The sequence below is a fragment of the Salvelinus fontinalis genome, chromosome 23, assembly GCF_029448725.1.
Source record: "Salvelinus fontinalis isolate EN_2023a chromosome 23, ASM2944872v1, whole genome shotgun sequence".
In the NCBI taxonomy this organism is placed as follows: Eukaryota; Metazoa; Chordata; class Actinopteri; order Salmoniformes; family Salmonidae; genus Salvelinus; species Salvelinus fontinalis.
Window position 1 is genome coordinate 9,516,351 of NC_074687.1, and position 288,358 is coordinate 9,804,708.

The 288,358-nt window shown below is 42.3% G+C and overlaps 2 protein-coding genes across 12 annotated transcripts in view; one reads left to right on the forward strand and one right to left on the reverse strand.

Annotated features, from left to right (window-relative positions):
- Positions 1-60,262: 60,262 nt before the first annotated feature.
- LOC129820830 (PTB domain-containing engulfment adapter protein 1-like) lies at positions 60,263-230,489 on the forward strand. 11 transcript variants are annotated; one of them, XM_055877834.1, is made up of 15 exons: positions 60,263-60,380; positions 129,341-129,444; positions 147,038-147,109; positions 148,087-148,189; positions 193,681-193,777; positions 210,742-210,803; positions 214,309-214,380; positions 216,032-216,130; positions 216,267-216,404; positions 216,608-216,724; positions 216,890-216,976; positions 217,117-217,344; positions 217,624-217,765; positions 218,001-218,095; positions 229,036-230,489. In XM_055877834.1, the coding sequence occupies exons 5-15, from the start codon at positions 193,750-193,752 to the stop codon at positions 229,105-229,107; spliced, it is 1,140 nt and encodes a 379-aa protein (XP_055733809.1). In that variant the 5' UTR covers positions 60,263-60,380; positions 129,341-129,444; positions 147,038-147,109; positions 148,087-148,189; positions 193,681-193,749; the 3' UTR covers positions 229,108-230,489. The 11 variants fall into 11 exon arrangements, with proteins under 11 accessions (XP_055733809.1, XP_055733808.1, XP_055733810.1 ...); XM_055877833.1 differs by lacking the exon at positions 147,038-147,109; XM_055877835.1 differs by lacking the exon at positions 129,341-129,444.
- Positions 230,490-232,676: 2,187 nt separating this feature from the next.
- LOC129820829 (collagen alpha-2(V) chain-like) overlaps positions 232,677-288,358 on the reverse strand; it is a 67,800-nt gene continuing 12,118 nt past the window's right edge. The window contains exons 2-53 of the mRNA XM_055877830.1: positions 266,283-266,507; positions 265,618-265,637; positions 265,445-265,510; positions 265,085-265,138; positions 260,596-260,688; positions 257,982-258,059; positions 257,751-257,795; positions 257,595-257,648; positions 257,256-257,309; positions 256,968-257,021; positions 256,824-256,877; positions 256,631-256,684; positions 255,967-256,011; positions 253,136-253,189; positions 252,797-252,841; positions 251,618-251,671; positions 251,312-251,410; positions 250,719-250,763; positions 250,462-250,560; positions 250,076-250,129; positions 249,758-249,865; positions 249,455-249,508; positions 249,242-249,340; positions 249,025-249,078; positions 248,651-248,749; positions 248,494-248,547; positions 248,335-248,388; positions 248,127-248,180; positions 247,915-247,968; positions 247,573-247,617; positions 247,334-247,432; positions 247,113-247,220; positions 244,076-244,129; positions 243,585-243,638; positions 243,439-243,492; positions 243,273-243,326; positions 241,438-241,545; positions 241,287-241,340; positions 241,092-241,145; positions 240,718-240,879; positions 239,981-240,088; positions 239,772-239,879; positions 239,145-239,198; positions 238,884-238,991; positions 238,347-238,400; positions 237,923-238,030; positions 237,778-237,831; positions 237,567-237,674; positions 236,901-237,204; positions 236,442-236,623; positions 235,784-236,026; positions 232,677-235,151 (exon numbers count right to left, since the gene is read on the reverse strand). Coding sequence (XP_055733805.1) covers positions 235,005-235,151; positions 235,784-236,026; positions 236,442-236,623; positions 236,901-237,204; positions 237,567-237,674; positions 237,778-237,831; positions 237,923-238,030; positions 238,347-238,400; positions 238,884-238,991; positions 239,145-239,198; positions 239,772-239,879; positions 239,981-240,088; positions 240,718-240,879; positions 241,092-241,145; positions 241,287-241,340; positions 241,438-241,545; positions 243,273-243,326; positions 243,439-243,492; positions 243,585-243,638; positions 244,076-244,129; positions 247,113-247,220; positions 247,334-247,432; positions 247,573-247,617; positions 247,915-247,968; positions 248,127-248,180; positions 248,335-248,388; positions 248,494-248,547; positions 248,651-248,749; positions 249,025-249,078; positions 249,242-249,340; positions 249,455-249,508; positions 249,758-249,865; positions 250,076-250,129; positions 250,462-250,560; positions 250,719-250,763; positions 251,312-251,410; positions 251,618-251,671; positions 252,797-252,841; positions 253,136-253,189; positions 255,967-256,011; positions 256,631-256,684; positions 256,824-256,877; positions 256,968-257,021; positions 257,256-257,309; positions 257,595-257,648; positions 257,751-257,795; positions 257,982-258,059; positions 260,596-260,688; positions 265,085-265,138; positions 265,445-265,510; positions 265,618-265,637; positions 266,283-266,507 — 4,400 coding nt within the window. The 3' untranslated portion in view covers positions 232,677-235,004. The remainder of the gene's footprint in view (positions 235,152-235,783; positions 236,027-236,441; positions 236,624-236,900; positions 237,205-237,566; positions 237,675-237,777; positions 237,832-237,922; positions 238,031-238,346; positions 238,401-238,883; positions 238,992-239,144; positions 239,199-239,771; positions 239,880-239,980; positions 240,089-240,717; positions 240,880-241,091; positions 241,146-241,286; positions 241,341-241,437; positions 241,546-243,272; positions 243,327-243,438; positions 243,493-243,584; positions 243,639-244,075; positions 244,130-247,112; positions 247,221-247,333; positions 247,433-247,572; positions 247,618-247,914; positions 247,969-248,126; positions 248,181-248,334; positions 248,389-248,493; positions 248,548-248,650; positions 248,750-249,024; positions 249,079-249,241; positions 249,341-249,454; positions 249,509-249,757; positions 249,866-250,075; positions 250,130-250,461; positions 250,561-250,718; positions 250,764-251,311; positions 251,411-251,617; positions 251,672-252,796; positions 252,842-253,135; positions 253,190-255,966; positions 256,012-256,630; positions 256,685-256,823; positions 256,878-256,967; positions 257,022-257,255; positions 257,310-257,594; positions 257,649-257,750; positions 257,796-257,981; positions 258,060-260,595; positions 260,689-265,084; positions 265,139-265,444; positions 265,511-265,617; positions 265,638-266,282; positions 266,508-288,358) is intronic.

Sequence of the window (288,358 nt, forward strand, 5' to 3'; positions counted from 1 at the left end):
AGGTCTATGAAGACAGCTGCACAGTACAATCTTTTATCGATGGCGGTTATGATATCGCTTAGTACCTTGACCGTGGCTGAGGTGCACCCATGACCAGCTCGGAAATCGGATTGGACAGCGGAGAAGGTTCGGTGGGATTCGAAATGGTCAGTGATCTGTTTATTAGCTTGGCTTTCGAAGACTTTAGAAAGGCAGTGCAGGATGGATAATGGTCCATAAAAGTTTGGGTCTAGAGTGTCACCCCATTTGAAGAGGGTGTGATGACCGTGGCAGCTTTCCAATCTTTAGGGATCTCGGCACGATACGAAAGAGAGGTTGAATAGACTGGTAATAAGGGTTGCAACAATGGATAATTTTAGAAAGAGAGGGTCCAAATTGTCTAACCCAGCTGATTTGTATGGGTCCAGGTTTTGCAGCTCTTTCAGAACATCTGCTACCTGGATTTGGGTGAAGGAGAGGCTGGGGAGGCTTGGGGAAGTAGCTGCGGGGGGTGCGGAGCTGTTGGCCGGGGTTGGGGTAGCCAGGAGGAAAGCATGGCCAGCCGTAGAGAAATATTGAAATTCTCAATAATCGTGGATTTATAGGTGGTGACAGTGTTTCCTAGTCTCAGTGCAGTGGGCAGCTGGGGGAGGTGCTCTTGATCTCCATGAACTTTACAGTGTGCCAATTTTTGGGGGAGTTAGAGCTAAAGAATGCAAATGTTTAAAAGCTGGCCTATTTCAAGGCAGTCTAGCAGTCCGGTCTGGAGTGAACCAAGGGCTATATCTGTTCTTAGTTCTACATTTTTTGAAAAGGGCATGCTTACTTAATTAAGATGGTGAGGAAATTACTCTTGAAGAACAACCAGGCATCCTCAACTGACGGGATGAGGTCAATATCCTTCCAGGATACCAGTGCCAGGTCGATTAGAATGGCCTGCTCGCATAAGTGTTTTAGGGAGTGTTTGTCAGTGATGATGGATGGTCGTTTCATCACAGACCCATAGCTGATGCAGGCAATGAGGCAGTGATTGCTGAGATCCTGATTGAAAACAGCGGAGGTGTATTCGGAGTGCAAGTTGGTCAGGATAATATCTATGAGGGTGCCCATGTTTACGGATTTAGGGTTGTTCCTGCTGGGTTCCTTGATAATTTGTGTGAGATTGAGGGCATCTGTCTTAGATTGCAGGACCGCCGGGGTGTTAAGCATATCCCAGTTTAGGTCACCTAACAGAACGAACTCTGAAGATAGATGAGGGGCAATCAATTCACCAATGGTGTCCAGGGCACAGCTGGGAGCTGAGAGGGGTCTATAACAGGCGGCAACAGTGAGAGACTTATTTCTGGAAAGATTCTTTTTTTAAATTAGAAGCTCGAACTGTTTGGGCATAGACCTGGAAAGTATGACAGAACTCTGCAACTGCCTTTGGCAGTTCTATCTTGATGGAAAATGTTGTAGTTGGGGATGGAAATCAGGATTCAGACACGGCAAGGACATCAGGGTTGGCGGAGTGTGCTAAAGCAGTGAGTAAAACAAACTTAGGGAGGAGGCTTCTGATGTTAACATGCATGAAACCATGGCTTTTTCGGTTACAGAAGTCAACAAATGAGAGTGCCTGGGGACACGCAGGGCCTGGGTTAACCTCCACATCACTTGAGGAACAGAAGAGGAGTAGGATGAGGGTACGGCTAAAGGCTATCAAAACTGGTCGTCTAGTGCGTTGGGGACAGAGAATAAAATTAGCAGATTTCTGGGCATGGTAGAAGAAATTCAGGTCATAATGTACAGAGAGGGGTATGGTGGGGTGCAGGTACAGTGGAGGTAAATCCAGGCATTTTGTGACGATAAGAGAGGTTGCATCTCTGGACGCACTAGTTATGCTAGGTGAGGTCACCGCATGTGTAGGAGGTGGGACAAAGGTGGTATCTGAGGCATGTTGAGTGGGACTAGCGGCTCCGCAGTAAACTAAAACAATGATAACTATCCTAAAGAACAATATACAAGGCATATTGACATTTGAGAGAGACATAAAGCGAGGCATAAAGCAATCACAGGTGTTGATTGGGAGAGCTAGCTAAGACAACAATGGGCAAGACAACAGCTAATGAGCTAAGACAATAACAACAGGTAAAATGGCGAGGAATGGGCAGAGAGGGTCAGTTAACTACACACAGGGCCTGAGTTCGAGGCTGGGGCCGACAGATAGCAAAATGGAGTACCGTGATTAATGAACAGTCCAGCAGGCATCAGCTGTGCAGCCAAGTGATCATAGGGTCCAGTGAACAGCAATAGATGAAACAGGGAAGCCGCTGGGTAGTCATTACTACGCTAGCACGCGGGAGACACAGCGTTTAAAGTTAGCAGGCCGGGGCTAGTAGAAGCGTCTGCTCTGACGTCCGGAAAAGGCCGTTTGGGGGCACAGCGGATGGAGTTACGTCGGCAGACCAGTTGTGGTGGAACGGCGGGGCTTCGTGTTGACAAACGGTCCAGGCCAGTTGGCGAAAGAGGTATTGTAGGTTGTAGTAATTTTGTTTGCTAGCCGGGAGATGCGCCTGGCTCGCGGCTAACCGGTGCTAGCTTCAGGACAGGGGCGTTATCCACTATAGCCACTCTGTAGTGGCTAGCTATGATCCGATGCAAAGGTCCAGAGCTTACGGCAAGGATCCGGAGGAGTAGTGGAGTTCTAGCCATGTTGGGGAAGTCCGAGAGATCACTGAGAGGGCCGGGAGGTGGGCCTGGCTCATAGCTAGCTTCGGGGCTGGGCCACGCGGTGGCAGCTAGCTAGCTGTGATGATCAGGAGTAATGGTCCAGGGTTTACGTCAGGAATCCGGCGTTGTAGTGGAGAAAACAGTCCGATACTGGCAGGCTGGCAAGTGTTATCCAGTCTAAAAGCGGCTGGTGGCTGTGTCAAAGGTAAAGGCCACAGGCCAGTTGGCGAAAGAGGTATTGTAGGTTGTAGTAATTTTGTTTGCTAGCCGGGAGATGCGCCTGGCTCGCGGCTAACCGGTGCTAGCTTCAGGACAGGGGCGTTATCCACTATAGCCACTCTGTAGTGGCTAGCTATGATCCGATGCAAAGGTCCAGAGCTTACGGCAAGGATCCGGAGGAGTAGTGGAGTTCTAGCCATGTTGGGGAAGTCCGAGAGATCACTGAGAGGGCCGGGAGGTGGGCCTGGCTCATAGCTAGCTTCGGGGCTGGGCCACGCGGTGGCAGCTAGCTAGCTGTGATGATCAGGAGTAATGGTCCAGGGTTTACGTCAGGAATCCGGCGTTGTAGTGGAGAAAACAGTCCGATACTGGCAGGCTGGCAAGTGTTATCCAGTCTAAAAGCGGCTGGTGGCTGTGTCAAAGGTAAAGGCCACTAGCAGTGGCTGACAATGACTAAATAGCTAGTAGCTAATTTGCTGGTTAGCTTCTGATGGAGGTTCTGGCTAAAAGGTCTAAAAATAGCGAATCCGTATCAAATTGGGTGAGGCGGGTTACCGGAAGGTATATTTAATTTAAAAATGGAAAAGAGATTGAAAAAATATTGAAATATATACAAAAGAATACGAAAAATGCAAAATGTACAGGGGAGAACGAAAACCACGTCTGCACTGCTACGCCATCTTGGATCAGTACGTTAATAATTTTAAGCATCTTTTAACACAGGCTTAACACCTAACAAATATTTTGTACTTTTAACATAGGCCAGGCCCTGCTGTTACCTCATATCCCAGTAACAATGCCTTGCATTAGACCTGGGAAGAAAACGCTTCAATTTTCTCAACTTGCCAGAGGCTCAACCATTGGCTCAACTTATTCCATGAGCTTTGGCTCAACTTATCCCAAGGCAAACATTTTGACTATATTAGTCCACACAACTACAAGGATGCACGTTCATGCTAGGTTTAGAACCTCATATTGAAGTTTATCGGTGTTTAGGACAATCTTTACATGATCTACTTTGGTCAAGATACAAGCATCATGAAACCTAACATACAGTAATACATTCATTTGAAAATCTATTCTTTGGACTTAAGTTGCTTACCACTTTTCCCATGTGGTTTCTTCCTCCATGGACTCCATGAAATTATTACCTTTTCCTCCATATTTGGTCAAATTATTCAATTTGTGTATGGTTTCCTCAAAGCAAGGGTGGCTGAACTTACCCCACTCTCCCCTACCAAACAAATGACCTAGTTCCTACGTTTCTGCTTGTGGGTGTGAAGAGGTGAATTCCTCTCTGTCCAATGTGGTCCAATTGTGTGTGTGTGTGTGCGTGTGCGTGTGCGTGTGTGTGTGTGTGTGTGTGTGTGTGTGTGTGTGTGTGTGTGTGTGTGTGTGTGTGTGTGTGTGTGTGTGTGTGTGTGTGTGTGTGTGTGTGTGTGTGCGTGCGTGCGTGCGTGCGTGCGTGCGTGCGTGCGTGTGTGTGTGTGTGAGATGTGTGGTCTGCGTGTGTTAAACATAAAGTCAGTCAGTTGGAATCATATTCAAAGCTCGGATGGTATTTCCTGTGTCCCAGTTTCCCCATGATATCTTAAACTCTATTTTTCCCATTTGGCCAACTGGTTCCACACAGAATCGTAGCGGACTTTTATATCCACAATCTGATAGCGGTTAAAACTAATTTCAATTCGACATGATAATCAAATGTATCATGTGTATTTTGTATATGCGTGTTCTCACTGGATTGTACCAACATACTGTGGCTATATTTTGAATGGAGCAGAGTGGAGAACTCATTGTTCAAACCCACAGTCCTCTGTAGCCTCTGTGACCTCTGACCTCTGTAGCCCCTGAGATGGCTCAGATTAAAGCCTATTCAAACATGGAGACGTCAAGTCGCCATGACCCATTTGTCTCCAATGGGGCTTAAAGTGGCTTTTAGCTGTAGCCTCTTGAGGTATCCCCGAATAAGAAGCAGATATGAAAAGCATTTGCAGCCCTTGTAATTAAACGATTCAAGATTAATTATCTAATGAAGCATATCTCTATGCTCTTTGTGTTGATAAATGACCTAAACGTAGCCTCTCATGATAGTTTAGATGGTGATTGTAGTTTAGGTCAAAAGGGGGACTGAAAGCTGAAGACAAGGTATTCTGGCAAGGTGTTTAGGCCTTAGCTAGTTCATAGAATGAGTTTAAATTAGCCAAAAGCCGCTAGAAAGTACACCTTTGTGAGCTGGTGGCTATAAAGGGGAAATCTGTAGTTGAAACATAACAAAAGCACAGTCCCTGCCACTGATTTGGTAAAAAGCTGAAGGATTGGGCTTCAGCTTTCAAATTCATAGACAGAGTTATGGACGGACTGATCATCCATGATATCAACATTATAGTTATTAACATGTTTTGAGGCTGTACAGTTTTTGTTTACATTTACTTTGTTTACCAACATTGGAGTAAAACAAGCTTCTATTTTTGGGGTTCAGATGGGCTACGACACCTGAACTAAGCTCATGAAGTAATATTCTTCCAGAATCGATGGCTACATATCATACATTTAAACATCCAAAAATGGATTTAGCGACTGCGGATTGGCCCTTTAATGTGAATACCCTTTCTGAACCCATAATCACCAGGAACAGTTTACCAAGACATCCCAGATGAATATCACTACCATTATTACTCCGAGCTTGAGCGGAAAAGCCTTCTCTAACCTAACACAGTGCTGTTATTGCAATAATAAAACACCAACCCACTACCCCCGCTATGCTCCGATAAAGGGTAGCGCAATTCATTATTTATTTTGCATGGCCGTTCCCCTCCTGATGTGTTTGAAATGGCCTCCCTAGGATTTGTGCTCACTGTCAGCACACACAGAGAGCAGGATATATACGACCGGGAAGAGCAGCCTTTCACCTTGAGGCAAAACACAAACGGCTGTTGCTTGGAAACAGAAGAGGAATCCCATTCCATCATTCATTATGAACTATGTGGTATCCTCCCCAATATTGCTCACTGATATCACTCAGCCAGCCAGGCCATATTCAATTAGCCTCTAGCCCCGAGAGCTGAGCAGATGTATCAAACGTCCAACTGTCCTTGGAAGGAGACCGTCACGGTCATCTCAGATCAAGAGTGAAGTCATCAAGGATCTTCTTCCAAGCTCTAAGGGAAAAGGTAAACTTTTATAATATGTCACGTTAGATTTTTGAGTGATCTGTTTTCATTCACTTTGGTAGGCAGCTAGCCCATCTGTCATCAACTTAACTTGAGAATTGAGATAAGTTGCCACAAAGTCTTTTGTCTCCATGTTGCCCAACAGTTCTGTGCCACAACAGTGACATAATGGTGGGAACAAAAGTGATTTTCTTGTCGTGAAATGGGTTTCTGTATCAAGATAAAGTTTGAGAGTAATGCAGTATTATTTTAGGGGAAAGAAATGCGTCTTGATTTGATCAGTAATGTAATGTCTTATTTCGGACTTATTTTAGACCAACACCTGGACTCAGTTGTTCGATGCTCCGTATCATATCATTTTGAATTGTGTCAGCATTAGTCATGACACTGTAGTCAATTTGCCATCAAAGCATTCTGACAACTGTCCATCTTGAGACAATCACATTCTTATAGACGAGTAAGCTAACAACGTCACGAAAACAATGCGCACGTTTTAATGGAGCAGTAGTGCACGTGTTGTTGTGATTCTGGATGGCCAGATAGCTAGCAAAAATGACAAGAAACTGGCATGTGGGGAATCGTAGGTGTCTCGTTTCAGCAAATTTGATCTTCTTCTTGATACCGTGTCTTGTTTTGAGAGGTTTTGAGTTGTCACGTCTATGCTAATATGACTAAAATTCACTAGCTAGCAAACCAACAACTGTAACAATGTATTTGAAAGACAAAAAGGGCTCATTGTGCAAATGTATTTGCGTTTTCAATAAACATTGGAGACAAAATATAGTTTGCATGTTAATAACAATCTAAGCCAACCCCTTCTCGTTTGCCCCATAGTTGTGCATGCTTAGATCTTGTTGCAAAACATCCAACCAGTCTATACAGAGGCAATTTAGCAAAATGGGGGGAAAACAAGTAATTGCAAACATGGTGTGATAAAGGTCTATGCATCTTATAGTAAGACATCAAACTGGTGCCTCACTCTACACAGACACAACACCAGCCCCAACACACAGAGATAGCAGATGGGCTGTCCGATCAAGTTTCCCTCAAATCCATCCATGAAAATATAAGGTGGCAGCTGGAGCATTCCTGCTGTTATTCCGGTTCAACCTTAGCTAAAGCAAGGAGAATTTAACCATTACTGTAGAGTGGAAACTCGTCGTTTTCAGCAGACAGGTAGAATTGTCAGCGCCATTAAAAAGAAAAGTAAAAAAGTAACCTGATTAATATGGATTGGGGGACTAAGCTAAATGTCGAAGAGTAAAGCCTAAAGGCATTCCCTATTATAAAATTACTTTATACACAAATGGGACTACAAAGGCTTCATGCTGCAATTAGCATTCCAGCATGAATATCTGATTATGGTTCCAGGGTCAAATATAAGGTAGGTTATTAAGGATCAAGATTCAAGAGAGTAACCTATCTTTCTAACATTCGGTAGACTGCTATTAATATCATATAACTCTGAATGAAAGACATTGCAGAGGATTTGGATGGTACAGCGGGTGTGGTGTTTCAACCATTACCCAGCAGCCTCACAGACCTATCATGGACCTAGGCCCCAATTCAAGTAACTGCAGACAAACCACGATGGCGCTGCACGTTAACTCAAGAGTGTTTACACTGATGGATGTTAACTCCTTTAAAAGTCACACACCCTCCAAGCTCTTGGGTATAACAGGTGCTGTAACCTGTTATAAAATGATAGGTCTAACAGTTCTTGTTTTCATTGTTGTTGTTTCTTTTGATTTTCTGTGCTGTTCGTCACACCAGTTATGTCTCAATGAGGAAATGTGTACATTTCAAGTATGGACAAAATTGGCCCACTTTGTGTAGACTTGGCCTGCACTCCTTTTGCAGCGGGATAATTAGCTACAGGGTCAGGGATATCTTCTGTGGACGCCTAAGAAAAGGCATTTACATCAACTGAAATCCCGTGCAAAGTTTAGTAACATGTTGTGGTAATAGTCAGCAAGACTAGAGGGACTGGGAGCAGGAAGGTCAAAGGTAAACAGTTGACCTGTGAGGCTTTTTGGTTCATGTTTTTAAACACACACAAACACACAAACAAATACTCTGGAGTTCTCTCCAATTAATTTCTAGGGTTTGTGATCTTCTTACCTTTTACTGATAAGAAGCTTTGCCTCTTATAATTCTCTAGAGATAAACACACGGGCAACATTTAATTTGAATAAAGAGTTGTACTTTAGGGAGTATTTGTAGGAAAAGGGTTTCTGTTCTCTACTAGGTGTCCATCAGAGTAGGTCTAGTGATGAATAGAAGGGCACCTTGTCACGATCGTCGTATGAGTGAGACCAAGGCACAGCATTGTATGCGTACACTCTCTTTTAATGAATGACCACTGAACAAAAACAACAAAATCAACGAACGAAACGTGACGCTATACAAAATAGTGCAGACAGGCAACTAAACATAGACAAGATCCTACAAACACAAAAGGGAAATGGCTACCTAAATATGATCCCCAATCAGAGACAACGATAAACAGCTGCCTCTTATTGGGAACCATATCAGGCCACCATAGACATACAAATTCACCTAGATAACACACCCAAGTCACCCTCACGCCCCAACCAACACAGAGAAAAAACAGCTTACTATGTTCAGGGCGTGACACACCTGTTCTGCTAAACTTAAAAGGAGCTGTTTCATTGAATTTTATTTCACTCTTGTGACTATCTGAAGTCTTGTCCTAACTGTGTACCGTGAGGTTTGCCTTTCAAAGCATATGAACCACATTAAGTTGTCCATTGTTGATCGATAGCTCCGACTGTCACTAGCCTGGAAGAAAATGATGCTTTATTGAGAATGATTGATTATAGCAGACAAGTATCATATAACAATCAAATCAATCAATCTAGCTATTCTCCCAATCCTCAAAGGTGACTTTCTCATAGACCAGGGATATTTACTAGTGTACTGTTTAATGTAATAGGTAATAAAGTATTATTCCTATTCTCCCTCTGTATTGCACGGTGTAAGACAGTATTCAGGATATCAATGGTACGTTGTTGGTGAAGAGAGTTTTTAGTGAGCTGGGTGATATGAACTGCATTCAGCAGAGGATATTGTTTGTGTTTCATTCCTCCTTTTATTAAATTAAACAAGACATCCAATTCCCGTTTGAAAACAACAGCTCAGTTTAATCTCTTGCTAAGCTCTGCAAAAATAACAACTGTTGCTTGTTGTGGCCAAGAGAATCTAGATTTTTTCCCCCTCATGGGAGATAAAAACCAATAAAGCCACACAGAAGGCCAGAAAAGAGGAGAAACCCTCAAAATGTGTTGACACATTGTACAAACAGTAAACCAGACATTATAAAAACATCAACAACCACTGCTCTTCAGTCTTGTTTTGTCCTGTACTATCTCTGTAATGTTTAAAGGAGCACTCCATTTGTGGTAAGCAGTGAGGATGGCACTATCACTTGTTTGTTTTCATTTGAGAGGACTGGGGGGGGGGGGGTTGCGCCCTGGTTGTTGTAAATCAAACAATGATAGTGTTTTATGTGTTTATTTCATTGTATAAGGGATTTGTTGTGCAACCACAGGAAAGAAGAGCTTCTAAGTGTCTTGAAGTTTTATTTGCCAGTGATGTTGTCCACAGGAGGTTGGTGGTATTTTAATCTGGGGAGGACTGGCTCGTGGAAATGGCTGGAGTGGTATATGTGGAATGGTATCAAATACATCAAACATTTGGTTTCCATGTGTTTGGTGACATTCCATTCACTCCATATTTGTCACGACTTCCACCAAAGTCGGTTCCTCTCCTTGTTCGGGCGGCGGTCGGCGTCACCGGTCTTCTAGCCATCGTCGATCCACTTTTCATTTTCCATTTGTTTTGTCTTGTTTTCATTTCTTCATTAATTGTTGTGTATTTAACCCTCTGTTCCCCCCCATGTCTTTGTGTGGTATTGTTTGTTGTAAGTGCTTGTGCACATGCTGACTGGTACGCGTCGGGTTTTGTACCCATGTTGGTTATTTCTTTATGCCGTTGGTTTTGCAATTAAACTGCTCCGGCTATTACCTAGTTCTGCTATCCTGCGTCTGACTTCCCTGCCACCAGTTACGCACCCCTTACAACTTTGGCCATTATTATGAACAGTATTCCCCTCAGCAGCCTACTGTGATATAATATTTATTTGACTGATAAAACCTAATCATCTACCTATATATAAACATTATGGTGTTGTTGTTTCAAAAATTAGCAATTTGTACATTTATGCAGGCTACACTACACTTTGAAGCTTGCATTGTGTCAGACACAATGTAGGGTTCGCGTTACATTGTTATTTTGAACTCCTAATAATTCCCAGATTAATAATTCCTTCTGCATGGAAATATCCAATCAGCGTAGCTAGCTCAGTCACTATAAATAACCCATTTCCCATTTTGTTTTTAAATATGTGTCAGTTGTTGTTCTCCCCGAGACTGAACCAGTGGGACTCTAAACGTCTGCTGCGTCTGCTGTCTCTGTTTTCCCATCCTCCATTTGCTACCTGTCACACTCAGAATCCAACAACATGACTAATGAAGTAAATAACGGAATCCTTTTTTTGTTGTTCAGTTTCTGGATAAAACGAGAAGATGAAAAGAAGCATGGAGGTGAAAGTTGAAAAAGGTTGCTTCCTCAAGATGTCTGCCACGTCTCATAGAAATGGATTAGCAAAATGAAGCAGTGGGAGAGTTGGCAGACTGGAGGAGTGGGAGAGGTAGCAGACTAGAGGAGTGGGAGAGGTAGCAGACTAGAGGAGTGGGAGAGGTAGCAGACTAGAGGAGTGAGAGAGGTAGCAGACTAGAGGAGTGAGAGAGGTAGCAGACTAGAGGAGTGAGAGAGGTAGCAGACTAGAGGAGTGAGAGAGGTAGCAGACTGGAGGAGTGGGAGAGGTAGCAGACTGGAGGAGTGGGAGAGGTAGCAGACTAGAGGAGTGAGAGAGGTAGCAGAATGGAGGAGTGAGAGAGGTAGCAGACTAGAGGAGTGGGAGAGGTAGCAGACTGGAGGAGTGGGAGAGTTAGCAGAATGGAGGAGTGGGAGAGGTAGCAGACTGGAGGAGTGGGAGAGGTAGAAGACTGGAGGAGTGGGAGAGGAAGCAGAATGGAGGAGTGGGAGAGGTAGCAGACTAGAGGAGTGAGAGAGGTAGCAGAATGGAGGAGTGAGAGAGGTAGAAGACTGGAGGATTGGGAGAGGTAGCAGAATGGAGGAGTGGGAGAGGTAGCAGACTGGAGGAGTGGGAGAGGTAGCAGACTAGAGGTATGAGAGAGGTAGCAGAATGGAGGAGTGAGAGAGGTAGCAGACTAGAGGAGTGGGAGAGGTAGCAGACTGGAGGAGTGGGAGAGGTAGCAGAATGGAGGAGTGGGAGAGGTAGCAGACTGGAGGAGTGGGAGAGATAGCAGACTGGAGGAGTGGGAGAGGTAGCAGACTGGAGGAGTGGGAGAGGTAGCAGACTGGAGGAGTGAGAGAGGTAGAAGACTGGAGGAGTGAGAGAGGTAGCAGACTGGAGGAGTGGGAGAGGTAGCAGACTGGAGGAGTGGGAGAGGTAGCAGACTGGAGGAGTGAGAGAGGTAGAAGACTGGAGGAGTGAGAGAGGTAGCAGACTGGAGGAGTGGGAGAGGTAGAAGACTGGAGGAGTGAGAGAGGTAGCAGAATGGAGGAGTGGGAGAGGTAGCAGACTGGAGGAGTGAGAGATGTAGCAGACTGGAGGAGTGAGAGAGGTAGCAGAATGGAGGAGTGGGAGAGGTAGCAGACTGGAGGAGTGGGAGAGGTAGCAGACTGGAGGAGTGAGAGAGGTAGCAGACTGGAGGAGTGGGAGAGGTAGCAGACTGGAGGAGTGAGAGAGGTAGCAGACTGGAGGAGTGGGAGAGGTAGCAGACTGGAGGAGTGGGAGAGGTAGCAGACTGGAGGAGTGAGAGAGGTAGCAGACTGGAGGAGTGAGCGAGGTAGCAGAATGGAGGAGTGGGAGAGGTAGCATTTACATTACATTTACATTTAAGTCATTTAGCAGACGCTCTTATCCAGAGCGACTTACAAATTGGTGCATTCACCTAATGACATCCAGTGGAACGGCCACTTTACAGACTGGAGGAGTGGGAGAGGTAGTAGACTGGAGGAGTGGGAGAGGTAGCAGACTGGAGGAGTGGGAGAGGTAGCAGACTGGAGGAGTGGGAGAGGTAGCAGACTGGAGGAGTGGGAGAGGTAGCAGACTGGAGGAGTGGGAGAGGTAGCAGACTGGAGGAGTGAGAGAGGTAGCAGAATGGAGGAGTGGGAGAGGTAGCAGACTGGAGGAGTGGGAGAGGTAGCAGACTGGAGGAGTGAGAGAGGTAGCAGACGGGAGGAGTGAGAGAGGTAGCAGACTGGAGGAGTGGGAGAGATAGCAGACTGGAGGAGTGAGAGAGGTAGCAGACTGGAGGAGTGGGAGAGGTAGCAGACTGGAGGAGTGGGAGAGGTAGCAGACTGGAGGAGTGGGAGAGGTAGCAGACTGGAGGAGTGGAAGAGGTAGCAGACTGGAGGAGTGAGAGAGGTAGCAGACTGGAGGAGTGGGAGAGGTAGCAGACTGGAGGAGTGGGAGAGGTAGCAGACTGGAGGAGTGGGAGAGGTAGAAGACTGGAGGAGTGGTAGAGGTAGCAGACTGGAGGAGTGGGAGAGGTAGCAGAATGGAGTAGTGAGAGAGGTAGCAGACTGGAGGAGTGGGAGAGTTAGCAGAATGGAGGAGTGAGAGAGGTAGCAGAATGGAGGAGTGAGAGAGGTAGCAGAATGGAGGAGTGAAAGAGGTAGCAGACTGGAGGAGTGAGAGAGGTAGCAGACTGGAGGAGTGAGAGAGGTAGCAGAATAGAGGAGTGAGAGAGGTAGCAGAATGGAGGAGTGAGAGAGGTAGCAGACTGGAGGAGTGGGAGAGGTAGCAGACTGGAGGAGTGGGAGATGTAGCAGACTGGAGGAGTGGGAGAGGTAGCAGACTGGGGGAGTGGGAGAGGTAGCAGACTGGAGGAGTGGGAGATGTAGCAGACTGGAGGAGTGGGAGAGGTAGCAGACTGGGGGAGTGGGAGAGGTAGCAGACTGGAGGAGTGGGAGAGGTAGCAGACTGGGTGAGTGGGAGAGGTAGCAGACTGGGGGAGTGGGAGAGATAGCAGACTGGAGGAGTGGGAGAGGTAGCAGACTGGAGGAATGGGTGAGATAGCAGAATGGAGGAGTGGGAGAGGTAGCAGAATGGAGGAGTGGGAGAGGTAGCAGACTGGAGGAGTGAGAGAGGTAGCAGACTGGAGGAGTGAGAGAGGTAGCAGACTGGAGGAGTGGGAGAGGTAGCAGACTGGAGGTGTGGGAGAGGTAGCAGACTGGAGGAGTGGGAGAGGTAGCAGACTGGAGGAGTGAGAGAGGTAGCAGACTGGAGGAGTGGGAGAGGTAGCAGACTGGAGGAGTGAGAGAGGTAGCAGACTGGAGGAGTGGGAGAGGTAGCAGACTGGGTGAGTGGGAGAGGTAGCAGACTGGGGGAGTGGGAGAGGTAGCAGACTGGAGGAGTGGGAGAGGTAGCAGACTAAAGGAGTGGGAGAGGTAGCAGACTGGAGGAGTGGGAGAGGTCGCAGACTGGAGGAGTGGGAGAGGTAGCAGACTGGAGGAGTGAGAGAGGTAGCAGACTGGAGGAGTGGGAGAGGTAGCAGATTGGAGGAGTGAGAGCGGTAGAAGACTGGAGGAGTGAGAGAGGTAGCAGAATGGAGGAGGGAGAGAGGTAGCAGACTCGAGGAGTGGGAGAGGTAGCAGAATGGAGGAGTGAGAGAGAGAGCAGAATGGAGGAGTGAGAGAGGTAGCAGACTGGAGGAGTGAGAGAGGTAGCAGACTGGAGGAGTGAGAGAGGTAGCAGAATAGAGGAGTGAGAGAGGTAGCAGAATGGAGGAGTGAGAGAGGTAGCAGACTGGAGGAGTGGGAGAGGTAGCAGACTGGAGGAGTGGGAGATGTAGCAGACTGGAGGAGTGGGAGAGTTAGCAGACTGGGGGAGTGGGAGAGGTAGCAGACTGGAGGAGTGGGAGATGTAGCAGACTGGAGGAGTGGGAGAGGTAGCAGACTGGGGGAGTGGGAGAGGTAGCAGACTGGAGGAGTGGGAGAGGTAGCAGACGGGGTGAGTGGGAGAGGTAGCAGACTGGGGGAGTGGGAGAGATAGCAGACTGGAGGAGTGGGAGAGGTAGCAGACTGGAGGAATGGGTGAGATAGCAGAATGGAGGAGTGGGAGAGGTAGCAGAATGGAGGAGTGGGAGAGGTAGCAGACTGGAGGAGTGAGAGAGGTAGCAGACTGGAGGAGTGAGAGAGGTAGCAGACTGGAGGAGTGGGAGAGGTAGCAGACTGGAGGTGTGGGAGAGGTAGCAGACTGGAGGAGTGGGAGAGGTAGCAGACTGGAGGAGTGAGAGAGGTAGCAGACTGGAGGAGTGGGAGAGGTAGCAGACTGGAGGAGTGAGAGAGGTAGCAGACTGGAGGAGTGGGAGAGGTAGCAGACTGGGTGAGTGGGAGAGGTAGCAGACTGGGTGAGTGGGAGAGGTAGCAGACTGGAGGAGTGGGAGAGGTAGCAGACTAAAGGAGTGGGAGAGGTAGCAGACTGGAGGAGTGGGAGAGGTCGCAGACTGGAGGAGTGGGAGAGGAAGCAGACTGGAGGAGTGAGAGAGGTAGCAGACTGGAGGAGTGGGAGAGGTAGCAGATTGGAGGAGTGAGAGCGGTAGAAGACTGGAGGAGTGAGAGAGGTAGCAGAATGGAGGAGGGAGAGAGGTAGCAGACTCGAGGAGTGGGAGAGGTAGCAGACTGGAGGAGTGGGAGAGGTAGAAGACTGGAGGAGTGAGAGAGGTAGCAGACTGGAGGAGTGGGAGAGGTAGCAGAATGGAGGAGTGAGAGAGGTAGCAGACTGGAGGAGTGGGAGAGGTAGAAGACTGGAGGAGTGGGAGAGGTAGCAGACTGGAGGAGTGGGAGAGGTAGCAGACTGGAGGAGTGGGAGAGGTAGCAGACTGGGGGAGTGAGAGAGGTAGCAGAATGGAGGAGTGGGAGAGGTAGCAGACTGGGGGAGTGAGAGAGGTAGCAGACTGGAGGAGTGGGAGAGGTAGCAGACTGGAGGAGTGGGAGAGGTAGCAGACTAAAGGAGTGGGAGAGGTAGCAGACTGGAGGAGTGGGAGAGGTCGCAGACTGGAGGAGTGGGAGAGGTAGCAGACTGGAGGAGTGGGAGAGGTAGAAGACTGGAGGAGTGGGAGAGGTAGCAGACTGGAGGAGTGGGAGAGGTAGAAGACTGGAGGAGTGGGAGAGGTAGCAGACTGGAGGAGTGAGAGAGGTAGAAGACTGGAGGAGTGAGAGAGGTAGCAGACTGGATGAGTGGGAGAGGTAGAAGACTGGAGAAGTGAGAGAGGTAGCAGAATGGAGGAGTGGGAGAGGTAGCAGACTGGAGGTGTGAGAGAGGTAGCAGACTGGAGGAGTGAGAGATGTAGCAGACTGGAGGAGTGGGAGAGGTCGCAGATTGGAGGAGTGGGAGAGGTAGCAGATTGGAGGAGTGGGAGAGGTAGAAGACTGGAGGAGTGGGAGAGGTAGCAGACTGGAGGAGTGAGAGAGGTAGCAGACTGGAGGAGTGAGAGACGTAGCAGAATGGAGGAGGGAGAGAGGTAGCAGACTGGAGGAGTGGGAGAGGTAGCAGACTGGAGGAGTGGGAGAGGTAGAAGACTGGAGGAGTGGGAGAGGTAGCAGACTGGAGGAGTGAGAGAGGTAGCAGACTGGAGGAGTGGGAAAGGTAGAAGACTGGAGGAGTGAGAGAGGTAGCAGACTGGAGGAGTGGGAGAGGTAGCAGACTGGAGGAGTGAGAGAGGTAGCAGACTGGAGGAGTGGGAGAGGTAGCAGACTGGAGGAGTGAGAGAGGTAGCAGACTGGAGGAGTGAGAGAGGTAGCAGACTGGAGGAGTGGGAGAGGTAGAAGACTGGAGGAGTGAGAGAGGTAGCAGACTGGAGGAGTGGGAGAGGTAGCAGAATGGAGGAGTGGGAGAGGTAGGAGAATGGAGGAGTGAGAGAGGTAGCAGACTGGAGGAGTGGGAGAGGTAGAAGACTGGAGGAGTGGGAGAGGTAGCAGACTGGAGGAGTGGGAGAGGTAGCAGACTGGAGGAGTGGGAGAGGTAGCAGACTGGAGGAGTGAGAGAGGTAGCAGAATGGAGGAGTGAGAGGTAGCAGACTGGAGGAGTGAGAGAGGTAGCAGACTGGAGGAGTGGGAGAGGTAGCAGACTAGAGGAGTGAGAGAGGTAGCAGACTGGAGGAGTGGGAGAGGTAGCAGACTGGAGGAGTGGGAGAGGTAGCAGACTGGAGGAGTGGGAGAGGTAGCAGACTGGAGGAGTGGGAGAGGTCGCAGACTGGAGGAGTGAGAGAGGTAGCAGACTGGAGGAGTGGGAGAGGTAGCAGACTGGAGGAGTGGGAGAGGTAGCAGACTGGAGGAGTGGGAGAGGTAGAAGACTGGAGGAGTGGGAGAGGTAGCAGACTGAAGGAGTGGGAGAGGTAGCAGACTGGAGGAGTGAGAGAGGTAGCAGACTGGAGGAGTGGGAGAGGTAGAAGACTGGAGGAGTGGGAAAGGTAGCAGACTGGAGGAGTGGGAGAGGTAGCAGAATGGAGGAGTGGGAGAGGTAGCAGACTGGAGGAGTGGGAGAGGTAGCAGACTGGAGGAGTGGGAGAGGTAGCAGACTGGAGGAGTGGGAGAGGTAGAAGACTGGAGGAGTGAGAGAGGTAGCAGAATGGAGGAGTGGGAGAGGTAGCAGACTGGAGGAGTGAGAGAGGTAGCAGACTGGAGGAGTGGGAGAGGTAGCAGACTGGAGGAGTGAGAGAGGTAGAAGACTGGAGGAGTGGGAAAGGTAGCAGACTGGAGGAGTGGGAGAGGTAGCAGACTGGAGGAGTGGGAGAGGTAGCAGACTGGAGGAGTGAGAGAGATAGCAGAATAGAGGATTGGGAGAGGTAGAAGACTGGAGGAGTGGGAGAGGTAGAAGACTGGAGGAGTGGGAAAGGTAGCAGACTGGAGGAGTGGGAGAGGTAGCAGACTGGAGGAGTGGGAGAGATAGCAGAATAGAGGATTGGGAGAGGTAGAAGACTGGAGGATTGGGAGAGGTAGCAGACTGGAGGAGTGAGAGAATCGAATGAAAATCGTATCTAAATTTCCCTAATTTTTAGACCGATCTCTCTTTAACAGAAATCCCCATGCTGACCTGGAGGGCAACGGGAGCCATGGATAGAGAATGTCATTTTGAGCATGAATGAACCACACTAATTACCTCGAAGCAAATAGGCGATGGGGAAACATATATGGCAATTGGATGAATGTGGAGCCTAAGTATTTCTTATCATGCATCACCCCTTCCTCTGCTCATATTACCTAAAGCACATTCCTACTGAATAACCAGAGACAACAACCAGAATCACCAGAAACTGCTTGAGTCAATGTTGTTTCCACATCTTTTCAATAAAAAAAGTTTATGCGATGACGTTGGATTGTCAAAAAGTCATCAATTTAAGGGAATTTCGGCTTTTTTTTCACCCAACTTTTCACCTATTGACAAGATAGATTTTTTGTTGTTGATTTGATATTGAATTCACGTTAGTTGACAACTCAATTACATGTCAGTCAAAACTTTACGTTAAACTGACTTTTGTGCCTGATGAATCCCCCCCCCCCCCCCTTCCAGGAAGAGGTCTGGAACTGGAACTAATGAATTGAGTCAATAAACTCTCCAGGCCGCTGCTTTATAATCAACAGGACTCACAGTGGGGGCCTCTTGGGACACAAGGGAAATGCACATACTGTATAATATGGAAATCTGGACTGATGAACTCTGTGCCTCCAGAAGAGGATGTGTATCCAACTGGGCCTGGATTAGCCCTGTGAAATCCAACAACACATGAAAAGTGACTTGAAGATAAAAACTTCAAGAGGTCAACCATAGGAAATTAATAGAAACTAACTATATACCACAGGCAGTATTCATTGATAGGAAAAACTGCTATGTACTGCTCTATGCAGCTCTATACTGCTCTATACAGCTCTGTAATGCTCTATGGAGCTCTATACTGCTATATACTGCTCTATACTGCTCTATACAGTTCTATACTGCTCTATACTGCTCTATACAGCTATATACTGCTCTATACTGCTATATACAGTTCTATACTGCTCTATACAGCTCTGTAATGCTCTGTGGAGCTCTATACTGCTATATACAGCTCTATACTGCTCTATACAGTTCTATACTGCTCTATACTGCTATATACAGCTCAATACTGCTCTATACAGTTCTATACTGCTATATACTGCTATATACAGCCCTATACAGCTATATACTGCTCTATACTGCTATATACAGTTCTATACTGCTCTATACTGCTATATACACCTCTGTGCTCCTTCCTCTATGCAACTCTATGCGGCTCTATACAGCTCTGTACTGCGCCATACATCCCTGTACTGCTCTAAACAGCTCTATTCAGCTCATACTGCTCCATACAGCTCTGTACTGCTCTATACTTCTCTATACAGCTCTGTACTTTTCTATGCAGCTCTAGACAGCTCTTTGCAACTCTTTACAGCTCTATATGGCTCTGTTCTGCTCCATACTGCTCTATACAGCTCTGTACTGCTCTATGCAGCTCTATACAGCGCTGTGCAGCTCTTTACAGCTCTATACAGCTCTATGCAGCTCTATACAGCTCTATACAGCTCTTTACAGCTCTATATGGCTCTGTTCTGCTCCATACTGCTCTATGCTCTCTTTACAGCTCTATACAGCTCTATACAGCTCTTTACAGCTCTATATGGCTCTGTTCTGCTCCATACTGCTCTATGCTCTCTTTACAGCTCTATACAGCTCTGTGCAGCTCTTTACAGCTCTATACAGCTCTTTACAGCTCTATATGGCTCTGTTCTGCTCCATACTGCTCTGTGCTCTCTTTACAGCTCTATACAGTTCTGTTCTGCTCCATACTGCTCTATGCTCTCTTTACAGCTCTATACAGTTCTGTTCTGCTCCATACTGCTCTGTGCTCTCTTAACAGCTCTATACAGTTCTGTTCTGCTCCACACAGCTCTGTGCTCTCTTTACAGCTCTATACAGCTCTGTTCTGCTCCATACTGCTCTATGCTCTCTTTACAGCTCTATACAGTTCTGTTCTGCTCTATACAGCTCTGTGCTCTCTTTACAGCTCTATACAGTTCTGTTCTGCTCCATACTGCTCTGTGCTCTCTTAACAGCTCTATACAGTTCTGTTCTGCTCCATACTGCTCTGTGCTCTCTTAACAGCTCTATACAGTTCTGTTCTGCTCCATACTGCTCTGTGCTCTCTTAACAGCTCTATACAGTTCTGTTCTGCTCCACACAGCTCTGTGCTCTCTTTACAGCTCTATACAGCTCTGTTCTGCTCCACACTGCTCTGTGCTCTGTTTACAGCTCTATACAGTTCTCTTCTGCTCCACACTGATCTGTGCTCTCTTTAAAACTCTATACAGCTCTGTTCTGCTCCACACTGCTCTATGCTCTCTTAACAGCTCTATACAGTTCTGTTCTGCTCCACACTGCTCTGTGCCCTCTATACAGCTCTATACAGCTCTGTTCTGCTCCACACTGCTCTGTGCCCTCTATACAGCTCTATACAGCTCGAAGCGTCAGTCACCTGTTCGCATCCTGTACGATGAAGTAAAGTGAGCAAAAATAAATACATCTCTGCCCTGATTTTGTCAAGTGCTCCAACTCCTTTTTGGAAGTTTTCCTTGGTAAGCGATGCTCTGGATTTTTGTTGTTGATGTTGAGCACCCCTCCTTTCCTTTGTTTGCTGAAGCACGAAGGACCACCTGAGCTCTGTACTCACCCAACATTTGTAAAGAAATGTAAAGCAGAAATGAACAAGTGGTCATAATTCTGATCTGGTCTAGACTGCCTTTCAAGTTAACATTTAACAATGGCGCTGGGGTTGAGCCCAGACAGAAAGGTCACTAAAGGTCATCATGACGTGAATACTGAGTACTATGTCCAACAGAGCAGAGAAAAGTCCCCCTTGTGAGTCATTTACGCATCACAAGCCGAGATATTACAGAAATACATCCAGTATATTTCTCTGTCAGTTTCCATCACGTTCACGCCTTGGAGTTTTTTTAGTTGTTGGAGGAAAGCCCATGTTTTCATTGGTTAAGCAATCATGTTCTTTGGCCTGGCCTTGCCTGGAACAGGGAGTCCAGTCCAGGACCTATTAATTTCAAGCCAGAAATCCAGTAGCTGGGAAATGACACATTTCATTCCCCTAACCGGACTCCACTCATAATGACCTTGAATCAATGTTAAACCAGGGAGCTGTGTGAATTTTAGAGCAAGCAACAAAGAGTAATCAGGGTCAACTGTAATTTAGTCCCATTAATGTAAATGTCAGTTTGTGCTCAGAGCCATTGATTGGTTCACTGCTCCCCACTCTGATTTTTGAAAAGTTGTTCCACTTTGTTCCACCATTGGGATCTAATCAAACCTATGTGTGGTTCAATTCGATCATTTAAAACCAACTGCAGATTTTCATTGTAAAGTAATGTGATTATTTGGTCAGAGACACAAGACGCCAAGACAAAACATTGAAGTTAAACTTCCAGTGAAAATGTTCACAATGATTCACTCTGTTAGAATTAAGATGCCAAGCTCTTTCGCCATATGTTTTAATGTTCTAAAATAGGATTAAAGGGCACATTTATAATCAATGAATAAACATAACCAGTTCACGTACACCACGTGGCAACGCATGCAGGTTGACATTGGGTATAGTAAGCAATATCAACTTAGTGTAATAAACGTAATGTTTATTGAGAGCTGGTGAATGCGTTTGCGTTGTTTATGAATATGTTGAGTCCTTGGGACTATAAGGGGATGTCACGCCCTGACCTTAGAGATCCGTTTTATGTCTCTATTGTGGTTTGGTCAGGGCGTGAGTTGGGGTGGGCATTCTATTTTTTGTGTTCTATGTTTTCTATTTCTGTGTGTTTGGCCGGGTGTGGTTGTCAATCAGAGGCAGCTGTCTATCGTTGTCTCTGATTGAGAACCATACTTAGGTAGCCTTTTCCCACCTGTGTTTTGTGGGTAGTTGTTTTCTGTTTTGTGTCTGCACCAGACAGAACTGTTTCGGGTTTTGTTCGTTCTCTTTGTTGTTTTTGCTGTTTAGTGTTCTGATTTATTAAAGCATCATGAACACGTACCACGCTGCGCTTTGGTCCACTCCTTTACACGATCGTTACAGGGGCCCCGATAGTTATTGCCAAATGTTGAAACATGAAGCTTAGCAATGTAAGAGGAAGCACACTAACATGTCATCCCTCTTACAAACTCTGACAATACCCCTTGAGCAGAAAACACACTACAATTCCTATGTGTGAAAAACAATTAACTAGAATATCTTGAATCCAATTAAATTCAGGGCGCTTTTCCCATCTACAAATGTGGGATCTTAATTTGACCAGTATTGTCGCAGCAACAGGATTTCAACGATTAATCCATAATATTGCTTGATCGGAGGTTAGGCTATTAGCTGGCCAAAAGTAAGCTACATGAAAAGTGCAATTCTGTTAATATAACTGTATGTTAATGTGGTTTTCAGTGAATTTATGTAAATCATGAAGCATCATGAATTTTCAACAAAATAAGAGTGCTGAAATTAAGATCCTACATCTGTACAGCACATGAGATATGTATTTTCAAATCAGCTCAGCTTGTCTTCTTGCCAGTTGCTATTACTATTTTCCCAGCTGACTGATCAGACAGTTTCCTGGCCATGACACTACTCAGAGGGAGCAGCACCTGCTAATCCTATGACTTCCTATGGGAGTGGGAGTACATGTATTAATGAAGCAGGGAGAGGATGAGCGATGTCTTGACCCAAAATTCAATTAAAGGACGGGACGGACGGGAGGCAAACTTCAGCCAAGGCATCATTTTATAATTCTCTGTACTAATCTACAGCAGCGCTGGAATGTGCTGTGCCAGTACTCAGTATGACAAGGCTTCATTACGCACAACACCTGAGAGAAATGACAGAATATGAAATGAGATTCTGGGCTCTCGGCGGGTATACAATTGTCACGCCCTGACCTTAGAGATACTTATTTATTCTCTATGTTTGGTTAGGTCAGGGTGTGACTCGGGTGGGAGAATATATGTTTTCTATTTCTTTGTGTTTTTGGCTAAGTATGGTTCCCAATCAGAGGCAGCTGTCTATCGTTGTCTCTGATTGGGGATCATATATAGGTTGTCATTTTCCGTTTGGGTTTTGTGGAGAGTTATTTTCAGTTTGGCTGTTTTTGTTGCCTGACAGAAATTTGCACTTTAGTTTTTTCTACTTTGTTGCGGTGTTCAGTTTATTAAAAATCATGAACGCCTACGACGCTGCAACTTGGTCTCCTTCTTCATCCGACGAGTGCCATTACAACAACACATTTTTTCTACTGCTTGACATGGCAGACATCATGTCAGAGATAGGCCGTCACAGTAAAAGGTTTGATAGAGGTCTACGTGGAATTTAAGACTACGTTTTAGAAATTTACCTGGTTGCATGGTAACTAGAATGAGCTCAGTATTGTATAATGAACGTTATGGGGATTTTTTTTAACAGATGCAGGTTGAATTATACTTCAACGTTGTTTGATTAATTATTTTATACAGCAATCTTAAACTTTCCTCAACAATGACTATACATGTACAGTACTGTATCATCAACAGTTTGATGCAAAACCTTTATTTAACCAGGTAGGCTAGTTGAGAACAAGTTCTCATTTGCAACTGTGACCTGGCTAAGATAAAGCAAAGCAGTTCGACACACAGCAACACAGAGTTACACATGGAATAAACAAACATACAATCAATAATACAGTAGAAAAATCTATATACAGTGTGTGCAAATGAGGTAGGATAACAGAGGTAAGGCAATAAATAGGCTATAGTGGCAAATGTATTACAATATAGCAATTAAACAGTGGAATGGTAGGATGTGCAGAAGATGAATGTGCAAGTTGAAATACTGGGGTGCAATGGAGCAAGATAAATAAATGAATACAGTATGGGATGAGGTAGATTAGATGGGCTATTTACAGATGAGCTATGTAAAGGTGCAGTGATCTGTGAGCTCCTCTGACAGCTGGTGCTTAAAGCTAGTGAGGGAGGTATGAGTCTCCAGCTTCAGAGATTTTTGCAGTTCGTTCCAGTCATTGGCAGCAGAAAACTGGAAGGGGAGGCAGCCAAAGGAAGAATTGGCTTTGGGGGTGACCAGTGAGATATACCTGCTGGAGCGCGTGCTGCAGGTGGAGGCTGCTATGGTGACCAATGAGCTGAGATAAGGCGGGGCTTTACTTAGCAGAGACTTGTAGATGACCTGGAGCCAGTGGGTTTGGCGACGAGTATGAAGCGAGGGCCAGCCAACGAGAGCATACATGTCGCTGTGGTGGGTAGTATATGGGGTTTTGGTGACAAAACGGATGGCACTGTGATAGACTGCATCCAATTTGTTGAGTAGAGTGTTTTAGGCTATTTTGTAAATGACATCGCCGAAGTCAAGGATGGGTAGGATGGTCAATTTTACGAGGGTATGTTTGGCAGCATGAGTGAAGGATGCTTTGTTGCGAAATAGGAAGTCTATCCTAGATTTAATTTTGACTTGGAGATGTTTGATGTGAGTCTCGAAGGAGAGTTTACAGTTTAACAAGATACCTAGGATTTTGTAGTTGTCCACATATTCTAAGTCAGAACCATCCAGAGTAGTAATGCTGGACGGGCGGGCAGGTGCGGGCAGCGATTGGTTGAAGAGCATGCATTTAGTTTTAATTGCATTTAAGAGCAGTTGGAGGCCACAGAAGGTGTGTTGTATGGCATTGAAGCTCATCTGGAGGTTAGTTAACACAGTGTCCAAAGAAGGGCCAGATGTATACAGAATGGTGTCGTCTGCGTAGAGGTGGATTAAAAAATCACCAGCAACGAGAGCGACATCATTGATGTATACAGAGAAGAGAGTCGGCCCGATAATTGAACCCTGTGGTACCCCCATAAAGACTGCCAGAGGTTCGGACAACAAGCCCTCCGATTTGACATACTGAACTCTATCTGAGAAGTAGTTGGTGAACCAAGCGAGGCAATCATTTGAGAAACAAGGCTGTTGAGTCTGTCAATAAGAATGTTGTGATTGACAGAGTCGAAAGCCTTAGCCAGGTCGATGAATACGGCTGCACAGTAATGTCTCTTATCGATGGCAGTCATAATATCGTTTAGGACCTTGAGCATGGCTGAGGTGCACCCATGACCAGCTCGGAAACCAGATTGCATAGCGGAGAAGGTACGGTGAGATTTGAAATGGTCGGTAATCTGTTTGTTGACTTGGCTTTCAAAGACCTTAGTAAGGCAGGGTAGAATATATATATTTCTGTAGCAGTTTGGGTCTAGAGTGTCTCCCCCTTTGAAGAGGGGGATGACCGCGGCAGCTTTCCAATCTATGGGAATCTCAGACGATACGAAAGAGAGGTTGAACAGGCTAGTAACAGGGGTTGCAATAATTTCGACAGGTAATTTTAGAAAGAGAGGGTCCAGATTGTCTAGCCCAGTTGATTTGTAGGGGTCCAGATTTTGCAGCTCTTTCAGAACATCAGCTATCTGGATTTGGGTGAAGAAGAAGTGGGGGAGGTTTGGGCGAGTTGCTGTGGGGATGCCAGGGCTGTTGACCGCAGGGGTTGCCAGGTGGAAAGCATGGCCAGCCGTAGGAAAATACTTTTTGAAATTCTCAATTATTGTGGATTTATCGGTAGTGACAGTGTTTCCTAGCCTCATTGCAGTGGGCAGCTGGGAGGAGGTGCTCTTATTCTCCATGGACTTTACAGTGTCCCATAACTTTTTTGAGTTTGTACTACAGGATGCAAATTTCTGTTTGAAAAAGCTAGCCTTTGCTTTCCTAACTGCCTGTGTATATTGGTTCCTAACTTCCCTGAAAAGTTGCATATCACGGGGGCTATTCGATGCTAATGCAGAACGCCACAGGATGTTTTTGTGTTGGTCAAGGGCAGACAGGTCTGGAGTGAACCAAGCGCTATATCTATTCCTACTTCTACATTTTTTGAATGGAGAATGCTTATTTAAGATGGTGAGGAAGGCACTTTCAAAGAATAACCAGGCATCCTCTACTGACGGGATGACGTCAATGTCATTCCAGGATACCCCGGCCAGGTCGATCAGAAAGGCCTGTCCGTTGAAGTGGTTGGTTGGTTGATTAGTTGATTAGTTGATTGGTTGGTTGGTTGATGTGTTGATTGGTTGGTTGGGAGTAGTCATATTTCTTTAAGGCCCATGTCCTTGATGTGTTGAGAGAAATATGCATTAAAAAAGTAATTTAGCCTAAGGGTTTTCACCTAACATTTGAAATTAAATATCTAATTTAACAATGTCTGTTGCTGAATACCCTTTTCAACATTTTTGTCCTTTCAAATCATACACACTTATAAGAGACATTTTGTTCCACAGCTTTCACATATGTTCCCTCTCTCACTCGTTCTCTCTATCTGTGACATGGTGAGGTTGGACCCAGGTGCAGAGAAGTGACCAGATGAGGAATCAGTGGTTAAGGATGAACATAATACTTTGCTGAGAACGGTAACAGAAAGATCACAGTAAAACTGGGAAAACAACAAACACTAAGTCTCGAAAACTCACTCAGGAGACAAATGCACACCGCAGATAATTCAAGCTTCAGCAGAAGGACAACAGAAAACACACCTCTTTTAACAGTGACATCATGATGAGTAAATAGGACACACCTGAGTGTCATTAATATCTCTAGGACGGTCCCTGGCCCTCTTCTGGTGACAGGTGGAACCATGACAACCTGAGTGTCGTTAATGTGTCTAGGACGGTCTTTGGCCCCCTTCTGGTGACTGATGCAACCATGTCAACCTGATTGTCATTAATGTCTCTAGGACAGTCTCCGGCGCCCTCTGGTGACAGGTGGAACCATGACAACCTGATTGTCGTTAATGTCTCTAGGACAGTCTCTGGCACCCTCTGGTGACAGGTGGAACCATGACAACCTGATTGTCGTTAAAGTCTCTAGGACAGTCTCTGGCGCCCTCTGGTGACAGGTGGAACCATGACAACCTGAGTGTTGTTAATGTCTCTAGGACGGTCTCTGGCCCCCTTCTGGTGACAGGTGGAACCATGACAACCTGAGTGTTGTTAATGTCTCTAGGACGATCTCTGGCCCCCTTCTGGTGACAGGTGGAACCATGACAACCTGAGTGTCGCTAATATCTCTAGGACGGTCTCTGGCACCCTCTGGTGACAGGTGGAACCAAGACACTCTCTCTCGCTCTGTCTTACATATCAATGCATACACAAAAACTGTCTACGCTCAAATAGGGGAGAGGCGTTGTGTCGCGAGGTGTTCCTTTATCTGTTTTTTGAAACCAGGTTTGCTGTTTATTGAGCAATATGAGATGGAAGGAAGTTCCATGCAATAAGGGCTCTATATAATGCTGTACGCTTTCTCGAATTTGTTCTGGATTTAGGGATTAAAATAACTTTCTATCTTTCCATCTAAATTCTAGCAAGTCATTCAATCTTTCACCAGAGTTTATTTTGACCATTTGTTTTCCAAACTATACCGTTTTCTTATTGTTTCGATGTTATTATTAATAATACTGTCATGATGTCTATGACCTCATCACTTCATGGCGTTTGGAAAGACCTGATGCAGTCAGATCGTTTTTTATCAACCAACAACAAAAGCAATGCAGAGAGGAAAGAGTGAAGGAAGATTATTTTCTGATTAGAGATAAATTGAGTATGAAATAACTTCTTGAACAATTTCATTTCTTCCTATCTATCAATGTTGATCACAAATTATTAAAGTGAAACAGTGAACCAAAAATTGACCACTTTCAGAGGGAGAGATATTTTCAGAATGGCTTAGGGATGATGTGAGTTCTGTACATCTGCTATCCCAGAAGATTATGTTCCCTTGTCAATAACTCTAATAAACCACAGGTGCATTTATGCCCTAGATTTGGAGCTAACCTATTTTCTAGGTCTTTCCTACGTAGCAGGAGGTGGATATTAAAGGAACATTTCACTGCTCCTCCATTTCACTGAATATGCATTATTGGGCATGTAGTTAGAATGCAAAAGTGAGTAGCATAGAGAATGGTGTTGAGCCTCAGGAGCTAACCTCTTTAAAAGAACTTGAATTAAACTAAACTTCCAAAAAACTTCAACAATTAAAACCAGAATACAGGTGGTCTTTCCTAGCAGCAGGAGGTGGATATTAAAGGAACATTTCACAACTGTTGTATTTCACTATATATGCCCATTAATATGTTATTAACAAATCATGTGTCATAAAAATTTTGAATTTCCCCACTACACGCACAGACAAGTGTTTCTGCATCTCACCGGTAGAAACAGGCCAGCTACAGGCCAGCCGAGTTGTAAGTAAACCACAAAATCCAGAATTCATAGGCATTTCAGGACACCACCCCGTAGAGGTTTATACAATTGATGTGAGAAATATCAAAATGTTTGTGTTTGCAGACAGCATTTTTAGCCAGAGGATTTTTGAAAAGGAACTTAATTTTCAACTGATGGGGTGGCCATGTTGTCTAACATTGAAAAATGATGGTGTTTTCCAGTTGGAAGGCATCCGATCAGCTAACATCAGCATAGCAGAAAATAGGTCAAGCTGAGGTAATTTAGCTAATGTTACCTAACAAACTAGCTAGCTAGCTAGCGAACTACATTTGTTTATCTAAACTAAAATCTAGCTAGCTAGCTTTCATAATACGCTGGCTAGACATTCCAAAGCACACAGTGCATTGGAAAAGCATTCATCCGCCTTGGCGTTTTTGTTGCATTACTATTTTGTTGCATTACAACATGTAATATAAATGGACATACACAAAGTAGTCCAAATTGGTGAAGGGAAATTAAAAAAATTACTTGTTTCAAATAATGTAAAAAAACAAAAAAAGTGGTGCGTGCATATGTATTCACCCCGTTTACAATGAAGCCCCTAAATAAGATCTGGTGCAAACAATTACCTTCAGAAGTCACATAATTAGTAAAATAAAGTCCACCTGTGTGCAATCTAAGTGTCACACAATCTGTGACAGGATCTCAGTATATATACATCTGTTCTGAAAGGCCCTAGAGTCCTGTGGCGGATGAATCAGAATTAGTTGGGTAACATAGATAAGATGTTTTATTTACATAATATGCTTATGTGAGATACTTGTTATTAGATTGTCTCCCTTTGGACTATACTGTTGGCAGTTGCACCTTTCCCTTCTCAGCTAGGGAAAAGTCACTTGGGGCCCATAGAGGCGAGAGGTCAGACTTTTCTTTTACATGTCTGGTAATATGCAGAATATCAGAAAGGGAGAGGTCAGAATGGAACATTGTCTTCATATGTGAATGTATCTGTTAAACCATGTGAAGGGATGGTGTGATTAATGGGGAACCAGCTAGTTGTCTCCACAATGTCTGTATGCCAGTCACTCCCTCCTTTTCCCATTGGGGGAAGGATTATGGCAGTGTCTGGAACCATTGTATGTCTCCTCTGATGTTGCACTTATCTTGAGATAGTATATGACCTAGAGGCTCACTCCCCTCAGTGAGCTTGTCCATGAGTGGATTGTACTTGAGATGGGGGTATCTAGAGTTGACAATTGATATATGCCATTGGATGAGTTGGTGTTTTTGTGCTATGAAGTACCAGGAACGAGATTAGAACCTCATCTTAGGGACCAAACTGAATGATAATTTATAGCGAATGCTATCTGGCTACGGGATACTCCTTTCTCATTATAAAGTCTTCCTTTGTGAACTGTTCCTAATATCTGTGGTTTGTTATGTCGACTAGGGGGGTGGATCTTTGCTGTAAAAGATCTCAGTAGCCATTGTGTTGTCACTTTCAATGGTTCATTAGAAATGGTGCATCATTGAAAGTCATTGCTATTGCAAAGCTCTTATTATTAAAGATGTAGTTTAAGTACAACTCTGACTTGTGTAATAAGTTTGTCCCTCTCTCTATTTGATAGTAAAGAAATGAACCACCACACAGTACCCCCCCCCCCTGACGCGCGTCTCCAGCGCATCGACACTGACCTCGGGGACGACCTGGAGGGCGAGGCGCAGGGCGATCCGGATGGAGACGGTGGAACTCTCGCAGCATAGATGGATCCAACACATCCTCCACCGGAACTCAGCATCTCTCCTCCGGACCATACCCCTCCCAGTCCACGAGGTACTGAAGGCCCCTCGCCCGACGTCTCAAATCCAGTATGGAACGAACAGAGTATGCCGGGGCCCCCTCGATGTCTAGAGGGGGCGGAGGAACCTCCCCCACCTCAGACTCCTGGAGCGGGCCAGCCACCACCGGCCTGAGGAGAGACACATGGAACGAGGGGTTAATGTGGTAATCGGGGGGAAGCTGTAACCTATAACATACCTCATTCACTCTGCTCAAGACATTAAATGGCCCCACAAACCGCGGACCCAGCTTCCGACAGGGCAGGCGGAGGGCAGGTTTTGGGTCAAACCAGACCCGGTCCCCCGGGGCAAACACCGGGGCCTAACTGCGGTGACGGTCTGCGCCAACTTTCTGGCGCAGCACGGCGAGTTGAAGGTGGACCTGGGCGGCGTCCCATGTCTCCTCCGCACGCCGGAACCGGTCATCCACCGCAGGAGCCTCGGTCTGATTCTAATGCTAAGGAGCCAGAACCGGATCATACCCCAATACACACTGGAAGGGAGAGAGGTTAGTTGAGGAGTGGCGGAGGGGCGGAGCGAGTTCTGGGCCATCTCTGCTCAGGGCACGAATGCTGCCCACTCTCCCGGCCGGTCCCGGCAACAAGAACTCAGAAACCTACCCACATCCTGGTCAAGTCTCTCCACCTGCCCGTTACTCTCGGGGTGAAAACCTGAGGTAAGGCTGACCGAGACCCCCAGACGTTCCATGAACGCCCTCCAGACCCTCGACATGAACTGGGGACCCCGATCAGACACTATATCCTCAGGCACCCTGTGAAGGGTAACACCCTCACATCCTTAGCCAAAGTGGGCCACCAGTACTTCCCACTAAGACAGCGCACCGTCCGGCCGATCCCAGGATGACCAGAGGAGGGGGACGTGTGGGCCCAATAGATCAGCCGGTCGCGGACAGCAGATGGAACGTACAGACACCAAGCTGGACACTGAGGGGGAGCGGGCTCTGCATGTCCGCGTCCAGTTCCCACACTACCGGCACCACCAAGCAAGAGGCGGGGAGTATGGGAGTGGGATCCATGGACCGCTCTTCTATGTCATACAGCCGGGACAGTGCGTCTGCCTTAAAGTTCTGTGAACCTGGTCTGTAAGAAAGGGTAAACACAAAACGGATGAAAAACATGGCCCACCTTGCCTGGCGAGGGTTCAGTCTCCTCGCCGCCCAGATGAACTCCAGATTGCGGTGGTCAGTCCAGATGAGAATAGGGTGTCTAACCCCCTCAAGCCAATGTCTCCACGCCTTCAAGGCCTTGACGACAGCCAACAACTCCCGGTCCCCCATGTCATAGTTTCGCTCCGCCGGGCTGAGCCTCTTCGAGAAGAAGGCACAAGGGCGGAGCTTCGGTGGCGTACCCAAGCGCTGAGAGAGCACAGTTCCTATCCCAGGCTCGGACGCGTCCACCTCCACTATGAACGCCAAAAAGGGATCCGGATGGGCCAGCACGGGAGCCGAGGTAAACAGAGCCCTCAGGTGCCTAAAAGCCCTGTCTGCCTCAGCTGAGCACTGCAAGTGCACCGGGCCCCCCTTCAGCAGTGATGTAATGGGAGTTGCTACCTGACAAAAACCCCAGATAAACCTCCGGTAGTAGTTGGCAAACCCTGAGAATCGCTGAACTTCCTTTACCGTGGTGGGAGTCGGCCAATTACGCACGGCTGCAATGCGGTGACTCTCCATCTCCATCCCTGACATGGAAATGCAATACCCTAGGATGGAGATGGACTGTTGGAAGAACAGGCATTTCTCAGCCTTGACGTACAGGTCATGTCCAACAGGCGACTAAGCACTCTGCGCACCAGGGACACATGCTCGGCGCGTGTAGCGGAGTATATCAAAATGTCATCAATATACACCACTACACCCTGCCCGTGCAGGTCCCTGAAAATCTTGGCTACAAAAGATTGGAAGACTGATGGCGCATTCATCAACACGTACGGCATGACGAGGTACTCGTATTGCCCAGAGGTGGTACTGAAAGCCGTCTTCCACTCGTCTCCCTCTCGGATACGCACCAGGTTGTAAGTGCTCCTGAGATCTAGTTTGGTGAAGAAGCGCGCCCCGTGTATTGACTATCGCTGTGGCTATGAGTGGTAGTGGGTAACTATACCTCACCGTGATCTGATTTAGACCCCGGTAGTCAATACACGGACGCAGACCTCCCTATTTCTTCTTCACAAAAAAGAAACTTGAGGAGTAGACGTGTGAAGTGGAGGACCGAATGTACCCCTGGCGCAGGGATTCGGAGACATATTTTTCCATAGCCTCCGTCTCCGCCTGTGAGAGGGGATACACGTGACTCCTGGGAAGTGCGGCGTCTACCAGGAGATCTATCGCACAATCACCCCGTCTATGAGGTGATCATTTTTAGAGAATGCGAGAGCCAAATCGGCATATTCAGGGGGAATGCGCACGGTGGAGACCTGGTCTGGACTCTCCACCATAGTAGCACCAACGGAAACCCCTAAAAACCTACCTGAGCACTCTCACGACCACCCCGTGAGTGCCTTCTGTGGCCAAGAAACAGTGGGGTTATGACAAGCTAACCAGGGTAGGCCCAGCACCACGGGAAATGCAGGAGAGTTAAGAAGGAAGAGACTAATTCTCTCCGTATGACCCCCCCGCGTCACCATGCCCAAAGGTGCGGTGACCTCCCTAATCAACCCTGACCCTAATGGTCGACTATCTAAGGTGTGAACGGGGAAAGGCACATCCACGGGAAAAATGGGGATCCCTAAACTATGGGCTAAAGCTTTATCAATGAAATTCCATTATTTCCATGTAAGCTTTCTCCCTTCAGAAACTGAGTTTACAACCTTTATACCACAAGACAGACGTGCACATGTTTGATCACACAGAATAATACATTGTTGAGAAAAAAAACAACAAAAACAACAGAACATATAAATGCTCCCTAAATTAAAGGAGAACCCGTGTCTAAACACAGGCCTCATCACAACAGATAGGACAGTCATCCCTCTGATTCCTCATGCACAGAATTGGGTTCCCCACCATCACCATCATGTAGTCAGGAATAGGGAATAGGTCAGGGAAATCATTCATATACTGTGAACCCTCTCTATCTATACTGGCCAGTGAGAATATTTCACTGTGTTCACCTGATTGTCTTCCATCAATCTCAGATTCTTCATCTACACCTACTTCATTTGCAAGCAAGGGCATAAGAACAACATCAACCACTTTATTAAACAACGTCTTCACACAAATGATAATTAGCAACAGAGCAATCAGTAATATTAGACCATAGATGAGCCAGTGGAAAATAGTCGCTCCAAAACACTGACTGAACCCGCCCTAACGGATTCCAGTCGATGTCAGGCTGGTGTTCCCTTTCGAGAACACCACTAAGCTCTTTCAAATGTTCCACTACAATAGTCAAATTTTCATCTCTCTGTGGTATGAATGTACAACAGTGATCTCCTATAATTTGACACACCCCTCCTTCACGTGCTAGCAACATGTCAAGTGCCACCCTATTTTGTGTTGTCATGAGTCGAGTGGCTTGCAACTCTGGTCTTATAATAGAAAACCCTGAAGTGGTCAACTTTACCAGGGATTCCAAATGATATCCTAGCCTATCCAACTCATGTGCATTCTCCGATGCCCCATACCAGGGATTCCAGATGATATCCTAGCCGATCCAACTCATGTGCATTCTCCGTTGCCCCATACCAGGGATTCCAAATGATATCCTAGCCTATCCAACTCATGTGCATTCTCCGATGCCCCATACCAGGGATTCCAAATGATATCCTTGCCTATCCAACTCATGTGTATTCTCTGATGCCCCATACCAGGGATTCCAGATGTTAACCTAGCCTATCCAACTCATGTGCATTCTCCGATGCCCCATACCAGGGGATTAAACCACACCAGAACTTTTACAATTTCGAGGTTCGTCGCGAGTCACTGGGGACATAATTGGATTGCAAGATGCCCCTCTTTATTCGTTTTAACCTGCTTGGAATGGAGGAATTCGTTTTATGCATTACCACAAGGGAGATGTTTAGTTTACCAAAAAAATAGCACCTGTCAAATTTGTTGGTAAGTAGAGATAGGCTTTATCACCACAGATCCAATAATGATCAGTAAATGTTGCCGAGCTTACATCCTATTGGGAAAACACTATAATTGACACATGTTGACATTCCCAGATAGAATTCAATAATTCTATTGATATGAATGGAAATATTGCTTGGGTTGTGACAATCACAGGTCCTGAATGGAGTTCGCCGGGGTTGGACTTGAATAGGTTCTGGTACACGGGATCTAGGTTCTAAGATGATTCTACTGCACCAATGTGAACAATCAAATCCCCCTCGTAAATCTTTTGTTGATGACAAATTACCATTAACCATTTATCCCTCAGTGTTCTACCTAGTGAGAGTTGACCTTCTGTGTTCTCATTGGACAAGAGCACTTCTAGTGCACATAGAGTGTCATTAATGATGACCTCTATTGAATACTGTAAGAATGGGGAGATCGCTGAATGTGGAAACAAGCTACATACATAACAGGAGGTATTTTCTAACATCAGTTCAGTCTTTACTGTATAGTTAAGCAGTGACCACCATGTGTTTCCATCGTGATTCCTACTGTGATGCTCATCCAGTGGATGCATCGACCTTCTTCTTCTTTCGATATGGGAGCGGCTATTGTTTGCTGGACTCCTGTCCTGAGCCTGCCGTTGGCTCGAGCTGGAGTGGCTGTTATTTAAGTCCCGCCATGGGACTGAACGGTCATCAGTCGAGTCCATACCATGTTGTCCTTCCAGGACTGGTTGTCCTTGAGTCACTGTCCATATGGCAACTGTAATGAGAAGGCTCAAGACAAGAGCAAGAAACATTATGCGTAGAGTCTCGGCCTGATCCTCCCATGGCCATCTAGTCGGTGACTTCCGGCGTCTCTGGTCCTCCATCCTCAGGGTCTGGTGGGCAGTATGGCACCTTCCTGCAGTGGCTGGTGTGGATCCAAGTAGACCTTTCAGCTACACGAACAGCAGTGGGGGTAATCAGCATCACCTGGTATGGTCCAGTCCACCTCTGCTGGTTCCAATGCTATCGTCTCAGGTCTTTCACCACCACCCAGTCACCTGGTTGCAGTTTGTGCAGGATCCCCACCAGAGGCTGGGGTAGAGCTGCTTTCACCCTGGGGAAAATAGCCTTCAGAACATTGTTTAGAGCAGTACAATAACTTACCACGTCATTGTCACAGCCCATCAGTGTCAGCTTGTTCTTTGGGAAGGGAGAATTGATCATTCTCATTGGTCTACCTGTCAGAACCTCATGAGGAGCCAATCCAGTGGTTCTGTGGGGCCGCCCTCGCATGTACATCAGAGCCAGGGGCATCACAGTGACCCAGGAAAGCCCCGTCTCTGCCATAAGCTTCACCATCTTAGATTTTAGGGTCTGATTAGCGCGTTCAACTAAACCACCGGATTGCGACCTATAGCTACAATGGGTCCTGAGGTCTATCTGCAGACTCTCAGACAAGTTCTGTATCACCAGGTTCACAAAGTGTGAGCCATTGTCGCTGGTTAATTTAGATGGTAACCCCCACCTTGGGATGATCTCCCTAAGGAGATTCTTGGCTAATGCCATAGCAGTGGAATGGGGACATGGGAAAGCCTCTACCCATTTGGAGAAGGCATCCACTATCACCAGACAATATTTGTAACCCTGACAAGGAGAGAGTTCAATAAAATCCATCATTATGATTCAAATGGTCCTTCAGGGGTTGGATGAGCCGACAGTGGCATGGGATTCCCTCTTCCCATGTTGTTAGTCATACAAATCACACATTTTGCACAAAATTGTTCAGAAAACCCAGAAAACCAAAATGTATTTACAAAATCAACAACTCCCCCCGTTGACACATGATCCCTACCATGTGACAACTTAGCTAAGTAGGGGAAACATGAACGTGGTAAGACTGGTAGTCCAGCCGGGCCCAGCTAGAGTTTCTGCACCTGGTCAAATGTACATAGTCGTTTCCACTTCCTCAGCTCAACAGGACCCACAGAGGATTGCAAGTCAGAGATATCAGTTGGAGAGAAGAGGTTATGATTAGGAAGTAAAACCAAAAAGTGTTTTTATTTTATTTCACTTCACCAATTTGGACTATTTTGTGTATGTCCATTACATGAAATCCAAATAAAAATCCATTTAAATTACAGGTTGTAATGCAACAAAATAGGAAAAACTCCAAGAGGGATGAATACTTTTGCATGGCACAGTAACAGTTTATTATAGTCATTTTCTTAATGGGTGCGTGCTTATTAGTTACTGGCATAAGCAAATTTCATAAATGTGTCAACTACAGACCAGCAAATATTATTTAAATCATCAACACTATATTAGGCCCAGTAAGCTTTTGGAATATTGGTTTTCCTAGATATGGCTACTATATTGTGATAACTACATCCAATGGATTTGGATACTGCTTTAAAGCAAAATTCTGCAAAATTTACAAGGTAACACTGTCAGCTTTTACAAAAACAATAAACCGAGGTCTCTTTCGTTCACCTTTCAGCGTTCAACAACAATAAACCGAGGTCTCGTTCGTTCACCTTTCAGCGTTCAACAACAATAAACCGAGGTCTCGTTCGTTCACCTTTCAGCGTTCAACAACAATAAACCGAGGTCTCGTTCGTTCACCTTTCAGCGTTCAACAACAATAAACCGAGGTCTCTTTCGTTCACCTTTCCGCGTTCAACAACAAACAACATAGTTGTTTATTCATGTAAGGCTTTAATTCTAAATTAGAGAAAATAAAGTAGTAGTAAGGAGGGGATGTGGTAGGTGACCGACTGGTTGGTGTCTGTTTGGGGTGGGTATTGTCTGTGAATGTTAGTATGATTGATCTATTGATATGAAGGGGGTGGGCGGATATAGTACATTGTTTGAGTTTGTATTGATGTGGACAAAGTAGCAAAATGTTGTGGAATTTTAAAGGTACTATACTTTAACTTTTAGTATTGTCACGCTTTTTCTAAAGTAGAACCCAGAAGCAGACTAGGACAAGGAGAGTAGGACGAAGGTGAGTATTTATTTACAAGTTTAAATGTAGCGGTAGAAAGATCCAGGTGGCGGAGCGGGCAGCGGAGGTGAGTTGATGGGAGTGAATAGGCAGACCCAAGGGAGTAACAGAAGCCACCGACGACCAGGCAGGGATGAGGTGAGTGTTCCAGGTGAATGACTGTAGACAGAACAAACGGAGGTAAGTTCAAGGCAAGCAAGACGTACAAAACAACCTCTATCAAACTGGAGGCTGATACACTGGCACAACATACAGTTCATGGCTAACGATCCGGTAGGGAATGGATGTCAGGTCAGTGCTTATGAAGTGGAGGGGTGATGATCAGGACCAGGTGTGCAGATAGCTGATGGGATACAGGTGCGGGTACTCAGAGATCTTCCAACTAGCTACGTCTCCCGGCAACCAGACAGGGTGCGTTCCAGGACACCGGAAAAAACACTCCAGGACAGAAAACAGGCAAAAACAGACTCAGGAAGCGGGATTCGTGACAAGTATGAAGAATATGGAAATTAATCAGAAGATGAATATCATAGTGGTGTAGAAAGATTCGTGTATGGATGTCATCATCATCATCATCTTCACCATCATCATCATCAGTATCATCACCATCATCACCGTCATCATCATCACCATCATAGTTATCCTCGTCATCATTGTCGTCGCCGTCATCACTGTCATTATCGTCATCATCTTCACCATCATCATCATCATCATCATCACCATCATCATCATTATCACCATCATCACAACCCATCACTTTGCTGCCAGTAAGAAAGGCCAGCTGAGGGCGACAGGTAGTCTAGCGGTTAGGAGCCTTGGGCCAGTAACCGAAAGGTTGATGTTTCGAATCTCTGAGCTGACTAGGTGAAAAATCTGTCTGGCCCTAAATGCTCCTGTAAGTCGCTCTGGATAAGCACGTCTGCTTAAATGTAAATTATCATCACAACCCATCGTCTTGCTGCCCCTAAGAAAGACCATCTGAGGGCTTCAGTGGAGTTTTGGTAGCCAAAGGAGCCTTCCTCCTCCTGAAATTCACAACCTGCTGTTTCATCTTCTTCCCATTGAGTTGCTTATTATTCCACACAAGTGAAAGATATCCACAAAGTACCTGGGATCACGGTCGTCACCCTCAGTTATACGCCCTACAATAGAGGAGTCATCTTCTTTTAGCTAAATGTACTCAAATGTTATTTTGCTATGTAGATTTGCACAACCCCTTCAGGTTCTGTCAACTTTAATTTCCCCTACATGACCTTTCTACACCCCAGGTGACCTTTGTACGGTTAATGTGGGAGAAGACATTCTCTGTTAGCTTAACCCCCTTCTGCCCAACCCTGTGCTTTGACCTCTTTCTCCCCTCTCTCTCCAGATGAAATCTCGCGTCTTGTGACGGCCGGCCGCCCAACAACCTGCCCGCTTGACCCTATCCCCTCCTCTCTTCTCCAGACCATTTCCGGAGACCTTCTACCTTACCTCACCTCGCTCATCAACTCATCCTTGACCGCTGGCTACGTCCCTTCCGTCTTCAAGAGAGCGAGAGTTGCACCCCTTCTGAAAAAACCTACACTCGATCCCTCCGATGTCAACAACTACAGACCAGTATCCCTTCTTTCTTTTCTCTCCAAAACTCTTGAACGTGCCGTCCTTGGCCAGCTCTCCTGCTATCTCTCTCAGAATGACCTTCTTGATCCAAATCAGTCAGGTTTCAAGACTAGTCACTCAACTGAGACTGCTCTTCTCTGTATCACGGAGGCGCTCCGCACTGCTAAAGCTAACTCTCTCTCCTCTGCTCTCATCCTTCTAGACCTATCGGCTGCCTTCGATACTGTGAACCATCAGATCCTCCTCTCCACCCTCTCCGAGTTGGGCATCTCCGGCACGGCCCACGCTTGGATTGCGTCCTACCTGACAGGTCGCTCCTACCAGGTGGCGTGGCGAGAATCTGTCTCCTCACCACGCGCTCTCACCACTGGTGTCCCCCAGGGCTCTGTTCTAGGCCCTCTCCTATTCTCGCTATACACCAAGTCACTTGGCTCTGTCATAACCTCACATGGTCTCTCCTATCATTGCTATGCAGACGACACACAATTAATCTTCTCCTTTCCCCCTTCTGATGACCAGGTGGCGAATCGCATCTCTGCATGTCTGGCAGACATATCAGTGTGGATGACGGATCACCACCTCAAGCTGAACCTCGGCAAGACGGAGCTGCTCTTCCTCCCGGGGAAGGACTGTCCGTTCCATGATCTCGCCATCACGGTTGACAACTCCATTGTGTCCTCCTCCCAGAGCGCTAAGAACCTTGGCGTGATCCTGGACAACACCCTGTCGTTCTCCACCAACATCAAGGCGGTGGCCCGTTCCTGTAGGTTCATGCTCTACAACATCCGCAGAGTACGACCCTGCCTCACACAGGAAGCGGCGCAGGTCCTAATCCAGGCACTTGTCATCTCCCGTCTGGATTACTGCAACTCGCTGCTGGCTGGGCTCCCTGCCTGTGCCATTAAACCCCTACAACTCATCCAGAACGCCGCAGCCCGTCTGGTGTTCAACCTTCCCAAGTTCTCTCACGTCACCCCGCTCCTCCGCTCTCTCCACTGGCTTCCAGTTGAAGCTCGCATCCGCTACAAGACCATGGTGCTTGCCTACGGAGCTGTGAGGGGAACGGCACCTCAGTACCTTCAGGCTCTGATCAGGCCCTACACCCAAACAAGGGCACTGCGTTCATCCACCTCTGGCCTGCTCGCCTCCCTACCACTGAGGAAGTACAGTTCCCGCTCAGCCCAGTCAAAACTGTTCGCTGCTCTGGCCCCCCAATGGTGGAACAAACTCCCTCACGACGCCAGGACAGCGGAGTCAATCACCACCTTCCGGAGACACCTGAAACCCCACCTCTTCAAGGAATACCTAGGATAAAGCAATCCTTCTGCCCCCCCCCCCCCCCCCCCTCCCTTAAAAGATCTGATGCACTATTGTAAAGTGGCTGTTCCACTGGATGTCATAAGGTGAATGCACCAATTTGTAAGTCGCTCTGGATAAGAGCGTCTGCTAAATGACTTAAATGTAAATGTAAATGTCATAACATCTTCAGAGGCTAACACTAAATGTGGCTTTTATATTACCACCTAATGCTGGAGGGGAAAGTGCCAGAACATTCTCTGTGAAGGATGTAATTAATGCCTTTGACAGCATATTTAATCTGGAGCACTTAAAGTGAAGGATAATTCTCAGTGGGTTACACAGGGACAGGATCCATGGTGGTTTTGACATCACCGGCGGTCCCGAATTATTCTTCTTCTTTAAAGCCTGTGCTTTATTCTGCTAAAGACCCACTACTTAACCTATGTCACCTTGTTCAAAAAAAATGAAAGAACGATAGACACAACTCTAAAAATATTATCCATTTCACTCTGGTAAATGTAGATAAAAAGATAAACAAAAGAGCCGCAATGATATGATGGGTCATTCGATTAGTCCAGTGGAGTCTGGAACAAAATAACAGTGTATCTGTTCACCACAATGGAACTGATTGGAGCAGTTGGATTAAGCTGGACACAATAGCAGCAGAAGAGAACAGCAATTATTAAATTATCTTCTAATCAGAACACTGGTGAAGAAAGACAAAGCACAGCATGCTGAACACTTGGGAGGTCCTACTAACAGCTGGAAAGAGCCAGATAACAAAAATGGACGTCTCAGTAGCCAGTGAACAGATTGGTTCAGATTAAGCTCTGCGGTATCCCATCACAGACAATGTATCATAGAATTAGTCCACTGCAATAACACATCTCTCTTTCAAAAGGAACCTGAAATGTCTGACAATATCTTTTAGATGGACGGGATCAAGAAATGATCTAGTTCCCAGTTAAAAGATACAAAGCGATTTGATGCAACATTGGGTTCTTTCAACCACACAGGTGGATTCAGAATATATTATGGATGTAGTTAGAATGCAAAAGTGAGTAGCATAGGGAATGGTTTTGAACCCCAGGAGCTGTTCAACAGCGGAGTCTTTAGAAAATAGCAGACTGTACAGTTGGGGCACTTTGAATACTCACTGCATTCTCCTGTCTTCTCTTGCTTCACAGGGATGAGGAACTCTTGCTTTCACCTATCTAAACCTGTTGGTCTCATTTGTGTTAGGCAAGTGACTACTTCCAACAGAAAAGCACGATTCAATAGGTCCAACCTCAGATTCCACTTGGATCACGATCTGGGTTTACCTCTAGGGAGGACCGATGGATGCATGTCAAAATTATTCAAACAATGCCCCAGTCAATGTCATAGCATTTATCTCAATTGAATAGCGTTTAACACATACTGTGAGTTTCCACACAATATAATGCATCTCTAAGTGTTTTATGATGTAAGGTCCTTTCTAAAAATGGTATATCCTTGGGTTATATTTTTGTTGAAAAGAAAAGAAAAAATGTTCCTTTTGAAAATGATATTAGCAAGGCTATTTGAAATATGAGGTTAAAGGGTGAGTTGGCTAAGCACACATACAACACATGTTTCTGGTTAAAGGCACAGAATGTGCTTGTAACGTTTGAGTCCATTTGGATATGAGTTGGCCGTGGATTACTATTAGCAAAGAAAATATTTCACGTCTGATTAATCCTTTAAATGATGTATCATGCTTTCCCACATTTGTTATCCCTTCAAAAGATTGGCTAAATGTTAAAACAAAAGTGTTCAACTTGGTTTTGCAAATCTCTCCAGTCATGGCACATTTGTGCTAGCCGTTCAAATAGGGGCCAAACTGAACGTGCATCTAAGGCGGTAATAATTTTCAGCCCATGCAAGACTTTGCATTATGGCATTACCTCCTTAGCTAATGAGGTATTCCTACCTTTTGTAATTCAAAAGCAATTCACGGAACAGCGTTTCATCAAAACAATGAATGCATTTGTACAAGCACTGTAAAACCCAGACATGAACTCAAATGTAGTTTAAAGCCTTAATCTTGATATAAGAGCAAGTTAATCTGATACAGAGATGAACCACTTTTTCAGTGGTGCCCAACTCAGTCTGGGAAATATCAGTATCCAGTCTACATCGTATTAGTAAGGCAGGGATAAAAAGGATTAAGGTTAGGGTTCGGTTTAGGGTTAGGGTTATGGTCAGGGTTATGGTGGGTGACGTAAGGGTTAGTATTAACTTTGGTTAGGTGGAACCACCATCCGAAACCATTGGAAATCTTTTGGCTATACACTGTCTATTGGAAATCAACGTCATCTGCATTGTTACATTATTGTTGCCCATTTATTTGTGTCTGTTTTTGGCCCACCCAACTGTCACTTACTCAGACATTTTAATATAATACAAAATATATAACCATTAAGCATTAAAACAGGATGCCAAGTAAGTAATATAATTAGAAAACAATAGATTAATGGTAGAAGTTAGGGACCATAAATTCCAGTTTGGTATGCAAATGTAAGAAGTTTCAGTGTGTCAGCATCAGGTAAGGTCTTGCTGGTTGGTATTGATTTCCTTTATCTACACCACTCCCTAGAATGCATTCTTCCCAAGAGAGAGATAAACATGGTCTCTCAACGCTTGTGAATTCTATTCCATATTTATGAGGGCAGGGCCAAGTTCTGTGAGGTGAACCTGTACTTTTGAGAGATGGGCACTGACGGGCACTGAAACACTGTTGCTGTCATGGAAATGAACCCCGTACTTTGATGGGAACACCGCAGTCCTACAGTTTCAGCATGGAGCTGGACAACATTTTGGAATTACTCGCAATGTCCTATCAGCTCTCATGTCAAATACGTACTATCATCAAAGTTGTTAAATGAAAGGCAATACTATAGAAATATATGGTCATCAATATGATTTTCAGAACAATTAAAAATGCAGGAGGGGTACAGAGAAGTTTTATAGTTGAGGTACTACTGTAGGTAAACAGTACAATAATTGAACATTTAAATGGCAAGCCGGAGGGGACTTACATCCAAGAATGAATATTGTTTTCTGAATGTCCTAGTCTCTGTACTCTCTGGTATAGAATACATAGTAATTTCCCTGTAATAACTCATTTTGACATTCAAGTGGATGCGGTCGTCTCTGTATGCCACTTATTTTCAAACTCAATTTCCCGCAACATGCACTTCTTTTTTGATACAACATTTAGAATTCATGTAGTATCAGTGAATGCACGTCCACTTCAGCAATAATGTCATACAGCTATTTTTCCAAGAACTTTTCACAATTTTGTGTAACATGCAGGTGTCTAAAAAAATCGTGACCACTGTTGTTCGCACTGCCAGTTTGACGAGACTCAAATATATATATTTTTTAGCATATGCAGTCTGAACTTCCAAAAAGCACATGGAATCAGATATTTCTAGCCACATTTCAAACCACCTTTGTGATTTGTTTGCCCTCCAGTGATTTATGGACTGTTATTCAGCATTTCTTGTTGCATGCTAGCTACTTTGTTGACAGTTTGACAAGAACGTGGTTGATAACTAGTTTGTTAATTGTTTATTAACATATGAGAGATTGTGCTAAAAAGCTAAACAGCTAGCTAACTAACTGCTGGGGCTAGCCCAAAAAATACTAGTTTTGGATAGCATCATGAGTGTAATCGTTCTTACACTATGATTTTGAAACCTGGGAAACTGGGAAAGGACCTGGGAAACATCCATGGCATGGCATTGTTGTCACTTTAGCTTGCTACATATTTTCTGAGTGATAGGAAGCAGGAGCAGCACTGCGCACACATCCGTCGTTACTATGACAACTAGCATAGCCATGTCAGCAAATGACTGCTGTCTGAACACATAGACATTCTCAATTTCCTTACAAAACTATAATAGTTTACCAATACAGACGTAGGATCTTCATTTTAGCCAATTTTTACAGCAGTAAAATAATCTTGCAGCAACAGGAAATGTGAATTATTATGTGGATTATAGGTTGACAATCAAGTCTGAAATTTCAAAGTGGAAATTACCAAGCTGCTACCTCAAATACAGTACACTACAAGTGAAACATTTCCTGCATCAGGAAGATCAAATTAAGATCCTACATCGTGTTAGAAGTCTTTATTTGTTATCAACTGTTCTTTTGTTTTGTCTAAATTAAAGCAGACATGAAGCAACACTTTCCCCAAATGAGAACAGTGTTTAACATTATAACGCAGTAACAACAAGGGGAGCTACATGTAATACTATCTACAGATAAAAAATATGAACATGATAATATAATATTATAACTACCTAATAATTAACATAATTTGTCTTACTGTACAGGTATGAGAGCAACCTAATCGTGCAACCTTTATAATCTTGTACAGTTGAATGTTATTGAGCAGGTTTTAATTAGTGCAGTTCACGCTCAATGGAACCTCGATCTCATACACTCTGTGAGATTATAAAAAATCCAAACAGGCTCCTCTCTCTCTCAATAATCATGTTAGAGCCAAGCCTCTGCAAGTAGGTCCTTCAGAACAAGCGATCGGAGATTGCAGAGTAGCTGATTAATTCTTGCCACTATAGGGGGTGCTGTTTCGCAATCAGCATAATTTGCTCTACAGATTAAACTGCCTAGTACTCAATTCTTGCTCGTACAATATGCATATTATTGTTATTATTGGATAGAAAACACTCTCTAGTTTCTATAGCCGTTTGAATTATGTCTCTGAGTGGAACAGAACTCATTCTACAGCACTTTTCCTGATATGGAGTGAGATTTCAGAAATCTTGGCCTCTGGTCCCAGGTCAGTTTTAATGTCCCTGTAAATGCTATGAGGATACAAACACTGCCCACGCCTTCCTCTAGATGTCAGTAAGTGGTGACAATTTGAATGGAGTCGATTGCGCAATCAGGGCCTGTATAAAAGGCTAAAGACCGGATGTACCGTTCTTTTGCTCCCTGCGCCTGACGCACGATGGACGTCGGACCTGCTCTCTTTCCAAGCTGTTGTTTAGCCAGTAATATATCGCCGGTCATGTTTTTACTTGTTATAGGTGTTAAAAACATCATAAGGTAGTTAATTTAAACCGTTTTATAGCAATTTATATCCGTTTAGTGCGATTTTGAGGCATTGCTTTGTGATGCACTTTGAAGCGCCGGGCACGTTTCGGGGTCCCGGTCAAACGTTAGTGGGCATTTCGACGGACAAGAGGACATCTTTCGACCAAAAGAAGATTAGACCCAAGAAAGGATACATTGCCCAAGATTCTGATGGAAGATCACCTCATAGTAAGAAATATTTAAGATGATAAATCGTTGTTCTGTCGAAAAATGTTAAACGCATATTCCGCCATTTTATTTGGTATAGCTTCGCTTGGCGAACCCTGTATTGCACAGTAAGGATAATTTTAGAAATGTAATTCAGCGATTGCATTAAGAACTAATTTGTCTTTCGATAGCTGTCCAACTTATATTTTTTTAGTCAAGTTTATGAATAGTTATTCATGAGACAATATCACTGTCAAATATGGCGCCCGACATTTTCAGGCTAGTTTTGCTAGTATTGTCATTGTATAACCACATTTTTTTGTGGCTAAATATGCACATTTTCGAACAAACTCTATATGTATGTTGTAATATGATGTTACAGGAGTGTCATCGGAAGAATTCTGAGAAGGTTAGTGAAAAAATTTATATATTTTGGCGATGATTACGTTATCGCTCTCTTTGGCTTGAATCAATGCTCGGGTAACGTTTGCACATGTGGTATGCTAATATAACGATTTATTGTGTTTTCGCTGTAAAACATTTAGAACATCTGAAATATTGTCTGAATTCACAAGATCTGTGTCTTTCCATTGCTGTGAGCTGTGTATTTTTAAGAAATGTTTTATGATTAGTAATTAGGTAATACACTCTCTGTATTTATTCTAGGCGAGTTGTGATGGTGGGTGCAATTGTAAACTATGATTTCTACCTGAAATATGCACATTTTTCTAACAAAACCTATCCTATACAATAAATATGTTATCAGACTGTCATCTGATGAGGTTTTTTCTTGGTTAGTGGCTATCAATATCTTTATTTGGCCGAATTGGTGATAGCACCTGATGGAGTAAGAAACTGATGGAGTTAGAAAAGTGGTGTCTTTTGCTAACGTGGTTAGCTAATAGATTTACATATTTTGTCTTCCCTGTAAAACATTTTAAAAATCTGAAATGGTGGCTTTATTCACAAGATCTGTATCTTTCATTTGGTGTCTTGGACTTGTGATTTAATGATATTTAGATGCTACTATTTAATTGTGACGCTATGCTAGCGATGCTAATCAGTGTAGGGGGGGGTGGGGGGTGATCCCGGATCCGGGGTTGAGAGGCGGTAAAAGTTAAGGCCAGGACAAAGAACATGCATTGCATATCTTCACAAACTGTTTTTTTAGACTACTGACTACCACTGCACCACTCGGGATTCCCGAGAGGCGCACCGGTCTAAGGCACTGCATCTCAGTGCTAGAGGTGTCACTACAGACATTGGTTCGATTCCAGGCTGTATCACAACCGGCCGTGATTGGGAGCCCCATAGGGCGGCGCAAAATTGGCCCAGCATCATCCGGGTTAGGGTTGGCCATCATTGTAAACAAGCATTTGTTCTTAACTGACTTGCCTGGTTAAAATAAAATAAAAATGTGATGCCAAAAAACATATATATTTTTTTACCATAATATATATATATATATATATTATATTTTTTATATATATATTTTATTTTTTTGTCATTATATAATGTAAAACACTTTAGAAAGAGCTATCTGTAAAGCTGCTATCTGCAGTGAAAGAGCTATCTGTAATGCTGCTATCTGCAGTGAAAGAGCTATCTGTAATGCTGCTATCTGCAGTGAAAGAGCTATCTGTAATGCTGCTATCTGCAGTGAAAGAGCTATCTGTAATGCTGCTATCTGCAGTGAAAGAGCTATCTGTAATGCTGCTATCTGCAGTGAAAGAGCTATCTGTAATGCTGCTATCTGCAGTGAAAGAGCTATCTGAAAGTTGCTATCTGCAGTGAAAGAGCTATCTGAAAGTTGCTATCTGCAGTGAAAGAGCTATCTGAAAGTTGCTATCTGCAGTGAAAGAGCTATCTGAAAGTTGCTATCTGCAGTGAAAGAGCTATCTGAAAGTTGCTATCTGCAGTGAAAGAGCTATCTGAAAGCTGCTATCTGCAGTGAAAGAGCTATCTGTAAAGCTGCTATCTGCAGTGAAAGAGCTATCTGAAAGTTGCTATCTGCAGTGAGAAAGCTATCTGTAAAGCTGCTATCTGCAGTGAAAGAGCTATCTGAAAGTTGCTATCTGCAGTGAAAGAGCTATCTGTAAAGCTGCTATCTGCAGTGAAAGAGTTATCTGGAAAGCTGCTATCTGCAGTGAAAGAGCTATCTGAAAGCTGCTATCTGCAGTGAAAGAGCTATCTGAAAGTTGCTATCTGCAGTGAGAAAGCTATCTGGAAAGCTGCTATCTGCAGTGAAAGAGCTATCTGGAAAGCTGCTATCTGCAGTGAAAGAGCTATCTGTAATGCTGCTATCTGCAGTGAAAGAGTTATCTGGAAAGCTGCTATCTGCAGTGAAAGAGCTATCTGAAAGTTGCTATCTGCAGTGAAAGAGCTATCTGAAAGTTGCTATCTGCAGTGAATAGAATCCTGACCTTACTAGTTGAACAAAAATACAGAATGGAAATTACACTTTTAGTCTGTAGGATCTCAGGTAGGCTTTTATAGAAATTGTTTAAAAGACAGCATTTATTACTCAGTGAGAAACTTTTTAGAACGATAAGATTCAATTAACAGTGAGGTGCTTATAAAAACGAACGTCGTTGAACTGCTTCATCATTCCCTGCCCCTAAAGAGGAAAACTCATTTCCTATGCACATTAAACGCTGCTCGCTTAATGAACAGTTGCTACTGTAAACTGACTGAGAAGGTACAGCCACGCACACAGATAACAAGCATTCTGTATCGCTTGATGTGAGAGGACTTGGTGAAGGCTGATTGCTTGCTTGCACTGAAAGACCAATTCAGTCAGCCATGTTGGGGCATTCAGTCAGCCATGTTGGGGCATTCAGTCAGCCATGTTGGGGCATTCAGTCATCCATGTTGGGGCATTCAGTCAGCCATGTTGGGGCATTCAGTCAGCCATGTTGGGGCATTCAGTCAGCCATGTTGGGGCATTCAGTCAGCGATTTTGGGGCATTCAGTCAGCCATGTTGGGGCATTCTGTCAGCCATGTTGGGGCATTCAGTCAGCCATATTTTGGAACAACAAGTCTTCAGCCCACTGTGCTGGACAGTTTAGCTTCCACGAGTTCAGAATATGTCATTGGGGATAAGGACGGCAAAACTCCCCACTTTGTTTTGTACTGGGTCATTCCGCTGGGGACACACACGGTTGGACCTCTGCCAGGAGCCATTAAACGAGCGCTCCACATTCCGGCACATCACTTGGACACGGAGGATTTTGTGATTGTTTTGGTCTCTATCTTTCCCTCCTTGGGTAATGTCCACTTGCATGCTCTGTGACACTCGGGGATATGGTAAGCTTATCCGAGGAGACCATCCGACTCTCCAAAAATGCAGAAAATTGCCCCTGTTGGTCCCTTAAGCAAGGCTGGGAAATTAGATTGCCATGGTGATACACCTCTATCGCTGCCACTGTGGTTCCCACTTAGCAGCTCCCAAAGCCAGAGCAGGTATCGACCAATCCCCAGTAGACAGAAAACTTACCTCAGCAGTCTCCTGATGACCAAATAAAATCACATCAGAACTTAGGGCATGCAGGAGGATAGGGACCGTAGCCTCGCCTGTAGAATGAATCAACATCTATGATTTGATACTTTTTTGGGGGTTTCTAATGAAGCTTAGCATTCCCAATTTGTTCCATGTTTAGGAAGTGGTTCTACTGACCAAGGAATAAAACCTTCAGGGAAGTATAATACACAGTAGAAATATATTTAAGTCCACCGCTCATCAGCAGGATCGCGTTTTTTTTGTCATGAATCTTGTTCTGAACACAGCTCTGCAGAGTGGTCACTAGTTAGCACAGCCACAAAGTCATGAAATCTGATTTTAAACCTAACCCTAACCTTAACTACACTGCTAACCCTAATGTCAAAACCTAACATTACATTTAGGCCAAAAAGCACATTTTTGTTTGAATGAATTCTTTCAAATATAGCCAATTTTGACTTTGCAGCTGGCCAATTTAAGGGGAAATCACTCAGTGCTGTCTCCAGGACAAAACTCATGACAATAAAAGTCAGCCTGGCATCACAGGTATTGTCATCTCATCACATGCAATGGATTCCTGCCGGCTAGACTGAGGCTATTGCTGAAGGCCCTTTTTGTCCACAAACCAACGTAGCTGGCTTTCCAAAGCCTTGACAAGTACTCATAATGTTGTCACTCTGCAGTTAGAGATTTACGTGACCCATGCATTTCAGGCAAACTGGTCCAATTAACAGCGTTCTCCTGCCACTCCTGAGGTTATTGAGGATGCTGTATTCTACTGTACTCTGTGGAAAGGGTTCTACATGGAACCCAAAAGAGTTCTAACTGGAACCAAAAGTGTTCTACCTGGAACCAAAAATGGTTCTTCAAGGGGTTATCCTTTGGGGAGAGCTGAAGAACCATTTTAGATTCTAAATAGCACATTTTGTTTCTGAGTGTAGAGAGAATCACACAATTCAGATTGCAATGCTGTATTTCTATAGGCTACATGGCTCCACACAATTCATCTGGATATGTATGAGGAATTTCCTATGGAGAGATGCGAGATGCACAACTGTAGAGGTCCCGTGTGGCTCAGTTGGTAGAGCATGGCGCTTGCAACGCCAGGGTTGTGGGTTCATTCCCCACGGGGGGACCAGGATGAATATGTATGAACTTTCCAAATTGTAAGTCGCTCTGGATAAGAGCGTCAGCTAAATGACTTAAATGTAAATGTAATACCCACCACTAGTGCCAGTTCTCATAATCCTCTTCAAAGTCTCCTATGGTGTCATCAGAATTGTAATGCGGTGTAATATGCTGATACCCCGCTGGTTAACCAGCATGACACTTTTAATGAATGCTTATCTATTACAAATGTGTCAGACAATGTTTCCGTGTTTAAAGAAGCTGTTAAGGCTAAATCTCTGTTGGCTATCCATTGAATGTGTGTTATGTGTAGTCTACCTCAGGAACTCTTAAGAGGTGTATACGAGGTCCTTTGACATTAAATGGAAGCAGATATGTTCTGCCTTCTCAAGGAAACCAAGGATTCTCAAACCTCTGAATAAAACAGTGGAGAAAACAATATCGGCGCTTATTATAGCTGGTAGTTCGGCCTAATCTGAAAAATCAACCTTCCTCATCTCTGGGGCGTGATGTTTATCTACCAGCACAATATCCCTCACGCCCTCTGAGGGGCAGGCAATCAATCCTGAAAGCACTCATATTTTCTCCAGTGTGTCTTCCTGGGTAAAGGAAAATCAATGGCTAAACTAAGTAATGAAATCCATTGGCTATCATGTCTGTGGCACTGCCAGCAGAGCCGTGAATGTGCTGGTGAATTCCGACAGCATCGGTTCTCTCACTATCTCCCAGAATTGTTTTTAGCCTGTCATGAGCCGTAAGTCACCGTTAAAGACACTGTCTTATAAGATGTTGCAGTGACGCACCATTATTCCTATGACGTTTTCCTGATTTGATTCTGAGATAATTAATTTAAGATACAGTGTCCTTGACTAATGGTTACAGTTCACCACAGAGGGATATGCTAAGAAGAGGAGGCTTTGAGGCTTGAGTGAATGAATGTCCCCTTTTTTTACTTATCTATACTCCTGGAGTGGCCTTTTTGGAGAACTGCCCCCTATCTAGTCCCTCCCCCCTGCAGAGGGGTTAACCACATTTTGTGTTCAGTTGTGTGAAATTATGGAGAGCAATTTCACAGAAAAGCCCAATCGTTTACACATTATGGTCATAGTGGTCTGGTTCACGCTGAATACAGATTTCGGCACAGGAAATGGGAAACACGTTCACATGAGAGGTGAGAGGTCAGAGCAGATGCAATAACTGGTCTGAAGAGTCTGGATGCATCACAGCTGTTAAAGACACACCCTCCCACGTTTTCCACCAGGCTCCCCAGAACAATGGAATGGTGCCCTCCTGTTTTTGAGGCTAGGACCAAATGATAAGGTAGAAATGATAAGGTATTCCTCCCAAATGAATACATATTACTTGGATCAATAATTCAAAATTAGCTCATGCAAGTACAATTGATTCCCTTCACCTAAGCTTGCCTTTTTACAACCCTTTATAATTCCAGTGTTTCCCCCCAGGCATAGAGAGGTGTGAAATTGTGAACCAATTTGTGAAAAACCTGACCTCCAGCATTTTAATGCGATTTCCAATTCCACCATCTGGAGGTGATTTGGTGCTTCCTGCTTGGATGACATCTGCTGCTGTTAACATGCCTAGGCATCTCTCTCACACTGGGGAAAGACTGCACACGGTTCACACACAGCTGCACTTGATCGTATCCATCTACAATCAAATCAAATCAAAGTTTATTTGTCACATGAGCCGATTACAACAGGTGTAAACCTTACATTGAAATGCTTACTAACCAACAGTGCAATTTTTTAGTAATGTTTTTTTTAAATAAAAAGAGGTGAGTGAGAGGTGAAGGCTTATTCCCCATGATGTTCTGCAGAGTTCCAATACATCAAAACCTCACCCAAACAGCTGTTGGTGTGCTGTTTGGACTAAAAAGTCATCTTGAACAATTGTTCTAACACGTCAAAGCATTTGGTTCAGTTTCTGTATATAATACGACACTTGCTTTGATAAATTTCAAAATGTTAATTTGAGAGCAATTTGGCAAATATGACCTTGTTCCTCATTTGCAAATGTCTGTAACCATGTATTCATTTATGAACTTTCTTTTCTCTCTGAAAGGGAATGGTTGAATAAGGTCAACTGAAGGGGAGGAACTACTCTATTGCAGTAACACAGTTGAAGAGCTGGGGGCAGTTTCCTTGTGTACTTGGATACTATCTTCCGCCTCTCATTATGACATAACTATATCATATTTTGTCTTTGCTTACTGAGATTTTCTGCCGCCAACCGCACCATTTAAAATGGGTATATTCCTATTATATAGTCACTGACCCTCTATGTTCCTATTGTATAATCACTGACCCTTTATGTTTCTATTATATAGTCACTGACCCTCTATGTTCCTATTATATAGTCACTGACCCTCTATGTTCCTATTATATAGTCACTGACCCTCTATATTCCTATTATATAGTCACTGACCCTCTATGTTCCTATTATATAGTCACTGACCCTCTATGTTCCTATTATATAGTCACTGACCCTCTATGTTTCTATTATATAGTCACTGACCCTCTATGTTCCTATTATATAGTCACTGACCCTCTATATTCCTATTATATAGTCACTGACCCTCTATGTTCCTATTATATAATCACTGACCCTCTATGTTCCTATTATATAGTCACTGACCCTCTATGTTCCTATTGTATAATCACTGACCCTCTATGTTCCTATTATATAGTCACTGACCCTCTATGTTCCTATTGTATAATCACTGACCCTCTATGTTCCTATTATATAGTCACTGACCCTCTATATTCCTATTATATAGTCACTGACCCTCTATATTCCTATTATATAGTCACTGACCCTCTATATTCCTATTATATAGTCACTGACCCTCTATGTTCCTATTATATAGTCACTGACCCTCTATATTCCTATTATATAGTCACTGACCCTCTATGTTCCTATTGTATAGTCACTGACCCTCTATGTTCCTATTATATAGTCACTGACCCTCTATATTCCTATAATATAGTCACTTACCCTCTATGTTCCTATTGTATAGTCACTGACCCTCTATGTTTCTATTATATAGTCACTGACCCTTTATGTTTCTATTATATAGTCACTGACCCTTTATGTTTCTATTATATAGTCACTGACCCTCTATGTTCCTATTATATAGTCACTGACCCTCTATGTTTCTATTATATAGTCACTGACCCTTTATGTTTCTATTATATAGTCACTGACCCTCTATGTTCCTATTATATAGTCACTGACCCTCTATGTTTCTATTATATAGTCACTGACCCTCTATGTTTCTATTATATAGTCACTGACCCGTTATGTTCCTATTATATAATCACTGACCCTCTATGTTCCTATTATATAGTCACTGACCCTTTATGTTTCTATTACCCCCCCCCAACCCTCTTTTTACGCTGCTGCTACTCTCTGTTTATCATATATGGATAGTCACTTTACTTTACATTCATGTACAAACTACCTCAATTGGGCTCCCGCACATTGGCTAACCGGGCTATCTGCATTGTGTCCCGCCACCCACCACCCACCACCCGTCAACCCCTCTTTACGCTACTGCTCCTCTCTGTTCATCATATATGCATAGTCACTTTAACCATATCTACATGTACATACTACCTCAATCAGCCTGACTATCCGGTGTCTGTATGTAGCCTCGCTACTTTTATAGCCTTTCTACTGTATATAGCCTGTCTTTTTACTGTTGTTTTATTTCTTTGCTTACCTATTGTTCACCCAAAACCTTTTTTGCACTATTGGTTAGAGCCTGTAAGTAAGCATTTCAATTTAAGGTCTACACCTGTTGTATTCGGAGCACGTGACAAATAAACTTTGATTTGATTTATATAGTCACTGATCCGTTATGTTCCTAATATATAATCACTGACCCGTTACGTTCCTATTATATAATCACTGACCCTCTATGTTCCTATTATATAATCACTGACCCGTTATGTTCCTAATATATAATCACTGACCCGTTATGTTCCTATTATATAATCACTGACCCGTTATGTTCCTAATATATAATCACTGACCCGTTACGTTCCTATTATATAATCACTGACCCGTTATGTTCCTAATATATAATCACTGACCCGTTACGTTCCTATTATATAATCACTGACCCGTTACGTTCCTATTATATAATCACTGACCCGTTACGTTCCTATTATATAATCGCTGACCCTCTATGTTCCTATTATATAATCACTGACCCGTTATGTTCCTAATATATAATCACTGACCCGTTATGTTCCTATTATATAATCACTGACCCGTTATGTTCCTAATATATAATCACTGACCCGTTACGTTCCTATTATATAATCACTGACCCGTTATGTTCCTAATATATAATCACTGACCCGTTACGTTCCTATTATATAATCACTGACCCGTTACGTTCCTATTATATAATCACTGACCCGTTATGTTCCTATTATATAATCACTGACCCTCTATGTTCCTATTATATAATCACTGACCCGTTATGTTCCTAATATATAATCACTGACCCGTTATGTTCCTAATATATAATCACTGACCCGTTACGTTCCTATTATATAATCACTGACCCGTTATGTTCCTAATATATAATCACTGACCCGTTACGTTCCTATTATATAATCACTGACCCGTTACGTTCCTATTATATAATCACTGACCCGTTACGTTCCTATTATATAATCACTGACCCGTTACGTTCCTATTATATAATCACTGACCCGTTACGTTCCTATTATATAATCACTGACCCTTTATGTTTCTATTATATAATCACTGACCCGTTACGTTACGCTCTGTATTCTTATGCAGTATTTAGTGCATGCTGTGCTGTGCTCGCATTCACCAACTCTTATCCAAGTTCACTGTGCTAGATACTGGACCTGAAAATCATAGATTCTTTTGCTCCCTAAATCATCTATAAACCCCATGTGTTCTTATATTTTATTCAATGTTTTCTGAGGCAAATATGAAACTGGCGGCCGACTGCTGTGTGGAGACAACGATTTAATACAAGGGCAATTTAAAACAATGGGTAGCTACCTGTTATACTGAAATGTATAATTATCTTCTTGATCTCTTACCTTAAATATCCAGTAGTGTTACATAATGCTGGATAATTCATTACTGACACTGTGGAATAATGTTTCCGAATTAAAATCAAGCTATTTGGTGTTTCAGAATTGTTTTATTTGTTTTTTATTTGTTTCAAGTTGACTACAACATGATCTGTGTTGACATGATCTGACATGATCTGTGTTGACATGATCTGTGTTGACATGATCTGACATGATCTGTGTTGACATGATCTGTGTTGACATTATCTGTGTTGACATGATCTGTGTTGACATGATCTGACATGATCTGTGTTGACATGATCTGACATGATCTGTGTTGACATGATCTGACATGATCTGTGTTGACATGATCTGTGTTGACATGATCTGTGTTGACATGATCTGTGTTGACATGATCTGTCATGATCTGTGTTGACATGATCTGTGTTGACATGATCTGTGTTGATATAATCTGACATGATCTGTGTTGACATGATCTGTGTTGACATGATCTGTGTTGATATAATCTGACATGATCTGTGTTGACATGATCTGACATGATCTGTGTTGGCATGATCTGTGTTGACATGATCTGTGTTGACATGATCTGTGTTGACATGATCTGTGTTGACATGATCTGACATGATCTGTGTTGACATGATCTGTGTTGACATGATCTGTGTTGATATGATCTGTGTTGACATGACCTGTGTTGACATGATCTGTGTTGACATGATCTGACATGATCTGTGTTGACATGATCTGACATGATCTGTGTTGACATGATCTCTGTTGACATGATCTGTGTTGACATGATCTCTGTTGACATGATCTGACATGATCTGTGTTGACATGATCTGTGTTGATATAATCTGACATGATCTGTGTTGACATGATCTGTGTTGACATGATCTGTGTTGACATGATCTGTGTTGACATCATCTGTGTTGACATGATCTGTGTTGACATGATCTGTGTTGACATGATCTGTGTTGACAGGATCTCTGTTGACATGATCTGACATGATCTGTGTTGACATGATCTGACATGATCTGACATGATCTGTGTTGACATGATCTGACATGATCTGTGTTGACATCATCTGTGCTGACATGATCTGTGTTGACATGATCTGACATGATCTGTGTTGACATGATCCGTGCTGAAAGTTACAGAGCTGTGATCAATAGATACAGTATTTGTGTATAAATTACCCCGCGAGTCCATGAAAGACCTAGGTCACAGAATCCTATGATGTGGAAAGTCATTTATATACTGGAGTTCAGATATTTCCGCTTCTATAGGGGTAGTCATGGTCACTGAGCCTGGATAAATATCTCAACAGTGTATCTGTGTGATAGTCATTGAGAAATTTGACTGGACTACGGTTAATGTGATCTGTGTAATAGTCTTTGAGAAACTGGACTGGACTACGGTTAATGTGATCTGTGTGATTGCTCTGTGCACGTCATAGTGTTTAATGAGCCTTTTTGTCTTTTGTTTGTGTAACTTGCGCTTCATGTGTTGCCAACACAGCCCCACAACTATAATTTAAGGCAAAGTTGTTGAGATTGCGAAAATCCCTTCACATACCTGGGAATAACCATCAACAGCATACACAACAATGGACTGTTGTTGTCGATTAGCAATGAGATGCATGGGGAACACACTGTTCCCCATGCACTGTGCTCCATTGCATAAAAAAATGAAATAGATCTAACTGCTGCTGTTTGTCTGAATAATCAACTCAGTGTTTCTGCGCGGTAGTCTATCTCCACATGCTCTCGTCTTCCAAAAATAACAAACTAGGAAATGATTACGCACAGAGATAGAGAACAGTTTACAATCTAGATGCACATGCAGAACAACAAAAAGCCACTTTTGTAGCCTCTGTCCGGATTAACTACTGCACTGGAGTTTAGTCAATTTATTCTCAGGTTGCAGGTAATTGGTGCCTGACTGTAAGACATCTCCTCTATTCAGCTAAATCACACAGAACAGTAACACAACTGTGTGTATCACAACTGTGTGTTTTTGCTATTCATGACGCAATTGTTTGTCTTTCTGGTATTTACTGTGAATTCCAACTTTATATCATTGAGTCTTCAGTGCTGCTATGTGTTGAAAATCATTTATAGTATTATTGCTCACAAATGTATCACATTGAATACATACTGTATATATCACAGTACATGTACTGTAATTCCCTAAATGTGTCTGTTTCAATTGTACCTCATCGTGTATTTATCTTAAATTATAAACTGGGTGCTTCGAGCCCTGAATGCTGATTGGCTGACAGCTGTGGTATATCAGACCGTATACCACGGGTATGACAAAACATGTGTTTTTACTGCTCTAATTATGTTGGTTCCCTGTTTATAATAGCAATAAGGCACCTCTGTTTTTTTATGTATGGTGAATATACCATGGCTAAGGGCTGTGTCCAGGCACTCCGCGTTGCATAGTTTATCGTAAGAATATACAAGTAAAACATTGTGAAGTATAACTTCAAACCATACAGCTCTAATTATATCTTCTATGATCCCATCATTGCAAATGTTCAGATTTCAGAATGGGACAAAGCTCGCTCCATATTCATGCATCTCTCAGAAGTTAATCTGTTCAGTGCAAACCATAATCTGTATTAGAAAGGGAGGCGGTTAGTTTAGCGGTTAAGAGCGTTTGGCCAGTAACCTAAAGGTCGCCGGTTTGAATCCCCGTGCCCACCCGGCGAAAAATCTATTGATGTGCCCTTGAGCAAGGCACTTAACTTTAATTGCTCTGGATAAGAGCGTCTGACAAATGCATTGACGTTTTAGTCCATCATAGATTGGCCTAGAATACTGTGCTTTTTGTTGGGTGGATTATCACATTGTGTGATGGGAAATGCACACAGTTTAAGTTATTGTAGAGAAGGAGAAAAGGAATTACTCTGTCTGCAAGGCTCCAATAACAGGATGGAAAATTGGTATCCTCGTTAGAGAGAGACAATTCCATTTACAGAGTGGCTGCGGTTCTGGATTGTCTGGACTCCGACCTGCTGTTGTAAAAAAATATGGAGATTTCTACACACTAGCCTACCTCCTTTCAGCTGCTGCTCGGTGCTCAGTCACTCCGTAACTCCACTGCCGCTTGTACACAAAACAGTTAGAACAAACTTAGTTATTTGTCTGTTGTAACCGTAGGCTATTACAAACATAAGCAAGACACTAACAGTTTTCATTTTATTGTTCAGGAGGGGAGTTACATGCAGATATTAAGGCAAGCCTTACATTTACAAGGCTTGCTGTTTAAAGTAGCTGGAACAAAGCGTCAGAGCCTTGACTGAAAGGCGAGTTCCTCAATCTCTGATGTTTATCAGTTCTTTGAGAGTGCAGTTTTATTTATTTAGTTTCTATTTATTTTTATAGTATTATTTAGGATCATCCCAGACAAACTTTTTGAGGAATAAACCAAACCTTTTGATAACAACAGTGTGGGAGACTAGCTATACCACCCTGCAACCCCCTGCTGGCTCTCATATGAAGCTAAGTAGGTCTACAACCTGTTGATACCTGGATGGGAAACCAGATTCTGCAGTAAGTGGAAGTGGTGTTGGAGGGCCAGTAGAAGGTACTCATCAGGGGTGTTGGAGGGCCAGCAGAACATACTCATCAGTGGTGTTGGAGGGCCAGTAGAAGGTACTCATCAGGAGTGTTGGAGGGCCAGTAGAAGGTACTCATCAGGGGTGTTGGAGGGCCAGTAGAAGGTACCCATCAGGGGTGTTGGAGGGCCAGTAGAAGGTACTCATCAGGGGTGTTGGAGGGCCAGTAGAAGGTACTCATCAGGGGTGTTGGAGGGCCAGTAGAAGGTACTCATCAGGGGTGTTGGAGGGCCAGTAGAAGGTACTCATCAGGGGTGTTGGAGGGCCAGTAGAAGGTACTCATCAGGGGTGTTGGAGGGCCAGTAGAACATACTCATCAGTGGTGTTGGAGGGCCAGTAGAAAGTACTCATCAGGGGTGTTGGAGGGACAGTAGAAGGTACTCAACAGGGGTGTTGGAGGGCCAGTAGAAAGTACTCATCCCTGTAACTAAGGACCAGATCCTGATACATCAATGTATGCCATCATTGTGAATTTACACACAGGTCTTGACTCATGGTCGTTAACAATCCCATGGCACGTGTTGCAAGAGAAGGGGTGTTAACCGGTGTCGTGGATTAACATTTCCAACCTAGCAGCCCATAATACTATGGCTACCTCAGTTCCCAATTGGATCATTCAATCCTTCTTATCTCTGAAATGCTTCCCCAAGTCATTGCTGTATATTTCAATGTGTTCTTACTCAACTTGGTATACTACTAAGGGTTAACTAAAATACTGACTTACTGAAAGAAAACTTAATATACAATATATAATATATGGTCTATACAATTTCCTTAGCATTGCATAATTTCAATTAAAAACTGGAGTGGCCTATTAGTAAAGTATACAACATTAAGCTGAGCAAAATCTAGTTTAATATAGGATGCATTTTGAAGGGTCAATCCTTAGTGCTTCTATGTTGGATTCATATGAATTAAGGATATATACTCATTGATTTGTGAAGAATATAACTTATAAATGCCTAATGAACTTAGTTCAGCTGTCGTACCCCATCAGAACCAAAGATATGAGCTTGCTTTACTCCAATCTTTGTAAATATTGTAAATGTAAAAAAAAAAAACACTGCATAGACTCAAAATGTGCTTAAAACTATAATGTTGATATATTGGATGGTCAGACCTTGCATCAATAGCTCTGCCTATGAATTTAAGAGTGGTTACATTTCTCCAGGCCCATCTCTCAGCATTTTACCAAAACAAAGGTGGGGTAGCCTTTGTTATTGTTTCAACTGCGGATTGCCCCTTTAAACCAATCTAAAGGTGGAATTCAATCAGGCTCATGTCATCAACGTCCAATGAATCACAGACAAACAAAACTGTATGCATCACAACTAGCTGACCAGTTTGTAGCAGTCAGAGTTTCTTTAGTTGTATTTTAGTATTAAAAAAACAACCCTGGCTTTTATGTGATACAACCATCCACCTAATCTCATTCACCATAAGGTTACCTTCCACCTTTCGCACTCAGAAAACCCAACAGGGAACAGGCCCCTGCTGTCAGCATCTGTGGCAAATTATGTTTTAAATCCGAAACTCATATCAAAATGTAAGCAATTTCCATGCTGATGGACTTTCATATCAGCCTCAGTCAGAGAAGCCTCACCTGAACATTTCTACCATCAATATTTCAGCGACATTTCATGCGAGTCTTCTTTTGACTGCTGGTGTGATGAGCTGTGATGGTGATGGATATGGTGGAGCCTTGCTCTTCTGCACTCGTAATGCAGGGCCTCATTTCACGAATAAGAAAAAATGGCCCGATGCACGCTTTCTGTGAGTACTCTTGTTGAAATGCAATTTTCAACTATAATGGAATCTGAATGAATGTGTTAACAACAATATGAGATAATAGGGTGTAATATCCAGAATACAAAAAGTAGAAAGAGAGAAGAATCAGTGTTTCAGGGTCATATGGCCCCTTTTAAATAATTAAATGGCCGTCCTCAGAGAGGTAGTTGATACATGATAGAGACCTTAGAGAGGTGAGGCAAGTTTTAGTTAAACTATTCTTAGGTCTATGAGTTTGGATATCTGGTTGGAAATCTACATTGACTAATTCAAACAGAGAATCTACCAATTATAATGAGTTAATTGTACGTGGAATAGAATTTTTTTTTTCTTCACGTTTTCTAGCTGCAAAAAATCACCCTGAAAGGTGGCACTTAATGTCCAGATGTATGTCAATTTGTTCCACCCCATGATCTGTCGCTTTAAATGTGCAGCTCGCTGGCACTTCCAGTAGATCTGCAACGTTAACCCGAGTACGTTGACGTCACTAAACTTTTCCACCATATGCGTGTTGAGATGAGATGAGGGCATGAGAGCGTGGGTTGATGTGGTATCGCCGAGGACCATCTTTCAGGACAGCCTGTTAACTGTCGTGTTGTAATGTAAGTCAATTCATATTTGTTTCATCCGTTTTTGGAATGGGATTAGCCTACACAATATTTTCAATAGTTTAGTGTTTGGATGTTGATCGAGTCGCATGTTTGTGTAGCCTTTTTGTTGTTTTCTGTACAAAACACGTCCGCGCAGCCTAGTGAAGAATAATAATGAACTTCTTGCAAATGGTAAATATGTCGAACTTTATACATTTGCTATCTATTTATTTGTAGTGCGCATAGGTCCATTCTATTTTCACATCTTCTCAATTTTACTCCGTGATGTTGACAATAAACTTTGTAGCGCGCACTCAGACAGACAGGTTCATTTGCTTCAGCGTGGATGCGAGCGTCAAGTGGCACTTTAAGTTTTACTGTTGGTAGACATAACGACAGAAGCCAATACTATATTGAGTGCAATGCTACATATTTGCAATTCGTCTATTGGAATCATGTGCCACAACTGCATGCATAAATCAAGCCACCTAGACACCGTATTTCAGTGCACGCGGAAGGTACATTTTCATTATTGCAGTTTATAAAGACCAGATATAACATAACGGTGTTATTACATTTCACTGCTTAAAAACAGTTGCTTATCGATTTTTCAGACTTTCAGAGAATATGTAATTACCATACAAATTGTACATTTCATTTCACAGCTGATGAAAAAAAAAATATATACTACTGCTGTTACTAGCCTAGGACCTAGGACCAATATTGTCAATATTGGTGATGTTGTATGTTCATATCAGACATTTGTGTCTGCAGTTGTCCCATAATCATTGTCACTGAGTTTTTCACACTGGGGACAGTCTTTTGCATTTTGCCAAAGATCTGGTTTTATTTTCTATTTATTTAACTAGGCAAGTCAGTTAAGAACAAATTCTTACTTACAATGACAGCCTAGGAACACTGCTTTGTTCAGAGGCAGAATGACAACCTTGTCAGCTTGGGATTCGATCCAGCAACCTTTCAGCCCAACGCTCTAACCACTAGGCTACCTGCCACCCCAATTTATCCTCCAGTGTTTGGTGCAGTGTAGAGATACCGCAGGCGCTGTAGTTTTCACCCTGGGGCAAAAGAGGAGCTCCAAATGGAAAGCACATGCAGTCCACGTTTACCTCTCCGAGAAAACTCTTTATCGCTCTCAGTGCCAAAATGAACTCTGTCCACTAGAGGACATGTGGCATGTGTTTTTGTGGTCATATTTCACATGGTTAATGTACTGTATGATGCTGTCTGTGTCTCTTTCACCAACCATGTCTCATAGACCATTTCTATTGATGTATGTTTTGATCTCTGAAGTAGTATTGTAGTGTCTGTGGTAGTTTGATGAATTGTATAGCTATTACTGCACTGTTGAAGCTAGAAACAAGCATTTTGCTGCACCTACGATAGCATCTGTGAATCTGTGTATGCAACCAACAAACTTTGATTTGATTTGATTGATTGACTGTGTCATTAGAAACATGTCCACCTCCCAAACATTGTCTGCTACACAGTGATCATTACCTGAGAAACAAGGATATTTAGCCTAATGTATCTGGGCAAACAATGTTTCCATTGTGAGCTACTGAAACCTGTCTTGATGCCATGTGCAATGCCTTTAGGCTCTTACACAATGAATTCTACCCCTTTTGCAAATCATTGTGAATGAGTCTAAAAGCCCAGGATGAAGCAGAGAGCCAACTGATCTTTTTTTTCCAATTTTCAGTGGGCCCTCCATGACCGCGAGAGAAGTAGAACTCTGGGTAGGATTGGAGCGCATAGTTAAATTAAGGTCATAATATAAGCGAGGCGACAAAAAAAACAACAACATGTTATTCAGCTAAAACCCCCTGAACTGGCATGTAGGCTAAGGCTACAATGTGTCGTCACAGTTTTGCAGGGTTTAGGAACGTTCCACTGAACTATACCGTACGTAGTCATGCGGAGTTCTGTGAAGGATGCATGTGAAACAAGTCAAGCACCGTCTGTCAGATGTGTGTTATTGTGTCTGCAATGGCACTTGATTGAAGTGCAGTAGACTAGAGGGAGGAAGATCCACAGTAATTTAGGTTGACACAGGTTTGGTATATTGACTCAACCATAGAGTGTGCAGAATAACATTCTATCTGATCTAGATTGACTCAACCGTAGTGTGCAAAATAACATTCTATCTGATCTAGATTGACTCAACCGTAGAGTGTGCAGAATAACATTCTATCTGATCTAGATTGACTCAACCGTAGAGTGTGCAGAATAACATTCTATCTGATCTAGATTGACTCAACAGTAGTGTGCAAAATAACATTCTATCTGATCTAGATTGACTCAACTGTAGTGTGCAGAATAACATTCTATCTGATCTAGATTGACTCAACTGTAGTGTGCAGAATAACATTCTATCTGATCTAGATTGACTCAACCGTAGAGTGTGCAGAATAACATTCTATCTGATCTAGATTGACTCAACCGTAGTGTGCAAAATAACATTCTATCTGATCTAGATTGACTCAACTGTAGTGTGCAGAATAACATTCTATCTGATCTAGATTGACTCAACTGTAGTGTGCAGAATAACATTCTATCTGATCTAGATTGACTCAACCGTAGTGTGCAAAATAACATTCTATCTGATCTAGATTGACTCAACCATAGAGTGTGCAGATTAACATTCTATCTGATCTAGATTGACTCAACCGTAGTGTGCAGAATAACATTCTATCTGATCTAGATTGACTCAACCATAGAGTGTGCAGAATAACATTCTATCTGATCTAGATTGACTCAACTGTAGTGTGCAGAATAACATTCTATCTGATCTAGATTGACTCAACCGTAGAGTGTGCAGAATAACATTCTATCTGATCTAGATTGACTCAACCATAGAGTGTGCAGATTAACATTCTATCTGATCTAGATTGACTCAACCGTAGTGTGCAGAACAACATTCTATCTGATCTAGATTGACTCAACCGTAGAGTGTGCAGAATAACATTCTATCTGATCTAGATTGACTCAACCGTAGTGTGCAGAATAACATTCTATCTGATCTAGATTGACTCAACCGTAGTGTGCAGAATAACATTCTATCTGATCTAGATTGACTCAACCGTAGTGTGCAGAATAACATTCTATCTGATCTAGATTGACTCAACCGTAGTGTGCAGATTAACATTCTATCTGATCTAGATTGACTCAACCGTAGTGTGCAGAATAACATTCTATCTGATCTAGATTGACTCAACCGTAGTGTGCAGAATAACATTCTATCTGATCTAGATTGACTCAACCGTAGTGTGCAGATTAACATTCTATCTGATCTAGATTGACTCAACCATAGAGTGTGCAGAATAACATTCTATCTGATCTAGATTGACTCAACCGTAGTGTGCAGAATAACATTCTATCTGATCTAGATTGACTCAACCGTAGAGTGTGCAGAATAACATTCTATCTGATCTAGATTGACTCAACCGTAGTGTGCAGAATAACATTCTATCTGATCTAGATTGACTCAACCGTAGTGTGCAGAATAACATTCTATCTGATCTAGATTGACTCAACCGTAGTGTGCAGAATAACATTCTATCTGATCTAGATAGAATCAACCGTAGAGTGTGCAGAATAACATTCTATCTGGTCATCAGCGTATAGGCTAACTCAAAGCTGCCACTTTCTGCCTCTTGTTCCTTAAATCTTAGTCTTGACAAAGCCTAAATGTTTTATGATAAATTGATGGATTTTCTTTCATGTTATGTTTTAAATGTTAGAGAATGCTGTGTCCAATCAAAATTTATTTTATTCAGTGACTAATGATATTGACTTAACGAGAATGAACAGGATCTTAAGGACTTACAAATAATTCATAATATACTGTACACATTCGAATTTATAACATATCATACAAATTGCTTAAAAAAAAGATTTGCAGGACATAACAAACATATTATAAGAAATGGATGATTTGGATATTTTGAAAAATTTTTGGGTACCTGTTTTGGCTTGTTAGCGCTGCTTTCAAAACTACTGACTGAAATGATAGAAAAACATTTATAATGCATCTTTAATAGTTTTGTTACTTAGCCATTGTGCCTGGTTGAGGATTTCCCTTTGCCCAACCTTATAGCCACAACAGTATTCTCCTCAGTGTACTCAGTCAACACTTTCAGTGGTCTTTCCAGTCTGTCTGAGTCTTAGACCATACTCACGCTGACTGATAACATCATCGCTATCAGCCGATGCTTACTCTCCATCACTCCAATCTTCAAACAACAAGCCTGGGAGCTGCCTCTATCACTTACTGCTGCATTCTATTGATCAGAGTTTACTTTTAACCTCATCCTTATAACAGAAAAAAAAAATCTATCTTGAACCAAATAGGCCCACTCCTAAGGTGACTAGTAATTGAGGTAAACTTAAAAGGTGATGGACACTCAGTGGAGAACCTGCACTCATCTGAAATATATGTTAATAACTAATATCATGTCTATGTGCAGGCTACACAATAATGACATGTCTAAATGGTTCTTTCTTTAATGGAGGACAGTGTGTGGCAGGAGCGAGTCAGTGAAGCCGAGACTATTGATGTTTTTGTCTTGCTTGACTTGTGCATTGACTCCCTGAAATGTCAAAGCTTTGAATTTCAGACGTAATGAGTGAATTAATCCTCTCTGCACTTATTACACATCTCAATTAATCATCGCCCCTTGCCAATGATGTGGCGGAAAGTTATTAGGTCCTGTAATATTCTCCCTTCGGTGACTATAAAGTTTTTTGTCTTAATTGTTCCAGGCAGATGGGCATTGTTGTTATTGAATAAAGACTTTCCAAGCTGTGACGGGACCCTTTGTTATTCAAACAATGTATGGAACTGGAAGTCTTTTGGAACCACCCGAACTACCGTATCAAATAAAATACTGCTCAACTCCCAGGCACACTTTAGAATGTATTTTCACAGTCAATATTTTCTTAATGTCTCAATCGACTGCACTTTTGTGTGTTTCTGTCACGATCGTGTGGCGGATTGACGGACCAAAACGCAGCAGTAGGAAAATAAGCCATCTTCTTTTATTTTTTCAAGATGACGAAAAATAAACATGAAACACTTAATACAAACTAACAAAAAAAACAACAAACGATCGTGAAGCTAAGAAACGTCGTGCACATACAACAGGCTACAAACGTTCTGACATAGACAATTACCCACAACCAATGAGAGCCTATGGCTACCCTAAATAAGGCTCCCAATCAGAGACAACCGAAATCAGCTGTCTCTAATTGGGAACTCATTCAGGTAACCATAGACTCTCCTAGACAACTAAACATACATAGACAACGCTAGACACCTGAACTCCACACAAACCCATATACTACACAACAACCCCTTTACCATAAAAAACACCCAAAACCAACAAAACACAAACATTCCCCATGTCACACCCTGACCTAACTAAAATAATAAAGAAAACAAAGAATACTAAGGCCAGGGCGTGACATAACCCCCCCCTTAAGGTGCGAACTCCGGGCGCACCATTACACAGTCTAGGGGAGGGTCTGGGTGGGCTTCCATCCATGGTGGCGGCTCCGGCTCTGGTCGTGGTCCCCACGTCACCACAGTCCCTAACCGCCTCCTTAGCTTCCTCCAGATGACCCCCCTCCACATTAACCACACTGCATTAAGGGGCAGTTCCGGACTAAGGGGCAGTACCAGGGTAAGGGGCAGTACCAGGGTAAGGGGCAGCACCAGGGTAAGGGGCAGTACCAGGGTAAGGGGCAGCACCAGGGTAAGGGGCAGCACCAGGGTAAGGGGCAGCACCAGGGTAAGGGGCAGCACCAGGGTAAGGGGCAGCACCAGGGTAAGGGGCAGCTCCGGACTGAGGAATGGCAGCTCCGGACTGAGGAATGGCAGCTCCGGACTGAGGGACTGCAGCTCCGGACTGAGGGACGGCCCATGGCTAGCTGACGGATCTGGCTGCTCATGGCTGGCTGACGGATCTGGCTGCTCATGGCTAGCTGACGGATCTGGCTGCTCATGGCTAGCTGACGGATCTGGCTGCTCATGGCTAGCTGACGGATCTGGCTGCTCATGGCTGGCTGACGGATCTGGCTGCTCATGGCTAGCTGACGGATCTGGCTGCTCATGGCTAGCTGACGGATCTGGCTGCTCATGGCTAGCTGACGGATCTGGCTGCTCATGGCTAGCTGACGGATCTGGCTGCTCATGGCTAGCTGACGGATCTGGCTGCTCATGGCTAGCTGACGGATCTGGCTGCTCATGGCTAGCTGACGGATCTGGCTGCTCATGGCTAGCTGACGGATCTGGCTGCTCATGGCTAGCTGACGGATCTGGCTGCTCATGGCTGGCTGACGGATCTGGCTGCTCCTGTCTGGTTGGCGGCTCTGGCAGATCCTGTCTGGTTGGCGGCTCTGGCAGATCCTGTCTGGTTGGCGGCTCTGGCAGATCCTGTCTGGTTGGCGGCTCTGGCAGATCCTGTCTGACGGACGGCTCTAGCGGCTCCTGTCTGGCTGGCGGCTCTAGCGGCTCCTGTCTGGCGGACGGCTCAGTAGGCTCATGGCAGACGGGCGGCTTTGCAGGCTCATGGCAGACGGGCGGCTTTGCAGGCTCATTGCAGACGGATGGCTCAGATGGCGCTGGGGAGACGGATGGCTCAGATGGCGCTGGGGAGACGGATGGCTCAGATGTCGCTGGGGAGACGGATGGCTCAGATGGCGCTTGGCAGACGGGCAGTTCAGTCATCGCTGTGCAGACGGCAGACTCCTGCCGGCTGAGGCGCACTGTAGGCCTGGTGCGTGGTGCCGGGACTGGTGGCACCGGGCTGGGGACACGCATCTCAGGGCTAGTGCGGGGAGCAGCAACAGGACGCACAGGACTCTGGGGACACACAGGAGGCTTGGTGCGTGGTTTAGACACTGGTGGTAAAGGGCTGGAGACACGCACCATATAGCTAGTGCGTGGAGGAGGCACTGGTGGTACTGGGTTGGGGCGGGGAGGTGGCGCCGGAAATACCGGACCGTGCAGGCGTACTGGCTCCCTTGAACGCCGAGCCTGCCCAACCTTACCTGGTTGTATGCTCCCCGTCGCCTGACCAGTGCGGGGAGGTGGAATAACCCGCACCGGCCTATGTAGGCGAACCGGGGACAACATGCGTAAGGCTGGTGCCATGTACGCCGGCCCGAGGAGACGCACTGGTGACCAGATGCGTTGGGCCGGCTTCATGACATACGGCTCAACGCTCAGTCTAGCCCGGCCGATACGTGGAGCTGAAATGTACCGAACCGGGCTATGCACGCGTACAGGAGACACCGTGAGCTCTACTGCGTAACACGGTGTCTGCCCGTACTCCCGCTCTCCACGGTAAGTACAGGGAGTAGGCGCAGGTTTCCTACCTGACTTTGCCACACTCCCTTTAAGGCCCCCCCCAAGAAATTTTTGGGTTGTACTCACGGGTCTCCAGCCTTGTCTCCGTGCTGCCTCCTCATATCGCCTCCTCTCGGCTTTAGCTGCCTCCAGCTCTTCACGAGGAAGGCGATATTCTCCCGGTTGAGCCCACGGCCCCTTACCATCCAGTATCTCCTCCCATGTCCATGAATCCTGTGTAGGTAGGTCCTGTTGCCGCTTTCCATGCCGCTTGGTCCTATGGTGGGTAATTCTGTCACGATCGTGTGGCGGATTGACGGACCAAAACGCAGCAGTAGGAAAATAAGCCATCTTCTTTTATTTTTTCAAGATGACGAAAAATAAACATGAAACACTTAATACAAACTAACAAAAAAAACAACAAACGATCGTGAAGCTAAGAAACGTCGTGCACATACAACAGGCTACAAACGTTCTGACATAGACAATTACCCACAACCAATGAGAGCCTATGGCTACCCTAAATAAGGCTCCCAATCAGAGACAACCGAAATCAGCTGTCTCTAATTGGGAACTCATTCAGGTAACCATAGACTCTCCTAGACAACTAAACATACATAGACAACGCTAGACACCTGAACTCCACACAAACCCATATACTACACAACAACCCCTTTACCATAAAAAACACCCAAAACCAACAAAACACAAACATTCCCCATGTCACACCCTGACCTAACTAAAATAATAAAGAAAACAAAGAATACTAAGGCCAGGGCGTGACAGTTTCTACTTCTGTACAAATACTTTGTATGGGAAAGCATTGTAAAACATCACAGAATGAGTTGTAAAAGAGTAGTACATTTCTGAAAATACATTTTGTGTGAAATCATGTTGGAATGAAAACATTCTAATATTCATGACCTCATAGAAGAAATATATTATGAACGCAGTAAAGAACCACAGGGATGCTGGCCCTTGTTGACTCCAATGCTCGCCACATTTGTGTCAAGTTGTTTCGATGTCCTTTTTGTGGTGGACCATTCTTGATGCACACAGGAAACTGTTGAGGGTGAAAAACCCAGCAACGTTGCAATTCTTCGCACAAACCTGTGTGCCTAGAACCTACTACCATAACCCGTTCAAAGGCACTTCAATATTTTGTCTTGCCCATTCACCCTCTGAATGGCACGCATACACAATCCATGTCTCAAAGCTTAAAAATCCTTCTTTAACCTGGCTCCTCCCATTCATCTACACTGATTGAAGTGGTTTTAACAAGTGACATCAAGAAGTGATCACAGCTTTCACCTGGATTCACTTGGTCGGTCTGTGTCATGGAAAGAGCACGTGTTCTTATTGTCTTGTATACTCAGTGTAAATATATATGTTATCCACCATTTAATAAGACATTTAACAGCTCATACATGACAACTAAATAAGCATTATACCTTGTTGGTTTTAAATATGTTAATGAAATATCTTACAATGTCCTTGTTAACGTAGTTCATGTGTACTGCAATATTCTTTGGTCTGGTACTAAATGTGTAATATTCTTTGGTCTGGTACTACATGTGTAACATTCTTTGGCCTGGTACTAAATGTGTTACATTCTTTGGTCTGGTACTAAATGTGTAATATTCTTTGGTCTGGTACTAAATGTGTAATATTCTTTGGTCTGGTACTAAATGTGTAATATTCTTTGGTCTGGTACTAAATGTGTAATATTCTTTGGTCTGGTACTAAATGTGTAACATTCTTTGGTCTGGTACTAAATGTGTAATATTCTTTGGTCTGGTACTAAATGTGTAACATTCTTTGGTCTGGTACTAAATGTGTTACATTCTTTGGTCTGGTACTAAATGTGTAACATTCTTTGGTCTGGTACTAAATGTGTAACATTCTTTGGTCTGGTACTAAATGTGTAATATTCTTTGGTCTGGTACTAAATGTGTAATATTCTTTGGTCTGGTACTAAATGTGTAATATTCTTTGGTCTGGTACTAAATGTGTAATATTCTTTGGTCTGGTACTAAATGTGTAATATTTTTTGGTCTGGTACTAAATGTGTAATATTCTTTGGTCTGGTACTAAATGTGTAATATTCTTTGGTCTGGTACTAAATGTGTAATATTCTTTGGTCTGGTACTAAATGTGTAATATTCTTTGGTCTGGTACTAAATGTGTAATATTCTTTGGTCTGGTACTAAATGTGTAATATTCTTTGGTCACAGCCAGACTGTCGGGATGTGTCCTTTAAAAACAAGCTCTTAACAGTTTGATTTCCAAGGAAGTGGTGATCTCTGTACAGGGCGGTCAGAGACACAATATATCACTTCACATAGACTCTGGTGTTCCACCAACATCAGCGGGGAAATGGCTTTGTAGATTTCATAATTAGTGAGACCCCACCAGAGCAACAAGAAAGGAATTCTTACAGCATTGTAATACAGTGGCAGCGTGCTATGCCACTGCTTATAATTATAAATTAAGTATAACTATAAGAAATCTAAGATGTGTCAAACCAATTGTATGCAGCTCGGGGCTCATGTTACGCATTTGGCTAGATGTCAAGATCAGCCTTTTGGTTAGAGCAGAGACATTCAGTCCCCTCCTGGATCCAGATCCCTGTTGCCTAAATAGTTTTGTGTCAAAGACCTTCCCTCTCGGTCTCGAGTGAGCCCCGCCTCAGTAGGCTATGTCCTGGGTACTCATACCAGATCCGTCTCAGCGGAGGCGGGATGTTCATTAATTCAGAGTTGAATATCAGCACGCACATTCAAAAGTCCTCCACGTGCTTTTCAGTCTTTTTTCATATCAGACACAGCTAAGTCATTGTTAGCAAAGAAAGGTTTACCAAGGCCTACACTATGGAGCTGCCTGCTTGTCAAGACATGAACATTATTTACACAAATCACCGGTTAAATACAAAGTGAATATTGTAATGATGCAATTCTGTAGTCGAGCTGTCACGATCGTCTTGAGGATAATGAGTGGACCAAGGCGCAGCGTGTGAAAAATACATTCTCTTTTATTTAGAGACGAGAGAAACACGAAACGAACACTTATAACAAAACGAAACAAAACAACAAACGACCGTGAAGCTACAAACGTAAGTGCAATACAAAAGCTACAAACGTTCTACATAGACAATTACCCACCTAACCCAATGCCTATGGCTGCCTTAAATATGGCTCTTAATCAGAGACAATGAACCACAGCTGCCTCTAATTGAGAACCAATCTAGACAGCCATAGACATACAAAAACCTAGACAACACTGACCCATTCAACATACAAACCCCTAGATAATCCAAACACACATACATTCCCCATATCACACCCTGACCTAACTAAAATAATAAAGAAAACAAAGAATACTAAGGCCAGGGTGTGACACGAGCACTATATAATTGTTTAAAAACCAGATTAATTCCCAAAGTCGTTCATTTATCAGCTGAACATCAACTGTTGGGTGGAAAGCGCAGCAACTCCTCATACAGATGATTGCTGCTCAGAAAGAAATGTGTTCTAATAATCCCAGGCACTGCATAACATTCCTAAATGCAGTCTCGGGAAAATACAACAGTTTTGATGGTAATTACTGAAAAGAGGGGGATCCCAGCTTTACAGTTCTTTTTGATTTATTTCTCAAACCCCATTTTTGCGCAAAAAGGCGGCGTTTTACAATCTTTACAATAAAAACAAGTAATCGCAGGAAGCGTGTTAGCCAATCGAATGCATATTCGCTGTAAAATTCACACAATTTACACTGTATTTATAAACGCTGTAAAAATCACTTGATTTTATTAGTGCCAGTGGGAGTTTTTTTAGGATACTAAACAAGAAACAGCAACAAAATGATGTTTACAGTTTATGATCTAGCCAATAATTAGCCCATTGTGGTAAACAACGCCGATGAGTAACCCTTGCTTCAGCATAGTAGCCATCATGCTGCATCAGACAGGTGATAATGCTTCAGCCATGTAGCCACCATGCTGCATCAGACAGGTGATAATCCTTCAGCCATGTAGCCACCATGCTGCATCAGACAGGTGATAATGCTTCAGCCATGTAGCCATCATGCTGCATCAGACAGGTGATAATGCTTCAGCCATGTAGCCACCATGCTGCATCAGACAGGTGATAATGCTTCAGCCATGTAGCCACCATGCTGCATCAGACAGGTGATAATGCTTCAGCCATGTAGCCACCATGCTGCATCAGACAGGTGATAATGCTTCAGCCATGTAGCCACCATGCTGCATCAGACAGGTGATAATGCTTCAGCCATGTAGCCACCATGCTGCATCAGACAGGTGATAATGCTTCAGCCATGTAGCCACCATGCTGCATCAGACAGGTGATAATGCTTCAGCCATGTAGCCACCATGCTGCATCAGACAGGTGATAATGCTTCAGCCATGTAGCCACCATGCTGCATCAGACAGGTGATAATGCTTCAGCCATGTAGCCACCATGCTGCATCAGACAGGTGATAATGCTTCAGCCATGTAGCCACCATGCTGCATCAGACAGGTGATAATGCTTCAGCCATGTAGCCACCATGCTGCATCAGACAGGTGATAATGCTTCAGCCATGTAGCCATCATGCTGCATCAGACAGGTGATAATGCTTCAGCCATGTAGCCACCATGCTGCACCAGACAGGTGATCATGCTTCAGCCATGTAGCCACCATGCTGCACCAGACAGGTGATCATGCTTCAGCCATGTAGCCACCATGCCGCACCAGACAGGTGATCATGCTTCAGCCATGTAGCCACCATGCTGCATCAGACAGGTGATAATGCTTCAGCCATGTAGCCACCATGTTGCATCAGACAGGTGATAATGCTTCAGCCATGTAGCCATCATGCTGCATCAGACAGGTGATAATGCTTCAGCCACGTAGCCATCATGCTGCATCAGACAGGTGATCATGCTTCAGCCATGTAGCCACCATGCTGCATCAGACAGGTGATAATGCTTCAGCCATGTAGCCACCATTTTGCATCAGACAGGTGATAATGCTTCAGCCATGTAGCCATCATGCTGCATCAGACAGGTGATAATGCTTCAGCCATGTAGCCACCATGCTGTATCAGACAGGTGATAATCCTTCAGCCATGTAGCCACCATGCTGCATCAGACAGGTGATCATGCTTCAGTCATGTAGTCACCATGCTGCATCAGACAGGTGATAATCCTTCAGCCATGTAGCCACCATGCTGCATCAGACAGGTGATAATCCTTCAGCCATGTAGCCACCATGCTGCATCAGACAGGTGATAATCTTTCAGCCATGTAGCCACCATACTGTATCAGACAGATGATAATCCTTCAGCCATGTAGCCACCATGTTGCATCAGACAGGTGATAATGCTTCAGCCATGTAGCCATCATGCTGCATCAGACAGGTGATAATGCTTCAGCCATGTAGCCACCATGCTGTATCAGACAGGTGATAATCCTTCAGCCATGTAGCCACCATGCTGCATCAGACAGGTGATCATGCTTCAGTCATGTAGTCACCATGCTGCATCAGACAGGTGATAATCCTTCAGCCATGTAGCCACCATGCTGCATCAGACAGGTGATAATCCTTCAGCCATGTAGCCACCATGCTGCATCAGACAGGTGATAATCTTTCAGCCATGTAGCCACCATGCTGCATCAGACAGGTGATAATGCTTCAGCCATGTAGCCATCATGCTGCATCAGACATTTGATAATCCTTCAGCCATGTAGCCACCATGCTGCTTCAGACAGGTGGTAATTCTTCAGCCATGTAGCCACCATGCTGCATCAGACAGGTGATAATGCTTCAGCCATGTAGCCACCATGCTGCATCAGACAGGTGATAATGCTTCAGCCATGTAGCCACCATGCTGCATCAGACAGGTGATAATGCTTCAGCCATGTAGCCATCATGCTGCATCAGACAGGTGATAATGCTTCAGCCATGTAGCCATCATGCTGCATCAGACAGGTGATCATGCTTCAACCATGTAGCCACCATGCTGCATCAGACAGGTGATAATGCTTCAGCCATGTAGCCACCATGCTGCATCAGACAGGTGATAATGCTTCAGCCATGTAGCCACCATGCTGCATCAGACAGGTGATAATGCTTCAGCCATGTAGCCATCATGCTGCATCAGACAGGTGATAATGCTTCAGCCATGTAGCCACCATGCTGCATCAGACAGGTGATAATGCTTCAGCCATGTAGCCACCATGCTGCATCAGACAGGCGATAATCCTTCAGCCATGTAGCCACCATGCTGCATCAGACAGGTGATAATGCTTCAGCCATGTAGCCACCATGCTGCATCAGACAGGTGATAATGCTTCAGCCATGTAACCACCATGCTGCATCAGACAGGTGATAATGCTTCAGCCATGTAGCCACCATGCTGCATCAGACAGGTGATAATGCTTCAGCCATGTAGCCACCATGCTGCATCAGACAGGTGATAATGCTTCAGCCATGTAGCCACCATGCTGCATCAGACAGGTGATAATGCTTCAGCCATGTAGCCACCATGCTGCATCAGACAGGTGATAATGCTTCAGCCATGTAGCCATCATGCTGCATCAGACAGGTGATCATGCTTCAACCATGTAGCCACCATGCTGCATCAGACAGGTGATAATGCTTCAGCCATGTAGCCACCATGCTGCATCAGACAGGTGATAATGCTTCAGCCATGTAGCCACCATGCTGCATCAGACAGGTGATAATGCTTCAGCCATGTAGCCACCATGCTGCATCAGACAGGTGATAATGCTTCAGCCATGTAGCCACCATGCTGCATCAGACAGGTGATAATCCTTCAGCCATGTAGCCACCATGCTGCATCAGACAGGTGATAATCTTTCATTCATGTAGCCACCATGCTGCATCAGACAGGTGATAATGCTTCAGCCATATAGCCATCATGCTGCATCAGACATTTGATAATCCTTCAGCCATGTAGCCACCATGCTGCTTCAGACAGGTGGTAATTCTTCAGCCATGTAGCCACCATGCTGCATCAGACAGGTGATAATGCTTCAGCCATGTAGCCACCATGCTGCATCAGACAGGTGATAATGCTTCAGCCATGTAGCCACCATGCTGCATCAGACAGGTGATAATGCTTCATCCATGTAGCCATCATGCTGCATCAGACAGGTGATAATGCTTCAGCCATGTAGCCATCATGCTGCATCAGACAGGTGATCATGCTTCAACCATGTAGCCACCATGCTGCATCAGACAGGTGTTAATGCTTCAGCCATGTAGCCACCATGCTGCATCAGACAGGTGATAATGCTTCAGCCATGTAGCCATCATGCTGCATCAGACAGGTGATAATGCTTCAGCCATGTAGCCATCATACTGCATCAGACAGGTGATAATGCTTCAGCCATGTAGCCACCATGCTGCATCAGACAGGTGATCATGCTTCAGCCATGTAGCCACCATGCTGCATCAGACAGGTGATAATGCTTCAGCCATGTAGCCACCATGCTGCATCAGACAGGTGATAATGCTTCAGCCATGTAGCCACCATGCTGCATCAGACAGGTGATAATGCTTCAGCCATGTAGCCACCATGCTGCATCAGACAGGTGATAATGCTTCAGCCATGTAGCCACCATGCTGCATCAGACAGGTGATAATGCTTCAGCCACGTAGCCATCATGCTGCATCAGACAGGTGATCATGCTTCAGCCATGTAGCCACCATTTTGCATCAGACAGGTGATAATGCTTCAGCCATGTAGCCATCATGCTGCATCAGACAGGTGATAATGCTTCAGCCATGTAGCCATCATGCTGTATCAGACAGATGATAATCCTTCAGCCATGTAGCCACCATGCTTTATCAGACAGGTGATAATGCTTCAGCCATGTGCACAGGTGATAAGGCTTCAGCCATGTAGCCATCACGCTGCATCAGACAGGTGATAATGCTTCAGCCATGTAGCCATCATGCTGCATCAGACAGGTGATCATGCTTCAGCCATGTAGCCACCATGCTGCATCAGACAGGTGATAATGCTTCAGCCATGTAGCCATCATGCTGCATCAGACAGGTGATAATGCTTCAGCCATGTAGCCCACCATGCTGCATCAGACAGGTGATAATGCTTCAGCCATGTAGCCACCATGCTGCATCAGACAGGTGATAATGCTTCAGCCATGTAGCCATCATGCTGCATCAGACAGGTGATAATGCTTCAGCCATGTAGCCATCATGCTGCATCAGACATGTGATAATGCTTCAGCCATGTAGCCACCATACTGTATCAGGCAGGTGATAATCCTTCAGCATAGTAGCCATCATGCTGCATCAGACAGGTGATAATGCTTCAGCCATGTAGCCACCATACTGTATCAGACAGGTGATCATGCTTCAGCCATGTAGCCACCATGCTGCATCAGACAGGTGATAATCCTTCAGCCATGTAGCCACCATACTTTATCAGACAGGTGATAATGCTTCAGCCATGTAGCCACCATACTGTATCAGACAGATGATAATCCTTCAGCCATGTAGCCACCATGTTGCATCAGACAGGTGATAATGCTTCAGCCATGTAGCCATCATGCTGCATCAGACAGGTGATAATGCTTCAGCCATGTAGCCACCATACTGTATCAGACAGGTGATCATGCTTCAGCCATGTAGCCACCATGCTGCATCAGACAGGTGATAATGCTTCAGCCTTGTAGCCACCATACTGTATCAGACAGGTGATAATGCTTCAGCCATGTAGCCACCATACTGCATCAGACAGGTGATAATCCTTCAGCCATGTAGCCACCATACTTTATCAGACAGGTGATAATGCTTCAGCCATGTAGCCACCATACTGTATCAGACAGATTATAATCCTTCAGCCATGTAGCCACCATGTTGCATCAGACAGGTGATAATGCTTCAGCCATGTAGCCATCATGCTGCATCAGACAGGTGATAATGCTTCAGCCATGTAGCCACCATACTGTATCAGACAGATGATAATCCTTCAGCCATGTAGCCACCATGTTGCATCAGACAGGTGATAATGCTTCAGCCATTTAGCCATCATGCTGCATCAGACAGGTGATCATGCTTCAGCCATGTAGCCATCATGCTTTATCAGACAGGTGATAATCCTTCAGCCATGTAGCCACCATACTGTATCAGACAGGTGATAATCCTTCAGTCATGTAGCCACCATGCTTTTTCAGACAGGTGATAATCCTTCAGCCATTTAGCCACCATGCTGCATCAGACAGGTGATTATGCTTCAGCCATGTAGCCATCATGCTGCATCAGACAGGTGATAATCCTTCAGCCATGTAACCACCATGCTGCATCAGACAGGTGATCATGCTTCAGTCATGTAGCCACCATGCTGCATCAGACAGGTGATAATCCTTCAGCCATGTAGCCACCATGCTGCATCAGACAGGTGATAATGCTTCAGCCATGTAGCCATCATACTGCATCAGACAGGTGATAATGCTTCAGTCATGTAGTCACCATGCTGCATCAGACAGGTGATAATGCTTCAGCCATGTAGCCACCATGCTGCATCAGACAGGTGATAATGCTTCAGCCATGTAGCCACCATACTGTATCAGACAGGTGATCATGCTTCAGTCATGTAGCCACCATGCTGCATCAGACAGGTGATAATCCTTCAGCCATGTAGCCACCATGCTGCATCAGACAGGTGATAATGCTTCAGCCATGTAGCCATCATACTGCATCAGACAGGTGATAATGCTTATTTCTAAAATAGCACAACTGCCTGATAATATGGACCATGTACAAGCCCCAAAGATTTTCATCAATATGTTATTGGGCACATTTCTGGAGGAGAACATTACATTTGAAATGGTTTAATATAGGCTATAATGTATGTCATAATTGAGAGGGGATGATTTTATTTTTGTTTTCTAAACAATCAGTGTAAATATCAGATTTTATGGTAGGCTATAAAAGGTACTGGCCCAGACTGCAAATGAAACATGAGATCACCAACGATTTAAATTCTGCGTGCTAAACTAGATTTTCATTTGATCTTGGCCCTGGCCAGTAATTTTCTCATTTGGGTCACTGTCAAATTTGCAGTGACTTATAGCGACCTTTAAAAAAATGACTCTTGTTGACTTCATGCATATTTGGAATTGAACGTTCACTCTGCAGCACATTTTCCTCACACATGTCCTTCTATAACTGCAGTGTATTAACGAGGCAACTAAATATAAGCGTTGTAATTATTTATTTTTACCACTAATCTTTGACAGTAACAAGAATAAACTTTTAATAGTTTGGTGTCAAAGGTGATGTAAAGCTTAATAAAATACAGACTCTGTCATCATGGTTATATGATGTCAGGTCTATATTGGTGTCTCGATTCAATCGAGCCTGCATTGCAGATCTTTTCCCCTATGGTTTAAACAAAATCACAGAATGGTTGTGGGGACTGTAAGAACCTACTTTTACTAGATTAACTAGTTTTCATTAGACGTGTGGGTGTGTGGGCAGTAGTTTGTAAACAGAGATAAGCTGTGCAATGGAAGGTTTAAATGGATTCCAACTCCACCTGCCCACTAATGTCTTCTCTTATGACAACACTTAGCCTCAGGTTGCACACGTGTTTTTTTTTCAGTCACTTAACTATTTAACAGCAGATTTATCAGAAAAGAATGCTTTGCCACATTTTTTTTCCAATCATGTGTAATTTCTGTAAATTCAATTTTAATAAGCTTGTTGAGATGAGACCAACCTGCTTGCTAAAGGGATCATTTTCTCACGCAGAATGTCTCAGAACCTATAATGGCATGTATTTGGTAGGTCCTAATCCCCCGTGGGCATATTCTGTATTTAGAGAGAATTTGCGAGGGCTGAATGGGGTGCTTGAGATCAGCATTTGTTCCAGGTTATTTGGACATATCAGGATTGGGTGAAGACGGTTTTTACACTGCTTCACCTCAAATGCTTTGCGTGTGAGCCCACACAAATAGGAAGGGGGGGGACTGTTTTTGCCACAACTCTCAATTTCTAACACGTATGAACACAGAAGTTAATCCCGCAGCTGAACAAATTCTGTGAGATTTTACCTCTGCGTTAACAGAGATTAGAATTGGATGCAGCCTAAAATATTTAACACACCTTTCGATTCATGACCAGGCTTTGTTGACATGTTGGAGGAGCACTGCCTACTGTCACAGGTCAGAATGGTGTAGTAGTCAATTCACAGCTAAGGCAGAGAGGAAGTACATGATAAATGCTGTACATTTTTGTCATTTAGCAGACACTCTTATCCAGAGCGACATACAGTACTGAGTTAATACATTTTCATACTGGTACCCTGTGGGAATTGAACCCACGACCCTGGCGTTGCAAGTATCATGCACTACCAACTGAGCTACACAGAACCTATAAACAGTTTGTTACTGCTTGTTTTGAGAGAAACAAATTCCCACATTTTCAAGTGTAATGTTTTGTATAGATAGCTATTTCTGAGATGTTACAATGTATTTTACTTCCTTAACCCTGGTGTTTACTGTCATCTTGAATCCATGCTAAGGCAAATCCCACCACTATAACTAAGTTAGAGTAGTCGCCATGCAGTTAAATTGATAAGGCTGTTAATTGTATAATTGATCAGGCTGTTGATTGTGGCCTGTGGAATGTTGTCCCACTCCTCTTCAATGGCTGTGAAAAGTTGCTGCAAATTGGCGGGAACTGTAAAACAGTTTCTGACAGTTTGTGTAGAAATTCTTCGGTTGTGCAAACCCACAGTTTCATCAGCTGTCCGGGTTGCTGGTCTCAGACCATCCCACGGGCGAAGAAGCCGGATGTGGAGGTCCTGGGCTAGCATGGTAACATTTGGTCTGCGGTTGTGAGGCCGGTTGGACGTACTGACAAATTCTCAAAAACGATGCTTGAGGCGGCATACGGTAGATAAATGAACATTCAATTCTCTGACAACAGCTCTGTTAGACATTCCTGCAGTCAGCATGCCAATTGCACGCTCCCTCAAAACTTGAGACATCTGTGGCATTGTGTTGTGTGACAAAACTGCACATTTTAGAGTGGCCTTTTGAGAGAAATAAACTTTTTGTGCATATGGAACATTTCTGGGATCTTTTATTTCCACTCATGAAACATGGGATCAACATTTTACATGTTGCTTGTATATTTTTGTTTCGTATATTATTTGCGAGGAAGTTTCTACCATTTAAAAGTGTTGCTACCATTTACATATAGAAGTTGCTTATGTCATCCGTGATAATCTTATTGAGTTGTGTTGTAAATCACATCAAGAAAGAACGTTCACCTCTTTTCACTGTTTTAATTTCGACCACTTATTGTCAAAACAAACTCATAGCCATTGAATATCAATGAGTTTCAAACAGTCACATCGTGGACATGGTTATACTTTTGGATTAATTAATAAGAGTCTCCAAAATGTAATGTGTTGATGAATGTGTTATTGCTTTTTTAAGTGATGAGGTAATTGGATATGGAACATAGCGTTGCACAATTAGCTAGCTAGGATTCAAGATGGCTGGCTGTTCTGGATCAGTTTATGTTATACATCTCTGCTGTACCAGAAGCTGCAACCTTCCCTACACTTCCTTATCAGGACCATCTTTTTCCAAGGATTTACATATGTCTATCTCATTTCTGTTATGGTTAGTATTGAGTGCATTAAGGCTATGCTTGAGGCTGTTTTGCAGTGTTATATCAATGTACGCTGTGTTAGATCAATGTCTGCTGTGTTAGATCAATGTACGCTGTGTTAGATCAATGTCTGCTGTGTTAGATCAATCTATGCTGTGTTAGATCAATCTATGCTGTGTTAGATCAATCTATGCTGTGTTAGAGCAATGTCTGCTGTGTTAGATCAATGTATGCTGTGTTAGATCAATGTATGCTGTGTTAGATCAATGTATGCTGTGTTAGATCAATGTATGCTGTGTTACATCAATGTCTGCTGTGTTAGATCAATGTCTGCTGTGTTAGATCAATGTATGCTGTGTTAGATCAATGTCTGCTGTGTTAGATCAATGTCTGCTGTGTTAGATCAATGTATGCTGTGTTAGATCAATGTATGCTGTGTTAGATCAATGTATTCTGTGTTACATCAATGTCTGCTGTGTTATATCAATGTATGCTGTGTTGGATCTGTTTTGATCTGGATTCAAAGGTTGAGTGTTTCTATCTCCTGTTCAGTTGTAATCGTGTTGCCCTCAAAACATTATTTTTTTCGTTGGAATGTTTATTTTTTACTCAAACAGACCTTGCAAAGGCGGCTCTGAGTTTTTAGTTCTCAGATCTCTTGTGTGTGTGTGAGCACTTTATTACTTAGCCACCCATCGTGGAGTGGATTACGTGTCAAATGTCTGCATTCATGGTAGCCTGTCAGACATTCCCTTCGTTCAGCTCCACAGGAGTTGACGAACAGCGTTCGGAGCTGACGGCTCACAGAACCCAGCTAAGCAGAGCTAAGAAACAGTCTGGCAATGGCATTGGCACTGACATTACGACTTCTGGAAACACAGCAAGGCATGTCTTTTATAGACCAACACCCCTAGGGAAATTACCGGCATGTATTTCTGAAAAGTTTCTCTTTCTATTTTTGTCAAAGAGAGCTTCTGAGAAGGAATCGATTTGGGAAAATATCACATTATGGGCAAAATGGCAGCTTTTAATGTCCACATGATTCCGTAATGATTTTTTATGGCTCTTTTATTTCTAGCAGGGTGCCATTCATATCACACTCATTAGTCTTGATTTCCCATTCATTTTCAAGCTCCCCAGCCTCGCGGCGCTTTGGTATTTTTCATCGCTTCTGACAACATGCCTGTAGTATCCTACTGCTTGTAATGAATCGGGGAATTATCTGTATTTTATTGGTTTTGTTTAGTGCTTCAGGGGGAAAGGGCTGATAGCTCTATTCGTCCTCTATGGGCCAGACTGCATATCTCATCGTGGCAGGCCTGAAACGTCTTTGGGTCATATATTTTGGCAAGGCTGCAGACGGTGTGATACATAACTTAGCTCCGATAAGTAAGTTATTCATTCTGGTTCCCCCAATCAGTCAAAGCTAGAGAGAAAACTCCCAGGCAGATGCCCTCATAAAGTTAATCCACATAAAAACTAATGAGATTTATAGGGTAACCATTACAATGCTGCCTCCTCGTGCCAAAATAATCAGTGTTTACTCTGTTTAATGCTGTTGTTTATGCTCACAGTTGACTTGTCAGTACTCGAGGCCTGCAAATCAGGGTGTTGATTCAAAACTCTGAGCATCCTTTCTCTATCCTTGGATTAGTTGATTTATGGTTGATGTTCGAAGCGATTATCGCATGATTTTCTCAAAACATATTTTCTGTATTGAACTCTGAATGGATCAGAGTCATCTTTGCAGTATAGGCTACAGGCTTAATAGTATGGTTAGTTCATTGAAGATGATTGTTTATAGTCAAATGTTATTTACTGTCATAACCAAGGGCTGTGTGAGCCTGTGAAGTCAAGTTGTACCAACGTTGTATATTGCAATTGTATTTCTCACCTGACAAAGGTACACATTTTGTCTTTAAGGGTGATGTCATCAACTGGCTAACTAGGGTTGCAGAATTCTGGGAACTTTCAATAAATTCTCTGTTTTTCACAAAATCCCAGTTGGAGGATTCCCGGAATCAGGAGGGAATAAACTGAAAATTCGGAATCCTTCAACCAGGATTTCTGGAAAAACAGGGAATTTATTAAAAGTTCCTGGAATTTTGCAACCCTAAGGCTGACAAAATCAAAGACTTCCTTTCTCAGTGTTGTCCCACTAAGGATTTGGGAGAATTCATTTCGCTCCGGATACAATATTTATTTGAGCGACAGAATTAAAGTGGGATTCTGACTAGGGCTGTCAAACGTTAAAAATAATGAATCACGATTAATCGCATGATTTTCTGAAGTTAATCGCAATTAATCTCAACTTTTGAATTTGCTAAAATTTGTCCGTAAAATATTTGTTTAATTTAAAAAGCAGTGCATTGAGTTACAGGCATACCATGCGTTGACTTTAAGGGACAGAAACACAAAACCTTCTGTATCAGAATGTTTTTAACAGGACCATAAACAACACAAACTTCACTGTAACATACTATTACTGTTATTAGCTAGTAATGCTCCCAATATTTACGTAGGCCTACTCCCCCCACACACGTATACTGTTAAAGCTTCAGGCATTTTAAATGAGTTCTCCCAATTTCTGATTAGAGGGCTGACTATAGGAGAAAATATCTGTCTCTATGAATAACAAGAACAAAGAGCTTTTAACCCTCTACTGCACACATTTAGGTTTTTCATGAAAATAAATATTCCATCATATTTTTTGGAAGATTTAGGCCTTTAATAATAAATAAAAAATACAAACACTTTCACCCCCCCCCCCCCCCCTCCCCACACACACACACATAATTGTTTTAGTTGCCTCAGGGCAACGCTGTGCCATAACGGTACTAAAACACCAAGGAAAATCTGATATTTTCAGAACATTTATAATCTGAAATATAAATTAGTAGAAAAAAGCATTATTTATACAAGGTGGGCTAGTAAACTAGTATTTCACTGCCTCTCAAACCTGATTCTGGGGTCAATTTTTCTTTGCTGTCACTGTCCTCAAGCTGACTGGCCATGATCCTACCTGCTCCATTGGGCTACTTTCTTCCATAGAATGTCTCTGTGTCCATTGGGCTACTTTCTTCCATAGAATGTCTCTGTGTCCATTGGGCTACTTTCTTCCATAGAATGTCTCTGTGTCCATCGGGCTACTTTCTTCCATAGAATGTCTCGTGTCCATCGGGCTACTTTCTTCCATAGAATGTCTTGTGTCCATCGGGCTACTTTCTTCCATAGAATGTCTTGTGTCCATCGGGCTACTTTCTTCCATAGAATGTCTCTGTGTCCATTGGGCTACTTTCTTCCATAGAATGTCTCTGTGTCCATCGGGCTACTTTCTTCCATAGAATGTCTCGTGTCCATCGGGCTACTTTCTTCCATAGAATGTCTTGTGTCCATCGGGCTACTTTCGTCCATAGAATGTCTTGTGTCCATTGGGCTACTTTCTTCCATAGAATGTCTTGTGTCCATCGGGCTACTTTCTTCCATAGAATGTCTTGTGTCCATCGGGCTACTTTCTTCCATAGAATGTCTCTGTGTCCATCGGGCTACTTTCTTCCATAGAATGTCTCTCTGTCCATTGGGCTACTTTCTTCCATAGAATGTCTCTGTGTCCATCGGGCTACTTTCTTCCATAGAATGTCTCTGTGTCCATTGGGCTACTTTATTCCATAGAATGTCTCTGTGTCCATTGGGCTACTTTCTTCCATAGAATGTCTCTGTCCATCGGGCTACTTTCTTCCATAGAATGTCTCTGTGTCCATTGCGTGTGAACGTCTGTGGATATGTTGACAAAAACATTGACCAAGGGCATCATTGACTAAGGCCATCCTTGACCAAGATCATCATTGACCAAGGCCACATTGACAAAGATCATCCTTGACCAAGGCCACATTGACCAAGGCCATCATTGACAAAGGCCATCATTTTACACTCAATTACATGTCTTTCATTCGGCATGATATTGCCCTAAAAAAGTAGCCTGATTGCACAATGTTGCCCTGAGTCCCAAAAAATATAAACATTTAAATATATAAAAAAATATGTTTGAAACCTATAAAATATACTTCTTTAGAGGTTCCTACACAAGCACATACTATTTATTATCAAGATATCTACATTTAAATTAACAAAATAATGAAATGTATCTTACCCTTTGCTCACACCATGCACACACATCACTCTGCTTCCAGAAAGAAGGGCCCTCCCTCAGGTGATACATCATACCAACTTCTGCACCTCATTGGATTGGTTACAGACATGTCATCACATGTTGTCATGTGTAGAAACGGTAAAAAAAAGATATATATATGGGGGTGAGGGGCATAAAGGTTTTCTGTTGCCTGAGGGCAATGATGTGAGGTAGAGGGTTAACACTAGAACAGCCGGGACATTCAGTTTATAAGTATCGGCTAGAGAATGTTGTCGGGCAGCCTATTAGCATACACCTAATGAATACTTTTCATATATGCTATTGGAAGAATAATAATTTGGTTGTGTTTATGATGGACTTAGGTAACATTAGAATAGAAAATAACAATTATTTCAAAGAACATAATAACATTTTCATTTGTTTATGTTACTCTATTCCAAGGGTATTCAACTCTTACTCAACGAGGTCCGGAGCCTGCTGGTTTTCTGTTCTACCTGATAGTTAATTGCACCTACCTGGTGTCACAGTTCTAAATCAGTTCCTGATTGGAGGGGAAAAATGAAAAAACGCAGTGGAACTGGCTTTGAGGTCCAGAGTTGAGTTTGAAGGCTCTAAGCTATAAGTTAAAAACCACTAGTTCAAGGGTCGAATCCATCACAAGGAGATCCGTTATCATTTTATTTTGGCAGGTCTAAAAAAAAACGTAGCATATTTTTTCAGTTCATCATGTTACTAGTCTTTGCTTAACTTCTCTGCGCTACGGATCCCTTTTACGGGATCATTTTCCTAAACAACCGCTGAATTGCAGGGCGCAAAATATTACTACAAATATTTATAATCATGCAATCACAAGTGAAATATACCAAAACACAGCTTAGCTTGTTGTTAATCCACCTATCATGTCATATTTTGAAAATATGCTTTACAGAGAAAGAAATCCAAGCTTTTGTGAGTGTGTCAGTCAATGCTAGAACAGCTTGCCCCAAATTAGCATGGTCACGAAAGTCAGAAAAGCAATAAAATGAATCGCTTACCTTTGATAATCTTCGGATGTTTGCACTCACGAGCCTCCCAGTTACACAATAAATGTTCTTTTCGTTCGATAAAAATTACTTTCATAACAAAAAAGGCCATTTGGGTTGCGCGTTATGTTGAGAAAACTACAGCCTCGTTCCGGTCCTGAAAGCCAGAAGAAAATTCCCAAACATATCAGATTCAAAAATATTACTAAAAATATTTATAATCATGCAATTACAAGTGAAATATACCAAAACACAGCTTAGCTTGTTGTTAATCCACCTATCTTGTCAGATTTTGAAAATATGCTTTGCAACGAAAGCAATCTAAGCTTTTGTGAGTGTATCAATCAATGCTAGAACAGTTAGCCTTATATTAGCTTGGTTAGCTTGGTCACGAAAGTCAGAAAAGCAATAAAATTAATCGCCTACCTTTGATAATCTTCGGATGTTTGCACTCACGAGACTCCCAGTTACACAACAAATGGTCTATTTGTTCGATAAATATTACTTTTATAACAAAAAAAACGCCATTTGGGTTGCGCGTTATGTTCAGAAAACCAAAGCCTCGTTCCGTTCGACTGAAACTATGTCTAAAGCCTGGTCACAGCCGGAGGAAGCCATTGGAAAAGGAATCTGGTTGATACACCTTTAAATGGAAGAAAGACGGGCCAGGAAACACGTCCGGGTTAGATTTTCTCAGGTTTTCACCTGCAGAATAAGTTTTGTTATACTCACAGACAATATTTTGACAGTTTTGGAAACTTTGGAGTGTTTTCTATCCTAATCCGTAAATTATATGCATATTCTACGATCTGGTCCTGAGAAATAGTCCGTTTACCTAGGGAACGTTATTAAAAAAAAAAAATTGCGTCAAGAGGTTAATAGCCTGAGCCAGTACTCATGTGCAAGTGTTTAGCTGCCAGATGAGTGCTTATGTGCTGAACACATGGACAGTGGAGTGGCCATGTGCTGAACGCATGGACAGTGGAGTGCTCATGTGCTGAAGGCATGGACAGTGGAGTTGCCATGTGCTGAACGCATGGACAGTGGAGTTGCCATGTGCTGAACGCATGGACAGTGGAGTGGCCATATGCTGAACACATGGACAGTGCGGATATTCTTGGGAAAAGTGACATTTGGAAATAGAGCTGCACCTCTTGAATTATGAGAGTTATTTGACAAAGGTAAGTGTCATAGAAACTGCCGAATATGCACATACTGATACTATATATAAATCAAAACGTTTTACCAGCATACGACTGAAGGAGGATTTGATAAAGTGGTGCTCCTTTCCCTGCCTTGTCTTTAGGCTAACTCTTATTAAGTGTGAAATGAGTTTGGGTATAGTTTAGTTGTTGTTTCAATGGGCCAGCTACGCTGGCTGGCATGGTTTGTTTCCGCTTGCTCATCAACTCGGATAGAGTCAAGGATATATTTGTTTCATTATTCCATAGGCCTGCAACACGGAGCATGTTTTCCTTTTGATTAGTAACAGTTAATGATACAGTCCAGTAACAGCTCTTCTTTTTACAAAGTAAAACGTTCAAGAGAATGATATAAACTATCAAGGCACGCGGTCAAACAATTTGCCATGAACATGAGCGCCAATGCTGGTAAATAGGCATAACTAAATTGTAAAGAATTAATTGCATATACAAATACAGTGCATTCGGAAAGTCTTCAGACCCCTTGATTTTTCCCACATTTGTTACGTTACAGCCTTATTCTAAAACGTATTAAAAAATATATATATTATCAATCTACAATACCGCATGATGACAGAGCAAAAACTGTTTTTTAGATTTTTTAAAACAATTTTATCAAAAACAATCTGAAATATGACATTTACATAAGTATTCAAACCCTTCAGTCAGTACTTTGTTGAAGCACCTTTGGCAGAGATTATAGCCTCAAGTTCTTGGGTATGACGCTACAAGCTTGGCACACCTGTATTTGGTGAGTTTTTCCCATTCTTCTCTACAGATCGTTTCAAGCTCTTTCAGGTTGGATGGGGAGCGTCACTGTACAGATATTTTCAGGTCTCCAGAGATGTTCGATCGGGTTCAAGTCCGGGCTCTGGCTGGGCCACTCAAAGACATTCATCAAGTATCTCTCTGCACTTTTCTCCGTTCATCTTTCCCTTGATCCTGACTAGTCTCCCAGTCCCTGCTGCTGAGAAACATCCCTACTGCAGGATGCTGCCATCACCATGCTTCACCGTAGGGATGGTGTCAGGTTTCCTCAAGATGTGACGCTTGGCATTCAGGCCAAAGAGTTCAGTCTTGGTTTCATCAGACCAGAGAATCTTGTTCCTCATGTTCTGAGTGTTTAGGTGCCTTTTGTCCAACTCAAAGTGGGCTATCACGTGCCTTTTACTCAGGAGTGTCTTCCGTCTGGTCACTCTACCATAAGGCCTGATTGGTGGAGTGCTGCAGAGATGGTTGTCCTTCTGGAAGGTTCTCCCATTACCGCAGAGAAACTCTGGAGCTCTGTTAGAGTGACCATTGAGTTCTTGGTCACCTCCCTGCTAAGGCACTTCTCCCCCGACTGCTCAGTTTTGCCGGGTGGACAGCTCTAGGAAGAGTTTTGGTGGTTCCAAACTTCCTCCATTTAAGAATGATTTAGGCCACTGTGTTCTTGGGGACCTTCAATGCTGCAGAAATGTTTTGGTACACTTCCCCAGATCTGTGCCTCGACACAATCCTGTCTAAGAGCTCGACGGACAATTCCTTTGCCCTCATGGTTTGGTTTTTGCTCTGACAGGCACTGTTATCTATGGGATCTTATATAGACAGGTGTGTTCCTTTCCAAATCATGTCCAATCAATTGAATGTACCACAAGTGGACTCCAATGAAGCTGTAGAAACATCTCAAGGATGATAGGTAGGCTGTCATTGTAAATAAGATTTTTTTCTTAACTGACTTGCCTAGTTAAATAATATAACCTATATTCCTATATTATGATCAATGGAAATAGGTTGCACCTGAGCTCAATTTCGGGTCTCATAGCGAAGGGTCTGAATACTTATGTAAATATGTTATTTCTGTTTTTCATTTTTAATAAATGTGCAAATATTTTTTTCTTCCCTTTGTCATTATGGGGTATTGTGTGTAGCTTGATGAGGACTTTCTTTTTATAAAGCCATTTTATAATAAGGCTGTAACATAACAAAATGTGGAAAAAGTCAATGGGTCTAAATACTTTTCGAATCCACTATATTTGTAAAAATATATATTCATGACAAGATATGAAAACGATAGTAATTAATTGATTGTATTGACCCTGTATTGTTACCTTACCCATGTCTTTACGCATGAACCAATCACATCTCGTCTTCTCTTCTCTCTGCTCCTGATGTCACAATGGCCACAATTCTTCATCCTTTTTAAACTGTTCGAAATTAAATCAACCTGTTCACCTTCCTTATTATTCAGTTAGGCCTAATTGAAATTAAATTGTGAACTAAAGTGCACAACTATCAGTTTCTTTCGCCCATTCATTAATTTAGCCTACGCCATTCATTCAGTGAGGCGAGAGAGACACATTAGCACCTAGCTGGATACCAACGTCTTAACAGCGCATTTGTCTTGGCCCCTTAATAAGGTAGAAATAGGTGTGAAAACAACTGGTAAAAAATTCTCAATACTTTTCTGTTTGTGATCTCAAAATTCTGACTTCTGAACAATGTTAAATACAAACATTTAGGAAAAGTCAGGGAACGAGCAGGAGGAAGTTTTTTTATAAAAAAATATATTTTTACAAAATCAAACGTCAGCAGTCGTTGGCCTATGTTAAACCTATCCAACAAAGTAATGAATTCCACAGAAGACAATAAAAACAGATAAGTCTGAGTTCAGGTAAAATATCATACAGCTATTAGATCTAGCCTAGGCTACTTATCCATGTTCTTTAAAGTGGATAAAGGTGAAATATGAAGCGAGTTAAAGTGGATAAAGGTGAATTATAGAGAGAGATAACATGACCTCTGCTACTACTAGAATTGGGATAATTTGCTTAAATCTTTTGACCTTAGAACTACAGTCCAAAACAATAGCTAATGGAATAGATGTCCTGTTCTGATTAGTTCTGATTTAAAATCATTGTGGGAAATTAGAGTTGAATCGAGGCATTCAGCCATGGCATTGTAAACATTATTTTGGTTAGCTAGCTAGCTAATGTTAGCATAACTAGCTAGCTATCTACTTCTGTGCAAATTATGTTTTTTCTGTTATCTAAAGAAACGCCTGGGAATGGGTTCATGGTTGAACTTGCTCCAAACTGTGCGCATAGTGCAGAGAGACAGACAGCACTGCATCGACTGCTGCTTGCTGAGAAATACAGCGTCGGCAGAGCGTATTGTATGGTGTGCTTAAAAGGGTCTGTGCGGAAGATGCGATTAACGGCGCCAAAATAACGAACTGTGTTAAAAATATATCTAAAAACTTTTACAGCCTTAACTATAACATCATCCTCTGGGGCACACGAATCCTCACTCACCGATGAGCTGAGAGCTAAAGTGCTAAGTTCCACTCCCTCAGGGGACTCAGAGTCTGCATGCAGCCAACCTTGATTAGTTTTAAGCAGCGGTTTCTCTTAGATGCTCTCACAAGAGCTTTTGGGTGTTCCATTTGAATTACACGTCTGTCACGGAGGTATGTAGGGTTGTGCGATGTCAACCTTTGTCCTATTGTGATTATGTACCCATAAAGCATTGTGATATACGATGCTATCACCCCTATATACGATATACGACCCCAAATAAACGCTGCTAAAACAAGAGTTGGACTATAGCGTAAAATCTAATGCAAATTGATGAATCATGGTGAAAGGTTGTTGAAAAGCTAAGTGCTAAGCTAAGTGCTAAGCTAATAGCCAATATTCTCTAATATTCCTTTCTGGTGGAGGAGCAGAACACGTGTGTGTCTGTGTTGCGCTGTCTGTGTTGCGCGCACGATGGAACAGTGACTGTCTGATGAGGAAACGGACGGTCTTACCGTTGTGACCTAGGTTATAGGATTATAGGACTGCATCATGGACTAAATAGAAGCAGTGTACCGTCTTCAGAACTGTATAAGAATTGCTTTATTTGTCTCAAAAAATAAATCATATTGTTTGTTCCACAGTATCTCTCATAATGCTGTGATTGAGAATAGACAATGCCTCGGCTTAGTTTTTAAAGCCATAACAACTTATGGACAATGCCTTCGTAGGCACAAATATTTGGGAAATGAGCTACTGTTCATAACTTGTATTGAAGCTTTTATGATGGGTATAGCAGAATAATAGGTTTCTGGCCATTTAGTTTTCAACCACTCATGGAGGGATTTTCCTGGCCTGTCTGGATAATTTCTTTCTTAACCCTAGGATGCATATGCCGGGTCAAAATGACCCAGGCCTATTGTTTTTTTGGTTGCTGTATTGACCCCCCCCCCCCCCACCCAAAAATGTCATCATGTAATATTCCTGGAATTCATTAAATAATGTGTCTTTAACGTTCTAACATCCTGTTTTTTCATTTCTTATTTTTTAATTCAAAATATTTTTTTGCATCACTACCCCAAGTTTTAATATTTGGGTCAAATATGACTCGTATGTATTTCCTATGGAATTCACTGCATTGCACTCGTTAAACTAACCTTTATTTTTACAATAAAATCAAAGTAATTAATAAAATATTTATTAAATATATTGTTTTTAAATGTTCATTAATCACTGTTTCAATTTCTCCTTTTTTAAATTATTGAGTAAAAGGAGTGAACTTACTGGAGTGAAACCCCCCCCCCCCACTAAAGGCAGGAACAGAAGCCATAATACTCTTAGTAGCTGCCCAGTGCCTGTGCCGGGGTGAACAGTTCATTAGTGACAACATCATTGAGGAGATCCTAAAGTGTACAAATGTAGAAGGACGGAGAAAAGCGACAGCAAAAGGGACAGAGTGGAGAGAGGTCAACAAAGAGGGACAAAAGGGACAGAGTGGAGAGAGGTCAACAAAGAGGGACAAAAGGGACGGAGTGGAGAGAGGTCAACAAAGAGGAACTCAATGCCTTTATTGGTTTAGCCGTCCTCGCCGGCATGGACAAAAGGTGGGATTTCTCCACACGGGAGCTATTTTTGGATGCACTGTAGAATCCAATGTATAAGGCCACCATGTCGGTCGGAAGATATCCGTCGCTACCTGATGCTTGATGACAAGAGGACCAGGGTGTTCAGAGAGGCAACGTACCAAAAAGAGGAACTGTTATGTGTGATATCTTTTCCTAGCAAACTGTAGAGGAAGGTTCATCCCCAGCGACTGCGGCACAGTGGATGAGCAGCTTTCCTCCAGACGTGACGCTTGGCATTCCGTCCAAAGAGTTCAATCTTGGTTTCATCAGACCAGATAACCTTATTTTTCATGGTCTGATTATGTCCATGGGGAGATGGACATAATGGCCTTCAGAAGTTTCCCATGGTGATTAATTGAACAGCGACTTGCAATCAAAGTTGTCACTCAACAAATTGGATGCAGTCTATCACAGTGCCATCCGTTTTGTCACCAAAGCCCCATATACTACCCACCACTGCGACCTGTACACTCTCGTTGGTTGGCACTCGCTTCATACTCGTCGCCAAACCCACTGGCTACTGGTTATCTACATGTCATATCTCAGCTCACTGATCACCATAGCAGAACCCACTCGTAGCACGCACTCCAGCAGGTATATCTCACTGGTCACCCTCAAAGCCAATACCTCCTTTGGTCGAATTTCCTTCCAGTTCTCTGCTGCCAATGACTGGAACGAACTGCAAAAATCACTGAAGCTGGAGACTCATATCTCCCTCACTAGCTTTAAGCAACAGCTGTCATAGCAGCTCACAGATCACTGCACCTGTACATAGCCCATCTGTAAACAGCAAATCTACCTACCTCATCCCCATACTGTATTTATTTATTTTTCTTGCTCCTTTGCACCCCAGTATCTCTACTTGCACATTCATCTTCTGCACATCAACCATTCCAGTGTTTAATTGCTATATTGTAATTACTTCGCCACCAGTGACTATTTATTGCCTTAACTCCTTTTTATTTTATTTTTTTCTACTGTATTATTGACTGTATGTTTTGTTTATTCCATGTGTAACTCTGTTGTTATATGTGTCGAATTGCTATGCTTTATCTTGGCCAGGTCGCAGTTGCAAATTAGAACTTGTTCTCAACTAGCCTACCTGGTTAAATTAAGGTGAAGAAAAAAAAAATATAAATATATCTTACGTTTGTCATAAGTCATGTACTATACGAAGCCAAATATGTTCTTTGTCATTAGCGTAATGCATGTCATTAGAAGCAGCAGGAATTGCCAACCTCGCCCCCTGGACTATAAAGACAGTGAATCATACTTCTAAATCAATATTAGTGTCACGTTCCTGACCTGTTTTCTGTTATTTTTGTATGTGTTTAGTTGGTCAGGACGTGAGTTGGGGTGGGCATTCTATGTTTTGTGTTTCTATGTTTAGGTCATTGGGAATTAGCCTTATATGGTTCTCAATCAGAGACAGGTGTTTGACGTTTCCTCTGATTGAGAACCATATAAAGGTAGGCTGTTCACACTGTTTGTTTGTGGGTGGTTGTCTTCCGTGTCTGTGTATGTTGCACCACACGGGACTGTTTCGGTTTGTTCGTTCGTTTGTTGTAGTCTCTACATGTTCGTGCGTTCTTCGTGTTATATGTAAGTTCTCATAGTTCAGGTCTGTCTACGTTCGTTTGTTATTTTGTAGTTTGTTGAAGTGTTTTCGGTTTTCGTCTTTACTTTAATAAACATCATTATGTCAAACTATCACGCTGCGCTTTGGTCCAATCCCTACTCCTCCTCTTCATCCGAAGAGGAGTAGGACGACCGTTACAATTAGAATGCATGAGCATGATAGAGTTTTTCAATAATTTTATGACCCACAAAGTAATGTTGTCCTATTTCTTTAGGGCTTATTCTTAGATAGAGAAATGCATTTAGGTCAACCAACTGGTGCACTAGGGCATGTTTTTGAATTTTATTTTAGAATTGTATTAGGATCCCCATTGGCTGACGCCATAACGTCAGCTAATCTTCCTGGTGTCCAACACAGAACTAACAAGACATTACAAACAATTACAATTTACATTAATACATTATTAAGATTTAACAAGTAGACATTACAGACAATTAAAATACCTGACAGGTAATTTATTTAACATTCAGTAGATGTTCTATAGTCCAGTCATATGGTCCATCACATTAGATGTGTCCTTTAGGTGCCTTTTGGCAAACTCCAAGCGGGCTGTCATGTGCCTTTTACTGAGGAGTGGCTTCTGTCTGGCCACTCTACCATAAAGGCCTGATTGGTGGAGTGCTGCAGAGATGGTTGTCCTTCTGGATGGTTCTCCCATCTCCACAGAATAACTGACTCAATGGAAAGATGTGGGGTGATGAAAGAGAGCCATGCCACCACCACTCAGAGCAGCCAGGGCCAGAAGAGGAGAGGTGCCAGCTCTGCCCACCACTCAGAGCAGCCAGGGCCAGAAGAGGAGAGGTGCCAGCTCTGCCCACCACTCAGAGCCGCCAGGGCCAGAAGAGGAAGAGGTGCCAGCTCTACCCACCACTCGGAGCAGACAGGGCCAGAAGAGGAGAGGTGCCAGCTCTGCCCACCACGCGGAGCAGCCAGGGCCAGAAGAGGAGAGGTGCCAGCTCTGCCCACCACTCAGAGCAGCCAGGGCCAGACGGGGAAGAGGTGCCAGCTCTACCCAAGCGCAAAGGATAGAGAAGTCAGCTGCTGGTGTTCTCAGTGCAACACACCCGTCTGCAAAGAGCACCGTCACATGCTTGTATTTTGTAACAAATGCATGGACTAAGACAGCATAAGTAAGCATCACAAAGACGCACACTTTGTTCCTTTTAGTGTTCATGTTTTCTAAATTCACAATTGTTAGCGTTGCCGTTTATATTGATGATGAACTTTGGATTATCAAATAAATGTTTTGAAATATTATGAAACATATTTAAGGTGGTTTTATTTTGTTCTTCACACTAAAAGGTTGAATGTGAAACTTTGATTGTAAGAAAAATATGGTAATATTTTCAATAGGTGTTATGAATTTTCATATTATGTTATCATTGAAATGTGTATCAAACTGTTAAACAGCGACTAAAAACATTTCAAACAATAAAATCATTTTTGAAAGTTCCAAATCATCACTCAAAATAAAATTGTTCCACAAAATGGATAATATTTTAGACCCATTTAAAAAATAATAATAATAATTACATTATCGGGTCATTTTGACCCGGTATATGCATTCTTGGGGCGCCATGTTTACTATGCATCCTAGGGTTATTAAGCTTAAACTTGACTAAACTTGTCAATCATTTTTTCTATAGGCTACTTATATTGTTTCTTCTCTCATTATTAGTCCCCTGGCTACTTTTAAGTTTTTAGGCTATTCAAATAACTTTTTGAGATGGAACTCTATTACATTCATTGTTTGATAGGGAACGCCATGCATAACATGATGAACCGTTGCCTTCGGTTATATTCATATCCCATCGAATGGAGAGAGAGAAGGTAGGCTACGTTTTTTAAAACAGCTAGACATTCCTTGTGATTCACACATCGTGACATGTTGCGTTCAATCACTTAGCTAATTTTAAGCCTGGATCTTTATTACTTGAATGTGTATTGAACTCGTCCCCATTAACATGGCATCTTGTCTCTTCTCTTTCGTCATACAGTGTTTGCCCAATTGGCTTTGTGTCTGTTATCATTATAGATGATCTCTATTGATGTACTGTAATAAAAAGTAGCCCCCCTGTATTGAATCATTTGCATTTATATATGACCCTTTTCAGGATGCTAAGGAGTATGTCGCACGTCACTACTTCACAGGAGAGACATTTCAACACAATTTTTTGTTTTTTATCAAAATGCTTTTTTTGGGGCAGAAATTCCTTCTGGAACATGTGAACTTTCATGTGCCTTAATAACGAACTTGTATGCCATCTGTAAATACGAAGAAATACATAAAAATACGAGCCTAGTTGGTTTAGCTACGGAAAAAGACAGGTCTATAACATGAGCTTCTCGGTATATGTAGATAATCCTTTCTACTACAGCTTTTTTGAAGATGTCATGAAGAACTGCAAACGTGTTGCTACTGCTCACAACTGAATTTAACTGGCGCTATCAACAAAGATCACTGCAGTGGGAAAAAGTTGTGATGGACTACTTTCTGGAGGACAATTGTGCCATGCTGACTCTCTCTAACTCCTCAGACGATGAGGAAGTCCATGATTTAGGTAAAAACATTTTAATTGAACCAGACATTGTAGAGTCTTCTGATGACAGTGATGGTGAAGAAACACATGTTTTAATCAGTGGAATGCCCGGTGAAAGTAGAGTGATTGCAAATGCGGTGAGAGTCGAGGTCAAATCATGACATCAGTGATCTTCAGGTCGGAAAGTCAGAGCTTTAGAAAGAGGCCCGAGTCGGAATTCTGAGTTAGATGACCATTCTAAACTATTTTTCCCAGTCTGAGTTTGTTTTTTTCCAGAGTTCCCAGTTGCCTTGAACGCACTGAAGTCGGTAGTCGGAGATTTCCGAGTTTACCGTACCTAGTTCCCAGTTGTTTTGAACGCTGCATTTCTAATTTTGTCAGAAAGTTGTTTTCATTGGAAGTTAAAGCGTATTGTTAGCTAGCTAGCTAACGTTAGATGGCTGGCTTGCTAGCTAACTTTACGTGTATGAGCTGAGTAGTAATATTATCAGAAAGCTATTTTTATTGCTAGTTATTGCCTAATGTTAGCTAGCTAGCTAACATTGAACCTAGCTGGTTAGCTTTAGCTACCTGCAATTTCATACATGGCGTATGGTAGTATGGGTTGGGATTATGGGTCTAAACAAAAGACTCCACTAAGCAAGTAACCATTTCACTGTATATTTTACACTTAGATTTGATTTAGTGTGTGTTTACCAGAGACAGTAATATGAAGAACAGCATGACCTGCACCAAAGTCAGATTACGATATAGGCCAAAGACTAAATAAAGTGTATTTTTACTTCTACTTTTTGCTACAACTTTCACCACTTTTCGTCTTAATCGTGGGTTGTTTACTACACTACCTTACTATGTTCAACACATGGCCTCAGACCTAAATCCTTAAAGAGATGGGTGGGGCTAAGGCTTAAGAGGGTGTCAACGATGCCGAATGGGTGTAGACTAGGTGTACCAAAAATATTCACGGGCCGTTTTCTCAAAGGTGGGGCTACCTCTTGATCAACTTTCAAGGCAGAATTACTTTCCCATTGTTCCTCAGCTGTAGTGTTTGATATACAATTTTCTAGCTCTGAGTCTCTACATTTATCCAATGTAAAAATCACAATTTCAAATGTTTCTACGTAGGACCGATTTAAGGTGGTGGGGCATATTCTCTGTATCTAAACTATGGTATCAAATAGCATAATTTCAGGTTGCATGGAATAATGAGCTGGCACATTTAAATCCAATTCCTTCTCAAATTTTATATTCAACTTGAAGCATAAACAGGGTAAATCTTTAGGGAAAATTCTTTGTGCGAGTATGAGTGACACATTTTTTATAGATAAGTGAGCTCAAATCCCACTGCTTCCTGACATTTTATTAGGCGTGAAGTCACTGTGCATATTTGTCAGACTTCAAACGTCAGACTTCAAAAGATATTAACATTTTGTTTTTCACCTCTTACAAAGAGTGGGTACAGCGGCTATAAAGAGAAGTATTTGCATTCTGTCCTGAAATGTACTCTTTGGGGGGGGGGGGGGCTTGGAAGAGATTTGAGAAGATTGCATGTCTAGGAAGAAACCTGAAAACCAATTCCTTCAAATGTCATCTAAAGGCTCTTCAGACTATGGACAGTGAGGGTCAGTTTTCTCGGAGAGGGTCAGAGAAGGTATTGACTTAGTGGTGTCGTGAGTGGTTGCCTGTTTGGGCCTTTTCCAAGATACATTGTTCTCCTGCTCAGACTCTCTTCGCGCTGTGGTTGATTACAAAATGCCCCTCACCTCCGGGCTCCAGGATACCATTTGCACAGCGCGGATGTGGACGCTCTTTGCTCTCCAAGCTTCCAGTAAAGGGTAGCTTGGGATACATCAACATATGACAATGGAGGATGGCGTCTGACTTTCAAAAAGCTTGTCAGATTACTCTTCTCTGTATCTCTTCACCAAACGTAGCCAGATAACAGGCTTCTGTTAGGCTGTATGCAAAGCAAACCATGGGAGATGGACATAATCGCCTTCAGAAGTTTCCCATGGTGACTAATTGAACAGCGACTTGCAATCAAAGGTTGTCACAGATCTTCTTACAGTTTGTCGTGGTAGAAGACTTCCTCAACAGACATGCAAACATGAATATTTTTGTTTACTTTACCATCTTGTTTGTGTTCCCCCATCTCAGTGCCCCAGAAAAGGCAGAACATGTCATAAGTCATGTACTATACAAAGCCAAATATGTCCTTTGTCATTAGCGTAATGCATGTCATTAGAAGCAGCAGGAATTGCCAACCTCGCCCCCTGGACTATAAAGACAGTGAATCATACTTCTAAATCAATATTAGAATGCATGAGCATGATAGAATTTTCAATAATTTTATGACCCACAAAGTAATGTTGTCCTATTTCTTTAGGGCTTATTCTTAGATAGAGAAATGCATTTAGGTCAACCAACTGGTGCACTAGGGCATGTTTTTGAATTTTATTTTAGAATTGTATTAGGATCCCCATTAGCTGACGCCATAATGTCAGCTAATCTTCCTGGTGTCCAACACAGAACTAACAAGACATTACAAACAATTACAATTTACATTAAGACATTAAGATTTAACATGTAGACATTACAGACAATTAATATACCTGACAGGTAATTTATTTAACATTCAGTAGATGTTCTATAGTGCCTGTCCAGTCATACGGTCCTTCACATTAGATGTTCTATAGTGCCTGTCCAGTCATACGGTCCATCACATTAGATGTTCTGTAGTACCTGTCCAGTCATATGGTCCTTCACATTAGATGTTCTGTAGTACCTGTCCAGTCATACGGTCCATCACATTAGATGTTCTGTAGTACCTGTCCAGTCATATGGTCCATCACATTAGATGTTCTATAATGCCTGTCCAGTCATATGGTCCATCACATTAGATGTTATATAATGCCTGTCCAGTCATATGGTCCTTTTCATTAGATGTTCTGTAGTACCTGTCCAGTCATATGGTCCATCACATTAGATGTTCTGTAGTACTTGTCCAGTCATACGGTCCATCACATTAGATGTTCTGTAGTACCTGTCCAGTCATATGGTCCTTCACATTAGATGTTCTATAGTACCTGTCCAGTCATATGGTCCTTCACATTAGATGTTCTATAGTGCCTGTCCAGGAATACGGTCCATCACATTAGATGTTCTGTAGTACCTGTCCAGTCATATGGTCCTTCACATTAGATGTTCTATAGTACCTGTCCAGTCATATGGTCCATCACATTAGATGTTCTGTAGTACCTGTCCAGGAATACGGTCCTTCACATTAGATGTTCTGTAGTGCCTGTCCAGTCATATGGTCCTTCACATTAGATGTTCTGTAGTACTTGTCCAGTCATATGGTCCTTCACATTAGATGTTCTGTAGTACCTGTCCAGTGATATGGTCCTTGACATTAGATGTTCTATAGTGCCTGTCCAGTCATATGGTCCATCACATTAGATGTTCTATAGTACCTGTCCAGGAATACGGTCCTTCACATTAGATGTTCTATAATGCCTGTCCAGTCATACGGTCCTTCACATTAGATGTTCTGTAGTACCTGTCCAGTCATACGGTCCTTCACATTAGATGTTCTGTAGTACCTGTCCAGTCATATGGTCCTTCACATTAGATGTTCTATAGTACCGGTCCTTCACATTAGATGTTCTGATCATGACCATGGTGCTTGCCTACGGAGCTGTGAGGGGAACGGCACCTCCGTACCTTCAGGCTCTGATCAGGCCCTACACCCAAACAAGGGCACTGCATTCATCCACCTCTGGCCTGCTCGCCTCCCTACCTCTGGGGAAGTACAGTTCCCGCTCAGCCCAGTCAAAACTGTTCGCTGCTCTGGCACCCCAATGGTGGAACAAACTCCCTTACGACGCCAGGTCAGCGGAGTCAATCACCACCTTCCGGAGACACCTGAAACCCCACCTCTTTAATGAATACCTAGGATAGGATAAAGTAATCCTTCTAACCCCCCCCCCCCCCCTTAAAAGAGTTAGATGCACTATTGTAAAGTGGTTGTTCCACTGGATATCATAAGGTGAATGCACCAATTTGTAAGTCGCTCTGGATAAGAGCAGCTGCTAAATGACTTAAATGTAAATGTAAATGTAAATGTTCTATAGTGCCTGTCCAGTGATATGGTCCTTCACATTAGATGTTCTATAATGCCTGTCCAGTCATACGGTCCTTCACATTAGATGTTCTATAGTGCCTGTCCAGTGATATGGTCCTTCACATTAGATGTTCTATAGTGCCTGTCCAGTGATATGGTCCATCACATTAGATGTTCTATAGTACCTGTCCAGTCATATGGTCCTTCACATTAGATGTTCTGTAGTACCTGTCCAGTCACATGGTCCTTCACATTAGATGTTCTATAGTACCTGTCCAGTCATATGGTCCTTCACATTATAGGTTATTTTAATGTTTTCTTAAAGGTAGATGTACTTTTTTCTCGAGAAATGTGAGTTGGTAAATAATTCCATTCATTGATGGCTCTCTATAAAACTTGAGGAGATTTGTCCTTGGCCTAGGTAGTATCAGATGCCCTGTATTTGCCTGTCTGGTTTGGTGGGGATGTTTGTTGCTAGTATACACTAATTGTGCTGAGAAATACTGTGGTGTCTTGAAAAATATAACATTCCTAAACGAAGTCAAAAGAGTAGATATTAATTTGTGTTGAACGGGATGCCATGAGAGATTCTGATGCATTTGGCAGACATTCAGATAAAAAAAAAAATCAAAGTTTATTGGTCGTGTTTACAGATTTGCAGATGTTATCGCAGGTGCAGTGGAATGCTTGCCATTCTAGCTCCCATCAGTGCCGTAATACTAAATGCTAAAAACAATACACACATAACCCAGAAAATAATCAAAATCAGTTATATAGGATGAGCCATGACTACAATACAGTATATGCATATGAAGTGGGTAAAACAGTATGTATACATTATTAAAGTGACCAGTGTTCAATGACTATGTACATAGGGCAGCAGTCTTGTAAGCTGCAGGGTAGAGTACCGGGTGGTAGCCGGCTAGAACGGTGACTATAAAGCCCTATTCGCACAGGATTGCTATAGAATGTTGGTTATGTATTTATTACCCGAGAAGGTCCGTTATTCCAGGGGACGATTCGGACGGAATTTACTAGTAGTGTCTCCATAATGCTTAAATTGAGGATATTTCAGTAGTCTGCCGTAGAAGACGTCCTAAATGCCCCCCGGCCTTCAGATTTGAGCTAAACAACGCACGTGCACTTGATATGCATTTTTTGGCTCTGACTGAGAACGTGAACTTGTCATTTCCAAACGTTTAGCTCAGTTGTATGCTGCTTTGCGATCTATTAACAGAAAGTATTGCATTAAATATGCGCAATCTTTTTTAGTTATGCATTTTCCGATGTTCAATTAATTTCACACGTAACGTATTAACAAAAGCATTCACCTTGAAGGTTGATACATACAGGCCCTTCATATATAGGCTATGAGCAGCACTTTGTTCAATTTATCAATGTATTATTGTTTTCTTGTTCAAACCGCAAGCAACACCTGTCAAACTCAGACATTTCTCTCAAAACACAGGGATGTCGATTTGCACGGGACTAGTATTATCAAAGGACTTTTGAGTGTGCCAAAGTGTAAAAATGACTAACATGGCAGAATCGGACAGGACTAAAATTACAGATGTGGTGTTTTGTGCTCGTACACATAATTACTTTACCAGACCTCCCACAGTAAAACTAATCCCGTCCAAATAGGGTTTAAGGTTCAGGGTAGGGTACTGGGCGGAAGCCGGCTAGTGATGACTGTTTAACACTCTAATGGAATCTGTTTCTCAGTCTCTCTGTACCATCTTTGATGGACCTTTACTGTGTCCGCCTTTTAGATGGTAGAAGGGTGAACAAACCGTGGATCGGGTGGCTGAGGTCCTGATGTTCTTGGCCTTCCTGTGACACCGGATGCTGTAGATGTCCTGGAGGGCAGGTAGTGTGCCCCCAATGCGTTGCACTGACCGCACCATCCTATGGAGAGCATTGCGGTTGTGAATGGTACAATTGCTGTACCAGGCGGTGATACGGCCCGACAGGATGCTCTCAATAGGGCATCTGTAGAAGTTCGTGAGGGTCTTGGGGGCTTAAATGACAACAATAACTGTCTAAATGACTATCGCCCCATAGCACTCACATCTGTAGCCATTAAATGCTTTGAAAGGCTGTTCATGGCTCACATCAACACCATCATCTCAGACACCCTGGACCCACTCCAATTTGCATACCTCCCAAACAGATACACAGATGACACAATCTCTATTGTACTACATACTGCCCATTCCCACTTGGACAGCTACAGTACCAGTCAGAAGTTTGGACACACCTACTCATTCCATGGTTTTTCTTTAAAATGTACTATTTTCTACATTGTAGAATAATAGTGAAGACGTCAAAACTATGAAATAACACATATGGAATCATGTAGTAACCAAAAAAGTGTTAAACAAATCAAAATATATTTTATATTTGAGATTCTTCAAAGTAGCCAGCATTTGCCTTGATGACAGCTCTGCACACTCTTGGCATTCATGGATTCATGGCATTTCTTAACTTTTCCACTTTTCCTGTAAAATAGTAATTAAAGTAATTTGCAATGTCAAGTGTTTTCGTAATATACATACCCTCTGATTCAACAAAGGGGCCGACATGTTTGAATTCCTACTCATTATAACATTTCTCCATAGTTTTTTGTAATGATAATATCCTTTCTTTTTACCGTTGTTTAGCTTGGTAACAAGATTTATTTGCTTGTTAGACAGATCAATCTGCTGCCTTTTTGGCATCATTACGTTGAACCACTACATTTCTCAGCTCATCATCAATCCATGGGGTACTGTTTGACCTCAACGTATGTTTTCTTAATGGGATGTGCTTATCAACAATACTCATAAATCATTTCAGACGCACACTCAGTGCCATTTCAGGATCATCCTCACTACAGCCATTGCACATTCTTAACCTCATCCATAAATGAGTCCTGATTGAACCCCTGCTATGATCTTCAGTAGATTACCTTAGGGCCAACCTTTGGTACTTTGGTACTTAGTGCCATTAATACAGCTTTAGAGCAATGTTCAGCGGTGTTGGTAAAAATATGATTAGTACAGGTTGATGATGTGGTGCCGGACCTGTAAGTGAACGATCTGATTGGTAGTGGTGTCATAACTTGGGTCAGTTTACATACATTGGCAGAGACAAAAGCTTTTTTTCTCAGTATTCAAACCCCCCCCCCACGCCCCCCCCCCCTCTAAAAATATTTTCCGTGTTTTCATCAGATATCTTATCCAACATGTTCACAGCTTACATCAAGCTATTTCACATCAGCACTAGGTGGCCTGTAGCAGCAGCCAACTAGTATCAGTTTCACATGTGATAAATGCACATGTATTCATAGCCTCTATTTCACCCAGTATTAAGTCATTGCGTTGTTTGGCTGGAATATGACTCTGGACATAAACTGCAACTCCACCTCCATATCTATTCCTGTCCCAGGAACAGATCAATTATATCCCTGTATTGAGATCTCTGCATCCTCAAATGAAGAGTCCCAAATGAGTCTCTGATATTGCTAATACATCAATGTTATTTTGACTGCACTAAAAATTATATTTCATTTATTTCTATTCCTCAAACTGCATATATTCAAATGAGCAATCAACAGACCTTTTCTTTGGGAGGTTTAGAGTATTTGATTGCCCAAGCATGAATCAGCAGGGTGAATCTGAGAGATGCTCAGGCAGTGTGCATGTGGGGTAAGGGGGGGCTGGGATTACTGAGCCAAAGGGATGTGTTTGTCACTGCTCCTAGGATTTCCCCCCACATTCTCTCGCAGCTTTCATAGCTGGTATGTTGTTTATGATGCACTCCAGGATTTGCGTGGCCGTACAGTTATTTGGTCATATTTTAGTGTATTCATTCAGTACACATCAGATAAAAATATAATTTGTGTATGAATATGTTTTGATAATGGATTCTATTGAATTCTATTAGCCAGCCACAATGGATACAAACTTCTCATGGGTCTGTGTTTGTGTAATTTTGTGTGAGAGGAAAATGTAATAACCCTTAACGGTCTTTGTAAATCTTAAACAACATCCTTATTTTTCACTTAAGGATGGATTGGTTTGTATGACACTGGACTATTCTCTGGATTTGTTTATACAGTCCCAATCCTTCAGGATGTAATTTCCATGAAATCACATCTCCAAATCAAAATATATCTCCTGTCCTTTCTAGTAGATTTTATCTCCAACATTTTATTAAGGAAACATGTCAGAAAGAAAAGCCTTTCAAAACGGTTGCCTATCTTAAAGCACCTCGTGAGCCTCCTTGCTAACAGAACATTGTCAAACGTGAGCCTCCTTGCTAACAGAACATTGTAAAACGTGAGCCTCCTTGCTAACAGAACATTGTCAAACGTGAGCCTCCTTGCTAACAGAACATTGTCAAACGTGAGCCTCCTTGCTAACAGAACATTGTCAAACGTGAGCCTCCTTGCTAACAGAACATTGTCAAACGTGAGCCTCCTTGCTAACAGAACATTGTCAAACGTGAGCCACATTGCTAACAGAACATTGTCAAACGTGAGCCTCTTTGCTAACAGAACATTGTCAAACGTGAGCCTCCTTGCTAACAGAACATTGTCAAACGTGAGCCACATTGCTAACAGAACATTGTCAAACGTGAGCCTCCTTGCTAACAGAACATTGTCAAACGTGAGCCTCCTTGCTAACAGAACATTGTCAAACGTGAGCCACATTGCTAACAGAACATTGTCAAACGTGAGCCACATTGCTAACAGAACATTGTCAAACGTGGGCCACATTCGTAACAGAACATTGTCAAACGTTGTAAATCACATTTTTACACAACAGCATTGTTGTTATTTATTCCCCCCGACTCAGAGATAACTCCAGTCTGTCTGAGGGACAGGGTGAAATGGTTGTCTGATTGCATTTGACCAGCTCAAGGTCTGTGAGGAAATCCAGTGTGTAATTGTTGCGCTAACAGTCTTGGAGTTAGCTCTTTGTGCAGGGAAAGATACAGACCTGGACTGTTCCTCCTCTGACATTGTGCTCAGCCAAGCCTTAGCTGACAGCCTCTGTGGCCAGACGTCACCCTGGCTGAGATAGCCTCCTGGAGTGGAATTACAAACTAAATTGTCACTGAATGTAGGTCCCCATTTCTTTCCATAATCCAAATAGTATAGTGTACGAATTTCTCTCTTTCTCTCTCTCTCATACACACACACACACACACACACACACACACACACACACACACACACACACACACACACACACACACACACACACACACACACACACACACACACACACACACACACACACACACACACACACACACACACACACACACACACACACACACACACACACACACACACACACACACACACACACACACACACACACACACACATTTCAATTCAACTGAGCATTACTGTCATGAATAGAACCACCTGCTGCTGCCAAAGATATGCAATTATGCCAGAAATGATAAATGAAACAGATTGTTCATCTGTCAAAACACATTTGAGTTATATACTCCAACGCTGTTTTAAGTTGGCCACATGGGGGCCAAGCAGATGTTTTCAGCTTCAAACCACAACTTCTAGGCTCTCTATATCACAGGAGGTTGGTGGCATCTTAATTGGGGAGGAAGGGCTTGTGGTAATGGCTGGAGCAGAATACGTGGAATGGTATCAAATACATTAAACACATGGTTTCCATGGGTTTGATGCCATTCCATTTGCTCCGTTCCAGCCATTATTATGAGCCGTTCTCCCCTCAGCAGCCTCTACTGCTCTACTCTACATGGTCAAAAGTATGTGAACACCTGCTCGTCAAACATGTCATTACAAAATCGTTGGCATTCATATGGAGTTGGTCCCCCCTTTGCTGCTATAACACCCTTCTGGGAAGGCTTTCCACTAAATGTTGGAATATTGCTGCTGGGACATGCTTCCATTCAGCCACAAGAGCATTAGTGAGGTCGGGCACTGTGATTGGGTGATTAGGCCTGGCTCGCAGTCGGCGTTCCAGTTCATCCCAAAGGTGTGCAGGCCAGTCAAGTTCTTTCACACCGATCTCGACAAACCATTTCTGTATGGACCTCAATTTGTGCACGGGGGCATTGTTATGCTGAAACAGGAAAGGGCCTTCCCCAAACTGTTGCCACAAAGTCGGAAGCACAGAATCGTCTAGAATGTCATTGTATGCTGTAGCGTTAAGATTTCCCTTCACTGGAACCATGGGGCCTAGCCCGAACCATGAAAAAACAGCCACAGATCATTATTCTGCCTCCACCAAACTTTACAGTTGGCACTATGCAGTCGGGCAGGTTGCATTCTCCTGGCATCCGCCAAACCCAAATTCGTCCGTCGGACTGCCAGATGGTGAACTAGGATTCATCACTCCAGAGAACAAGTTTCCACTGCTCCAGAGTCCAATGGTGGCGAGCTTTACACCACTCCAGTCAAAACTTGGCATTGCACATGGTATTCTTAGGTTTGTGTGCGGCTGCTCAGCCATGGAAACCCATTTCATGAAGTTCTCTATGAACAGTTCTTGTGCTGATGTTTCTTGTAGAGGCAGTTTGTAATTCATTAGTGAGTGTTGCAAACGAGGACAGGCAATTTTTATGCGCTTCAGCACTCGCCGGTCCCGTTTTGTGAGCTTGTGTGGCCTACCACTTCACGGTTGAGCCTTAGAAATTTGACGAACTGACTTGTTGAAAAGGTGTCATCCTATGACGGGCCATACTACTGCCAATGTTTGACTATGTAGATTGCATGGCTGTGTGCTTGATTTTAAACACCTGACAGCACCGAATCCACTAATTTGAAATGATGTCCACATACTTTTAGTGGAGACAATAAAGACCAGTGAAAGCATGCAGCCAATTGTGTAACAGGGTTATAGCCCCCAGTACCTGTTCTCCCTTCATCAATGGCCCTATTTTATCCTTCACCCTCATAAGCATTCAATGACCTGCTACCCTTTCGCATTTGATTTGCTCTTTGCTCTGTTGCAATACAGGACGTAATAATTAAGTCCCTTATGTCTAAATCGCTGAAATTAACTTGAAAGATCTGTGGCATTATCTGATGATCCAACATCAAATTAGCCACCTGGGGCACCCGATGCCCATGGACACATCACCTGGGGCCCTGATGCTCAAGGACACACAATGTCCCACCCAGTTACATGTCATCACCGATGCCTATGATAGCAGGTTGCTATGGAAATGATAAACAGCTGTTAAATTGGCATCAACATAGATTATATAGCAAGATAGTTCAGTTAATTTATCATCAAACACTAGGAAAATGGCTTGAAAAAGTTAAGGCAAACACAGGGTAGCAATAGAGAATTAATGCGCGCTAAAGTCCAACCGCGAAATATAAATGGAAAAACCAAAGCCTGTAACAATCTCAAACCTCTCAAGGTGACTATGTCAAAAAAAGTGTACTATTATGTGTACTCATCTACTGGGTCACTTTTTTTGACATAGTCACCTTGAGAGGTTTGAGATTGTTACAGGCTTTGGTTTTTCCATTTATATTTCGCTGTTGGATTTTAGTGCGTTGGGCTCACTGGTTGGTGTTACCTCGTTAGTTAGTATGTGTTACACCTGTGCTGGCTTGTCATCAGGTTAGTCAGTACGTGTTTCCCCTGTGCTCCAGTTGGCATGAGAGATGTTGAAAGAACTGCACCTCTGTAGCTCGGCTCCTTTAAGTTGATAAAATAAGCTTTTCTGTCTTGTATCTCCTTGGTTTTGGTTTGCGCCACTTATTTTTTTACTCCGTATTGTCTGGTGTGTTTTTTATTTTTATTTTGGTTTGCCTTGTAAATTTAGTGGGCACTCATGGTGGGTGTCTTAAGTCCCACTTTCTTGTTGCTAGTCAACTTTCAGTGGACACCCCCATGAATGTCTTTGAGAATCCCTCCTAGAACCACACTTGTTTCCTTTTGGTTGTTGTTAGTGACTATTGGTTGTTCCCCCTTCTGTTTGAGCGACACTTTTTGATTTCTTGTTGGGAATGTAACAAGATGTTGCAGTATGAAACTGGCTTCTCAGTGGGTTCTTCAGTGAGTATTGCGTCTTTGTGGGGAACGGCAAAGAAGGAATGCTTGAGGACATATAATTCACTGCCAATTTAGTTTGTAAATCCACCCCAGGGAGCTATCTCAGCCAAGGTGACATATGACAACAGAGACTGTCAGCTAAGGCTTGCCTGAACACAATCTCTGAGGAGGAAACTTCCAGGTCTGTATCTAACACCTGCACAAAGAGCTAATTCCTAGGCCTAGACTGTTAGCGCCACAATTAGACACTGGATTTCCTCGCAGTCCATGAGTTGGTCAATGCAATCAGACAACCAACCAACCAACGAACAGCAGCTGTGTCGTCAACAGTGTTTGGGGTAATACAGAATAAAAGTAACTCGTTACTTTTTCAAACGGAGTAATATAATTCTAGTTATTTTGTCAAGTAACCCATGCGTTACATTCAGAATCATATCTCTACTCGGCGTGTGTTTCCATTGTCCAATCTCATCTTATTTCCTAATTTAGTTCTCGAGCGAGTGGAGAATGATGTTTGGAGAAACGTCATTACAGCTGCTGTCCATAACAATGTATAGAGGGCGCACTTCTGAACTTTGACATCGATCGCTTCTGTGATAGCAAAGCCTGTAGAGGGCTTCACTGTCTAATGGCAAGTGTGCCTCAATACATCTCTATGGGTCCATCTATGTGCGGTCTAACCAGAAATGGCGGCTCAAGAGGAAGATTTTGAACGAAAAGGTAGGACATTTATATAGATATTTGTCTTATAGTATACAGTACATTCGGAAAGTATTCAGACCCCTTTACTTTTTATACATTTTGTTACGTTACAGCCTTATTCTAAAATGGATTAAATTATTTTAAACAGGTTTTTAAAAATGTTGGCAAATTTGTAAAAAATAAAAACATATGTATTTTTTTTACATAAATATTCAGACCCTTTGCTATGAGACTGCATCCTGTTTCCATTGATCATCCTTGAGATGTTTCTACAACTTGATTAGAGTTCACCTTTGGTCAATTCAATTGATTGGACATGATTTTGAAAGACACACACCTGTCCATATAATGTCCCACAGTTGACAGTGCATGTGAGAACAAAAACCAAGCCATGAGGTTGAGGGAATTGTCTGTGGAGCTCGTGTCGAGGCACTGATCTGGGGAAGGGTAACAAAACTTCTGCAGCATTGAAGGTCCCCAAGAACACAGTGGCCTCCATCATTCTTAAATGGACAAAGGTTGGAACAACTAAGACAGGAAGATAAAGAAGAACCCGATGGTCACTCTGACAGAGCTCCAGAGTTCCTCTGTGGAGACAGGAGAACCTTCCAGAAGGACAACTATCTCTGCAGCACTCCATCAATCAGGCCTTTATGCTAGACTGGCCAGACGAAAGCCACTCTTTAGTAAAATGCACATGACAGCCCGCTTGGAATTTGCCACAAGGCACCTAAAGAACTCTCAGACCATGAGAAACAAGATTCTCTTGTCTGATGAAACTATGATTGAACTCTTTGGCCTGAATGCCAAGCGTCACGTCTGGAGGAAACAAGGCACCACTCATCACCTGGCCAATACCATCCCTACGGTGAAGCATGGTCGTGGCAGAATCATGCTGTGGGGATATCAGGGACTGGGTGATTTGTCAGGATCGAGGGAAAGATGAACGGAACAACGTACAGAGAGATCCTTGATTAAAAACCTGCTCCAGAGCGCTCAGGACCTCAGACTGGGGTGAATGTTTACCTTCCAACAGGATAACGACCCTAAGCACACAGCCAAGACAACGTGGGAGTGGCTTCGGGACAAGCCTCTGAATGTCCTTGAGTGGCCCAGCCAGAGACTTGAACCCGATCGAACATCTCTTGAGAGACCTGAAAATAGCTGTGCAGTAACGCTCCCTATCCAACCTGACAGAGCTTGAGAGGATCTGCAGGGAAGAATGGGAGAAACTCCCCAAATACAGGTGTGCCAAGCTTGTAGCATCATACCCAAGAAGACTCAAGGATGTAATTGCTGACAAAGTACTGAGTAAAGGGTCTGAATAGTTTTTTTTTTAAATACAGAAATTCGCAAAAATCTATAAACATATTTTTGCTTTGTCATCATGGGGTGTAGGGGGGTATTGTGTGTAGATTCATACATTTTAGAATAATTCTGTAACGTAACAAAATGTGGAAAAGGTCAAGGGGTCTGAATAATTCCCGAATGCACTGTGTATATATATACTGTATTTTGAGATCTGGCCGCGGACCCCAGTTATAGAACTCTGAACTAGTGTGTGTGTGTGTGTGTGTGTGTGTTCAGAGAAAGCCCCCATAGATATTGTTCTTGGTTTTTCCTAGGCTGACTACAGTACAAACCGTGTTTTCATCAGTTACTGACAGCTATTGGATTGACAGTGATCCTCAATTACCAAGTATTTACTGAGAAATGTGTTGCTGTTAGGATATTTAGCATTTGTTATTTTAAGTACCAGAAATAACCCATTATTCCTACCTAATTTCATATGAAATATTAGATGAATAGGGTAACAGTACCCGTAAAATAAAGTGCTACCCATGTTCTCATACAGTGCCCAATTACGATGAAATCTTTGTGATCCATTCATATCCCCTCTTGCTGTATTGATTAGGCTGCAAGGCTGAGGGCCTCTTTTCAAGCCTTTTCTATGAGATATGGTCTGCAGAAGGTTAAGACTTAATTGAAGAGGGCCCTTAAGGGCTAAACGTTCATTACCTCCAAAGGCTCTCTTAACAGAGGAGGTTTATGCTGATAAGATCATTTATGATGATTATATGCACTCTTGGGCCTAAATAATGCACATTATTTCAACTTGAATAATTGATCATGTTCATTTGGTATTTGGTATTTTATTATGGGGTCCACACAAAACACGAAACATGACATAATACAGAATGTTAATAGGAAATTACAGTTTAACCTTAGTAAAGGCCTTCCTCCTGTTTTCTTCTCATCTCAAACCACCTCAGTCCTTGCATAATGTATGTTGGTATATCAACACAATAGTCTTTCTGTGATGTTTTTTGCGTACATGTCTCATACGTCTTTCTCACAAGAGGTACATTGTTTGATGAATTGTTAGATGTCTGATTTTAAAATATATATACACATTTAAAAAAAAAAAAAATTATATATATATATATATATATAGAAAATATATATATATATAGAGAATATATATATATATATATATATATATATATATATATATATATATATATATATATATATATATATATATATATATATATATATATATATAGAGAAAAAATATATATATATAGAGAAAATATATATATATATAGAGAATATATATATATATATATATATATATATATATATATATATATTGAAAAAAAATATATACACTGCTCCAAAAAATAAAGGGAACACTTAAACACAATGTAACTCCAAGTCAATCACACTTCTGTGAAATCAAACTGTCCACTTAGGAAGCAACACTGATTGACAATAAATTTCACATGCTGTTGTGCAAATGGAATAGACAAAAGGTGGAAATTATAGGCAATTAGCAAGACACCCCCAAGAAAGGAGTGGTTCTGCAGGTGGTGACCACAGACCACTTCTCAGTTCCTATGCTTCCTGGCTGATGTTTTGGTCACTTTTGAATGCTGGCGGTGCTTTCACTCTAGTGGTAGCATGAGACGGAGTCTACAACCCACACAAGTGGTTCAGGTAGTGCAGCTCATCCAGGATGGCACATCAATGCGAGCTGTGGCAAGAAGGTTTGCTGTGTCTGTCAGCGTAGTGTCCAGAGCATGGAGGCGCTACCAGGAGACAGGCCAGTACATCAGGAGACGTGAAGGAGGCCTTAGGAGGGCAACAACCCAGCAGCAGGACCGCTACCTCCGCCTTTGTGCAAGGAGGAGCACTGCCAGAGCCCTGCACAATTAGGCTTTTTACTTAATTGTTTGGTTTTAATAAAATTCTAATTTGAAGGACAAACATACAGTAATTGCAATTCATATTTTGTGTTGACATACTTTAATCTCAAGAGAAGACGGGTTAAATGTAAATAAAAGGTTTAATGTTCTCTTACTTAGAAAATAGTCCTGATCATATAGGCCTAGACAATTTCACCAAAAAACTAACAATACATTAAATTCATACATTTGAAGTAATTTAAATTGTAAGCATAATACCACAGCACATTTTTCCAATCTGGGAGGTAAACTTAATAAACTATTCTATAATTTCGCTGTGTATTTCAGATGGGATGAAGGTATTAAAAAGTACCAGAGTCCACCAAAATAGAGCTTGCTCGGAACAATATTATGAACCAGAGGGGCCAACCCCCCCAGACCGTGGCTGGCTACCCCCCAGACCGTGGCTGGCTACCCCCCCAGACCGTGGCTGGCAACCCCCCCAGACCGTGGCTGGCAACCCCCCCAGACCGTGGCTGGCTACTCCATGTGCTTGTGGAAAAAAAACTGTATTATAGCTCAATTCCACCTTAAAAAGTTTGCATTTCATTTCCTTCTCATTTAACTTCTCAAAGTATTGTCATACAGGACTCCGTTGCTGTAGCTTCCCTGGCTCACTCTTTGCCATTTTTCTAACTATTAACGAGCGCTTTATATCCGTCGCAAATATTTTGATAGATGGATATCTCCTAATGTTACAGCATTGTTACAGCGTTAGGTATTTGTAAAAAAAAATATATATATACAGTATATGTTTGGGACCTGTTAGTGGTAGTTTTTGTGATAACTGCGCTGTTCTAAACATTTACAATCCTGATTTTGTGTAAACGTCACACCCCTACAGTGCCTTGCAATAGTATTCATCCCCCTTGGTGTTTTTCCTATGTTGTTGCATTACAACCTGTAATATAAATTGATTTTATTTGGATTTCATGCAATGGACATTCACAAAATAGTCCAAATTGGAGAAGAGAAATGAAAAAAAATTACTTGTTTCAAAAAATTCAAAATAATTTAAAGCGGAAAAGTGGTGCGTGCATATGTATTCACTCCCTTTGCTATGAAGCCCCTAAATAAGATCTGGTGCAACCAATTACCTTCATAAATCACATAATTAGTTAGATTGAACCAAGGGGGACTTTATTTAAGTGTCACATGATCTGTCACATGATCTCAGTATATATGCACATGTTCTGAAAGGCCCCAGAGTCTGCAACAACACTAAGCAAGGGGCACAAACCAAGCAAGTGGCACCATGAAGACCAACGAGCTCTCCAAACAGGTCAGGGATAAAGTTGCAGAGAAGTACAGATCAGGGTTGAGTTATAAAAAAAATAGCTGAAACTTTGAACATCCCACGGAGCACCATTAAATCCATTATTAAAAAATAGAAAGAATATGGCACCACAATAAACCTGCCAAGAGAGGCCCACCAAAACTAGGCAAAGATGGCATTAATCAGAGAGGCAACAAAGAGACCAAAGATAACCCTGAAGGAGCTGCAAAGCTCCACAGCGGAGATTGGAGTATCTGTCCATAGGACCACTTTAAGCCGTACACTCCACGGAGCTGGGCTTTACGGAAGAGTGGCCAGAAAAAAGCCATCGCTTAAAGAAAAAAATAAGTATACACGTTTGGTGTTTGTCAAAAGGCATGTGGGAGACTCCCCAAACAAATGGAAGAAGGTACTCTGGTCAGATGAGACTAAAATGTAGCTTTTTGGCCATCAAAGAAAACGCTATGTCTGGTGTAAACCCAACACCTCTCATCACCCCGAGAATACCATCCCCACAGTGAAGCATGGTGGTGGCAGCATCATGCTGTGGGGATGTTTTTCATCGGCAGTGACTGGGACACTGGTCAGAATTGAAGGAATGTCGGATGGTGCTAAATACAGGAATATTCTTGAGGGAAACCTGTTTCAGTCTTCCAGTGTCACGATTGTCGTCAGGGTGGAAATGACCTCTTTATTTTGAATGTCGCCAACAAAACAAGAAACAACAGAAACAAACGTGAAGCTGACTAGGGCTATACAGGCCACTAACACAGACAACTACCCACAATTAAGGTGGAAAAAAAGGCTGCCTAAGTATGATTCCCAATCAGAGACAACAATAGACAGCTGTCCCTGATTGAGAACCATACCAGGTCAAAACATAGAAACAGTAAACATAGAAATAAAGAAATTAGAATGCCCACCCTAGTCACACCCTGGCCTAACCAAAATAGAGAATAAAAGCCTCTCTATTGCCAGGGCGTGACATCCAGAGATTTGAAATTGGCATGGAGGTTCACCTTCCAGCAGGACAATGACCCTAAGCATACTGCTAAAGCAACACTTGAGTGGTTTAAGGGGAAATATTTTAATGTCTTGGAATGGCCTAATCAAAGCCCAGACCTCAATCCAATTGAGAATCTGCTGTATGATTTAAATTTTGCTGTACATCAGTGGAACCCATCCAACTTGAAGGAGCTGGGCCAGTTCTGCCTTGAAGAATGGGCAAAGATCCCAGTGGCTAGATGTGCCAAGCTTATAGACACATACCCCAAGAGACTTGCAGCTGTAATTGCTGCAAAAGGTGGCTCTACAAAGTATTGACTTTGATGGGGTGCATTTTTTTATATATTTTTTATTTAACATTTATTTAACCAGGTAGGCTAGTTGAGAACAAGTTGTCATTTACAATTGAGACCTGGCCAAGATAAAGCAAAGTGTCACGTTCCTGACCTATTTCTGTTAGTTTGTTGTATGTGTTAGTTGGTCAGGACGTGAGTTTGGGTGGGCATTCTATGTTTTCTGTTTCTATGTTGGTTTAAGGGTTGCCTGGTATGGCTCTTAATTAGAGGCAGGTGTTTGGCGTTTTCCTCTAATTGAGAGTCATATTTAGGTAGGTTGTTTCACAGTGTTCGTTGTGGGTGGTTGTCTCCTGTGTCAGTGTTTGTCGCACCATACGGGACTGTTCGGTTTGTTTTGTACATCGTCATTTTGTGTAGTCTATTTTCCCTGTTCGTGCGTTCTATGTGTTAATGTAAGTTCGTCGTCCAGGTCTGTCTACTCCGTTTGTTGTTTTGTTAGTTTATAGTGAAGTTCGTGTTTTCGTCTTTTATTTCATTAAAGTTCGACACATAGTTACACATGGAGTAAAACAAACATACATTCAATGATACAGTAGAAAAATAAGTCTATATACAATGTGAGCAAATTATGTGAGATAAGGGAGTTAAAATCAAAAAAAGGCCATGGTGGCGAAGTAAATACAATATAGCAAGTAAAACACTGGAATGGTAGATTTGCAGTGGGAGAATGTGCAAAGTAGAAATAATGGGGTGCAAAGGAGCAAAATAAATAAATACAGTAGGGGAAGACGGTAGTTGTTTTGGCTAAAATATAGATGGGCTTTGTACAGGTGCAGTAATCTGTGAGCTGCTCTGACAGCTGGTGCTTAAAGCTAGTGAGGGAGATAAGTGTTTCCAGTTTCAGAGATTTTTGTAGTTCGTTCCAGTCATTGGCAGCAGAGAACTGGAAGGAGAGGCGGCCAAAGGAGGAATTGGCTTTGGGGGTGACCAGAGAGATATACCTGCTGGAGCGCGTGCTACAGGTGTGTGCTGCTATGGTGACCAGCGAGCTGAGATAAGGGGGGACTTTACCTAGCAGGGTCTTGTAGATGACCTGGAGCCAGTGGGTTTGGCGACGAGTATGAAGCGAGGGCCAGCCAACGAGAGCGTACAGGTCGCAGTGGTGGGTAGTATATGGGGCTTTGGTGACAAAACGGATGGCACTGTGATAGACTGCATCCAATTTGTTTAGTAGGGTATTGGAGGCTATTTTGTAAATGACATCGCCGAAGTCGAGGATCGGTAGGATGGTCAGTTTTACGAGGGTATGTTTGGCAGCATGAGTGAAGGATGCTTTGTTGCGATATAGGAAGCCAATTCTAGATTTATTAACTTTGGATTTGAGATGTTTGATGTGAGTCTGGAAGGAGAGTTTACAGTCTAACCAGACACCTAGGTATTTGTAGTTGTCCACATATTCTAAGTCAGAACCGTCCAGAGTAGTAATGCTGGATGGGCGGGCAGGTGCAGGCAGTGATCGGTTGCAGAGCATGCATTTAGTTTTACTTGCATTTAAGAGCAGTTGGAGGCCACGGAAGGAGAGTTGTATGGCATTGAAGCTCATCTGGAGGGTTGTTAACGCAGTGTCCAAAGAAGGGCCAGAATTATACAGAATGGTGTCATCTGCGAAGTGGTGGATCAGAGACTCACCAGCAGCAAGAGCTACATCATTGATGTATACAGAGAAGAGAGTCAGCCCAACAATTGAACCCTGTGGCACCCCCATAGAGACTGCCAGAGGCCCGGACAACAGGCCCTCTGATTTGACACACTGAACTCTATCAGAGAAGTAGTTGGTGAACCAGAAGAGGCAGTCATTTCAGAAACCAAGGCTATTGCCGATGAGGATGTGGTGATTGACAGAGTCGAAAGCCTTGGCCAGGTCAATGAATACGGCTGCACAGTATTGTTTCTTATCGATGGCGGTTAAGATATCGTTTAGGATAGTTATGCATTCTCAGGTTTTCAGTTTTTTGTCTTATATCTTGTTTGTTTCACAATAAAACATATTTTTCATCTTCAAAGTAGTAGGCATGTTGTGTAAATCAAATGATACAACCCCCTCAAAAAATCTATTTTAATTCCAGGTTGTAAGGCAACGTAATATGAAAAATACCAAGGGGGGTGAATACCTTCACAAGCCACTGTAGATAAAACAATAAGAAACATATTGTTTTTAAACTTTTGTATATATTTCTTCCTACGGCAATACAACAGCTGATCCAAAGGGGGTGTGGCAGATATCAAAAGTCTGCTGTGGTGGGACATGCTTATGCTTCCTCGTCAAATGGAGGCTATCGAGGGTGGGAGGACCATCTTTCTTTTGCCAACTAACTCCTTGACCACTCGAACCCCTTATTGTTTTCTGGGTCATGTGGTAGAGTGGACAGAGGACGGACTTCCAAAACGAGAGAACCCCAACCTGTCTGTCTGAGATAACAGGCTGAGTGGAATACTAATCACTCTGGCCAAGCTGCCTCACAGACAGAGCCCAAACACACTCTGGTCAGGCTGCCTCACAGACAGAGCCCAGGCAATGCCCCCACTCCACGCTATGAATAAATGAGTCTCCTCTCATTGCCGGTCGATCATACCCATTAGATAAAGGTTACTATGTTGTTTAGATTGATGGTTGCTAAGTTGAAATTGGCTTATCCGAGACCTGAGGCCAGCTGTGAGCCTGGCACAGTGTTAATGCATTCTTCTTTGGTGGTTTGGATATGGAACGTTTTTATGACCAGGGTTGGATTTCCAGGTGACTATAAAATAAACTTGGCAGGTAAAAGCAATATGGTGGTAAGCCACTCCTTCCCTGCTGGTCCCTCCTATGATAGTACAATTGTGAGTAAGTTGAGTTTCTACATATTGCTTTCATCCATTCTGCCCTTTCAGTTTCAGATGAATGCTTATAAAGGAAACGTAATGGAAGGAATATTTTGAGCAGCCTTTGTGCTTGAGTACATGTTACAGATCGTTTGTTAATTCATTTTGATGCTGTTAATTCATTGCTTGAGGATATTTGGAGCAATTATTTGAGTTTGTTATTTTGTTACATGCTATATTGACTGAAAAACATGACTAGAAAAATAATCTAATGGTGACACCTAGTTGCACATTTACAAAATGCACAAAGAAAAACAAGAAACTGAATAAGACATGAGAAACCATACAGATTTGATACAGATTGTCAATCTACTTGGAGTGAGTGATCTCTCAAAAACGATAGACAGCTGTCCCTGATTGAGAACCATACCCGGTCAAAACATAGAAACACAAATCATATAAATAAAGGACATGGAATGCCCACCCAAACCACCAAACCAAAAAGAGACATAAAAAAGGCTCTCTAAAGTCAGGGTGTGACACAGATTCTTGCCTTTTACATGTGAATATGTCCACGAGAGATTAGCGTGGACTTGATTCAGAACATGGACACAATGTCTAAATTATTACATTCTGACTTATTTAGCTTGTCTAGCTTTCAGTAAAATGCAATGACCTGAAACCGAGGACTCTTATTTCCTACACTGGACTTCTGCACTCATTCAGTGGTTTCACTGGGTGAATAAGCTGCACAGCTATTTGTCTCTGTCTGTTTTTCTCAGCGGCCTTGGTGTCTTTAAGGTCTGTGAAAGATATGGCTTCACCTTGACTGTCAAAGGAAATGGCAATGTTTATTTGTCATGGTATGCAATGTACCAAGAAGTAACTCTGGCAATGGACCAAACAGATTATTCAGAGTCCCTGTTGGTTTGGACATCTTTTTCAGTTTCTTCTATCAATTCCTCCTTCTAATATACGTATTTCTAATATACATATTTCCTTTTAATGAAAATTAGTCTTCTTCTGACCCAAATGTCTTATTATTAAAATTAAGATATTTATGCTCTATCCCAGATGCATTTAATTAAAAAATATATGTTTTTACAGTTAAAATTAATCATGTTGGGAAATACATGTGTTATTGATTTAACAAATCGCAAAATATTTAAGCAATTGTCAAAAGCAGCACTTTGAATGGATGCGCGATTGATTTACTATTTAACAAGTTATCCAAGTATCTGTTGTCCTCAGGGTACCCAATATAATAGATATCTTGTACAGTATATGCCCTTCTCGAAACTGAAGGGCACACAATTTATGTTGGATGTTTTTCCATTTACCGTCCACTTCAGCTTTGGAGATGTTGTATCACACCAAAAAACAAGACAAAGGCAAGGTTATCTTGCATGTTATATCTGTCAGTGACAAATGGCTCTTGCAGAGGGTTTTCTGCGCCTCTTTTTGACCTTGCAAGTAAGCACAATCTAACCCACTAGATAAACTGATGCATGAAAACTACTGTAAGAGATATTGATTAGTTAAACTTTGTTTAGACAAGGATCTGTTCAGACATGGTTTCAACTTTGTCCAGAGCGGACAAAACCTGAATTGAGGTTGGTCCAGCCTCACATCTACCATCAAAACGTTGAGGTTTCAATTAGGGCTCAAGTGGGGCGACGCACAATTGGCATAGCGTCGTCCGGGTTAGGGAGGGTTTGGCCGGTAGGGATATCCTTGTCTCAGTATGTAAAATGTAATAAAAATGTATGCACACTACTGTAAGTCGCTCTGGATAATAGCGTCTGCTAAATGACTAAAATGTAAATGTAAATGTAAGTGCTTTGTATTTTGAAGTAGACCTTCAAAACAAGATGAAAGTGGTTTGAATTAGTGTTTGCTCAGACAATTGACTTTAAGGCAACGCTCTGTCAAAGCTAGCATGCTTACTGACTGAAAAAAATAACCCCAAAGGAGATTGTGTTGGCAACAGATTTTCATGTGAATATTCTAAAATCTGCATAAAGAAAATGTGCACATTGTCCTGCCAGTGGTGTTTCCACCAAATGAACTGTCACGCCCTGACCATAGTAAGCTGTTTTTCTCTGTGTTGGTTGGGGTGTGATAGTGTCTAGGGTGGGGTATCTAGGGTTTTTTGTATGTCTATGTTGGCCTGATATGGTTCCCGATCAGAGACAGCTGTTTATCGTTGTTTCTGATTGGGGATCATATTTAGGCAGCCATTTCCCGTTTGTGGGATCTGGACTATGTTTCGTTGCCTGTCTGCACTATTTTGTATAGCTTCACGGTTCGTTGTGAGTTTTCAGTTTGTTAAAAATATGTGGAACTCTACTCATGCTGCGCCTTGGTCTCACACATACAACGATCATGACATGAACTTATGATAAAAATAGGTGGGTGATTAAGGAGTGCACACAAAATGTATTTTTTCACTAAATTTTTCATGTACTGAATAGAAATATGAAGTTCAATGTTTTTCCATCGCATTTTCAACTCAACTGATAGTTTTTTAACAAAAACTGTTGCGTTATATAGCAAATGTGCCTTCTTTGGTCTCGGTAAGTGCGCTTTAGCCACAGCTCGCAGATACAGTGTGGGTAGGCTGTGCGGGTAAGCTAGTTTACATGATGAGATTATTATTCAAATCATTTTTGCCTAATGTCAGTCAAGCATCGATCATCATGTTACCAGAATCAGACCCTCAAATATTTACTGGAAAGGAGCATCAAGATTACTGTGCACTTTTACCACCCTGTGAAGTTGATCAATTATTTGATCTGTAGCCGAATAAACTGCACTGTTTCCTGATTCGTAGTGGGAGGACCACACACCATATCATCTCGTGTGTAAAGGCAGTCAATGTTGTTCTCCTCCTCAAACGAGGAGGAGCATGGATAGGACCAAGATGCGGATTGAGGGAAATAAGCCATCTTTTAATGAAAACAGCAAACAAGACACTACAAAACTACAAAACAACAAACGTGACTAACCTTCAACCGTCCATGTGTGGACACAGGAACAAACACCCACAAAACCCCAGTGAAACCCTGGCTGCCTTAGTATGACTCTCAATTAGAGACAAACGATACACACCTGTCTCTAATTGAGAATCATACCAGGCCGAACACAAAAACCAACCTAGAAATACAAAACCTAGACTGCCCACCCAAAACACACGCCCTGACCATAAACACATACAAAACCAACATAAAACAGGTCAGGACCGTTACAGAACCCCCCCCTCAAGGTGCGAACGCCGGGCGCACCAGCACAAAGTCCAGGGGAGGGTCTGGGTGGGCAGTTGACCACGGTGGTGGCTCAGGCTGAGGGCAAGGTCCCCACCCCACCATAATCAATCCCCGCTTCTTTATTCCCCTCCCAATGACCACCCTCCCACTAACACCACCTAAATGAAGGGGCAGCACCGGGATAAGGGGCGGCACCGGGATAAGGGGCGGCACCGGGATAAGGGGCGGCAGGTCCTGGCTGAGGGACTCCGGCAGGTCCTGGCTGAGGGACTCCGGCAGGTCCTGGCTGAGGGACTCCGGCAGGTCCTGGCTGAGGGACTCCGGCAGGTCCGGGCTGAGGGACTCCGGCAGGTCCGGGCTGAGGGACTCCGGCAGGTCCGGGCTGAGGGACTCCGGCAGGTCCGGGCTGAGGGACTCCGGCAGGTCCGGGCTGAGGGACTCCGGCAGGTCCGGGCTGAGGGACTCCGGCAGGTCCGGGCTGAGGGACTCCGGCAGGTCCGGGCTGAGGGACTCCGGCAGGTCCGGGCTGAGGGACTCCGGCAGGTCCGGGCTGAGGGACTCCGGCAGGTCCGGGCTGAGGGACTCCGGCAGGTCCGGGCTGAGGGACTCCGGCAGGTCCTGGCTGGACGGCTCCGGCAGGTCCTGGCTGGACGGCTCCGGCAGGTCCTGGCTGGACGGCTCTGGCAGGTCATGGCAGGACGCAGACTCTGGCCGGCTGAGACGCACTATAGGCCTGGTGCGTGGTACCGGAACTGGAGGTACCGGGCTGAGGGCACGCACCTCAGGGCGAGTGCGGGGAACAGGAACTGGGCACACTGGACTCTCGTGGCGCACTCTAGGCCTGGTGCGTGGTACCGGAACTGGAGGTACCGGGCTGGAGACACGCACCATAGGGAGAATGCGTGGAAGAGGAACATGGCTCTGGAGATGCACTGGAAGCCTGGTGCGTGGTGTAGGCACTGGTGGTACTGAGTTGGGGTGGGAAGGTGGCGCCGGATATACCGGACCGTGAAGGAGGACACGTGCTCTTGAGCACCGAGCCTCCCCAACCCTACCAGGTTGAATGGTCCCCGTAGCCCTGCCAGTGCGGCGAGGTGGAATAGCCCGCACTGGCCTATGCAGGCGAACCGGGGACACCACCTGTAAGGCTGGTGCCATGTACGCCGGCCCGAGGAGACGTACTGGAGACCAGATACGTTGGGCCGGCTTCATGGCACTCGGCTCGATGCCCAACCTAGCCCTCCCAGTGCGGCAAGGTGGAATAGCCCGCACTGGGCTAAGCACGCGTACTGGGGACACCGTGCGCTTTACCGCATAACACGGTGTCTGACCAGTACGACGCCCTCTTACTCCACGGCAAGCCCGGGGAGTTGGCTCAGGTATCCAACCCGGCTTCGCCACACTCCCCTTTATCCCCCCCCCCCAAGAAATTCTTGGGTGAGCCTCTCGGGCTTCCAGCCTCTCATACGTGCTGCCTCCTCAATCCACCACTCCTGGGCTGTGGCTGCCTTCTTCACCTCCCGAGAGCGGCGATTCTCTCCAACCCTTCCCCAGGGTCCTTTTCCGTCCATGATCTCCCAAGACCATTCCTCCTGTGTCCAGTGCCTTAGTTCTTTTTCTCTCTCCTCATTCCGCTTGGTCCTGTTGTGGTGGGTGTTTCTGTAAAGGCAGTCAATGTTGTTCTCCTCCTCAAACGAGGAGGAGCATGGATAGGACCAAGATGCGGATTGAGGGAAATAAGCCATCTTTTAATGAAAACAGCAAACAAGACACTACAAAACTACAAAACAACAAACGTGACTAACCTTCAACCGTCCATGTGTGGACACAGGAACAAACACCCACAAAACCCCAGTGAAACCCTGGCTGCCTTAGTATGACTCTCAATTAGAGACAAACGATACACACCTGTCTCTAATTGAGAATCATACCAGGCCGAACACAAAAACCAACCTAGAAATACAAAACCTAGACTGCCCACCCAAAACACACGCCCTGACCATAAACACATACAAAACCAACATAAAACAGGTCAGGACCGTTACATCGTGACTCCAGGTTTCCTTCAATAGGAAGGTTATATTATGAATATTTGCACATGAATGCGTTTCCACAATCATTTCTCGCATAATTAATTGACTGACACAAAAGATCCCACCATGTCTAAAAAAACAAATTATCTTTTGGCATTTATAAAATTATACCAAAACGTAATGTTTCCATCACAGGTTTATATGTACGGTATGACTTTACTCACATAACTGTGGTTATTGTAACCAATTTTCAACATAGTCTAACCTTGTATAAAATATAGTGAAATTTGTACCTTTGAATATGTCAGATCTTTAACGTTATGTAGACTTTCTAAAGAAGAAAAAACAGCTGTTGGCTAGGCTGCACATCTTACTGGAGAGGTAATATACAACTCTCCATTTGGTCTCCCATCCAGAGTTTTAGCCAAGCCCAGCTTAGCTTTCATATTTGTCACTGACTACTAATGTGCCATTGTGAGAATGATTATTGCGAGTTCTCTTAACTAAACATATGTACTGTTGTAATCAAAGTCATTCCAAAGGGTAGGTTTAACACAGCAAATTAATTGTAAGTCATGTATCATCAATTATACTACCTAAGCCTATATAGCATTTGCAAAGTCATCAACAACTATTGTTTCAATTCAACCCAGGGTTCAACTAAAAATAGACGATGCATATAGGCCTAGGGTTTCAAGCTTTGGTTGATTTCAAATGTAATCTTCAAGTTAATAGTTTATATGTTGGAGTCTCCATCTCAACCAAAAATGTAAGTTAAAGAATAGGACCAAATCAAATATATTTTATTACACTTTTGCAAAACAGCAAACAGCCTATTAACTTGTTAACAAACTATACTGTATGTTGGATTCACGTCTCCAACTAAACCAAAAAAAAAAGTTAAAGAATAGGATTAAGCCAGTGGATCAGATTCATCTATCCAAGCATTAGATATCCTTTAACAGGCAACCGTGCAGTTGAGCTAATTTTGGCAACCAATTTTTTTATGAAATTAAACATATTCATTTTGTTTGGCATATTTTATCATCTTAAGCAATGTTACTTAGTAATAAAAACCACATTATCATTTTACTATCGCACTCCTGTATTAAACACACATTCAAAGATGGGTGAAAACCAGGAAGGGAACGTTAGCACAACCAAACCTCATTAATCACACATTTTCAGTACTACTTGTGCATAACATGGGAAATTACAAGACTGTCAAATGTTTTTGACCTCTGAAATATCATTTTGGAACTTATAGTTTATTTAAATGTTGTTTTCTACTTTTAGGAACTCTTGAAAAATATGCTTTACCAGGCGGTTGAGTTAACCATTGAGGGAATGCTATTTAGTCCAAGCTAGCTATTATGGACACTGGAGAAAAATTGTTATGGGACTTTTTGGTCTGTTCAATTAGACAAATATTTTCATTTTCATATCAGTATTTACTGTCTGCCTGTTATCTTCAATATTATTCAGTACATGTTATTTTACAGCTCCTAGCTCTGCCCTAACACAGGCACAGACACACATACACACATACACATGATTAGACATGCACTCTACAGACACGTATACATGGATGTTGTATTGTAGATGTGGAGTAGTGGCCTGAGGGAACACACTAAATGTACTGGGTAAAGTGTTATGAAATGTAATGTCATGGAATATTTACAACTGTATATAACTGTCTTAATGTTGCTGGACCCCAGGAATAGTAGCTGCAAACAGCAGCTAATAGGGATCCTTAATAAATACAAAAACAAATTCAACCCTAGGTCTACCCTAGTTCTACCCAACTCTACCCTAGCGCTATCCTAGTGCTACCCTAACTCTACCCTCATGCTATCCTAGCTCTACCCTAACTCTACCCTAGCCCCTCGCTCTACCCCAGCTCTACCCTAACCCCAAACTCTACCCTAACTCTTCCCTAGTCATACCCTCCCTCTACCCATACCCTAACTCTACCCTAGCCCCTAGCTCTACCCTAACTCTATGCTAGTTCTAACCTTGTGCTACCCTAACTCTGACCCTAGTGCTACCCTCTTCTACCCAAACGTTTCCCTAGTTCTACTCTAGCTCTACCCTAGCACTAACCCATCGCTACACTATCCCTAACCTACCCCTATCTTAAATATATCCTAACTCTAACCTATCCCTACTCTAGCTCAACCCTAGCTCTACCCTACCTTTACCCAAACTCTACCCTAGCCCTACCCCAACTCTACCCTAGCCACTAGCTCTACCCTAGTTCTACCCTAACTCTACTCTAGTTTTACCCTAACTCTACCCTAGCCCTTAGCTCTACCCTAAACTCTACCCCAACTCTAACCTAGCTATACCCTAACTCTACCCTAGCCCCAAGCTCTACCCTAGTTCCACCCTAACTCTACTCTAGTTCTACCCTAGCTCTACCCTAACTTTACTCTAGTTCTACCCTAGCTCTACCCTAACTCTACTTCTACCCTAACTCTACCCTAGCTATACCCTAACTCTACCCTAGCTCTACCCTAACGCTACTCTAGTTCTACCCTAACTCTACCCTAGTTCTACCATAGCTCTACCCTAACTCTACTCTAGTTCTACCCTAACTCTACTCTAGTTCTACCCTAACTCTACTCTAGTTCTACCCTAACTCTACCCTAATTCTACCATAGCTCTACCCTAGCTATACCCTAACTCTACTCTAGTTCTACCCTAACTCTACTCCTACCCTAACTCTACCCTAGCTCTACCCTAACTCTGCCTCAGCCTCTTATCTACCCCCAACAGCAGCTCACTGGCAGTGGAGCTGCTGCTGGAGCCCGAACACACAAACCCTGGCCGGATGCTTGGGAAATGACTGCTGTTGCCACATCACATCCAACACCTTTTTGAATGAAAAGAAAAAGCAGGAGAAACACTTTCACAATGTAGGAGAATGACATGAAAGGGATGTTGTTTTTTTCAACGTTAATGTTTTAAAGGCAATGTGCTGCTGGCCTTGCAAATGTAAGTCCCTGTGGGGTTTGTGGACTGACACAAATACAGAAAGACGGATACCTGACACCCAGTAGGAATGTTTTCTTGTTGCAGAGGGCTAGGTTCAAGTAACTCAATTTAGGACTATGGGCATCTGGTTTTCATACTCTATTTCTACTGTTTAAATTTGATAGTTGAAGTTGAAATACTCTCATCATGCTGCTTTGTCCTTCATCATTAAGTTATTCCGTGCAAATGCTGCCTATTTTCTTCTAAAGAGACTTACAGTTGAATTTACATACAGTTAGGTTGGAGTCATTATAACTCATTTTTCAACCACTCCACAAATTTTTGTGCATGACACAAGTAATTTTTTCAACAATTGTTTACAGACAGATTATTTCACTTATAATTCATTGTATCACAATTCCAGTGGTTCAGAAGTTTACATACACTAAGTTGACTGTGCCTTTGCACAGCTTGGAAAATTCCAGAAATTGATATCATGGCCTTAGAAGCTTCTGATAGGCTAATTGACATAATTTGAGTCAATTGGAGGGGTACCTGTGGATGTATTCCAAGTCCTACCTTCAAACTCAGTGCCTCTTTGCATGACATGATGGGAAAATCGAAAGAAATCCGCTAAGACCTCAGAAAAAAAATTGTAGACCTCTACTGATCTGGTTCATCCTTGGGAGCAATTTCCAAATGCCTGAAGGTACCATGTTCATCTGTACAAACAATAGTGCGCAAGTATAAACACCATGGGACCACGCAGCCGTCATACCGCTCAGGAAGGAGACTCGTTCTGTCTCCTAGAGATTAATGAACTTTGGTGCGAAAAGTGCAAATCAATCCCAAAACGACAGCAAAGGACCTTGTAAAAATGCTGGAGGAAACGGTTACAAAAGTATCTATATCCACAGTAAAACGGGTGCTATATTGACATAACCTGAAAGGCCACTCAGCAAGGAAGAAGCCACTGCTCCAAAACCGTCATAAAAAATTCAGACTATGGTTTGCAACTGCACATGGGGACAAAGATCGTCATTTTTGGAGAAATGTCCTCTGGTCTGATGAAACAGAAATAGAACTGTTTGGCCATAATGACCATTGTTGTGTTTGGCTGAAAATGGGCGATGCTTGCAAGCTGAAGCACACCATCCCAACCGTGAAGAACGGGGGTGGCAGCATCATGCTGTGTGGGTGCTTTGCTGCCGGAGGGGCTGGTGCTCTTCACAAAATAGATGTTATCATGAGGCAGGAAAATTATGTCAGTGCAAAATCACAGAAAAACACAGCTATTTTTCCAGCCAAAGACAGGAGTCACAAAAAGCAGAGATGGAGATAAAAATGAATCACTAACCTTTGATGATCTTCATCAGATGACACTCATAGGACTTCATGTTACACTACATGTATGTTTTGTACGATTAAGTTCATAATTATTTCCAAAAACCTCAGTTTACATTGGTGCCATGTTCAGAAATGGCTCCAAAATATAAGGAGAAATTGCAGAGAGCCACGTCAAATAACATAAATACCCATCATAAACTTTGAAAGATACATGTTTTACATAGAATTAAAGATACACTTGTTCTTAATGCAACCGCTGTGTCAGATTTCAAAAATCTTTACACAAAAGCACAATATTCAATAATCTGAAAACAGCGTTCAGCCACAAAAGGAAGCCATACAGTTACCCGCCAAATTGTGCAGTCAAAAAAACTCATAAAAAGCATTATAAATCTTCACTTACCTTTGCTGATCTTCGTCGGAATGCACTCCCAGGACTCCAAGCCCTGCTGCATCTGACGAGCGTCAGAGCCGTTGTAGTAGGATTCAATCTAAATCCTGTATTGATGCTTTGCTTGTTTGATGGTTCGTCTGAGGGCATAGCGGGATTTCTTATAAGTGTCCGGATTAGTCTCCCACTCCTTGAAAGCAGCAGCTCTAACCTTTAGCTCGATGCGGATGTTGCCTGTAATCCATGGCTTCTGCTTGGGATATGTACGTACAGTCACTGTGGGGATGACGTCGTCGATGCTGTTACGGCTGTCCTCGCTGACAGAAGGTGGGGACCAAAACGCAGAGTGGTTAGTGTTCATTCTTTTAAAGAAAATCAACAAAACACTTCAAAATAAAAAAACAACCAACGTGACAAAACCGAAACCGTCCTGTGTGGCAACAAAACCTCCACAGGAACAAACACCCACAAAACACAAGTGAAACCCTGGCTGCCTAAGTATGATTCTCAATCAGGGACAACGATTGACAGCTGTCTCTGATTGAGAATCATACCAGGCCGAACACAAAATCCCAACATAGAAAATCAACCATAGACAACCCACCCAACTCACGCCCTGACCAACTAAAATAAATACAAAACAAAGGAAAACAGGTCAGGAAAGTGACAGATGCACTTATTGATGAAGCCAATGACTGACGTGGCGTATACCTCAGTGCCATTGGATGAATCCCGGGAACATATTCCGGTCTGTGCTAGCTAAACAATCCTGTAGTGTAGCATCTGCGTCATCTGACCAGTTCCATATTGAGTGAGTCACTGGTACTTCCTGCGTTAGTTTTTGCTTGTTTGCAGGAATCAGGAGGATAGAATTGTGGTCAGATTTACCAATTGGAGGGTGGGGGAGAGCTTTGTATGCATCTCTGTGTGTGGAGTAAAGGTGGTCTAGGATTTTTTTTGCCCTGGTTGCACATGTGACATGCTGGTAAAAATTTGGAAAAACTGATTTAAGTTTGCCTGCATTAAAGTTCACGGCCACTAGGGGCGCTGCTTCTGGGTGAGCATTTTCTTGTTTGCTTATGGCCTTATAGAGTTGGTTGAGAGTGGTCTTAGTGCCTGCTTTGCTTTGTGGTGGAAAATAGACGGCTCTGAATAATACAGAACTCTCTTGGTAGATAGTGTGGTCGACAACTTTATCATAAGGTACTCTACCTCAGGCGAGCTATACCTCAAGACTTCTTTAATATTAGACATCACGCACCAGCTGTTATTGACAAAAAGACACACCCTTCGTCTTACCAGAGGTAGCGTCCGTTGCATGGAAAAAATCCCGCCAGCTCTATATTGTCTGTTTCTTCATTCAGCCACGTCTCAGTGAAACATAAGATGTTACAGTTTTTATTGTCCCGTTGGTAGATTCATCTTAATATTTATTTATTTATTTTATTTTACCGTTATTTTACCAGGTAAGTTGACTGAGAACACGTTCTCATTTGCAGCAACGACCTGGGGAGTAGTTACAGGGGAGAGGAGGGGGATGAATGAGCCAATTGTAAACTGGGGATTATTAGGTGACCATGATGGTTTGAGGGCCAGATTGGGAATTTAGCCAGGACACCGGGGTTAACACCCCTACTCTTACGATAAGTGCCATGGGATCTTTAATGACCTCAGAGAGTCAGGACACCCGTTTAACGTCCCATCCGAAAGACGGCACCCTACACAGGGCAGTGTCCCCAATCACTGCCCTGGGGCATTGGGATAGGTATAATAATATAATATAATAATAATTTTATTTTCTAACGATTGCACGTTGGCAAGGAGAATGGAAGGCATTGGGAGTTTACTCGCTCGCCTCCGGCTTCTCAGAATGATCCCCAATCTGTGTCCCCTTTTCCAGCGTCCTTTCTTAACGCAAAAGGCGTGAATCTGGGCCTGTTCCAGTGAAAGCAGGATATCCTTCTCGTAGGACTCGTTAAAGGAAAAAGTTTCTTCCAGTCTGTGGTGAGTAATCGCTTTTCTGATATCCAGAAGTTATTTTCGGTCATAAGAGATGGTAGCAGCAACATTATGTACACAATAAGTAAAAAAATAAGTTACACAAAACACAAAAAAATTACAAAATTGCACAATTGGTTGGGAGAATGTAAAACGTCAGCCATGTTCTTCGGCGCCGTCTTAAACAATCGGTCTTGTTGTCAAGATGTATCCATTCTGGACATCCAGTATGGGGTTGCTCAGTTAAAAAAGAGCAAATCTCCAGACTGTGATGGATTAACCTCTGAATTTTACAAAACCTTCTCTGAGGAAATAGCACCATTTTTACTTAAGAAGGGAGAACTAGCTGCCTCTCTGAAGCAAAGAGTTATTACTCTTATGCCTAAACCACACAAGGATCTCTTAAATATTGATAATTGGCCTCCAATCACACTCCTAAATAACGACTACAAAATTATAGCCTTAATCTTTACGAAAAGGTTAAAATCTTGCTTGAATGATCTGATTGATGAATGTCAATCAGGGTTTATGAAAGGGCGTCATATATCTAATAATCTGAGGCTGATGTTAGACTTGGTTGAGTATTGTGATCTATTGGATGACTTCCCTGTTATCTTATTTTTGGATTTTCAGAAAGCATTTGATACCCTTAAGTCACAATATTATATTTGATTGTCTTAAGCATTTGAAGTTTGGTCATTTTGTTGTTGATGCTATTAGAACTTTGTATAATGGTGGAAATAGCTGTATCAAACTCTGTCATGGAACATCCTCAAGGTTAAACATTTACAAAGGAATACGACAAGGTTGTCCAATCTCACTTTCTTTCTTTTTGTTAGTATCTCAAATATTATTCTCATTAGTTCATCAAAGTCAATTTGAAGGCATTGCATTTCAGGCCAGAGATCAAGATATCCCAACTGGCGGATGACACCTCACTTCTTTTGAAAAATGTGTCACAAGCTAGATTAGCATTGGATATCGTGACGCAGTTCTCCAAAATCTCAGGTTTGGTATTAAATCTTTCAAAATGTGAGATGTTTGTTCTGAAAGGAGCTGTCAATCCAGCAGATTGTAACATCTCTGAAAAAGATACTGTAACCTACCTCAGTGTGAAGATCACCAAAAATCTTAAGGCTGTGAATGATCTTAATTTGAGCCCTGTAACTGAATCTGTCAAAAACGAAATATCCTCATGGTTAGGGAGGGATTTAAGTCTTCAAGGGGCTATCTCGTGCATCTTGTCTTTTTTCATCTTGACATTCCCAAATCCACTTGCTGTACCTTAGATAGGCTTTTGTACAACGTCATATGGAAAAACAAGCTACATAAGATAAAAAGAGATGTTATCACCAACAGAGTTTGTGATGGCGGTCTAAATGTCTTAGACTTCACTCTCTTCAATCAGATATCAAAAGTCAACTGGGGTTAAAGGGTACATAAAAATCCTCATAGTTTCTGGAATATTATACCTCATTTTGTTTTTCAGAAGCTCGGAGGGCTTAATTTTTTACTTCAGTGTCCATATATTGTGGCTAAACTTCCTGTGAAATTGGCGGCTTTTCACAAGCAGGCTTTAATGTGCTGGGCTTTGCTGTATAAACACAATTTTTCACCTCATAAATGTTATAAATGCAACAATGGGTCGATATTACATAGAAACAAGATGTTATTTAACCATAACTAGTTCTCGAAAAACATTGTCCTTGTCAGCTAATTAGTTAGTATTAGTGGGAATCTATTTACGTGGAGAGAATTTGACACTGTTATTAAAGCTATACCTAGTTGGATAAAAACTTTACTTCAGAATAATGAATATTTTGGAATATATCCTATTGTAAGCGATATCCAGGTGAATAGGTCTACTAGATGCGAAATTCAACAATCGTTTTATAAAGGGATATTTTCTACAGGAAGTCTATTCCCTTTGTGATATTTTGTTGGGCTTCATCATTTGATGTAAACTGACGCCGTGTTTGTCTCACGTCACACACATTTATGGTGGCCAATAAAGTAAAGGAGATCTCCTTTCAGATTATCCATGGATTCTATCCGTGTAATAGCTTGATTTCTAAATTATATACCTGATGTTACCAGTGAATGTAGTTTTTGTGAACTAGAAACTAAATCTATTGAACCTATATCTGAATCTTGGCCACAAAATGCATACAACCATTGAAATTTCTAAGTTTGACATATTATTTTACTACGCTAATTCTACAATTTAACGTGAGTATGTCATAAATGTCTTTATTTTATTAGGAACGTTTTTCATACACAAATCAACATTTATGAAGAAAAAGCCCCATTTCTTATTTTTTAAAATCTGATTTAGAAAACTATTTAGAGTCATTAAAACATATACATAACAAAATGTCCAAATGTCTTATTCGCTACATGTCTGTATTTGAATTGATATAATGTGCATTTGTTATTTTCTTTGTTTTTTTCTTCTGTTATTTCTTTGTGGAATCCCTCTGGCTGTTCTGTTTATGTTTGGCATGTTACTGTTTAATAAAAAATAAAAAAGAACTAACGATTATATGGTCCCCTAGGAAACACTTATTAACATCCTACCCTGTCACAATAACTCCTCCCTGGCATTTTCATTCGTTCTCATGTCAAACAACACTGTATTCCAAGGTGCCCACTATGATATTCTAACTCTAGAATTAGACTAATCATTCTATTTCCATGATTCCAACAGTTCACCCAAGTGTTTTGCTCTAAATCACAAGTCAAATCGTAATTGCAACATTTGGTTAAAAACAAGGCCTTGATTGTTTGCCCATATCGTACATGACAGAGTTTGATGGTATTTTATGTTTTTGAATAATAATAATGCATACATTCTAAGCAATTTCAATCGGTCTTTTTCCATTCAGATTTTTATACTGCTCACTTCAACTTAAAAAAATATCAATATAATTTTCCTGCACTCATTTGAGATCTTTTTCACACTGCTGCGGTAAAATAAAATAAAATACTTTGATATGATATTTTGGCCATACTGCCCAGCCCTATTCTATGGGACCGCCGAAGAACCCTTTTCGGTTCTAGAAAGCACCTTTATTTTTTCCTAAGAGGGTAGAACACTGAACCATCTTCTGCTCCCAGGTGATCTGATGTCATAATGGAATTAAAAGAGACTCTGGAATGTGCACTACCTCAGCTCAACAGAACTGCATTGTCGTCCATACGATTTGACTGGGGAGTCAAAATGTCTTCGGGGTCTGCCAGATCCACATTTAGGTCGCGCTGTCCCGCTAGCTTGAGGGACTGTAGATGTGATGACTGCAGCAGGACCAATGAAGCAGCCAGGGAGCGGGCCCCAGGACAATGCATTAACAATGTCTCCCTGTAGAGGTTTTTGGTAGGTCTGTGCTGCAGGCTCCTTCTGTTCACACAAGCGGCTGCTGAATAGCAGATGCGTTGGAAGTCTCCATAAGTCCCTAAGCAGTACTGAGATATTAAAGTCTCATTTGAACAAATGAACCCCTCAAATGCCCCCCTTGCTAAAGAAAACTACAATTTCATACTATATGGCTTGGTTGGGAAAGGTATAGCAGTTGTTTTTCATTCATGTCATCACTGAAGCAAAACAGTACCTTTTTACATCCTAGGGGTATAAACCATGTAGCTGTTGAACTGAATATTGAAATATTAATTTCAGAATATACAGCTGTAAAGGAAGTTGGACTGAAGATTAAATAGCATTTACATATTTTAGACCAAGAACATGTTGTAAACAATGGAAGAGATTGTGTGAATGTGCTGTTTCTAAATGCGCCTTGACAGAGTACACATGCCCTGGAAGCAGCGTTTCCTGCTCCTTCTGCTCCTTGAAGTCTTTTGTTTAATGCATGTGATCACACATCTACTGCTTTTGACTTGAGTCTTTTATTAGGTCAGGCTATGTTTTCTATAGCTTAGACCAGCGATTCTCAATTGGAGGGTCAAGACCCAAGGTTTTGAATGGGTCACGAGTGTCTCAGTAAAACAAATACGAAATACTCCAATCTGAGTTTAAACGACTATCACCAACTAGAAAGTGTGTGGGAATTATAATGAACCTATATTTAAAAAAATAATTGAACCTAATAATTTATTAGAAGCACTATTTAGCGTGTTTGGTTGATTTTGTGGTCTCAAACCAGTGAGCTTAACATTCTTCATCAAGAATATGGGCCAAATGGAATTATTGACGATGAAAAAGGTGGGACTGTTGTTCCCATGTCATATAGTTGGTACATTTTACTATCAATATAGAATTAAAACTAGTTTTCCAGATTACATTTTGGCCAAGCCAATATTGGATTGCGACATGCTGGTTCAGTTTGGGTCCTGAGGCAAAACCAGATGAGAACCACATAGCTTAGATTATGTTTATTATAGCTTAGAATATGTTTATGAAATCAAATCAAATTGTACTTGTCAAATACTTCGTAAACAGCAGGCGTGGACTAACAGTGAAAAGTAAAACATGTAGTATTAATAGATACATAATGAGTAACGATAACTTGGTCATATACAAGGGGTAACAGTACCGAGTCTATGTGCAGGGGTACGAGGTAATTGAGGTAGATATGTATGTACATATAACTAAGAATAAAGTTACATATAGTAAAGTGTAGCAGCAGTATGTGATGAGTCAAAAACGTTATTGCTAAAAGGGTCAATGCAGAAAGTCCGGGATGGTATTCGGTTAACCTTTTAACTAACTATTTAGCAATCTTGTGGCTTTGGGTTAGAACAGAGGAGGCTGGTGGGAGGAGCTATAGGAGGACAGGCTCATTGTAATGGCTGGAATGGAATTAATGGAACGGTATCAAATACATCATTCATATGAAAACCACCAATTTATGTTCCATAAATTCCATTCCAGCCATTACAATCAGCCCAACCTCCTATATCTCCTCCCACCAGACCCCACTGGGGTAGAAGCTGTTCAAGGTCCCGTTGGTTCCAGACTTGGTGCCTTGGTACCGCTTGCCATGCGGTAGCAAAGATAACAGCCTATGACTTGGGTGGCTGGAGTCTTTGATGATTTTAAGCAGTGGTGGAAAAGTACCCAATTGTCATACTTGAGTAAAAGTAAAGATAACCTTTTAATAGCAAAGCAGACAGCCACATTTTCTATTTTTTACATTTATTTATAGATAGCTAGGGGCACACTCCAACACAGACATAATTTACAAACGAAGCATGTGTTCAATGAGTCCGCCAGGTCAGAGGCAGTAGGCACGGCAAGGGATGTTCTCTTGATAACAAACTGAAATGGTCCACCCACACAGACAGTGTGGTGAATCAAATCTAATGTTATTTGTCACATGCTCCAAATTCAACAGGAGTCACCTTACAGTGAAATGCTTACTTACAAGCGATTAACCAGCAATGCTTTAACTTAAGTAAAAAATACAAAATACAAAATTAAAGTAACAATTAAACAGCAGCAGTAAAATAACAAGTGAGGCTATATACAGGGGGTACCGGTACAGAGTCAATGTGCAGGGGCACCGGTTAGTTGAGGTAATATTTACATGTAGGTAGAGTTAAAGGGACTATGCATAGATTATAAACAGAGAGTAGCAGCAGCGTAAAAGAGGGATCTGGGTATGGGTAGCCATTTGATTAGCTGTTGATGAGTCTTATGGCTTGGGGGTAGAAGCTGTTAAGAAGCCTTTTGGACCTCGACTTGGCGCTCTGGTACCGCTTGCTGTGCAGTAGAAGAGAGAACAGTCTATGACTAGGGTGGCTGGAGTCTTTGATCATTTTTAGGGCCTTCCTCTGACACCGCCTGATATAGAGGTCCTGGATGGTAGGAGTCTTGGCCCCAGTGATGTACTGGGCTGTGCGCACTACCCTCTGTAGTGCCTTGCGGTAGGAGGCCGAGCAGTTGCCATACCAGGCAGTGATGCAACGAGTCAGGATGCTCTTGATGGTGCAGCTGTAGAGGATCTGAGGACGCATGCCAAATCTTTTCAGTCTCCTGAGGGGGAATAGGCTTTTTCATGCCCTCTTTATTACTGTCTTGGTGTGTTTGGACCATGTTAGTTTGTTGGTGATGTGGACACCAAGGAACTTGAAGCTATCAACCTGTTCCAAGACAGCCCCGTCGATGAGAATGGGAGCGTGCTCAGTCCTCCTTTTCCTGTAGTCCACAATCATCTCCTTTGTCTTGATCATGTTGAGGGAGAGGTTGTTGTCCTGGCACCACACAACCAGGTCTCTGACCTCCTCCCTATATGCTGTCTCGTCGTTGTTGGTGATTAGGCCTACCACTGTTGTGTCATTGGCAAACTTGATGGTGTTGGAGTTTTGCCTAGCCATGCAGTCATGAGTGAACAGGGAGTACAGGAGGGGACTGACTATGCACCCCTGAGTGGCCCCTGTGTTGAGAATCAGCGTGGCAAATGTGTCGTTCCCTATCCTTATCACCGAGAGGTGGCCCGTCAGGAAGTCCAGGATCCAGTTGCAGAGAAAGGCGGTTAGTCCCAGGGTCCTTAGCTTAGTGATGAGCTGAGGGCCCTATAGTGTTGAACACTGAGCTGTAGTCAATGAACAGCATTCTCACATAGGTGTTCCTTTTGTCCAGGTGGGAAAGAGCAGTGTTGAGTGCAATAGAGATTGCATCATCTGTTGGGGCGTAATGCAAATTGGACTGGGTCTAGGGATAATGGTGTTGATGTGAGCCATGACGAGCCTTTCAAAGCACTTCATGGCTACAGACGTGAGTGCCACGGGTCGGTAGTCATTTAGGAAGGTTACCTTAGTGTTCTTGGGCACAGGGACTATGGTGGTCTGCTTGAAACATGTTGGTATTACAGACTCAGTCAGGGACAGGTTGAAAATGTCAGTGAAGACACTTGCCGGTTGGTCAGCGCATGCTCGGCGTACACATCCTGGTAATTCATCTGGCCCTGCGGCCTTGTGAATATTGACCTGTTTAAAGGTCTTACTCACATCAGCTACGGAGAGCGTGATCACACAGTCGTCCAGAATGGCTGATGCTCTCATGCATGTTTCAGTGTTACTTGCCTCGATGCGAGCAGAGAAGTAGTTTAGCTTATCTGGTAGGTTCATGTCACTGGGCAGCTTGTGGCTGTGCTTTCCTTTGTAGTCTGTAATAGTTTGCAAGCCCTGCCACATCTGCAGTGCGTCGGAGCCGGTGTAGTACGATTCAATCTTAGTCCTGTTTTGAAGCTTTGCCTGTTTGATGGTTCGTCAGAGGGCATAGCAGGATTTCTTATACGCTTCCGTGTTAGAGTCCCGCTCCTTGAAACCTGCAGCTCTACCCTTTAGCTCAGTGTGAATGTTGCCTGTAATCCATGGCTTCTGGATAGGGTATGTACGTACGATCACTGTGGGGACAAAGTCATTGATGCACTTGTTGATGAAGCCAGTGACTGATGTGGTGTACTCCTCTGTTACGTTCCCCAGTGTCTGTGTTGTGGGTTTGTGTTTATGTATGTGTGTATTACAGGAAATGGCTTCCTGGATTCCCCCACGCAGCAGATTGGAGCTCTGATCCCGCCCTCTCATTAGGGGATGCATCTTTTGGCAATTACAAACTCCTTCTGCAGCTGAATAAAAGCCAGTGTTCCTTTGTTAGGAGACAAAGCTTCTTGGATGTCCTGTGTTGGTTGTTGCGCAGAGGCAGTTTTGTTGAAAATATTTTGTAGCAGCTACTTCTGAGGTATGTGTGTGCCAATAGGACTCAGTGTTTTTGATTATTGAACTAGGTCACTTTAAGTTTGTATTATTCTGTTTCATTTGTTCCCAGGGAGGAAGGGGAAGGCACCTTGGGAGTGCTTAGACAAGAGGCCTGTGGGCATACATATACCCGTTGTATGTACTCTGTCTATGCACACTAGGTAAGCTCTGGGCGGACTTCCTCCTGTATTTTGGTTAGTGTGCTATTTGGCGTTAAGGTTAGGTAAGTAGTGGCTAGGCAGTTGAAGTAGGAGAGGACTCTTTAACTTTAACTTTCTTTGCTTTGTTTCCGTCGAGTCCCTTTTCCCCCAATGTCCGTGTTAAGGAAATAAATTCACAGTAAACGGTAATATTATCTGCCTCTGTCATCCTTACCCGCACCTACAATCACATACCTCTTTACCTCCACGGGGAGTTGAGTGTAGCAGGGTGTTTTCTTCCCACCTCCAAGAGGCGTGCGTAACATCCTCAATGCTATCAGAAGAATCCCAGGACATATTGCAGTCTGTGCTAGCAAAACAGTCCTGTAGCTTAGCATCTGCTTCATCTGACCACTTTGTTATTGACTGAGTCCCTGGTGAATCCTGCTTTTAGTTTTTGCTTGTAAGCAGGAATCAGCAGGATAGAATTATGGTCAGATTTGCCAAATGGAGGGTGAGGAAGACCTTTGTGTTTGGAGTAAAGGTGTCTAGAGTTCATAATTTTTTTACCCTCTGGTTCCACATTTAACATGCTGATAGAAATTAGGTAAAACTGATGAGTTTCCCTGCATTAAAGTCCCCGGCCACTAGGAGCGCCACCTGTGGATGAGTGTTACCTGTTCGCTTATGGCCGTGTACAACTCATTGAGTGCGGTCTTAGTGCCAGCGTCAGTCTTGTGGTATATAGACAGCTACGAAAAATGTAGATGTATACTCTCTTGGTAAATAATATGGTCTACAGCTTATCATGAGATGCTCTACCTCAGGTGAGCAAAGCATTGAGACTTCCTTAGATTTCGTGCATTAGCTGTTCTATACAAATATGCATAGGCTGCCTCCCCTTGTCTTACTAGAGGCCGCTGTTCTATCCTGCCGAAAAAGCTTAAAACCCGCCAGCTGTTTGTTTATCATGTCGACGTTCAGCCGTGACTCGGTGAAACATGCTATATTACAGTATTTAATGTCCTGTTGGTCTATTTTACTATCGATTGATTGTAAGTTGGCTAATGGGACCGATGGTGAAGGTAGATTACCCTCTCGGCGACGGCTCCTTACAAGGCACCTGGGCCGTCGTCCACAATTCCTCCGTCTTTTCCTCCTGCGAATGACAGGGATGAAGGCCTTGTTGGGTGTCTGGAGTAAATCCTTCCCATCTGACTCGTGGAAGAATTCCTCCAGTACGGGGATAGTAATCGTTGCCCTGATATCAAGAAACTATTTTCGTTCATAAGACAAGTTGGCAGAAACATTATGTACAAAATAAGTTACAAATAATGCGAAAAAACATACACAATAGTACAATTGGTTACTGGCTCGTTAAACAGCTCCTTCGGTGCCATTGAGGAGAAGGCGCAACAACCTCGGGAGGTTGAAGGATTTGGCTTGTCACCTAAAACCCTCAAACTTTTAGATGCACAATTGATATTATCCTGTCGGCCTGCATCACTGCCTGGTACGGCAACTGCACCGCCCAGAACCGCAGGGCTCTCCAGAAGGTGGTGCGGTCTGCCCAACGCATCACCGGGGGCAAACTACCTGTCCTCCATGACACATACAGCACCCGATGTCATAGGAAGGCCAAAAAGATCAAGGACAACAACCACCCGAGCCACTGGCTGTCCACCCTGCTACCATCCAGAAGGCGAGGTCAGTACAGGTGCTTTAAAGCTGGGACCGAGAGCCTGGAAAAATTGCTTCAATCTCAAGGCCATCAGAATGTTAAACAGCCAACATTAACACAGAGGCTGCTGACGACATACAGACTTGAAATCATTGGCCACTCCAACAAATGGATCACTAGTCACTTATTTATTCCACTAATGATGTTTACGTATCTTGTATTACTCATCTCATGTGTAAATACGGCTTTTATACCATCTGTTGCACCTTGCCTATGTCATGCGGTCATCGCTCATCCATATATTTATGTACATATTCTTATTCCATCCCTTTACTTAGATTTGTGTGTATTAGGTAGTTGTTGTGGAATTGTTAGATATTGCTGCACTGTTGGAACTAGACGCACAAGCATTTCGCTACATTTGTAATATCATCTGCTAACCATGTGTATGTGACCAATAAAATTCAAATATGTGAATTAGACCATTCTCCTGTCCTGCTAAGCATTCCAAATGTAACTAGTTCTTTTGTTTGTCAGTGACTCTATGGAGCAAAAAGTACATTCTCTTTAGGTATGTGGTGAAGTCAAAAATAGTAAAGTACAGATACACCAACAAACTACTTAAGTAAAAATACTTTAAAGTACTACTTAAGTACTATAAACCACAGATTTTTAAGGCCTTCCTCTGACATCGCCTGGTATAGAAGTTCTGGCCCCAGTGATGTACTGGGCCGTACGCACTACACTCTGTAGCGCATTCCCATCGGATGCCAAGCAGTTGTCATACCATATGGTGATGCAGCCAGTCAAGATGCTCTCAATGGTACAGCTGTAAAACATTTTGAAGGGTCTGAGGGCCCAAATCTTTTGAGCCTCCTTAGGGGGAAGAGGTGTTGTCGTGCCTTCACTACTGCTTTGGTATGTTTGGACCATGATAGATCCTAGGGACATGAAGACCTCGACCCGCTCCACTACAGCCTTGTCGATGTGAATGGGGGTGTGGTCGGCCCTCCGTTTCCTGTAGTCCATGATCATCAGCTACTATGTCTTGCTGATGTTGAGGGAGAGGTTGTTGTCCAGGCACCACACTGCCAGGTATCTGACCTCTTTGCTTTGAAAGGCTGGTCATGGCTCACATCAACACCATCCCAGACACACTGGACCCACTCCAATTCGCATACTGCCCCAACAGATCCACAGATGACACAATGTCTGTTGCACTCCACACTGACTTTTCCCACTTGGACACCTACACTACCGGTCAAAAGTTTTAGACCTACTCATTCCTGGGTTTTTCTTTCTTTCTTTTTTACTATTCCCTACATTGTAGAATAATAATGAAGACTTCAATTATGAAATATAAACACATGGAATCATGTAACCAAAAGTGTTAAACAAATCAAAATATATATTTGAGATTCTTCAAATAGCCACCCTTTGCTTGGAAAACAGCTTTGCACATGCAGCTAAATACCTTTGTTTGGTTCTACGGCTGGTAAAAAAATGACAACAGTATGTCTGCAGTATCTCACTATGTACGGGCCGACGCCGGACAGGAGAAGCAGGTACGGGGAGTCAGACATTTATTCGGGAACAGACACTAGACAATTAATCCTGACGCAGGGACCAGAGCTTGGGAACAGACAGATATAGGGAAGGTAATGACAAGTAATTGAGTCCAATGATCACTGATGCGTGTGATGGGGGGAAGGCAGGTGAGCGTACTGATGGTGGCTTAAGTGCGTAATGCTGGGGGTCCTGGCGCTCGGGAGGAAGAGCGGGAGCAGGTGTGACCATACCCCCACCCAACTTCTTTTCACCTTTTTTTAACCAGGTAGGCAAGTTGAAAACAAGTTCTGATTTAAAACTGCAACCTGGCCAAGATAAAGCAAAGCAGTGCGACACAAACACAGTTACACATGGAATAAACAAGCGTACAGTCAATAACACAATAGAAAAAAAGAGTCTATATACAGTGTGTGGAAATGCCTTGAGGTAAGGCAATAAATAGGCCATAGTAGCGAAGTAATTACATTTAGAAAATTAACACTGGAGTGATAGATGAGCAGATGATGATGTGCAAGTAGAAATACTGGTATGCAAAAGTGCAGAAAAGTAAATAAAAACAATATGGGGATGAGGTAGGTAGATTGGATGGGCTATTTACAGATGGGCTATGTACAGCTGCAACGATCGGTTAGCTGCTCTGAGAGCTGATGTTTAAAGTTAGTGAGGGAAATATGAGTCTCCAGCTTCAGCGATTTTTGCAATTCATTCCAGTCATTGGCAGCAGAGAACTGAAAGGAAAGGCGGCCAAAGGGGGTGTTGGCTTTGGGGATGACCAGTGAGATATACCTGCTGGAGCACGTGCTACTGGTGGGTGTTGCTATCATGACCAGTGAGCTGAGATAAGGCGGAGCTTTACCTAGCAGAGACTTATAGATGACCTGGAGCCAGTGGGTCTGGCGACGAATATGTAGCGAGGGCCAGCCGACTAGAGCATACAGGTCGCAGTGGTGGGTGGTATATGGGGCTTTGGTGACAAAACAGATGGCACTGTGATAGACTACATCCAGTTTGATGAGTAGAGTATTGGAAGGTATTTTGTAAATGACATCGCCGAAGTTGAGGATCCGTAGGATACTCAGTTTTCCGAGGGTATGTTTGGCAGCGTGACTGAAGGAGGCTGATTCTAGATTTAATTTTGGATTGGGATGTTTGATATGAGTGTGGAAGGAGAGTTTACAGTCTAGCCAGACACCTAGGTATTTGTAGTTTTCCACATATTCTAAGTCAGAACCGTCCAGAGCAGTGATGCTGGATGGTTGGTCAGGCAGGTGCGGGCAGCGAATGGTTAAAAAGCATGGATTTGGTTTAACTAACGTTTAAGAGCAGTTGGAGGCCACGGAAGGAGTGTTGTATGGCATTGAAGCTCGTTTGGAGATCAGTTAACTTCTCTAGGGTAGGGGGCAGCATTCGGAATTTTGGATGAAAGCATGCCCAAATTAAACTGCCTGCTTCTCGGGCCCAGAAGATATAATATGCATATAACTGGTAGATTTGGATTGAAAACACTCCATTCGGGAAGTCGTTTTTTTTGTGGTTTTGTAGTTTTCTATTCAATGCCATTACAGTATCCATTGACTTAGGACTGAAATTGCAGTTCCTATGCCTTCCACTAGATGTCAACAGTCTTTAGAAATTGTCTTTAGCCTAAATAATTGCTAATATTTCAACCGGACAATAACGTCGTCAACATAAAATGTAAACAAGAAAGGCACTCTCTCGGGTCTCGCGCATGAAAAAGCTCTGTGACACTTTAGGGTCCACTCATTCAGACTGCTCTTACTTCCTAATTTTTCAGAATACAAGCCTGAAACAATTTCTAAAGACGCAGTCAAAGCAGGCAGACAAAAAATCCAAATTGTATGCGTAACCTCAAACAGTCACACTCCAAACTCCACTATGGCCAAGACCAAAGAGCTGACAAAGGACACCAGAAACAAAATTGTAGACCTGCACCAGGCTGGGAAGACTGAATCTGCAATAGGAAAGCAGCTTGGTTTGAAGAAATCAACTGTGGGAGCAATTATTAGGAAATGGAAGACATACAAGACCACTGATAATCTCCCTCGATCTGGGGGTCCACGCAAGATCTCACCCCGTGGGGTCAAAATGATCACAATAACGGTGAGCAAAAATCCCAGAACCACACGGAATCCCAGACCTAGTGAATGACCTGCAGAGAGCTGGGACCAAAGTAACAAAGCCTACCATCAGTAACATACTACGCCGCCAGGGACTCAAATTACAGGCCTCTCTCATCTTTTTAAGTGGGAGAACTTGCACAATTAGTGGCTGACTAAATACTTTTTTGCCCCACTGTAGGTCTATAACAGTTTGGGTCTAGAGTGTCCAATCTTTATGGATCTCGGACGATACGAAAGAGAGGTTGAACAGACTCGTAATAGGGGTTGCATCAATGGCAGCGGATCATTTTAGAAAGAGAGGGTCCAGATTGTCTAGCCCAGCTGATTTGTACGAGTCCAGGTTCTGCAGCTCTTTCAGAACATCTGCTGTCTGGATTTTGGTGAAGGAGAAGCTGGGGAGGCTTGGGCAAGTAGCTGCGGGGGGTGTGGAGCTGTTGGCCGAGGTTGGGGTAGCCAGGAGGAAACCATGGCCAGCCGTAGAGAAATGCTTATTGAAATTCTCGTTTATCGTGGATTTATTGGTGGTGACACATGGGCGAGCCGGCCGAGACATGGGCGCTATGCAAGCTGGCTGGGGGTGAACTCCCCACAAACCGGTAGGGGCATGGGAGCCTGGCAAGTCGGCTGAGGCATTGTCCACATATTCTAAGTCAGAACCGTCCAGAGCAGTGATGCTGGTCAGTTGGTCGGGCGGGTGAACGCCTGTTGATCCCTCTGCGACGTGGAAACCCGATCCGGCGGAGACTTAACAGACTGACGAGCCGGCTGGGCTAACAAGATCTGACGATCCGGTTGAGGCCCAACGTGGGATGGGCGCCTTCCGAGCCAACCGGGGCAAGGAAACCTCTTGAGCCAAGAGGGCGTGGAAGCCCGACGAGCTGGCTAGGCACCCCCTATTCCATTAGCGGCAACCCAGGACCGACGTCACCACCAACCGGAACGCCAGGACTCCCCGATGCTTCGTGTGATGGCTTCGGGATCCTGTAAGGGCTGACGCCGGACAGGAGAAGCAAGTACGAGGAGTCACATTTATTCGGGAACAGACGAGGAAACAAGACAGGAATAGCGTCAGAACACGGGTAACACAGACATGAGACAATTAATTCCGAAGCAGGGAACAGAGCTTGGGAAGAGACAGATCTAGGGAAGGTAATGCCACAAGTAATTAAGTCCACGTGAGTCCAATGACCGCTGATGCGCGTGACAGAGGGAAGGCAGGTGTGCGTACTGATGGTGGCTTAATAACTTCTTACGGCTGAGATCCCATTAACGGGATCGACTTGACAACAGCCAGTGAAAGTGCAGGGCGCCAAATTCAAACAACAAATATCATAATTAAAATTCCTCAAACATACAAGTATTTGACACCATTTTAAAGATAAACTTGTTGTTAATCGCACCACAGTGTCCGATTTCAAAAAGGCTTTACGACGAAAGCACACCATCTGATTATGTTAGCTCAGAACCTAGTCACAGAAAAACACAGCCATTTTTCCAGCCAAAGAGAGGAGTCACAAAAAGCAGAAATAGAGAAAATGCATCACTAACCTTTGATCTTCATCAGATGACACTCATAGGACTTCATGTCACACAATACATGTATGTTTTGTTCGATGAAGTTCATATTTATATCCAAAAATCTTGCCTCCAAAACACTAGTAGATCAATTTACAGAAATAGTATATTACAGAAATAATCAACATTGATAAAAGATACAAGTGTTTTACATGGAACTTTATATAAACTTCTCCTTGATGCAACCGCTCTGTCAGATTTGTAAAAAACTTTACGGAAAAAGCACACCATGCAATAATATGAGTACGGCGCTCAGATACAAAAACAAGCCATACAGGTACCCGCCATGTTGTGGAGTCAACAGAAGTCAGAAATAGCATTATAAATATTCACTTACCTTTGATGATCTTCATCAGAATGCACTCCCAGGAATCCCAGTTCCACAATAAATGTTTGTTTTGTTCGATAAAGTCCATAATTTATGTCCAAATACCTCATTTTTGTTCGCGCCTTCAGTTCACAAATCCAAATTCACGACGCGCAGGCCAGACGAAGTCAAAAAATTCAATTACAGTTCGTAGAAACATGTCAAACGAAGTATAGAATCAATCTTTAGGATGTTTTTAACATAAATCTTCAATAATGTTTCAACCGGAGAATTCCTTTGTCTTTAGAAACGAAAAGGAACGCAGCTACCTCTCACGGGGGCGCCCTGAGTGAGCTCGTGGCACTCTGCCAGACCCCTGACTCAATCAGCTCTTATTCCCTCATCCTTAACAGTAGAAGCATCAAACAAGGTTCTAAAGACTGTTGACATCTAGTGGAAGCCTTAGTATGACCCCATATGACCCCGTATGACCCCAATATGACCCCATAGACACTGTATATTGGATAGGCAAACCTACAAACCTCAGATTTCCCACTTCCTGGTTGGATTTTTTCTCAGGTTTTTGCCTGCCATATGAGTTATGTTATACTCACAGACATCATTCAAACAGTTTTAGAAACTTCAGAGTGTTTTCTATCCAAATTAACTAATTAAATGCATCTTGTGATTCCAGCCAATATTTCAGATTTTTAAGTGTTTTACAGCGAAAACACAATATAGCGTTATATTAGCTTACCACAATAGCCAGAAACACAAGCCATTTCCCAGCAGCAAAAGTTAGCGATCATAACAAACCAGCAAAAGATATATAATTTTTGACTAACCTTGATATGCTTCATCAGATGACAGTCCTATAACATCAGGTTATACATACACTTATGTTTTGTTCGAAAATGTGCATATTTAGAGCTGAAATCGGTGGTTATACATTGTGCTAACGTAGCTACTTTTTCCCACGTAGCCACTTTTTCTGACACACATATTCTGACCAAATAGCTATTCATGAACATAACTAAAAAATACATGTTGTATAGGAAATGATAGATACACTAGTTCTTAATGTAATCGCTGTGTTAGAATTCTAAAAATAACTTCATTACGACATAAGGCTTACGTTATGGCGACCGAGTGCCCAAAACCTGGGCGCAAAACTAATAGTACACAGTTCAACATATATATGAAATAGCATCATAAAATGGGTCCTACTTTTGATGAGCTTCCATCAGAATGTTGTACAAGGGGTCCTTTGTCCAGAACAATCGTTGTTTGGATTTAGAACGTCCTTTTTCCCTTTTGAATTAGCAAGCGCACTAGCCAAGTGGCGCGAAGCTCTCCTTCCTGAACAAAGGCACACAATGCAACACGCCTAACATCCCGAATAAATTTCAAAAATCGTATAAAACTATATTGAAAAAACATACTTTACGATGATATAGTCACATGTATCAAATAAAATCAAAGCCGGAGATAGTAGTCGCCTATAACGACAGCTTTTCAAAAGGCAATCCCCGGTTCCTTCTTGCGCCTTCCTGAAAACAGGAAATGGGTGACACGTCATTCCAAGAGGATTTATTCCAACTCAGACCAAGATAAACACTCCATTTCTTCTCTCACTGCCTCTTGACATCCAGGGGAAGGTGTATGACGTGCATGTATACTAATACGTATCATGCCCATTTATAGGCAGGACCTAGAACAGAGCATAGTTTTCAGGCTTACCACTTCCTGGTCAGGAAGTTTGTGCCAAATGAGTTCTGTTTTACTCACAGATATAATTCAAACGGTTTTAGAAACTAGAGAGTGTTTTCTATCCAATAGTAATAATAATATGCATATTGTACGAGCAAGAATTGAGTACGAGGCCGTTTAAATTGGGCACGATTATCCCCAAAAGTGAAAACAGCGCCCTCTGTCCTCAACAGGTTAATTTGGGCCCGCTTTTCATCCAAAATTCCGAATGCTGCCCCCTACCCTAGTGAAGTTAATACGATCAAAGTTCCTTGTGTTGTCAGGGAGCAACTACCTTTTATTTATAAGACAAATAAGAAATTGTTACTGAATGCAGCTTGTGTGTACTTTATGCTCCCTCGCCCTGTTCAAATGATCAAATGATCAAAATGCTGGTGAGTGGAACTGGACTGGTGTCTGATGGCCCTGTGTTTTCCATGGTGGAATTACAACCCTTCTTTTACGGAGTAAATCAAAAGCACAAGAGAATGTGAGATGTTATCGATAATAAATCAATTGGTTTCATGCATTTGTCTGTGTGTGTGTGTGTGTCTGAACGTGATTGTATTTCGTCATATCGCATACATTTGTGATATAAGACAGGTTAAGATATTCAAAAGTCATTGGTGATTTTTTCTACAGTGTTGCATGATGGGAATCTAGTGGTTCACTGATATAATCTAGTAAACAAAATAAACTACTTTTTCACCACTCTGTCTGCAAGTGCGCCCTCGAGCGCCAGGGGGAGGAAGAGCGGGAGCAGGCTTGACACTACCTCCATATAAGGCTTGAAAAGGTACTATAATTATGATGTGGATACTATTCACGTTAAGCACTTTACTGGTCACAAACACAATATTTGCCTAAATTCATTGAATTTACATTTCAAAGTGGTTATGCTTTTGGCAGTAATCATAATGATAGTAATACTAGTTGTGCTTTTGGCAGTAATCATAATAATATAAGTTTTATAGATTTATGCATACTCTCATGCAAATGTTTTCTTGACTGGGATTGCAAGAGACAGGAGTTGCGAACAAAGAACATTCAAAGAATCATCTACTGTACTGATGCGTCTCACTTGAATAACCCTTGGAATGTAAACAGAGACACTCAGAAAGTCCATGTGATACATTCTCTCTAGCCAGAGAAAGATTAGGAGTTTGTTTTATAACACATCCTTTTGTTTTGGTGGAGAAGCTGGAGATGAATTGACAGTGCGAGAAGGAGTACATAATGTGTCTTCTGTACGTGTCTTCTGAGTACAGGTTTTTACTTTGACAGGATATTTCTCTGCAGAAACACTGAAATAGCTACATTAAGGTTGTCTAATCCAACTATGGAATGGAAGGTCTATTTCCTCCCAGTCTGTAATATATATATATATATATATATACTATTATGCAACATATTTTACTTTCAAAATGGTCTGGTAGGCATTTGCCTGAGTGTCACTGACTTTTTCTGACTGGCTATTTTGGGGTAGTGTATGTTCGTATGCCTGTCTGGTTTTTGCTGAGGTATTTGACACGGGGCTATTTAAACATTACTGTAATCTGGAGGTTTCAGCTGGATAATCGACTCAAACTGTCGTTTGCGCTTCTTTCTTTTGTGTAGGCTATATTCTCTTGTTCTTGTTTAGTATCGACCAATGGTGGTTGATGGTACAGAATCAATTCTTTGAATAATAATCCATTCAGTTTTACCTAAAGCCTCAATGCTGTAAGACTAACTAACCTTTCATCTCTCCCCCCCCCCCCCACACACACACAGAAGACACAGTACTCATGAGAAGACAGCACTTATGAGAATTCTTAGGCCATTAGATGAGTGAGGCCCAACAGAGAATCCTGGTCGTTCACAGTCAAAAGTATTGGTAAGTCATCTTATCTGTTATCTTACATACTCTGGAGCTGTCCTAGAGACTATTGATTACAGCCTGTCTTCAAATCTAACTCACCCCAGGAGCTCCCAAAGCTCATTATGTGCTCAGTGTTTGTGATACGACAACAGCATATTTCAATTCTTCAACAGTTCTTTCGGGGGGCAAACACTGCCATTTATACCATAAAGTGATCTCAGTATATGACAGTGACTGTGTATTCCTGTCATGTCCTTTTAGCCCAGTAGCCCATACCCACAAATAAGTGACATTTTAATGACAGTTGATTAAGCCTCTTACACAGTATGCTTTGACCTGTGTCCCTACTTTTTTTCCTAAATGATGTTCCAACTTGGGATACAGTTTCACAGTCCAGCCCCTGGCTTCACAGAGAATTCAACAGATTTAAAACAGTCTCTGAAAGTAAAATATGGGCTATTCTAAACGACTTGGACAGCTGTTGCATCTAACTAAAAAAAAATCTTATCATGCAGAAACAGTGGAGAAGATTAGAGCTAAATTATTGAAGTAGATTTTGGCAATAAACGGGTCGTTGGAATCCTTCTCTGAGATTTATGAGCGTGTGCCACCAGTGAAAGCAGCAGTCTCACTGCTGGTGAAACGCACATTTCTAATCCTCAGGCAATTTCAATTTAAAAGGAAGAGGCCTGCGAAAGAACTCTCCCCCCTTGGCATTTTTCATATTTTGTTGCCTTACAACCTGGAATTTAAATGGATTTTTGGGGGTTTTGTATCATTTGATATACACAACATGCCTACCACTTTAAGATGCAAAATATTTTTTATTGTGAAACAAATAAGACAAACGGAAAACTTGAGTGTGCATAGCTAGTTATTCACCCCCCAAAGGCAATACTTTGTAGAACCACCTTTTGCAGCAATTACAGCTGCAAGTCTCTTGGGGTATGTCTCCATAAGCTTGGCACATCTAGCCACTGGGATTTTTGCCCATTCTTCAAGACAATACTGCCCCAGATCCTTCAAGTTGGATGGGTTCCGCTGGTGTACAGCAATATTTATATCATACCACAGATTCTCAGTTGGATTGAGGTCTGGGCTTTGACTAGGCCATTCCAAGACATTTACATGTTTCACCTTAAACCACTTCAGTGTTGCTTTAGCAGTATGCTCAGGGTCATTGTCCTGCTGGAAGGTGAACCTCCGTCCCAGTCTCAAATCTCTGGAAGACTGAAACAGGTTTCCCTTAAGAATTTCCCTGTATTTAGCACCATCCATCATTCCTTCAATTTTGATCAGTTTCCCAGTCCCTGCCGATGAAAAACATCCCCACAGCATGATGCTGCCACCACCATGCTTCACTGGGTGAAGAGGTGGGGTGATGAGGTGTTGGGTTTGCGCCAGACATAGCATTTTGTTATGTGACTTCTGGATGTAATTGGTTGCACCAGATCTTATTTAGGGGCTTCATAGCAAAGGGGGTGAATACATATGCATGCACCACTTTTCAGTTTTTTATTTTGCATAATCTTTTGAAACAAGTCATTTTTTTCATTTCACTTCACCAATTTGGACTGTTTTGTGTATGTCCATTACATGAAATAAAAATCAATTTAAAATGCAGGTTGTAATGCAACAAAACAGGAAAAACACCAAGGAAGTGAAAACTTTTGCAAGGTACTGTATTATGCATCATGTGCACTGAGGAAATGTATCGTCATGCACGAGGCAAGGTGTTTAGCTGAGGACAGTCACAATTCCTGGACCTTTAGCTTGTCACTTTTTTATGATAATTTGACAGCTTGCTGATGAAGTTGTAGACCTGTTCCCAGCAGTCAGTCCGTAATTTAGATTGTTTCCAAAGCACCAATCACTACGTTCAAAGTTGTATCTTTGGGTCATCTGAATGCACAGTGTAGATGACTCGATACTACCCCACAACTCGGGGCAAAAAGGGCAGTTGCTGCTACATTAAAACGTGTTAATTGTGATACAGGGCCTTTGGAAAGTATTCAGACCCCTTGACTTTTTCCACATTTTGTTACATTACAGGCTTATTCTCAAATGTATTAAAACAGGTTTTTAGAAATGTTTGCAAATATATATGTTTTTTAAATGTACATTTGCATAAGTATTCAGACCCTTTACTCCTTACTTTGTTGAAGTACGTTTTGCAGGGATTACAGCATTGAGTCTTGTTGGGTATGACGCTACAAGCTTGGCACACCTGTATTTAGGAAGTTTCTCCCATTTTTCTCTGCAAATCCTCTCAAGCTCTGTTAGGTGTAATGGGGAGCGTTGCTGCACAGCTATTTTCAGATCTCTCCAGAGATATTTGATCAGGTTCAATTCCCGGGCTCTGGCTGGGCCAATCAAAGACATTCAGAGACTTGTCCCAAAGCCACTCCTGTGTTGTCTTGGCTGTATGCTTAGGGTTGTTGTCCTGTTGGAAGGTGAACCTTCGCCCCAGTCTGAGGTCCTGAGCGCTCTGGAGCAGGTTTTCATCAAGGATCTCTCTGTACTTTGCTCCGTTCAAAATTTCCTCGATCCTGACAAGTCTCCCTGTCCCTGCTGCTGAAAAACATGCCCACAGCATAATGCTGCCACCACCATGCCTCACTGTAGGCGTGGTGCCAGGTTTCCTCCAGACGTGACGCTTGGCATTCAGGCCAAAGAGTTCAATCTTGGTTTTATCAGACCAGAGAATCTTGTTTCTCATGGTCTGAGAGTCTTTAGGTGTCTTTTGGCAAACTTCAAGTTGCCTGTCATGTGCCTTTTACTGAGGAGTGGCTTCCGTCTGGCCACTCTACCATAAAGGCCTGATTGGTGGAGTGCTGCAGAAATGTTGTCCTTCTGGAATGTCCTTCCATCTCCACAGAGGAACTCTAGAGCTCTGTCATAGTGACCATCAGGTTCTTGGGCACCTCCCTGACCAATGCTCTTCTCCCCCGATTGCTTAGTTTTTGCCCGGGCGGCCAGCTCCTAGAAGAGTCTTGGCGGTTCCAAACTTCTACCATTTAAGAATGATGGAGGACACTGTGTTCTTTTGGACCTTCAATGCTGCAAACATGTTTTGGTACCCTTCCCCAGATCTGTGCCTCGACACATTCCTGTCTCAGAGCTCTACAGACAATTCCTTCTACCTCATTGCTTGTTTTTTTCTCTGACATGCACTGTCAACTGTGGGACCTTATGTGTGCCTTTCCAAATCATGTCCAATCAATTGAATTTACCACAGTTGGACTCCAAGTTGTAAAAACTTCTCAAGGATGATCAATGGAAACAGGATGTACCTGAGCTCAATTTTGAGTCTAATAGCAAAGCTTCTGAATACTTATGTAAGTGAGATATCTGTTTTTTATTTTTAATACATTTGCAAAAATGTCTAAATTTGTATTCGCTTTGTCGTTATGGAGTATTGTGTGTAGATTTCTGAGGAAATGTATTTATTAAATTGTACAATAAGTCTAACGTAACAAAATGTGGAAAAAGTAGAATTTGTTTTTGAGAAGGACGTAGTAGTGACTATTGTTGTTGCGAGGGGATACAGTCGGCACAGAATGCCCGCTCGATAAAAAGGCTTCCGAAGGTTGCAGTGGAGCCCTCGATAACTCGACAACTGGCTTTTGAGATTGACTCGATTCAGTCGTGAACGCACATATCGAGTGCTCAACGTTTTCGGTCTGATATTCAGCCAAGGTCTCCGGCCATCGCTAAGGCTCCGTAATAATGACACAAGCCAACCAAAGGTCTCAGAACCCAGGCATCTCTATCCCCAATGCTCTAATTTATGTTAAGTGATCCCAGGGTAGCCCTCATGTCCATTCGTTTACTACTAGGATATGCTGAACAACACCTCTCCTGCTTGCTTGCCTGCCTGCGGTGCTCCCACAGATTCAGAGATCCATGTAATGCATCAGTAGCGGGTAATCGGATTTACAATGACTACACCAGCAAATCTGCAATGCTAATGTGCTTAATAAAAGGCTCTCAAATAGGTTAAGTTGGTTTTGTATTTCATCCTATATGGAACTGTCTCTCTCATCTATGTCCCATGGAGAAGCAATAGGCTACAGGCCAACATCACAAATATATCTTAGTAATTTCTACACCCCCTCATGCAAATATGATTGTCTCTTTGGGGAGAATGGTTAAAGTGAAGATGGGCACTGGACTGAAATCAAAAGTTGCACTATGTGGAGCACATGAATGGTTTCAGATGTGTGTGTGTGTGTGTGTGTGTGTGTGTGTGTGTGTGTGTGTGTGTGTGTGTGTGTGTGTGTGTGTGTGTGTGTGTGTGTGTGTGTGTGTGTGTGTGTGTGTGTGTGTGTGTGTGTGTGTGTGTGTGTGTGTGTGTGTGTGTGTGTGTGTGTGCATGGAGGGGGTACTGGGTTTTCTAAGAACAGTAAACCAAGGGAGCATGTTGGGATTAGTGTTTTTCGAGCTGTGTGTGTGGGTGTGTGATGGCTCTTGCGAAATCCCCCCCACTTCCCCAAACCCTATCAGCATGATGATGTCACTACACGAGAAAACCAAAATGTTCTGTCTGTTTAGTGCCAACCTTCACAGATGTTGGTCCAAAACAATGTATGAAGAAGAAAATTTGGCGTTCAGCTTACATTATTCATCGCAAAAAAAATGCAGACTATCTTGAAAACCTTTTCTCTTCAAATAGTCATTGAATTAATATTTTAAATTTGCTCAAGAATACTGTCCAGCTTCAGCAGCAAAGAAGGGCGCCACATTTTGCATATGTGAATAGAAAGAAAGTTGTTTTATGATGAAGGTTTGATCATCTTACAAAGCATCTAATTACAGTGGCTTGAGAAAGTATACCCCCTTGGCATCTTTCCTATTTTGTTGCATTACAACCTGGAATTAAAATATATTTTTTGGGGTTTTGTATCATTTGATTTACATAACATGCCTACCACTTTGAAGATGCAAAATATTTTTTATTGTGAATGAACAAGAAGACAAAAAAAAAGAAAACTTAAGAGTGCATAACTATTGACCCCCTCAAAGTCAATACATTGTAGAGCCACCTTTTGCCGCATTTACAGCTGAAAGTGTCTTGGGATATGTCTCCATAAGCTTGGCACATCTAGCCACTGGGATATTTGCCCATTCTTCAAGGCAAAACTGCTCCAGCTCCTTCAGGTTGGATGGGTTCTGCTGGTGTACAGCAATATTTAAGTCATACCCCAGATTCTCAATTGGATTGAGGTCTAGGCTTTGACTAGGCCATTCCAAGACATTTACATGTTTCTCCTTAAACCACTCAAGTGTTGCTTTAGCAGTATGCTTAGGGTCATTGTCCTGCTGGAAGGTGAACCTCCGTCCCAGTCTCAAATCCCTGGAAGACTGAAACAGGTTTCCCTTAAGAATTTCCCTGTATTTAGCGCCATCATCATTCCTTCAATTTTGATCAGTTTCCCAGTCCCTGCCGATGAAAAACATCCCCACAGCATGATGCTGCCCCCACAATGCTTCACTGGGGATGGCGTTCTCGGGGTGATGAGAGGTGTTGGGTTTGCGCCAGACAAAGTATTTTCCTTGATGGCCAAAAAAATAAATGTTAGTCTAATCTAACCAGAGTACCTTCTTCCATATGTTTGGGGAGTCTCCCACATGCCTTTTGGCGAACACCAAACTTGTTTTCTTAATTTTCTCTATAAGCAATGGCTTTTTTTCTGGGCACTCTTCCGGTAAAGCCCAGCTTCGTGGAGTGTATGGCTTAAAGTGGTCCTATGGACAGATACTCCATTCTCCGCTGTGGACCTTTGCAGCTCCTCCAGGGTTATCTTTGGTCTCTTTGTTGCCTCTGATTAATGCCCTCCTTGCCAGGTATGTGAGTCTTGGTGGGTAGCCCTCTCTTGGCAGGTTTGTTGTGATGCCATAGTCTTTCCATGTTTTAATCATGGATTTAATGGTGCTCTGTGGGATGTTCAAAGTTTCTGAGATTCTTTTATAACCCAACGCTGATCTGTACTTCTCCACAACTTTGTCCCTGACCTCTTTGGAGAGCTCCTTGGTCTTCATGGTGCCGCTTGCTTGGTGGTGCCCTTTGCTTAGTGGTGTTGCAGACTCAGGCCACTTTCAGAACAGGTGAATATATACTGAGATCATGTGACAGATCATGTGACACTTAGATTGCACACAGGTGGGCTTTATTTAACTAATTATGTGACTTCTGAAGGTAATTGTTTGCACCAGATTTTATTTAGGTGCTTCACAGCACAGATACTACTTTGACACATTGAAAGTGGGTCAACTTCTTTACAATAGCTTGAAATGCTTGAATGCATCCAAAACAGCTGCAATATATGTATATTCATTATAAAACTACAACGTAGAACATATAAACATGTAAATGTATAATATTCTAATGTTAAATGCATTATTTAAGCATTGGGGAGAAAGTGGTAGTGACATGTAATTAGAAAAGTGATTTTCACATCACTGATGTCATATTAATTAAGCAACTTGAATTTTCAGATACAATATTTTAATCATTATTAGTGTAAATTAAATTCCCCTGTCAATTCCCCTGTTCCCCTGTAATTGTGCAGAAACTTTACAGCCACTTAGCGAAACCTCAATGGTTTGCAATTACTGTATTGGCAAATGCAATGTGTCCCACAGTTTGAACCCAGTGGTCCTATGGCAGTGTGTCCCACAGTTTGAACCCAGTGGTCCTATGGCAGTGTGTCCCACAGTTTGAACCCAGTGGTCCTATGGCAATGTGTCCCACAGTTTGAACCCAGTGGTCCTATGGCAATGTGTCCCAAAGTTTGAACCCAGTAGTCCTATGGCAATGTGTCCCAAACTTTGAACCCAGTGGTCCTATGGCAGTGTGTCCCACAGTTTGAACCCAGTGGTCCTATGGCAGTGTGTCCCACAGTTTGAACCCATTGGTCCTATGGTAATGTGTCCCACAGTTTGAACCCATTGGTCCTATGGCAATGTGTCCCACAGTTTGAACCCAGTGGTCCTATGTATGTTGGAAACTTGATAGAGTGTGAATTGAGCTTGGAGTGTATCACTATGTCAGCAACAACTAACAGGCTAGAAAGTGTCAATGTCAATGAATTGTTAGCTGAATTACTCTGCAGAATATCTGACCTTGTTGAATGCATGCCAAGATGCTTGTCTGTGTAGGTGGAAGGATACATTTTTATTTATTTGTCATTGACACTATAGACATTGTGGTTACTGTGATGGATCGGAGTCAAGATACAAGGGAAGCGTTACATTTATCAGGGCTCTCAGACGATGACCCTTGACAGATTTGATAATTTTATCTAAATATTTCTGAGATTTTGACATGCCTGTCCAGAAATGGTGTGCTTTGTCAGCTGTTTCCACTCCCCAAGATTCAAGAGACCCCGTGGAGAGTGAGACTCCAAACATTTTCTCTATCTATTTTTGAATTGCATGTATTTTCTGTAAAGTGACTCAATCTTCCCCCTATTGACACTGTATCGGGAGAACTGCTCTTCCTGGATATCAATAGCCTAATAACTGTTGGTATATTAAAGGCATAGTGCAACATTTTGCACATTCAGGCCTTTTTCTCTACTTACCCAGTCAGACGAACTCACGGATATAATTTTTATGTCTGTGCGTGCAGTTTAAAGGATGTTGAAGTTAGTTTTGCTAGCCAATACTAACTAGCATTAGCGCAATGACTGGAAGTCAACAAGAACAGCTAGCATGAACTCTTCACTACTCCCGATTACATTTACATTACATTTTAGTCATTTAGCAGATGCTCTTATCCAGAGCGTCTTACAGTAGAGTGCATACATTTTATTACATTTTTACATACTGAGACAAGGATATCCCTACCGGCCAAACCCTCCCTAACCCAGACGACACTATGCCAATTGTGCGTCGCCCCACGGACCTCCCGGTTGCAGCCGGCTGCGACAGAGCCTGGGCGCGAACCCAGCCCAGCCTGGGCGCGAACCCAGAGACGCTGGTGGCGCAGCTAGCACTGCGATGCAGTGCCCTAGACCACTGCGCCACCCGGGAGGTCAGTCTCTCTGCTTGTGTGGTTGTTGTCTTGTCCTTTGTATCAACTGTAGACTCATGACATTAACATTTCTCTGTCCCACATTGAATTTGTTACTTGATGATTTTTTGGGATAGATTTGACTTATATTCAGATCACACTGTGCATGGCAGTATAGTAACGATTGGTAGAAGTCAGAGTCATCTTGGGATGTGAGAAGCACATTGCACACGTTTCCACTTCTTTTAAGGTATGAGTCATATGTTGATAAACTCAGCTATGATTTATTGTCATGACTTCCGCCGAAGTTGGTCCCTCTCCTTGTTCGGGCGGTGTTCGGCGATCGACGTCACCGACCTTCTAGCCATCGCTGATCCTCTTTTCATTTTCCATTGGTTTTGTCTTGTCTCACATCACACCTGGTTTCAATCCCATCATTACATGTTGTGTATTTAACCCTCTGTTTTACCTCATGTCTTTGTCGGTGATTGTTCGTTGTATGTATAGGTGCTATGTCTGTTATGGTGTGTGACGGGTTTTATTTACCCACTTTTCTTTATTTTGTATACGTTGATTTTGGAGTTTGTGAGCTTTCATTAAAAACAACCTGAGGATTGATTATAAAAAAACATTTGACATGTTTCTACGACCATTACAGATACTTTTTGGAATTTTCGTCGAACGGAACAAGGCTGTAGTTTTCTCAACATAACGCACAACCCAAATGGCATTTTTTTGTTATAAAAGTAATATTTATCGAACAAAAAGAACATTTGTTGTGTAACTGGGAGTCTCTTGAATGCAAACATCCGAGGATTATCAAAGGTAAGCGATTAGTTTTATTGCTTTTCTGACTTTCGTGACCAAAATTTACCAAGCTAATATAATGCTAACTGTTCTAACATTGATTGATACACTCACAAAAGCTTAGATTGCGTCGTTGCAAAGCATATTTTCAAAATCTGACACAATAGGTGGATTAACAACAAGCTAAGCTGTGTTTTGGTATATTTCACTTGTGATTGCATGATTATAAATATTTTTAATAATATTTTTGAATCTGATACATTTGGGAATTTTCTTCTGGCTTTCAGGACCGGAACGAGGCTGTAGTTTTCTCAACATAACGCGCAACCCAAATGGCATTTTTTTTATTATAAAATTAATATTTATCGAACAAAAATATTTTTTTTTGTGTAACTGGGAGTCTCGTGAGTGCAAACATCCGAAGATGATCAAAGGTAAGCGATTAATTTTATTGCTTTTCTGACTTTCGTGGCCATGCTAATTTGGGGCTAGCTGTTCTAGCATTGATTGATACACTCACAAAAGCTTGGATTTCTTTCTCTGTAAAGCATATTTTCAAAATCTGACACGATAGGTGGATTAACAACAAGCTAAGCTGTGTTTTGGTATATTTCACTTGTGATTGCATGATTATAAATATTTTTTGTAATATTTTTTAATTTGGCGCCCTGCAATTCAGCGGTTGTTTAGGGAAATGATCCCGTAATCGGGATCCTGCCACCAACACGCACCACATTAGAGAATCACCGACCCGATATGACTGCTGGGAGCGCTCCGGTTCCATCTGGTTCCAGTGGGATTCGTCTCTCCCTGCCCCAGGAGTACAAAGGAGAGGCTGCGGGCTGCCGAGGGTTTCTACTGCAACTGGAGCTATACCTGGCCACCGTTCACCCAGCTCCATTGGATCGGGAGAGGGTGTCCGCCCAGGAGTTCGCACTAGAGTTTAGGACCCTGGCTGCCGGCGCGGGATGGAACAACAGAGCCCTGATCGATCATTACCATTGCAATCTGCGTGAGGACGTCCATCGGGAGCTGGCCTGCAGAGACACCACCCTCAGATTTGACCAGCTGGTGGACCTGTCCATCCGGCTGGACCACCTGCTGGCTACTCGCGGACGTTCAGATCGGGGTCTGATGGTTCCATCCTCCCGCACCCCCTCTCCGATACCCAAGGAGCAGGGAGGGGCAGTGCGCAGGGAGACCGGAGGGGGTTCCCGCTCGTGCACTATCTGTGGCCGCAGAGGTCACACTGCTGGTCGGTGCCGGGTGGGTTCCTCTGGGAATCGAGGCAGCAGGCAGGGCGTTCTGCCGCCATTCCAGGTGAGCTGGCACCATCCTCACCCAGAGACCTCTGTTGCACATATGTTTGTATCTTTCACTTTTCCTGAGTTTTCCCCGCATTACCAGCATAAGGCGCTCGTCGATTCTGGCGCGGCTGGGAATTTCATTGATAGAACTTTAGCCCATCGTTTAGGGATCCCCATTTTTCCAGTGGATGTTCCTTTCCCTGTTCACGCCTTAGAATGTCGACCATTAGGGTCAGGGTTGATTAGGGAGAGCTCCTTTGGGCATGGTGACGCAAGGGGGTCATACGGAGAGAATTCGTCTCTTCTGTATTGGCTCTCCTGTGTTTCCCGTGGTGCTGGGCCTACCCTGGTTAGCTTGTCATAACCCCACTGTTTCTTGGCCACAGAGGCCAAGAGAGTGCTCAGGTATTTGTAGAGTGCTCAGGTAGGTGTTTAGGGGTTTCCGTTGGTGCTACTACGGTGGCGAGTCCAGACCAGGTCTCCACCGTGCGCATTCCCCCTGAATATGCCGATTTGGCTCTCGCCTTCTCTAAAAAGAAGGCGACTCAATTACCACCTCATCGACGGGGCGACTGTGCGATAGATCTCCTGGTAGACGCTGCACTTCCCAGGAGTCACGTGTATCCCCTCTCACAGGCGGAGACGGAGGCTATGGAAACATATGTCTCCGAATCCCTGCGTCAGGGGTACATTCGGTCTTCCACTTCACTTGTCTCCACAGGTTTATTTTTTGTGAAGAAGAAGGAGGGAGGTCTGCCCCCATGTATTGACTACCGGGGTCTAAATCAGATCACGGTGAGGTATAGTTACCCGCTACCGCTCATAGGCACAGCGATAGAGTCAATGGACGGGGCGCGCTTCCTCACCAAACTAGATCTCAGGAGCACTTCAACCTGGTGTGTATCCGAGAGGGGGACAAGTGGAAGACAGCTTTCAGTACCACCTCTGGGCACTATGAGTACCTCGTCATGCCGTACGGGTTGATGAATGCGCCATCAGTCTTCCAAGCTTTTGTAGATGAGATTTTCAGGGACCTGCACGGGCAGGGTGAGGTGGTGTATATTGATGACATTTTGATATAGTTCGCTACACACGCCAAGCATGTGTCCCTGGTGCGCAGAGTGCTTGGTCGCCTGTTGGAGCATGACCTGTATGTCAAGGCTGAGAATGTTCTTCCAACAGTCCGTCTCCATCCTAGGGTATCGCATTTCCATGTCAGGGGTGGAGATGGAGAGTGACCACATTGCAGCCGTGCGTAATTGGCCAACTCTCACCACGGTAGAGAAGGTGCAGCGATTTTTAGGGTTTGCCAACTACTACCGGAGGTTTATCCGGGGTTATGGTCAGGTAGCAACTCCCATTACCTCACTGCTGAAGGGGGGCCGATTTCGCTTGCAGTGGTCACCTGAGGCGGACAGGGCTTTTAGGCACCTGAGGGCTCTGTTTACCTCGGCTCCCGTGCTGGCCCATCCGGATCCCTCTTTGGCGTTCATATTGGAGGTCAATGCATCCGAGGCTGGGATAGGAGCTGTGCTCTCTCAGCGCTCAGGGACACCACCGAAGCTCCGCCCCTGTGCCTTCTTCTTGAAGAAGCTCAGCCCGGCGGAGCGAAACTATGATGTGGGGGACCGGGAGTTGTTGGCTGTCGTCAAAGCCTTGAAGGCGTGGAGACATTGGCTTGAGGGGGCTAGACACCCTATTCTCATCTGGACTGACCACCGCAATCTGGAGAACATCTGGGCAGCGAGGAGACTGAACCCTCGCCAGGCAAGGTGGGCCATGTTTTTCATCCGTTTTGTGTTTATTCTTTCCTACAGACCAGGCTCCCAGAACGTTAACCTCTTTGGGCTAGGGTGCAGTATTTTCACGTCCGGATGAAAAGCGTACCCAGAGTAAACTGCTTGCTACTCAGGCCCAGAAGCTAGGATATGCATATTATTAGTAAATTTGGATAGAAAACACTCTGAATTTTCTAAAACTGTTGATGTCTGTGACTATAACAGAACTCATATGGCAGGCGAAAACCTCAGAAAAATCCAACCAGGAAGTGGGAAATCTGAGGTTTGTAGTTTTTCAAGTCCAATATACAGCCTATCCAATATACAGTGTAAATGGGGTCAGATTGCACTTCGTAAGGCTTCCACTAGATGTCAACAGTCTTTAGAAAGTTGTGGGGGAATTTCGCACTCTGCCATTTCACCGGATATTGTCGAGGGGTTCCCCTAGCGGAACGTCTAGCCGTAACAGGTTTTAAGGCAGACGCATTGTCCCGGCTGTATGACACAGAGGAGCGGCCCATGGATCCCACTCCCATACTCCCCGCCTCTTGCCTGGTGGCGCTGTGGGAGCTGAACGCGGACATTGAGCGGGCGTCACGTGCAGGGCTCGCTCCCCTCCAGTGTCCAGCTGGGTGTCTGTACGTTCTGTCCGCGACTGGCTGATCTATTGGGCACACACGTCACCCTCCTCTGGTCATCCTGGGATCGGTCGGACGGTGCGCTGTCTTATTGCGAAGTACTGGTGGCCCACTTTGGCTAAGGACGTGAGGGTTTATGTGTCCTCCTGCTCGGTGTGCGCCCAGTGTAAGGCTCCTAGGCACCTGACCAGAGGTAACAACCCTTACCCGTTCCACAACGGCCCGTCGGTGGATTTCATAACCGATCTTCCACCTTCACAGGGTAACACCACGATCTTGGTCGTTGTGGATCGTTTTTCTAAGTCCTGTTGTCTTCTCCCTTTGCCCGGTCTCCCTACGGCCCTAGAAACTGCGGAAGCCCTGTTTACTCACGTCTTCCGGCACTACGGGGTGCCTGAGGATATAGTGTCTAATCGGGTTCCCCAGTTTACATCGAGGGTCTGGAGGGCGTTCATGGAACGTCTGGGGGTCTCGGTCAGCCTTACCTCAGGTTTTCACCCCGAGAGTAACAGGCAGGTGGAGAGAGTTAACCAGGATGTGGGTAGGTTTCTGAGGTCTTATTGCCAGGTCCAGCTGGGGGAGTGGGCAGCGTTCGTGCCCTGGGCAGAGATGGCCCAAAACTCGCTCCGCCACTCCTCCAATAACCTCTCTCCCTTCCAGTGTGTACTAGGGTATCAGACGGTTCTTGCTCCTTGGCATTAGAGTCAGACCGAGGCTCCTGCGGTGGATGACTGATTCCGGCGAGCGAAAGGAACATTGGACGCCGCACATGTCCATCTTCAGAAAGTTGGCGCAGACCGTCACCACAGTGAGACCCCGGTGTTCGCACCGGGGGACCGGGTCTGGCTCTCGACCCGAAACCTGCCCTTCCGCCTGCCCTGTCAGAAGCTGTGTCCGTGGTTTGTGGGGCCATTTAAAGTCCTGAGGAGAGTGAACAAAGTATGTTATATGTTACAGCTTCCCCCCGATTACCGTATTAATCCCTCGTTCCATGTGTCAGGCCATTGGAGTTTGTGAGCTTTCATTAAATACTCTGTTTATACCAAGTTCGTTCTCCTGCGGCTAACTTCCCTGCCACCAGCACGCACCACATTACATTTATTTTTGTAAAGGAAAAGTCAAAACATGACAGCACTTTTAACTAACGCTGATACTAACAGTGTAGTGCAAGGGATTTATAGCCATAGAAATACATAATTAATTATACATGATTTACAGTATAATGTGCACCACTCACTTCTAGATTGTGACATCACCTCAGTCAGTAGCAGAACATCTGTCATCCGCCATTCAAATTACTTTATTCTGCCACTCCTGTGCACTCATCTAAGAAACTTTTCAAACTTGTATCGTGAGTGGTGGCAGATATGACCTCTGAAAGAATTATGAGGTACGATTCCAAGAGGATATACTGCCGTGACCTTTTGAAAGCCTTGAAACTCTTGACATAACCTGAAGTAATTTTCAAGGAATATCTTATAACTTTATAAGATTCCCGTTGGGCAAACTTTTGACACTACTAAACAACTTATTCTTATTCTTTGTTAGCCAATCAGGGGCGTAACTTTTGGGTTGGAAACAAAGGCCTGCAGCCACGATGGCTCTCTGTGGAAAAGATCTAACCCTGATTTAAGTAGTTTGGGAGCAATAATAGCAATAGTTATACTGTTAGTGACATCCCTGTGTCTCTCTGATTTCAGTTGAAACCGATTTACATAATTTCTGATGAGATAACCCTTTTGTTTTTCTAAATGTGTAATACCACATGCATACACAACTGCACATTTTAGACTACGGAAGTTCCGTCCCCAACTAGGGACAAAGGGTTGATCAAACCCATTATAATAAACACTGCGAGAGATGTAAATGCTCACCTCCAGTCCAGGGTTCCCTCCTAAACTCCTGCTAATTGCCAATTAGGTTTCCTCCTCACAGTGTATACTGTTCCCCCTTCCTCTCTCATTACATTCCATGACAGAGCAACCAGCTAGACACATTATTCCATCAAGAAATAGTTAACCCCTCTGCTTCCTCAACTTCATGTAATGGGCACTACTATTCAGGGAACATACTATTTGTAGGCTTTACATTCAATTTCACTCTTCTGGAAGTGGTGGGTTAGCCTAAAGCTTTGGACACAACGGCTGTGTATTGATTAAGATAAGACAGTCTCAGCAGATGGTGGTTGTGTCTCTACCTAGATGACGTGTTGGATGCAAGGGGAAGCAGTTGTTGATGAGAGCATTCAGGACTGCTTCGTGATATGCTGCTGGATCAGCATGCATAACCTTGCACAGCTTTTTGGCCCTGGGAAGTGGATGACTCCTTCTGATTGGATGTCATGTTTTATTGTTGAAGGGAAAGACAGCCCGAATCCCTGCCCACTGGGCAAAAAACAGGTTGAATCAACATTGTTTCCACGTCATTTCAACCAAAACATGATATGTGATGACGTTGAACCAACGTGGAAAACTGATTTGGATTTCTTTTTAAAGTCACCATCATTTGTAACCTAAATCCAATGACAGGGTGGCATATTTGGTTGATTTCATATTGAATTCACGTTAGTGGACAACTCAACCAAATGTAAATCAAAACTAGACATTGAACTGACATCTGTTGCCAGTGGGTATTGACCGTTGGATAAAGTAGTGTTTTTCTACTTTCCATCTGAAACATGATTTGAGCAACCATATGACATGTGCAGAGGACTGTATGTCTTGGTTTGTGTTACGAAGAAGGCAGATATTTGATTTTTGCAGGACCACCAATACATCATTGAGACACAGCTTGTCTGTATTCACAATAGCATTGTCTATAAAGATTGATTTTCAATTCATTTTTTATAATTTAACCAAATCACCAGTTGGTTCAGCTGTCAAACATTTTCCCCCTCCAGATAATTTCAATAATGCCATGTAAGAACCATAGCCTGAATCCAAATATAACTATAGTTAGAAAGACTATAAGTGAGATTTCCTTTTTTGGCTTGGTGTTCTGTAGTTTGTGACAGGGACATGAAGACCTAACACCAAGCTCCATACCCTGCAGTGTTCCAAGGGTTGAAAACACATGCTTCCGCCCTCAAGTACAAACAGCAGACGCCTTACCCCAAAGTTGTGCTTGCAGTTTTCAGGAACGTCCTGGTTTGTTGACTTAAGTGGAAGACTTAGACTGTGGGTGGAAAATAAAATCAAAGCCCAAATGCTCCTGGTCACTTCACAAGGAGAAAAAAATAAAAACATATTTGTTTGCTTTGTTGGTGTAGTAGAGTATTGTACAATTCTCAAAATAGCTTCCATGTCTTTGGTAAACCAAAGTGTAACCGGATGGTGAGTGTGTTTTATTGTAGGACATGCAGATGTCATCCCGCTGGGCAAAAATTGGTTGAATCACCATAATTTGTAACCTAAATCCAATGACATGAATCAATGTTTCCATTTCAACCCAAAAAATCAACATGATGATGTTGAATCAACGTGGAAAACTTCTTGAATTTGCAATAAGTCATCAACGTAAGGGCATTTTGTCTTTTTACATTTTTTTACACAACTTTTAACCTTTAATCTAATGACATGTTTTTTTAATATTAAATAATAATTTGAATTAAATTAGTTGACAACTCAACCAAATGTAAATCAAAACTAGATTTTTAACTGACGTCTGTGCCCAGTGGGATGGCCATGCAACATATGATCACTGATGGATGTACCAATGGGGTTCCTAACAACTGGCCTCTCATAACCAAAACTTTGTTTGCACTCTAGAATAAGACTCAGCTGACATTTTCAGTCTTTATAAAAGTTAATATTGTTGATTTTTTTAAAGTCACACAACCCACACTCTTCAACATAGTTTGAAAAGTCTATCTAGAACGAAAGACTGTGTGTTACCAGTAAATCCTTCAATTACTGATTAACATATCCTGCAAGAAGCCACTCTGTTTTAACATTTTACTCGACACTAAAATCCATTATTGTTTCTGATAATTTCCTTGTAGAATCAGCAAGAAATGCCAGTGCGTGTGACATATGGAGATGTTATGTGGTTCAATTTGGTCACATATTGATTTTGGTTTTGTAAAGGCAGTCATTGTTGTTCTCCTCCTCAAACGAGGAGGAGCATGGATAGGACCAAGATGCGGATTGAGGGAAATAAGCCATCTTTTGATGAACACAGCAAAACAAGACACTACAAAAAAACAAACGTGACTAACCTTCAACTGTCCTGTGTGGACACAGGAACAAACACCCACAAAACACCAGTGAAACCCTGGCTGCCTTTGTATGACTCTCAATTAGAGACAAACAATACACACCTGTCTCTAATTGAGAATCATACCAGGCCGAACACAAAACCCCACATAGAAATACAAACATAGACAAACCCACCCAACTCACGCCCTGACCAACTAAAATGAATACAAAACAAAGGAAAACAGGTCAGGAACGTGACAGAACCCCCCCCCTTAAGGTGCGAACTCCGGGCGCACCAGCACAAAGTCTAGGGGAGGGTCTGGGTGGGCGTCTGTCCACGGTGGCGGCTCTGGCGGTGGACGAGGTCCCCACCCCACCATAATCAATCCCCGCTTCTTTATCCCCCTCCCAATGACCACCCTCCCACTAACCCCACCTAAATGAAGGGGCAGCACCGGGACAAGGGGCAGCACCGGGACAAGGGGCAGCACCGGGACAAGGGGCAGCACCGGGACAAGGGGCAGCACCGGGACAAGGGGCAGCACCGGGACAAGGGGCAGCACCGGGACAAGGGGCAGCACCGGGACAAGGGGCAGCACCGGGACAAGGGGCAGCACCGGGATAAGGGGCAGCACCGGGATAAGGACCAGCACCGGGATAAGGGGCGGCAGGTCCTGGCTGAGGGACTCCGGCAGGTCCTGGCTGAGTGGCAGCTCCGGACTGTAGGGCAGCTCCGGACTGTAGGGCAGCTCCGGACTGTAGGGCAGCTCCGGACTGTAGGGCAGCTCCGGACTGTAGGGCAGCTCCGGACTGTCGGACGTCTCTGGCAGCTCCTGACTGGCGGGCGTCTCTGGCAGCTCCTGACTGGCGGGCGTCTCTGGCAGCTCCTGACTGGCGGGCGTCTCTGGCAGCTCCTGACTGGCGGGCGTCTCTGGCAGCTCCTGACTGGCGGGCGTCTCTGGCAGCTCCTGACTGGCGGGCGTCTCTGGCAGCTCCTGACTGGCGGGCGTCTCTGGCAGCTCCTGACTGGCGGGCGTCTCTGGCAGCTCCTGACTGGCGGGCGTCTCTGGCAGCTCCTGACTGGCGGGCGTCTCTGGCAGCTCCTGACTGGCGGGCGTCTCTGGCGGCTCCTGACTGACGGACGGCTCTAGCGGCTCCTGACTGACGGACGGCTCTACTGGCTCGGGACAGACGGGCGGCTCTAATGGCTCGTGGCAGACGGATGACTCAGACGGCGCTGGGCAGACGGATGGCTCAGACGGCGCTGGGCAGACAGATGGCTCAGACGGCGCTGGGCAGACAGATGGCTCAGACGGCGCTGGGCAGACAGATGGCTCAGACGGCGCTGGGCAGACAGATGGCTCAGACGGCGCTGGGCAGACAGATGGCTCAGACGGCGCTGGGCAGACAGATGGCTCAGACGGCGCTGGGCAGACAGATGGCTCAGACGGCGCTGGGCAGACAGATGGCTCAGACGGCGCTGGGCTTACGGGCCGTTCAGGCACCGCTGGGCAGACGGCAGACTCTGGCCGGCTGAGACGCACTATAGGCCTGGTGCGTGGTACCGGAACTGGAGGTACCGGGCTGAGGGCACGCACCTCAGGGCGAGTGCGGGGAACAGGAACAGGGCACACTGGACTCTCGTGGCGCACTCTAGGCCTGGTGCGTGGTACCGGAACTGGAGGTACCGGGCTGAGGGCACGCACCTCAGGGCGAGTGCGGGGAGAAGGAACAGTGCGTCCAGGGCTCTGGAGACGCACAGGAGGCTTGGTGCGTGGTGCCGGAACTGGAGGCACTGGGCTGGAGACACGCACCTCAGGGCGAGTGCGGGGAAGAGGAACAGGGCTCTGGAGATGCACTGGAAGCCTGGTGCGTGGTGTAGGCACTGGTGGTACTGAGCTGGGGTGGGAAGGTGGCGCCGGATATACCGGACCGTGAAGGAGGACACGTGCTCTTGAGCACCGAGCCTCCCCAACCTTACCAGGTTGAATGGACCCCGTAGCCCTGCCAGTGCGGCGAGGTGGAATAGCCCGCACTGGGCTATGCAGGCGAACCGGGGACACCACCTGTAAGGCTGGTGCCATGTACGCCGGCCCGAGGAGACGTACTGGAGACCAGATACGTTGGGCCGGCTTCATGGCACTCGGCTCGATGCACAACCTAGCCCTCCCAGTGCGGCAAGGTGGAATAGCCCGCACTGGGCTAAGCACGCGTACTGGGGACACCGTGCGCTTTACCGCATAACACGGTGTCTGACCAGTACGACGCCCTCTTACTCCACGGCAAGCCCGGGGAGTTGGCTCAGGTATCCAACCCGGCTTCGCCACACTCCCCTTTAGCCCCCCCCCCCAAGAAATTCTTGGGTGAGCCTCTCGGGCTTCCGGCCTCTCCTATGTGCTGCCTCCTCATACCAGCGCTCCTGGGCTGTGGCTGCCTTCTTCACCTCCCGAGAGCGGCGATTCTCTCCAACCCTTCCCCAGGGTCCCTTTCCGTCCATGATCTCCCAAGACCATTCCTCCTGTGTCCAGTGCCTTAGTTCCCTTTCTCTCTCCTCAATCCGCTTGGTCCTGTTGTGGTGGGTGTTTCTGTAAAGGCAGTCATTGTTGTTCTCCTCCTCAAACGAGGAGGAGCATGGATAGGACCAAGATGCGGATTGAGGGAAATAAGCCATCTTTTGATGAACACAGCAAAACAAGACACTACAAAAACTACAAAACAACAAACGTGACTAACCTTCAACTGTCCTGTGTGGACACAGGAACAAACACCCACAAAACACCAGTGAAACCCTGGCTGCCTTTGTATGACTCTCAATTAGAGACAAACAATACACACCTGTCTCTAATTGAGAATCATACCAGGCCGAACACAAAACCCCACATAGAAATACAAACATAGACAAACCCACCCAACTCACGCCCTGACCAACTAAAATGAATACAAAACAAAGGAAAACAGGTCAGGAACGTGACAGGTTTGATATGTCTTTGTGGAAGGAATGTTAATAAAGTTGGAGGAATGTCTGTTAGCAACTGACTATTCATAATACTATTGTGTGGGATGGAGCACGTTTTACTCATCATGAATAAATCAGATACGTAATAAAATAATAAGATTGACTTAGTTGTTGTTGTAATTCTTGATTTACTCTATTTCCATAATAATAATTTAAAAAATGCTAATTGCCCAAGAACACTGATATTACCTCTTAAGATAACTTTTATGTCTTGGGAATATCAATCCTGGAGATTTGATATCAATCTGATAGAAATGAAGTAGATGTAATGTTTCCCAAGGTGCCTCATTGAGAAAAGAGCAGCCATGGCATTAATTACCCACAGTAGATGTAATGTTTCCCAAGGTGCCTCATTGAGAAAAGAGCAGCCATGGCATTAATTACCCACAGTAGATGTAATGTTTTAAACGTGGAAGTTGGATTAGAGGTGTGACAAGTGTCAATCATATACTGTAGTGGTCCTACTTATTTATATTTAGCCTTTAGCAGTATTAACTTGTTTAGGAAAACAGTCCTAATGTTGGAAAGAAATGTCATCCACAGTCATATGTATTTATTTTCCAAGCTATAGGATACACTACTTTACATACAGCAGGTGTTTAAAGGACCAAAGAGTTTGGTCTGCTTCATTTAGCCATGGAAAAAATATTGCGCTACTGGTTTTGTCACGGCCCTAATTGATACATGTTTTAGAGGCTCCTGAGTGGCGCTGCGGTCTAAGAGACTGCATCTCAGTGCTAGAGGCGTCACTGCAGACCGTGGTTCAATTCCAGGCTGTATCACAACCGGCAATTATTGGGAGTCCCATAGGGCGGCGCACAATTGGCCCAGCGTGGTTAGGGTTTGGCCGGGGTAAACTGTCATTGTAAATAAGAATTTGTTCTTAACTGACTTGCCTAGTAAAATAAAGGCTAAATAAAAAATGTCCCTGATACAATTAAGGTCTGAGGGGGAGTGTTATGTGGCCAATATACCACGGCTAAGGGCTGTTCTTATGCACGATGGAACGCGGAGTGCCTGGATACAGACCGTAGCCATGGTATATTGGCCATGTACCAATCAGCATTCAGAGCTCGAACCACCCTGTTCATAATCAAAAATAAGTATAGAGACTATAAAAGGTTCCTCTAACTTAACAGAGAAGTTGCATTGGTGACAGCGTAGCTTGTAATGGAAATTATCTTCATACATGATCTTTCACATTGCCACGTGTGGAAGGGAGAGCTAGCAAATGTCTGCACAAACTTTAACACCCTACCTCACCCCAGCTGTCCATAGAAGACTGAAACATAAAATGATAGAGAGCAGACTAGAGCAAAGCATTAGGAAAACAACGTGTGAACAGAACCTCAGTCCTGATAGCCGGGCCCTCCCTGTTTTAAATGGTACCCAGAAGCAGAGGTACGGGAACTCCCAGCCAAAACAAACATGGCATTACACCGGGCCTGTATTCAATCAAAACCTATACAAAGGATTCCGGGGTCAAATCCAACATTTTGTTCCCTACAGTGAAATGTCTTAATGAATTAATTTTGTTTGAATTAACATGCAGTTTTCAGTTTACAGTGTGAAATAAAAATAAACTTGGTTTTGTTTCGAACTCGCAGTACAAGAATCCCAGGAAACCTGCTTACCAGCTTTGATTGAAAAAGGGCTCTAATGTCAAATTACACTGGACCTGTCATAAACAACAATAAATTATAAAACAATGTCACCCGTGTGTTTACCTGCCTGATGCCCCTCGCTTAAAGCTGTCCTGAGCAATTCATCTCCAATCATTGAATAAGACATGGAGGTGTCGAATTTCACTAAGGTATAACACAGTTTAAGACATGGAGGTGTCGAATTTCACTAAGGTATAACACAGTTTAAGACATGGAGGTGTCGAATTTCACTAAGGTATAATAACACAGTTTAAGACATGGAGGTGTCGAATTTCACTAAGGTATAACACAGTTCAAGCAGCTAGGATCCACTGTTCCAATGCTTATGTATTTCTTGAAGCTGCCGTTAAAATGCTTTTTCACAGCATATTGGGTTCCCCAATTCTCAAACAAAGTATTTTCTCATGCTCTTTTATCGATTCAGGGCTTCTTTTCAGGCACATTAAGTTACATTGTGATTTGAATATCTAAAAGCTCAATGTATTGCCATGTCTCTCCAAAAGTGATATAAGATTGACAGTTTAGACTGAAACCTTTGGAAAGTAGATTTTTGAAGGTAATCTCTGTATGTTTCCTCTTTGTGTAGAAAGCAATTTTCTTTTTTATGTCCTCCCAGAGAAATGTGCAGAAAAACAACTTTTGCATGAATTGTGGGTGGAGGAATTTTGACTCTGAAATCCAGGTATCGTGTTTCTGTAAAAAAGCCCTTGTTGGAGTTTTGCAAACCCATCTCCTCTACCACAATCCTGAATGTATCACCATCTGGCCCACAGCTGAAAACTATTAGGCTGTGCTGGAACTTCCTTCTTCTCACTATTTCACCCGGTTTCAAAGCAAGTAAGTCGCTTTTATTTTGGTGCTGCTGCCTGGTCATCTTTGCGTGTTTGTGTAATACCACTCGAAAGCCATTCTCTTATTTTAGTTTCTCTTGGCAACGGGGTAAAGCATCGGTTGGTCTGTTTGTTTGTCTCTTTTGCTGTTGGTAAGGGAGCTGGAATTTTCCTGTGTCTGATTGAATGAGAGAGAGAGAGCAAGAGAGAGAGAGCTCTGGGAGCAGCGCTGTGCTTGGTTTAGGCTGATTCAACTGTGGAATGTCGGGGTAAATTAATAAAGAGTTTTTGCTATGTCTAAGGTGTTTTGCGCTTAGCAAGCAAAATTCCAGAACGGGTGAACGCGAGTGAAGAAACAATGAAGCGCTGTTGTTTTCCGAGCGGCATTATGTTAGGGGACTGCAGTGCGTGTTTTCATCCCATGTCAAAAACTGGCTTACTTTTTTTTGTATGCGTATGGCTCAGATTTGCGGCTGCTAGAGAGGCTTTTAAAGGGACATCAACTTTGGGGATTTTTTTTTATTTGCGGATTGCTTTTTGGGTTTGAGAGAATATTTTTTTCCCTCTGGGTTCAAAGTAGGTAATTTCTGTTTTCCAACACATTCCAACTGTTTGAGTCAGTGAAGTAGAATTGCGCAACTGGCGGCAAGTTTTTCTGAGCAAATGACGAATGATAAATCTCGTGAATTAATTTCTGCCACATTTAGTGAATCATTTGCTTAAGGACCGGGGTCAATTTTTTTCAGGAAGTGATTTTAGTTTAAAACATATAAATAGCTTCTACTCAGTTTATTGATAATTCATTGGAAATTATAAGCAATTTTTAAAATAATTTAATTGGAATTTAAGTTTACCTGAACTGACTGCTTTCAATTCTAATTATCCCAGCCTTGATTTAATTAGAAGTGTTCGATGTGTAGTAGTAATACAAAATACATACATCCTGGAATGTTATTGTTGAATAATTAAATTGATTGCCGTTTTTTTGTTTGTTTTGTTTTTCAAACATTGTCCTTAATATCTTTGCGCATCATTGCTCCCAATTTAATATCACTCTTATTGTGTTGTGTACACTGATTGGAAACTGTTTAGCCATGGCATTAGGTGTCAATTTGCATTATTTTATGTCCTATTTGCTTTTATGATCAGACCTGATAGTGTTTATACACTACTGTAACTGCTCCGAGCATCAGCTTGTCCTCCGATGTTTTCGGTACACTGAGCGTACTGCAAACTGTAGTGAAGGGAGAAGAAACATCGATAGTTACATATCGGGATATTATTCATTGACAATATGTTGTCTCATATCATGTTATTGTTGCGGTAGTTGGCTGTACCTGCACTATACATCCACTATTTGTCCTTCAGCGCTTATTCTCCATCTTTGTATTAAATAGAGTGCAATTTTTCAGCACTTTTATTTCCATGACTGATCAAAACTCGTTTTCTCATGCTCTCTCTCTCGTCCCTCTGCAGAAGATATATAGTGAGCTATAGCCTATGTTTAGGAACATCGAAATGCAATAAAATCACAGTATTGAATTACAATACAGATAGAATCGTGAGACTCGCAATACATATCTTATTGGCATCTTAGTAGCGTGATAATATCGTATTGTGAGGTCCCTGGCTGTTCCCTGCCCTAGTAAACTGCATAATATTATGGTCTTTGTCGTCCCTCAGGAACAATCCATTCCCTCTAACTCTCCCGGCTATAGGTTACGCTACATACACGCTCCCGGGGAATTTTAAACCTGAGCAACTGCCTGTGAGAATAAGGATTGCTCAGCCGGTCTGATTCTCCAGACGGTTATATATCACCGCAACTGTGACCTCAAACATACCTGACCCCGATGCTTGCACAGTCACACTGCAGAGGGTTAATAGCAGTGGGGAAGGTTGCGACTCTGTGCTAAGACTGGGGATAAGGTTATCCCAAGAGAGGTTGACTCACCAGCCCAGGAAGCCATTAAAAATAGTAAACAGCTTCTGTCAATCATAATGAGGGACATCACAGAGTCAGTCCAGGCATACACAGCCCAACAGTAGAGTAAGAAAACATCCACAGTGAGAGGGTATTGTAACCTGCTCTCCTATATTCCCTTTGTGGTTGCCGTTAGATACACTGTAGGCTAGCACTTGGTATTTTCTGTGCCTCTGGATACTAGAATGGTATTTTTTTCAGGCAGTCTTAGGGAGGAAAAGTTCTCGCTTTGAGTTGGGTTGTCTGATATGATTCTGCTGAAATAGTGATTTGAATGTAATGTAGATCTTGTGTATCTTAGTCCTGATCTTCAACACAAGGTATAGATCCTGTCTTCATAAGAAGAGGAGTTCAAACCAAGTTCAGACTGTAAACTGTGAAGCCACATAAACAAAATGGAATGGTAGAGTAGTAGGCATTTATAGGCAGTAATGCAGCAAGCATTTCTGTTATCTTGTTTAAAACAGACAACTCACAAGGAAAAGGTGGGAAACTGGTATTGGCACTGGACTAGACAGATGCAGTCACACACTCTAGCTGTTGATGGCTTGTCTTTTTGACTCAGTTATAACCTTTTAACTTATGACATAATACTCTTACTTGGTAGAGTTTTGTGGAAAAGGGATAGCGTTTATATACCACAGTGCTGTAAGAGTGTGTTTGAATGCACTGTAAAGTAACAATTAACTACCTTACGGTGATTCTTGTTTTTTTTATGTGTCAGTTAACTAATTTAACATATGATGGTGATACCATGGAAGGCCAAAACTCCATCCCACCAAAACAGGATGAAATTTTATGCAGTCTTTTCAAACAGTTTTTACACTGAAAGGGCATTATAATTTTCACAGTATTATTCCAACCTCATAGTGTGGAAATACAGTTGAAGTCGGAAGTTTATATACACTTAGGTTGATAGGCTAATTGGTGGGGTACCTGTGGATGTATTTCAAGGTCTACCTTAAAACTCTGTGCCTCTTTGCTTCACATCATGGGGAAATCAGCCAAGAACTCAGAAAAAAATGGTAGACCTGTCTGGTTGTCTGGTTCATCCTTGGGAGCAATTTCCAAACGCCTGAAGGTACAACGTTCATCTGTACAAACAATAGTACACAAGTATAAACACCATGGGACCACGCAGCCGTCATAATGCTCAGGAAGGAGACGCGTTCCTTCTAGAGATGAACGTACTAAGGGTACAAAAGTATCTATATCCACAGTAAAATTAGTAGTATATCGACATAACCTGAAAGGCCGCTCAGCAAGCAAGAAGCCTCTGCTCCAAAACCGCCATATAAAAGCCAGACTACGGTTTGCAACTGCACATGGGGACAAAGATTGTACTTTTTGGAGAAATGTCCCCTGGTCTGATGAAACAAAAATAGAACTGTGTGGCCATAATGACTATCGTTATGTTTGGAGGAAAAAGGGGGATGCTTGCAAGCCAAAGAACACCATCCCAACCGTGAAGCACGGGGGTGGCAGCATCATGTTGTGGGGGTGCTTTGCTGCAGAAGGGACTTGTGCGCTTCACAAAATAGATGGCATCATGAGGCAGGAAAATTTTGTGGATATATTGAAGAAACATCTCAAGACATCAGTCAGGAAGTTAAAGCTTGGTCGCAATTGAGTCTCCCAAATGGACATTGACCCCAAGCATACTTCCAAAGTTGTGGAAAAATGACTTAAGTACAACAAAGTCAAGGTATTGGAGATGCCATCACAAAGCCCTGACCTCAATCCTATAGAAATTTTTGGGCAGAACTGAAAAAGCGTGTGTGAGCAAGGAGGCCTACAAACCTGACTCAGTTACACCAGCTTTGTCAGGAGGAATGGGCCAGAATTCACCCAACCTATTGTGATAAGCATGTGGAAGGCTCCCCGAAAAGTTTGACCCAAGTTAAACAATTTAAAGGCAATGTTACCAAATACTAAGTGAGTGTATGTAAACATCTGACCCACTGGGAATGTGATGAAAGAAATAAAAGCAGAAATAAATCACTCTCTGCTATTATTCTGACATGTCACATTCTTAAAATAAAGTGGTGATCCTAACTGACCTAAGACAGGGAATTTTTACTAGGAATTAAATGTCAGAAATTGTGAAACTGAGTTTTAATGTATTTGGCTAAGGTGTATGTAAACTTTCGACTTCAACTGTATATATATATAAAACACAGAAATCTTGTTGACTGCACTGGGCCTTTTTAAGGTTGATCCCTGAAATAATTTGTTCTTCCTATGGAAGTAGGTTGAGGTGGAAGATGGTCTCATAGCTGTTGTCGATAGGGCCTTAAGTCCTGTTGGTCAAGATCAAGAGAGAGAAACATCAAGGGGACATTTCCCCTTGAGCATTGTTCTACAGAGTAATGAGTCAGTATGCTCCAATGAGGGATACATGGTTTTCCAGATGTCACGTGTGCATCACAGGAGGCTATTATTTTCTGAAGGCATTTTGTAATGCTGACGTTTTTTCAAACTCCAGATATTGAATGTGGGTTTTTCAATCTTCCACTCGTAAAGTAGACTAAGCCTAAAGAATAATATTTCCCTATTAAATTGGGACTTCACATGCTTTAGACCCTACAAGACTGTGCAAAAAGCCTCTTTGGTACCATTTTCATCATGCTCAGAGTGACAAAAATAACTGACTTGGTGCCTAGCCTATTGCTTATTTGTCTAGCATCTCTAGATGTGCAGAGAAGTGACTCCTTCTCCCCTGAATTGTGGACATGCTTTCTGGCTCTGCATCGCTCTGAGGCAGGGACCAATTCTTTGGCTGTAAATAAGAAAGACAAGATGTAATTTTAAGTGACGAAACTGTTCTGTTTTGGCAGCAGTCTGGATATCCCAATCCACACCCTCTAGCTCATTCCAGTTAAGCTTTTCGCCCTGAATGACCTTTTATAGATGGAAAGAAAACCTCTCCCAATATCACAATGTGGTTTTAGACCTTTGTTAAATGAAGTTGAAGACCATGAAGACCATGGTGCTTGCCTACGGAGCTGTGAGGGGAACGGCACCTCAGTACCTTCAGGCTCTGATCAGGCCCTACACCCAAACAAGGGCACTGCGTTCATCCACCTCTGGCCTGCTCGCCTCCCTACCACTGAGGAAGTACAGTTCCCGCTCAGCCCAATCAAAACTGTTCGCTGCTCTGGCACCCCAATGGTGGAACAAACTCCCTCACGACGCCAGGACAGCGGAGTCAATCACCACCTTCCGGAGACACCTGAAACCCCACCTCTTCAAGGAATACCTAGGATAGGATAAAGCAATCCTTCTGCCCCCCCCCCCCCCCTTAAAAGATGTAGATGCACTATTGTAAAGTGGCTGTTCCACTGGATGTCATTAGGTGAATGCACCAATTTGTAAGCCGCTCTGGATAAGAGCGTCTGCTAAATGACTTAAATGTAAATGTAAATGTAAGTTATGTCTCTGCTGAAAATGTATATTTTTTTCTTAATCATTGCATGTCTAAACATTATCCTAGTATTCTTAGCGACTTATTGTAGGACGCTTGTTGCTTTGTAATTTTAGAAAGAAAAGAGTAGTTTGGTGCTATAGTTCTGTCTAAAATATGGGGATTTGCTCATTTTTCCATTTCCTTTTATAATGGGGAGAAATCATGGTCCTCAGTGGCATGCTGAAGGTTTTACACAATAGTCGGTCAGAGCTGGCATTCCCATGTGGGGACTCAGGTAATATCATAACACTATACTGTAGCTAGCATATACCTTAAAGCTAGACTAATTGATGCTAATTTCTGTTCCTGAATTACATCTCTCAAATTGGACAAATAAGACATGGGAATGCTTGCGATTGCTTTTCTGTCATGTCCAAGTATATGAAATAATGTTGTTTATGTATTATTAATACTAAAGCTTTTGACACACTATCCAGCTCACAGTTCACATCGATTAACTTTGAGATTAAGGAGTAAGGAAACATTACTGTTCTTTGCATGGAAACATTCACATGGAGCCTTCAATCACTTTTTGCACGTTGTATTATTGTAGAATGGATCACAGTCTCTCAGGTTTGGCTGTCAAATAGCTTAGCATGTTTGTACCTGCTAGGGGCGGCAGGTCGCCTAGCGGTTAAGAGCGTTGGGCCAGTAACCGAAAGGGCTCTGGTTCTAATCTCTGGGCCAACTAGGTGAAACATCTGTTGATTTGCCCTTCAGCAAGACACTTAACCCTAGTCGCTCTGGATAAGAGCTTCTGCTAAGTGACTCAAATGTCAGACTCCTATTTATCACCACACCCCTCTTTTAAAAAGTCGTCCTGAGACATAGTCCTCTTCACAGAGATGTGCGATTTTTGTCCCCGGCGTGTGAGAGTCATTATTTCCTGAATGTTGCAACACTCCTCTGCATTAGGTCAGTGGATAAAAATGTCCTTCCCGAAGTTAGAGTTTGTCTCAACTTGTGAAAAGATACAATTCTGGAACTACTGACTTCAGCTGGACTATTGTAAGCATTTAAATCTACAGTATATTCTATATATTATATACAGTGCATTAGGAAAGTATTCAGACCCCTTGACTTTTTCCTCATTTGTTACGTTACAGCCTTATTCTAAAATGGTTAAATCGTTCTTTTAATCAATCTACACACAATACCCCATAATGACAAAGCAAAAACAGGTATTTATACATTTTTGCAAGCTATTTTCAGGTGTCTCCAGAGATATTGGAACATGTTCAAGTCTGAACTCTGGCTGGGCCACTCAAGGACATTCAGAGACTTGTCACTCTTGCGTTGTCTTGGCTGTGTGCTTAGGGTCGTTGTCATGTTGGAAGGAGAACCTTTGCCCCGGTCTGAGGACCTGAGCACTCTGGATCGCTCTGGAGCAGGTTTTTAATCAAGGATCTCTCTGTACTTTGCTCCGTTCATCTTTCCCTCGATCCTGACTAGTTTCCCAGTCCCTGATGCTGAAAAACATCCCTACAGCATGACCTGCCACAACCATGCTTCACCATAGGGATGGTGTCAGGTTTCCTCCAGATGTGACGATTGGCATTCAGACCAAAGAGTTCAATCTTGTTTCTCATGCTCTGAGAGTCCTTTAGGTGCCTTTTGGCAAACTCCAAGCGGGCTGTTGTGCCTTTTACTGAGGAGTGGCTTCTGTCTGGCCACTCTACCATACAGCCCTGATTGGTGGAATAGTGCAGCTTTTGGAAGAGTCTTGGTAGTTCCAAACTTCTCCAATTTAAGAACGATGGAGGCCACTGCGTTCTTGGGGACCTTCAATACTGCAGGCATTTTTTGGTACCCTTCCCCAGATCTGTGCCTTGACACAATCCTGTCTTGGAGCGCTACAGACAATTCCTTCAGCCTAATGGCTTGGTTTTTGCTCTGATATGCACTGTCAACTGTGGGACCTTATATAGACAGGTGTGTGCCTTTCCAAATCATGTCCAATCAATTGAATTTAACACAGGGGGACACAAATCAAGTTGTAGAAACATCTGAAGGACGATCAATGGAAACAGGATGCACCTGAGCTCAATTTCTAGTCTCAGAGCAAAGGGTCTGAATACTTATGTGAATAAGGTATTTCTGTTTTATTTTTAATACATTTGCAAACATTTCTAATAAAATGTTTTCACTTTGTCATTATGAGGTATTGTGTGTAGATTGAGGTAAAAAAAGAGTACATTTTAGAAAAGGCTGTAAAGTAACAAAATTTGAAAAAAGATATGCTTTACATATTAGATATTTGGTTTACTTATTATATACACAGTGTACTTTACATTTGATATATACAGTATAATCTACATATTATATATACAGTATGCTCGACATATTATATACAGTATACTTTACATTATATATAGGATACTCTTCATAAGATGTATACAATATACTTTACATATAATATGTAGCGTATATATATGTAAATTATACTTTACATATGATATATACAGTATACTATTCATATTATATGTGCAGTATACTTTACATATTGTATATACAGTGTACTTTACAATAATAATACAGTACTCTACATAGTATATATGTAGTACACTCTACATTGTGTGTGTGCGTATATATATATACAGTATACTCTACATATTATACAGTACACTTTACATATTATATACATTATACTTTATATATTATAAAGTATACTCTGCATATTATGTATATAATATACTCCACATATTATGTATAATGGTATTGTCTACATATTATATATACAGTATACTTTGCATATTATATATACAGTATAGTCTACATATTCAGAAATGATTCACTCCTTGACTTTTTCCACTTTGTTTCATTACAAGGTGGGATTAAAATATATTTAATTTCGATTATTTTTTGTCAAAGATCTGCATAAAATACTCTGTCAAAGTAGAAGATTCAAACATCAAAATATAATAATAAACACAAATCATAATAAACACATCTATCTTGATTACATACAGTACCACTTTGGACACACCTACCCATTCCAGGGTTTTTATTTATTTTCACTATGTTCTACTTTGTAGAATAATAGCGAAGATATCAACTATGAAATACCACATATGGAATCATGTAGTAACCAAAAAAGGTTTAAAGAAATAAAAATGTATTTTTTATTTGAGATTCTTCAAAGCAACTACCCTTTGCCTTGATGACAGCTTTGCACACTCTTAGCATTCTCTCAACCAACTTCATGAGGTTGCATTGGGAATGCATTTCAGGTGTGCCTTGTTAATTTGTGTAATTTATTTCCTTCTTAATGCGTTTGAGCCAATCAGTTTTGTTTTGACAAGGTAGGGGTGGTATACAGAAGATGGCCCTATTTGGTAAAAGACCAAGTCCATATTATGGCAAGAACAGCTCACCGGTGTTAACCCCGGTGTCCTGGCTAAATTCCCAATCTGGCCCTCAAACCATCATGGTCACCTAATAATCCCCAGTTTATAATTGGCTCATTCATCCCCCTCCTCTCCCCTGTAACTACTCCCCAGGTCGTTGCTGCAAATGAGAACGTGTTCTCAGTCAACTTACCTGGTAAAATAACGGTAAAATAAATAAATAAAATAAATAAGCAAAGAGAAACAATCCGGAAAATTTACAGAACTTTTAGTGTTTCTTGAAGTGCAGTCGCAAAAACCATTAAGCGCTACAGTATGATAAAACTGGCTCTGCTGCAGAGGATAAGTTCATTAGTTAACTGCACCTCAGATTGCAGCCAAAAACATACTTCACAGAGTTGAAGTAACAGACACATCTCAACATCAACTGTTTAGAGGAGACTGCATGAATCAGGCCTTCATGGTCGAATTGCTGCAAAGAAACCACTACTGAAGGACACCAATAAGAAGAAGAGACTTGCTTGGGCCAAGAAACACGAGCAATTGACATTTAAAATGTTTGAAATGGTCTGATGAGTCCAAATTTGATACTTTTGGTTCCAATTGCCATGTCTTTGTTGAAATGCAGAGTAATTGTGGTTCCCACCGTGAGGCATGGAGGCATGATGGTGACACTGTCAGTGATTTAATTGACGAACGCTCAATACTTGTTGAATATGGCCGGTGTCAGTAAATGTCAGCAAAAAAAGCGTAATTCAATTGTTGCCAGCAGCACAGTTAGTCACCAACCCTCTGGATAACATGAAAATAGCCTAACCAGCTCTGTTAGGGCGAGTAAAATGTTCAGATTGGGATGTTCTCTCATTATGTGTCTGGAAGTAGCTAGCAAGCTAGCTAATGTTAGCTTGGGTGCTTGACTCGGCTCAACCCTCCTCCTCGGCCAGAGTGTCCAGTGTGCGCTTGAACGCGCCGAGTACAAAACGCTCTGAATTTACAAATGGACAATCTGACAGCACAGTTGCAGTCACCAATGCTCTGGATAACATAACAGCCTAACCAGCTCTACTATGGCGAGGAATGTTCAGTGAGCTGTAATCTCATTTGTGCCTAGAAGTAGCTAGCATGTTAGCTTGGGTGCCTGACTGCGATTTTTGTATTTATTTTTTATTTTATTATGAACGAAACAAATACAAAAACAGAAATATACAAACAAGAGTACATAAACCTAAGACAGGGGTATTACATATTGAGATACATTTTCAATTTGTCAAAGTTTTTTGGTACGTATTGCTTTTTTTGTTTTTACACTTGCTGATAATGTCAAAGAATATAAATATTATTATCTTAAACAACATGAAGAGTTTTGTTCTGCGCCCAGTTCATTTTATGGATAAGAATCTGCCATGAAAAATAAACAGATAAACTTTCACTGTTAAATCAGGATCCATATAATTTTGATCAAAACATATCAGAGTCTTTCAAACTAACATTAATAGTAGTTTCTTTTAAAATGAAATCTTCTAACTTGCTCAAATCTTCTGACATAAGAACAGTCCCAAAATAAATGGTCAAGAGTCTCTGGGTCACAACCACAAAATACATATTTGTTATCAATAGCTATTTTGAATCTGTGTATAGTAAAGGTCTTTACAGGGGTTATTGACTGCTGTTGTTAGTACAGAATGCTCAATCAACCCTTAAAGAGATGGGTGGGGCTAAAGCTTAAGATAGTGTGAACGATGCTGAATGGTTGTAGACAAAGAAGTCCAGTAGTAGTACCAAAATATTCATGTCATTTTCTCATAAGTGAGTTTACAACTTTTACAACTTTCAAAGCAAAATTACTTTCCCATTATTCCTCAACTATAGTGTATGCTGTACCATTTTAGGGCTCTGAGTCTCTACTTGTATCCAATGTAAAAAAACAAAAACATTTCATTTTTTTCTCCATAAGACCGATTTGAGCCGATCGGTCACATATTTACAACAGGAGTATAGCCTACCTGGCTGGCATTAAAATAAACTATGGGGAAATGGCGTCCTCCATTCACTATTTAAGTGCATAGATGACATGTATTTTTTTTCCCGCTGCACCTTTTTTGATACAGGTGCATGATAATGGTCCATTCTAATTCAAAACAAATGTCACACAAACTCAGCAAAAAAAGAAAATGTCACTTTTTCACGACCCTGTCTTTCAAAGATAATTGGTAAAAATCCAAATAACTTCACAGATCTTCATTGTAAAGGGTTTAAACACTGTTTCCCATGCTTGTTCAATGAACCATAAACAATTCATGCACATGTGGAACGATCGTTAGTGTCTTAACAGCTTACAGACGGTAGGCAATTAAGGTCACAGTTATGAAAACTTAGGACACTAAAGAGGCCTTTCTACTGACTCTGAAAAACACCAAAAGATGCCCAGGGTCCCTGCTTATCTGCGTGAACGTGCCTTAGGCATGCTGCAAGGAGGCATGAGGACTGCAGATGTGGCCAGGGCAATAAATTGCAATGTCTGTACTGTGAGACGCCTAAGACAGCTCTATAGGGAGACAGGACAGACAGCTGACCGTCCTCGCAGTGGTAGACCACGTGTAACAACACCTGCACAGGATCGGTACCTCCGAACATCACACCTGCGGGACAGGTACAGGATGGCAACAACTGCCGAGTTACACCAGGAACGCGCACAATCCCTCCATCAGTGCTCAGACTGTCCACATTAGGCTGAGAGAGGATGGACTGAGGGCTTGTAGGCCTGTTGTAAGGCAGGTCCTCACCAGACATCACAAGCAACAACGTCACCTATGGGCACAAACACAATGTCGCTGGACCAGACAGGACTGGCAAAAAGTGCTCTTCACTGACGAGTTGCAGTTTTGTCTCACCAGGGGTGATGGTTGGATTCGCGTTTATCGTTGAAGGAATGAGCGTTACACCGAGGCCTGTACTCTGGAGCGGGATCGATTTGGAGGTGCAGGGTCTGTCATGGTCTGGGGCAATGTGTCACAGCATTAGCGGACTGAGCTCGTTGTCATTGCAGGCAATCTCAACGCTGTGCGTTACAGGGAAGACATCCTCCTCCCTCATGTGGTAGCCTTCCTGCAGGCTCATCCTGACATGACCCTCCAGCATGACAATGCCACCAGCCACACTGCTCGTTCTGTGCGTGAGTTCCTGCAAGACAGGAATGTCAGTTTTCTGCCATGTCCAGCGAAGAGCCTGGATCTCAATCCCATTGAGCACGTCTGGGACCTGTTGGATCGGAGGGTGACGGCTAGGGCCATTCACCCAGAAATGTCCGGGAACGTGCAGGTGCCTTGGTGGAAGAGTGGGGTAACATCTCACAGCAAGAACTGGCAAATCTGGTGCAGTCCATGAGGAGGAGATGCACTGCAGTACTTAATGCAGCTGGTGGCCACACCAGATACTGAATGTTACTTTTGATTTTGACCCCCCCCCCCTCCCCCCTCTCTTTGTTCAGGGACACATTAATCCATCTCCTTTAGTCACATGTCTCTGAAACGTGTTCAGTTTGTCTCAGTTGTTGAATCTTATGTTCATACACATATTTACACATGTTAAGTTTGCTGAAAATTAACACAGTTGACAGTGAGAGGATGTTTCTTTTTTTGCTGAGTTTATATATTATTTAGTATATGTAAAGACAAGTTAAAATCAAGAATAGTCTGATGGTTGATGATATCACTTGTGAATGATTTCCAGTATAAGAAACATTGCCTTTTTTGTAACTTGTTCGAATCATTGTGGCACACCTCACGTAGCCTTGCCCATAGGGCTATATATTTTAATAGGGTTTGTATCACAACTAAAGTGGCCAAATAACTTCTTAAAATGAAGCCCGTTAATCTGCTTTACAAGGGGTGTGGAGCCTAACTGGCATATATAAGCAGCACGTGAGTTTCAAGTTTGGGGAAGATAATTTTCACTGGAAAAATGCACCTTTATAATAAAAGCATTACATGCATAGTTGCATTTGCGGTAATTTTCATTATGGTTTCTGCTAATGGAACATTTGTGCTTATAGCCTATTATCATGTGCAAATTGCTGCGCTGATAATGTGAAGAAATAGCCTAATCGTTTATTAACATTTTAAGCTAAACGTTTTGAGATGTTGCATCAGCCACATTGCATAAAACATGTTTTTAATGCTAGGGGGGGTTGTATTAATTAGGAATCTATCCCACAACTGTCCCAGACTCTTTTGAATATTTATTTCTCACACAGAATAGAATAGGGCGACTTTTGTACTATGGGGGATAGTAGATTGACAGACTAGTGATTTTGCTGTTTGTTAGGCATACTCATCTTGTTGGCTGACAAAGTAAATGTGGACAGTTCTTCCAATATCTTCAATATGCACCTCGGAATTGGATAAGGACCCACACAGTTGTCATGTCTTTGACATCATTAAATTGAAGACTGTTATTTTATCAAATCAATTCTCTGTAATTATTATTACGTGATTAAACTAATCATGTAAATGTAATTAACTAGGAAGTCGGGGCACCAAGGAAAATCTTCAGATTATAAAGTTACAATTTTCCTAACAACTTTTCAGATATTTTAATATCTGATCAATTAGTCTTCTAATTAATGAATTATTCTTTACCTCACGTTAGTCTCATTCCAAACGTTGTAAATTGTTTGTTATCTGCACAAACCCAGCCTTTACCATGAATCATCCGTACATCAATTGTCTTAATCATTTATTTACTAACTAAATAATCACAGAGATGCATAAACAAACAGTAGGGGATGTTCCCTAGTGGGCTAAACCGATATGACAGCTTGGTGGACAAAGGGAAGTGGGTGTGGACTGAGGAGGGCTGGAATTACATGAGTCACTCCACAGTTGCTAATTATATTGATTGAAATGCTAATCCTTTGCACATGAACGCTCACTCATTCGGGAATAATTGCAATCAATATATATTTACGCTCAGTGTGTCATCATGATCTCTGTTGGAATCGTCTGTCTTTCTGTTGGAAAGTTCATCTGATCGTCTCTCTGCTTCCATGAAGTCTTTCGTGGTTAGAATGGATACCTCAGAGTACCATTCAGAAATGTTGTTATAGAATAGAAGTTTCGGCGGTTGTCGGTCTTCAATGGTACATTATTTCTAGCTGCAGACTAGTAATTAGTATCGAAGAGTTGCTCTTATTCTGTCGTGATCAATAGTCTCAGAGTTTAACCATTTGGTATGGTTAGGAATTCAAGAACCATTACAAACTGAGGATGTTGTGGTCTCCACTCAAACCTTTGCTCCCTCAGTTGACCGAGGTATGCGTGATCTGAAGGGGTTTCTTCAGGTGGGTTTTTTATTTGTAACAGCAGAAAAGGGCTGTCCCATGAGCCAGATCATGTTTGTGCTCACAGGGGCGGGCCAATGACTTAGTTAAACTTTGAAGGGAATACAATTCTCTCACATTAACGGTTCAACATCACCTTACATCATTTCACATAGTTTCATCTTTACTCATACATTTTATACAATAATTAGACGCAAACCTCATAACAGAGGCTCCTGTATAAACAGAGTTATGGTAATGTGGCTGTATTGTCTTTCATGAGGTCACAACATGAAACAAAACGGACCGGGTCGTAGCTGGCTACTCCACCGACCGTTTACACATTCTTCAAAACATGGATATTGTTCAGTTCTCAAGTTCTGTGATGTAGAAGAAGTTCCTTTGTTCTACTGTGAAACTCTCTATACTGCCTGGCCCTGAGGAGAGAGTCTCCTCCGGGAATTTACGACCTGAGATAACAGAACCTGGGTTTGAGAGAGAGAACGAACTCGCTATACCCAAAGAGGGCCACGTCATGACAGAGATGTGTCCGTCTTAACTTGTAACCTGTACGGAGAGCAGTGTGAGTAAGAGACACTTCGGATTGCGCAGCACTTAGTGAGAAGGGCACAACTGCTACTGGCTGCAAAAGGCATGTATGTTTTAGGGTGCATTATGGCCACAAATGGGATGCCAGCGTGAGATTTGAGGCAATATGAAGTGCTTGTCAAATTGTGAATGAGAGACTATTGGAGTGTGTACAGCCTGTGTGAAAAAACAAAGCAGAGCTCATGCCTTTCAAGTGACTTTTTTCAAATCATCATGCAGCCTTACAGTAGCTTGCGAAAGGATTCACCCCACTTGGCATTTTTCCTATTTTGTTGCCTTACAACCTGAAATTAAAATTGATTTTTGGGGGGTTTGTATCATTTGATTTACACAACATGCCTACCACTTTGAAGATGCACATATTTTTTTCTTGTGAAACAAACAAGAAAAAGACAAACTGAACTTGAGTGTGCATAACTATTCACCCCTGAAATTCAATACTTTGTAGAGCCATCTTTTGCAGTAATTACAGCTGCAAGTCTCTTGGGGTATGTCTCTATAAGCTTGGCATATCTAGCCACTGGGATTTTTGCCCATTCTTCAAGGCAAAACTGCTTCAGCTCCTTCAAGTTGGATGGGTTCTGCTGGTGTACAGCAATCTTTAAGTCATACCACAGATTATCAATTGGATTGAGGTCTGGGCTTTGATTAGGCCATTCCAAGACATTTAAATGTTTCCCCTTAAACCACTTGAGTGTTGCTTTAGCAGTATGCTTAGGGTCATTGTCCCGCCGGAAGGTGAACCTCTGTTCCAGTCTCAAATCTCTGGAAGACTGAAACAGGTTTCCCTCAAGAATATCATTGTATTTAGCGCCATCCAACATTCCTTCAATTCTGACCAGTGTCCCAGTCCCTGCCGATGGAAAAACATCCCCACAGCATGATGCTGCCCCACCATGGTGTTCTTGGGTGATGAGAGGTGTTGGGTTTGCGCCATCTAGAAGAAAAAGAAACGCACACCTATTTAGGCGAGGTGCTGGCTAGCAGAGTAGAACACCTGAAAATAAAGGAGAGCCGCACACTCTAGGAGTTCAGATGCAAAAATGTAATGTCCAACGTTTCAACAGCCAAGCTGTCTTCATCAGGGTATAATCACAAACACTGCGAGATGACTCGTTTATATAGTGTCAAAAGACACACAGATGTCTGTAATCATGGCCAAGTGTGGCCTAATATCATTGGTTAATTCTCAAATATTAAAATGGCATACAAAGAACTGCATACAAAAAACAAATGGATAGCATACGATCATAGATGCATTTTAGACTACACAAGCTTACAAACAATTATAATGGCATAAGTCACAATAATCACAAGAATGGCTTCAGATCAAAGTCTACGTTGAGACCGAAGGGAGCAAGTGTTGAGGGAATTAAATAATTCCTCTAATGTACTCATTTATTAAAATCAATCTGTCTATTTATAAGAATTTGTAAGATACTTATTAACATAAAATAGACAGGATACAGTCTTATTAAAATTAGATAATAGTATTTATTCTCAGAGCACGCTACCATTTGACCATAAACAACAGTTTATATACAAGATATGACGTCATAGGTTACAGAATAAATCTCCTCGTCCTGACCAATATAAAACAGGTTCAAAAGTTCATTCCAACTTCCCAGCGCGCACACATGACACACAATATAATCTATTCTCCTGAAGGCTCACTATTATTTATTACCACTTTAGCAGACAACTCAAGATAATGGAAGACCTAAAAAGTTACTCACTGCTTTATCCAAACATCTCAGGGCTAAATTGGGTCAGTTCAACCATAGTTTAACGACCCTTTCTGCTGACTTTTCTGCACAAATCTCTTTTCACAAGGCGTGCAGAGTTCAATTAGTTATAGTTTTATCTAAATCTAGAAATTGTTTGAATTATTATTAACAAAATTCCTAACAGCAAGGGTCTTTAAATTAAAGTTCCAGGCAGCCTCTGGTTTTAACAATACATTATCAAGGTCACCCCCTCTCCTAGAGGGGCATGTTCGATGCCAATATAATGCAGAGACAAAATCGAGTGGTTTGCTTCCAAAAAGTGAGCCGCAACTGGGTAACTCGAGTTTTTGCACCTAATGGTGCTACGATGCTTTGAGATACGTACTTTTAATTCGCGCTTTGTTTTAACCACAACATTTTTACCACAAGGACATGTTAAAGATAAATAACTGCCTTAGTGGAGCATGTAATAACATGTTTGATTGGGATCGATTTCCCTGTTTGTGGGTGTTTGAAGGATCTACATTTATAAGTGTTATTGTATTGAGCACAGCCATTACACTTGTAATTTCCATCCAGTAGGGGCGCGAATAGACATTGTTCAGGAATATCTTGGGGTGATGAATCAGTGTACCAATTGGTCTCTGAGATTTCTGCCCCGCGAGAATACGACCAAGGGAAGGCCCGAAATCTCGGTAATGTGTTTATCATCGTATTTTAGAATGTGCCAATGTTTGTGAACGATTCCCTTAATTTTTTCAGAGCACTTTGAATAGCGGGTAGTTAGAGTTTGCGCCAGACATGGCGTTTTCCTTGATGGCAAAAAAGCTACATTGTAGTCTAATCTGACCAGAGTACCTTCTTCCATATGTTTTGAGAGTCTCCCAAATGCTTTTTGGTGAACACCAAATGTGTTTGCTTATTTTTTTTCTTTAAGCAATGCCTTTTTTCTGGCCACGCTTCCGTAAAGCCCAGCTCCGTGAAGTGTACGGCTTAAGGTGGTCCTACGGACAGATACTCCAATCTCCGCTGTAGACCTTTGCAGCTCCTTCGGGGTTATCATTAGTCTCTTTGTTGCCTCTCTGATTAATGCCCTCCTTGAGTTTTGGTGGGCGGCCCTGTCTTGGCAGATTTGTTGTGGTGCCATATTCTTTCCATTTTTAATAATGGATTTAATGGAGCTCCGTGGGATGTTCAAAGTTTCTGATATTCTTTTATAACCCAAACCTGATCTGTACTTCTCCACAACTTTGTCCCTGACCTGTATGGAGAGCTCCTTGGTCTTCATGGTGCCCCTTGCTTAGTGGTGTTGCAGACTCTGGGGCCTTTCATTACAGGTGTATATATACTGAGATCATGTGACACTTAGATTGCACACAGGTGGACTTTATTTAACTAATGTGACGTCTGAAGGTAATTGGTTTCACCACATCTTATTTAGGGGCTTCATAGCAAAGGGGATGAATACATATGCACGCACCACTTTTCAGTTTTTATTTAATTTTTTGAAACGACGCTTTTTATTTCACTTCACCAATTTGGACTATTTTGTGTATGTCCATTAAATGACACCATGTAATCCACCAAGGGGGATGAATACTTTTGCAAGGCACTGTACAATATATTAAAAATCAAAACATATAGCCCAACATTTGTAGAACAACTAAAGTTACATTAATAACTGTATATTAATGTAACGATGTTCCTCCTCCTCTCCATTTTCGGAGAAGGAGGAGTATTGAGGGAACCAAGGCGCAGCGGATTGTGAAGACATAATGATTTATTGAAAACACGACAAAATAACAAACACGACGTAGACAGAAAACGAACTATACTTGAAAATGATACAAAATAACAAAACGAAAGTAGACAGACCTGAACGACGAACTTACATACAACGTGAAGAACGAAATGAACAGGAACAGACTACATGAAATGAACAAACCGTATACAGTCCCGTATGGTGCAAACATTGACACGGACACAGGAGACAACCACCCACAAACACACAGTGATAATGCCCTACCTAAATATGACTCTTGATTAGAGGAAAATGCAAACCACCTGCCTCTAATCAAGAGCCATACCAGGCACACCGAAACCAACATAGAAACAGATAACATAGACTGCCCACCCAAAACACATGCCCTGACCAAAAACACATAAAAAACAACATAAAACAGGTCAGGACTGTTACAATTAAGCATGGAGGAGTACCTATTTCTTTTATTAACCGCTCAACACAGAATAGTGACATGTGCGCACTCCCTCAAATCGTTTGGAGAAAATATTTATATTTTTCAGTTTTGTTTAATTGTATTCTTCATACTATCAAATAATGTTACAGAATGTAAGCTAATCTTGTCTGCTAAATGAACTAGTGTAGCCCACAACATTTGGTATAGCCACATCAGGACCGAACATAAGGACAACTCAGAGTATGCTATTCATTTCTTCTGAAGTAGACTACATTACCTTCATATCATGCTTCTTTTTTATTTATTTAATTTATCTTTTATTTCTTATTTACAATGACGGCCTACCCCAGCCAAACCCGGACGACGATGGGCCAATTGTGGGACTCCCAATCACAGCCGAATGTGATACAGCCTGGATTCGAACCAGGGACTGTAGTGACGCCTCTTGCCTCTCGTGTGGAAGCCAGGAGATGCTAAATATGTTTATTAATTAACGGTCAATTACTGTGAGACCGACAGTTATTTGCTTGACAATCACTGGCTAATTACATTTTGTGACTTCAACAGCCCTAGCCAGACGCACCGGTTTGTGTCAAGAACTGCAAGGCTGCTGGGTTTTTCACACTCAACAGTTTCCCGTGTGTATCAAGAATGGTCCACCACCCAAAGGACATCCAGCCAACTTGGCATAACTGTGGGAAGCATTGGAGTCAACATGGGCCAGCATCCTGTGGAACAGTTCTGACACCTTGTAATGACCCATTTGAAGTGTGTTCCTAATGTTTGGTTTACTCAGTGTGAATACTTTCTGATGGCACTGTATCTGTCAGTGTCACAGAAGATGGCATAGCACATGTTTAACTGTGCTCTTGGTCTGCTGCAGTGTCATGGTCAATTGTGTAATGCTGTGTCAAATACAAATCATCATATTCAGTATCTATGTACTGTACATCTACTCATCGTATGCATTCTCTGTCGAGCATCTGAATAAGGTTTCTACAGCATATTCATGTCTGCCATGAGATCTTCAGTATGACACATTACACACAATGGTCAGTGTCATCCTCATTGCATACAATTCAGCATTGAAGGACTACTGTAGCCGGATGCTATATTATCCATCTAGAAAGGAAGTTGTCGCCCTTCAGTTGGATCAAAGGGATACATAACAAAGACGGGAGCCTTTTTAATTACATCTTTTTTTTAATGGACTTTTCAATCATATGGACGGTTCAATTCTGTTCTGTTGTTTGATTCACAACAGCTGTTATGTCTGGACAATAAAGTCATTTGTATTCTTGGGACTCATCTGAGACATTTTATTTGGTTCCTTAGCAGAATATTTATCAGAATATGTTTGCTTTAAAGTGTAATGTACGTCATGAGTAAAATTAGTTATATCAATGCTTCATTCCATTTAAGTTTTGCAGGAGTGGATGTTTTGAATGGAAACATATCGAGGTATAATGAAGTTGACTCAGAAATGGGTTTCTACCTTTTCCCAAAATCACTGGCTGAGAAGGGATTCTATCACTATGGAAGGGACTTGATCAATACTTGTAAGGAAAGAGATGAAGAAAGAAGCAGCAACTGTCAAAATAATTGAGTCAACCTATTCTGAGGCAGAACTTACTTATGTATAGTAGCTATCTGTGTGAGTTAAGAACAGATTTTGGAAATTGGCATTTCAAATCCAATTTCAATTCGTCACATGCGCCGAATACAACAGGTGTGTAGACCTTACAATGGAATGCTTACTTACGAGCCCCTAACCAACAGTGCAGTTTGAAAAAATACAAATAAGAGATTAAAAGTATCAAGTTATTAAAGAGCAGCAGTAAAAACTAACAATGTATACAAGGGGCTGCCGGTACAGAGTTAGTTCAGGTAGTATGTACATGTAGGTAGAGTTAATTAAAGTGAATATGCATAGATGACAACAGAGAGTGGCAGTGGTGTGGGTGGGGGGGGGCAATGCAATTAGTCTGGGCAGCCATTTGACTAGATGTTCAGGAGTCTTATGGCTTGGGGGTAGATGCTGTTTAGAAGCCTCTTGGACCTAGACTTGGCGCTCCAGTACTGCTTGCCATGCGGTAGCAGAGAGAACAGTCTATGACTAGGGTGGCTGGAATCTTTGACAATTTTTAGGGCCTTCCTCTGACACCGCCTGGTATAGAGGTCCTGGATGGCAGGAAGCTTGGCCCCAGTGATGTTCTGGGCCATTCGCACTACCCTCTGTAGTGCCTTGCGGTCGGAGGCCGAGCAGTTGCCATACCATAGGCAGTGATGCAATCCGTCAGGATGCTCTCAATGGTGCAGCTGTAGAATCTTTTGAGGATCTGAGGACCCATGCCAAATCTTTTCAGTCTCCTGAGGGGGAATCGGTTTTGTCGTGCCCGCTTCACAACTGTTTTGGTGTGCTTGGACCATGTTAGTTTGTTGGTGATGTGGACACCATTTTAAACCTTGCAATGTTAATGTGCTCTTAATGCTTTGTTGTATAATGTCTTGATTCCTCATTCTCATTCATACATACTCAGTAAAAAAATGTTGGGGAGAGATTGCAAGGTTGTAAAATGAACTTTAAGTTGAGCTTCTCCTCCTTATCGCCATTTAGCTTTGGTATTAAAAGTTCTCACTTGGTTGGGATCATCAGTAAATGGTCAAAGAGAGCATGTACGTACTGTAACCCGATAATGCCTTTGCCTATTCACTGTTCATACATGTACGTACTGTAACCCGATAATGCCTTTGCCTATTCACTGTTCATACATGTACGTACTGTAACCCGATAATGCCTTTGCCTATTCACTGTTCATACATGTACGCTATATCCAGCAGAGTTTAATATGACAGCATTGAACCTCGCTTTATGTGCAAGCTAAAACTTTTTCATGACTTTGCTGATATAAGAAGCCTTACGTGTTGCTACAATAACTAATCTACTTTGGTTGGATTTATTCAGGCAGCCACCGACAAGAATATAACCCCTTTCTCCCAGTAAGGTTATGCTGTAATGCAACAGATTGTGGCAAAAATAAATAAATAGTAAAACAATTCCAGAAAATGGTCTCAAGTGATATTTACTGTTACTACGAAGTCGACCAGCAGTAGTTGATTTCTTTTGACCTTTGACCTGTTTTATTGTGATATATCGACAGTGACTAACAAGTCTAGCCATCAAAAATACCAAGATGGTCAACTCCCCTACTCAGATGGTAAATGGCTTTAACCCAAAGGTAAACACAAGGTGTTTTGCAGGTGGGCCTAGGTTTTCATCGGTGGATATTCTGACTTCTTAAACATTGGCTTTCTGTCAGAGGGTAGGTTTCCTAAATCACAGGCTGACATTGAAAATGTTCCAGGTTATAGCCTACTACCATGTGCGCTTTGCTGTGCTGATAATGTGAATAAATAGCCTAATTGTTTTTTAACATTTTAAACTAAACGTTCTGAGATGTTGCAACAGCCACATTGCATTAAAAAAAATATGCTACGGGTTGTATTAATTTGGGATCTATCGCATCCCACAACTGTCCCAAACTCTGGAATATTTATTTCTCGCACAGAATAGAATAGGTCGACTTTTGTACAATGGGGATACTAGATTGACAGACTAGTGCTTTTTCTATTTGTTAGAACTACTCATCTCGTTGGCTGACAAAGTAAATGTGGACAGTTTTTTCCAATATCTTCAATATGCACCTCGGAATTGGATAAGGACCCACACAGTTGTGTCACCGATGTGTCTGTCTTAACTTGTAACCTGTACGGAGAGCAGTGTGAGTGAGAGACACTTTCGGATTGCGCAGCTCTTAGGGAGAAGGGAACAACTGCCACTGGCTGATAAAGGCATGGATGTTTAAGGGTGCATTACGGCCACAAAGGGGATGCTGCCGTGAAATTAGAGGCATTATCAAGTGCTTTTCAAATTGTGAATGGGAGTGTGTACAGCCTGCGTGAAAAAACAAAGCAGAGCTCATGCCTTTCAAGTGACTTTTTTCAAGTCGTCATTAGTCTCATCATGCAGCCTTACAATGTATTAAAAATCAAAACATATAGCCCAACGTTTGTAGAACAACTAAAGTTACATTAATAACTGTATATTAAGCATATGTTTCTTTGTTAACTGCTCAACACAGAATAACTGCTCAACACAGAATAGCCGCATGTGCGTACTCCCTCAAATCGTTTGGAGAAAATATTTATATTTTTCAGTTTTGTTTAATTGTATTCTTCATACTATGAAATATTATAAAATAATTCCACAGAATTATAAACTAATCTTGTCTGCTAAATGAACTAGTGTAGCCCACAGCCATTTTGCGTAGCCACATCAGGACCTGACATAAGGACAACTGAGTATGCTATTCTTTTCTTCTGAAGTAGACTACATTTTATCTAAAGATCATGCTTCTTTTTCATTTATTTTATTTAACCTTTATTTAACTAGGCAAGTCAGTTAAGAACTAATTCTTATTTACAATGACGGCCTGCCCCCAGCCAAACCTGGGGTAGGCCGTAGGTAGTAACATTTTCCAGGTTTTGTTTGTTGAGGGTCTGATATTTTAAAGGATTCTGAAACATTTTGTTTTTTCCTTCCAGGTGGAATATTCCAGGTGGTATATTGGCAAATACACAGGAGGGATCTCAAAGACACAAGGTTTTTCCAGTATGAACCGGGCTTTTAACAGGAAAAAAGGTAAGCACTCATTTTGTTTCTCTTCCACATTTGTTAAGCAGATTAACATTAAGCCCAGATCTACTTCAGATCATATTACGTCTCATATTATGGCTCAGAGATTTCTAAGTCAAGTAGCCTTTGTTCAATGAGCTACTTGTTCTTATACCTGGAGCTAACAGGCGTAATCTACATAAGCACCGTGGTACTGAACATGTCTGACTTGACTGTTGCGGTTTCGCAACAACGTCTTGTTGTATTTACCTCCATCTGTCCCACCACTCCAACTCTCGGGTTGTCACTAGTTAACACAGACACAAAGTCATAAACCCCACCTATTTCTACAATTTCTCTTCTTAAAATCAGATTTGACATTTAACCTTAACCCTAGCCTTAACCACACGGCTAACCTTATGCCTTACCCTTACCTTAAATTAAGACCAAAAACACTGTTTTCATGATAAGGCCAAAGACCCTGCTGGACAATTTTGGTGCACAGGGTATTCTAGTGATGAGCTTGTAATTTCCTCCGGCCCTGTCAGACACACAATGAGTAAATAAAGACAGTAATCAGGCTAGACAGACCACTTCTCCAGCTTCCGATTACATTACCTTTTCATGGACAATATTTAAATGCAGCTTGGCTCGAAGGTACTCCAATACTGCCCCTACTGTAACTTTTATTGGGTTTTACTTTCTCAGGAATATAAGTTGATACTTTGTCAATATCATCAACTCAGACTCTGGAGGGTGCGTTTAAGGAGTCTATTGAGAGGTTTGGCATAACAAAGAAGTTATGGCTTTTCAGCTGACGCAGAAAGTAGTCAGTGAAGTGTTCCCCAGGCACAGTGGCTGTTTACCATTCCCTGCCTCGTAGTGATGGGCCCACAAATGCCTCCAAACATACTTGCACCCTGTCCAGTTCTGTGTGATTGTAGAGAACTACAGAGCCATCTGGCATAATAAAGAGGGCATTAAAGTCTTTCAGCAGAGGACAAAGGTTCCTCCGAACCCTCCCCGAACAAAACAGACATTTTACCCCATAGCAACACAGAACACTGGGCTTTTGGAGACAACCGTTCATTACCAGAGCATTGCTCATAACTGATAAGGGGCTTGGTAAGAAAATAGAAAAGGGTATCAGTGTTTTCCATAAGCGCCGGCCGTCGGCTTAATAGCCAATAACACGCTACTGTTCCACTTCATTAATTAACTAGGCTTCTGTTAATTTTGAAGTTTCAATTCGTTAGTCATAAAAGTCAGTGTAGCGTTCTCCCACTAGATTGAATGATATGCATGTTCTGGGGATCTGTAGATAGAACAGGCGCCTGTCAATCACAAAGCCAGCAATGACAGGGGCACAGTACTGGTTGTTGTTCTGACCTGTGTTATTTTAGTGCTCTCTGGTTGGCTGCAGTCAAATCTATTTTAACGGAATAGGGAGAGCATCACCTTCATCACCGGTGAGTTTGAAGTTAGGGGAAGCAAAAAAATATATACACATTTATGATAAAGTATTAGACGCGTTTGCAGACTAATGTAAAATAGCCTACTATTCCTAATGTGATGATTAGATTAAGCTGATAAAAGTATTTTCTTTGTCTCTTCTGTTTTTCCAGTGATTTGTGTTTTGAAATATTGCAAAAGGCATAGGCCTATTTTTAGATGCTTTTCACTGACAGCCGCAAAGCAACAGTCAGCTATTTGAATAGATGAACACACGCTGCCCAAATTGCGCAATTCCCGACTGTTTATACCCTGGCCTTGTCATTTTAAAAAAATGACAGCTATTTTGTGGCTAAATCATGCTCTCTGGTGTACTTTTGTTTTTGAAGGATTATATTTATTTTTGTATAGACATGAGTAATTGTGTAGTTTTGCCAAGTTCAATTCAATGTAGTTTAGGGGAAGCACGACTGTGCAAATTGATACATTTGGTGTGGTTATTAAAAGCCGCCTGTAGAGATTGAATGTTTTAGCAGAGATTCTTCACTGGTACTTTTCTTGCTTTCGCGATTGATGAATTAGCGTTAACATTTCAAGTGGCATATGAGCAAAAGTTGTTGCATTTTGTTAGAATAGTTTTTTTTCTCATTCTTACATATTCCTTCAACTTGTATTTATTAATTTGGAGGACAAACAAAATACTGTTCCTCATTCTGCAAGGGGAAGAACAAATCACCAGTTATTTGTCTGGTCAGTCTGACTACAAGCTGAGCAAAAACATTTGTCTGATATACACTATATATACAAGAGTATATGGACACCACTTCAAATTAGTGGATTCAGCTATTTCAGCCACACCCGTTGCTGACAACTGTAGAAAATCGAGTACAATGCCATGCAATCTCCATAGCTCAACATCGGAGGTAGAATAGCCTTACTGAGGAGCTCTGTGACTTTCAACATGGCACTGTCATAGGATGCCACCATTCCAACAAGTCAGTTTGTAAAATTCCTGACCTGCTAGAGCTGCCTCGGGTCAACTGTAAGTGCTGTTATTGTGAAGTAGAAACTTCTAGGAGCAACAACGACTCAGCCGCGAAGTGGTAGGCCACACAAGCTCACAGAACGGGACCACCGAGTGCTGAAGCTCGTCCCCACAGCTGCCACCACCATGCTTCACTGTGGGGATGGTATTCTCGGGGTGATGAGAGGTGTTGGGTTTGTGCCAAAGCTTAATTTTTGTCTCATCTGACCAGAGTACCTTATTCCACATGATTGGGGAGTCTCCCAAATGCCTTTTGGCGGATCACCAAATGTTTGCTTATTTTTTTTCTTTACGCAAAGGCTTTTTTCTTGCATCTCTTCCATAAAGCCCAGCTCCATGGAGTGTACGGCTTAAAGTGGGCCTATGGACAGATACTTCAATCTCCGCTGTCTGGATTGCAGGAAACTTCGCCCCAGTGATGTATTGGGCCGTACGCACTACCCTCTGTAAAGCCTTACGGTCAGATGCCGAGCAGTTGCCTTACCAGGCGGTGATGCAACCGGTCAGGATGCTCTCGATGGTGCAGCTGTAGACCTTTTTGAGGAGCTGGGGACCCATGTCAAATCTTTTCAGTCTCCTGAGGGGGAAAAGGTTTCACGACTTTCTTCGTGTGTTTGGACCATGATAGGTCGTTGGTGATGTGGACACCAAGGAACTTGAAGCTCTCGTCCCGTTCCACTAGAGCCCCATTGATGTTAAGGGGGGCCTGTTCAGTCCGCTTTTTCCTGTAGTCCACGATTAGCTCCTTTGTCTTGCTCACATTGAGGGAGAGGTTGTTGTTGTCCTGGCTCCACACTGACAGTTATCTGACCATCTGCCTTTTAGCTGTCTCATAGTTGTTGGTGATTATGCCCACCACTGTTGTGTCATCAGCAAACGTAATGATGGTGTTGGAGTCATGTTTGGCCACGAAGCCATAGTCCCTCCTGTACTCCCTGTTCACCTAAGTACACACACCTGAGGGGCCCCAGTGTTGAGGATCAGCAGGGCAGACGTGTTGTTCCCTACCCTTACCACCTGGGGGCAGCCCGTCAAAGTCCAGGATCCAGTTGCAGAGGGTTTAGTCCCAGGGTCCTTAGCTTAGTGATGAGCTTTGTGGGCACTATCGTGTTGAACACTGAGCTGTAGTCAATTAACAGCATTATCACATAGGTGTTCACATAGGCATTTAGCTTTTCTGGTAGGCTCGCGTCACTGGGCAGCTCGCGTCTGGTTTTCCCTTTGTAGTCTGTAATAGTTTTCAAGGCCTGCCACATCCGATGAGCATCAGAGCCGGTGTAGTAGGATTCAATCTTAATCCTGTATTGACGCTTTGCTGTTTTGATGGTTCGTCTGAGGGCATAGCAGGATTTCTTATAGGCATCCGGATTAGTGTCCCACTTCCTGTAAGTGGCAGCTCTAGCCTTTAGCTTGATGCGGATGTTGCCTGTAATCCATGGCTTCTGGTTGGGATATGTACGTACGGTCACTGTGGGGACGATGTTGTCGATACAATTATTGATGAAGCAGATGACTGAGGAGGTATACTCCTCAATGCCATTGAATGAATCCCGGAACATATTCCGTCTGCTAGCAAAACAGTCCTGTAGTGTAGAATCCGCATCATTAGACCACTTTCATATTGAGTGAGTCACTGATACTCCCTACTTTAATTTTTGCTTGTAAGCAGGAATCAGGAGGATATAATTATGGTTAGAAATGTCAAGTGGAGGGCGGGGGAGAGGTTTGTATGCATCTCTGCGTGTGGAGTAAAGGTGGTCTAGATTGTTTTTCCCTCTTTGCACATGTGACATGCTGGTGAAAATGTTGTAAAACTGATTTAAGTTTACCTGCATTAAAGTCCTCGGCCACTAGGAGCGCCGCTTCTGGGTGAGCATTTTCCTGTTTGCTCATGGCCGTATAGAGTTGGTTGAGTGCGGTCTTAGTGCCAGCATTGGTCTGTGGTGGTAAATAGACGGCTACGAATAATATAGATGAGAACTCTATTGGTAGGTAGTGTGGTCTACAGCTTATCATATGGTTCTCTAGATCAGGCGAGCAATACCTCTCGACTTCTTTAATATTAGACATTGCGCACCAGCTGTTATTGACAAAAAGACACACCCCCACCCCTCGTCTTACCAGACGTAGCATCTCTGTTCTGCAGGTGCATTGAAATTCCTCCAGCTCTATATTGTCCTTGTCGTTGTTCAGCCACGACTCGGTGAAACATAAGATTTTATAGTTCTTAATGTCCCGTTGGTATGATAATTGTAGTCGTAGGTCATACATTTTTACTTCCAATGATTGCATGTTAGCAAGTAGAATTGATGGCAGTGAGAGTTTACTCGCTCGCCTACGGATTCTCAAAAGCAGACCGATCTGCGTCCTCTTTTCCTCCGCCTTGACTTCACGCAAATGACGGGGATCTGGGCCTGTTCCCGGGAGAGCAGTATATCTATCTCGTCGGACTCGATAAAGGAAAAATCTTCTTCCAGTTCGTGGTGAGTAATCCCAGTTTTGATGTCCAGAAGTTATTTTCGGTCATAGCAGCAACATTAAGTACAAAATAAGTTAAGTAAGTATAACAAACAACGCAAAAAAACTAAACAAAATAGCACAATTGGTTAAGGTCATGTAAAACGTAAGCCATCCTCTTCGGCGCAATCTTTGGGCGGTATGATGTTATGATGATGTGGGAATGTTAACTTCTCTAGGGTATGTGGGACGGCAGCGTCCCACCTCGTCAACAGCCAGTGAAACTGCAGGGCGCCAAATTCAAAACAACATGTGTAAATCCATGTTGTATATCCAGGCAAAGTGTCCGATTTCAAAAAGGTTTTACGACGAAAGCACACCAAACGATTATGTTAGGTATGAGCCAAGTCACAGAAAAAGACAGCCATTTTTCCAGCCAAAGAGAGGAGTAACAAAAAGCAGAAAGAGATAAAATTAATCACTAACCTTTGATCTCCATCAGATGACACTCATAGGACTTCATGTTACACAATACATGTATGTTTTGTTCGGTAAAGGTCATATTTATTTTCAAAAAATCTCAGTTTAGGCGGGACGCTACTGTCTCACTTGGCAAAAAGCCAAGCACCAAATTCAAATGAATTACTATGAAAATTACTATAAAAATCAAACTTTCATTAAATCACACATGAAAGATACGAAATTAAAGCTACACTGGTTGTGAATCCAGCCAACATGTCAGAATTCAAATAGGCTTTTCGGTGAAAGCAAACGATGCTATTATCTGAGGATAGCACAATAGTAAACAAAGACAGAGAAGCATATTTCAACCCTGCAGGCGCGACACAAAACGCAGAAATAAAAATATAATTCATGCCTTACCTTTTGACGAGCTTCTTTTGTTGGCACTCCAATATGTCCCATAAACATCACAAATGGTCCTTTTGTTCGATTAATTCCGTCGATATATATCCAAAATGTCCATTTATTTGGCGCGTTTGATCCAGAAATACACCGGTTCCAGCTTGCTCAAACGTGACTACAAAATATCTCAAAGGTTACCTGTAAACTTTGCCAAAAAATGTCAAACTACTTTTGTAATACAACTTTAGGTATTTTTTTTCGTTAATAATCGATCAAATTGAAGACGGGATGATCTGTGTTCAATACAGGATTAAAACCAACTGTAGCTAGCTTTCTGGTCTCGCGCATCTAACAAACAGGACACTTCGAGTGACCTTCCTTCAAGATGGCCGTACTTCTTCATTACACAAAGGAATAACCTCAACCAATTTCTAAAGACTGTTGACATCCAGTGGAAGCGGTAGGAACTGCAAGTAGGTCCCTTTGCAATCTGGTTTCCCAATGAAAACTCATTGAAAAGAGTGACCTCAAAAAAATAAAAGATCTGAATGGTTTGTCCTCGGGGTTTCGCCTGCTAAATAAGTGTTGTTATACTCACAGACATGATTCAAACAGTTTTAGAAACTTCAGAGTGTTTTCTATCCAAATCTACTAATGATATACATATCTTATCTTCTGGGGATGAGTAGCTGGCAGTTTAATTTGGGCATGCTTTTCATCCAAAATTCCGAATGCTGCCCCCTACCCTAGAGAAGTTAAGTGAAAGACAAAGTGCTGTACAGTCTGGCAGGGCAATAATGACAGACACAGTATTGTTCAGTCTTGCAGGGCAGTAATGACAGACACAATACTGTACAGTCTGACAGGGCAGTAATGACAGACACTGGACTGTCTTACATGGCGGTAATGACAGACACGGTACTGTACTGTCTTACTTGTAACAGTGTACAACAAAATGTATATTAATGTTGTACATACGCACTCGTGCATGCACACACAGAAAGACAAATGTTTCCATAGAGGAGAAGGGTAAATAATGTACAAAGTCTAGCTCATAAAAAGTGAACATTTCAGGAAACACATTTACATTTTTTTTATTGTAGATATGGTGAAGGGGGCAATTTTGATCCTGATTCCATGTGCTATCCTGGAATTGATCTCAGTTTGTTCAATGAGTAACAATAAATCAAATGTGAGGGTTTGGTAAAAAAGTCTGTCGATGTGCCCTTGAACAAGGCCCTTAACCCCAATCGCTCCTGTAAGTCACTCTGGATAAGAGCTTCTACTGAAATGTAAAAATGTACACTAGCGATAATGCAGGAGGATACTGTAAATCCATTTTTAATGCCCTCTCTTTGTAATTTGGAGATCAACAGATGAACTCACTCATGTGGAAATTTTGATTTAGAGGTAACAAAAGGCTTTTTAATTTATCTGGACCGTGTTGGCAGCTCATATCCAGACAAACTGTAAAACAACGTATCAGAGGTGTTAAACTGAGCTTAGTTTAACTCCTCTGACCAGCAGGCAAATGAGGCAGCTGGACAAATAATACAGGGACCTGTGCCTTGTAAAAATTATAGACAACTAGCATTTTTAAGGGGATGGAAGATTGTACTAAATGTCTTTAAGGCTTGTTACTGTAAGTTCCATATATGGAACATACTGTATATGAATATGACATTCATCTACAGGTATACAGAGGTTATATACAAAAGAAAAACAGAGCTGTTCCCTGAGAATTTTTGGGTCATTCATTATATAGCTACTGTCTTCTGAAAAGCTGCATTCTCTTTGACAGGGAAATGATTTATGAGCATTTCTCTGCTAATGGTTCCCACAAAGGGCATTGCCTTAATGTCATTTTAACACTTGTGAATGTTACCTAGCCAATGACATTTCCCCTAGCTGTAGATGTGAACCACTGCTTGCATGGCTGCTTTGCCCAGCAAACAGACGCATGATGTGACGAAGAGTTTGCATACCAAGCAATCTCATTGTCAGCTTTGACTTGATCGAATGCAGAGGTGAATTACTGTTTCGCTGCGTTGAACAACCTTATCGAAACATTTGTGCTACAATCACCGTACCTACAGTGTACTCTCATCAAGGTTTAAGTTTACAAGGCATTAGAGACTGCTGCTGTCCTATGTACAATGCATAGTCCTTGAACACTGGTCATCTTAAAAATGTCTACATACTGTTTTATCCACTTCATATGTTTAGATACTGCATTCTAGTCAAGGCTCATCCTATATAACTACTGACGTACACACCTTTTCTATTCATATACTCCCTCTATACTGTATGTGTGTTTGTATGTATATATATATGTATATGTATATGTATATGTATATGTATATATATGTATATGTATATATATGTATATATATATATGTATATACATATATATATATGTATGTATGTGTGTGTATATATATGTATATGTATATATATATATATATATATGTGTGTGTGTGTGTGTGTGTGTATATATATATATATATGATGTGTGTGTGTGTGTGTGTGTGTGTGTGTGTGTGTGTGTGTGTGTGTATATACACTGCTCAAAAAAATAAAGGGAACACTTAAACAACACAATGTAACTCCAAGTCAATCACACTTCTGTGAAATCAAACTGTCTACTTAGGAAGCAACACTGATTGACAATAAATTTCACATGCTGTTGTGCAAATGGAATAGACAACAGGTTGAAATTATAGGCAATTAGCAAGACAGCCCCAATAAAGCAGTGGTTCTGCAGTTGGTGACCACAGACCACTTCTCAGTTCCTATGCTTCCTGGCTGATGTTTTGGTCACTTTTGAATGCTGGCTGTGCTTTCACTCTAGTGGTAGCATGAGATGGAGTCTACAACCCACACAAGTGGCTCAGGTAGTGCAGCTCATCCAGGATGGCACATCAATGCGAGCTGTGGCAAGAAGGTTTGCTGTGTCTGTCAGCGTAGTGTCCAGAGCATGGAGGCGCTACCAGGAGACAGGCCAGTACATCAGGAGACGTGGAGGAGGCCGTAGGAGGGCAACAACCCAGCAGCAGTACCGCTACCTCCGCCTTTGTGCAAGAAGGAGCAGGAGGAGCACTGCCAGAGCCCTGCAAAATGTCCTCCAGCAGGCCACAAATTTGCATGTGTCTGCTCAAACGGTCAGAAACAGACTCCATGAGGGTGGTATGAGGGCCCGACGTTCACAGGTGGGGGTTGTGCTTACAGCCTAACACCGTGCAGGACGTTTGGCATTTGCCAGAGAACACCAAGATTGGCAAATTCGCCACTGGCGCCCTGTGCTCTTCACAGATGAAAGCAGGTTCACACTGAGCACATGTGACAGTCTGCAGACGCCGTGGAGATCGTTCTTCTGCCTGCAACATCCTCCAGCATGACCGGTTTGGCGGTGGGTCAGTCATGGTGTGGGGTGGCATTTCTTTGGGATGCCGCACAGCCCTCCATGGGCTCGCCAGAGGTAGCCTGACTGCCATTAGGTACCGAGATGAGATCCTCAGACCCCTTGTGAGACCATATGCTGGTGCGGTTTGCCCTGGGTTCCTCCTAATGGAAGACAATGCTAGACCTCATGTGGCTGGAGTGTGTCAGCAGTTCCTCAAGAGGAAGGCATTGATGCTATGGACTGGCCCGCTCGTTCCCCAGACCTGAATCCAATTGAGCACATCTGGGACATCATGTCTCGCACCATTAACCAACGCCACGTTGCACCACAGACTGTCCAGGAGTTGGCGGATGCTTTACTCCAGGTCTGGGAGGAGATCCCTCAGGAGACCATCCGCCACCTCATCAGGAGCATGCCCAGGCATTGTAGGGAGGTCATACAGGCACGTGGAGGCCACACACACTACTGAGCCTCATTTTGACTTGTTTTAAGGACATTACATCAAAGTTGGGTCAGCCTGTAGTGTGGTTTTCCACTTTAATTTTGAGTGTGACTCCAAATCCAGACCTCCATGGGTTGATAAATTTGATTTCCATTGATTATTTTTGTGTGATTTTGTTGTCAGCACATTCAACTATGTAAAGAAAAAAGTATTTAATAAGAATATTTCATTCATTCAGATCTAGGATTTGTTATTTTAGTGTTCCCTTCATTTTTTTGAGCAGTGTATATATACTACCACGGTCAAAAGTTTGGGGTCAACGTCAACAGTAAAGAGGTGACTTTGGGATGCTGGCCTTCTAGGCAGAGTTCCTCTGTCCAGTGTCTGTGTTCTTTTGCCCATTTTAATATTTTATTTTTATTGGACAGTCTGAGATATGGCTTTTTCTTTGCAACCCGGATTCGCATCTTCACTGTTGACGTTGAGACTGGTGTTTTGCGGATACTATTTAATAAAGCTGCCAGTTGAGGACTTGTGAGGTGTCTGCTTCTCAAACTAGACACTCTAATGTACTTGTCCTTTTGCTCAGTTATGCACCGGGGCCTCCCACTCCTCTTTCTATTCTGGTTTGAGCCAGTTTGCACTGTTCTGTGACTTGATTTTGACCCCCCCCCCCCCCCTTTGTTCAGGGACACATTATTCAATTTCTGTTAGTCACATGTCTGTGGAACTTGTTCAGTTTATGTCTCAGTTATTGATTCTTGTTATGTTCATACAAATATTTACACATAAAGTTTGCTGAAAATAAATGCAGTTGACAGTGAGAGAATGTTTCTTTTTTTGCTTAGTTTATACTTAATTGTATTCTGGACCTTGCTAGTTCTAATAATTCTCTATTTCTTAATTCCTTTATTTTATTTTGGTGGATTTGGGTGTTAGCATTTTGTGTACACGACCAATCACCATTTTATTTGATTGAGCAATTAGCAGTGGTGCTCTTGTCAGTTTGACCTTTGAGTTGTCCTCTGGGAGTATGATGAGTAACCTTTTGGGATAGTTGTAAGGCATCACTCTTGTAGCATCAATAAAGGTTGAACATTTCTCGAAAATATGATTCAAAATGGCCTTGAGATGGGTGCAACATAAAATAGGAAACCATCATCGACTGTTTAGGCGAAATTCTTTACTGTCATCAGTTTCCTTATTACCCTAAAGGTGATGACGGTTGGAAATATTAAGTGCCATCGAACACAAGAACGGTCCCCACTCCGAGTCCTATTCACTGGCATTAACGAAGAAAACAACCCTCATTGTATTGCATTGTGTCGGAAGAGATTGTTGGAGAAGATCCATTGTATTTTCTTTTACCCTTAATGATTAACCATTTGTATCCGTCCACTCACATTTAATTAAAACGGATATCTGGAGTACGGACATCTAAATACTGCTGGAGGTATTTTAGACTTCAGTCCCCCGGGGCCTACTGATTGATCCAACAAAACTCTGAATTAGACAAATGTGAGATTAATTGGCCATTGTTTTCCTGTAAGGGCCCAGTTCCAGGTGATGGCTACTGTACAGCCTGGCCCATGGGAACATTAGCTGTGTAATTCATTAAAGTGAATGGGTGAGATAATGAGCTCAGACTTGGACTTGGTCTGTCTGGAACTTCTGATGGCTTTACTACTAACTGTGGTTCTAAGTTCACACAAAGCGCTAGCTTTAATGTTCTAGTATTGTTTGATTACTTTCAAATACTTTGAAATATGTTTGATTGAGTGTGTCTGGAGTGTGAAATGGGCGTGGTTTGTACTGTTGGGACTATTCCATTGGTGCCACTGTGGGAGGCAAACTCAATAAAGCACGACAAAAATAGTTTTGAAAGAAAACCGATCCGTATTATTGCATCATGTCTTTGTGTTCTGCTTTATTGGCCGTTATAAACTCGGTCTTCGAGCCCTGAATGCTGATTGGCTGACAACTGTGGTATGTCAGACCATATACCACGGGTATGACAAAACATTTATTTTATCTGCTCTAATTATATTGGTAAGCAGTTTATAATAGCAGTAAGGTAACTTGGGTGGTTTGTGGTATATTGGCAATATACCATGGCTAAGGGCTGTATCCAGGCACTCTGTGCTGTGCCTAAGAACAGCCCTTAATGAATCGTGTTATATTGGCCATATAAAACATATACAGTACATAGCTTACATGTATATGTTCAGAACCAGTCTGTCTTTAGTAGTAGTGAAGCACTGAGATGCATCATCCCCCTAAAGTCTCAATCAGGCACCTCTTTCAACATGACAGATAACCCTAAAGCTGTCATTGAGTCAGACTGCTGAGGAAACGCGCCACACACAACTGACCTTCAGACTCTCAGATGCATCCTCTCACGCCCACGCCACTTTATTGACGCCGTCTGATCTTTTATGCCCCGGTGCCAGTCCATTATTTTAGCGACTTTACAGTCCACCTTTTAACGTTTATATAAGGTGGGCAGGAGAGGTGGGGCCGCCTCCATTAATCAAGATTGGGTGCTGACACACAGAAAAACTGTCTGGGCTACCTGCCTTCACCGCAGTGAGTCCAGAACCTACCCCCATTCATCATAGTTAGAATGTACAGTTCCTTAGCAGGGGGCTGGGTACAAAATCTCCCATCAAGAGAGAACCACCAAGAGATTGATCTCACTCATTTACTCTTTGATGTGAAGTAGTATGGTGGGGATGGCAGAGCTAGTGCTTAGCAGAGGAGACAGCTGTGTTGGTCAGGCTATGGTATAGTGGCTGGTATGGTATAGGTACTGGTAGGGCTAAGGTATAGTTACTGGTATGGGTATGGTATAGTTACTGGTAAGGCTATGGTATAGTTACTGGTATGGCTATGGTATAGTTACTGGTATGGCTATGGTGTAGTTACTGGTATGGTATAGGTACTGGTATGGCTATGGTATAGGTACTGGTATGGTATAGGTACTGGTATGGTTATGGTATAGTGGCTGGTATGGTTATGGTATAGTGGCTGGTATAGGTACTGGTATGGTATAGGTACTGGTATGGTATAGGTACTGGTATGGTATAGGTACTGGTATGGTATAGGTACTGGTATGGCTATGGTATAGGTACTGGTATGGTATAGGTACTGGTATGGCTATGGTATAGGTACTGGTATGGTATAGGTACTGGTATGGTATAGGTACTGGTATGGTACTGGTATGGTATAGGTACTGGTATGGTATAGGTACTGGTATGGTATAGGTACTGGTATGGTACTGGTATGGCTTTGGTATAATTACTGGTATGGTATAGGTACTGGTATGGCTATGGTATAGTGGCTGGTATGGTATATTGGCTGGTATGGTATATTGGCTGGTATAGTATAGGTACTGGTATGGTATAGGTACTGGTATGGCTATGGTATAGGTACTGGTATGGTTATGGTATAGTGGCTGGTATGGTATAGTGGCTGGTATGGTGTAGGTACTGGTATGGTGGCTGGTATGGCTATAGTATAGTTATTGGTATGGCTATGGTATAGTTATTGGTATGACATGGTATATTAGCTGGTATGGTATAGGTACTGGTATAGCTATGGTATTGTTATTGGTATGGTATAGTTATTGGTATAGTAGCTGGTATGGCTATGGTATAGTTACTGGTATGACATCGTATAGTAGCTGGTATGGCTTTGGTATAGTTACTGGTATGGTATAGTTATTGGTATGGCTATGGTATAGTTATTGGTATGGCAATGGTATAGTTATTGGTATGGCAATGGTATAGTTATTGGTATGGCTATGGTATAGTTATTGGTATGGCTATGGTATAGTTATTGGTATGGCTATGGTATAGGTATTGGTATGGCTATGGTATAGTTATTGGTATGGCTATGTATAGGTACTGGTATGGTATAGTTATTGGTATGGCTATGGTATAGTTATTGGTATGGCTATGGTATAGTTATTGGTATGGCTATGGTATAGTTATCGGTATGGCTATGGTATAGTTATTGGTATGGCTATGGTATAGTTATTGGTATAGTTATTGGTATGGCTATGGTATAGGTACTGGTATGGTATAGTTATTGGTATGGCTATGGTATAGGTACTGGTATGGTATAGTTAATGGTATGGTATAGGTACTTGTATGGCTATGGTATAGTTACTGTTATAGTTATTGGTATGGCTATGGTATAGTTACTGGTATGGTATAGTTACTGGTATAGTTATTGGTATGGCTATGGTGTAGTTACTGGTATGGTATAGTTACTGGTATAGTTACTGGTATGGCTATGGTGTAGTTACTGGTATGGCTATGGTGTAGTTACTGGTATGGTATAGTTACTGGTATAGTTATTGGTATGGCTATGGTGTAGTTGCTGGTATGGCTATGGTATAGTTACTGGTATCGTTACTGGTATGGCTATGGTATAGTTACTGGTATGGCTATGGTATAGTTACTGGTATGGTATAGTTACTGGTATAGTTATTGGTATGGCTATGGTATAGTAGCTGGTATGGCTATGGTATAGTAGCTGGTATGGTATAGGTACTGGTATGGTATAGGTACTGGTATGGTATAGTTACTGGTATGGCTATGGTATAGTTACTGGTATGGTTATGGTATAGTGGCTGGTATAGTTATTGGTATGGCTATGGTATAGTTATTGGTATTGCTATGGTATAGGTACTGGTATGGCTATGGTATAGTAGCTGGAATGGCTATGGTATAGGTACTGGTATGGTATAGTTACTGGTAAGGTTATGGTATAGTTATTGGTATGGTATAGTTATTGGTATGGCTATGGTATAGTTACTGTTATGGCTATGGTATAGTTATTGGTATTCCTATGGTATAGTTATTGGTATGCCTATGGTATAGTTATTGGCATGCCTATGGTATAGTTATTGGCATGCCTATGGTATAGTTATTGGTATGGCTATGGTATAGTTATTGGTATGGCTATGGTATATTAGCTGGAATGGCTATGGTATAGGTACTGGTATGTTATAGTTACTTTTATGGCTATGGTATAGTTATTGGTATGGCTATGGTATAGTTATTGGAATGGCTATGGTATAGTTATTGGAATGGCTATGGTATAGTAGCTGGTATGGTATAGGTACTGGTATGGTATAGTTACTGGAATGGTATGGTATAGGTACTGGTATGGTATAATTACTGGTATGGTATAGTTACTGGTATGGTATAGGTACTGGTATGGTATAGGTACTGGTATGGCTATGGTATAGTGGCTGGTATGGTATATTGGTATGGTACGGTATAGGTACTGGTATGGCTATGTTATAGGTACTGGTATGGTATAGGTACTGGTATGGTATAGGTACTGGTATGGCTATGGTGTAGTTACTGGTAAGGCTATGGTGTAGCTACTGGTATGGCTATGGTGTAGTTACTGGTATGGCTATGGTGTAGTTACTGGTATGGCTATGGTGTAGTTACTGGTAAGGCTATGGTGTAGTTACTGGTAAGGCTATGGTGTAGTTACTGGTAAGGCTATGGTGTAGTTACTGGTATGGCTATGGTATAGGTACTGGTATAGTTATTGGTATGGCTATGGTATAGGTACTGGTATAGTTATTGGTATGGCTATGGTATAGGTACTGGTATGGCTATGGTATAGGTACTGGTATAGTTATTGGTATGGCTATGGTATAGGTACTGGTATAGTTATTGGTATGGCTATGGTATAGGTACTGGTATAGTTACTGGTATGGCTATGGTATTGTTACTGTAATTCACATCCCAGGCTTGTTGAGAAAGGTTCTATATTGACCAGGCTCTACAGGTTTAGTGTGTTTCAAGTTATTGTCAGGTGAATTAGTTTTGAGCTTCATTGAGAAGAAACAGTGGAGAAATTGGGGCGACATTATTGCACCATACAAGACTATCAGTCCCTGATTGAAGGAAGAGAGTGCTTAAGATATTCCATGCGTTTTCTCTGTCATTGTTCTCGCTTTGGATTTCATGACTTCTTTAATGTTTAGTCTTGTACTCAATGTCAAAGAAATAATAAAGTGTTAGGAATCACGAGGCAAGCAGTTACTTACGTCACTGCAAGGCGCCAGTCTTTATGAATTAGAGAGAAAATCTTCTTAGATTTATGAGCTCGGAGACTGAGCCCCAGTAATGAATAATCATGTTAAATATTTGTATTCTTCGACTGGCTTTACAATATAATTCCAATAATGTTAAGTTGGCTGTAGCCGTTTCCTAAGGGTTCAGACACACCTCTGAAGGTAATTTGCGAACCGAGTACTGAACGATCGGCAGACGAACGCTAGATCCACGTTCGGTGTGATGTGTGCGAGCCTTAAGATGTTTAAAGTTACTTTTGTTTGAATGTTTCTTAGATTCCCTTGATTCATTCTTTATATAAGAAAATAAAGAACCTTGATTCAGACCCCACCCCTCTCTTTGATTCAGACCCCACACCTCTCTTTGATTCAGACCCCACACCTCTCTTTGATTCAGACCCCAGCCCTCTCTTTGATTCAGACCCCAGCCCTCTCTTTGATTCAGACCCCAGCCCTCTCTTTGATTCAGACCCCAGCCCTCTCTTTGATTCAGACCCCAGCCCTCTCTTTGATTCAGACCCCAGCCCTCTCTTTGATTCAGACCCCAGCCCTCTCTTTGATTCAGACCCCAGCCCTCTCTTTGATTCAGACCCCAGCCCTCTCTTTGATTCAGACCCCAACCCTCTCTTTGATTCAGACCCCAGCCCTCTCTTTGATTCAGACCCCAGCCCTTTCTTTGATTCAGACCCCAGCCCTTTCTTTGATTCAGACCCCAGCCCTTTCTTTGATTCAGACCCCAGCCCTCTCTTTGATTCAGACCCCAGCCCTCTCTTTGATTCAGACCCCAGCCCTCTCTTTGATTCAGACCCCAGCCCTCTCTTTGATTCAGACCCCAGCCCTCTCTTTGATTCAGACCCCAGCCCTCTCTTTGATTCAGACCCCAGCCCTCTCTTTGATTCAGACCCCAGCCCTCTCTTTGATTCAGACCCCAGCCCTCTCTTTGATTCAGACCCCAGCCCTCTCTTTGATTCAGACCCCAGCCCTCTCTTTGATTCAGACCCTGCTCTCTCTTTATTCATGTTTTTGTTTAGTCTGATGTTTTGTTTTGAATTCTGGTTGTCTTTTAAAAAATGTTTTACAATTGTAAAGGGACTTTGTGTCCTTAAAGCCCATTTGTTGTTGTTGTTATTATTGTTATTATTGTTATATAAAATATGAAAATAATAATTTATGGATGTTAACCACATCTATTTTTAATGAGAGCCCTCTGTGTATTTCTTTTCAGATAAATCCTGGATGCACACTCCAGATGCACTGGCAAAGCATTACATACCCTACAATGCCAAGGTAATTACTTTTTTCCAGCAATCAAGATAATGTTCCCTCACACAGGTCTGGAAGTTAAATATAAAAAATAAAATAGGTTTCACCTTTCACTAATGCAAATTGATGTTCAGCAGGTTTCACCTTTCACTAATGCAGATTGATGTTCAGCATGTTTCTACCTTACACTGATGCAGATTGATGTTCAGCATGTTTCTACCTTACAATGATGCAGATTGATGTTCAGCATGTTTCTACCTTACACTGATGCAGATTGATGTTCAGCATGTTTCTACCTTACAAAGATACAGATTGGTGTTCAGCATGTTTCACCTTACAATGATGCAGGTTGATGTTTCACCTTACAATGATGCAGATTGATTTTCAGCATGTTTTACCTTACAGATTGATGTTCTATATGCCACCATACATATAGTACCTATTCACTGGGCATAAGTGGGGCAAAAAGGTATTTAGTCAGCCACCAACTGTGCAAGTTCTCCCACTTAAAAAGATAAGAGAGGCCTGTAATTTTCATCATAGGTACACTTCAACTATGACAGACAAAATGAGAACAAGAGCTCCAGAAAATCACATTGTAGGATTTTTTATGAATTTATTTGCAAATTATGGTGGAAAATAAGTATTTGGTCACCTACAAACAAGCAAGATTTCTGTCTCTCACAGACCTGTAACTTCTTCTTTAAGAGGCTCCTCTGTCCTCCAATGGCACCTGTTCGAACTTGTTATCAGTATAAAAGACACCTGTCCACAACCTCAAACAGTCACACTCCAAACTCCACTATGGCCAAGACCAAAGAGCTGTCAAAGGACACCAGAAACAAAATTGTAGACCTGCACCAGGCTGGGAACACTGAATCTGCAATAGGTAAGCAGCTTGGTTTGAAGAAATCAACTGTGGGAGCAATTATTAGGAAATGGAAGACATACAAGACCACTGATAATCTCCCTCGATCTGGGGCTCCACGCAAGATCTCACCCCGTGGGTTCAAAATGATCACAAGAATGGTGAGCAAAAATCCCAGAACCACACGGGGGGACCTAGTGAATGACCTGCAGAGAGCTGGGACCAAAGTAACAAAGCCTACCATCAGTAACACACTACGCCGCCAGGGACTCAAATTCTGCAGTGCCAGACGTGTCCCCCTGCTTAAGCCAGTACATGTCCAGGCCCGTCTGAAGTTTGCTAGAGAGAATTTGGATGATCCAGAAGAAGATTGGGAGAATGTCATATGGTCAGATGAAACCAAAATATAACTTTTTGGTAAAAACTCAACTCGTTGTGTTTGTAGGACAAAGAATGCTGAGTTGCATCCAAAGAACACCATACCTACTGTGAAGCATGGTGGTGGAAACATCATGCTTTGGGGCTGTTTTTCTGCAAAGTGACCAGGGCGACTGATCCGTGTAAAGGAAATAATGAATGGGGCCATGTATCGTGAGATTTTGAGTGAAAACCTCCTTCCATCAGCAAGGGCATTGAAGATGAAACGTGGCTGGGTCTTTCAGCATGACAATGAACCCAAACACACCGCCCGGGCAATGAAGGAGTGGCTTCGTAAGAAGCATTTCAAGGTCCTGGAGTGGCCTAGCCAGTCTCCAGATTTCAACCCCATAGAAAATCTTTGGTTCAAAAGTTGGGTCAAAAAAGACAATTTCCTTTAGTTGATTACTTTTTGGAAATCCAATCAGTTTTTCACGTTGATTCTTAACTCAATTCAATATCATCACATTTAATTGTTTTTGTTGAAATTACGTGGAAACAAAGTTTACTCAACCAGTTTTTGCACTGTGGGTAGACCTTGAAAAAGTAAAGTTTACTTGGAAATAATTCTCTGATTGTTTTCTGTTACATACTGGTTTTGACTATGGCTTTGTCCAAAATATTAAAAAAAACACTCAATATGAACCTTTTGAGTTTTCCATAGCTCTGAACAAGGTGTCTGCTTCAGACTGCAGTACAGTCAAAGAGCACAAACACACACAGGCAGCCTAGAAACACTTCCTTACTGACTGCAAACATAGCAGTAGATTTGGACTGGAAACACAGACTGTTACTAAACAACGGATTTGTTTAGTCTTCTCTGTCTTTTCTTATGCGGCACGCACCTTAAAAGCCAACTCTTGGGAACAAAGTATCCTGTCTCGGGGCTGTTTTCGGCTGTGCTTCACCCAAAGACTACCCTCTTATTTGAGGCAGAGAGCCTGTCAGTGAGCATCAAGCGCCTCCAGAGATGTCTCATTGAAGTGAAGCAAAAGGCTAAAGTAGAAAGTAGAAAGTTCAAACTGCCACATCTGCTGCAGACTGGAACATTACAGGAGAGTGAACATTACATAAGGCAGTGGGTGAGAGTGAGGTGCAGCAGGGAACTGTACCTGTACCAATGAACTCCCCAAGGTGATAGATCTCAGAAGGCATCAGGTCAGGAATGAGTCACTCAATCCCATGTAACGCATCTGTCATTCGCTGCATCCCACTAGCATAACCCGGCTGCACTCACATGTGTCCTTGAGTGCAGACAGCAATTGTTACAGCAGTGTGAAACGCTTACACCATTTGAAGCTGGGGCCCATCCGTCTTTGCATTATATTGATAGGAGCGTGAAGGGGCTTTTTTGGCATTGTTTGCCCAGATATTTGGCATCGTTTTCGCAGATATTTGGCATCGTTTGTCCAGATATTTGGCATCGTTTTCGCAGATTTTTGGCATCGTTTTTGCAGATTTTTGGCATCGTTTGCACAGTTTTTTGGCATCGTTTGCACAGATTTTTGGCATCGTTTTCACAGATTTTTGGCATCGTTTTTGCAGATTTTTGGCATCGTTTTTGCAGATTTTTGGCATCGTTTGCACGGTTTTTTGGCAACGTTTGCACAGATTTTTGGCATTGTTTGTCCATTGTTCACCCACTGTGTGTTCTGTATTGGAATGAAATGAGGAAGTAAGGAAGGAAGTGGGCACACTCATTGACCAGTGTACAGTATGGGCAGAACCACTGATATCCATGGCTTGAATGTTGAAACAACTGTTACATCATGTTGATGAATTATGTATCTTAGCAAACATTACATATTTTTATAGAAGACCCTTCATGTTACTCCATGTCATGTTGAAACAGCATGTTGCCTTTACATGGGAGGCCCTAGCAGAGGAAAGTCCAGACTTATAATTTAACCATCCGAGCTGAAAACAAAAGTATGACATGTATGTATGCACTCACTACTGTAAATCGCTCTGCATAAGATGATATAAATGTAAACGAGACATATTGGCAGAGCAACTGTTTCCATGGACAGATGAAGCTTTGGTCTGAAGGTCCTTGGCTCCATCTGTTGGAGAAAAAAATGTCCTGCAAACCCTCCCACAACTCTTTTGTTTCTTCGATACACTACATTGTGAGGGTTTCATAGAAACGTTAACAGTTTTATAGTGCATTATGATTGTATCATAAATGTCTATAGCTGTATGCCTAAAGTAAACTGGCACTTTCCTTTTTCCTTTTTATTCTAGTTTCTTGGAAACACAGAAGTTGACCAACCGAAAGGCACAGAGATTGTTAAGGAAGCAGTTAGAAAGTTAAAGGTAAGTTAGCTATAGACTTTGTTTCCTTGGCAACCTCAATTCAAACTGCCACATCTGCTGCTGCTGCGGCAGGTAGCCTAGTGGTTAGAGCGTTGGACTAGTAACCGAAAGGTTGCAAGTTCAAATCCCCGAGCTGACAAGGTACAAATCTGTCGTTCTGCCCCTGAACAGGTAGTTAACCCACTGTTCTGTTTAACCCACTAGGCCGTCATTGAAAATAAGAATTTGAACTTAACTGACTTGCCTAGTTAAATAAAGGTACAATAAATACAATTTAAGCTGTATTTCAGAACTTTTTCATCTAAGGATGAGTATAAAGAGGGTCTCCAAAATTGGACAGAAATGTGATCTCCAGGTTGGGCATCTACATTTACATTTACATTTAAGTCATTTAGCAGACGCTCTTATCCAGAGCGACTTACAAATTGGTGCATTCACCTTATGACATCTAGACATTTAGGTTGGTTTTTATTTCTAAATGTTGATCCGCTAAAACTGAAGATTTTTTGGTTTACTGTAATTCAGACATATTTAACCATACTGTTTACATTCTAGACAGAATTCCATGTAAAGTATTAGCAATTAGCTTCCAAGTTATACCCTGTTTTTGAGATCTGAGGGTATGTGAAAAAGCATGTAGCATACCCAGGAATTTACGCAATTTGTACCCAAGAATTTACAATTGCATGGATATCATAATTATTTACTAGTGAAGTAAAAAATATAGCTGCTTGTAGCTAACCTAATTTTGGTATCTTTAGAAATATGGATTTTCCTTCAGCGAGAGTTAAGCCAGCTGTGCTGACACTGGTCTCCTTTGCTCTGCCTCACTCTGCTCTCTGCATGTTACCTACTCTGCTGTTTTCTTCTGCCAACATTTCCATTGTGAGGCCATTCAAGAGGAAACTTGTTTTCATACTCATCCACTCCTATCTTAACTTTGCTGTAAGGCTGTTCAGGAAATGGGTCACAATATCTGAGTCATCATTGGTCAACGCCAGAGCCTATCAGTACAGCTCTCCCGGTCATGTGCCACATCTCTCTTTTGATCTTCTTTTTTCCCCTTTATTTTCTGAACCTTTAACCTTTACCTTCAAATTAAGTCATATAATCAATCTTGACACAAGATTCAATGAATCTGAAGTGTGGAGTTCAGGTCAGACCAAGGTAAGAGCATTGAATATAGTCTTATTTTGGAGACTCAGCCTCTTCTTGAATATATTCAACTCCACACTTGACAGACACTGATTATAGCGTTTCTTTTCTCTTTGTTGTCTCGCCATTTGTCCCTGAAAGTGCTCTGGTCTCTTTATATGCAGTATATGTAACCCTAAATTGGTTTTGGTGATAAACAAAAATAATTCTATCAGATTCATGCACTCAGAAAATGAGTGTTCATAGTCTGAAAAAATAAGCTCAGATCGCATAATTGATAATCAACCTTATTCAAATAAGATTTTCACTGTGTTGGAAGAATGACAGTTTCTAAATTACTTTGGATACCCTTTTTTGGTAAATAGGGCCCTCAACCGGTTATAATTATTGCGTGATATGACTTTCAATAATATACTGTACATTTCCGAATGAGCCAGGGCATGTCGGATTACCATTTACCATTATACTTTTAATGTAATGTTTCTACTCTTTGTAGTTTCAAAGACATATCAAGAAGTCAGAGGGACAGAAGACACAAAAAGTGGAATTACAAATCTCCATTTACGGAGTGAAGATCTTAGATCCCAAGACAAAGGTAAGTCAACTAAACATGGCATGGATTTTAAATAAATTCTTCAACGTTCTTTTTGTATGCGTATTATGGAAGCATTCATGTGAAGTGTTATCATGAAGGTGTTGTCTCAAACTGAAGTTTTTATTTTTATTTTCAGGATGTCCAGTACAACTGCCAGTTGCATAGGATATCCTTCTGTGCAGATGACAAGACTGATAAAAGGATATTCACCTTCATCTGCAAAGACTCCGAATCAAACAAACACCTCTGCTACGTGTTTGACAGTGAAAAATGTGTAAGAAATACACACTTTGAGAGTAATAAAATACACCCTGAGAGTTTACGTTTTGAGTTCATGTTCCACACCATCAGTTGTTCATGTGTCATCAACCCCTAGTCAATAATAAAGAAACTGACCTTCTAAAATTAAGAATTTGTTCTGGACCATTTTATAAAGAGTTTTGTAAAAAAGTCACGGAGGATGCTGTTGTCTTCCAGGCAGAAGAGGTAACACTCACTATTGGCCAGGCGTTTGACTTGGCCTACAAGAAGTTCCTCGAGTCTGGTGGGAAAGATGTGGAGACACGGAAACAGATAGGAACCTTACAGAAAAGAGTAAGATTCAGCTGTTGGACAAGTGTGACTGCTCCTTTATATGGGATAGTGATTGAAGATATCATACACCTCCATAACAATGATATTGATATTAACAGGCAATTTCCATATCAGGTGTAGGTAGCTCTAAAACCATTCTAAAACGAGCATCCTTATTTTTCACAGATTCAAGAACTGGAAACGGAAAATTCTGGGCTAAAGAAGCAGCTTTGGGAACTGGAGGAGCAATTGATGATTGCTCCTGTACCACCAGTAAGAACTGCATGGACAGCCCTTCCAGTCTCTAGACTTCCCTAAGTAACCCATATTACCCAGAGTAAGATGTCTGTCATGTGAACTAACAAGCCACTTTCAGTCTTCCACTAAATCGTATGCATGTGATCTTTTCACAGCAGCTGCACATAAACTCTACTAACGAGGCCTACATGCTTTCAAGACCCTCCTCGCTCTTCTGGTGTCACAATCTGACGTCCTTCTCGTGTCTCGAGATCTCCTCGGTCACACTCACCCCTATGAGCTCGCCCGAGTCCAACCTCTCGGCAGGCCTACTAACCCCTCCTCCGGCTAAGCCTGCTCTCCTCCCAAAGCCTGCCGACGGGTGCAGCATCCCGCGGCCTCGCGTACTGTACAACTAGCATTATTTCAGCCTTTCTTTCTTGAATTCTAGTTCCATTTCTTCTAATTAACAATTGTTCTTTTTGGCTGATATGTATTCTACAGTAGACAATGCAGATACATATAAAGTATGCTTAAGACTTAAGTCTCAATTAGTTGATTTCAGCACTCTTTATATTAGGACTACAGTCTGACTTGAAATGCATATTCATAACTCTGACTTCAGAATGTAGGTCAGAGTACTACTGCTCATTGGAATGAACCAATACTTTCTACACTCACAGGCTGGCAGCATCTCCTTGAAACCCCCGATGTCCACAGACGTTTTTGACATGGTTCCCTTCTCTGCTGTCACACCCCTGGTGCCAATTCCCGCAAGCAACGGCACACCCCCTCCCCCCACTACAACATCTCCTCCAGACATGAGTGAGTACACTGCTCTGGTTACCTTACAGATCAAGGATGACAGTGAATTAGAATTGAACCACACACAGAGTAAGGCATAAACCATGGGTCGTGGTCATTAGAGAGAATATATTTTAGGTTACACTTTATAATAACTGTCATGAATAATGTTTATATATACTTAATAAATAAATGTTACCAATGTAAATTAAACTCCTACTACGTTGTGGTATCTCACATATTGTCTCTCTCACAGGTAAAGACCTATTTGGAGCGGAACCTTTCGATCCGTTCACCTGTGGGCAAGCCGACTTCCCCCCGGATATCCAGTCCAGGCTGGACGAGATGCAGGTGACTGCATGTCTGTGAATGATCTTAAGCCCTGTTTAATGGACTCGTAAGAGTAGCGGTTGAACCACCACATTATAAAGTGTTGCCGAGTAGACCTCCACCCTAGTAGGGGGAGTGGGCCCCTACCCTCTCATTTTTGTTTTATATAAAATTTAACATATCAATATACCAGAAATGTTTCCAACTTCAGTTGTTCATAATAGTTGCATTTTGGCTCTTAAAGGTTTTGTTTCCTGACTATGATGCTCAATATTGGCCATGGGCAAAATTTTCTTTGTCTGACATTGTGAACATTATGGCAAGATATGTTTAGCAAGATGTTGAATCGTCGATGCATATTACTGCAGTTAGTCAGCTGAAAAGAATTCAGTCAGTCGAATAGCACTGTGTTGAAAATGCACTTTAATCATCTTGTAATTCACTGTTATCTTTATGAGATATAGGTATTTTGTAACTTCAGCCATTGGATTTTAGGGCTTGAATGAAATATTATTATATTCTATATGTTAGCTATTTCAAAGCTATTGTTTTATGGAAACAAACTTTATGTAAATGATCAGTTGTCACTGATTGCAGATGCAAAACAATAATTTGTCACATCATGGACGCCAAACAACAACTGTTAGTTGTGGCTTTATAGATGCTTATAACAATGTATATTATATTGCTTCTTTTAAAGAGGCAGGTTGGACTTCTTTCTGCGCATGAATATATACTTAGAATATAACTGTCATGATTATATTTGATTTAATGGTATTTAAAGTTGGAGCACAGCTTGTCTGAAATTACAAATACAATGTCAGTTTGAACTGCAGTGCTCACCTGTCTTTCACATAAATGCCTATTGTCAGAGGAATTTAACTGTAAAACTGAACCATGGGGTTTTTATATTTCAAACTCTTTATTTTAATTGGAATTAAACTTTGGGAACATGCACAGCAAACTTGACATCAGAATTTTAACACGAAGCGTGTTAAATTTAACACTTTCTTCGAAATTATGTGGCCCACCAAGATAGTGTTAAACTAACACTTTTCAAAGTGTTGACAAACTAAAAACCCTAGAGTGTTGTGTCCCTTCCACCATGGATGTTGCAAATTCAGACTTAAATTAACACGTTATTAGAGTTGTTGCTGTTAAGGCGTCCTCATGCTTCCCAGCAAAAACGGTTCAGTAGAGTTCATGCATATATTATGACAAAGTTTTGTGACGTTCTGTTCGTTTTGGACTGGAGGCAAGCCGATGTTCAGAGCCGAAGTCTATACCACTTCGTCGGTGATTGGTCAACAGTAACGATTCTTCTGTAAAGTCTTTGTTGTCATTCAAGGAGAGATGACTCGTTTTCATGCACATTTTTTTATTGAAAAATACTGCACCAAAAATATTTTACTTAGATGTAAAATTGTACAACTATTGTAAAAATTACATTTCTTGAGTTATCTTTTTGAGGAAGTGTATACTGGCTACGGCGTCAGGAGTATATACTACATACTATTAGTTCATTTTAGCATACTGGAAATGAACGGTATCGTTTCAGTTGAGCAAACTAGAGCTTTGCCTGTCTACCGGAAGTTGATGCTGTTCTATGCAACCTCTTGCTAGCTTGTTAGCATAAGAAATGACTAGCCAAACATTTTACCATTTCGGGTGGGTTCGTAAATTCAATCTGGAGTGCCAGAGCGCACACTGGACGTACGGAGTAGGGTTGATCTGAGCATTCAACGGCAGTTAAGCACCCAAGTTAACTGGCTAACGTTGGCTAGCTACTTCCAGACACAAATGAGAGAACACCTCACTCTAACCATTTTACTCACCCTAGCAGAGCTGGTTATCCAGAGCGTTGGTGACTGTAACTGTGCTGCTGGCAACAATTTAATTGGGAAAAAAATTGCCGACGTTTCCTGACACCGACCATATTCAACAGGTGTTGAGCGTTCGTAAATTCATCAGTTATTCTGCGTGAGAGGGCTCTGAAATCGTAGTAGATAGCCAGAATGTACAATGTCCATTGAAACGCACAATGACTATACCACTTAGGTAAGAATTATGTGAATAATCAAGTCAATAAACGTTGGTTGGTTAGATAGCAGGTAGTTAATATACTGCCTGGCAAGTTCAATGTATTAGTAGCCAACTAACGTTATGCTATGCGGTTCGTAAGGATAGCGTAGCTAACAAATTATTTAATAAGACATTACTTTATTGCATTGCTCAACGGTTTCTTAACATTTGTCATTAGTTTTAGCAATGAATTTGTATCTGCACTCGATGGACTTCGGCTGCATATTTTCCGCCATTTTCTTCAAATCTGTAAACGTTGTGAAGCCACTGCCATTTTCTGAAGAATTGCATTATGGTCCCTAAAAGCACAGAAATAGTGTCTACTGCATGTGTAACTGATGTGAAATGGCTAGCTAGTTAGCGGTGGTGCGCGCTAATAGCATTTCAATCGGTGACGTCAGTTGCTTTGAGACCTTGAAGTAGTTGTTCCCCTTGCTATGCAAGGGCCGCGGCTTTTGTGGAGCGATGGGTAATGATGCTTCGTGGGCGACTGTTGTTGATGTGTGCAGAGGGTCCCTGGTTCGAGCCCAGGTAGAGGCCAGGAGAGGGACGGAAGCAATACTGTTACACATGTATACTTCATATTTTGGCGAATTTGGTACGACATCCGGGAACATTTGGTATACTAACTATATCCATAATATGACAAATAAGCATACTATATACTCAATTCACGTCACAAATAGTACGGTTATTCAGAACACAGCTCAGGTTCAATGTTAGCTAGCTAACATTAGACTATAACTAGCAAAGCAAATGGCTCTGAAATACGAATAATATTACTACACAGACAATACACGCAACCTTAGCTAGCTGACCTAACAGCAGCAGTCAAGCACCCAAACTAACTGGCTAGTTTGCTAGGTACTTCCAGACACAAATGATAGAACAGCTCACTGACCATTTTACTCGCCCTATTGAAATGGATACATAGTGGATTCTTTTGTTAAGACATGTAGCTAGCTAGCTAAACAATGAACCATAATCCCAACTCATGTCATTACTAACCAGCATGAATCTGCAGATAGCTAACAAACCAGGTTCAATGTTAGCTAGCTGAAATTAGGCTATAACTAGCAAAGCAAATGGCTCTTAGATGATACAAATATTACTACTACACAGATCATCCACGTAACGTTAGCTATCGAGCCAGCCAATTAACATTAGCAAGCTAACTTCTACTTACATTTACATTACATTTAAGTCATTTAGCAGATGCTCTTCATCACAATCCCGGATCCGGGAGCACCCCCATCAGTAAAAAAGCTGACTAGCATAGCCTAGCATAGCGTCACAAGTAAATACAAGCATCTAAATATCATTAAATCACAAGTCCAAGACACCACATGAAAGATACACATATTGTGAATCCAGCCATCATTTCTGATTTTTAAATTGTTTTACAGGGAAGACACTCTGTATTTCTATTAGCTAACCACGATAGCAAAAGACACAACTTTTTTTTCCCACCATTTTTTTCCTGCAAAGGTAGCTATCACAATTTCGACCAAATAAAGATATAAATAATCACTAACCAAGAAACAACTTCATCAGATGACAGTTTGATAACATATTTATTGTATAGCATATGTTTTGTTAGAAAAATGTGCATATTTCAGGTATAAATCATAGTTTTACATTACAGCCACCACCACAACTCTCACCAAAGCAACTAGAATAACTACAGAGACCAACGTGAATTACCTAAATACTCATCATAAAACATTTATGAAAAATACACAGCGTACAGCAAATGAAAGACAAAGATCTTGTGAATCCAGCCAATATTTCAGATTTTAAGTGTTTTACAGCAAACACAATATAGCATTATATTAGCTTACTACAATAGCCAACCACACAACAGCATTGATTCAAGCCAACAATAGCGATAACGAATAAACCAGCAAAAGATATTAATTTTTTCACTAACCTTCTCAAACTTCGTCAGATGACAGTCCTATAACATCATATTACACAATACATATAGAGTTTGTTCGAAAATGTGCATATTTAGCGGCACAAATCGTGGTTATACAATGAGAATAGTAGCCAAGCTGCCAACAAAATGTCGGGAGAAATCTTGCTAGAGGCACCTAATCTAATCAGTAACTAATCATAAACTTGACTAAAAAATACAGGTTGGACAGCAAATGAAAGATACATTAGTTCTTAATGCAACCGCTGTGTTAGATTTTTAAAATTAACGTTACTACGACATACAGCGTATTTGAAACTGGTTACCAATGTAATTAGAGCAGTAAAAAGAAAAGTGTTATCATACCCATTGTATGTCAGCCAATCAGTATTCAGGGCTCAAACCATCCAGTTTATACTTGTTATTAAATTTGTTCATATTAATATGGTAACCGCACCGAGACCGCACCGAAATTAATGGTGTAATAGTATTTTTACATTTTTCAACAGAACAACGAATTAACATCATAAATACTTCTTACTTTTTGATGAGCTCCCATCAGAATCTTGGGCAAGTTGTCCTTTGTCCAGAGGAATCGTTGCTCGGTTGTAGATTGTCGCCTTCAACTTTGGAATTAGCAGTAAACATTAGCCATGTGGCGAAGATGTGTCCAACTCACTATAACGCAGCACTAAGAAATATCCGAAAATCGCAATATACTGATATAAACTGATATAACGCGGTTTAAAATAACAACATTATGATGTCTTTAACACCTATATCGAATAAAATCAGAGCCGGATATATCTAAGGCCTATAACGGGAGCTTTCCAGAATGCAATCCTGAGGTCTGTCTTGCGTCATGGCGAATGATGAAAAGACTGGACCCCACGTTCCCAGACCCTTTATATGGCCTCAGATCTGCCTAGCAACTCCATTCCAATTCTCACTATTTTCTGACATCTAGGGGAAGGCGTATGCAGTGCATCTCGACCAATAGAAGACATGCAAATTAATAAACGGACCCCAGAACAGCCTGCCTGATTTCAGATTTCTCACTTCCTCACAGGAAAATTGCTCCAACTTGAGTTGTGTTTTACTCACAGATATAATTCAAATGGTTTAAGAAACTAGAGAGTGTTTTCTATCCAATAGTAATAATAATATGCATATTGTACGAGCAAGAATTGAGTACGAGGCAGTTTAATTTGGGAACTAAGTTTTTACAAAGTGAAAACAGCACCCCCTATTGAGAAAAGGATAACAGTAACATTAACTTGAAATGAAAACAAATTTCTGTCAGTTAGAAATGTGTCATATCTGAAAATGTAGCTAGCTAGACTATCTTACCCGTAAACATAGAATGGACGCTTCTCCCTGTCACGGATGCCATTACTTAGTTTGAAAATGTAATCCGGATACAGGTGTTTTCGTCATCTCCTTAGTTATCATACTCTAATTCAACTGATTTCAAAACTTGGTCCTCCAGAAAGTGGAGAGCAACACTTATGCAGTTCTACCACGCGATATAACGTTATATATTTTTAAAGCCACCTTAGACAGGATTACCTAGGCATGCTGACCAGCTCAAATAGACATATGCAGGCTACATGGAAGACCAAACTGAACTCATCTCTCGGCATGTCCAGCCCGCTCATTGTCTCAGCCAATCATGACTAGCGGGAAGGTTGCTATTTGACTAGGCTCGTAATTTAACAATTTTATTTGTATTTACAGATGGCATACCAATGTGTTATTAAGGCACATAAATGTTCACATGTTCCAAAGGCATTTCTGCCCCCCCAAAAAAAGTTTGTTTAATGGCTCTCCTGTGAAGTAGTGATGCACGAAATACGCCTAGTTTCCTGAAACGAGTCACAACAACTTCATTATGCTCAAAGGGATATTCATTGTTTTTTTGTTTTTTTACCCTTCCACTAATAGGTGCTCTTCTTTGCGAGGCATTGGAAAACCTCCCAGGTCTTTGTGGTTGAATCTGTGTTTGAAATTCATTGCTTGACTGAGGGACCTGACAGATAATTGTATGTGTTGGGGTGCAGAGATGAGGTAGTCATTAAAAAATCATGTTAAACACTATTATTGCACACAGAGTGAGTCCATGCAACTTATTATGTGACTTGTTAAGCACATGTGTACTCCTGAACGTATTTAGGCTTGCCATAACAAAGGGGTTGAATACTTATTGACTCAAGACATTTCAGCTTTTCATTTGTAATTAATTTGTAAAAAGAAATATATATATACACACACACATAATTCCACTTTGACCTTATGGCGTATTGTGTGTGGGCCATTGACATAACATCTCTATTTAATACATTTTAAATTCAAGCTGTAACACAACAATATTTGGAAAATGTCAAGGGGTGTGAATACTTTCTGAAGGCACTGTATACAATACATTTCATAAGGCCTTTAGTTATGCCCTAGTTATCCTCGATATTGTGGTGTGACAATATTGGCTCATGAGCCACATCATACCTGCAAATCACAAAACGGTAGTTTGTGAAGTGGTTAAACAACTTCTTATGGCTGGGATCCCGTTAACGGGATCGATATGACAACAGCCAGTGAAAGTGCAGGGCGCCAAAAACAACAGAAATCTCATAATTAAAATTCCTCAGACATACAAGTATTTTACACCATTTTAAAGAGAAACTTGTTGTTAATCCCACCACAGTGTCCTATTTCAAAAAGGCTGTGCGACGAAAGCACAACATATCATTATGTTAGGTCAGCACCTGTTCACAGAAAAACACAGCCATTTATCCAGCCAAAGAGAGGAGTCACAAAAAGCAGAAATAGAGATAAAATTAATTACTAACCTTTGATGATCTTCATCAGATGACACTCATAGGACTTCATGTTACACAATACATGTATGATTTGTTCAATAAAGTTAATATTTATATCCAAAAATCTCAGTTTACATTGGCACGTTATGTTAAGTAATGTTTTGCCTCCAAAACATCCGGTGATTTTGCAGAGAGCCACATCAATTTACAGAAATACTCATAATAAACGTTGATAAAAGATACAAGTATTATACATGTAACTTTAGATAAACCTCTCCTTAATGCAACCGCTGTGTCAGATTTCAAAAAAACTTTACGGAAAAAGCACATCATGCTATAATCTGAGTACAGAGCCCAAACAAGCCATGAAGATATCCGCCATGTTGTGGAGTCAACAGATGTCAGAATAGAATTATAAATTTCCACTTACCTTTGAACTTCATCAGAATGCACTCCCAGGAATCCCAGATCCACAATAAATGTTTGATTTGTTCCATAAAGTCCATAATTTATGTCCAAATACCTCCTTTTTGTTTGCGCGTTCAGTACACATTCCAAACTTACAGTTCGTAGAAACATGTCAAACGAAGTATAGAATCAATCTTAAGAATGTTTTTATCATAAATCTTCAATAATGTTCCAACTGGAGAATTCCTTTGTCTGTAGAAATGCAATGCAATGGAAAAGAAATGCAATGGCAAGCTAACTTTCACGTGAACGCGCATGGTCAGCTAATGGCACTCTGCCAGACCTCTGACTCAATCCCCTCTCATTCACCCCCACTTCACAGTAGAAGCATCAAACAAGGTTCTAAAGACTGTTGACATCTAGTGGAAGCCTTAGGAAGTGCAATATGACCAATATCCCACTGTATCTTCAATAGGCAATGAGTTGAAAACCTACAAACCTCAGATTTCCCACTTCCTGGGATTTTTCTCAGGTTTTTGCCTGCCATATGAGTTCTGTTATACTCACAGACATCATTCAAACAGTTTTAGAAACTTCAGAGTGTTTTCTATCCAATCTACCAATAATATGCATATATTAGCAACTGGGCCTGAGTAGCAGGCAGTTTATTCTGGGCACCTTGTTCATCCAAGCTACTCAATACTTCCCCCAGCCATATGAAGTTTAACACTGAGATTTTAACACATGCAAATTTGCTGTAGCATCCAGCTGCAAATTGCTATCGACAAACGTTTACGTAATCCCTCTCTCTGTCCGTACATGATTAAGGGCTCGATTCAATGCGCAGTGCGGAAGATCTGCTTTGTAGTGTGGTTGAAATGTAAAGGTAATTTCCGATTGAACTGACATATGCAGTGTTTACCGTGGAAGCCTTGCAAACGTGGAAGCCTTGCCTTTAAATATTAATCACACTACAATGCTGATCTTCTGCGCTACTGATTGAATGGAGCCATAACAATTTTGGATTTAAAAAAAAAAACTTTATTTAACTAGGAAAGTCAGGAACAAATTATTATTTACAATGACGGCCTATGAACTGCCTTGTTCAGGGGCAGAACTACACATATTTTACCTTGTCCGCTCGGGGATTCGATCTAGTGACCTTTCGGTTACTGGCCCAATACTCTAACCACTAGGCTACCTGCTGGTTACTGGACCAATGCACTAGGCTACCTGCTGGTTACTGGCCCAATGCTCTAACCACTAGGCTACCTGCATGCTGAAGTAGTTCCTGTAGGAGGCATTAATATACTACTCAGTGCAATGTCTCTTCTTTCCTCTCCTTCCTGCCTTTAATTCTGTCTTAACTATCTGTTTCCATCTCTCTTTTCCCCCTTTTGCTGCAGCGTCAGAGATGGTTTGTACCGTTACACTACTTTGACCCTTCTTGTAGTTGTCGTGACAGTGACTGTGTCATCGTGAATCGATTTGCATGTATTCAGTTTGACTCTGTTGTAACTTGTCTGCATACAGTCCATCAGTAAAACCAAGCATTTTGAAATGTCCTATTTTCATATTGCTGTACACATGTTTTTCATTGAGTTGAAGTTACATTTTCCAGTAAACAGTGTGATTTTAGAAAAATATATATTTATTAACCTTGTTGGCTATGGAAGCTACTTTTCTCAGTCAGTCTCTTTGATTTGATCATTCACAGCAACAATAATGGGAATTATATGAATAAATAACTAAGGCTGTCAAAGGATAGAAAAATGTAATCAAGTTAATCGCAGGATTTGTGATTAATCGCAAATTCAGAATTTGCTCAAACAGCTGTACTTTTAAGACTTTTTATACAAAAACCATTACAAGATTATTGACGTTTTAATTTTGTCTAAGCAAAATCTGGTAAATTGATGAAGCACACTTTCTTTAACCTCAATGTCAACTGGTTTTGACATCACGTTGTTTTTAGCTGTATAGATTATGTATTTTGGATGTTTTCAGTGAATTTTGAACACTTTCAGACAATAATAACGTCAGTTGAATGATTTAACTCTCATAGCCCTATGAATAACACATCTGATCTAATACTGTGGTGTGTGTACCTGGCTGTCAACAGTAGTGATGTGTTAAAAGTCCTGTAGTTATTATTTGCTACATCCATAGATCAGACACAGATGCTTATGTGGTTTATGGTGTAGACTGTATATGAGGGTTTTACACTTCTTTGAAGGGATTTGGGTCAAAGCTTCCTCAGATCTTGTTATTTGTCTGAAGTGCTTAGACATTCTAGATTTCATATCCCCTAACCATTACTTTGTGGACTTGGATGCCTACTATTTTGGACCAAGCAATAATAAGAACTTGGGGCCTGTATGAATATATTTTACGGTGTTTTGGTTACAGCTCAACAAGGCTGTGTCTACATGTAGCACTGCACGAAGATCGCATTGAAAAGACTGGCTGCATTGTGTACTGATTTCTCCTCAGTCCTGACACAATCAGGCTATCAAAAGAGCATCAGCTCTCTGCCCACAAGTATCAAATTATATCAAATCAAACTTTTTGTCACATGCGCCGAATACAACAAGTGTAGACCTTACTGTGAAATGCTTACTTACAAGCCTTTAACCAACAGTGCAGTTCACCAAGTATCCAGAAAAGTTGTGTTTTGGGAGCAAAAGGCACCTTTTTTCATTAAACATTGGATGAAATACGTTCCCAGCGTGTGAGGAACATGTTTGCTGGCTTCATAAATCCTAGCTAGCTAGCATATTTTGAAAAATAGTTATGTTAACCTGTATGCAATCTCTTTGGCTTTGCTAGCTAGCTTGCTGACCTAGTTACAGAGGTTAGCTGGCTAGTTAGTGTTGATAAAACGTTTACTGGAGACAGGAGAACAAGAGGAGACATAGGACGAGGTGGATAATTTTATATTAAGGCCGTTTAATCACATGTAAAGATATCTTAGTAAAATCTTGCAGCAAGGCTCTTTCTGTCTGATTCGTATGGAATCGTCAGGAAAAGAGGCAGTCTAAAAAGTTTGTACAGGTTATATAGACAACAAGCAAAGTAGGTTGATCTTGTAGTCTGGCCTTCCGATTGGTCGATCTGGGTCTTGGGTAGTCCTGATCAGGCCTGGTGTCAACGTTCCATTGGTTCCTGAGATAGTTCTTTGTTTTGTGCTCCAACCTTGAGTTGTGTGTGTCTGTGGTTGTCATGGGGGAGGGGAGTTGTGTGTGTCTGTGGTTGTTGTCTTAATAAGTCCAGCATATGTCCAAGAGAAATGAGGAGTATGTGTATTTTGTATAAAAGATGGCTTATGTTGAAATGTTGTTATTACTAGTTTCCAGTCTCTATTACAATTTCTTACATTAGCTACAGTAGTTGGCTACTGCCATCAAGTTGCTGTTGTGCTATTATCAGATTTAGCTTGTTCTACCGTTTGCATAATGCATACTGGCATTTGAATATAGAGCGGGAAAAGTGAATCTGGACACAATGTGGACTCTGTAGACACATTTAATAGGTAGCTGTAGTGGACGCATGACGTGTTTGGAACTGTCAAGTCTAGACACGGCTCAAGACTCTGCAATGTCTCTCAAAGATTGCTGACAAAGAGGAACTGCAGTATTGATTATACCGACCACCTCCAGTTGACGTCTTTCTTCCTATAGAGCAGATTGACATGGGATTCATGTATTTTTCTAACAGCCATTCTCCCCCTTGTTTTACAGGAGGGGTTCAAAATGGGACTAACCCTAGAGGCCACTGTCTTTTCTCTTGAGCCACTAGGCGGTCGCTGCTGATGCAAAGAAGACATGTTTGTGTTACATACTGTAAACTCATTTGTATTAAAAAAGTGCCAGAATTGGGTCTACAGTCAAGATGTCAATGTTCTTCTAGTCCTTGAGGTTTATATGTATTTGCATTTGAATTTGGTTTTAGAATATTCAAAAGGTAATATTCAAATCTGATATAGAAAGCACTATTTTTCTAAGAACTGATATGGGAAGGAGTATTTTTGAGACCCTTGCTTTTAAAGGCAATGAAGGATGTAAATAGTATGTCCAATGGTATACTCTGTGGCAGAGGTTTCATATACAAGTACGTCTTATGTTGTAGAATCTGCTTCATTGAATATACACCACTTAGATCAGGGGTGTCAAACTCATTCCACGGAGGGCCTAGTGTCTGCAGGTTTTTGGTTTTTCCTTTCAATAAAGCCCTAGACAACCAGGTGTGGGGAGTTCCTAACTAATTAGTGATGTTAATTCATCAATCAAGTACAAGGGAGGAGCGAAAACCCGCAGACACTCGGCCCTCCGTGGAATGAGTTTGACACCTGTGACTTAGATCAACGCTGTTATTTGTCTGTCAGACGTAATGACTTGCTCACCATCAACTCACAAGACACGGAAATGTAGTTAGTCTTGTATTACCACTCATGTACCTAACTCTCAGCTTGCCCTTAATTTGACAATTTGAACATTTCCTCTGTTATTTTTACTCATTTTATTTTTAGTGTAATTAGTTCTGCTTGTTTTGACCTGACATTTTAACCGATTTTAGTTTTATTGTCTTATTAAACATTTTAACAGGTGCATTTTACATATCGGTATGTATTGCCAGAGATTTACTTTCTTATGATATATGTCAGTGTCCTCTTGCACCGGAAAGCACTTTTGAAAACCTCTGTCAGGACTTGTTCTTTTACTTTGCTGTTACAGTTATTAAAGAAAAGATTACTGCATCACTTATCAACACTCAAAAATTATTGAAATGTGTTGGCGCTACAATTTCAACAAAAAAATTATGCATTTGATATGTAAAATTCTGGGGTATCAAGTATTTTTGCTAACACTTTACATTCCGTTTGTTACATAGCACTTTTGTAACTGCTTTGTTACATAGCACTTTTGTAACTGCACTTAGAAAATACTATGTAACAAAGAGATATTACAATGTTACTAGTGTAATTACAGCATTACTGCACAGGTATAAGAAAACAGAAACTTAATGTAAAGTGTTAGCATGTTGGATATTCTCAAGATGTACCGGCGGATATTCAACCATGGATCTCCATTGATGGTTAGGCTTTGATGGACATATTGAATAACTCTGTTGCTTGGTGACATCATAATAACAGTAAGTAATACAAAATGAAAATAAAACATTTTATTGTCACATACACCGGACAGTTAATTGTGTTGTTTTACAGGGTCAGCCATAATTAGGGTAAAGTGCCTTGCTCAAGGGCACATCAACAGATTATCATGTTGTCGGCTCAGGTATTCAAACCAGCAACCTTTCGGTAACTGGCCCAAAGCTCTAACTACCAGACTACCTGTGTGTGTCGCTTGTTTACATACTCATGAAGCCTCCTGAGTCTTGATGACGACTTTGTGTCCATTAGGACATTCTCTCTCGGCGTCCCGCTCAGTCACACAGATGCAACTGCAGCTAGTCTTATTACTGATGTAGAAAGTCCTTCAGTTCTATGCAAGCTTGATTTTAAGCCGCTGTACCGCAACAATTACCAAGAGCTTGGGACGAGGAGAGTCAATTAAGAATGACAGAAGAAGGATACGGTGCCTTGCAAAAGTATTCAACCCCTTGGTGTTTTTCATTTTTTTTTGCATTACAACCTGTAATTTAAATGGATTTGGATTTCATGTAATGGACATATCAAAATAGTCCAAATTGGTGAAGTGAAATGAAAAAAATTACTTGTTTCAAAATATTATGCAAAATAAAAACGGAAAAGTGGTGCATTCATATGTATTCACCCCCTTTGCTATGAAGCCCCTAAATAAGATCCGGTGCAACCAATTACCTTCAGAAGTGACGTAATTGGTTAAAGTCCACTTGTGTGCAATCTAAGTGTCACATGATCTATCACATGATCCCAGTATATATACACCAGTTCTGAAAGGCCCCAGAGTCTGCAACATCACAAACCAAGGGGAACCAACAAGCAAGCGGCACCATGAAGACCAAGGAGCTCTACAAACATGTCAGGGACAATGTTGTGGAGAAGTACAGATCAGGGTTGGGTTATAAAAAAAGATCTGAAACTTTCAACATCCCACGGAGCACCATTAAATCCATTGTAAAAAATGGAAAGAATATGGGACCACAACAAACCTGCCAAGAGAGGGCCGCCCACCAGAACTCACAGACCAGGCAAAGAGGGCATTAATAAGACAGGCAACAAAAATAGCAAAGATAACCCTGAAGGAGCTGCAAAGCTCCACAGCGGAGATTGGAGTATCTGTCCATAGGACCACTTTAAGCTGTACACTCCAGGGAGATGTGGCCAGAAAAAAATAAGCAAACATGTTTGGTTTTTGCCAAAAGGCATGAGGGAGACTCCCCAAATATATGGAAGAAGGTACTCTGGTCAGATGAGACTAAAATTTAGCTTTTTGGCCATCAAGGAAAACGCTATGTCTGGCGCATACCCAACACCTCTCATCACCCCGAGAATACCATCCCCCACTGTGAAGCATGGTGGTGGCAGCATTATGCTTTGGGGATGTTTTTCATCAGCAGGAACTGGGAAACTGGTCAGAATTGATGGAATGATGTGTTGCGCTAAATACAGTGACATTTTTGAGGGAAACCCGTTTGTTTTCCAGAGATTTGAGACTGGGACGGAGGTTCACCTTCCGACAGGACAATGACCCTAAGCATACTGCTAAAGCAACACTCGAGTGGTTTAAGGGGAAACATTTAAATGTCTTGGAATGGCCTAGTCAAAGCCCAGACCTCAATGCAATTGAGAATCTGTGGTATGACTTAAAGATTGCTGTACACCAGCAGAACCCATCCTCCTTGAAGGAGCTGGAGCAGTTTTGCCTTGAAGAATTGGCAAAAATCCCAGTGGCTAGATATGCCAAGCTTATAAAGATACCCCATTAGACTTGCAGCAGTAATTGCTGCAGAAGGTGGCTCTACAAAGTATTGACTTTGAGGGGGTGAATAGTTATGCACACTCAAGTTTTTTTTTTTTGTCTTATTTCTTGTTTGTTTCACAATTTAAAAAAATGTTGCATCTTCAAAGTGGTAGACATGTTGTGTAAATCAAATTATATAAACACCCCAAAAATCTATTGTAATTCCAGGTTGTAAGACAACATAAAATAGGAAAAATGCCAAGGGGGATTAATACTTATGCAAGCCAGTGTAGATTCATTTTTGGAACCCGTCCATTGGTCCTAACCCTTTGAGATTATCCCTTCTGTGTGCCTACTGATAAAAGGGAATGAAATGGACTGTTCTAGTTGTAAACATGAAAGATGACCGGCTTCCAGCAACATTCAATACAAAAGTCTTACTAATAAACAAATTAGCTTTGAAATGAACACAGAACAAAGTCTTTTCAATATTTATTTCAGTTGATGAAACTGACTTGGTTCCAGGATAGAATATCCTATTGATCTGCCTCTGAGATGGTCATAGGCAATCAGACCAATCTACCAGAATATTTACAGTTTTGAAATATTTAATAAATACTGTCATTATGGAAAGTTTCCTAAAACAAAGGAATTAGAAAGTTGATTTAGGAAAAGCTAAACTAAAGAGAGACATAAATCAACATCACAATGGACATAATACATGTATAATTACAAAGCTAAATAAATGTTAAATTCACATGTAATATCCTTATACCTACGGCAATATTTCCTGTAAAAATGTATATATTTATCTGTGGAAACAAATTGCTTAGTAAATGCAGAAAGGCTCAGCTTTTCCCTACAAAGTAGAACCGTAGCTAATTAATATGACAAAAAAAAGAACTTTGGGGACAAGCGTTTTGTTTAATTTGTTGCATAGCAAAAAATACATGAAGCAAATAGGCTTCGTCTCAAAAAGCTGCTATAAAAGATGACTAAGAGAAAGTGACTTAAAGGGCTTACTGACATGCAGAAAAAACAACACACGTGTGTTAAAATGATCACGATTTAAAAGATAACATGTTAAAAGTATCAGGAATTACAAACATAACACACTCAAAGTGTTAAAATGACCAGCGCTAATTGAAAATAAATGCAATTATTTAAAAAGACAATCACCACACACTGTGTACGAGACATTGATTCCACCTCTCCATCTTTATTGGTAGTCCCTAACCCTGCCCTGCACTGTATATGGGAGAGGAGCACTTACAGACAGCAACAAACCTGTGAACAGGGTTACACATAATCATGGCATCCCAGTTTGTGGAGACGAGGTAGCTAACACTGAGGAATCGACAGGTAGCTAACACTGATAAATCCACTGGTATCTAACACTGAGGAATCAACAGTCTGGTTGGATCTTTAATTTGGATTCAATGGAGTCAGTTCAGATCTAGGATAACTTGGATACAGAAATCAGTTATTTCAAACTGTTTTTCAGTTCTGGAAAGAAAAGAACAATGTCATTTCCTCAATAGCACCATAAACGTTCAGTTTACATTGAAAACTGTTGTTGAATAAACATAAATGAAAGAAATTATGTAAAATATTAAGAGCTTAGGAGATCTCAGTGGTGGAATAAACCATTGTAGTTATATTATTTTATAAACTTGGTGGTTTGAGCCCTGAATGCTGATTGGCTATCAGATCATATACCACGGGTATGACAAAGCATTTCTTTTTACTGATCTAATTAGGGTTGGTAACCAGTTTATAATAGTAATAAGGCACCTTGGGGCGTACTGCCAAGAACAGCCCTTAGCCGTGGTATATAGGCCATATACCACACCCTTCCCCCGTGCCTTATTGCTAGTAGAATGGTGTTCTCATCTTACAAACAGCAGTTAATGACTATATATTTTTAAAGTATTCATATTGATCAAGGACATACGGCAGCTTTTCATCTTTTATGCATAATATCAAATAGAGTATCAATGGATTGGATCTTTGTACCATATAGATGAAATATCATGTTCTTATACCATGGCATTCGTTGAATACTCATTTCTAATTGGCTTGAAGGGCATTCTAGAGCGTGCATTATTTCTCTATTATGCACGGTATATCAGCACGGTAGAATTCAATGGCTTTAGTTCATTCTTACATGTTCTGTTTGAGCAGGTTTTGAAAGCAAAAGTCTAATTAAAAGAACTATTGGCATTGTTGAATTTGATTTTCATAATAACAAGCTAAGATTGATGGTTTGGTTAGCTAAACTAGCAGGTCTGTTTGTTTGGTTACCAAGGCAACAATTGTAGCTGTCTAGTAAACTTTCTGGCTACATCAATTAAACACATTTCAAGAGGTAAATGTGTTAAATTATAGCCTTGGTATAATAGGGATAATCAATTCTGAGCTATATGCGTTCTCTGGAAAATAATGCAACTCAGAGGAATGCTAGTTCCACTCCGCTAGACCATCATGGAACACACCTTCCACATCGTTCACTATTTTCCAGAGAACCCATAGCCCCTCGTTGATTATCCCTTGCATAATGTATTTGTCAAATGCAAGCAAAGTTTCTAAATGTTGCTTACTTGTTATTTGTTTCCCCAAACATTCATCTAACATACACAGGGCGAAAACATATCAACTACGATGGGGAATGGTTGGAAAGGCACAATAAATATCTTGCCACGAGGCGAGAATAGTCCGCAGTACTTGTATGTACAAGGCTGATTGTGTCAGCTGATAGTTCAAGAGTCTCAGGATTGTCTTCAATGCGTTCCTGTTGTTGTTGGAATTTAAAGGAAGCAAACAGGGCCAATATCGATACCAAACTCCTGATCTGAACCACCAATGTCCACAGGGGCCATATCCATGATGGGAAGTCTGGCTGTTTTCTGTGTCCTGTACTCAAACACGGTCTTGCCCCAGTTACCATTGGATTGCTGTAAAGAGAAAGAAATGGGAAAGGATCAGTAAGACTTCAGTAAGTCAATGTTTTCAGCGACGACCCCGATTTAAACATTTCAGGACCCAGACTGAAACGGACCCAAAACGTCCACAGAATAGAATTGAATTAAGCAATAAGGCACGAGGGGGTGTGGTATATGTCCAATATACTACGGCTAAGGGATTTTCTTTATGCATGACGCAACGCAGAGTGCCTGGATACAGCCCTGAGCCGTTGTATCTTGAATGTACGCTTGTTTATTGCATGTGTAGCTCTGTGTTGTTGTTTGTGTTGCACTGCTTTGCTTTATCTTGGCCAGGTCGCAGTTGTAAATGAGAACTTGTTCTCAACTAGCTTACCTTGTTAAATAAAAGTGAAATAAATAAAGATAAAAGTATATTGGCCATATACCACAAACCTCTGAGGTGCCTTATTGCTATTATAAACTGGCTACCAATGTAATTAGAGCAGTAAAAATACATGTTTTGTAATACCTGTGGTATATGGTCTGATATACCATGGCTGTCAGCCAATCAGCATTCAGGGCTTGACCCACCCAGTTTATTATATATATATATATATATATATATATATATATATACTGTATAATATAATAGTATTACTCACTCCACAACTGTCCTCCACCACGGTGTATCTGAAGCGGCTGTTTCCCTCTGCTTTGAGCTCCAGGTCATTGGACCCCTTGAGGATGACAGCTTTCTTCAGGTTCCCAGTCGACTCGTCCTTGTAGCCCACTGTGTTCTTGCAGTGGTAGGTGATGGTCTGAGAAGCCTCTTTGGAGAGCAGACGAATGAACGTCATCTGAACCGTGACAGAGTTGGCCGGCTGGTCTTTGTTACCGTAGGTGAACTGCGAGTACACAAAAAGAGAAAACAAACAAGTTGGAAAATTGGCACCATTTGACGAACTCACTTTTTAGATTAAACTCCAATATGATGTTATCAACAGTTATCAGTAATGTCGTTTTTTTATCTATGTACAGGTAACATTTACATAGCAAATATTACCAGTGATGGTAAAATGTGTGTCTGTTGCCATATTTATAAAACTTTCACCCGTGGTCAGTCTTGCTATATAAGTATTTTCCCTCAGCAATACCCCACTACCATATAAAATACTTGCATCCTATTATTAGGGGTAGAATTGGGTAGGAATACATAGGAGCACAATTCCCTCATTTTGAATGTCCAGTGATCCTGGAGTTGTTTTCCAACCCGAATTATAGAAGAATATGAGTATTACAGGGTAGAAACATTGTTCTTACTTGCTGTCCTCTATTGATGTCCGCTCCAAACCACACAGGCTTATTCCTTGAGGTGCTCCACCACACTTTGCGAGGTATGCTGGCAGGATTGGCCGAGATGCAAGTCTCTCCCGTCTCCATATTACAATGTACTTTGATAGCATCCTCTGAGCTTCCTTGGTTTGGATCGACCCAGTATTCACCTGGAACAGAGAAGGAGAACATTGTCCCACAATTGTCACATTCAAAAATAAATAGCAAATATTTACTCATGAATCAGATCCCATCTGCCAGACTATTGGCTACTTTCACATGGGAGATATTTCAAATGTGAGTTAGAAAACATGGCATCTTCAGGGGTAGAAGTACTGCCACAATAAGATTGAGACATGGTCTGAATACCTAATAACTACAAAAAAAACACCTTAATGATGATTTTTGATGTTTAGTACATCCCACCTCATGGAAACAACAACTTACCGCTTTTCTTCAGTGGGTAGCACTGCTTCAAGTCCTCACAGGTCCTAGCCGGGTGCTTCCTGCTGCCGTCGGGACTTTTCATGCTGTCGATTTGGCTGCTGAGGGCCTTCAGAGTGGCCTGGACACCTGGGTCCAGCTGCTGGGTGGCATTGCTGTTGGGCAAAGCCTCATCCTCATTGAATTCGGGAGGGGGAAGGGGGCTGCCATCGTAGTCTTGCATGGCGCCAAACAGGTCATCCATGGCAGCTGTGGGGGGGCCGGGAGGGCCAGGGAGACCAGTGGGGCCTGGTTCTCCAGGAGGTCCCTGGAAACCACAGAGTAATGGTAAGTAATAGTGTTTTATTTAAGTGTGAACAAATTAGGTGTCTTAACATTGTGCCAAATGATCATGATGTTTATGTAGTCTTCCCAGATATTTTTTATATCAGTGTACAGATCTGCTATCTTAATTTGATCTCAAATTCTAATGTATTCAAGGTTTAAAAGGGTTTCTAAAAGGTGTAATTTCCACCTAAAAATGTCAGCCATGAACTGCCCGAACGAAAAATGTATCAACCCTGACAAAAATGTCCATCAATGATATAATGATTTTCCTGCCCGTGAGAAACTGGTCAAATTAAGATAGAGCATGTTATGATAGGTGAAATGACCCTCATCTCAACATGCCTCAGGTCCGATTTCGCCGCTAATTCCACGTGTTCCAGGAGGTCCCATTGGTCCAGGCTGGCCGATGTACCCTTCTTTTCCTGGTGGTCCAACTGGTCCAGAGGGTCCCTATCATAACATACCATATTAAAGATACATTTTAATGAGTCATGAAATACAACATGGTTAACAACATGGAATATCAAAGAAGAGTGTCCTGTATGGTACGTACTCTTTGTCCACTTGGTCCGACGATTCCTGATGCTCCCTGCTCTCCTGTTGTACCCTATAAAAATAAATACAAAATGTAATATCAAGACAGATAGTACTTTAATGGGTATATAATTACAGATACTGTATGTATTGATTTGACGTACCGGTGGTCCGGGTAAACCTTGTAAACCGGTGAATCCCCGGTGTCCCTTCTGTCCTCTGTCTCCGCGGTCTCCCAGGTCACCCTTATCACCTCTGGGTCCTTGTGGTCCCTGTTGTTGCGGAGGACACCGTGCAGTCACATTTTTATGGGAAGTCCAATGAAAAAACAAGAAAGCTAATTTCTGTTTGTGATTGTGTCGTCATACAAATATGACGACACGTATGTTCTCACATGAGTCTAGTAGTTTTACCCATCACATACTGGGTTATCATTTCTGTGAATCCTCGCAGGAAAATCAAATGACTGGGATTTCTATTAGGATATCGAATACACGTTTAAGATAAATTGGTGGTATAGTCATTCAAGTCAAATGAAGTGATAACCTTAGTCTTTTTAAATTATGCATCTGTTGATGATGGTCTTACCGTTAACCCTCTCTTTCCTGTTGAACCGGGGGGACCATTTGGTCCTCTGGAACCCTGTGTTTGAATAAGACCACAGCATGACTCAGTCAGATACTGTATATTAGTAACTGGCTTCAAATGCCTTCTGTTTAATTTTTCTGTATTTAAAATTGTGTGGATACCATTATTTACAATTTTTTATGTATTGATTTTTATAGATTTTTCTATTTATTTTTTGTATTATTATAATTTATTAGTCTTCAACATTTTTTCACTCTTTATGCGATGCAAACTGCAGAGAACGCCAGAAGAAGAATTATCACTGAATTATCCCAGTGAATTATTGTAATGTTTGTTCATGTGTCAATTAATCCCATAAGGGATGGTTTGACAACTGGCAATTAGACACGAAAATAAAATGTCATTCATTTCATTTCATTCATTCAGTAATATGTACACATTACCATGACCCTTTCCTTTCCCCATCTTATCTCATCATGGGATGCTCATGAATTGACAGGGAAAGTCCAACGTTAATGAAAAGGGCATATTACGTACAGCGTCTCCTCTCTTTCCAGAACCCCCGGTGGCACCAACTGGACCCGGAGTTCCAGGTTGTCCCGGGGTCCCGATCAGTCCCTCTGGACCATGGTCCCCTCTCTCTCCCTGTGGAAGTCATCAGAACCATTTCATTGCCACGCCTAAAAAGGTTGAAAATAATTTGTCTTGCTGTTACAACACAGTTGGTCAAGCACAATAAACAATAGGAGACATTCTGGACACAGTTTTGAAAATGAAAAGTGTTCAGCTCTTTCCTACCCTTTGACCAATGACTCCAACTTTGCCTGGAGGCCCATCAGATCCAGCAGGACCCTGGAGCAAAATAAATATTGTGATTAACTACGGTATTCTGCATACATTCCATACAAGAGAAGTTATGCTTCTTTAGAGCTCTGGAGAGCTCTGCTTTGTTTTTGCCCATTTACCATCGTTCACACCCTCCTGACGCCGTAGCCCAACCCATCTCTTTAAGAATTCACATGTAAAGGCATGAGTCAGCATTGCATCGCCCTCCAGGAAGTAGTTTCTCTATTCACCCCCTCCATTATCTCAGCCAATCATGGAGACTGCCTTTGTTCCCCTATACTGTAGCTCAGTGTTTTCTTCTTGGTTAAACTAGGCTCATAATTTATCATTTTTATTAATATTTACTGCTCCAATTAGGTTTCTAATTAAGGCACATGAAAGTTCATATGTTCAAGAAGTTATTTATGCTAAAAATGTAATACAAAATATATAAGTATATATCTATTATTTTTTTTATTTCGGTCCTACTGTGAAGTAGGAAATAGGGTGAAATGCCTACGATCCTGACGATCCGGACACAAATGGTGACTTGTGAAGTAAAGAGTTTTGTTAACACAAAAAGTGTAAGGGTCAACTTACATCGGGACCAGGATCGCCACGGGGTCCGTTGGCACCAGGAGAACCGACCGGGCCAGAGGGGCCTTTGTCTCCCCCAGGTCCTGCAGTCCCCTGTTTCCCTGGAGGACCCTACAAACACCACAGGGGCATTGGAACCATGAGGGGAACTGTAACATGCAATGTAGAAGCAGTTCATATTGTGGTCACGTGTGATCCAAATCAATACACACCCCTGGTCCTGGAAGTCCCAGCATTCCACGCTCTCCCCTCTGACCAGGAAGACCCACAATGCCTCTCTGTCCTGTTGTTCCTGCGGGACCTGGAGGCCCATCAGGACCCTGCGGAAACAAATCCAGTTGGAGTTTACCCTGACTGGTTATTGTGCTGTACCAGGGTTGTGGTCAGTCCAATTCAACACGACTCAAACTTGTAATTCAGTTCATGAATTGGATGTTTCCTGATATTTTGGTTATTAATAATTTTTCTTATTTCAATGTGGATAAATTGTATTATACAGCAATGTGTTAATTAAGAATTAAAGCACGAGGGGGTGTGGTATATGGCCAATATTCCACGGCTAAGGGCTTTTCGTAGGCATGACGCAACGTGGAGACAGCCCTTAGCTGTGGTATATTGGTCATATTCTACAAACCTCCAAAGGTGCCTTATTACTATTATAAACTGGTTACCAACGTAATTAGAGCTATAGAAAATACATGTTTTGTCATACCCGTGGTAGACGGTCTGATATACCACGGCTGTCAGCCAATCAGCATTCAGGGCTCGAACCACCCAGTTTACAATGTCCAATCAATTCCTGAGGTTTACATTTTTGTTCTAGCCCTGTATGAATACACCCAATTTAACTTATCAAGGGCTTAGTGATGTGCATCCCCTGAGATTATCCCAGATACTGAGATTCTCCCAGGAACCGATTCAGAAACGTGGCTATTCATTGATAGTTTACCGTGGGTCCGTCCTCCCCAGAGTCTCCCTTGTCTCCTGGGCCTCCGGCTGGTCCTGGGGGGCCTCTTTCTCCTTGTCTTCCAGGGGATCCGTTCTCTCCACGAAGGCCAGGAGGACCCTCCTTCCCTGGGGGACCAAGGGGTCCGGCCTCTCCAATGGGACCCTGTCACAAACATAATTTGTTGTTATTTTGTTGTTATTTTTGTTATTGTTGTTTATCTCTCTGAGAATAATGTGAAATGCATTCACAATAGCTGGTAAGTGGTTATCATTAAAGTATTCAATTCCAGTGGCATATTGAAATGATAGCTGATGGCTACTTCCGAATTGGTACATTTAATCAATCTAACCAAAAGTGGTTTGGTGATTACTTACAGTTGAGCCTGGTGGTCCAACCCTGCCTGCAGATCCAGGAAAACCAGTGGGGCCCTACGAGTGAAAAGATGAGAAGATCCACATGATTACTGTTCATTACATGTTTATATACTCTCTGAACTGTATGTTGCATTACCTGGACACAATCATGTCAAAGTCCCCAGAGACTGATCAAAATGTAAAACATGAACTTACAGGTGCACCCTGGGTTCCTCTGCCGCCCTTCAGTCCAGCCACACCAACAATACCCTACGGAGAGATGAAGATTGTTGTATGAGATTGTCCCTCCTGATCTGTTGTCTATGTGAGACAATGTAGCACAAGAGAATGTGACATGTTAACTCACAGGAGGTCCGTGGGATCCAGATAAGCCCTGAGGCCCTGGAGAACCAGCGTCACCCTTCTGACCTGGCTCTCCGAGCTCCCCCTTGACTCCTGGTTGCCCATCAGGACCCTGTATGAGGATAATAAGAAAATAAGCATAAGAGCTGGAAACATCCCAAAGGCACTACTTTTTTTATGAGACGACACAAAAGGAGGTCTAATAATATGCTAATATACAAGGGGTGGGTCTAATCCTGGAGTCCACCTGTGGTAAATTCAATTGATTGGACATGATTTGGAAAGGCACACACGTGTTTATATAAGGGCCCACAGTTGACAGTGCATGTCAGAGCAAAGACCAAGCAATGAGGTTGAAGGAATTGTCCATAGAGCTCCGAGACAGGATTTTGTCAAGGCACAGATCTGGGGAAGGGTACCAAAAAATGTCTGCAGCATTGAAGAACCCCAAGAACACAGTGGCCTCCATCATTTCTTAAATAGAAAAAGTTTGGAACCACTAAGACTCCTAAAGCTGTCCGCCTGCCCATCTGAGCAATCGGGGTAGAAGGGCCTTGGTCAGGGAGGTAACCAAAAACCCAATGGTCAACCCAGAAGGAAAGCCATCTCTGCAGCACTCCATAAATCAGGCCTTTTTCACCTGTATTTTACTAGGCAAGTCAGTTAAGAACAAATTCTTATTTTCAATAACAGCCTCGGGAGTGGGTTGATAGATAGATTTTTACCTTGTCAGCTCAGGGATTCAATCTTGCAACCTTTTGGTTACAAGTTCAACGCTCTAAACACTAGGCTACCTCTCGCCTTTATGGTAGAGTGGCCAGACGGAAGCCACTCCTCAGGAAAAGGCACATGACAGCCCGCTTGGGCTTTCCAAAAAGGCACCTAAAGGACTCTCAGACCACGAGAAACAAGATTTTTTGGTCTGATGAAACCAAGATTTAGCTCATTGGCATGAATGCAAGCATCGTCTGGAGGAAACCTGGCACCATCCCTATGGTGAAGCATGGTGTTGGCAGCGGCAGGGACTGGGAGACTAGTCAGGACTGAGGGAAAGATGAACTGAGCAAAGTACAGGGAGATCCTTGATGAAAACCTGCTCCAGAGCACTCATGACCTCAGACTGGGGCAAAGGTTCACTTTCCAACCGGACAACGACCCTGAACACACAGTCAAGACAACGCAGGAGTGGCTTTGGGACAAGTCTCTGAATGTCCTTGTGTGAACCAGCCAGAGCTCAAACTTGAACCTGATCGAACATCTCTGGAGAGATCTGAAAATAGCTGTGCAGCGAAGCTCCCCATCCAACCTGACAGAGCTGGAGAGGATCCTCAGAGAAGAATGGGAGAAACTCCCAAAATGCAGGTGTGCCAAGCTTGTAGCGTCATACCCAAGAAGACTCGAGGCTGTAATTGCTGCCAAAGGTGCTTCAACAAAGGACTGAGTAAAGGGTCTGAATACTTATGTAAATGTGATATTTCAGTTTTCAAAAATGTCTAAATACTATTTTTTTCTTTGTTGTTATAGTGTATTGTGTGTTGATTGATGATGGAAAATAACACTTTAATACATTTTTTAAATAATTTTAGAATAATAAGAAAGAAAATGTGGAAAAAGTTAAGGGGTCTGAATATTTTCTGAATGCGCTGTATGATATACAGTACGACATGAATTATTATAATCGCGTTATTTACATCTGTAAATGAAAAGCGCTCTATAAATGTCATGTGTTATTAGTAGTAGTAGTAGTAGTATTAATATTCGTATTAGTATGATGCTAAGACAATCAATTGAATGTCATGTCGTAGGCATCTTGGGTTACAGTAATTAAGAAGGACTTACGGGTGGCCCACCAAACCCAACAGGACCAATAGGACCAGGTTCACCACGGTTTCCCTGGTGGAACAGAATACAAACAGATCATTATGCCATAACAGCTGATATGATCATTTCCCAGGTAAATGTGTCACTGTATGGTTTTATACTGAATGTAAAGTTGTCCACTCACAGGCATCGCTCTTGATCCATGAGGTCCGGGAGGGCCTTTAGGTCCAGCTTCTCCCTGCAATTACAACAAGTTCCAGTTGTTCTAGTGTCACAACAAAAATATTAGCTAAATAAATTTTTCTAGCTTTTGGAAAAATGTGTCTTTACCTTTTCACCGCTGGGTCCATGGGGTCCGGGTGGGCCGAGAGGACCAGGAAGACCCTGTGGTGAGAAAAGGTCTTGTTAGAGGAAATATATTCATCCATTTTGTGACTTTGTGCAATTAAATGAGCAGACATATTTCTCTGACAGAACATGCAGCTTCATGTTTCCGAGCTGACTCCTACTGTAATATTCCACTGTAGAATAACTAATCCCTTATAAAGAAGTGTCTGTTGCTGTTTTACAACCCTACAGTACAGATCACTTTTCCTGTTCTGACACAATCACTGCATGCTAGCATGGCTCGCCAACTGTTTGAATAAGCTGGGTAAGCACCTGGGGGTACTGTAGCACCTTTCAAATAAGAACATCTGCTATCTGTCTTCACATGATCAAAGCACAAAACTATTTGTTTTAGGCCAAAATAAGAAGTAACACAATGCCTCTTTGTGTTGCATCAAAGCGAAAGATAAAATGCACGTGTAAATTTGACTTACTCTTGCGCCATCATTTCCAGGTGTACCTTCTGATCCCTTCTCTCCACCGGTTCCCTACAATGATGGAGAATGTCACATGTCACAATCAGATAAATAATACTATTCTTATGTTATCATAATGATTTAATTGTTTACTTTGCCCACTTTTAACTACCACCATCTACTGTACTCTTCCAAGGGTCCACACAAATCACAGTAGAAAACAATCATACACATTCAGTAGACAGAAACAAGGATACGCAGACGGCTATACACCGTCTCCCTAGACAAGATATTATAAGATAAGGAGATGAATACACCGTCTCCCTAGACAAGATATTATAAGATAAGGAGATGAACACACCGTCTCCCTAGACAAGATATTATAAGATAAGGAGATGAACACACCGTCTCCCTAGACAGGATATTATAAGATAAGGAGATGAACACACCGTCTCCCTAGACAGGATATTATAAGATAAGGAGATGAATACACCGTCTCCCTAGACAGGATATTATAATATCAGGATGTGAATACACCGTCTCCCTAGACAGGATATTATAAGATGAGGAGATGAATACACCGTCTCCCTAGACAGGATATTATAAGATAAGGAGATGAATACACCGTCTCCCTAGACAGGATATTATAATATCAGGATGTGAATACACCGTCTCCCTAGACAGGATATTATAATATCAGGATGTGAATACACCGTTTCCCTAGACAGGATATTATAAGATGAGGAGATGAATACACCGTCTCCCTAGACAGGATATTATAAGATAAGGAGATGAATACACCATCTCCCTAGACAGGATATTATAAGATAATGAGATGAATACACTGTCTACCTAGACAGGATATTATAAGATAATGAGATGAATACACCGTCTCCCTAGACAGGATATTATAAGATAATGAGATGAATACACCGTCTACCTAGACAGGATATTATAAGATAATGAGATGAATACATCGTCTACCTAGACAGGATATTGTTATATAATGAGATGAACACACCATCTCCCTAGACAGGATATTGTTATATAAGGAGAAGAATACACCGTCTCCCTAGACAGGATATAATAATATTAGGTAGTTGAATACACCGTCTCCCTAGACAGAATACTGTAAGATGAGGAGATGAATACACCGTCTCCCTAGACAGGATATTATAAGATAAGGAGATGAATACACCGTCTCCCTAGACAGGATATTATAAGATAAGGAGATGAATACACCGTCTCCCTAGACAGGATATTATAAGATAATGAGATGAATACACCGTCTCCCTAGACAGGATATTATAAGATAAGGAGATGAATACACCGTCTCCCTAGACAGGATATTATAAGATAAGGAGATGAATACACCGTCTCCCTAGACAGGATATTATAAGATAAGGAGATGAACACACCGTCTCCCTAGACAGGATATTATAATATCAGGATGTGAATACACCGTCTCCCTAGACAGGATATTATAAGATGAGGAGATGAATACACCGTCTCCCTAGACAGGATATTATAAGATAAGGAGATGAATACACCATCTCCCTAGACAGGATATTATAAGATAATGAGATGAATACACCGTCTACCTAGACAGGATATTATAAGATAATGAGAAGAATACACCGTCTACCTAGACAGGATATTATAAGTTAAGGAGATGAACACACCGTCTCCCTAGACAGGATATTATAAGATAATGAGATGAATACACCGACTACCTAGACAGGATATTATAAGATAATGAGATGAATACACCGTCTACCTAGACAGGATATTATAAGATAATGAGATGAATACACCGTCTACCTAGACAGGATATTGTTATACAATGAGATGAACACACCGTCTCCCTAGACAGGATATTATAAGATAAGGAGATGAATACACCGTCTCCCTAGACAGGATATTATAAGATAATGAGATGAATACACCGTCTACCTAGACAGGATATTATAAGATAATGAGATGAATACACCGTCTACCTAGACAGGATATTATAATATAAGGAGATGAATATACCATCTCCCTAGACAGGATATTATAAGATAATGAGATGAATACACCGTCTACCTAGACATGATATTGTTATATAATGAGATGAACACACCATCTCCCTAGACAGGATATTGTTATATAAGGAGAAGAATACACCGTCTCCCTAGACAGGATATAATAATATTAGGTAGTTGAATACACCGTCTCCCTAGACAGAATACACTGTAAGATGAGGAGATGAATACACCGTCTCCCTAGACAGGATATTGTAATATCAGGATATGAATACACTGTCTCCCTAGACAGGATACTGTAAGATGAGGAGATGAATACACTGTCTCCCTAGCCAGGATATTGTAATATCAGGATGTGAATACACCGTCTCCCTAGACAGGATATTATAAGATGAGGAGATGAATACACCATCTCCCTAGACAGGATATTATAAGAGAAGGAGATGAATACACCGTCTCCCTAGACAGGATATTATAAGATAAGGAGATGAATACACCGTCTCCCTAGACAGGATATTATAAGATAAGGAGATGAATACACCGTCTACCTAGACAGGATATTATAAGATAAGGAGATGAATACACCGTCTCCCTAGACAAGATATTATAAGATAATGAGATGAATACACCGTCTCCCTAGACAAGATATTGTAAGATAAGGAGATGAATACACCATCTCCCTAGACAGGATATTATAAGATAATGAGATGAACACACCATCTCCCTAGACAGGATATTATAAGATAATGAGATGAATACACCGTCTACCTAGACAGGATATTATAAGATAAGGAGATGAATACACCATCTCCCTAGACAGGATATTATAAGATAATGAGATGAATACACCGTCTACCTAGACAGGATATTATAAGATAAGGAGATGAATACACCGACTCCCTAGACAGGATATTATAAGATAAGGAGATGAACACACCGTCTCCCTAGACAGGATATTATAAGATAATGAGATGAATACACCGTCTCCCTAGACAAGATATTGTAAGATATGGTAGTGAGTGAATACTTACTCTGTCACCTTTAGGCCCAGGAGGACCAGAGATCCCTCTCTCACCAGGCATCCCCTGAAGACCAGGAGGTCCTAGGTCACCAATTCCACCGTGAGGACCAGGACTACCCTTTGGGGAAAAAAGCAATGGGATCAGTTTCATATTTGCTGCTTCAAAGATCCAAAACACATAATCCTCCATTGAGGTTCCACATTACATCTCTATGCATGGACAACAAATACCTTTGGTCCATCGGGTCCTGGTGCTCCGGGGATTCCTTTGGGTCCAGCTAAACCGTGAGGTCCGAGTTCTCCTCTCTCTCCTGGGATTCCACGTTCTCCCTGTTTAAACACAAAACAGGTTTCAGTCACACAACAGACACATATAATGTATATGTGTGTCTGGTGCAATACTGCATGGTATATACAGTATGTTCAATATATTCCAACATATATTTATATTAGTAAGATGGTAAACGTACCCTTGGTCCAATTTGACCCACAGCACCTCCTTCTCCGGGGATACCCTAAACAAGACAAATAAAGTCAATCTAAAATGTCATGATATCATACAATGAGGATTGCATCCCATAAAACAGAGGAGCTATTTATCTTATTAGGTATATACTTCAGCTAACTCAGACTGTGCAAGTGCTCAGTTACTAGAGCATGGAACTTGCAACGTCAGGATTGTGGTTTCGATTCCCTCTGGGGTCAACTATGCATAAAATGTATGCATGCTTGACTGTAAATCACTTTGGATAAAAAAAAGTCTGGTAAATGCCATATACTGTATAAGATATTATATTATTCATCAAACTCACCAGATCACCTGGTTTTCCTGACTCTCCAGGGGGGCCTGGTGGTCCAGGTAATCCCTGAAACACAACAGCATATACACTTCAGATGACAACAACAGTGCACAGTTGGTTCAATCCCATATAAGTGACAAGCTTTGTTGACACTTTCAGTAATCAGCCGATGCTAGCTAGTTCACCGTTCTTAATGCCATTGGTAAAAATGTATGATAACCCACCTGGAAGCCGTTCACACCGGGAGGTCCCTGTTCTCCTCTGTCACCAGCAACACCCTTCAGACAAACAGTTTACAGAACATTTTCACTCAATTGTTCATCAAGATAAGTATATTGTGATACAGCATACTTTGAAATGAGATTGGTAATGTCTATACCACAATGCTACTATATAGGAGTCATAATAATCAGAGACAAACAGGTGACTTACCGGAGGTCCAGCGGGACCTGCAGGGCCAACCTCCCCGTCTTTCCCAGGAGGACCCTAGACAGGAAGTCATCATTAGTGATCGTCCTCATAAACACAATTGTTTCTGTAGACACGTACGAAGACAGAAGTAATTTAGTGCTCATTGACAAAGACACTCACTCTTTGTCCTGCCACTCCCGGAGATCCTTGTTCACCTGTTTTCCCTGGATCTCCCTTTGGGTTGAAAGACAAGGGGTCATTCAAGAGGTCATGAGGAGATAGGACAAGTTTGATAGCAAGACATGCTGAGAAGATTAGAACTTTCAAAGTTCCTTACGTTAAAGCCCTTTGGTCCAGGTGTTCCCATGGTTCCTGCAGGACCTCTGGTTCCAATAGATCCTGCTGGTCCTGGGCGGCCATCTTCTCCTGCTGGGCCCTTCAGACAGAGGACACAAACACAATTCTTACCTCTGGCTGTTCATTCAGTGTTATGACATTTGACGCCAATGGTCAAAAAGAGGTGCTGTCCACTCACTGATCGCCTGACAAATAGACCCTGTCGCTCTAAAGCTTGTTGGTATATCAGTGAAATAATTGATTTAAGAACACTTGTTGGAGCTGTGACAATCACTTTCTCTGCAGTTAAAAAAAAAAGTTGAATGTGTTGGATGTGTGTAAAGACTCTTTTTTTCCAACTATGGTCAACCTTACCAGTGGTCCTGGCTTGCCCTCGGCTCCCTGGACTCCTGGGGTACCTGTCAGACCCTATAAAACAACAGACAAGGTAATGAGCTTCAGAAACAAAGATCCACAGTTTGTGGTAGACCAAGACAGATTCCCATCAGCATCGTTTGGGTTTTTGAGATATAAATATGGGATATAAGTTAACGAGGGAATCTTGGAAAGCTAGATGATGTCTTCACATTACCCTTGCGCCTGGCAGGCCTGGTTCGCCAGTGCGCCCTGGATCGCCTCCTGAACCTTTAGGCCCAGATATGCCAGATGTTCCACGATCTCCTTGAGCACCCTTCAGGAGAAACAGTATAGTGAATTAGGTTTGGGCTGGGGGCTCCAGTCCTTAGAATCCGGTCGAATGAGCACATGTTTTAGCTGTAATAGATCTCTGATCATCTGTCTGTACCTTAGGTCCAGGTAATCCATCAGCACCGGGAAAACCTCGGTTACCAGGAGACCCCTGTAATACACATGCCCATCAATATATGAAAAGAAGACACATAGCATAGGATATACAGGTACCAAGATTACAATCTATGAAACAATATACATTTCTGCACAGGGTTGAGGACATATTCATGGAGAATGAACTGAGGTAAATGAGAATGGAGGGCTGAAATTCATCCTGAGAAGTCTGAATTTACAGTCACTGACCTAATCCTTATAATCTAGAGGTGTTCAGTAGTAGAGAGGCCAACGGTAGACTCACCCTCTCACCAACAGGACCCAGTGGTCCTAATGAACCAGAGTCACCGCGATTTCCTCTTTTTCCCTCCTCACCCTGGGGCCCAATCACTCCTTGGGAACCAGGGGGACCCTAGGAATCAAAACAAACTTTATTTAAAATGTGTTTAACCATCTCAATAAACTTGACATTCAACCATCTTAATACGCTCTGTACCAGCTATGACAGTGTCTCTCTTTCATCCAATGTGGAATAATGTACATTTAGACAACCAAGTATTGTAATATATTACAATCACTGTATATAAAATCATCTGTGAAAGGTCACATTATTTGGGCTTACAGGTTCTCCTTTGGGTCCGCCCTCTCCTTTGTACCCAGGAACACCAACATCTCCCTGAAACAAAGACGTGAGAAGCATAAGTACATCACAAGTCACATTTTATTATAGATAATGCATCATAAAAATGAAAAACTAAATCCCCATCCCCTTGTCAAACAGTCAAAACAACTATTTTGCAGTAAAAGTACATTGCCTAGAAGGCGCTCTGGGCCATTTCCTCTGTGCTTTGGTAAAGGCCAAAGTAACACAGAGCGATGTTTATGTCTAGAGCATGCATGTCATAACATTGATAGTGTATTTATACATGTATAAGGAACATGAATGTCTGGACCTCGCAAGAGTAGAAAAAAATCACTTTTATCCAAAGTAAAAAGACGCCACATTACCAGTTGACCTTTGATCCCAGGCTGTCCAGTGCTTCCCTGAGGTCCAGGTGGACCGTGGGGTCCGAGGTGACCCCCGGGACCCTGCACACCCATGGTACCCTACAAAACAACAGGAGCATCTCTCAATACACACCAATCTTGATCATTTACATCTTTAAATACTCTAGGTATACTATGTGAAACTACAATTACAGTTGTTTAACAACAAATTATTTTCTTGGTAATTAGGAGTACTAGATTAATGATAATATACATACCACTGGACCCTTAGTACCTGGGCCACCGTCAGTTCCTGAAGGACCCTAGAAATAGCAAATTTGTCATGTTAATAAAATCTTAAGTGCATTACCAAAATGCATTGTGCATATAAGGATGTTAAAGGCCCAGTGCAGTCAAAAACGTGATTTCCCTGTGTGTATATATATATATTACCACACTATGAGGTTGGAATTATACTGTGAATGTGTGAAAATTATGATAATGCCCATTTAGCGTAACAGCTGTTTGAAAAGACCTCTGCAAATTCCAGCCTGTTTTGATGGGATGGACTTTTGGTCTGCCTGGTGACATCACCAGGCGGCAAATTAGGAAATAGACCAATAAGAAAGAGAGTTCCAAACCTCTCTGCCAATAACAGCTAGTTTTCAGTTTTCCCCTCCCTACTCAGACCACTCCGAGACAGTCCTAGCAAAATTGAGAAAGTACTCATTGCTAAGAAGCTCTTTTTGTTTCGTATTAAGTGAAAACAATTAGAGTATGGTATTTAATTAAAATTATTTTTTTATTGAGATCAAGATGGCTGCATTGGACCTTCAATAAATAGAGTAGGTGTTAGAAATAAGAGCCGTACTTGTAGGCCAATTGCCCCTGCCCTGCCTTGGTGTCCTGTCTCACCCCTCTGGCCCTGTTGCCCCTCGGGGCCCCGCACTCCTGTGGCACCTGGTTGGCCCTGGAGAAGAGAAACAGAAATCCTCAATGAGTCCATTTTATCTACATAGCCCTGCATAAACTTATTAGCTAGCAATATCTGTTGTTAGGTTATATATATAACATGATGTAAACAACATTACATATACAACCTCTGAAGTCTCAGTTCGTATCGTATAGATTTGAACATGGATTACATACTTCATGTTCTACTCGACAGTCTACTTGCCTTCATTCCTGGAATTCCTGGATATCCTGGGGGACCATTGATACCTAATGGACCCTGCAAGCATAAAACCAGAAAAGTTCATTCATGAATTGCTGAAAAGCTTTAATATGCTAGTAGCAACTCCAGTGTGTTGAGTAATATGCTAGTAGCAACTCCAGTGTGTTGAGTAATATGCTAGTAGCAACTCCAGTGTGTTGAGTAATATGCTAGTAGCAACTCCAGTGTGTTGAGTAATATGCTAGTAGCAACTCCAGTGTGTTGAGTAATATGCTAGTAGCAACTCCAGTGTGTTGAGTAATATGCTAGTAGCAACTCCAGTGTGTTGAGTAATATGCTAGTAGCAACTCCAGTGTGTTGAGTAATATGCTAGTAGCAACTCCAGTGTGTTGAGTAATATGCTAGTAGCAACTCCAGTGTGTTGAGTAATATGATAGTAGCAACTCCAGTGTGTTGGGTAATATGCTAGTAGCAACTCCAGTGTGTTGGGTAATATGATAGTAGCAACTCCAGTGTTGGGTAATATGATAGTAGCAACTCCAGTGTGTTGGGTAATATGCTAGTAGCAACTCTAGTGTGTTGAGTAATATACTAGTAGCAACTCCAGTGTGTTGAGTAATATACTAGTAGCAACTCCATTGTGTTGGGTAATATGATAGTAGCAACTCCAGTGTGTTGAGTAATATGCTAGTAGCAACTCCAGTGTGTTGAATAATATGATAGTAGCAACTCCATTGTATTTAGTAATATGAAAGTAGCAACTCCAGTGTGTTGGGTAATATGATAGTAGCAACTCTAGTGTGTTGAGTAATATACTAGTAGCAACTCCAGTGTGTTGAGTAATATACTAGTAGCAACTCCATTGTGTTGGGTAATATGATAGTAGCAACTCCAGTGTGTTGAGTAATATGCTAGTAGCAACTCCATTGCGTTGAGTAATATGATAGTAGCAACTCCATTGCGTTGAGTAATATGATAGTAGCAACTCCATTGCGTTGAGTAATATGATAGTAGCAACTCCATTGCGTTGAGTAATATGATAGTAGCAACTCCATTGCGTTGAGTAATATGCTAGTAGCAACTCCATTGTATTAAGTAATAGGATAGTTGCAACTCCAGTGTGTTGAGTTATTCTATGAATTTGATAAACAGTTGATAATGAGTTACGTCTACTTGTCTTACCATCGGACCCGGTTTGCCAATGTTCCCAGGAGGACCTTTCATACCCTACCGTAGAAAACAAACAATTCATTGGATTTCAAAAAGAAATACAATCCTAAATTCTTGTAAAGACATACATCGGAAATGTGTATATTGTACATTAGTCAAAGACTGTACATGACCACAAAAATATATTTAAAATAATAATTGAGCACTCTAGGTGAATATAACAATAGCTTGTTATCTGGAGGCATTAATTGTATACCGATGTACTGTATATAAAAAGCAGCAATGCATCTGAGAATGCTATTATTGGCTGTGTGGAATAATGCACTTTATTAAAAGTGTTCTCATTCTTACCGGTATTCCATTAGCTCCTAAGCGGCCTCTCTCCCCAGGCATGCCTCTAGGGCCCTAAAAAAACATACGTCATGATTGCTTTTACAGTCGCAGAACAATAAACATATAAATGTACGAAAAAAGTGACCGTTAGAGTAAAAGTTTTAATTGGCCGATGCACTATGACAAGGCTTTTCTACAGTCCTGCAAATAGGTCCAACTGCTGCTCCTGATCAACCATGAAGCAACACCATTAGGCTTCATGTCTTATTAAATAGGCTTCTACTAACAGGAAAAAATCATTTGAAACATTTGCTGTATTTTTTTTATTTTGATAATTTATTAATTAAACTATGCCTGTTAGTTACGCATATTGCATAGTTAATTTTAGATAGCTGAAAGATATGAAAGCCAAAGGTAATCCAGCAGTACAGCTTCTCTTCATGGACGGTATCCACATACTGGCTTCCTCTGCTTGTCTCTTTTCATTCTACTGCATTAGACTGTGAAGGATCTGGACTGGTCAAAGCCAACGCCAGGTTAGACTGTGAAGGATCTGGACTGGTCAAAGCCAACACCAGGTTAGACTGTGAAGGATCTGGACTGGTCAAAGCCAACACCAGGTTAGACTGTGAAGGATCTGGACTGGTCAAAGCCAACACCAGGTTAGACTGTGAAGGATCTGGACTGGTCAAAACCAACACCGGGTTAGACTGTGAAGGATCTGTACTGGTCAAAGCCAACGCCAGGTTAGACTGTGAAGGATCTGTACTGGTCAAAGCCAACGCCAGGTTAGACTGTGAAGGATCTGTACTGGTCAAAGCCAACGCCAGGTTAGACTGTGAAGGATCTGTACTGGTCAAAGCCAACGCCAGGTTAGACTGTGAAGGATCTGTACTGGTCAAAGCCAACGCCAGGTTAGACTGTGAAGGATCTGTACTGGTCAAAGCCAACGCCAGGTTAGACTGTGAAGGATCTGTACTGGTCAAAGCCAACGCCAGGTTAGACTGTGAAGGATCTGTACTGGTCAAAGCCAACGCCAGGTTAGACTGTGAAGGATCTGTACTGGTCAAAGCCAACGCCAGGTTAGACTGTGAAGGATCTGTACTGGTCAAAGCCAACGCCAGGTTAGACTGTGAAGGATCTGTACTGGTCAAAGCCAACGCCAGGTTAGACTGTGAAGGATCTGTACTGGTCAAAGCCAACGCCAGGTTAGACTGTGAAGGATCTGTACTGGTCAAAGCCAACGCCAGGTTAGACTGTGAAGGATCTCTACTGGTCAAAGCCAACGCCAGGTTAGACTGTGAAGGATCTGTACTGGTCAAAGCCAACGCCAGGTTAGACTGTGAAGGATCTGTACTGGTCAAAGCCAACACCAGGTCAGACTGTGAAGGATCTGTACTGGTCAAAGCCAACGCCAGGTTAGACTGTGAAGGATCTGTACTGGTCAAAGCCAACGCCAGGTTAGACTGTGAAGGATCTGTACTGGTCAAAGCCAACGCCAGGTTAGACTGTGAAGGATCTGGACTGGTCAAAGCCAACACCAGGTTAGACTTTGAAGGATCTGGACTGGTCAAAGCCAACACCAGGTTAGACTGTGAAGGATCTGTACTGGTCAAAGCCAACGCCAGGTTAGACTGTGAAGGATCTGGACTGGTCAAAACCAACACCGGGTTAGACTGTGAAGGATCTGGACTGGTCAAAACCAACACCGGGTTAGACTGTGAAGGATCTGTACTGTTCAAAGACAACGCCGGGTTAGACTGTGAAGGATCTGTACTGGTCAAAGCCAACGCCAGGTTAGACTGTGAAGGATCTGTACTGGTCAAAGCCAACGCCAGGTTAGACTGTGAAGGATCTGTACTGGTCAAAGCCAACGCCAGGTTAGACTGTGAAGGATCTGTACTGGTCAAAGCCAACGCCAGGTTAGACTGTGAAGGATCTGTACTGGTCAAAGCCAACGCCAGGTATGCATCCACCATTTTGCTTTCACCTATCTTATCTTTTTTGATTGGTGCAGAAGTTGAGACGTCTTCTAAAGATCAAATATCAAATTGGTATCAACATAACAGTAGCTTTATTCATGTCAGTGGTCTTTGCTATGAATTGGTATCAACATAACAGTAGCTTTATTCATGTCAGTGGTCTTTGCTATGAATTGGTATCAACATAACAGTAGCTTTATTCATGTCAGTGGTCTTTGCTATGAATTGGTATCAACATAACAGTAGCTTTATTCATGTCAGTGGTCTTTGCTATGAATTGGTATCAACATAACAGTAGCTTTATTCATGTCAGTGGTCTTTGCTATGAATTGGTATCAACATAACAGTAGCTTTATTCATGTCAGTGGTCTTTGCTATGAATTGGTATCAACATAACAGTAGCTTTATTCATGTCAGTGGTCTTTGCTATGAATTGGTATCAACATAACAGTAGCTTTATTCATGTCAGTGGTCTTTGCTATGAATTGGTATCAACATAACAGTAGCTTTATTCATGTCAGTGGTCTTTGCTATGAATTGGTATCAACATAACAGTAGCTTTATTCATGTCAGTGGTCTTTGCTATGAATTGGTATCAACATAACAGTAGCTTTATTCATGTCAGTGGTCTTTGCTATGAATTGGTATCAACATAACAGTCACTCTGTTTATCTCAGTGGTCTTTGCTATGAATTGGTATCAGCATAACAGTAGCTTTATTCATGTCAGTGGTCTTTGCTATGAATTGGTATCAACATAACAGTCACTCTGTTTATCTCGGTGGTCTTTGCTATGAATTGCATTTTGTCAGAGACAGCACAAGTTGTTAGTACACAATACTGTATATTTAAAACGTGTTCCACTTACTATAGGGCCAGGTGTGCCAATTGGACCAGTGGGGCCTAATGCACCCTAAGAGATCGATGACAGAAACATTGCATTCATTAATACATGCTTTTGAACACTCTACAGCACGTGCCCAAACTCATTCCACGGAGGACTGAGATTCTACAGTTTTTCACTCCACCCTTGTACTCGATTGATGAATTAAGACACAGACACACGCCTACACGTACACATGATAACACACACACACTCCACACACACACGTATGGATTTTTGAGTTGTAGATATGTGGTAGCAGAGTAGCGACCCGAGGGAACACACTTTATGTGTTGTGAAGGTCTTCATTTAAAGAAGAGAACAATAAACCTGCCGACACTCAGCCCTTCTGTGGAATGAGTTTGACACCCTGATCTACAAAATGCATAGTTATATGTATCATATATTATATATTATCTGTATGAAACTGATGTATCATGACTAGAAATAACTATGGTGTCTACATGAATCATATAATAATATCTATATGAATATCACTGTCAGTTATAAAACCAGTTAGTTATAACATAATATCTATATGAATATCACTGTCATTTATAAAACCAGTTAGTTATAACATAATATCTATATGAATATCACTGTCAGTTATAAAACCAGTTAGTTATAACATAATATGTAGATTGTCTACCTTGGATCCTACAGTTCCAGTTTCTCCTCTTAGACCCATTGGACCTGTGTGACCCTGAAAGATGGAATGTGTATTTCTCCATTAATAATAACAATAATAGTAATAATATTAATAATACATTTCATTTGTATAGTGCTTTTAATTACAGCGTTAGCTCGAAGCTCTAAATAGGCAAAAATGGGGTTATACTTACTCTATGGCCTTTCAATCCCGGAGGCCCAGGTGTCCCTGGAAATCCTCGAGCTCCCTGAAATACATGACATGGTATTTGAGTACAGCATTGCAGTTATTTTAGTAATAACTTCATGCGTAACACTTCTATTGATATATAACTTACCGCTGATCCAGGGAATCCCATCTCTCCTGAATTTCCAGCTTTCCCTGCTTCTCCCTAGGATGATATCACAAGAGATGAGTAGCATTTACTAAGTATAAAGGGTGATGTTTCTTACACATCATGAAGTAAGTTTAGCATGCCTTCAATCTAGTATGTTCATGTCTTTTGAGATTGTTTCTGTTGGGAAGGTTATTGTGACACAGAGCATCTGGAATGCAGTCCATCTTGGAATGCAGTCCATGGAATAGCGTCAGTACTTCTGGTGAACAGAGAGGAGAGTTTACTCACGTCTTCACCCGGCTTTCCTGGTGGCCCTTCAGGTCCCCTTTGTCCAGATTGACCCTACAACAGAAGATTATGATAAGACATTATAATGCATTATAACGGCATCATAATATATTATATCTGTCAGCTTTATGTCAAGTGTTACCAGGAGATTAAATGGTCAACATAAACAGTTGCACATATTCTGTAGTCTGTCACTTTTGTGTTGTTTGTTTTCAAGAAGATGGATGTGACTACTGTGGTGCCAACATGACTTTATAGACACTTTGTTGAGAATGGTCGCAATAAACAGGGAACACCGGACCAGAAACATGACATATGACAAGGAGAATGTTGTCATACCATGTGACCTGGATCACCAACTTCCCCATGGGGTCCTTGCGGTCCAGAATGGCCCTGAGAGAGAGAGAGAGCGAGAGAGAGAACAAAGAGAGTGAACGGCTTGCTCCAAATATAATTGTTTGAAATTCTTTTTTTCATTCGTTGTTTTTAACTTACAGGATTTCCATTTGGCCCAGGAGGTCCTCTTGCTCCTGCCTCTCCCTAAAACACAGGTTGCATAATTGTACACAGAATCATAAATAGTATGAGCCCACTTACACCCATAGTTCAACAAATTCAAGACATACACCAACATCACCACAAAAGCTAAATTATCTAAGCCATAGTAAATAAAGATGGCACAAGAAACTTGTGTGACCCAAGATGGTTCCACTGCACCCTTCTTACCCTAGTTCCTGGCATCATGGCCATTTGGCCGGCTGATTTCTCATCCCCAAATCCTCCAGCCATCTGAGCTCCCAGTCCCTGGGGAAACAGAACCGTGATTTACAGTATTGGATATTCAACCTGAAACTCAGAGGCCACTTAACAGAATATGCCAGGTAACTGCCAGGTGAATTTCTCTTGTTTCCATACTGAGTTTCTCAATAGACCAGGTAATGGCCACATAATCAGTCTGATAATGTGCTTTGGTTAGGGACGTTCATAATAAAGAACCTCCCTGTTAAATTTTATATAGCCTCATACTTTTACAGTTTAGCCCTTTAGCGGTCACCATTTACTCTGATCCATAGAGACCTGTGGTCAGTGTAGAAGCTGCTCTTGGACTTGCCAATGAAGCTGATTCTTCTACCTCTAGCTGTTTGCTGAGGCCATTACAGAGTAGGAAACTGACTGTCTGAGTGACAAAATGGCTTCTGAATCATTTCTTATAGAATATGATTTCTCCTGTCCTGTGTGTTATGATATCTTCAGGGATCCTGTGGTTCTGTGTTGCAGCCACAGTGACTGAAAAACCTGCCTTGAGGAGTACTGGAAACGTATGGAAGACCAGGAGTGTCCAGTCTGCAGGAGGATCTCCTCAATGCCTTTCCCAGCAGTAAGTCTTACCCTGAAGAGGCTGTGTGACGGCTTCCTACAGAAGAGGAGCTCCAGAGATGCAGCTGGGTTCGAGAGGCTCTGCACTCGGCACAAAGACAAACTCAAGCTCTTCTGTACGGCGGATCACCAGCCTGTGTGTTTAGTGTGTCGTGATTCAAGAACACACACAGGCCACAAGTTCTGTCCCATAGATGAAATTGTCCAGGATCACAAAGAAAGAATAACGGTTGAACTAAAGCCCTTGAAGAAGAAGCTATGTATTTTTACTAAAGCCAAACTAACCTGTCATCAAACAGCAAAGTACATTAAGACACAGGCCGATGTTACACAAATGCAGATCAGGATAGAGTTTGATGATCTTCGGAAAATTCTGCTAGATGAAGAGGAGGCCAGGATACGTACTTTAAGGGAGGAAGAGAAGGAGAAGATTTGGATGGAAAATGAGAAGACTGAAGAGATTACGAAAGTTATCTTGAGTCTTTCAGATCAGATCAGATCAGGAGTGTCTAAAGGGTGACTATATCCCCTTCCAGGAGAGATACAAGGACATTCTATACAAGGCCAGATCCCAGTCCACAGTAGCGGATCCACAGCTGCACCCAGGAGCACTAATAAATGTGGGCAAACACCTGTAGACCTCCACAAGTCTGGTTCATCCTTGGGAGCAATTTCCAAATGCCTGAAGGTACCACATTCATCTGTACAAACAATAGTACGCAAGTATAAACAGCATTGGACCATGCAGCCGTCATACCGCTCAGGAAGGAGACACATTCTGTCTTTAGAGATGAGCGTACTTTGGTGCGACAAGTGCAAATCAATCGCAGAACAACAGCAAAGAACCTTGTAAAGAAGCTGGAGGAAACGGGTACAAAAATATGTATATCCACAGTAAAACGAGTCCTATATCGACATAACCTGAAAGGCTGCTCAGCAAGGAAGAAGCCACTGCTCCAAAACTGACATAAAAAATCCAGACTACAGTTTGCAACTACACATGGGGACAAAGATTGTACTTTTTGGAGAAATGTCCTCTGGTCTGATGAAACAAAAATAGAACTGTTTGGCCATAATGACCATCATTATGTTTGGAGGAAAATGGGGGAGGATTGCAAGCCGAAGAACACCATCCCAACCGTGAAGCACGGGGTTGGCAGCATCATGTTGTGGGGGTGGTCTGCTGCAGGAGGGACTGGTGCACTTCACAAAATAGATGGCTTCATGGGGAAGGAAAATTATGTGGATATATTGAGGCAACATCTCAAGACATCAGTCAGGAAGTTAAAGCTTGGTCGCAAATGGGTCTTCCAAATGGACAATGACCCCAAGCATACTTCCAAAGTTGTGGCAAAATAGCTTAAGGACAACAAAGTCAAGGTATTAGAGTGGCCATCACAAAGCCCTGACCTCAATCCTATAGAACATTTGTGGGCAGAACTGAATAAGTGTGTGCGAGCAAGGAGGCCTACAAACCTGACCCACTGGGAATGTGATGAAAGAAATAAATGCTGAAATTAATCATTCTCTCTACTATTATTCTGACATTTCACATTCTTAAAATAAAGTGGTGATCCTAACTGACCTGAGACAGGGAATTTTACTAGGATTAAATGTCAGGAATTGTGAAAAATTGAGTTTAAATGTATTTGGCTAAGGTGTATGTTAACCTCCGACTTTAACTAGATTTTGGGGGGGGTAAAATTTAACCCCACCGCTAGCACGATGTTAATATAACTATTGATTGTAAAACAAAAACATGACTAACATGTTTGGTAGTGAATTTATCCATTGCCAATCCAGCAATCCATCTAGTGAGAATACACTACATGAGGGTAACGCTTAACAATAATGTTGCCTTTATAAAGGGTTTATACTTATTGACAGTCAATTAAACATTAATAGACATGCTATACACTTGAGATGGTACATGCTTATGAGGGGTGGGTATTGTGGTACATACTCCTGGTGGACCCTGGTTTCCTGCAGGCCCCGGTTCTCCTGGGTTTCCAGGCACACCAGGCTCTCCGTCATATCCTGCAGATCCACGCAGCCCCTTTAGATAGACAATGTCATGTTAATATAAGCAGGATGAAGCAACTCATAACAAGTAAATACTGTGTCATTCGTAAAGTGCCAAATCGTAAACGTGTTACTGTGTAAGCCTCATTTTTTTTCTTCTCTCAACTCATGTATTGATATCAGTGACCCCTGGGTTATGGATCTCCATTTATGTTTAGTAGCATAATGTGTAGACGGTCATATTGTCTTGTGTTCTAAAGCAGGTTTTCTAGTTGATACACAATAACAGTGGAGGATGAAAGTGGCCACAATGAGAAACCAAAAAATAAATCATTACAGCTTATGCTTGACAATGCTAACATGAGAGGTACACCGAGGACATATAATGCCATAAATCATAGAGAGTAATGATGTTCTGCTAAATGTATGTCCTCAATTGGATCAGCATTCCAATAAGAGGGGCATGTTCATTCATCATTTAGGTTTTTGTTGTGAACTGAATTTAAATGAAATACATACGTTTGCGGAATGGGTCTTTTGAGAGTGCATTCTAATGATAATGTAATGTCATTGAAACTGAAAATAAATGGTGTGTTGATTGTTTTTTTTTGTTTTATCCCAGTGTTTTTCACCAAAGAGAAAAAATCTCCACAGTGCACAGTATATCATTGTTTGTCTACAGTCTTTAACAGGTTGATTATCTTTGAAGATACTGTATTCTATTTGAGCACGACAATGAAAGCCATTGATAAAAAAAAATCTATATAATTATTTTATGTTCATAATCATATACATTAGTTGTTTCTCTGAAATATCCTAATTCAATAGAGACTGAGTAGTACGTACATTTTCATGTCTCAGTGTAACAGTCCTGACCTGTTTTATGTTGTTTTTTATGTGTTTATGGTCAGGGCATGTGTTTTGGGTGGGCAGTCTATGTTATCTGTTTCTATGTTGGTTTCGGTGTGCCTGGTATGGCTCTTGATTAGAGGCAGGTGGTTTGCATTTTCCTCTAATCAAGAGTCATATTTAGGTAGGGCATTATCACTGTGTGTTTGTGGGTGATTGTCTCCTGTGATGTCTATCGTGTTGTCTATGTTTTTTCACATATGGAGCTGTTTGGCTGTTCGTTCGTTTTGATGTTCGTTCCTGTTCGTAAGTTTACGTTTGTCCATGTAAGTTTATGTTCAGGTTCCGTTGTACGTCGTTTTCTTATTTTGTAGTTTTGAAAGTGTTTTGTTTTGTTTAGTCTACGTCGTATGTGTAATAAAAATGGCTTATTTCCCTAACTCCGCATTTTGGTCCGAAGATCCTTCTCTCCTCACCTCATCTGAGGATGAGGAGAGCGACAGCTCTTACAGAATCACCCACCAAAATACAGAGACCAAGCGGTATGGGAATGCTCGACGGAGCAATAAGGATTTCTGGACTTGGGAGGAGATATTGGACGGTAGAGGACCTTGGGCTCAACCAGGGGAATATCGCCGTCCTAAGGAGGAGAAGAGGGCAGCCACAGCCCAGGAGCGCTGGTATGAGGAGGCAGCGCGACGACGCGGTTGGGAGCCCGTGAGTAAGACCCAAAAATTTCTTGGGGGGGGGCACACGAGGAGTGTGGTAAAGCCGGGTAGGATACCCGAGCCAACTCCCCGTGCTTACCGTGGAGGTAGAAGGCGTCGTACTGGTAAGACACCGTGTTATGCGGTAAAGCGCACGGTGTCCCCAGTACGCGTGCTTAGCCCAGTGCGGGCTATTCCACCTTGCCGCACTGGGAGGGCTAGGTTGGGCATCGAGCCGGGTGCCATGAAGCCGGCCCAACGTAGCTGGTCTCCAGTACGTCTCCTCGGGCCGGTGTACATGGCACCAGCCTTACAGGTGGTGTCCCCGGTTCGCCTGCATAGCCCAGTGCGGGCTATTCCACCTCGCCGCACTGGCAGGGCTACGGGGTTCATTCAACCTGGTAGGGTTGGGGAGGCTCGGTGCTCAAGAGCACGTGTCCTCCTTCACGGTCCGGTATATCCGGTGCCACCTCCATGTACCAGTCCTCCGGTGGCAGCCCCCCGTACCAGGCTGTCTCTCCGGGTTCTCTCTCCTGCTGTTTCCTCCTCTCCAGCGCAGCCGGTGCCTAGACCACGCACCAGGCTGTCTCTCCTTCTCCTCCCTACAGAGCTATCTGTCTCCCCAGCGCCATCTGAGCCATCCGTCTCCCCAGCGCCATCTGAGCCATCCGTCTCCCCAGCGCCATCTGAGCCATCCGTCTCCCCAGCGCCATCTGAGCCATCCGTCTCTCCAGCGCCATCTGAGCCATCCGTCTCCCCAGCGCCGTCTGAGCCATCCGTCTGCCATGAGCCTGCAAAGCCGCCCGTCTGCCATGAGCCTGCAAAGCCGCCCGTCTGCCATGAGCCTACAGAGCCATCAGCCAGACAGGAGCCGCTAGAGCCGTCAGCCAGACAGGAGCCGCTAGAGCCGTCAGCCAGACAGGATCTGCCAGAGCCGCCAACCAGACAGGATCTGCCAGAGCCGCCAACCAGACAGGATCTGCCAGAGCCGCCAACCAGACAGGATCTGCCAGAGCCGCCAACCAGACAGGATCTGCCAGAGCCGCCAGCGAGCCATGAGCAGCCAGAGCCGTCAGAGAGCCATGAGCAGCCAGAGCCGTCAGAGAGCCATGAGCAGCCAGAGCCGTCAGAGAGCCATGAGCAGCCAGAGCCGTCAGAGCGCCATGAGCGTCGAGAGCCGTCAGCCTGCCATGAGCGTCGAGAGCCGTCAGCCTGCCATGAGCGTCGAGAGCCGTCAGCCTGCCATGAGCGTCGAGAGCCGTCAGTCTGCCATGAGCGTCGAGAGCCGTCAGCCTGCATGGACCTGCCAGAGCCGTCCAAACAGGACCTGCCAGAGTCCTTCAGCTGGGATCTGCCCCTTGTCCCGGTGTTGCCCCTTGTCCCGGTGCTGCCCCTTGTCCCGGTGCTGCCCCTTGTCCCGGTGCTGCCCCTTGTCCCGGTGCTGCCCCTTGTCCCGGTGCTGCCCCTTGTCCCGGTGCTGCCCCTTGTCCCGGTGCTGCCCCTTGTCCCGGTGCTGCCCCTTGTCCTGGTGCTGCCCCTTGTTCTGGTGCTGCCCCTTGTCCCGGTGCTACCCCTTGTCCCGGTGCTGCCCCTTGTCCTGGTGCTAGCTGTTTATTTAGGGGAAGGTAGTGTTAGGGTGGGCATTAGAAGGGGTAGAAAGAAGAGGGGAGTGACTATGGTGGTATGGGGACAGCGTCCTGAGCCGGAACCACCACCGTGGTCAACTGCCCACCCGGACCCTCCCCTGGACTTTGTGCTTGTGCGCCCGGCGTGCGCATCTTGAGGGGGGGGTACTGTAACAGTCCTGACCTGTTTTATGTTGTTTTTTATGTGTTTATGGTCAGGGCATGTGTTTTGGGTGGGCAGTCTATGTTATCTGTTTCTATGTTGGTTTCGGTGTGCCTGGTATGGCTCTTGATTAGAGGCAGGTGGTTTGCATTTTCCTCTAATCAAGAGTCATATTTAGGTAGGGCATTATCACTGTGTGTTTGTGGGTGATTGTCTCCTGTGATGTCTATCGTGTTGTCTATGTTTTTTCACATATGGAGCTGTTTGGCTGTTCGTTCGTTTTGATGTTCGTTCCTGTTCGTAAGTTTACGTTTGTCCATGTAAGTTTATGTTCAGGTTCCGTTGTACGTCGTTTTCTTATTTTGTAGTTTTGAAAGTGTTTTGTTTTGTTTAGTCTACGTCGTATGTGTAATAAAAATGGCTTATTTCCCTAACTCCGCATTTTGGTCCGAAGATCCTTCTCTCCTCACCTCATCTGAGGATGAGGAGAGCGACAGCTCTTACACTCAGCTTGGTTGGCCTGGAGAGGAAATTACACCACGAAGGCTGTGTTTTACCTGCCATTATATAATGAGTAAATATTCCTTTAGCATATTTTCCAAATCAAGCTACATGACATTTGGTTTTTATAAGACAAGCTCTGTGTGGGCTGCACAGTTGGGGCCACATGGATCACTTCTGAGGGTGTGTCACAGAAAAGGGTTGGGTGATCGTACTATTTAGGTCCAGAAAAGGGTTGGGTGGTCATACTATTTAGGTCCAGAAAAGGGTTGGGTGGTCATACTATTTAGGTCCAGAAAAGGGTTGGGTGGTCATACTATTTAGGTCCAGAAAAGGGTTGGTTGATCATACTATTTAGGTCCAGAAAAAGGTTGGTTGATCGTACTATTTAGGTCCAGAAAAAGGATGATAAATGATTTGCGATTTGGCAAAGATCCAACTTGTATTGAAACTCACTTTTTTGTTGTTGTTGTCAATGTAAATAATTATACAGTACAGAACTCGAGCGTAGCTACAGCGTGATATATTTGCTCTACATGCATCCTAGAGGTGTGTGTGTTTTCACAAGTCATGTTTGGAACGTACAGGTCTTCCTTTCTGGCCTCGGTCCCCTCTGAATCCTGGAGATCCGGGAGGCCCCTGTTGTCGAACAAAAAGAAAGGATGGGAAAAGCCACACTAATGTCCCTTCATTAATCACATGATGGCATCATTACTGAAATGGAGGAAAGTCATTATTGATGCTCTGTCAAGTACAGGTAGGTAACTGTGCTCTTCTGCCATCTAGAGTTGACTGAAAGAGTCTTACAAAATCCACACCACAAGTGAGAAACAACTGGTAAAAGACGTAAACCTTAAAGCTGTATTTTGGTGAATCTCGACAAAGCACTATATCACAAATTTAGTTTATAATAGACTCTGAAAACAAAGTGATCTATAAGCTTACCATAGGCCCAGGACGACCTCTGATCCCAGTCACCTGTGGTACATCTCCAGGTTCTCCTTTCTGACCCTACAAACCAAGAGCAAGATGACAGATGTTGCTTCACCATTAAAATCAAGTTAGTAACAAGATATTTTAAAGATGTTTAATAATCACAAGGAGATCATAAAGCTTACCCTGTAGACTCTGCCACCATCTGAAAATGAAAGAACAGACATAAACAAATAATTATCTTACAAAAGCCTGTAGTCTACAGTGTCATCAGTGTCATCAGTGTCATGAGTGTCATCAGTGTCATCAGTGTCACGAGTGTTATCAGTGTCACGAGTGTCATCAGTGTCATGATTGTCACCAGTGTCATGAGTGTCACCAGTGCCATCAGCGTCACAAGTGTCATGATTGTCATCAGTGTCATGAGTGTCATAAGTGTCATCAGTGTCATGAGTGTGATCAGTGTCATAAGTTTCACCAGTGTCATAAGTTTCACCAGTGTCATCAGTGTCATCAGTGTCATCAGTGCCATGCGTGTCATTAGTGTCATCAGTGTCATGAGAGTTATCAGTGTCATCGGTGTCATAAGTGTCATCAGTCTCATCAGTGCCATGAGTGTCATGAGTGTCATCCGTGTCATCAGTGTCATCTGTGCCATGAGTGTCATTAGTGTCATCAGTGTCATTAGTGTCATGAGTGTCATCAGTGTCATGAGTGTCATCAGTGTATTAGTGTAGTAGTAGTTACACATTCAAACACAGTTCATACTGAGTTCTCTCATAACAAATGTGTGTCTTTGTCATGACTTGGGGTCACTATAGATTTCTGGTCACGCTTTCTGACCGCTCACCGGGTCTGCCATTGCCACTGGTGTCTGTGCTGCCCTCGCTCTGGCAGATGGGACAACACTCGCCCTCGGGGATGATCACTTTCTCACAGTTGGACAGCTCATCGCACTGGATCTCGTCGCACAGGACGGCGCCGTTGTCGCACACGCAGATCCGACATGGCTCCGGTTTCCAAATGTCTCGGTTGGTGTACACCTGGCCGTCAACCGTGCAGCCCAAGTCATCTCCTGTGGAGGGCGGAACAGACAGGAAAGGTTAGATAGGAAAGGTTAGACAGGAAAAGTCAGACAAGAAAGGTCAGACAGTGAAAGGTCAGACAGTGAAAGGTTAGACGATGAAAGGTCAGACAGGAAAGATCAGAAAGGGAAAGAACAGACAGGAAAGGTCACACAGGAAAGATCATACAGGAAAGGTCAGATAAGAAAGGTCAGACAGGGAAGGGTCAGACAGGAGAGGTCAGACAGGAACGGTCAGACAGGAAAAGTCAAACAGGAAAGGTCAGACAGGAAAGGTCAGACAGGATAGGTCAGCAGGGAACGTGAGCAACAGAAAGGAACTGTGATGGGTAGGAGCATATTAGAGAGATCTGCATTTCTGTGAATAAATTGATTAGAACAGGGACAGGAAGAAGTTGAACACAAAAAATTTGACCACTGCTCTTAAAATTCACATTAAAGATAATGTGGTGTCATTGTTCATTTGCACAATGTGTTATCGCTAGATGCTACAATCATAGGCAGAAGGCAAAGAGGATGCCTAGTTCTGGCTTACTACATTAAGATAGATGTTACATGTTGAAAAATGTGGTAAATGCCACTGTCCAGAACTGAGATAGATCAACATGAAGACACTAGTCATTGAAAGCGATGCACTGGTTAAATGTTATACTTCAGACTTATTTAGTGACTTGTGAACATGGTCTCATAGCTCTCTTCCTATTGGCTTCCTGTGTGGCTTCATGATAGATTACATGTTTCCTCATTGGACATCGCAAAACCTTCTGCTTTCTTTACTGGCATGCAGTATCACCAACAAGAAAATGAACACAAACCCAATTGGACACTTGAAACACAGAAGAATAAATGCAATGTTAGTGCAACAGAATCGTATTATTCTGTATCATAAATCAACAACAGGTAACTGTGTTTAGAGGTAATGTGGAACATATGTTTTCCATTATGTACTGGATAACATCTCAGTTCAACTTTCAGGTAAAAGAAGGTTCTGGAAAAGGTGACTGTGTAAAGTAAAGTCTCCCCACTGTCAGACATTAGCTAACTTCCTCCAAAGGAATGCCTCGAAAACCTGACTCACAGACTCACAAAAAAATGACCCAGCCACCAATGAAAAATGTCCACGCATAGATATACCAATAAAATACTAAATGTTTATTACACACACACAGAAAAGTATTGGAAAAGGGCTATTAAACAGTAATGGTGCTCTATAAAACACAAACCATCTTGAGTGCTTATGCGAATTTACAACAAAGCTTCATGGGTTTACCTGGTCTAACTACCCCAAATGCAGGAGAGACTAGGCTATGTCAAGAAAAGCTCCCAATCATTTTTAAGACAATTTATCCACATTTGCACCCCCCCTACTTATTGATTATGATTGATATTTTTATCTACTTCATTATTTATTGAACTTCTACTCTACCAGGTTAGTAAGTTGACTGAGAAGAACACATTCTCATTCACAGCAACAACCTGATGGAGACTTGCTGGGGAACGGAGAGCGGTTGAACTTTACTTTAGGGCACATTAGCGGGTCTAGGTAGTCATGACAACTGACACACAAAACATAAACAAACGTATCATCGGGCTGAGTTGATGGAGTAAAGGTGACTTGCAGGTCCTTTACCTGTTCTCGTTATTAACACCAGGTGGCATCCCTGAGCTTTATAGGTAACCGTTTGACAAGAACAAGCCTCAGACTGGTCAGAGTGCCAGAGGAACATGTCTACCAGACCAACAACTCTCACAAGACTCTACTTTATATTCCCACTTATTACTTATGTTCCTCAGTGTGCTGTGAGATCTGACTGGGAGGAAACAGACTGAGCCGTCGGCTATGTCATCACTTTGGCACTGTGGGGGTAACGGATCATTCTAGATTAGCTCATCTGCTAAATGAACCATCTGTTATCTCACTCCACAACGTATACAAAACGGCCACAGGAAGACTTTAGCCTGAAACTGTCGACTTCCTAAGATGGATGCCGTAGACGATGACCAACATTTTATAAAATTATGACAAAGTTATGACAAAAACTATACGCAAAAATTAGCCTGGAATACTTGGTTCACCATGATCTTATTCTGAATATTAGAGGAAGATAAAGTGCATAAAAGAGTCTGACTTCACAGTACTGTGTTATCTACTACAGGGGTTTCCAAACCCAGGTTTTTAACGGAGAGAACATTTAGCAGGTTTGAATCTTATTTCCTGCAATTGTATGAATTTTGCCAAGAGGTGCTGTGAACATTTTTCTGACCCCCACAGTTTGGGAACCACTGGTATACTAAACAAAGAGAGGCGAGAACAGATAAGGAGAACCAAATACTCTTATTCTGGGAACTGGATCAAACTAGAGAGCCAGTGGGATGATGTTACTGATACCACCAATCATTTTTAAACATGCCTTAGCAAAACACAATGCGGACGGTATAGCCATCTCAAATTAAAGGAAACTACAGCCTTGGATAAGCTACAATATGGCTAAGTGACCAAATTTAATGGCTAATGTCTAATCTTATAATTGAGGGTACCATAATTCAAGGTATTTCGCCTGCCCTGATGAATGTCTGTGGTTATGAGTCATGCCGCCCACATCGGCCACACACACACACACACACACACACACACACACACACACACACACACACACACACACACACACACACACACACACACACACACACACCTCTTTCATCATCCCCATGGGAACACCCCCCCAACACCACCCTACACCAGACACCCACCCCTAGGTCTCAGAAGGTCTCCCCCCTACCTGTCAGAATTGATCCATAGAGCCTGCCCTGCACCATGTCTTGCGTGAGATAACGCAAAACGACCCTGTGACACTCAGCAGGGTTCGCTACGCCTTTTATCATCATTCTTTATCTCTGAACCTCTTTTTGGAACCAGCTGCGTTGTCTCTATATTAGTCTAGGCTCTTGAGACAGTAGACAGTAGGCAGTAGGCAGTAGGCAGAAGGCAGTAGACAGTAGGCAGTAGGCGGAAGGCGGTAGGCAGTAGGCAGTAGGCAGTAGGCGGAAGGCGGTAGGCGGTAGGCGGTAGGCGGTAGGCGGTAGGCGGTAGGCGGTAGGCGGTAGGCGGTAGGCGGTAGGCGGTAGGCGGTAGGCGGTAGGCGGTAGGCGGTAGGCAGTAGGCAGTAGGCAGTAGACAGTAGACAGTAGGCAGTAGACAGTAGGCAGTAGGCGGTAGGCGGTAGGCAGTAGGCAGTAGGCAGTAGACAGTAGACAGTAGGGGGTAGGCAGTTTCCAGCTCATTTATGTTCTATCTACTGTAATACATTTGACAAGTCTGAATGTCCCGGGATAAAGCTCTGCTGTCCTGCCTCCAAGTACTGTGCATAACTAAAGCAAGCACTTTGTTTAAACTTGGGTCCCCGTGAAATTACCAGTTTCCAGGCTATTGCTCTGTGAAAATGCACGTTTGGATGAATTTAATCAATAAAACACTGGAACAAACAAAGAAAAAATGTATCTTCACATGAATCCAAACATCAAACATGTTTTTGCAAAGCAGAAAAAAGAAGAAAAACTTAATCCCAGAAAAACGTTAACAGACTTTGATTGAACATGCCTTAGTTCCCAGATGCTTACTGCATTTTATTTTATTTGATATTTTACTCATTTGGCAGACACTCTCATCCAGAGCAACTTATATTATTGAGTGAACACATTTTAATTTGTACACCATAGGAATTGAACCCACGACCCTGACAATGCAAGTTCCATGCTCTACTAACTGAGCCACACGGTACCGTGTAGAGGTATCATCTCCCTAACCGTGCAGATGTATTAGTTTCCTAACCATGTAGACTTATTATTATTACAGGCAAGAGTATCTTAACTAGATGTGCACATGATCTAAACATGATCTACACATGACAAAATGTAACTAATTGTAAATACACTTCTATAAACTACAGAAGAATAAAAATGTCCAACTGGCCCTGTCTAGCGGAGCCATAGACCACAGAGCTTGGAAAGTGCCATTTTCCCTGTTGGGGTTTTTCGAAAGGGGGTGTCGGGAGCATTTGAAGTTTACAGTGAGAGAAGTGAGGTTTTCTGGGCGGTCTTAAAAACCTCAGTGCAGTCCAGGGTAAGGAGGGGAGGGGGTGGTTAACTTTTTCCTCCCCCTCAGCTTAATTCATCACAGGTTCCGTACTTTCAGCAGACGCCACATAAACCGGATAATCGTGACAACGGTGAAAAAGCATGCTCGTCTGATGCATATTTTCCATTAGTATTCTCACTCAGTCGGTTGGTTTCCCCCACTGTTCTACAACATTTACTTTCTGGATGAGAGAATGTCTGGCTGTGTTCTTTGTACTACAGACTCACCAGACTGTTAGACGTTCCTCAGGGGGAACAAAAGCCAGATAACAATGAACCGCAACATTCGACACTGAAACCATGTCACACATCTATGACAACTTGGAACAATCAGGGGGAACGTGTGGAATACAATCATACAGCAGGCTGCATTTTTTTAAAACATTCTTTAAACCTTTTTTTAACCAGGCAAGTCAGTTAAGAAAAAAATATTATTTACAATGATGGCCTACCCCGGCCAAACCATAACCTAGACAACGCTGGGCCAATTATGCATTGTCCTATGAGACTCCCAATCACAGCTGGTTATGATACAGCCTGGAATTGAACCAGTGTGTGTAGTGACACCACTATCACTGAGATGCAGTGCATTAGACTGATGAGCCACTCAGGATCCCCGGAACTGGTTACTTTATGGATTTTCCATGGTTAATGCGGAAAAACTCAAGACACACTGTGTTTGGGGAGTAGACTGTTGCAGCCAGAAGTCTAGAGGTTAAAACATGACCTTATGGAAACAATGAGTCATTTAAACTCTCTCTTTTCCAAGGACTCAACGCCAGCCAAACTGTTTCAGAAAGTAGGCTTACGTTTGTTTAAAATGAGCAAGATGTCCCGACTGCTCTGTCAGGTGTCAGACACATTCAAAAGCAGCCTAATCCTTGTACTAAGACTTAATCCTTTTATATATTGATGGTTTTCTTTATAGCCTGAACAGATCTGTCATCTGGCAGGACCAGAATGTTCCGGCTGACTCTGCCTTCTTTCCCAGGTCATGCAGATGAGTTCCAGCTGCTGGGATGCTTTGCGGCAGCTGTGCATGCCTGCTTTGAACCATCTGGTGGCGGACATAAATCTTCCAGTTCCTGCTCCCCTTTGACTCCCCCCTCCTATAATTGGTTCACAGATAAATCTATCCAGGACAGTGATTGGTCACAAACAACTGGTTCACAATTTTATCTACTGAGCTTAATGAAGGCTTCATAGCCCTTTATAACAGCTAGGTATAAGCAACTACCATAATATGAAGGGTGATATGACATGATCTCCACGTGGCAGAAGCATTATTATGTGTTAAGCTTTATTAAGCCTTCATGAAAACCTTGTGTAATGTACACTTCCACTGTTGTTCTGAAATTGGTGTTAATAAGCACTCCAACATGTTGACCTGCCTTGTCAGCAACTAGTTGCTACAGTGTCAGTTCAAAGTGGACATAAACCCTATGATTACACCTGTCCCTTTGTTAGTGTGACTAGAAGAGATGACTCCCTTCATTTTATAAAAACATCTGTGTGTCTGTAAGAAAAATACACTACAACATTATCTACATGTTCCAGAGTTGTGAGGTATGAGCATTGGGGATTATAGGCAAACCTTGTTGGCGCAAGAGAACATTGTTGCTTCTGGTTTGAACACGCACCTCACCTTCCCTTCTCTTCTCTTCCACAAACATGGCTAGGGGATGGGGGTAGGGGTGGGGGATGGGGGTGGGGGTGGTGGATGGGGGATGGGGGTGGGGATGGGAAAGGAAGGCCAGCCAGGAAAGTTAAATGAAAAAGTAGCTGATTACACGTCTGTGCCTCTTTTCCTTCTGGAGCTGTCTCAGACAGCCGAGTCTTCCTGTAAAGAAACACAACACACTGCAGTGGTTCCCACCATGTTGGCTTGGGAGAAAGTGGTCGCTCTAAATTACCCCCTTCTACTGACTCCTAGTTTTCCATTTGTCTCTATTCCATACAACTCAACTATGGTCAACTGCTGTCTACACTGTGTTCAAAATGTTTTCAAATCTGTCAAGGTTTGCTTCTTTGAGCTTTCCTTGTAGAATGTAACCAATTGCATAATCCAAAATGTGCAAATCCTGCCTATAGATAGCACCACAGGCAGGCTCAACAAAACTCTCAAAGTCTTCAAAATCTTAGAAAGAATTCAAATACTATTTGAACCCAGGCATGTTGCAATGTACACTAACTTTCTCAAACTGTTGCCAAAAGTTGGATGCACAGAATTGTCTAGAATGTCATTGTATGCTTTAGCGTTAAGATTTCCCTTCGCTGGAACTAATGGGCCTATTCCTCCTCCACCAAACTTTACAGTTGACACTATGCATTCAGGCAGGTAGCATTCTCCTGGAATCCGCCAAACCCAAATTTGTCCGTCGTACTGTCAGATGGTGAAGCGTGATTCATCACTCCGGAGGACGCGTTTCCACTGCTCCAGAGTCCAATCGTGGCGAGCTTTACACCACTCCAGCTGACACTTGGCATTGTACATGGTGATCTTAGGTTTTTGTGTGGATGCTCGGCCATGGCAACCCATTTCATGAAGCTCCCGAATAACATTTCTTGTGCTGATGTTGCTTCGAGAGGCAGTTTGGAAGTCGTTAGTGAGTGTTGCAACTGAGAACAGACCATTTGTATGCTCTACGTGCTTCAGCGCTCAGTGGTCCCGCTCTTGTGTGGCCTACCACTTCGCTACTGAGCCGTTGTTGCTCCTAGACGTTTCCACTTCATAATAATAGCACTTGCAGTTGATCGGGGCAGCTCTAGCAGTGCAGAAAGTTGACGAGCTGACTTGTTGGAAAGGTGGCATCCTATGACGGTGCCACGTTGAAAGTCACTGAGCTCTTCAGTAAGGCCTTTCTACTGCCAATGTTTGTCTATGGTGATTGCATGACTGTGTGCTCGATTTTATACACCTGTCAGCAACGGGTGTTGCTGAAATAGCCGGATCCACTAATTTGAAGGGGTGTCCACATACTTTTGTATATACTGTATAGTTTAAGTGCATTGTCTGAGATGTCCCTCATAGTTAGAGGCTGAATCTTTACAGTAATACTATGCTATTCAAGGCTTTTGAGTAACTATAATATGTGGAAAACATATTTAGTCGGCTATACTTATACTAGATTTGAAATACAGCCCAGAAAGTAATGGGGCTCTGGGGAAGATTATGGGATGAGAGCAGTAAATGGAACTTCACATAATCATATCAAACATGACTAGAAGCTACAGGAACAGACTAGGTTTTTCTCTTGTGCACAACTGAATTTGTGCAAAGCAGAGTTATTCCAGTGAATTAAGAGCAATGTAGAGCAAGCCATCCATCTGAAAATTGTCAACCAGCAGTGCATCAAAGGAAGAATTATAATAGCCATACTTGGGAGGATAGAAGCATCTACTGTAGCAAGGTTCAACAATATGCCAGTTACTGAATAGAATAACCTTGAAGGACATTGCTCTTGCCTTGCCGTCAACTTGACTGCAATCTTCTCTAGGCTGTGGTTTACCTCACGGTGGCATTTGGTTTGCTCTGTAACCGTACATGGTTTGTGTGTTTGCTTTTTTCACTTTCAGATCAATTACAGCCCTCTGACCACAAAGTCAGTGATGTTGAGCATATGACATATCATTTACGGTATCATAACACACTCGGCACATAAACACAGGCATGACGAAGAAACACAGATCACAGAATATGATACAATATGATTAATCTGTATTGACAAGCCCATGAACTCTCCTTAACCTGAACCAGCTGTATACTTTGCATGTCTGTAACTGTAATGAATTTCCATTTCACTCCAAAGTTGTCTTGAATGGGATATCGTATTGTGAGATAAATGATTGTCACAATCCAGAACTAACACTATCTATAGGTTGAACGGAGGAAAACCTCTGTGTGTATAGTGATGATCGTCATGACATCATTTGCGTACATTTTAGGCGTGAAAAATAAACATACACAGGTAAAACGTTTGTCTGAAAATACTGCTTGGCTTCCACAGGTGTAGGTTACCTGTTGGATTTTTAACCATGTGATTTCCACATCGTCTCAGGTGGTGTCCACCAGCACACTAGATCAAACCAAGCAAAACACATTAACATGCTTTAACAAATGGGAGCAACATTTTCTCCTTCCTGATTTTATACATACAGTATACATGGTAGGCTATCCTGTAACAGACCTTCTGAATCAAACAGACATTCGACATTCCCTGTCTCTGATGTTTAATTAGCTTGGTATCAATTGAGCCTCATAGACAGGCAACCTTAAAAACCAATAACAAGCATCGCATTGACTACGACACACAGGGAAATAACTTCATCATTACTTCGATAGCAATTTCAAGCTCCATTTCCTTCTTCCATCTTCCATGCATGAGAAGCCAGCCAGTCCATGCATCATGCCAGGGTTGTATTATTTAGGGCATGTAATAGGAAACGTTTAAAAACGTTTTGCAATGGGGGGGAGGACGACAACACAAATCCATGTAGTCCCTCCCAGTTTCCGTCCATTTTCTTCTGTTTTCTTCTGTTGGAGCCAAATGAATACAACCCAGGTATGACTAAAGGAAACTTTACACGATGACGTACATTCCAGTTTACCAGTCTGCACTTTAACATATACACAAGGTCACGGCCTCCTGGTGTTTTACATCAACTAAGTGCATATCCAGATGTAGAAGAATAAACGGTCTTCAGCTCCTGAGGAGGAACAGTAAGAGGAAAGTTATATGTACTTGTGGCTCTATTGAAACACTAGGAGAAATACAACGGTATTATTTTAGTCCATATGTTTTACATTAGAAAGCGATAATAAATGTAAACGAGTCAGAATAAATGTTTGGTATAAATGGAGATGTAAACCAAAGGGAGTTGCTCCTAATCCATGACCGGGTCTTTTATTTCTGAGGCTGCGTATCTGTGAGGTTGCAAAGTCTCGCGGGAATTTGAGACTTCCCTAATTTTCTCATGCCGAAACCAGGTTAGAAAGGAAGAAGAAGAAGAAGAAGAAGAAGAAGAAGAAGAAGAAGAAGAAGAAGAAGAAGAAGAAGAAGAAGAAGAAGAAGAAGAAGAAGAAGAAGAAGAGAAGAAGAAGAAGAAGAAGAAGAAGAAGAAGAAGAAGAAGAAGAAGAAGAAGAAGAAGAAGAAGAAAAAGAAAAAGAAAATGGCTGCCGGTGTAGCCATGCTGTGGGGGTAAGATGGAGGACAGGGGGAAAAGGAGAGAAGTGGAACACAATATAAGTAAATATGGAGTGGGGAATGCACAAGCATTTATGAAGAATAAGATGGTGGACAGGAAAAAAAGGAGAAATGTGGAAGATGTTTTTAGTGAATATAGAATGGTGGATCACACATAACGTTTGGAAGAGCATCAGAAGGAAATTGAAAGTGATGAGTGTGAGGAGGAATTAACTGTGGTGGCAGGTGCAGTGAAGACTGCTGATGTTGAAAAAGATGATTCTGGCCCAGTGGGAGTGACTTTTCTGTAGAGAATGGATCCTTGCCTTCTGGTAGATTCTTACGTGGTGTCAGGTTGGGTGGAGAAGTGGTTTGGGACCGAGTTGGTGAAAGTAACTCGAAATGGCTCAGGTCCTCCGAGAGAGAGAAAGAGAGAAAGAGAGAGAGAATTAGAGAGAGCATAGAGAGAGCATACTTAAATTCATACCATGTCAGGTAAAGACTCTGCATCCAAACTCAGAAGGACAGACAGTGTGCTCTCTGTCCTTCTGAGTTTTGATGCAGTCTTTACCTGACATGGTATGAATTTAAGTATGCTCTCTCTATGCTCTCTCTAATTCTCTCTCTCTTTCTCTCTTTCTCTCTCTCGGATGACCTGAGCCCTAGGACCATGCCTCAGGACTACCTGGCCTGATGACTCCTTACTGTCCCCAGTCCACCTGGCCGTGCTGCTGCTCCAGTTTCAACTGTTCTGCCCTGACCTGTTCACCGGACGTGCTACCTGTCCCAGACCTGCTGTTTTCAACTCTCTAGAGACAGTAGGTGCGGTAGAGATACTCTGAATGATCGGCTATGAAAAGCCAACTGACATTTACTCCTGAGGTGATGACCTGTTGCACCCTCGACAACCACTGTGATTATTATTATTTGACCCTGCTGGTCATCTATGAACATTTGAACATCTTGGCCATGTTCTGTTATAATCTCCGCCCAGCACAGCCAGAAGAGGACTGGCCACCCCTCATAACCTGGTTCCTGCCTAGATTTCTTCCTAGGTTTTGGCCTTTCTAGGGAGTTTTTCCTAGCCACCGTGCTTCTCCACCTGCATTGCTTGCTGTTTGGGGTTTTAGGCTGGGTTTCTGTACAGCACTTTGTGACATCAGCTGATGTAAGAAGGGCTTCATAAATACATTTGATTTGATTTGACAAGGTCAATTTAGAATGTGTAATTTATCCCGTGTGAGCTTTTGTCCCGAACCCATTACGGTGTTTTAAGTGCCAAGGTTATGGTCATGTGGCAGCAGTGTGTAGGAGGGAGAAAGCTAAATGTGACAAGTATGCAGGCAGGCATGAGACAATGGAATGTGTAGTGTCGGTAGAAACAGTTATGTGTGTGTTAGCTGTGGGGGTGCCCATGGTGTTGGAGATCGGAGGTGTCCAGTGAGAGAAAGACACGTTGAGGTTGCCGGGATCAGAGTAGTACAGAAGGTGTCATATGCTGAAGCAGTGAAGAGAGTAGTAGAGGAAGATGGGTCCAGGGCGAGAGATCCTGAGAGGATTCCTGTGAGAAGGCTGAGTCCAATAGAGAGTGATTGGAATAATATGTGTTTCAGTAAGGTGGGTTTCTTAGCATTTATATCCATGGTTGTCAATTGTACTCTAGAAATGAAATGTGGCAACTGCAGAGAGGTACTTGGGATTGCAAGATTTTACTGCAGAAGAGTTGCAGGGGGGTGTTGAGCGGCACTGTTCTGTCCTCTCAGGCCATCGACTTGGTGTTGGACTAGATAGGGTTAAATAGTGGAATGGGGTTGTGGGTTTTTAATTAGGGTTCATTTGCAGGGTCGTTTTCCTTTTTCTTTTTCCCAATTTTCTATTGTCCTATCACCATGTATAACGGACTGTATGGCGGCATCCACGTAACATTTGTTTGTGGACCACTATAACACTACAGAAGAAGAAGAAGATCTGATGAAGGAGAAGATGGTGGACAGGAACAAAAGGAGAAATGTGGAACAAGGAGAACAAGAAGAAGAAGGATTAGAAAGGATACATACCGGTAGTTTATCAGAGTTAAATGGCAAAAAGATTATATTCGCAATGTTACTAAGCAAAAAGCAAACAACCAAAATATCAATAACCACTACTATGTGTAAACATGATTTAGTCATGAGATCAGTTCGATTGGCTTGATTTTGCAGATCCACAACTATGGTGTATGGTAATTAGCTAGCTAGCTGTTAGCATGTTAGCAACACTAGTCAGCATAGGCTGCTACATGATAATCATGATAATTTGTGTTTGCTAGCTAGCATTAGCTATATAGCTAGCCAGCCTAGCAAGCTCTCGTCCAATGGAAACCAATTCAACCCTGCTGGCTAATGGCTAGCTAAATAACCAGTGGTGACAAAAATGTAAGCAGGGCCCTATGAGATTCAAGGCTTTAAGTGCCATCGTGCAGATATACTGTAATTAAAGAAAAAACGGATTAATGAGCTAGCTAAGTTAGCTAGCAAGATAGCTATGACAGTTACGAGGGAACATGCACAAATGCATGATGACACATTGTATCAAAGTCAAGAAGGCATGCGGAATGGACTGCCTCTCTGGGACTGGACTACCTAGCTAGTAGAGGGGTACAAAAGAAGGGTACATAAAACAATGGTACACAGATGCATAGCTCATTAAATTATATTTTGTTCTAGTCATACCTGCATCATTTATATCTCATTGCATTGCATGCTAGTGCATAAAATCTCTAGCATTTTTTTTTTTTTTTGCATAGGACAGGGACTCACCCAACATCAAGCTGGTGAAGCTTTATGATAGCTAGTGACTGAGGATGAAAAACCGGTGACCACTAGATGTCCTCATATACCCAAATTTAGATCGAATGCACTTGATTATTCATCAGTACTGTGTGATTGACAAGCAAACGCCCATTTAATATATCTTAGGGTATCTATAATCATCTTTTTTTTTAATACTCAGCAGGTAGGGGCCTGCGTACTTCAGATCATGTGTCTTCATTAATGGTTTCAGGTGAGTTTGGTTGCATCGCCCATCTTAAAATGTAAGAAAGAATTTGATATCAAAAAGTATGCTGTATTTGTACTGTACATGTCTAAAATATCCATAATTGTTCTTCAAAATGTCCAAGATATGTTAATATACAAATCAATTGCAATAGTGACATTTTACAACCGTGCAGCAAGCTAGTGGACTTGAAATCAATCAACTGTTGAAATCAATTTGATCTGTGGGGATATGATGACACCTTTTATCTCTTCCCTTGCTGTTCACTGTTTGTTGTGATCTGGTAGGTCCCTGAAAACTGTCTCCACTTCTTTCCTGTGCAAGAACTACGAGCAAAATGTCAGAGAAATTGTGGACTAATACACAATGTATTTGGCGGTATTTTGTCGTATTCATTTTTTTATGCGATAGCAAGATAATGGAGATGATGAGATGCTAGCTACTTTACAGTTTACAACATGGTCGTTCATAGCTATGTGAATATATGTGTACTGACTGCTATTAACTACAGCTAATAAAAGATTGTTGCATTGCATGAGAGCTTCATCTATGTATGTTCCTGGAATTTTTGCGTCTTATAGGACAATCCGTCCTGGTTGACATGTTGACACAACAGCGGAGACGGTCTACCATCTTGGCAACACTGGTCCGGCCATGCATGTAAAGCTAGCTGGCATCCTCTTTGATAACTGGTCTACCTTTGCTAGCTAGCTAACTTAGCTAGCTCATCAAACTGTATTTTCTTTGCTACTTCTGCACGATGGCACTTAGCATGCTAACCTTAGCTTGCTAGTTAATGACGATACTTTTGCAAAATTAAGCAAATAGTACTGAACTCATGACAAAATCATGTTTTGACATTGTATTGACTATTGCTGTTTTGGTGTTTTGGTTTTTGCTTAGTGACATTGTGAATATCATATTTTTGACATTTAATTCTGATCAAACTAGCTTTGTATCTTATCGGGTTAAGGGCATAAAAAATTACTGAAGTTCCAAATTCCTGTGAGATTCTGTGATAATTTGCACACTCATCAGTACGGAGCCTCAGCAATAAAAGATCCGGTCACAGATGAAGAGCCACTCCTTAAACAAAAATCTGTGTATATGTCTCGAACCTTACAGAAGATAAACTACGGTCTAATGATGAAATACACGTGTCCGGTCATTATCGTTATTTTTGGAGCGATGGACGTGGACCTGGTTTGTGTGGAAACCTATATATATGTCATGGGGAACATCCCTGGGCTAGTGAAGATATACTGCCACAACGTTTAATTTGACCACTAGGTGCTTTAACTAAATAATACCATATTACCTCGCAAGCCAGTGAAAACATCCTTGCTTGGTTTTTCCTTCTAATGCTAAATCTCTCTCTCTCCCCTTCTCTCCCTCCTTTCCATTCCCTCTCTGTTTGTTTGATAGTGCTGAAAGCTAGCAGATCTCATGCAGCTGGTTTGCCATGACACTGGCTTACATTACAGCGTGTTACTAAGTGCAGCCTAAGGCAAGGCAAAGATGTATGTTATAAATATTTACATCTTGCGACTGAACTGCAGATCTGTGTACATTTGAATACTCTCAATGCTTCTCAAAGTATCGCAAAGTAGGTTTGATTCATGTTGGAGAATAATACAGTATTACTGCATCACAGCAACGGAATGAATTGGAAAGCTTTTCTAGTTAGCTTGAAAATGAACTGTTGGCGATCTGACAAACACTCAAGGGAGGTAGAAAACACAGAAAGCTGTTTGCAAGAACAACAACCTATCCCCCAGATAGGGCCCATTGTCTCAGATGACATTACTCAAACTAAAGCCTAGGGTGGGGGAGTGACATGATCTATGGTTTTCACTTTAAAAGTAAATGGACCCCTTGAAGTTTACGGTGTCCTATATCTCTGTTATACCTGGAGATATCTAGAGCGGACACAACTCCAAAATGCACTCTTTGAAAATACTAGCACACACTTGTTGTTTTCTTGACTTTTGCATTTAAACAATACCTCAACGGATTCTGTAATTGTAGTATCCTACATAGCATAAAGATACATTATGAGACCTAAAAAACTAACGTTGAAACCTGGACTGCCAAAATAATTTAATAGAATTTCATATTTTGATTTTCTGTCTACAATTCATAATTGTAGACAGAAAATCACAAACACAGTGGCTTTGAGTTCTGGGATGCGTGAGAGCTGTGAAACATGTCAAAATATGTTTCCTACTGACCTCCTGATAGTGAAAGGTCAAACAGCAATTTGACGGTTACATTCCAAACCGACTATTCCACCAAAGAGAATCGCCCCCAAAGCAGGCGAGGACATTTATCTTTTTCTCCGTTGTTATGAGAAGTACAAAACAAAACTTAACTGTAAAGTTTAAGTTCAATCATGCAATCAATGTTATCAACATCTGAACCAGGAATAAGAAACACCCACTGGGCTCAGACTGGTTGAATCAACGTTGTTGTCACGTTATTTCAATTAAATGACGTTGAACCAACTTGGAATTAACACTGAATTGACGTCTGTGCCCAGTGGGCTTTGTCTTGATGTATTACTGGCAAATTTCGAATGAATGCTTGTCAAGTTGTCTCCAGTCTGTTGACTGCGGCTCCTCCCTTCTATCAGCAGCTATTACATATTTTCTGAATATGTCATCAGCAGCTGTGTCAGCTTCAGCAGTTCCAAAATGTCTGCTCTGAATTCAGGGTAGGGTGGACATTTTCCCATTAGGAAACACGTATGTTCTTCACCTATTCTCATTTGACAACTTGACCTAATGAAATGGATGACCAGCAGTACATCCTATTGATGCTGATATATGACCTAAATGGTTGGATCACCTTGTATTGTTGCAATCAAAACAATGTGATTGATATACAGTGCCTTCGGAAAGTATTCAGACCCCTTAACTTTTTCCACATTTTGTTACGTTACAGCCTTATTCAAAATTGGTTAAATTGTTTTCTTTCCCTCATCAATCCAAACGCAATACCACATAATGACAAAGGATTTTTTTTTTGCAATGTATAAAAAATATAAAACAGAATTATCACATTTAAATAAGTATTCAGACCCTTTACTCAGTACTTTGTTGAAACACCTTTGGCAGCAATTACAGCATAGAATCTTCTTGGGTATAATGCTACAAGCTTGGCACACCTGTATTTGGGGAGTGTCTCCCATTCTTCTCAAGGACATTGAGAGACTTGTCCCCAAGTCACTCCTGCATTGTCTTGGCTGTGTGCTTAAGATCATTGTCATGTTGGAAGGTGAACCTTCGCTCTGGAGTAAGTTTTCATCAAAGATCTCTCTGTACTATGCTCCATTTATCTTTGCCTTGATCCTTACTAGTCTCCCAGTCCCTGCTGCTGACAAATGATCCCCACAGCATGATGCTGCCACCACCATGCTTCACCGTAGGGATGGTGCCAGGTTTCCTCCAGACGTGACGCTGTGATGTTCAATCTTGGTTTTATCAAACCAGAGAATCCGTCTGGCCACTCTACCATAAAGGCCTGATTGGTGGAGTGCTGCAGAGATGGTTGTCCTTCAATCTAGAAGGTTCTCCCATCTCCACAGAGGAACTCTAGAGCTCTGTCAGAGTGACAATTGGGTTGTTGGTCACCTCCCTGACCAAGGCCCTTCTCCCCAATTGCTCAGTGTGGCCGGGCGGCCAGCTCTAGGAAGAGTCTTGGTGGTTCCAAACTTCTTCCATTTAATAATGATGGAGGCCACTGTGTTCTTGGGGACCTTCAATACCGCAGAAATGTTTTGGTACCCTTCCCTAGATCTGTGCCTCGACACAATCCTGTCTCGGAGCGCTACAGACAATTCCTTCGACCTCACGGCTTGGTTTTTGTTTTTCTCTGACATGCTCTGTCAACTGTGGGACCTTATATAGACAGGTTTGTGCCTTTCTAAATCATGTCCAATCAATTGAATTTACCACAGGTGGACTCCAATCAAGTTATAGAAACATCCGAAGGATGATCAATGGAAACAGGATGCACCTGAGCTCAATTTCGAGTCTCAAAGCAAAGGGTCTGAATACTTATGTAAGTAAATAAGTTATTTCCGTTTTAGTTTTTTTATGAATTTGGGAAAATTAAAAAAAAATGTTTTTCGCTTTGTCATTATGGTGGGTTGTGTGTAGATTGCTGAGGAATTATATTTAATCAATTTTAGAATAAGGCTGTAACGTAACAAAATATGGATAAAGTCAAGAGATTTGAATACTTTCCGAAGACACTGTACTTGCTAATATCATGCTCCAAATGGTAGTGCTGATTAGTGTTTTTTTTTTTTACCTCGGTTCCGTGTCGGTTCGATTATAAACAAATAATCACAGTTTGAATGCTGTAACAACACTGAATAAAACAATGAATGAAAGTCAAATCATGTTAGGGACCACCCATTACTGCTTATCACATTACTTTAATAAAATATTAGTTTTAATTGATTACTTTATTCTAAATCATCATCTCATCTCTATAGAGCTGCTATCTGACAAAATCACTATTTTAATAGTTCTTCAAAGTAAATAAGGCATACTTTTCTGACTGCTGAGTAGCAACTATCAATGGCTTACTGTAGATCAGGGTGTCAAACTCATTCCATGGAGACCCTAGTGTCTGGAGGTTAATTGTTTTTCCTTTAAATGAAGACCTAGACAACCAATTATTTACAAATTAGTGACCTTAATTCATCAATCAAATACAACGGAGGGGCAAAAATCCACAGACACTCGGCCCTCCATGGAATGAGTTTGACACGTGACTTACATCATGTATTTTCAGGCTCCCAAAGCAAATGCTTTCTATTTTTCGAGAGCGTTCTCTCTATCCACTGTCTCCATGTCTGCTCTCTGCACAGACTGCACAGGTTTAAGCTGGCGAGCAGTGGATTATGGTCATTCTATGTAGAATACTAATCTAATCTATGTAGAATACTGGCCTGTTGGAAACTCAACTCCCTACGACATCGCACAGTTCAGTTCATCGCACAGCTTGATCAGATTTAGCTTTTCAGAAAATGCACATCGAGGTCACAGAAAAAATGATTGAACTGACATTTGTCAATTAGTTGTTTAAAAAACAAAATTAACCGACATTTCGATTAATCGCTCAGCATACCTAATGGTATGCTTACATCAACTCAAAGTCAGTTCATAACTGGTTGACACGAGATATGGGTGCCATAGAACATCTAAACAGAATGCATGAACTCTAGAATATAGATGCTAAGTTCTTGGTCTATTTTACGCAGATATACACTGAGTGGACAAAACATTAGGAACACCTACTATTTCAGTGACTGACCAGGTGAATCCAGCTGAAAGCTATAATCACTTATTGATGTCACCTTCAGTGTAGATGAAGGGGAGAATACAGGTTAAAGAAGGATTTTTAAGCATTGAGTCAATTGAGGCATTAACTGTATATGTCTGCCATTCAGAGGGTGAATGGGCAAGACAGATGATTTAAGTGCCTTTGAACGGGGTATGGTAGTAGGTGCCAGGCGGACTGTTTTGAGTTTGTCAAGAACTGCACCGCTGCTTGGTTGTTCACGCTCAACAGTTTTCCGTGTGAATCAAAAATGGTCCACCACCCAAAGGACATCCAGTCAACTTGACACAACTGTAGGAAGCATTGGGCCAGCATCGCTGTGGAATGCTTTCGACACCTTGTATAGTCCATGGCCCGAAGAATTGAGACTGTTCTGAGAGCAAAAGGTGGTGCAACCCAATGTTAGGAAGGTGTTTTATACACTCAGTGTATGTCCTCTAACACATATCTGCAGTACAATGGCTGTGTTTACACAGGCAGCGCAATTCTGATATTTCTTTCACCAATTGGTATTTTGACCAATCAGATCAGTTCTGAAAAATATCTGACATGGACAGCTATGATGTGATTGGCCAAAATACCAATTTGTGGAAAAAATTTCCAAATTGGGCTTCCTGTGTAAACGCAGCCAATGTGTCCTTGTACACAATATCCCTTAGAGACGCAGACCTAAAGTAAACGTTTCCTATCTCTCTCCAAGGTTTTTACAGGGGCATAAACGACCGTGGACATGAACAGCCCAACCCCAGAGACTAAATACAAAACTCTTCCAGAGGAAATACCACTGTGACAGGGCTTCCTGTGATGGAGATAGCCCAGCCTGTGAGGAGGGGACTGGGCTGAGAGAGAGATGAAACTGCCCTGGATGAAATGTATTACACAGAGCTATCCCACCACCCACCCACAAGCAACCTGCCAACCCACATCACTGGATGACTAAAGACTTGAAGGGGAAAAGACAACATCAACGTGTCTTCAGTCAGATACAACAATTCAAACTAGTCATAGACTGTTCTCTCTGCTACTACATGGCAATCGGTACCGGAGTGCCAAGTCTAGGTCCAAAAGGCTCTTTAACAGCTTCTGGCCCCCAATCCATAAGACTGCTGAACAGCTAATCAAATGGCTACCAAGACTATTTGCATTGACCCCCTTTTTTACACTGCTGCAACTCGCTGTTTATTATCTATACATAGTCAATTTACCCTTACCTACATGTACATATGACCTCAATTACCTCAACTAACCCGTACCCCCCGCACGTTGACTCAGTACCGGTACCCCTTGGATATAGCCTCCTTATTGTTATTTTATGCGTCACTTTTTGTTGTCTTTCGTTTATTTAGCAAATATTTTCTTACTCTGCGTTATTGGTTAAGGGCTTGTTGTATTCGGCGCATGTGAGAAATAAAATATAATTGGATCTGATATCAACCTCTTCAGTTCCCTCACTGAGTCTGTGTGGGTAAATAAAGATTTGTAGCTATGACTGGAGGCCAGACACCCTGTATGGTTGTGTTGATTTTATGCTAACTAAAAGTATTCGCGATGGCAATTAGAAGGCAATTAAATTGTTCCCAACAGAAAACAACATGTGGATCCACTTTGAGCATTGCACATATTTATAGCATGCGTCCAAAAGCTGCACTCAATAACACTTCACTCACTCAGGCTTTTTGTTCTTAGTAAATTACTGCTCTCAGACGTTTGATCCCTGAAAATAGCCATCAATCTTTGTTAATGGCTGTTGTATAGGCTAATAGTGTATGTATATATGCCATGTTCTAAATGTCACCTAATGTCAACTAATGTGTAATATGTCACATCTAATGTGTAATATGTCACATCTAATGTGCAATATGTCACATCTAATGTGTAATATGTCACATCTAATGTGTAATATGTCACATCTAATGTGTAATATGTCACATCTAATGTGTAATATGTCACATCTAATGTGCAATATGTCACATCTAATGTGGAATATGTCACATCTAATGTGTAAAATGTCACCTCTAATGTGTAATATGTCACGTCTAATGTGTAATATGTCACATCCAATGTGGAATATGTCATATCTAATGTGTAATATGTCACATCTAATGAGTAATATGTCACATCTAATGTATCATATGTCACATCTAATGTCGAGCATGTCACATCTAATGTGGAACATGTCACATCTAATGTGGAATATGTCACATCTAATGTGGAATATGTCACATCCAATGTGGAATATGTCACATCTAATGTGGAATATGTCACATCTAATGTATAATATGTCACATCTAATGTGGAATATGTCATATCTAATGTGGAATATGTCACATCTAATGTAGAATATGTCACATCTAATGTGTCATATGTCACATAGGCCTAACCTGACATCTGTATAAGAAATGCAACACTGAGGTTTTCAAAGTGTCTTTTCATTCAAATGTACCCGTTAACAGCCCAGTTCCTTCAAATCATAGAAACTCTGGTGAAATCATTCAGTTTAGTTTCCTGGTACCCATGACTCAAACATTTCACTGGTCAGACGTTGACATTGGTCTGGCTTACTGTGTAGTCTGCTTGTTGGCCTGGGAATGGACATCTGGTGGGTGACTGTCTGACACACAGTCCTACATTGTGCTGAAAGAATGCACTCCTTTTATTTCCATGGAGGATTTCTTTATGGCCCATGACACAGTCCAGCAGGAATGACCCTGATTCATATTGGCAGCATGCTGAACTGCATGGTTTTGCAGAATCTAAATTCCCTCCTCTCATCATCTTGACGTCTTTAAAGAACTCTCATACACCATTTCACCAGAGAATCAACTCTCGTGTGTATGTCTCTGTCTGTCTGTGTTTGTGTGTGTGTGTGTGTGTGTGTGTGTGCATGCAGGTGTCATTACATCATCCATGACTTTGTACATGAGGTAGTACAATTCAGTAATGGTTAATCATGCAACAAATCCATTGTATTGTAATGAGGACCAGAAATGCATGTAACATTTTTTTAAATTCATCACGTGATACAATCTACACTTCACAGCAGTCAGAGCTTGAATCTGCTTTGCCGACCATATAAGTGTAATTGCGAGGGACATTCAGAGAGACGGTCATACTAGGAACTGTCAGTGAAGTAAAGTATTCTGCACTGTTGCCGTTGGACTATTACAGGTTAAATCAAAAAATATTTTATAATAAAAATGTAACGAGTACTTTTGAGTTTCAGGGGAAATTATTTTGTAAAAAGTACATATTTTCTTTAGGAATGTAGTGGAGTAAAAGTAAAAGTTGTCCAAAATATAAATAATAAAGTAAAGTACAGATACACAAAAAACTACTTAGGTATTACTTTAAAGTATTTTTTACTTAAGTACTTTACACCACTGGTAGTAGTATAGTGGACACAGTACAGCAGCAAATCAAGGCTTGACTCAAGTCCAAGGAATTCTCTGAACCGGAATTCCAAATCACCAGAAACATCCATTAGGCAGATCTGTTCTGGGATTTGACCAGGAAGTCTAGAATCATGCATGTTGTTGTTTATAAACGCTGTGACTCTCAAAGTCATGCAAACACAGTTTATAGTTAATGTCCACAATAACAAAAAAGCCAACATAAAAGTGCTTCAGAGAAAATTAGAGGTCCTAGGGTACTCTTGAAAGGGTCATATATTTGCCATGCTACCTGCCATTGGAACCCTTTTCACTTGAGCCAGTGAACTTGGGAACTTTCACCTGTAATCTTTCACCTGTGACCTTTCAGCTGTCATAAAACGAAGGAAAACAGACAAGCAACTGGCGTCCTATTTAAAGATGTTCTTTAAATAGTTGCACGTAGTTGTTAAAGCCAATAACATCAATACTTAAACGTTAAGCGAACATGGCGGACAAGCTGAGTTTGAAAGGAGCTAACACATACTATACTAACACATACTGTACTAACACATACTGTACTAACACATACTGTACTAACACATACTATACTAACACATACTGTACTAACACATACTGTACTAACACATACTATACTAACACATACTGTACTAACACATACTGTACTAACACATACTGTACTAACACATACTATACTAACACATACTGTACTAACATATACTATACTAACACATACTGTACTAACAC

Coding starts and splice junctions, on each gene's coding strand:
- LOC129820830 (XM_055877834.1), top strand. CDS start 193,750: ATGAACCGGGCTTTTAACAGGAAAAAAG. Junction 216,405..216,607: donor TGTTTGACAGTGAAAAATGT/GTAAGAAATACA, acceptor GTTGTCTTCCAG/GCAGAAGAGGTAACACTCAC. Junction 216,725..216,889: donor TAGGAACCTTACAGAAAAGA/GTAAGATTCAGC, acceptor TATTTTTCACAG/ATTCAAGAACTGGAAACGGA.